The sequence below is a fragment of the Mugil cephalus genome, chromosome 14, assembly GCF_022458985.1.
Source record: "Mugil cephalus isolate CIBA_MC_2020 chromosome 14, CIBA_Mcephalus_1.1, whole genome shotgun sequence".
NCBI classification, from domain to species: Eukaryota; Metazoa; Chordata; class Actinopteri; order Mugiliformes; family Mugilidae; genus Mugil; species Mugil cephalus.
The window spans coordinates 13,311,925-13,545,862 of record NC_061783.1 but is presented as its reverse complement, the minus strand read 5'-3'; the positions used below and the strand labels follow the sequence as shown (position 1 = coordinate 13,545,862).

At 42.2% G+C, this 233,938-nt stretch overlaps 17 protein-coding genes across 33 annotated transcripts; 7 read left to right on the top strand and 10 right to left on the bottom strand.

Moving 5' to 3' along the window:
• Positions 1–3,774: 3,774 nt before the first annotated feature.
• On the top strand, positions 3,775–21,860 carry grhl2b (grainyhead-like transcription factor 2b). The gene is made up of 16 exons (XM_047604858.1): positions 3,775–4,125; positions 6,237–6,426; positions 6,756–6,823; positions 8,503–8,890; positions 9,172–9,230; positions 9,422–9,578; positions 10,499–10,610; positions 13,413–13,507; positions 16,353–16,511; positions 18,994–19,051; positions 19,239–19,378; positions 19,773–19,810; positions 19,966–20,057; positions 20,623–20,708; positions 20,809–20,873; positions 20,959–21,860. Exons 1-16 carry the CDS (start codon positions 4,106–4,108, stop codon positions 21,071–21,073), a joined length of 1,842 nt encoding a protein of 613 aa, XP_047460814.1. The 5' UTR covers positions 3,775–4,105; the 3' UTR covers positions 21,074–21,860.
• A 766-nt stretch (positions 21,861–22,626) lies between these two features.
• On the bottom strand, positions 22,627–37,949 carry LOC125019862 (neurocalcin-delta B). 4 transcript variants are annotated; one of them, XM_047604861.1, is made up of 5 exons: positions 37,746–37,949; positions 37,600–37,669; positions 26,938–27,371; positions 25,141–25,246; positions 22,627–24,649 (listed from the first exon to the last, which is right to left on the bottom strand). In XM_047604861.1, the coding sequence occupies exons 3-5, from the start codon at positions 27,313–27,315 to the stop codon at positions 24,555–24,557; spliced, it is 579 nt and encodes a 192-aa protein (XP_047460817.1). In that variant the 5' UTR covers positions 27,316–27,371; positions 37,600–37,669; positions 37,746–37,949; the 3' UTR covers positions 22,627–24,554. The 4 variants fall into 4 exon arrangements, with proteins under 4 accessions (XP_047460817.1, XP_047460819.1, XP_047460818.1 ...); XM_047604863.1 differs by having other exon boundaries at positions 37,600–37,657; XM_047604862.1 differs by lacking the exon at positions 37,600–37,669 and having other exon boundaries at positions 26,938–27,368.
• A 6,604-nt stretch (positions 37,950–44,553) lies between these two features.
• On the top strand, positions 44,554–51,937 carry zgc:136493 (uncharacterized protein LOC692276 homolog). Of its 6 annotated transcripts, none has more exons than XM_047604151.1 (7): positions 44,554–44,759; positions 45,127–45,244; positions 50,126–50,501; positions 50,586–50,757; positions 50,887–51,065; positions 51,153–51,249; positions 51,427–51,937. In XM_047604151.1, exons 2-7 carry the CDS (start codon positions 45,128–45,130, stop codon positions 51,581–51,583), a joined length of 1,098 nt encoding a protein of 365 aa, XP_047460107.1. In that variant the 5' UTR covers positions 44,554–44,759; position 45,127; the 3' UTR covers positions 51,584–51,937. The 6 variants fall into 6 exon arrangements, with proteins under 6 accessions (XP_047460107.1, XP_047460106.1, XP_047460111.1 ...); XM_047604150.1 differs by having other exon boundaries at positions 45,123–45,244; XM_047604155.1 differs by lacking the exon at positions 45,127–45,244.
• A 475-nt stretch (positions 51,938–52,412) lies between these two features.
• On the top strand, positions 52,413–55,419 carry psmg2 (proteasome (prosome, macropain) assembly chaperone 2). Its single transcript, XM_047605155.1, has 7 exons — positions 52,413–52,638; positions 53,178–53,349; positions 53,769–53,827; positions 54,112–54,230; positions 54,321–54,500; positions 54,879–54,999; positions 55,153–55,419. Exons 1-7 carry the CDS (start codon positions 52,582–52,584, stop codon positions 55,231–55,233), a joined length of 789 nt encoding a protein of 262 aa, XP_047461111.1. The 5' UTR covers positions 52,413–52,581; the 3' UTR covers positions 55,234–55,419.
• A 1,223-nt stretch (positions 55,420–56,642) lies between these two features.
• Positions 56,643–68,741, bottom strand: ptpn2b (protein tyrosine phosphatase non-receptor type 2b). 3 transcript variants are annotated; one of them, XR_007114200.1, is made up of 11 exons: positions 68,503–68,741; positions 67,958–68,048; positions 67,734–67,834; positions 65,263–65,361; positions 63,902–64,039; positions 63,119–63,328; positions 62,130–62,291; positions 60,380–60,588; positions 60,057–60,152; positions 59,297–59,458; positions 56,643–57,595 (listed from the first exon to the last, which is right to left on the bottom strand). XR_007114200.1 is itself a non-coding variant. In XM_047605718.1 (10 exons), exons 1-10 carry the CDS (start codon positions 68,587–68,589, stop codon positions 57,574–57,576), a joined length of 1,215 nt encoding a protein of 404 aa, XP_047461674.1. In that variant the 5' UTR covers positions 68,590–68,740; the 3' UTR covers positions 56,643–57,573. The 3 variants fall into 3 exon arrangements, 2 of the variants coding, with proteins under 2 accessions (XP_047461674.1, XP_047461675.1); XM_047605718.1 differs by lacking the exon at positions 59,297–59,458 and having other exon boundaries at positions 68,503–68,740; XM_047605719.1 differs by lacking the exons at positions 56,643–57,595; positions 59,297–59,458 and adding an exon at positions 59,472–59,729.
• Positions 68,742–70,444: 1,703 nt separating this feature from the next.
• Positions 70,445–89,356, top strand: LOC125019533 (E3 ubiquitin-protein ligase RNF19A-like). The gene is made up of 10 exons (XM_047604352.1): positions 70,445–70,588; positions 78,743–79,618; positions 83,119–83,327; positions 83,818–83,962; positions 84,144–84,306; positions 84,623–84,737; positions 85,234–85,392; positions 85,954–86,173; positions 86,339–86,482; positions 86,612–89,356. The coding sequence occupies exons 2-10, from the start codon at positions 79,011–79,013 to the stop codon at positions 87,387–87,389; spliced, it is 2,541 nt and encodes an 846-aa protein (XP_047460308.1). The 5' UTR covers positions 70,445–70,588; positions 78,743–79,010; the 3' UTR covers positions 87,390–89,356.
• Positions 89,357–90,852: 1,496 nt separating this feature from the next.
• Positions 90,853–101,120, bottom strand: spag1a (sperm associated antigen 1a). 2 transcript variants are annotated; one of them, XM_047604356.1, is made up of 9 exons: positions 100,971–101,120; positions 99,321–99,941; positions 98,014–98,113; positions 96,624–96,776; positions 95,848–96,005; positions 93,147–93,288; positions 92,271–92,397; positions 92,034–92,171; positions 90,853–91,956 (listed from the first exon to the last, which is right to left on the bottom strand). In XM_047604356.1, exons 2-9 carry the CDS (start codon positions 99,673–99,675, stop codon positions 91,951–91,953), a joined length of 1,179 nt encoding a protein of 392 aa, XP_047460312.1. In that variant the 5' UTR covers positions 99,676–99,941; positions 100,971–101,120; the 3' UTR covers positions 90,853–91,950. The 2 variants fall into 2 exon arrangements, with proteins under 2 accessions (XP_047460312.1, XP_047460313.1); XM_047604357.1 differs by having other exon boundaries at positions 101,019–101,110.
• A 1,975-nt stretch (positions 101,121–103,095) lies between these two features.
• stk3 (serine/threonine kinase 3 (STE20 homolog, yeast)) lies at positions 103,096–109,441 on the top strand. Its single transcript, XM_047604355.1, has 11 exons — positions 103,096–103,256; positions 104,067–104,147; positions 104,256–104,384; positions 104,558–104,672; positions 104,944–105,108; positions 105,354–105,521; positions 105,610–105,747; positions 105,860–105,985; positions 106,060–106,258; positions 106,446–106,639; positions 106,825–109,441. Exons 1-11 carry the CDS (start codon positions 103,234–103,236, stop codon positions 106,981–106,983), a joined length of 1,497 nt encoding a protein of 498 aa, XP_047460311.1. The 5' UTR covers positions 103,096–103,233; the 3' UTR covers positions 106,984–109,441.
• A 133-nt stretch (positions 109,442–109,574) lies between these two features.
• Positions 109,575–114,790, top strand: rida (reactive intermediate imine deaminase A homolog). Of its 2 annotated transcripts, none has more exons than XM_047604363.1 (6): positions 109,575–109,732; positions 110,520–110,625; positions 110,996–111,050; positions 111,176–111,244; positions 113,117–113,172; positions 114,478–114,790. In XM_047604363.1, the coding sequence occupies exons 1-6, from the start codon at positions 109,668–109,670 to the stop codon at positions 114,532–114,534; spliced, it is 408 nt and encodes a 135-aa protein (XP_047460319.1). In that variant the 5' UTR covers positions 109,575–109,667; the 3' UTR covers positions 114,535–114,790. The 2 variants fall into 2 exon arrangements, with proteins under 2 accessions (XP_047460319.1, XP_047460318.1); XM_047604362.1 differs by lacking the exon at positions 109,575–109,732 and adding an exon at positions 109,857–110,023.
• A 66-nt stretch (positions 114,791–114,856) lies between these two features.
• On the bottom strand, positions 114,857–123,180 carry si:dkey-284p5.3 (uncharacterized protein LOC557830 homolog). Of its 2 annotated transcripts, XM_047604367.1 has the most exons (5): positions 123,138–123,180; positions 121,829–121,925; positions 118,903–119,136; positions 115,499–115,552; positions 114,857–115,412 (listed from the first exon to the last, which is right to left on the bottom strand). In XM_047604367.1, exons 2-5 carry the CDS (start codon positions 121,917–121,919, stop codon positions 115,399–115,401), a joined length of 393 nt encoding a protein of 130 aa, XP_047460323.1. In that variant the 5' UTR covers positions 121,920–121,925; positions 123,138–123,180; the 3' UTR covers positions 114,857–115,398. The 2 variants fall into 2 exon arrangements, with proteins under 2 accessions (XP_047460323.1, XP_047460322.1); XM_047604366.1 differs by lacking the exon at positions 123,138–123,180 and having other exon boundaries at positions 121,829–122,193.
• On the top strand, positions 123,170–126,046 carry rpl30 (ribosomal protein L30). The gene is made up of 5 exons (XM_047604368.1): positions 123,170–123,280; positions 123,395–123,443; positions 123,850–123,995; positions 124,548–124,678; positions 125,946–126,046. Exons 2-5 carry the CDS (start codon positions 123,423–123,425, stop codon positions 125,996–125,998), a joined length of 351 nt encoding a protein of 116 aa, XP_047460324.1. The 5' UTR covers positions 123,170–123,280; positions 123,395–123,422; the 3' UTR covers positions 125,999–126,046.
• A 2,981-nt stretch (positions 126,047–129,027) lies between these two features.
• Positions 129,028–142,822, bottom strand: laptm4b (lysosomal protein transmembrane 4 beta). 2 transcript variants are annotated; one of them, XM_047604361.1, is made up of 8 exons: positions 142,513–142,822; positions 139,846–139,963; positions 138,084–138,157; positions 137,872–137,994; positions 137,626–137,724; positions 134,175–134,270; positions 133,813–133,843; positions 129,028–130,938 (listed from the first exon to the last, which is right to left on the bottom strand). In XM_047604361.1, exons 1-8 carry the CDS (start codon positions 142,603–142,605, stop codon positions 130,919–130,921), a joined length of 654 nt encoding a protein of 217 aa, XP_047460317.1. In that variant the 5' UTR covers positions 142,606–142,822; the 3' UTR covers positions 129,028–130,918. The 2 variants fall into 2 exon arrangements, with proteins under 2 accessions (XP_047460317.1, XP_047460316.1); XM_047604360.1 differs by lacking the exon at positions 133,813–133,843 and having other exon boundaries at positions 142,513–142,819.
• A 2,856-nt stretch (positions 142,823–145,678) lies between these two features.
• On the bottom strand, positions 145,679–152,076 carry mtdha (metadherin a). Of its 2 annotated transcripts, none has more exons than XM_047604354.1 (12): positions 151,606–152,076; positions 150,674–150,769; positions 150,383–150,494; positions 150,109–150,270; positions 149,847–149,897; positions 149,467–149,640; positions 149,087–149,167; positions 148,841–148,912; positions 148,585–148,712; positions 148,342–148,452; positions 148,158–148,257; positions 145,679–148,015 (listed from the first exon to the last, which is right to left on the bottom strand). In XM_047604354.1, the coding sequence occupies exons 1-12, from the start codon at positions 151,966–151,968 to the stop codon at positions 147,948–147,950; spliced, it is 1,518 nt and encodes a 505-aa protein (XP_047460310.1). In that variant the 5' UTR covers positions 151,969–152,076; the 3' UTR covers positions 145,679–147,947. The 2 variants fall into 2 exon arrangements, with proteins under 2 accessions (XP_047460310.1, XP_047460309.1); XM_047604353.1 differs by having other exon boundaries at positions 150,674–150,772; positions 151,606–152,074.
• A 508-nt stretch (positions 152,077–152,584) lies between these two features.
• Positions 152,585–156,846, bottom strand: rrm2b (ribonucleotide reductase M2 b). Its single transcript, XM_047604359.1, has 9 exons — positions 156,616–156,846; positions 156,062–156,226; positions 155,724–155,840; positions 155,358–155,491; positions 154,388–154,482; positions 154,107–154,240; positions 153,842–153,946; positions 153,601–153,714; positions 152,585–153,475 (listed from the first exon to the last, which is right to left on the bottom strand). The coding sequence occupies exons 1-9, from the start codon at positions 156,697–156,699 to the stop codon at positions 153,323–153,325; spliced, it is 1,101 nt and encodes a 366-aa protein (XP_047460315.1). The 5' UTR covers positions 156,700–156,846; the 3' UTR covers positions 152,585–153,322.
• A 178-nt stretch (positions 156,847–157,024) lies between these two features.
• LOC125019540 (nuclear transport factor 2-like) lies at positions 157,025–160,103 on the bottom strand. Of its 2 annotated transcripts, none has more exons than XM_047604364.1 (5): positions 159,968–160,103; positions 158,490–158,610; positions 157,680–157,751; positions 157,429–157,527; positions 157,025–157,332 (listed from the first exon to the last, which is right to left on the bottom strand). In XM_047604364.1, exons 2-5 carry the CDS (start codon positions 158,592–158,594, stop codon positions 157,216–157,218), a joined length of 393 nt encoding a protein of 130 aa, XP_047460320.1. In that variant the 5' UTR covers positions 158,595–158,610; positions 159,968–160,103; the 3' UTR covers positions 157,025–157,215. The 2 variants fall into 2 exon arrangements, with proteins under 2 accessions (XP_047460320.1, XP_047460321.1); XM_047604365.1 differs by lacking the exon at positions 159,968–160,103 and adding an exon at positions 159,841–159,859.
• A 1,915-nt stretch (positions 160,104–162,018) lies between these two features.
• Positions 162,019–166,356, bottom strand: bloc1s4 (biogenesis of lysosomal organelles complex-1, subunit 4, cappuccino). Its single transcript, XM_047604892.1, has 5 exons — positions 165,288–166,356; positions 164,018–164,089; positions 163,827–163,928; positions 163,212–163,346; positions 162,019–163,092 (listed from the first exon to the last, which is right to left on the bottom strand). Exons 1-5 carry the CDS (start codon positions 165,603–165,605, stop codon positions 162,994–162,996), a joined length of 726 nt encoding a protein of 241 aa, XP_047460848.1. The 5' UTR covers positions 165,606–166,356; the 3' UTR covers positions 162,019–162,993.
• A 1,532-nt stretch (positions 166,357–167,888) lies between these two features.
• Positions 167,889–198,584, bottom strand: pard6gb (par-6 family cell polarity regulator gamma b). Its single transcript, XM_047604891.1, has 3 exons — positions 198,226–198,584; positions 192,682–192,904; positions 167,889–169,546 (listed from the first exon to the last, which is right to left on the bottom strand). The coding sequence occupies exons 1-3, from the start codon at positions 198,295–198,297 to the stop codon at positions 168,444–168,446; spliced, it is 1,398 nt and encodes a 465-aa protein (XP_047460847.1). The 5' UTR covers positions 198,298–198,584; the 3' UTR covers positions 167,889–168,443.
• Positions 198,585–233,938: the final 35,354 nt, after the last annotated feature.

Sequence of the window (233,938 nt, the reverse complement as noted above, 5' to 3'; positions counted from 1 at the left end):
GGACACGATGGCACACGTTTAAAATAAGAATACAAAGCATGCAGTGAGAAGTTGCTACAAAATCGTTAAAGTAAGGAAGCCTTCATTCATAAATTATTATACATTTACTATGCAACTGTTGTAACAATACGTTTAGAATAAGACATTTCTGATAAAGTTTGAGTGATTTTTGCTCAAACACAAAATGTGTTTGATTTATTTATTAGACCCAAATGTATTTTAGACTTTAATGATCCACAAGGGAAATTGCTCGGCCACAATAGCTCAGTTGCACATAAAAAACAAACAAAAACAAACAAAACAAAACGAACAACAAATAAAACACTATTGAGAACCACATGAAAAATTCTAGTAAAATAAAATAATAATAGCATAAGCAAAGAAAAATATGACAGAATTAGCATATGAACAAATGTAGAAAAAATAGAGACAGAGAATGGAATGAGCTCCGCTGCTCCTTTATAGCCTGGTAATGGAAGAGATGAATTGATCACGATGGAGACCAGTGTCCTCCTGTCCCCCACTCATACAAATACTAATCATTTAAAAGATGCACTCCAGAAACACAACGATGGTAAAGGACATCAATTCTGATCTTCTGCTGCCAATTACTTGCAGCTACTTGTGACTCACGCTCCTCGTCTCCATCCATCCTAACCTGTGATTTCCCTCACTCCTGTCCTCCTGGACGCCAACACGTCCCCCCAACTCCCCCTCCGTCTCAGCTGTGAGTTTCTGAGCGCGCTCAGGTAGACTCAGACACTTAATCCTGGCCAAGTCCAGACAAGCTGATTCTCCAGCGAAAACACTCCTGGTATGTAGGATACACCTTTCACCTCTCTCACAGAGTGGGACTCACACATACACACATGGAGAGAATGGTATTCGGTGGCTTGTGGCCCCTGACTATCCGGTCTTGCCCGTGCCTGCTTGTGGCAGCCTGCACGGTAGCCGTAGCACCATTTCAGCTGTCATATCGCCACACATGGCAGACATTCCTCAGGTATAAGTCATGCAGGGAAAAGCTCCAGATAAAAGCAAAGACGTTATTTTTGATTTCAGCAAGAAAACCACTCATCTCCCTTTGTTCTGTGTGAAACATTTCCATCTGTTTTGCATCTCTTACCAGTGTTTCTGTAGCTCTTTGTGGTGGGGTTTTTGCATTTCTTGTGCTAGTTTTTCCTCTTCTTTTAGGTAATTGTGTCTATTTTTGATTGTTTTGTGTCTCTTTCATCACTTGCACACTTTCAGGACATTTATTTTGTGTCTCTCACTGCTGTGTTTGCAGTTTTTTTGTCTTTCTGTCTGTTTTGTGTCTTTTCGTGGTGATTTTTGCATCTCTCTGTGGTCATTTGCATTGCTTCCGGCATCTTCTTGGTGTAGTTTCGCACCTCTAATGCAATTACGCATCTGTGTTTACACCTCTCTGCGGATAGGTGTGTCTTTGTGGTTGTTTTGTATATTTTTTTGTGGTACTTTTTTGAGGTCTTTGTGATTGGTTTGCATCTCTTGCGAATGATTTTGTATTTCTCTCTCTTTGTGGTCATTCTGCATCTCTTACTGGTGCTTTCACATTTCTTTTTGTTAGTTTTTTTGTGTCTTTCCAGCTGTTTTGTGTCTGGTTGTGGTAATTTTGTCTCTCTGTGGTAGTTTTGCATTTATGATTAATGGTTTTGTAACACTGTGCGGTCATTTCCATGTCTTTTTCGCAACTTTTTAGTGTCTTTGTTGTTTGTTTTGCATCTCTTACTAATATGTTTGCATCTCTCTCCGGATTTTGTGTCTTTTGAGTCTTTGTGTTTTTTTTGTTTGTAGCTGTAATAATGTTTGTCTCATTTTGCAGTTCGCATCTCTTACTAATGTACTTGTATTCGTCTGTGGTCGTAAGGTAATTTTGTCTCTTCGCGGTCGTTTTGCATCTCTCTGTGGTAGTTGTCGTGTCCTTTTTTTTTTTTTGAGTCTTGTAGTTGTAGTTTCACTGACTTTCCAACATGTAATGTCAGCAGTACCTTAACAAACACAGGCACAGCAAAGATCGCCGAGTAATATCTGCATATGTTAATAGAATAATACACAAACGGGAGCGTAGAGCCTTTTTGTTCTTCTCCATTTTTTTTCTCTCCGTTGTTGCTCTCACTTCGCCTGTGTGTTGTTGCAAAGAAAAAGGACCCCACCTGTATTTATCTAGCAGTCCCATTTAAACACACACAAACAGCCAAGATCCAGGTGCTCTGTAAAACAAATTGGACAAGGGAGGATAGTAGTGATCATCTGCAGGGCACGCAAACACATGCAGGTTCCTCACATACAAAAACACAAACACACACACACACTCACACACAGACACAGTGCTGACGGTTAAACGGAGTAGTTTTTTTAGATTTCCATACAAGAGCGCCGGAAGGCATTCATAAGCAAAAGGCCCACATTTTGTCATGCAAACACTTTCATGAGAGAGAACTGCATCCCTACCCCATTTCACAAACTTCAGATAAGATCAAACGGTGGGTTTACGGCTTTACTTTCTCTGTGAGGACTGGATGTAACTTTTTATAAAATGTTCAGTGGAACAAATATAATGTACTTTGCGCCACTGCAAACATGTCACACAGTACTAACCTATGAATAATAGATACATATAATAGATTTATATCTATTAAATAGATGAATCCTATTTGTGAGTAACAGATATTTTATATATTATTCACTCAACACCAATGGGGTTGGAAAAAAGAAAGAAAAACTAATTCAGAATGTTTTTCTCAGACTGAATCTTAAGGTTTTATTTTATTTTTATTTTTGTTTTGGGTTTTTCTTCTTCATCTTTTTTTTCACATCACTTAGTTATTTCAGTGAAAACTTTTTTGAGGGTAAAAGTTTCTTTGAGCTAACTAACATCTCAACAACTCAATAACAACAACAACAAGTGTCCAGGGTCACAAACACTCACCTTAGTACATCTGGAAACCAGCTGATTTGATATTTGACATTACACAACCATGCCCTAATGGTTTTGTATTGGTATCTTCAAAGCATTAAGCATTAAAGGATATATTTCCATCCAATACGTTCTCCAAAATTGCACTTGAGTATTTCTGTTTTATTTTGTGACGTGAGTATCATTGTTTAAGCCTATGTGATGTTCATTAAAGCAGCACAAAAAACAGGGATGCTTAGGGTCAGTAGTCACAAATTGCGGCGCTCAACCTCAGCGGTGGTGCCATCATTGTGTGAGAAACACACAACCGGGCTCACACACATTGTTTGCTCTGGCAGGGTAATCCCAAACATTGGGATCTCCTCATACAATAGCTTCATTAAGGGGACAATGGCATTGTGTCTGCTAATGACAGGGCTCCTCCCTGCCTTCAGTCTACTTTGATTACCTGAAACACACACACACACACACACACACACACACACACACACAGGCGAGTCTTTATTAAAATCTCAGGGTGAAAAGTCAAGTGAATGTACGTTAATGACTCGCGCGTCCGTGCGTCAGACACCTTCAATCCACTGTTATAAGCGTAATAAGTTGTATTTAAACGTCAATTATTCTGTCTCTGCAGGTTCATTAAAACCGAAACAGTCGTTTCCCTGTTTCTGTCCCATCGCCGTGTCTTCTATACCGTCTTTTCGTTTGCTCCCAGGTGAGGTGGGCCTCTACCTGACCCCTCAGCCAATCAGAGCCCGGCTCCGCTCGAGAGCAGCCAATCGAGGACTCCAGGACTCGCCCTCACCCTCAATTCACTTTTTTTTTTTTTTCCCCCTTTACAGTGAAAGAATTTCAGGCAAAGTTGACCCGCTGCCATTAAAGCGAGCCAAGGCAAATATTATAATGCATGGCAGCAGGATATGTTGTTGTTTGTCATAATCTACGTGCAAACCGAACACAAGACGAGCAGAGCGATTGGCTGCTGCGGACAAAAGCCGCTTTACCTGCCAGGTGGAGAGACAGTCACTGAGAGGGGCAGGGAGAAAAGACGCGGGGCGAGAAAAGTCGACTTACCTGTAGCCCAACTTCTGGCAACTCGCTCACTCTATTACCTGCTCCGACTTGAAAGTCCAGTTTCACAAGGAAGGATCGTAGAGGAAGCAAAATATGTCACAGGAGACAGACAAGTAAGTGATCGAGCCAGAGGAGAGGTGCTTTGATGGTTTCTACATGAAGGGAGAAACTTGTTCCAAGTGTTTTTCTTTAGCTGTTTTGAACTAATATTCGTTTTAAACTCGGGTTTGTTCAGGACGAATTTGAAGCGCTACATTTGCCGGCTCCATGACATTTGGATGATTTCTGACAAATATTAAGTCTTTTTAGGCCCCGAGGTTGACAAGCAAACCGGGCGCTGTGGATTTCATTAGGGCTGAATTCGCCATTTTTGACTGATGGAAATTCCTCCAAAGTGCAAGGATTGGTTTTTGCAAACTCTCCCGTGTCTCTGATTTACACGGGAGCCTGTTGCTTTACGTCTTGGTCGCATTACATTTGCCATGTGTTGTGCGTAAAGTGCGTGTCGGGTCTGCTGTGAAGCGTATTGGCCTTCTTTATGTGTTGTTGTGTAGCAATAGAAACTCCTTTATTAACGGACTGTTAATGAGAAATTAACACTTGAACTGCAGCCATAGCTAGTTGCACGTAACGTTATTTTCTAGGAAGGATTGGTCTCTTGAAAATACTTAAAACTTGAGATCTTTTTTTTTTTTGTAACTTTGTTCAGTTTTATTCAATTTTACTTATTAGTATTTTTGTTTTAATAAACACCACTACCAATAATAATAATAATAGCATGACTTTGCAGATAAAAATCTCAGGATTTTAAAGATAATAAAATAATAACTGACTCAATTTTATAGTTATATTGGTATTGTTATTTATTATCTAAGAGAGTTTTACATCAGAATAATAAGATTATATGGAGCCATAAACTAACTTCAAATACACAAACACTGTTGTAATATTGCATTACTTTTACTGTTATTATATGTATTAATATTGTGCCATGATACATTTAAATGTCTATATTTAAATATAAAACGACTAGTATTTAAATGTGGCTGCGTGCGGTTGATTTCTTTCAGTCCCTCTGCTGTGCTGCCGTTTCCTCCGCCAGGTGTCTGTCACTATTTTGACCCACAGCGTTAATATGACAGCCAAATCCGCCACAGAAGCGTCGCTCTATTCATAAACACCACTGAAATTTCTTCTTCTTCTTCTTCGTTTTCTCCTCCTCTTGTGGCATTTTCATACCTCTACACCTGATGCCCTGGTTGCCATGGAGAAGCTGGGACCAAGGGGATCAATCAAAGAAAATGTGCATCATTTATTAAAGGAGTAACTCGTATCCAGAAGTAAAACTAAACAATGAACTATATTCTGTGAATAGGTGTACTCTAGATAAATCATGTCTCTACTCCACTGTGAGCCAAGGTGACGAAACTTTGTTTAATAAATGCACAGTTGGTGTGTTTGTTGAATGTCAATAAAGCAAGTTTAAGTCAGATGTGGTGGTAGCGCTCCATCCGAACTTTCTCATCAACATAATGTCACAAATCAGAGGCGGGACCAATGTGCTTAGAACATTTGTCATCTCAATATTAGCAAATGTCATAATGGGGGAGCTGTGGAGCAGTGGTTAGAGGAGCAGCTTGGGGCTGAAGGGTGCCCCCCACCCCGAGGTTGTAGCCCACTGCCCCAACTGTGCACGCTACTATGTGAATGAATGGATGGGTCAAACAGCAGGAGCATAATTTCAGTTCAGTATCAATTATTTCATCGTTATTACTAATGAATTTTTCCTGTTGTAAATCCATTCCGTACTTCACCGATATCATAATAATAATAATGATGCTGACCACGAGGCGTAATTCCCTGATAGCACGAGATATGGGTCGTGGCCACTAAACATGAAAGGATAATGAGCTTGTATGAGTGAATATTATCCATGACGGCGCGACATTATGCTGTTACGCTCCATTGGGCAACATTTTCTAAGTAGAGGTTGACACATTAGAGCGTCATCTGTGATTGACTGAGCTCAAAGAGATGTTGTGGCAACACCCGGGGTGTTTAACTGGTGTGTGATCTCAGCTTAAGTGGGCCTAAAGAGTGCAGAGACAAACACACACACACAAAGGAGCCAATCTAGTTTTAGTGTAGCAACTGTCAAAACGAGATGAGTAACGAGCATTTAGCAGATTATTTAAACCTAAATGTTTTCTTGCCTCCCTCCCAGTAAGCGTCTGGTGGTGGTGGTCCCCAACGAGAACTCGTTCCCTGCTGTGCGTCGGGCCTACACCAGCGAGGACGAGGCATGGAGGTCATATCTGGAGAACCCGCTAACGGCCGCTACCAAGGCCATGATGAGCATCAACGGGGACGAGGACAGCGCCAACGCCCTGGGCCTGCTCTACGACTACTACAAGGTTAAAAATCAAAAGACGTCTGATGTTCTGTAGCAAAGAAGAACAGAACTGACTAGTTTTTGTCTGACATTTTCACTGGAAACAGACTCAAATAAAGTTTTGTTTAACATACACACAGCCTTATATTTGCCCAATAAATGCATTCATGCTACAGTGATTGCGAGCATTTCTAAACGCACCAGTGCAGGAAAATACATTTCCTCTAAAGAGTGACGTAAAAAGGCGACCATCACACTGCATGTCCTTATGAAACCTTGTCAGAGATGAAAAACTGGAAGAAAAAGGTTGCTGCTCACTGTCTTGCCATCGTCCTCCTTTGTTCCCTCCAGGTGCCTAAAGAAAAGAGGCTTCTTCCAGTTCCTAAAGTCGTTGAGATTACAGAGGAACAGGAGAAGAGGTCAGTAAATTCTCACTCAAGGTTGCACATGTACAGACAGAACCACCGTGAAAAAATGCTAAACATGCGGTTGCCAGCAGACCTTTTCACAGCATGTGGAGTTAAATCTTTAGTATCACAACTGAAACACAATTTCTATCACACGATGACTATGTAACTAAGACCGTGGTGACATGAGAAAAGCAGCATGAATGAGTGCAAATGCCACAGATGATTGAGTGTTGTTTCGCTTGAAGCCAAATGAAAGGCAGCCTGGACTTAGGCCAATAAATGTGTAGTGTGTGAATCCATCACTGACAAGCACATTTATCTTTTAAGTACCCGTATCTTTTTTTCTAAATAATGCGTGTTTTGTTGTTGAGCATTAAACAGTTTTTCTTCTTCTTCTTCAAAAAAAGAATATCTGACGAGAATTTTACATCTTGTCTCATTTTTATTCAGATATATTAACGCTCAGTTTTCTTCTTTGCTGGTGTGTTGAGGCTTTTCTTGCTTATTTTCCGCCCCCTATGTGTTAGTGGATGTATTTGAGCGTACATAGATGTCCTTGTGCAAGCAAAACAGTGCAGCTATAGATAAAATGCATTTTGGAAAACAGTGATTTGGACCTGCTTTTACCACTAATATGAATATCAGTGTTGGTGCCTTTGCTCACTCGGTTGTCAGTCAGACACGATGCGTTTTTGGGGTTGTCCTTATGTACGTTCAGTCCATTCAGGACAATCAGTGCGTTTAAATGCACAGCTTAATTGAGCTATGCTCAAAATTCGACTTTCTGAATTCAGTCCTTGTTCCAGTTAATTTGCAATGGAGAAAATCGAATAACTGACAGGAACATGTCTTCCTCCTCCACACTAGGTGGCGATATTAGTTTTTTTAGCAGGTTAATACCGTGTTAATACGGCCCCCTTTCCAGGTTGACCTCTTATGTTATGTAATAAACAACTCATGCAGCTGCTGATACAGCAGACCTGCATTTCAAACGACAACGAGATGGATAATAGTACATCTTTTTAACATACGTAATGTGTGCGCTACTTATGCTGCAGATAAGATATGCGCTATCCCTCAGGTGGTTCTTCTTCCAGCTCAGTTTATCTTCTTCTTCTTGGATGTTTTTCTTCAGGGGTCACAGCCAGCGCAGTGGTTGTGGAGCCTGCACACACGCGTTATCCAGTTAAAGCCCGATTAGGGTATATACATGCCGGGAAAAATCGACTTCCAATCGCATTATCTGGGTGTCTTAATCAGATAAGGAGAACTCCAATTTTAGTTGGAGTAGCATGTTTACATGCACTTAAGTTGTCCAGTTAAAGTCGGATTAAGGTAATAATTCGTTTTTTTCACATGCATGTAAACGTACTGAATGTGAACACCATCGTGATGGACTTTGTCAAAATGAGTCATTCACTTTGACACAAGGATGACTTGATTAAAATTACATGGTGGTCAAAGGTCAAGGCCACTACAACCTTATGAATCATATTTTTGCCAATTACCCAAGAGCTCATTTGTAAGTCAGTTGTAAGTAATTGTTGGTTGAGGCTGCAGAGACATCTTTGATCGGTGTCTGTTTCTAGACCAATCATCTCACTGCGTAATAGTTAATTTTAGCTGTGCTCAGTGGTTTTCCCAGAAGAATAAATTCCAGATCTTGATTAATCCTTGTTTTTGCTCAGATCTATGTTACAATGCAACCCCAGCAGCCAAAACGAGGTGGAGACCGTGGACAACCGCGTTCAGGTCCTCAAGTCCGTTCCCGTCAACCTGTCACTGAACACAGAGCACCAGGAGACCAAACGGGAGCAGTACAGCAACTCAACGGCAGTCGGGTCGGCGCCAGTGGACGGAGGCTCATCGGCCGTGGCCGTGGTGAAGGCTGAAGTGTACGCGCCCGTGTTCATCCCGGGACAGGGTCTTCACTCTTTCAGGATGGAGGGTGAGGAGCCGGCGAGGGTGATCTACGAACAGAGTCCGTACGAGGTGACCACCACCAGTCACAACTCATACGTAAAGGAAGATCAGCAGAGTCCACCTGACAGCCCGTATGAAGAGGAGAGAGACGGGGTGAGGAGGCCACAGATTTCATCACAGAAATCACAGTTTAATATATTTTAAGGGGAAAAAAGTTCGACCCTTTGCTTACGACTGCTTTAATCTACAAAAACATGCTCCTTGTTGTCTTGAGCCTGTCATACTGTTGCTGGTTTGTATCTACAATGCAAAAATACTATGAAAAGTTGTTATATTTTTTCTCATTTGGAGCATTGTTTTAACAGTTCCTCTGAAACTATATGAATTTGCCATAGTTTCCTCTTTCTGTTATGTTTTCTTTTAATTTTCAACAGAAGTACCACTCACCTTCCTCTCTGGCTACAGATGACTTCTTATTTCACCAGGATGGAGTGTAAGTCACTCAGAATTTTATGGCCCACTTGTTTATACAGAATAATGTACGTTATTGTGTTCGTATTCAGGAAGTGATCTCGAAAGGAATTCAATATGAACTTTACTATAGGACTTGGTTCTCAGTTGTTGTTCCCTCATCATACTTTGTTATTTCTAATCACATGTTTTTTTTTGTGTGTGTGTGTATAGTGACACTTTCCAGTACACGTTGGATGCCTCGCGCTCACTGCGTCAGAAGCAGGGTGAGGGACCGATGACCTACCTGAACAAAGGCCAGTTCTACGGCGTGACTCTAAACGAGCTCAGCGCCAACAAGCGCCTCCGTCACCCCATCAGTAAAGTCCGGGTGAGCGGATCATGTCCACGTCATGTATTTCTATTTGTCGTTTGACCTCCGCCTCATTAGCCTTCCTGCTATTTCGCAACCTCAGATGATCTTTTATACTTAATTCGATATTCTAGAGATCGACGATATATCGGGCCGATATTTCTGTTATTTTACTGGTATCGGTATCGGCCGATACACGTGCATTCACAGATACATTTTTATATATATATATATATGCAGGAGAGAGAGAGAGAGAGAGAGGTAGAGATTTACAGACAGGCGTATCCACAGGCAGCCCTCTGCTGTTCGAGACCCGTGCAGCCCATACATTGCCCCTCCCCCGCTAGCAGAGTGCGTGCAGCTAGAAGCTGAAAATGCTCGTACTCATGTGTCGAGGACCCCTAAAAACAAGAGTTGAAAAGAACGTTTTTCCTTTTGGTTATTTTTGTTTTTTAAAAAAGAAACGGTAACAAACCAAGATCTATTTACTTTATTACTCAGCACCAACACATTACAGTCATTACCGTAACTTTTACTGTTGTTGTTTGCTGACGTTTTTTTTTTTTCTCTCCCTCTGGCAAACTAAAGAAACACCAAGTGGCAGATAGACACAGCTATGACAGTGGGACATTTAGCAGCAAAAGGAGGCAGATATTCCGCACAGGAGTCATTTGAAACTAGAAACTGAAGAAGAGTAAATATTAGACCTGACATCTGACTCCGAATGGATGCTTATTTTATGTGCTACATATCTGCTCAATGTGCAAAGCCGCAGTTTGGTAACACAGTCCCTACAGTATACAAAATAGTTCGTAAGAGGATGTCAATGTCAGATCCAAGCTGTAATTCAATGGTTAGGTTTTAATCCTCAAAACTCAGTCAGATCATCTTGTTTGAGACAGATCATGACATTTTTCCTATTTGGTTTCTCTTCTCAGAGCGTGATCATGGTGGTGTTCAGTGAGGACAAGAACCGAGACGAGCAGCTAAAATACTGGAAGTACTGGCACTCTCGGCAGCACACGGCCAAACAGCGAGTCCTTGATATCGGTAGGGCTTTTCTTCTTCTTCTTTTTCTTCTTCTTTATTGCCTTCTTCTTCTTCTAACCATTGAGCCATTCAATGAAAACACAAAAACCAAAAGATGAGATGACAGAATGATGTTGCTGTAAATGTTGGAATGCGCTTAGCTAATAAACCGAGCGTTAGCAAACAGAGAGCAAAACACGTCTCCACCCAACAATCTGCTTGTGGCTGCCCACCATCACCTACCCTACGCACACAAACACACACCTGAGTCTCTTAATGTCTAGGTGTTACGGGGACACACAGCATAAATCCTCTAATCCCCTCGACATTGCCTGGGAGATTGAGCTGAATATGAATTTGAAAAAACTACTTTCGTTCTCTTGATATTTCCCACGGGTGTACATGTAACGATACGAAGCGTCGGGATCTTCACGCTGTGGGCCTTTGTGTCTCGCCGGCAGTTTTCGGTTGACGTATTTGAATTTGAACTGTCTTTCTCTACGCCTTGTTGAATGAGTGTGTGTGAGAAGCTTGTAGGCGGTTTGCGTTTGACAAGCTTGGGCCTGCAAGCCAGGCAGAGATTCAGAGGTATGTGGGAGACTTGGGGTTGATGGGAGACTCACACACACACACACTCACACACCCACACACACATATAGGCATCTACACACAGCTTGTTGGGACACGGAGAGGAATGCTGGCCACACCGTTACCTGGATGGGTCTTGGTCTGTTGGAAGTAATTCTTGCCCAGTTTGGAACTTTGTCTTAAATCTCACATTCATACAAATCCCAATCAGAACAGTTTGTCCCGACCTGTGCATCATGAGAGGAATTCAAGTGAACAGAATTTAACTGCTGGATTTCTTGCCTCTTTAACCACGGCAGCGATTCTATTATAGGAAGGATTACCATGACGTTTACTAGTCATTGTTCCCCCCAGGATGAATGTCAATGGGTCCCTGATTTTACTTCACATCTGGGGTTGTCAACGTCATAAAAGAAAGACGGTTCATTCTTCATCCTTTTTGACTTCTTCAGGACAGAGGCAGATGGCAGTAGTTTCTATTTTGTAGGCTTTATGCTAAATAAATATACTTCACGTTTAGCATACAAACACTACAGTGCTATCAATCCACAATCAAGAGTTTAATTTGTAAGAAGTAAAAGACTTTTTCTAAAGGGTTGGGTGAGGACCTGTGCTACGAATTCGCATTAAAATAACAAGATGCATCATGAAGCATGCAGAATAGACTGTCGGTGTTGACAGCATTCGGACGTAAGACGCATTTTTGCAAGTGGTTGTTGGTGCATTATTTAAATACGAGCGTATCTTTTTTCAATAGAACCCCTTCGGCATTGTGTTTGGCATTCTCCAGTGCGACGAGTCTGTGTTTGTAGGCGTGCGTGAAAAAGATACAGGGTAGATAACATGCATCAACAGCTTGACCCAGAGGGCTGGAATATTTTTCCGTCACACATGCCCTCGCACACAGATACGGATCTGCATTCTGAAACGTAAAGACATATTGTCGGATTGGATCGTGCGCGGCGGAAAATCAGTCCGGCGACGGAGCTCAGCCCCGCAGGTCAAACGGCAGACCACACTCCGCCCGTCTGCAGCCAGATGGGCGCCCTGGACGCGGTCTGTAACTTGAAGATGTCCAGAAACCTGATTTGAATAGCAGGGGGGGGGGGGGGGGGGGGGGGGGTGCATGCATCATGCCCCTGGGCCGCCTCACAGAATGGATTATTTGAATGGGGTTATTTAATGAGGGGATGTTAGCAGATAGGCACGTCGCTACCTGCCCTTCTGCTTTGTGCACCTGCCGAGGAACCAGGAACTGTCGCTGCAACGGCTGTTTAGGATGATGGAGGAGGTCGCAGGTCACGGAAGGAAGGATGTGACTAGTCGAACGTTTCTCGCGGTCAAATACAGATCAGTTTATGGGTTTCATATTGTCAGACAATCCCAGAGAGACAAGAACCACCAACGTTTTCTCTTTTTTCTGCCATATTTGTGTTGTTTTGTCTGCAAAAATGCTTTAAATTGCAAAATCTTTAGGACCATCTCCAGACGTGATTTAATACGTATACATAGAATTAACTCAACTAAATGTACTGTGCTCGTGTTAATGGTTACGAGGGAATATTGAGGCTCACCGGTGTGTTTTTAAGTTGTTTTTGAGCAACAGGAGCTCTAGGATGCAGAAGAATGTGCGTCATTGTCTGCGGAGACAATAACCGCTTGTGTAAGTTTAGCTTTTACAAAAAGGAACGTATAAAATTGTCATTGATTTAAAACCTTCAGACTCGAGGATAATTATTTGGAAACTGACAAACACCGCCTCTAAAAACGGAAGAAGCCCCTCAAAATCAGCCCCGCTTTCCATCTTTTGTGTTTTCCAGCAGCACATGAAAATACTAGACAATGAAATAAAGAGAAAGTAAATCTCGCTGGTGTACGTCCGCTCGTGTTTTCAGACTCCCTCCCGTTTGCCGTCTCGGGTCAACAATAGGCTCATCTGACTGGCTTTTAATTCGGTCCTCCGAGCCAAATAGCCTTCTGTGTTTCCTACCGCAGCCTTTGAAGCCTGAGAGTTTGTTTGCTCAAGCAGATAAAAGCTTTATCTTATAGAATTGAAGCGTGCCATTTGATTGCTTATCTTAACAAACAATAGCTACCTGCTTGTGACTTTTTATTGACCAATTCGTACTGGAGTTTTCAGAGTCGGGGTCTGACGTCTGGGGCAGATCTCGGGGCGGGCGTTGGAAATAATGCCTCGCCTGAATAAATGAACCGTGTCCTCGTCTGTCCTCACAGCTGATTACAAGGAGAGCTTCAACACGATCGGCAACATCGAAGAAATCGCCTACAACGCCATCTCCTTCACCTGGGACGTGAACGAAGAGGCCAAGGTACAAAGCTCTAATATTACAGTACAGGAAATAAATGTCAGTGTAATTTTCCCAGAAACCGGTCTACTATATTTACTCTCGCTGGAGGCGTGTTGTAAATGTGGAAAAGCAGCGGGACAGGTTTTTGTTTTGTGCTGATTCAGGTGTTGGCAAACAAATGCACTCATTTCAACCGGCTCTCGAGTGTGACGCAAACTTTTCACAATCGCCTAAAAAATTAAATAAATAAAAAAAATCATAAAAAGTGAAGCCGGGGAGACGTTCCTTCACTTCAACTTGTGTGCAGTCGACTGTCGGTCATAAAGCTGATGGGCAGTGTCGCGTTCTTCTGCTCTGTTTGTCCTCTTTGTGAAGCCCACTCCTTCGCGGCCACTCCTTAAACGCAACCCCGTCGGTGTTTGAACTCCAGAGTGCCCCCGAGGCCCAACACACACCGGTCCCTGTCCCCACCCTCTGTTGTTTGTTTTGCCCTCATTTCTGTGTGAACATGAGTGACTCGGTGTGTGAATCACTCCGTGTGTGTGTGTGTGTGCGTGTTATGTGGCTCCTTCATTGTCATAGCAGCCCAGGGACAAAGACCTTGCTGGAAGAAATCCAAGCACACTTCTCTGGGCCAATATTGACACTCTCTGTACACCTCTCCCTCTTTTTCATTCTATCACTCTCTTAATCTGTGTGTCTGTCGGGTCTGAATATGTCCATTGAAGCGCCGAAGCAGGTGTATGGCTCAGGTAGACGAACGATGATTATAATGATAACTTTTTAATTTCTCACATCCAGAATAAACTTTTGAATGCCTGTACCGTGTCTTGTGGCACGCAGGAACAACGCCGCACTACTCCCGAGAAAGCAATCTATACCTATAAAATGATTATACACCTGAGCAGATGCTAGATCAAACCATAAAATGGCTTTCCGCGGAAAGAGAATATAAAACGGGGCAGCAGTGCTGCTCTGTGGTTAGAGCGGATTCCTCCCAGCAACAAGTCCGGCTCGGGCCTTTCTTCCTCCCACCCTCCAAAGACATGCTCGTTAGGTTAATTGGTGATTCTAAATTGCCCACAGGTGTGAGTGCGAATGGTTGTTGTCGTCTCTGCGTTGGCCTCTTGCCCAGTGACAGCTGGGATAGGCTCCAGCAACCCCCGCGACCCTAGTGAGGATAAGATGAAAACATAAAAAGACCCAGACAACTCTTATATTTTATGTAAATGTCTGCTCTTTCACTCCTCCTGTAGTTTACTATATACTGCAGGGGGGTCGCATTAACATGAATCCAACATATTTTAGTAAAGGGATAAATGGAGGCGTTATCTTTCAGTCAGCACTTCACTCATTCAGCGATAAAGGAGCTGTCACAACAGCACAGCCGTTTCACACAGAGCGCCACACTGGCCAGACCTGTCAATCAAAGCTTCCTGTACACAATAGGCCCCACCCCTATCGCTCTTGAGCCAATCACGAGGCCGCATATTATACACCGACTCCGTCAGGTTCCCCGCTATTGGCCGAGAGCCTGTTCAGCCCCCAGGTGAAATATAAGCAGGTGCATATGTACAGTACATGTACCAGTTAGGTATGTTTATGCTTACAGCAGTTGCATGGCCACTTAACTGTCACACGTGTTTGAATGATAATAAAATGATAATAATAATGTATAAATAGCACTAACTTCAATGTAGGACACACGTAGTAGGTAGGTGGTCCATGCTCAACCTCTCCTTCAGTTTGGGGGTCCTTGGCATTTTGAAAAAACGTTGGAGCATTTTAGTCTGATATTCAGATTATTCAAGCCGTGTGTAACAGACAAAGTGAAGTCGCATTTAGAAGAGATCTTCCAGTTGCAGGAATGCAAAAATAAATACATACGACCAGTTTATTGACATTTTTCTGACTCTGAATCTGCCAGAGATCAAGTCTTCTTCAGTCGGTGAACATCGAGGGTTCGTCTCATAAAGCTTTCTAAAGCACGTCAAGAAAATATGTTATGAATATCTATGTATGCCGGCATCCAACGGTATGAAAATATTAAGAACTGGTATCCATAAACAGTAAACATAAACATGTTTGTTGGGAGATAATCTTCCCAGATGCCATGAAATTAGATAAGTTGTCTGAGGTATTTGAAGATAAATTGAAGCGCGTTGTCTCGATGAAGGTAGCACAAACATGTGAGAAACGGTGATCCAAGGTGTTTAATTCATTCATAATTTTAAGTGCACAGAAATCAAAAAAAGCGATCAATTAAAGTGAGACAGAAACTGCACAAACAGAAGAGGATCCGTCACAGAGAAGAACGAAGCTGAGTCACTACTCGTAGAGTTTCCCTTCTTTACGAGTTAAGAGAAACGAGGCTTTGCTCGCGGCTGCTGCAGCTAATGGAGTTTTTATGGTTCAGGTTAATGACCAACCTGCACTGCTTTTGTTGTACGAGTTTGATCGCGTGAACAACAAAACCCGAAGATTGATGGTGACGCGTTTCGGCCTGAAGAACAAGGACTGAAACACCCAGAGGGAAAGAAAATAACAGTTTCCTATTTATCTGCACTTACAGTGTGTAGCTTTGATTTTTTATTTTTTTTTTTATCTCCCGAGGTTTGTGAAAACCCCTGTTGCCCAGCAAACACAACAGAGCTGAAAAGAATTTGATTGTGTCTGTGTTGCTTAGAAAACTGATAAAAACAGGCGACAGCGGGAGAATGTCTGGGCAGGAGTGAAGCACCCGCAAGTGAAAATGCTTCTGATAGAAAAATATCAAAACGCACGCAGGTTATTTTATCCGTTTTATATTTATAGTTAAAATGTTAAAAGTGTTTTAACCTCTCCTCTCCCTCCCTCCCCCCGGAAGATCTTCATCACAGTCAACTGCCTGAGCACAGACTTCTCCTCTCAGAAGGGCGTGAAGGGTCTTCCTCTGATGATCCAGATCGACACGTACAGCTACAACAACCGCAGCAACAAGCCTCTGCACAGGGCCTACTCACAGATCAAGGTCTTCTGTGACAAGGTGACCAATTCTACGTCCATATTACAGAAACCTCTTAACCTGCTGATCTTAACTTGATAATGAGGATTTAGGAAAATAATCCGTTATAGGAAAACAGTTCCATAGTCCTTTGCTAACCATGCGTAAAGATGGAGCCAGAGACGTATATTACAGAGAGTCTGGCCAAGTCAAATCATGGGCGCCACCTTAGATACATCAGAGGGAAGATTCTACAGTGTAAGCCTATAGGGTGGATGTGCTATGTCGAAATAAATGTCTTATTTTCACCATTAACGGGCCAATAAATGCTATTACCAACGTTTGTCAATATGTAAAAGGCCCTAACTTAAATAACCCAGCGTCTTCTTACTTGCAATATCTTAATTGAGCCTGTAAAATGCTTTGTAGTCCAATCACCACCATCAGTCACAGAGCTGTGTTTACCTTCTCCTCAGTCTCCCCTTTCTCTGTTTTTTTCCACTTGAGGAAACGTTGTTTTCCCGGTCCTGCGCTGCAGCCGTAGCACTGTGGCATATTTTAACTTACAATCCAATTGTATTCTCTGTTGTTGCCACTTCTCTATGGGTGAATATGGGTCAGATGTAGCTAACATGGCAGCCAGGAAACACGTGACCCGCTCAGAACCAATCAGGACAGCGGGATCGCTCAGATGGTCCATTGCCTAGTTGAAGGGTCGGTAACCTGTAACACTCAAAGAGTCATTTGGATCCGTTTCCCACAGAAAAGAAAACACTGGGAGCCACAAAACCCCTTTGACATCTAAAATGAAGATAACACTGCATATATCGTTTTTACCTCGATGCTAGGCCTATAGGGTGTTGCATTTATGAAATGAAATAACTGCTACAGAGAAAACGAAATTGCATTTATGTAACATAACAGGGATTTATCCATGGTTGGCTTACCTGGGGTCGAAAAGTCCAATAAATATGGAGGGTGTCGCACGTCGGCAGTTGTGACGTATATTTTGAGCGACAAAAAATTAAATACATTTTGTTTTAATGTTAAAAGATCACCATCAATTCAAATTTAGAATTATATTTAAAAAACTAACGCACTAAAATAAAAATACATTTGAATTAAATACTCGATAGCAACTAGTAAATGTGCTGCAATGCACTGTGGGAGCTCAGTGTTTTTTGGTTGTTTGATGTTACAACGGCGAGTGTAATGTGGCATTCAGTGTCATTCAGTTGTTGTGCAGCTCTCGCTCGTTCACTGATGAGTGACTAGTTGCCGCTATTCCGAGGCAGTTAGCGTAAAAAAAAAGTGAACGGCTTTGATCAGCGTCCTTGCTCCGCACCGCTCGCCGCAGAGAGCCGCAACAGAGGAACGAAAGAGCCGCATGCGGCTCCGGAGCCGCGGGTTGCCGCCCCCTGGTCTAGTTGGTTTATAAACAGCTCTGGATGGAACCAGCCTCAAGTGGCCATTTGAGGAACTGCAGCTTTGGGCCTGGAGGTTGGCGCTTGGTGGTGACTTAACTTTGGAAAAGCGTCTCTTTTAATGCTTTTGCAAAAGCAACAAAATGTCAAAAAAAAAAAAAAATGTGGAGGTCATTCATTGAAAGGATTATGACACATACCCCAGCAATGCTAAAATACTAATAGCTAACTCTGGGCAGTGATCCTGCTGCTAGCTGCGCAATTACCAAAGAGCTTTGAAGATACCAGGGTGTGGTACAACTGACGAATGTGGTACATTATATATATATATATATATATATATATATATGTTGTAGCCAAAGGCGATTTTCAATGTGAAGTGACTGATACAGCAATTAAACTGAGTTGGCAACAGCAATTAGCAGTTTGGCTGCTAACATACGGTTCCACAGGAGAATTGCACACTGTAATTAAGACAGAAACAAACCAGTACTTATCTTCAGCTGGACATGTTTCTGTGAGAAAAAAAAAAATGGGACAAGGATGTTTAGCCTTGTAAAAGCTGCAAGGTTATATAAAAAGTGATAATCAAGATAAGATGGGATTCATAAAGTTTATTAGGATTTTCTTCTCTTGGCATATCGTACTACTCTATATCCACCTTAAGATTAGAGGTTTCTGTCATAAGTGAGACAGTTACCTTCAGTTTATCATCACAGTTTTAACCTTGTTGAATTTCAGTTCTTGTGTGTGCTCTGATGATTATTTTTTTTGATTCATTCATTTGACTGTGAACTACCAGGAAAAATAACTTTAAAAAAATGCATCAAACTCTTTACTGCAAAAGCTCTTGTTTTAATGCTGCTGAGTGTTACTAGTGAAAATGCTGAGGCTGTTTCACAAGAGTGTGAAACAGAGAAGTGTGTGTCTCTGTAAAAGCATTTTAAATCATGACATCAGTCCTCCCTCTAGTGGACAGTGCATAGTAATTCTCAAACACACACCTCGACACACATCATCTGTTTTACTGGTGGAAAATCCTTTCTGAGGTGTGTGCCATTTCCACAAACTAATGCTTGTCTGTTTTGTTGTTTTCTTAGGGAGCAGAGAGGAAAATAAGAGACGAAGAGAGAAAGCTGTACCGCAAGAAGTCAAAAGGTTTGAAAAATTGTTTTGTTTTGTTTTGAACAAAAATTGACAAAATTGTGCAATTTGAAAGCTAGACATGTAGAAAAGCCTGTGTTTACTTATAAAGGTTGAATATTTCTCACCTCGCAGTAAACAACTGTTATGATTTATGAATTATTCACAAAGGCTTTCCTCCTCCTCTCTGTTTTGCGTCCAGGGAAGGATGGAGGTGTAGGGGTGATAACTCCCGCCAAAAAGTCAGACACCACCTATTTCAAGACCATGACCGACTTGGAGGCGCAGCCCGTCCTCTTCATCCCAGACGTTCACTTTGGCAACTTGCAGAGAGCCGGACAGGTAGATCCACTCCACCTACATTCTTCTATTTAACCAAACCTGTTTGCTATCAACTCGTCCGCTGAAAGATGAAATTGGAGCTCCGGTTTTTCTGGTTTTAACCTACTTTCAGCAGCTCGATCTAAAGTGTTTTCATTCATTACATTTTCTGCTTCTTTTGAAGAACACCTCAGAGGCTGTGACTGTTGTTTACTCATTAATGCATCATTATTAACGATCAAATGATTTCATATCTAATAATATATTGCTCATCAGAGTAATTTTACACTGTCGCAACTTGTTCCTATACTACAACCTTGTGTGTGACCTCCAACAAGAATTTATTATTTTATATACACTTAATGTATTTATTTGGGCGTGAAGCTTAATCATTTTATCAATGCTTCCTTCCCAGGTGTTTGCCTTCAACACAGAGGAGATTGAGAGAGAAGGGTGAGTGTGCATTGACAGGAAACGAGTGTTTTCACTTACCTCCGGTCATACAAAAATCTGTATGCAAATGAGAGCGCGTCCAGCCTCACGCAGAGGAAGAGCCTGTCGCCACAGTGCAAACAGAAGCTGACCGCGACGTGTTGGTGTGATTTCAGGAGCGTGCTGGTGAAGAGGATGTTCAGGCCGTCGGATGAAGACCTGTGTCCGTCGCCTCACAAGCAGATCAAAGAGGAGACACACAAGAGAGGTACAAGATGGCCGCCTCCTTCGCCTTCTGCGGGATTTTCTTTGGGGATCTTCAAGAAAATGATCCAGTCCAGTGATAAGGGCAAAGAAAAATGTGTGCTTTTAAATCCAGTTAATACCAAGAGAGAACCTTTGATGTTAATTCACAGTTCAAAATCATTCAATTATTATTATTATTATCACTATTTTGGTAATGTTCCACGTCTTAGGACAGAAAAATCTCCCCATTCGTCCATTTCATAACTGTTCTGGAGCCTCATATATGTTTGAATTCCCATTTTCTGAGTACATTCTTGACCACGTAAACCGTATCACATAAAACTGTTCTCCCTTATTCCACTGGCTCATAATGAGCTGCATTGTTAATTTTCAGTATTTGTCTGATTTATAATAAATTAATCAGACTATATAAAAAAAACAACCCAAGGTTATATCTATTAAATGATTTATCCATAAAATGTTTTTTAATACGGTTGATGACTCAGTGCGCTGCGGTATTACCTGTACTATACTGCACTCTGATTACATAACCTGAAGGTAAATGTTCTCCTTCCCCCTGCCTGCAGTGCTGCTGTATGTAAGGAAGGAGACGGACGAGGTGTTTGACGCCCTGATGCTGAAGTCTCCCACGCTCAGGGGCCTGATGGATGCTGTGAGTGATGCGTCTCTGTTTGCACATGAGAGAGCAATGTCACAATTAGTTTTCCCAGCAGAGCACCTGTTCACAAACTGCTTCCATTTGTCATCGGCAGATATCAGAGAAGTATGGTGTGCCCACGGACAGGATAGCCAAAGTGTACAAGAAAAGTAAAAAAGGGTGAGTGAGGAAAACTTTAGAAAAAAAAAATGTTGCTGCCTTTGAACTGTCGTGTATTCAATTTATTCATTTTTTTTTCTGTCAGTATCCTTGTGAACATGGACGATAACATCATCGAGCATTACTCCAATGAAGACACCTTCATCCTGAGCATCGAGAGCTACGCAGACTCCTACAAGATCATACTGACAGAGATCTGACAGCTGAGCCCGGAGACAAAACAGACGCTGTGACTGCTGCAACCTGACACTGATTGGCTGATAAAAAGACTTACATTACTGGAGACAGTCCATCGGTGCAGTTGTACCGACGGTTTGAGGTCAGCATCGACACATCTGATCCCCCTCCGACATTCTCTTCCGAGCGGGAGGACAAGGATATAGTTAAGGACATTAAAATGGACGGCCTATATCCTCTTAAGTTGCGAGGCGAAAAGATGGCACACAAATGGATCCATGTCCTCCAGTTTCACTTAATATTTTTATTGTATAAAAGAATTTGTACGTATATTCTTGTTCTGTACAGAGTTTGTGTTTTTGCCAAATGCTATCAGGAGTGGCCTCATGAAATGCCTGATGTACTGTATGTAGCCGCAGCTTGCATTAGTTGTTCCCAAGTAACTTAGCAGCTTCTTTGCATGCCAGTCTTTGTTTCCATAGATGTGTTTTTATTTATTAACGCATTAATTGTGTTTTTGCAATTCTTAAGCAACTTATCCAGAAATTTCAAATACTTTAGTACATTTCAGTGACTTTTCTTCTAGTCACCCTCTGCAACCGTACTCAAGGTGTTTCATCTCTCAGCCATGTTGTAATATATATATACATGTGAACAAGTGTCAATTTGTAGAGACTTACATGAGATGGTAATAATTCAGAAATACTATTAACATCTCAAATTTAGACAAATGCTACTTTGTGGTCTTGATTTCATGTGCTTGAATTTTGTGTTTAAAAATTAATAAAGATATTATGAGTAGAGATGTAATTTGTGGTAAGCAATGATTGTGATACTACAGGTTTCTCTGAGCTAAATGCTAACTGTCATGCTAACATTAAAAAACTAACAAACGAACAGGTAGAAGAGTTGCATCAATCTACATTGAGTTTTAATGACGGTGGATTAGTCAACACCAATCCACCATCCTGTTACTTCTTTTAGACACTTGTTTTTACTTTGTTTTTACACTTATTTACTACCCAAGACATCAGCATTTTCTATTAGGCAAAACATTAAGTAAAATGCGTCTGTGACTAGCATTGGCTATCTAGCTCATTAGCTTCCAACTGATGAAATGTTAGCGCTCTTGTTTTAGCAATCACAATAAACACTTTTACAAGCTCAGTTTAAAGTACGTATTTGTACTATAACGTTTATTTATACCGTCAAACATTCATCACAATCATTCAGACGACTGGGCTAAAGTTTGACTGGACATTTGTTTGGTTTTGTCGAGCTTTATTTGGTATGCTAGCGTGCTAAGGTTCGCTATTTAGCGCTAAACCCGAACCTCAAGCTAACAGTGATGTAACATTTTTTTTTTCCTGGTATATATCCGAATTGAAAACCTTTAAAGTATAGTTAAGTGAAGTATATTAAAGTGCTACTTAACTATACTAAAATGAAAATGTTGGTAAGTACTTAGCATGTTAGCATTAGGGCAAATTTACACTTAAATTGTAGCAATTGGTGTCAAAATGACAAGTAAACCATTTTTTCCCCAAACCATATTTTTCCATAAAACAGTCAGACATTTTTTTACCATTTTGTCTTCTTTATTGAAATAACAAAATGGACATCCTACACAGAACATGTAATGCAAGTTAACAATACAAAATCTACAAAATGATACAATGAGTTTCTTTTTTGTTCGACAGGTAACAACTGTACAGTATAAATGAATACAATACTGTCTTTTTGTATTTTATTTAATTCTTCTATATTTGGCACTTGACCACAAGATGCTATCGAAATGAAATGTGGGACTGGAGTACCTGATTGTCTCAATGAAATGTGCAGAAGCCTGGAAAACTTCGACTGCTTCGTCGCAGTATATAGCATATAAGCAATGGAGAGCCATAAAGAGCTATCTTTAAATTCTGCAAAAACACATACGTCTAGTGGATCCTGCCATCATTCGCAACCAACTTCAGTGCATGCATTTGTCAGTTTTTGTGTCTGTTATTGTGAAATAAAATTGTCAGTTGCATTTAAATCGAATTAGAGCTGGACTTAATATTTCTTGCAGATTAGGAAAAGAAGTGCACATTCAGGGGACGTGATACCATATTTGCACAGATATCATTGTTGCATTTGAATTTGAAGACAAAAATGTAATGATTGCAAAGGTTAACTTATCCTCTTGGGGACATATAAAGTCAATTGTGAAGATTAGAATCAAACAGATATCTGTAGCTATCTTCTCTCTCATATAATGGGATAAAATAAGCTACATATACTAAATGTAGAAATTTAGATTTAAATCTGAATGTACAGCAATATGTGTGGTCCTCTCCTTTCCTTTAACATCTCTAGCATAAATATGAGTGAATATACTATACAACTTTCTTTCATATCATATTCGTCAAGTAGAAGAAAATAAAATGTTTAGCATCACATTCCAATAACTTACACGTCAACATTTTAAAGTGAATCTCTTCCACTGCAGCAAATTGCCACAATGTTATCACAAAGTAAAAGAATATATAAGTACACACTATATATATTCATGTAACGTCTATCCTTTTCATTTTTCGCTTATACACTTGTTGAACCATAGTTGAAGAAAGAGAATCACAGCTCAGTTTATATGCATATGTCAAGTTGTTATTCATGAGAATAATCAATGTGTCAATGTGTGTACATGTGTTTGTGGACAAAACTTGGCATGAAACGTCACTTTCAGAAGAACAGATGGGTGTCCTCATCTGTCATCAGAACATTTGCCTTCATGTAGATGTCCGAGTTAGTTTTTGGTTCGATGTAACATTCCTCCAAAATATACATTTAAAAAACAGAAAATGAGAAATCCCTTTTCTTCCGTGGTTTAAAACTACAATTCCCAGATCACCTGTCTACGCAGCCATACTGTAAGCTGAGAATACTTGTAGTCCCGGACCCACATACTTCATTTCTTCCAGTGTTAACATGGAGTAAGATTGCAATACTTAGTACAGATCTGTCCGTTGTAACGCCGCAACTCAAGTCCGTCAAACTGAACAACCATGATTCCCTTTAAGTCAGGAATAAAGCTTTTGAAAACAACAAATAAAAAGAATAAAAACAAATGACAAACTTGGATTCGGCTCAGCGTACCTCACAAATGTGCTGAAATATCCTCTCGGATGAAGACAGCAGAGACTTAACAAGTCTTTGATGGGATTTCAGTCCTTTGAGTCAAGCTAGTACCATATACGACACCCGTGTTTGTGTCTGGAGCGTTTGACCAGGCGTAGAGGCGCATGAACAGTGTGTGCACGTAGGCTTCTGTACCATTAAATATGCATCAGGCTGCAGTACTTGCAGTATGTGCATTTGCTTGTTGTCTGTCTGCGTGTTCATGTGCCTCTATAGCTCAAGGTGTCACATGTCAAAGAAAACGTCAGCTGGGTCGGATGGGAGAGACTTTGAAAATGTGTTAAATTAATTAAACTGAAGAGGGAAAAGTTCTTTTTTTTTTTTTTACTGCCCAGCGCTGCTGGGATCACACTGAAGCAGTCGCACAATGGAGGGGTCGCTCTTGGCCCCCTCAACAAACTCCTCCAGTGACAGTTTACCTGAAGGAGAGAGAGAGAAAGAGATTATAGTCAAATTCGTTTTTGTTGCAGCAAAGTTAGTTTAAAATGTAATTCAAATATCCCAACGGTTCCTCAGTGTAGAGCTAATTTAACTCTAATTTAACGCCACAGCAGTTGAGCAATGTGAATCAGAGACTTTTACAAACTGCTTCAGCCAGGAGTTAGTTAAAAAAAAAAATCTTCAAATTTATTTTGATGGTATGCATGTCTACACATTTTTATATCTTCCCCACTGTGTGGTAGAGATGCCTGAATTAGCCTTGTGTAACTTGTAGTTAACTAGGTTGTTGTAAACTGTTTAGTTTTTGATCATAAGCCAAGTCAGCCCATGAAGACAGAGAGGTATCTTATCTTAAAGATGTCTTGAACCAGTGGTGTAAAAGGTGCATGCAGTCACAAATAACATAAATTCATTTATATTAATGCTTTAAAGATTCACTGCCCCAGTAAAATAATGGAGGAAGTCTTACCATCTCGATTTGTGTCCATCTGCCTGAAGATCTTGTCTGTGCGTTTCTCAGGTGTGGACTCGTCCTCAGGCATCTTCATCACAGAGGAAACCATCTTGTAAATGGCCTGAGCACAGACAGGAAGAGATAAGAACGTCTTAGTATGAACGCTTTTGATTCGGAAATGAAAGTTTTTCTGCACCAGACTGGAATAAAAAATAATGTTTTGGTGACACACATCCCTTGAACAACACCTTAACATCCTTTTATGCCACTTTGTAAGAGTCGCTGCAACGCATCACAAACAGTTGATATTTTTCAGTTTCACGCAGCCACGTGTGTCATCAGTGATAAAGACGACCACAGAATGTGCACAGTCCAATCGCTTGGAGGAAAAATAATATTAAAAAAACTAAACTTTAGTGACCCATCAATCAACGTATCTCTACATGGAGGAAGAGAGATAAGATGTCATTGCGTTCATTTCTGGGTGTGCTGCCTGACTCTGCTGCAGAGAAACAAACAGGAAGTGTTCACATAAAGCAAGAAAGAAACCGTTTAGGTTTTCTTACAAAGACAATGAATCTACGTTTGTTCAGGGTTTCGTTTCACTGTTTAGTTGTTGTTTTTTTGAGATAGTTGATGCAAAAACAATTTTCCAAAAAGTGCATATATTTCACGAAACAGCAACAGAGCAGCTATGAATGTCTCAAAATAATAACACCACCATGATACTGATTAGATATTTTCGAGTCAATTTGCCTATCAATATCTTTAATTAATTTAATTAATTAATTAATAAAAACAATTAAGACAACTTTAGAAAACCAAGATCAATTCTAAGTGTGGTAAATAAATTTTTAGACTACACCTGAAATAATATTAAACAAAACGAAGAGAAAACTCATAAATGTTATTAATTAACTAATTTAAATAATTTTCTAATTGAAGCTACTACAATGTCAGTACTTGCCGATTTTTTTTTTTATTCCATATTGCTGTACACTGCATTGCATTCTGGGTCACGACGAACCTTTCAACACGGTGTAAATCAAATTATTTATTGAATTTAGCGAATGGACACTGAAAGGAATCATTACGCGTGTCCTGTGTTGGAACATTGAATAGTTCTCAGTGTTTTCAGAGCATCTCTGCACGTAAACGCTTGCTCACTTTACCCACGCGCTACAAATAAAGACCAGAGGAGAATGAGATTACACATTCTTCTGCGCTGCGCTTAATTTAGCACCGCAACGTGTGAAGTGACAACATGTGTACGGGATTGCTCGGTGGTGTGTGAGGCTCTGACAAACATCTGAAGACGAGGAGCTCGTGTTTGTTTGTCAAGTAGCGATGCAGGAGGAGCCGACTCTTCCTAGAACTGTACAGCTGCTGGACGCAGTGCTGAGTCAATGTATGAAGATCAGAGGAGGACTGCTCCCTTCTGGAAATACACCGAGTCGTTTTTAGAGGCGTCTGAGGACCAGAGAGGGACTTGCTGGTTTCTAAAATTACACAGCGGCTGGTTTTTCTGCTGCGGGCAGTGAAGTGGTGGAGAACCAGAAGCAGATGGATATATGATGTAGCAGCTGGTATGGATGGCTGAGCAAAATCTTGCTTTACTGCAGGAGTAGTTTTAGGACGAGCGAGCGTGGCGTTACCGGGATGGCATGCAACTTCCACTGCAACACTGAGGGCTATATAAAGTTAGAGAGGCAGAAAGCCTGCATGGCTGAGTGAACCAAGTGACGTGAGAAAAGTGGGTAGAAAGGAGCAAAATAAAGACAGAACACATAAGAATCATTAAAGCACACCCACCGTAACGATCTCCAGCATCTCCGCCTTGCTGATGTATCCGTTCCCGTCCAGGTCGTACATGCTGAACGCCCACTTCAGCTTCTGGTCCAGCCGACCGCGCGAGGTGACGCTCAGGGCGATGATGAACTCCCTGAAGTCTATGGTGCCGTCTCCGTTGGCGTCGAACGTGCGGAAGACGTGCTCGGCGAACTTGGAGGCGTCGCCGTACGGGAAGAAGTTGGCGTAGATCTTCTTGAACTCCTCCATGGAGAGGGCGCCGCTGGGGCAGTCCCTCAGGAAGCCCTTGTACCACTCTGTGATCTCATGCTCGGTGAAGTCCGTGTTCTCCACCAGGTCCTGCATGACGTCGGGACGGAGCTTGCTGTTCTGTTTGCCCATGGTAGCTGCTTCTGTTGAGGCTGTGGTTGATGAGAGGCCAGCGGCGTTTTAGACTGCTGAGAGTGGGGGAAAGAAAAAAAAAAAGACGACACAGAGAGAAAAGGGTTGTTAGAAATCATCTGAAATGACCCTGAGCATCTCGGAAATGACGACAAGGAAAGCAAGAAAAGAATAGCTTCACTCAGGAACAGGAACAACTCTCTGTATGTTCACATATTACGACCTTATAAAGTTTAACAGTTGTTATTCACACATCAATTATTACACAGAAGAATTATCACTATCATTCAGTTGCCATTTCTGTCCAATATTCACTGGCCGTTTTGGTCTCTGCCAACTCCAGAGGGAAACATCTGCTTGTTTAGCTGCTAATTGCTCATTTTATCTGTCAGCTGTTCAGTGCTGGGCGACGTGTTCATCAGAGCTCATTCTGGGATACTGCTGTGCCCAAAAAGTGGGGATGAGGAGAGGGAGGAGGCCGGTGTCAGGCTATTGATTTGGGAGTTGTAGGAAGTCAGATTACCCCAATAGTATGTGTACTTGAGCTGCTAATATCACAGTGTCAAAACCTGAAAATCTGTGGAAACACTGACATAATTCAGCACAAACTGTCGAATACATTTGCTCTTTGTTTTATCTAATATCTTAATCTGGTTTAATTAATTGTTTGCGTTTTAATTTTGCACAATTTCTGCCTTTTTATAGATGTTAATTTAGCTTGTCTCCTATCAAATGGATCCTTTTCTTACATGCTCTTATCTTTCTCATTATGCTATTTCAAAAAAAAAAAAAAAAAAAAAAACATTATCACAAAAGCAACAGCACTACACCAGATACAACAAAACCAACAAAAAACAACACCCAGATAACAGTTCAGCGTGTGGTCTTGTGCACATGCACGGAGCACCTGCAGCACGAGACCACCAAAGGTTTTAAACGTGGAGAACTACTAACAGACAACATGGTGACAAACCTCAAACATGCCAAAATGCCATGTGGTGCATGCATCTGCAGAAGCAACTTCCATTTCCTGCAGGAACTCTGAGGCCTGACACATACAACAACATCCTCTGTATTAATAATTGAGATTCTCAGATGCGTCATTGATTGGTCTCGCTCCTGCAAACTGTGGTTCTTGATCCAAATTTCACTTCTCTGCAACGAATGCTTTCGCTTATATATTTTTCTTTAAACCAACAGACGACGCAGTTCATCGTGTAACCCTGTAGCTAACGTGGTTAAAACCCCCTCCCCTTGTTAAGACTGCTGGCTGTAGCTGAGCTCTCCAGGCTAAAGACAAGAGGGAAGCTGTAAAAGGCTTAACTTAAGGATAATAACAGGTAGAAGCAGCACAGTCAGGTCAGGCCAAAGCAAATTTATGTACAGGCAGCTTGTTTCAAGAAGGAAAATATGGATTAGTCACCTCTATGTTTCCAGTAAGTGTTTTAGCTTTTGTTACTTATCAACTACTCTGCATCTAAACTACTATTACTATTACTATTATGTCACCAGAACTAGTAACTAAATTTAGCATAAGCACTTAGGGGCTTTTCAAGATCATTGCAGATATCGTGCAACACTTGTAGAATTTAGCGATACATGAAGCATCCTCTTGATCTGATAAACATCTGCCCAGTTACATGATGCGGTGAATCAAGCCTAAAATAATTAATAAAAACATCATTTGGGGTGAAATAAAACTGCTGCTATACCAAGAAAAGGGGAAGCGCTTCAAAGGAATCACACACACAGAAGCATGTTGTTGAAATTTTGTGAATTGCGACAAAGTGCATGTGGTTTGAATTTAAGTTGTCAGACCTCTGTCTTTACTTCGCCCTCACACATGTTCCATAAACAGCCAGCTTTAATCCTTTAATTAACTCGGAGTAAACAAAGAGCTCTCTCAATGTGGCAGCCGCCTCTGACGAGTTACCCCCGCTGTTACAGACGGCTCACGTCAGCGCTGCAGCAGCGGCGATAGGAGATTAACACGTGTTTACGCACTCATCGCTCGTGGAACAAAAACACATCAGCGGCTACGCGGCGGGGTCCCAAGCGAACGGCTGATGCACAAACTGGAAGCGGTGTGTCTGCCCGTGTGTTAGACTGAGGAGAAAGGGTCTGGATATGAGAGGGATGGAGACGGTTTAAGAAGCTGAGGCGTGAAGGCATCCGCTCATAAATCTTTTAAAGGCAGATACTAATCTGAAGCCAGGACGCTGGGGCGTGATTTTTTTTTTTTTTTTGGTCAGGATTGTGTTGCAATGCGCATTTATATCTCACTTTGCTCAGCAACATTTGACCTTTTCATAATTCCTTGCCTTGACTTTTGTGGCCTCATGCCTCACAACTTCAAATGAAAGGCCAACAGATGCCCCTGTTATTAATTGCGTCTTAATGTGTTTACCCCTCCTATGACACGCCACAATATCAGCCATTAAATAAAGACTGAAACATCCTGCCGCTAATGAGCCAGAATACTCCTAAACAAACCATAAATCGTCTTTTAAAATGAATCATTCGCTCTTCAGAAGAAAGAAGATACGCATTAGTGACGGCACGCTATAGGAATGAAATGTTCAAGGTGCCAGTTCAGGGTATTATTCACCGCGATTAAGACGAATCGAAAAAAATTGACTTCAGTTTGTTACTCGTTTAATCAAAGTGGCCAAAGAAAGAGGCAGAAATAACATGACGCCAAAATTACTTCAACATTAACGTAAAAAGTAAGAAAAGTAAAAACGATTTTTTTCTCTAAAATTCCCCTGTATGACCAAGAGAAGACAGTGATCCTATAGGGTTTGTGTGAGGAATTAAAATTCAATATTAATTCATAAGACTCTAGTGCAAAAGAGATTTAATTTTCAAATGGATTTGAAGAAATTATATTACTTTATTTGTTATATGTCGCTGTTTTGTTCTACTCCAACTGACACCAAGATAGCGGCGTATTTTCAAAACTGGCGAAGGTGGACGGTAAGTTAATATATTATAATCTAGTTTTGTTTCTTCAAAATTCAATATATACATATATATATATGAGGAGAATATTAAAATTCCCAGCGGTCTCACCTTTTCTTTGTGTCTTTTCATTTCCTACATTAAGTTACCCGGTGGTTAGCCTAATAAACCGTTAGCCTTCCACACGGTTGCCTAGCAGCAGTGTTCAAGACTTAGGGCTGAAGTTACCACTTGAATGTCAAACATTTTGTCTATACCACCTCCACTGATGTAAGCAACGAGCCGTCGAGGGCAGCAGCATATTCCAAAAACATTCCTACATTTCTCACCCGACACATCATCGAGACCTTTGAGAATCTTTAGCAAACGGCATCTGCAATTCATCTGAGGCCAATCTTTAATTCTGGTTTATTTATTTTCATCCTCTCTCCAAGTTTCTCGTTCTCCTGCAGTTAAACATGCTTCATAACCCAAACAAGTTCTGCCTTCATTTGATTCGCCGACTCGTCCTTTTGTCTGATGCCGCGACTGGAACCGCCACATAACCTCGAATTTGCATTTTAATTGCTTAATGGATTGTGGTGGGTTTCCGTGATTATCGAGGCTGCGTAGTCATGACGACTGGCCGTACAATCACTCCTGTTTATCGCAGCGAGCGGGCCAGTGCAAACATACTACTTTACGCAGCACCTTTGATTCACAATAGAAATTAATAGCACTTTCAACAAAGTCGGAGCGGTTGTTTGCTTTTAGCTGCGGTGCTCGTCACGCAGTTTTTCCTTCCAGACGCACACTGTTCGCACATTAATATGGAGGGACTGAGCGGACTGAAATGCTTCTCTCTCCATTAGTCTGAACAAGGGAGGGAAGGTTAATTAGTGTCGCTCTTAATTGCTTTACCAAAAAAAAAAAAAAAAAAAAAAGTCAGGACAGAGCAGAGTTACAGGATTAATCAGCAATTTGACAGTTAGATAAGTTTTTTTGTGTAAAGAAGATTATTTTAATTGTCAATCCAGTCAGGCAAACGTACATTAATAAAGGATAATATAATGCAACTTTTTTTTTTTTACTTCTTCTCAAGTGTATCCCGCTTCTCTTCATCCTACAATATTAAAACATGTGCATTTCTGCAGTGTTGCATGCACCGAACCCTGCGCTTTCTATTAATGTCCTCTATTTATTAGAGGCTCAGAAAAAAAAACAAAAAAAAACAACACAGCTGGCTCGTCTCCGTGTGGAGTTTGCGTGTCCTGTCTGTGGGTTCGTCCTCTCAGGAGATCTCATGTCCTCCCACAGGCACGAAGACACGCAGGTGACGTTCATTTCGATGAACACTCAGGCCCTCGAGGAGCAATTATTTCGCAGGGTGGCCGGACATTCGCGAGAATTCATTTGTGTGTTTTTACTGTACGATCAGCGTTTTAAGTTACCGCTTCCACGTATTTCACTGAAAGGGTTCAAGCATCAGCTTTCCTAATCCCTCTGCCTCTATTTATTTCAATTATCCAGGCGTAATTAAATCAAACTGAAAGCAACTGAAGTGTCTGGGTTGTCAGATACAGCTGGCCCTTAATCACGGGTATGGATTAAAAAAAATAAATAAATACATAGCTTCACACATCAGACTGTGTTTATTTCCAAAGAGAGAGAAAGAAAAGAGCTCAGGCCTCCTCTGAACATCCCTTCAGCTAGTCACCCTAAGAACTCAAACTATTTCTGGCTCTGTGAGATCACTGCCGACAATTAACCGTTAAGGCTCTTACCTGCTGCTGCTGGCAGACCTTTGATGGCACCGTTGCGCAACCGGGGCTTTGACAAGCGAACAGGTCACGTTGTCGAGTCGAACGTCGCCCCGTAAGGACAGGACAGGACAGGACAAGCGAAGTGGACGATAGTTTAACCTTCTGAGAGGAAAACCTCAGATAGAGCCGCTGACCTCAGCCTGCGCAGGTATTAGTGAAACCGCATTGAGCGAGCTGTCACTTTCAGTTTACAGTGACAGTAAACGCACCGCCCCTCACAGACATTTGATGTTGGTGGTTTCAGACCTTCAGCAGAAAAAGGGATCAGCCATGAAGGCTACCATCGGAGCTTTCAGACTGATTTAACTCCTAAAACCACCAAATCAACAGCAGGTCCAGTTGCGTCATGTAGCGCAGAAGTCGGGGGCATCGACTGGTGGGTGAACGAGAAGCGTCCGCAGCAACCACTAAAGCAGCACAGGTAACAAGGCATTAAATAAAACACGTGAGCCAAAAATAAACATCCGCTTTTCATCAAACTTAAGAGATGAGAAATAGTTTCCATTTAACTGTTCAACCAACAACAACCAAAACTACCATCGTCAAGACAAACAACAGCAACAAATCCTCACATCCACACAAGCTGCAACAACTTTTGCTTGTCAGCTTTGAATTATGATTACAAAAACAGTTAAAGGTTCAACTCTGGTGAGTCTCCTAAGTGATTAATCAGTTAATTGCTACAGCTGCAGCTCTATTACATGTGAATGGCTTTTGTTCCAAGACAAACACAAAAAAGGACAAGCTTTCACCACTGTAATGTTTAATTTTGTATAAATTACACATCGAATGAGCAGGTTCACTTGTATTTTAAATGAAACTTATGTTTCCATTAATTAAATATGCAATTTCGCATTAAAAAGGTGATTAGATGGTAATGTTTTACGTATTATGCAGATAATTGCTAGCAGCAAGTAAACAGACCTAAGAATCTGATCCAAGTCTGTAATGGAAACTCAAATTACTTTCTGTGTGTACTTAAAAATGACTGAGCCAAAGCAAGCATCGACGACAAAGTATTTTTTCGTTGAAAGGATCATTATGGTGCTGAGCTTTGGCCCGCCTCGTTCTCGCCGTCGGAATCAAAGGCCCTTCACACGGCACTCATCCCAGAACATCTTGTCGCCCACTTATATAACAGGCCTCCATTTATATCCTGTAGGTAAATCTTAACCCGAGAGTCCCAACAGATAATCCAAGAGCGGGGAGAGCAGGAGGGGGCCGGGGAGTGAGCCCGGAGTCACTGAAAGAGACCCGATCGCACGCAGCGACTTTATGAATGATACATTCACGATGAAACACGATGCTGCTGTGACCGGGAGGGCAGCTGCTCTCGACCTGACGGGGGGAAGCAATTATCAGACCTGCAGGTTCCGCAATCTGATTTTCACCCACAGATCAGAAATTATCTTCGGTCTCAGCTGTGATAAGATATTAAAAACGACAACATTACACACTTCAGATGAGACGTGTTCAGCCAAGGACGAATGAGAGCGACCCGAGAGTCAAAATGAAAGTTTGAATGTAATTTTGATTTCAGCCTACACCGCGCGCGCGCACGCAAGTAATTTAGAGGGCGGCGGCGTCACAACAACACTTGTTCTTCTTTGCTGTTTAATTGAGCTCAGTGCTGCACGACTGCAACAGCACAGAAACTCTTCAGATCTCCTGTATACGTTCTTCTCTGCCCGGTGAAGTGTCCTTGAATATCAATCTTTAATGCTCTCACACTCGTATGTTGCATGCAGGTTACGCATGAGGGCAGAAATGATAGAAGATTATATCAGTTAATGGGGGTTAATGTTTAAATACACGACACGGCCGCGACTCCAGACGTGCATGAGCTTAGAGAAACACTGTTATAACATATTTTGAAAATGTCTTATTTGTTGCCAGAGGGATTCAGTGGGTTATGTTCCAAAATGGGAGCGAAACAATGGCTGCGGTTCAAGCAGCTGGCTGCCTTGATATGTCATTAATTTCCATTTCATCCTCGGTGGGAGAGTTTATTTTGTCCTAGACGATTTAACTGACGTCTGGTGCATGAAAATGCACAGTGAAAGCAAACAGCCGAGCTCTGAGGGACTTACTTACCAGCGCGGCCTTTCACATTTAGAAGAAACCACAACATCAGTGACAGTACAAAAGACAGACACTGCTGCACACAGAGGACTCTCATATCATGATGTTATTTTATCTCACATTCGTCATTTCATCTTCCGCTGCACGTGAGCAAACTGAGAGCATCAAAGTCACGCATCTACCGACTTCTCAGAGCCCAGAAACAGTTAACGAGACGTTCACTCGTGCCGAAGCTCGGTGCGGACGAACTCAGAAGACGAAATCTAAAACTGTTGACCAAGACCTGTTGACTCGTAACATCTTCTGGCTAACCACCGCCTGCAGTCACATGTCCGATGAGTCGAACATGTCAGGCCGCCGTAGAGGGGCTGCCTGCGGGCTGCCTGGCATAGCTCTGAGAGCATGCGTGCTCACATTACAAGTGCTGTGATAAAGTCTGTTCAGAGTAGCATGCTTTGGTGGCTCCTTGAACGTCTGACTGCAACTCTACGCCGTGCTATTTAGTGGAAGGTCAGGGCTGGACCACCGACTGTCCAACCTGGAGCGGAGTCTGAGGAACGTCTTTGGCACAAGGTTTGTGCCAAACTACTATGATAGGAGTGCTGCTTTAACAAGTCATAACCTTTTAACTCAAACTACTCATTTATTCGTTATTCGTAAATAAATAAAAGGCCCACGACACTACAAAATTCTACAAGATGATTGCAGGAGTCTTATAAGACAAGCCTCCTCTAGTTGAGATGATTACCAGATCAATGACACAACATGATGTTGGAAAGATTTTACACTTTTAAATGTCACGTGATATTTAACCGTATGTCTTGGGAGTATTGATCAAAGAAGCAAACAATGTTCAGCAGTCAGTTTTAAAACTCGGGGCAAAGGTCAAAACAATCAGCTCTAAAAATACAGACGCCTTCTTACACTTCCTAATGTACCTCTATTTGTCATTTCAGTGTCCATCAGAAGAGCCTGAGCACTGTTCATAGACTCAAACACTGATCGGCTTCTTGTACTTCTGGATATTTCAGTAGTTTTCTGTTTGTTCTCCTGCCATCTACACGTGCGACTCGCGTGAATTAAAGGCTTGAGACGTATCTCGCTCGATGACGTTTCAAACCGCATCTCTCTGCTTTCGACTACTAAAAAAAAAAAAAAAAATCCCAATGCATCTTGCGTTTACTACACCCGAGGCAGCAACTTCATCATAATGCAGCACACACGAGCTCCCATTGTGAGCTTTGTGCGTCAGGGCGCTGCAGAAAAAACCACAATCATGACACCGAAGCCATTATGAGGGAGCGAATGAGAACAAGATAAAAAAAAAAAAGAAAAAAAAAAAGAAAGTGTCACTGCAAGAAGGCAGGCAGGCGGGCGGGGGGAAAGCTGCAGCAGCCGGAGGATTGGACAAACACACGTGCCGTCACTCACGGCAAATTGTCATTGATTGCATGAGGGCAGCGCTGTTTATTTTGCACTGAATATCTAAATGAGCGTGTCTCTCTGTAGTAGTAAAGACAAAGGTGATGGAAATGTCAGTCTGCCTGATGACTAAACAGCTCCCGCCCTTCCCTGCCTCTCTGATATCTGCTGCATTGAGAAATGTGGCTTTCTGTTCACAATATTACCTGTGTGAGAGGCCAGGAGCTATTGAATCTCCTCTGTTATCTCTCTCTTTTTCCTCTAAGCTTTATGTTCCACTCAACCTTTGCTTTCACCAATTCACTCTCCTCGCCCGCTTCCTCTAAAAAGGTCTAATTCAATTCGCTGCTGCCTAGACAAGTTTAACTACAGGCGATTTCTGCCACTGCGGTCAGTCCGGCCCAAAACAAACCCTCAAGACACCCACGCGGACAAAAAAAGAACATCTGTTCAAATTTAGCACACATCTGTAAGCATCTTGAAATGTTTGGAGAGATGCTTTTGACGCCAAGGGGGTTATTATCTGGACTACACCCTTGTGTCAACACCTTCTTTCCGTCTTTCCGTTTTTCCTGTGATGTCGTATTGGCAGCTCGAGTTTCTGAATTAACCAAATCAAATCAAGAGTCTGGAAGCTGCAGAGCCTCGAAGGCGGCAGGATTGTCTGCGAGTGAGTTTTTTTTTTTTTTTTTTTTTTTTTGCCTGTTTTCTCTGCGAGGCTGGAGCCTCTTTCCTCTCATTTGTGTAACATTTAATCTGTGTCCCATCATGTCTTTTAACACCACCACCACCTCTGATCACTCTGGTGAACGTTTAACAAGGACCGCCAGAGGAAATTCAACCATGATTGGTTCCTGTTTACATCCCACATCAAACTAAAGGCATTCAATTACCACAAACCACCAGTCAAAGCAAAGAAAAAAAAAAAAACACACAAACACATACACAGGGCCGAGTGAAGAAGGCACTTTGAAAGACGACAATCTTCAATGACTTTAATCTCCAGTGCTACTTTAGCTGCTCGATTGTCAACTGGAAACCCGAATCCCACGGGGCTTCGGTGTTCAATTATATCGGTATTAATTATTTACATGTACCGTAATAGTGGACTGAGAGGGAAAAATTTGATGCTGTCCTTGTATAAATGAATAAACATTTGTCAACGAACAATAGAGATACTGATTTATTCGTTAATAGGCTACACACTCGTTTTAGATTTTATGCAGATTAAATATCTTCGTATTTGGTCAAATGAACTGATTAATCTAAATGTATCTGAACAAAATGCTGTAAGATTTTTTCATAACGAAACTGATAAACGTCTGAAATGTCAAATTTAACTTTAGCCCTTGTGGTTGTGGTTGTGCATGTCATGCAAAACCACAATTTTGAACAATTTGGGCCTTTTAATAATCCGTTTGCTGCGCAAAGACACTCAAAGCAGATATGCCTCGAAAACAAATAAAAGTGGCAAAACTCTGACATCAGAGAAGCTGCTCCGGCAACAGAACATCAGTTTCAGATAAATTAGTCTAGCCATCTTCCTCACAAGCTCTTTTGTTTGTTTCTTTGTTTGTTTGTTTTTTTGGTGTATGCGGCAACTAAAACCTTCCAAGACTGTGACCCAGCTTAAGTGAAAACTCACTGCAGGGGAAAAACAAACATTTCCACTCACTTGTCAATGTAAAGCAGCCTCCAATAAAGCTACCTCCAATCTCCAGCTTTAATCCACTGACTGACTGATGTGTATTTGCTGAAATGAGATACCCTGCCTCACTCAGCCCTGGGTGCTTGTTGCAGGACTCCCCTCATTTCACTTCCTGTTCTCACTCAATTAAACGGAGAGACAACGACACAGCAGTGCTCCTCTGAGGGTTCACGTAGGACAAGAAGGAGAAGAAGCAGAAGAAGCTTCATCCGATTAGAAATGTAGGTAAAGCTTTATCCGCGGCCAGCACCGAGTAAATGCTGCTGCACTGCAAAGTTACGGAGGAAAACGTTTAGATAAAGTTCTTACTGCTCAACCAGTGTGAATAAGAGGGCAGGTTTCAAGTTGCAAGGACCGCTTCTTCAACCTGTAAACTCACCTGCGGGAAAATAAAAAGTATCAGGAAGCGGGTACGCTGCAAAAAAAAGGGAGGGACTGGCACTGGCGAAACTTACCTCGCTTTTGAAGTTGCGCTGGGGAGGGTTGTTGAAAAGTTTCCTTTAATAGTCCATTAGCCTCTCGGGGACGAGGTATAAGTTTAGAGCAGGAGCCGAGGCAGGAGCTGTAGTTTGCCGGGTGCTTGCAGTCCAAACTCCACCAGGTTTGTTCCTCCTGCTCAGACTCGGCTCAGCCTGCTGCCTCCCGGCGTGACGTCAACGCCGCGCGTCACGTGGTGCTGCGGCCGCCAATGGGAAGCGGCGTTGTCCTGGCAACAGGAGCCCGGCACCTGAATGGCGATTACTATGTAAAAAAAAAAAAAAAAAAAAAAAAGAAGAAGAAAGAAAGAAATGTACACACAAGTTGTTGGTTTTCTGAGAAATACACTCACATAAACAGGGTTACACTGTAAACACAAGCCCTGGTGGTGTTAAACAGGGAGAGTGTAGTAAATTTATACTTTATATTATCCTGTGCACACCATTGTAAAGTTTTTCAGACGATTTGGCCATGGACACTAAATCCGCACACTTCATTCCCCCACTTCACTTATTGCATACTATTAAATTTACTGCATACTCCTCTACTTCGCAACTTTATTTTCACGTAGAACATCATTTACAATGTGATGTAAATCACCTTCGTCTTATCTTGCCTTCATTCATTGTTTATTTCATTGTCGGCCACATCTGCAGGCCATTGCACATTCACATTACAAGTATCAATTAAAAAACTAATATTTTCAGATGTCTGTGCAGCTCGTGCACGTGGTGCATGCATCCTGTCTTGCAGTTTTCTCCCCGCTGACAGGTATTTCCAGCAAAGACCTTTTGCGTGGGTGGATAAAGATAAACATCTGAGTTCCAGACTTGATTTAAAATATTTTGCATAAAATAAATAAATGAATAAATAAATTCTTACAGCGTATTCCTATGCATTGCCTCCAGTTCTGTTGGAGCGGCAGCTTAATGAGCTTACTTATTTCTGAGTATTGCACGATGAAGAAGGGAGATTATGATGATGACCACCATGCCATTGCTCTTGGCCCAGTACAGGTGTTCCCATGCAGGCACATTGGGAGCCATGCTTTACCTAAGATGATTAGTGGAAGTCAAAGCCACAGGGCTTATTCAGCCAGTGTCCCAGGGAGCATTTTCTTAATGGCCTTACAGAGAACACCGAGAACACCTCCCCCCTGTTGAGTCAGCAGTATCCTTGTCACACTGACAGACAGGGTTCACGGCGATCAGTTACATGCAAAAATCAAACATAGAAGACATGCTCACATAGTTTGCAATGTTAAAATAACAATTAAAGAAAATCATCAAGGGGCTTTTTTCCCAGCAGGGGTGAAAACGTGCTATGCATGGCTATAAACTAATTATAAGTTTATAGCAATACAAGTCTTTAAATACTGCAATGGTCATACATAAATATGCAACAACAGAATAGGATGAGACATTCATGTTTATTAGCAAAATATTTTTGCATGCCATCCCTGAACTAAATGTTTAATAGAAACATAAGATTAGAGAAATAATGCTGCACTGTGCTATCAGTAATTACAGTCTGATAATACAATATCTATAGATAAAGTAGATAAAGTAGTAATAGTAAAATCATTTATTTAAAAATATCTCATACATTCAGAACGGACACGGAGGCGGTTTTTCTAAATAACTCAATACATTTCATGATTCAAATTCAAGGTTTTCAGTCATTAATACTAATGAATTAAATGCAGGAGCTGTAATACTAACGACTAAGTAATCTAGTATTGTGGTAGAGGTTTAACATGACAAAGATGTGGTTGTGTGTCGTAGACTTTTTAACCAGCCGACAACATTGTTACAGAGGTGAGAGCTCATCAGTGGCTTTGACCCTGAGGGAGTGTGTCTGAGTACTGTGTGGAGCTAACAATGCAACCTCTGACTAATAGGTTTGCATAACATTGATCTGACTGACTGTCCTGTCCACTGAAGAGCAATCCTCAACTCATGCACTCATCCATACACACTCCCTCTCCCTCTCCCTCTCACACACACAAACACACAAACGAGGCCTGGTGCACCACAGCTCAGCAGCCAAGAGTCTTTTGAACTGGACAGCCGCTTTCTAAATCAGCCGGCCCCATGGCTCTACACGGGCTCCGTCATTAGGTAACAGCGGCTTTAAGGACGAGGCTAAGTAGCTGGTGCTGGATGGGGAAGCCGCTGAGCTGCACAGCAAAGGACCAACAACTTCTTCTCACCGATTATCTGTTACCTAACACTGCGGAGCCAACCCCTGCTGGTTTGAACCTGCAGAAGAAGTGTGGCCAAAGTTTCGAGGATGGTGATCTTAGTGAGATGTTGCACGTCCAAAACGTTAAACATAACCCACAATTAAATTTACACTAAGTTTAACTTGACTCTTGTTTAATTCACTGCTCAGCAAGTTCATCATCTAATCTTCTATCATATAAAGTTTCTTCAGATAAGAAGCAAGAACCAACAATGTGATGCTTTATGTCAGAATCACTCAAACACAGAGTATCCTTGTGTTTGAGTGATTCTGGACAGGTGTCCTTTGTATCACTATGCAGCGCTCGGTGGACACCAGACATAAGCTGGTGATCCTCCAGAAGTCAGAAAACGAGACCAGCTTCCCTGAGTCGACCTGTGACTCCACCGCACAGGCGCTGTGCGTCACGGCTAATGCTCAGGCTGACTGGATTATCCAGCAGGTGAATTTATTCTCAACCAGGACATGCTGAGAGTTGCGTGTTGAGCTCCTTCACAACCGCCAGAACGAAGCAGGTGTCAACTCTCACTGCGTGCGTGAGGTTTGTGTTGTGCTGTAAGACGGCGGCACATGTGGGAGGGGAGGTCATCCGCAGAAAAGAGTAAAAGCCGAAAAGCAGGAAAGTTCGAAAGCCTGAGCCACCGGAGACAGTTTGACGTGTTATTGGTCAGAGCCATGTCCTGCTGATGTCCTTTAACAAGGTCAACAGGCAGAGTCGAAAGAGTTGGATGAAAGAAATGTTAGCACAGAGAAGGAAATAGAGCCTCTGCTTTCACATGAGCGTTATATTTAACCATAAATAATCCTACGGGCTGGTGCAAACAAACCAAAACTCAGAGGTGCACCCTCAGGACCAAGCAAAAAATAATTGCTATGAAAAAAAGGCCTCCACAACCCCAGTGGGGGCCTCTCCTAACTACCCTATGAGACATTTTGTAGTTGCTCACTTCAAGCATAATAAATGTTTATTATTATTATCATTTCGCAATTCAGTATTCAATATTGAGCTATTCAAATAAGACACACATTCATTCACATATTCATTTTTTTAAATTATTTTATTTCAAACATGTGCAGCAGTAGGATGGCCATGCGACTGCTGTAAACATGAACATACGTGATATATACATTCAAATTTGTGGGGGAAATTTTTAAAAATGTATATAGAAAATGTCCAATCAACCAAAGATTTTGCAACCCAACTGCAGTACCTCCGTGGACCCCCTGGGGGTCATGGACCTCCCCGTTGAAGACCTATGCCCTAAAATATGCGCTGGCAAAGCTAAACTATATTTTCTGCACATTTACTTAAATGTTAAAAATGTGAATATTTGCCCTTACAACTCTTCAGCAACTTCACAAAAGTATATTCATGCCTCTGTCTGGACACACATTCTGAGCTTTGAGATATACGTGCACGTAAAATAATATTTTACCCAAAAAGCAAATTAAGTTCTGAACAGATTTTGCTGGCTGTAATTTGACCTGTATGCACAATTTCACCACTTGCATTTCCACTTGACTCTGCCTTGTATTTACTTCACTGAAGAGAGAAATGATACACTTTTAATTCACCTACATTTACATTCATATGGAGATGATGTATGGAACAGATACAATATAGATACAGATACAGATACCCAATGTGCACACAAAGCTGTTTAAATGATCTTTAAAAAAATAAACTGCAGAACACTTTCACGGGCTGTTTTACTTTCGACACATAAAGGAGAATTTGACAGCAATGCTTGATGATGCGACTCGATCTGGTGCTTTTAAAAGCTGTGATATTTAGGAAGCAGGACATTTAATCACAAGCTATTGTGCTGTTTGAATACTTCTGCCACCGTCGTATAATTGCACCAGTGTCTTGAAATGTGTTCAGCTCAATTATAAGTTTAAAAGACGGAGGAACAGAGGACACAAAAAACAAAACGAAAACAAAAAGAAGTACAAATTAAAAATGCAAATGCAAAGCACCACAGATGACTGTCGTTTGTACAAATTCATTAACCTCTGAATGTGTTAATAATTAAAGAAACTAACATGGACGGATGCCTTCTGACTCTCTAAGTGTCTTAAAACACATGCCCTTGTTTTATTTCAGTCATGTAAGACAATAGCTAGTACAACACAATATACAAGGCCTCCACAAAGTCACCTGCGTTGTCTTATTGTCTTGTTTTTATCTGGTCATAAAAGGCATGAACAGGAGCCACACCTCGACTCCAGAGCTCTGCAGTGCTGATGGGCTGAGTCAACCTCATGTCAGCAATCTATTACGGAGAAGCTTACTTAAGGGCTCCTCGTCTCCTCTGCGCCGTGCCATGACAACTGTGGCAGCACAGATCAATACAGAGCCCCGTCACCTGTCTGCATCATCATCATCATCATCATCATCATCGAGGAGTTTAGTAAGAGTGAACCAGCCTTTGATGCATTTCCCTTCAGATGAAAATCTCCTGACGTGACACGGGTCCTACTTGCACGTGATCGGAGACGAGCACCGAGAGATTTCCCAAAGTGTTGTGTGATGAAGCAGTTGTATAATTGCTGTGTCTTAACATGTGAGTCAGCACTTAGTCAGGTAAAAGGCCGCCTGCCGACTGGGGGGGGCGGAGGCAGCAGATGGAACTGGAGCTTGGCCGGAGGTTTTGAACTGGCTTAATGAAAGCTTGGATGACTCCTGGTCAGTTCAGACAAAGGAGAAGAAGAGGAGACTGCAGCCTTGTGGACGCCGGGGCACACACATCTGGATGGGAGGAGCGGAGAGGGGGGGGAGAGGGTGAAGGAAGCATTAAGACGAGAGGAGGGTGGAGAGGAAGAGAAAGACGTGAGAGATGGGGAGGAGCCGGGGATGAATGAACAACACAGATGTAGAGGAGGAGCAGGGACCTTCAGTGCAAGTGGAGGGATTATGCAAGAGTGAAAAGCAGGTAAGCTGTAGATCTGCAGCTGCCTTGGACACATGGCCTTCCCCGAAACACACACATGCGGTCACATCACAGCTGACTCCTTATTACCAGCTTGCGTGCGGCTAATCTGGTCTGAGGCACGTTCTCATGGTTGAAGTTAAGATTTTATCTCAAGAAATCGTCCTCAAGCTGCAGGTCTGCAAAAAACTAATAGATGCATTGTCTGTAGGCGTGTGTGTATGAATGACAACAGAGACCTTGAATCTTCCTGCAAAAGGTTTTTACAGTTCAAACTAAAACACTTTTCAATCTACGAAATTATTAAAATAGCAAGGTTATATATATATGTATGTATGTGTGTGTCAGATATATATCAGATTGATCAAAGTGCGGTTTGAACTGAGGCTTTAACTCAGTTGCAGTTGATGATATTTAAAGAGTCCAGCAACATTTGTAGTTATCGGTGCAACTTTTTTAGACCGACGTGTTGCGCCCCTCATGACTTTTGGGCGTCTTTGAGCTCCTTGTGGTTCATGGCTTCCTCTTTGGCTTATCTTCGTCAGCTCGTGACGGACGACCCTGACGAAGGCCACGAACCGAGTTCCAGGAGGCCATAAAGTCAAAAAGGCTGCAAACCAAACTGAAACCTCAACTCGTGTGAAGAATCCACAGGTTTTCATGCAGCCACAGGTTAATGCCATAATGCCACCTGGTGGCTACACGTGCGAGTTTAAAATCCCAAGGCATTTTTTTGTGCTAGTTTTAATTGAACTTAATCTTAAAACCAGGACTCCCTTGCGTGCTAAAAACAAATGATTAAAGGGAAGAAGTGCCCGAAGGTCACTGTGATGGAAGATAATGCTGATGCAAAGCCTCTTCATTTTGGAGTTTATTAAACTTTTGGCAAAACTTCATCAAAAGTTAATACAGTAACAACCCACTGAACTCCACACTAGTGGATACTGTACTGTACGTTTTAACGCTGGTCAAGAAATCAGTTGTCATTTAATGCTGTTGATCAGCGTCACTGTGCAGGTGATGCTGAAGTTCCACACAAAATCTGTCCACATTTTAGCCATCGACGTCCTCTGTTGAGTCCTTTGGAGCTTCTTGTCATTAAATAAAGTCTTCTTACTTTCTTCAGTTCAAGTGAACATTCTCTTCAGCTTGGTGAAACAAAAATAGTCTTTATTTAGTTTTATGGACCTTACTCCTATGTCTTACATCCCAATATGCATGTTTGATTATTATTATTTATTTATTTTTATTGCACACAAATCTCTGCCTCCTGTCTTTCCTCGATTTGGTCAGAGGCTATAAACCAAACATTTGGATATACTTGGTTATAACTCTCCTTCCTGTTTGCATAAAGCACATCTACTCCTCTTAAAATATTCTGCTCTCCCAATTATTATCTTTTGCCTCAGCTGCTTAATTCGCTCCTCGGGGTAATTATAAGCAAATCTGAAATCCCTGAAAATAAGTGAACCAAATATAACTAGTGCCATGTACTGTCTCTTTATGGGTAGTGGAGTAGTAAATGACCTTTGATCCTTGTCCCACTGTTTACTTTTGTGCACCACATGCACCACCCCTCAGCCTGCCCTCTCACTTTACTTAATGAATACTTACCCTCCCATCCTCTTTATGCCAGAGGGAGTAGATGGCCAACGGCGCTGTTGTCTTAATCTGTTTAATCTTCATTTAAAGCAAAGATGAGATAGATTTTAATTAACATCAGCTAAATATCTTTCTCTATCCGTTCTGTCTTAACTCCAGTTTCCACTCCAGACGTCAGGGCTGTGAAAACATCCTCAGGATCCAGCTGAGAAGGTGAGACCTTCACTTACCCTCAATGAAATTCAATTTTTTTTTTCTTTTTAAGTTCATTACTTCGCATAATCTGAATACATTTAAATGCATTGTTATCCCGGGCACATCTGGGTTTGGGTGGAATGCCTGGATATGTCACGAAAATCATTTATTTGTAAAAATTTAACTTTGACTGTTAACTTTCATCATCATCATTTGATTTCCTTGTATGTGCACGCTCTCATTTGCTCATCAAATCAGCAACTATTGTCGATTGGTCATCCACATGTTTCACACACTCTTCTGCTAATCCAATCTATCGTGACGTAACGTAACGAAATTTGTGATTTCCGTTTAATTTGCCGATGACCAATAATTTGCCAGCAAGCATGAGATGTCTGTGCTATATCCGGAGTGTGAGGAAACTGTGGGCTCCTGCACCGGCGTCCGGGCTTCTTAAAGCGACTCGCCTGCACAGATCCGTGCGCCATCTCCAATACAAAAAGGTACCCTGCCATATAAAGAGCAGATTGTGCAGCCTGATGATAGTTTAGATAAGGTATAAATGGTGTAAAAGTCTGAGAGCCTCTAACGTCAGAACTTTTTTTTTGTTGTCTCGTCCATAGCTGGTCTCAGCCTCAGAGATGTGGGCAAATACAGAATAAGAACTTAGTTTCAGGTTTTAGTCTGGACTTCTAAGTTAAACAATAAGCTTGAAGAATGTGATTCAGATTAGTGAAGAAGAATAAGTGAAGAAATGTGTTAGATCAAAGTCCGGTGTTTTGTTTAGTTTGTGCATCAAACTCAGGTCAGTGTTACCCCGATGACCCGCACTTCTATGAAATACATTTACATAGTATATGTGTAGACAGATAGATAGATTATCAATGGTTGGGACACACAGTAAAACTGCATTGAAAAGTCTAGTAAAGTCAGGGATGAAATGAGAGAAAGTCACCAGTGCAGCAAGGAAGAAGACTTCATATCACACACAGGGTTAAATAGCACATTATTCATGATACAGAAACATGAACTCGAAAATTGTGAACATTGTGGAGTAAGGGAAACAGCAGAACATGTCCTCTTCCCGTGTCCAAAGTACAAAATACAGAGACAAGCACTAAGTGCAGCATTTCACAGAAGTAAGATACTGTTTAATATAACAGGTTGACTGAGGAGAAATTCAGGGGATGTTGTGTTGATGGCGTGCTGCAGGTTTTTAGAAGTAAAGGGGCTTATAAATATAGTTTAATTCATAGTCTGTTTCACACTCCAGTCCAGGAGGTGGCAGCGATGCACCTAAAAGTTGTTTTTCCAACCGCCATCAAAAAAAAAGAAGAAGAAGAAGAAGTCTCTGCTTTTTTTAAATTTTTCTTTATTGGAGTGTCGTCACATTACAAACAACTAAGACATATTTGTGATACAAACACTTAAAATGTTGAACAGGCAATCAGGGCAAATAGAAGATTAAAAAAAAGAAAAGAAAAATGTGAGGGTCTTATTCCAGGAGGGTAAATAAGTCTAATAAAGAAAAGAGTCTTTGGTCATTCTTGTTTGTCATGTAATACAAGGATGTTTTTTTTTTGTATATTTTGAGACCATTCTTTAAACCGTTGATGTTTAAGGCTTCACCTTAAGGTGTTTGCATTTATGGATAAAATGTTTAGCAAGCGCTATCAAATTGTTCACCAGGACGTCCAAGTTCTTCTCCTCTAGTTACACTCCAACTTTAATCGACATCCAGTTTAACGGATGTAAAATAATTTGATTGGTTAACAACCAGCTTTGAAACGATACCCAAAATTATGTAACATGTTCACATTCAAAGAAAATATGTTCCACCGTTTCAATATCACCCTCGGATACTAATCCACACAGATTAACATCCCAATTAAATCTTCCATGTAAGAAGTGGTTCAATGGATAAATATCATTAAGTATTTTAAATGCGACCTCTTTTGCTTTATGAGGGACTGGATAAGATAAATATAATTTCCTTATCTTTCTGTAATCTCTTAGAACATATTTTCCTTTTAGTTGATAAGGGTAGTATTGTGCAGTCAAAGTATTTCTAACAAACTTATTAGAAAATAATTTACTCCCTAAAGTGACTCTTCCTTCCACAAGTAGTGATAAGTAGTCATTTCCGGAACATTTGAACGCATCATCAGGTGTTGAGTCATTGTTTTAAAGGGAATTGGAATGACATTAGTTATTTTATAGTACTCCTTAGTTAAGCACTGAAAGTTATATTTAACACAAAGGTTCTCATGAGTTAGGAAATTGCCATGTTCATCCAATAGACGTGAAACAAATTCCTTTATCGAACCAACCAACAATGATTTACGACTGATCAGTATCGATCTATTATTCCACAAGGGTGAGTTGTGAGGAGTAAAATTGTGCTTATATGTTAAATTCCAGTAGAGAAGAACTTGTTGGTGATAGTCTGAAAGTTTCACAGGCAGTTTATACACACACATATATGTATATATATATATATTAGTCACAACTCAACAAAAAATCAAGGCCTCCCATTTTTTGAAAGATTGCACTGGGAATGCTTAACCAAAATGAGTTTTTGTGCAAAAGAAATGAATTGAGCCATTTGAATTTTAGAAGACCATTCATAACGGAGAAACCTACAGCATTTAAATCACCCTCTTCAATATTACTGACCACATCAGCTCTTCTCATATACTGGCATTTGTTTTTCCAAATGAATTTAGAGTTTATATTGTTGATTAGTTTAGTCATTTTATCTGAAATTTCCAGTGAGAAAGCAGGATAAATAACTCTTGACAAACTTTACATTTTAGAAAGCAAAACCCTCCCAAATACAGTGATGTCTCTTTGTAACAGTTCAAAATGGTTTTGAATTTATCCACATTTTTACAAACATTTTCTCTCTCCCTCAATTTATTCCTGGTAATAACTATGCCCAAGTATTTGATTTTTGTTTTAATCGCAATGTTACATATTGAGAGTGTCATCTGGTCATGAAGAGCAAATATTCCACATTTATTGTTAAGTTTCAAGCCTGATTCTTTGGAGAATTGATTGATGGAATCTAAAACTTTGGGAATTTGTCTTTCATCTTTTAAAAATAATGTTGTATCGTCTGCAAATTGACTGATTATAATATGTCTTTGTAAAATGTCTATTCCATCTTTATCATTATTCTTTATCATAACTGATAATAGCTCGGCCACTAGAATAAACAGTAAAGGAGAGCTGTTACAACCATGTCTAATACCCCTGTTGACTTGACTGTACTGTGTTCCAAAGCCACACAACTATTAATGTCCCTGTACAACACACCTATCAGGTTTATGAATTTTTGAAAAAATACAAATTAATTTAGAGTATTTAATATGATGGGGTGCTCCACTTTTATATTTAACAAATTCCCATTTATTACAAAAGCCAATTATAATTTATTTTATTTTATCACAGTAATTTCTAGTTTTTAGTAAGTTAGAATTAAATTTCCAATTAGCTTTGTTTTTACTTTTCCTGTATATTGAATTCATTGTTATTTCAGTTATACAGTGGTCAGTTAAAGGAGCTTTGGAAATGACAGCTTCTGAGATTTTGCACTACCATTTTCCCTGGGTTTTGATTTCTCCAAATATCCACTAAGCTATTATCTCTGAGGAATTTTTCCATAAGGGGATTAAAATGATGACTGTCAAATCTGGAGGGACATTTATCTTCCCACTCATCAGACACCATATTCCAATCACCTCCCATTAAAATAAAGTCAGTGGGGTGGAGCGCTTTCAGCTCTGTTATCTCAGAGGTAATATTTTCAAACAATTGTCCCGTTTTGGGCGTCAGACTTATAAATATATATATTGATTAAAATCAGAAAATAACTTTCAACCTTCAAAACTGCCATTAGCCAGTGACCTTCCCTATTACATCACCTGGAAATCTATGAAAACAAATATCAACACCAGCAGACCTGCTGCTTCCACGGCTGAATAATATTCGATCACATCTGCGTCAGAAGAATGAAATAGAAATAGAAATAAGGATTTTCTTTAAGGCCCCTCACGTTTAAGGAAACAAATGAAATAGTGCAACTGAACATTCTCCTCAAAACAAATGAACAACTTTAACAAATTAACAAGTGCTTAGAAGGATAAAAACTTGACTTACTCTAATTAACAAGCAACTGTGTCCCATGTTACCATCTTTCACTCATTTTGTATATTTGTGTATCGAAATCTGCCTATAATCAACCAATTTTCCCGACCCTCTATGTATCCGTGAGGACCACGGTAGTGTCCTCGATCTGTGTGTTTTCGTCACTTTTCTCCTCTAAACCACTAAGCTTTAGGCACCACCGCATCTTTCTTGCTCCCTGGTTCTCTTTTTCAGTTCTTCATTTTCAGTTTTGAGGAGTTTTATGTCTTTTCCTTTGCATTCCTGAACTTCTTCATCATTAAGCTGCACCGCTTCTGTCTATGCAGCAAGCGTGCAGCTAGTTTGTTTAGCTTGTAAATTTAGCTCGTCAAAGTATTTTTTCATACCTCGAATGGCTTCTAATATGGTCAGGTTGGATACCTCCGTCCCATCGTGTTGACTTTTACCTTTCTTGCCGGCTGGAGGCTTATTTGGGGTCGCAGCTTCTTTCCGTTTGGTTTGGTTAGCCATGCTAGCCTCCTTAGCATAGGTATGATCTCCGGCACCGAATCATCCAGCATTTCCTCCAAATTGCTCGATGCGTGGGTCGTTGTGACATTCCCACCAAATAATATCAGTTCAGTGGGCTTCAATACGTTATTTTGATTCATTTTGAGTTTTCTAAGTGTTCTTTTGAATATCTTTTGGGACAAGTTTGTTGCAGCCTCCGCTTCAAGTTTGCAGTTCAACACGCCATCTTACCGGAAGTCCCGAAGAAGAAGTAGTTGTTACCCGGTTGTCATCCCGCAAACCCGCAGTGTCAGTAAGATTTCCTCTGAGAGAGGAAGGCTGAGCTTCATTACGACACAGAATCGTGTAGTCAATTAAAAAATTAAGATCAGCACCACTCTTATCTGTATGGCGCACGGCCAGTTAGTTTAATTTAGTTTAGCATAGAGGCTAGAAACAGGTGAGAAGGACTCAGGAACTTTTTTGTTGTATTTTATAATTGTCTGGTTCCATGTCATTTTGAAATGCTGTGTTTAGACTTATATTTGAGCATTACAGCTGCAGGTAAGTGGCTTTTTTATATTTCCACACGGCCAGGCTTCCTATTTCTAGTCTCTGAGCTGTGCGCTAACTGGCTGCTGTAGCTTCCTTGCAAGAAAACAAATAAGTTGTATTTTTAAATAAAATGTTTATCTTATACTTCAAGGCCTTTTTAAACGTTCAAATGTCAGCGCTTCCTCCACCAGGCCATGGCAAACAAACCGTGGGCTCTGATCTCAGAGGTGGGCGAGCAGGGTTACCTTGAGGAGGTCACCGACATCATGGAGCAACACTTCAACATCATCTCCCACGAAGAGTTTCTCCAAAACCCCGGCCTGCACGGCCCCAAAATCCAGGCCATGTTTGTGTGGAACGCCTGCCCCTTGCCTGAGCCTTCGCTGCTCGGTTCACTGCCGTCGCTGAAGGTGATCGCGAACGGAGGCGTGGGCATCGACCACCTGGACGTGCCATACATCACCAGTCAGGGCGTGAAGGTGTCCAACACGCCTGGAGTGGTGAGCGATGCCACCGCGGATATGGGCATGGCTCTGCTTCTGGCATCGGCACGGAAAGTTGTGGAGGGTGAGGTCAAAGGTTAACTCGAGCCAGCTGAATTTTTTTTTTTCAGTGAAACCAGCAGGTTGAGTGACATGGTTTTCCTTATAGGTCACCAAGTATCCGTTGACCCCAAGACCACTCACATACCACAATGCCTGATAGGAGTTGAGGTCACTGGGTCGACTCTGGGGATCATTGGAATGGGACGCATCGGATACAAAATTGCTCAGCGAAGCAAAGGGTTTGACATGAAGATCCTGTATCACAACAGAAGCAGAAGGTAAAATGATGACACTGTAGGTTATTTGGATGACTTAGAAGTTTATTTGACAACGATTGGATGCCAACATGTCACTAAAACTAATAATAATGGACCGAAAACATTTGCTACACATTTGCTGTTCTTAAGGAGTGTCCAGGATGAGGAGGCGCTGGGGGCGAGATACTGTGAGAACATGGACGACCTCCTGAAGGAGTCTGATTTCGTCATGCTGGTGGTAAACCTGTCCCCTGAAACCACCGGCCTGATCAGCCACAGAGAACTGTCCCTCATGAAGCCCACGGCAACGCTGGTGAACGTCAGCAGAGGTGGGGACTGTCGGTATCGTGGATGTTTATAACCTAGGAAAAAAAAAACAAGCAAACAGATTTTTAGCCTTTGTTTTGATGTTTCAGGTCGTGTTGTGGACCAGGATGCTTTAGTCAAAGCTCTGCAGTCTGGAACGATCCGAGCGGCGGCTCTGGACGTGACTTACCCTGAACCTTTACCCAGGTATCACCTCTGAAAGCATACACACACTGTAAAGTGTAAAACAACAGTGTATAACAGTATAAAAGTATAGAAAATTGTTCTATATACGTGTACTTGGAGTTTTGACCTCCCTGTAAACACGATGCAAGCATTTCCATTTACTGACTCCTGCTATCTCCTCTGCTTGTTTTTGTGCAGGGATCATCCTCTCCTCAGCCTCCCTAATGTGCTGATCACACCTCACACCGGCACCAACACTTACACCACAATAAGAAACATGGTACAGATGATGGTAGACAGTGCACTGGCTGCTTTGAAAGGCCTACCTGTTCCCAACGAAGTCACGATAAAGTGACTTGTGACACATTGTCGTCTATGTTGACAAGTGTTGATTAAAGATTTGTCTACACATAGATCCTGGCACCTGAAACACTTGATCTTAATTCTTTTGGGTTTTTATGCCTTGACACTACTTCTAGTTTGTCTTGCCATCAATCATGATATTTGGCATTATTAACAACTGTCAGATCATTATTTTTCTGTTTTTTAGCTGTCTGTAATCACTAACTGTAAAATGTACTGTATTCATTCTCATTGTCGGCACAAGGTGCAAAATGTCAAAATGTGAATGAACAATTGTAATAAATCTCTAAAAACGGTGCTCCTGTATGTTGTAGGTCAATAAATCATCATTATACGTTGAACAAGAAAATAATTGTGTCATTTTAAGTTGTGCTGAGTCCATTTGATCACACACAATCAGTCAGTCAACACTTATTTCAGACACCATTAAACAATAAAAAAAGAAAGAGGTAAAACACGATAATAATAATAATAATAATAATAAACACACAGTACAGTACATATTGTTTTTATTTATTTTTTAAATTTTTAATGTGTGTTTTTGTCTTTATTAATATAACTGATGGCAGTATAGTGAGTTGATGATCTCTAATGCGCTGTGAATCTTTGCGGTGCTACAGTTTGTCCGCGATTGTGCCTGATTATAATAGAAAATTTAAATATGTTAAATGTACATATTATAGGAAACATATTTACCGATACCTATAAACAGCGACAGTGTGCACAGATGTGTACGATATATTTTAGTCATCGAAAATTAACTTTCGCTGTTACATTTCATTCAGACATTCACAGGCGCTACTAAAATTGCTCATCAACAATCGACGCAGAGAACCGAAGGCGACGGAGGACCACAGCACCAGGCTGGAAAAATAGAAGTGAAAGCTAGCGGGAGGTTTTAATTCTGAGTAACTTACTTAGGTTTTGTTTATTTTAATTTCATTACTCTACATCTGTTAAGTTTTGCTAGCTGCTAGCTTAAACGGCACCATGTTTATCTCATCACAAAACTCACCGCCTTCCTTCAAAGATTTCACCCTCGTCATGGTGAGTGGTGTCAGCATCTACATCCACTGCAACAAGTGGTCATAGATCTGTGTCTGTCTTCTTCATGGGTGTTATTTAAAAGGATTTGGTGCTTCTGCATGAAAACTTTGAATCTAATTTTGTGTAACCGCAATTTACCTTTAAACCAGCATCTAGCACCAATAGTGCCAAAAGTAGTAAAAGCAGGAAATGACCTTAAGATACTGTAATAATAATAATAATTACTGTTGGTTAAGAAGGAGATAATCTGCTTCATTCAGGACTTAAATTACATTTAGTCTTTAGTCTTAAATCATTACTTCCATTTATTACTGCTCCATTTGCAGTTCTTATTTTTTGTAAATCGTGCAGGTCCTAAATTTAACCCATAATTGTCTTAAAAAGTCTTAAATTTCCCTTTTTCAAACCTGCAGAAACCCTGTAATTATGTCCTCTCTGATTTAAGCTTCACACATATGAAGCTTAAATCATTCAATTTCTAATAATAAACAAGTGACTGCTCTAATGTCTCTCTACGGTTGTCTATCGTCCCTCCCCAGCCCGCTGTTGCTGTCGGTAACGTGGGTCAGCTGGCGGTGGACCTCGTCATTTCCACACTCAACATGAGCAGAGTGGGCCACCTGCACACAGACTGTCTCATCCCGATGGCCGGGAACAACCCGTACGCCACCTGCAAAGAAGACGCTGAGGAGCTGCACACTCCTGCAGAAGGTACCACCCTCAAGTATTATCACCATTGCGTTAAATCAGCAGCTTTAACCTCTCACCATTCCAGTGTTTTTGCAAAAAAAAGAAAGGACTTACCCAAAGTACACTGAATGCTGTTCACACAATATTTTTGTTTTAAAAAATGCGTTGGTTGATGAAAATCACATATTGCATGCAGCATTTACAGCAGCTCTGATTGGTTGAAAAAGCTACTGCTGTCCCATGTGCGACCCAGTGGAACATTAAAGGGTTAAAGATTTTAATTTAATTGACAGAAACATCTAGCTTCATGTGTCAGTTGTGTATCTTATCGTGTTGCTCAGTTATTTTCTCCACGTGCAAGTGCTAAAATTATGACTTCTTCTGTAAACAGTCCCAACAACGAATCCTCAGTTAATGCATTGGCCTCATCTCATTCACAGTTTACACAGCAGCAGAACTGAAGTTGGCGGTTCTTCAGATCAGAGCTCCGATTGTTCAGGTAAAAACCGCAGTTCTGCTGCATCGGCGTTAGTCAAGAAGTTCAGTTTCCCTTTTTAGGATATGCTAGAAAGGAGACTTCCATAATATGCCATCGATATGAAAATAACTTATTTAGGAAACTTCATCATATTCATGACTGTAAAGGTGTGTTTCTATTTTTTAATAATGGGTCTATCTGTATGATCTACTTTTCTTTGCTAGTGTATGATTTTCTCACATTGATGTGGTTTGGGTTGCCATGAACGCACAAGTTTTATTTTATTTTATTTTTTTAATCTACAGACAAAGTCCAAAAGGTTCCGTCAGCTGCTCGTGTCTTGGATCAAAAGCAGCGGGTTCGCCAGGACTGTCGTCCTTTCCAGCAGCCACGCCTACCAGAGGGACGACCAGCAGCTGCAGGGGTAAACACACACTCATCCCATTCATCGCTCCTTTTCCTCTTCCTTCGCTATTTACAGCCTTCCCTGCTAACGAATGCTCGCGCTCCCCAGCACCCCTCTGAGGTACCTGGTCACGCCGTCTCTGCTGAAGGTGAGTGCGGACGCCCTGAAGGAGCTCGGCTGGAGGGAGATGGAGCGCGTGCCCGCCTTCCCCGGACTGACGGACGCCGACGCGGAACCGCGACTCTGCGTCCCCGGAGGAGGCATCACCAAAGGACTTTACGCAGACAGGTGGAGACATAAAATGGTCAAACAACAGATGTTTAGCTGCTGTCTGTTTGTGCAACATGAGTCATCTATAATTAACCGGTTGCAGCCATAAACTGGATGCACGCTGGATTGATTCAGGAAGTGTTCTGATGTAACTCACTTATTAAGTGGTTAAAATAACACACCAGCGACGTGTGTGTGCGGTTGCAGTGTGTGACAGTTCAACATGCAATTTCCCCATTTTCTGTCCTATAAATATAACATCACGAGAAGATTAGTCTTGCAATTTCATCCAGCTGATTATAATTGTATTATTCTAATAAAGTGCTTTAAGGTGTTTCTTTAAACATAAACTTGCAGAAACAGTTTAAACATCTTTAATATGCTTTTTTTTTTTAGTTGTGCCGAAGACATCCCGCTGGCCGTGTTGCTCCTCTTCTGCTCGGAGGGTGACAACATCCCAGACGCGTTCACGCTCGTCAACCACCTCAACGACTGGCTCCATCTGCTGGGCAGTCATGTAAGTGACGAACCAGCCTTTCAACACTGCTATAAAATTAAGCTTTACACTTTTTCCAGTGTAAAGTGCCAGTGTAAATGTTAGCTCACTATGATGACTAAGTTTAACGTCACAAACATCTGATCTGTGTTTTTATTTTGCTTGATATTTCAGAGCCAAGAGTCGAGCAAATGGAAGATGCCCTCCTCCTGGAGCCTCTTGTTCGGCAGCGGCATCCCTCCTGCGCTGTTCTAATACATCTCCATCTTGGTTTTTGGCTATTTTTAGCCTATAATTATCTAGTGAAGAATGCAACAATTGTTTATTTCACATCTGTGCTGGTCAGACCACAGTGGACCCTTGAGACTGCTGCTTCACAATAAGCTGCCACATTTCGTTTTCCTGGTCTTGGTTCGTAAAATAAATAAAACGTCTAGGAGATGTGTCGCTCCTTTCCCTTATTTTTTATATTAATCTTCATAGGAGGAAACATTCCAGGAACTCTCCCGAACAGACACTTCTGAAGCACCATTTCCTCGTATTTGAATGTGTTTTCAATAAAAGATTGTCACAGGAATGTGGTGTAATTTCATGTAAAAACTGTTGAAGTTCTGCCTCTGCCTACTTAACTGAAAGCAGCTGGCCAGGTGCCATCCTTTTTTCCTGGCAGTCCCACCTCTCTGTAACTTGATTCCTCTCTACTATAGACATTGTAGTGACAACAAGCTCTTATTCAGTTACAGAGCTGCCCTGCCACGTACTGTGTGCGGTTTTCTTTTGTGCTTGCGTCATTGTTTTGGGTGGTTTCTGTGTCGACTTGTGGGAAAAGAGAGGAATGTCCTGACATTTTTTTTTTTTTTTAAAGGAAAAACTAAAGAAGGAAACCTTGGCTCTGAATTATATCCAACACATGAGCTATTCTCTGTTTAAAAACATCTGGAAGGGGAGCCTGTGAAGGAATTTCAGGTGGAAAGGGGTTGACATTTTAAAAAAATAAAGTTTCTCTATGTAAAGGTTCAACAAAGCACAATGTACCCGAAAAAGAATATGTACTAAATTTGGAAGATGTGTTAATTCACACACAAGCATTTTTGTTAAATCAGTTCTTGTGTAGTAAATATTCAAGATACTTCCTGTTTCTCAGAAAAGCTAATGTTGCAATGTCATAACCTTAAGTGTTAGCCTAGCTTAGCGTAAACACTGGCAATCAGCTAGCTGAAGCTAAACAGAAATCCACCCACCTACGTTTCTAACCCTTAACAGTTCTCACGCTACATCTTGTTTGTTAAAACAAAAAAGTATGAATCTACATTTAGACGTTTAAAGTGTTTATTTTAAAAACACTTCATATCCTGTCTGACGAGCTAAGCTAACCAACTATTGGCTCAGTCTACATTTATTATAATCGTGCCAATATTCTGGTTGAGTATGGAAGTTTTTCTTCTCAGAGTTTGAATATGAATTGCTAGGTAAAATTAGTTTACAGAAAAAAAAAAATTACAAAAAGTTCAACTTTTTAAAATTCAACATAAAAAAATTCAACAAATTCAACCTCAAGAATTAAATCTCAAAGCTTTAACCTCCAAATTCCAACCTCTGAAAAAGCTGGACTTAACTTCCGTCTTTCATGTTTGTGGTGAAGAAACCAGACGAGCAAAGATCAGTTTGTATGCAAACTAGATGATACCAGTTTTATTTGTAGATTACACTCTAAAAGAAACAAACTTAAGACAAAAGGAGAACAATTCATGAAATCAGCTTTACCTGGGACTGTAACATAAGCTGTTGTCTTTTTTTTGTATTGTAGATTGTGTGGTTTTTTATGTTTTTTTTTTTTTACAAGCAAAAAATATGTCTTTTTATACACATCTTTTTAAAAAGAACACTATGTACATCATGGAAACATGCCACTGAAATTCTCGTGTCGGAGGTGGCAGTGCTTTTCATTCGACCAGACCCAAGTCACCTGAAAAACTTCAAGTAATCTCTTATAAAAAATAGACATTTTTTATTTTTGTCTCTGAAAACAAAAAAAAATGTTTTCCAAAAATACACATGAGCAGCATTACAAATTGGCAATGCATAGCCCCTATAATCAGTCTTAATAATATGACAGCGGAGAAGCGTAAAAGAACGGGGAAGCTGCAAAAAATAAACGACATGAAATGAGAAATTACATTAAAAAAAAATTTTTTTTGACTGGGGAAGTGGAGCTGACGGTAGTTGTGGCCGGCGGCGGCGGCGGGTAAAGAGCTGGTGTGTTTGTCTTCAGAGAATGTCAAAGTGTCTGCTGTAAACAGTTTAGAAATGATGAGGAGACAGCAGAAAGCTGCGAGGTCTGAGGGCGACTTGTTGCTAAGAGGGAGGAAGAATGTGGAGGGGTGCCATGGCTGAGTAATGCTACTTGGTCGGAACCCAAAATTTTTTTAAAAATGCGATGACGGGAGGAAAGCTTGCTGTTGAGTCGGAGGTGAGGAAGAGAGCTTTGGAGTTGAGGAAGGAGGACACGGAGGTTGGGAGAGAGCTGGAGGTCCCTGCCGATGCTGGCTTCGCTGGCCGAGCTGTAGTCGTGTGTGTGGCCGCAGGTGGAGGCGGTTAGCAGTCGCTGGTTTTCACCCTGCCGCGAGACACAACGTCGTTAGAGGTGGAACTCAAGCAGCTACTTTCTAGTCGACTGTCAGTGAAGCTAAGAAACACACTCGAGCCGCAAGTTCAAGATGAAGTGCTTCATCAAGATAAAACTTAATCACAGATTAGGCACAAATCTGAAGAAGTTAGCCGAGTTGCTGGCAGGAGCTGTGGCATGTTACACAAGCTTGTATCACTTTGATCGCACCAACATTAGATGAATTATCAATGCAGCGAATGCGGTTTTAAAAAAGCAACATGACACTGTGTTCAGGTGATGTCGGCTGTGACAGGAACATTTCCGTCTACTACTGCAAAGGATTATCTAATTCAAAACCATCTCAGATATTGATTCAGAAAATCTGTGGCTTGTTTTAGATTTTAGAAGCGTGACGACAAAGAAGAGCCGGACAAAAGCCTGCGTGTCAACTAGAGGTAAAATATTGCTCTAGTAAGTGCATCGAATGGGAATTGAATGAATTCAGGAAATCGGTAGCAATACCAGTCCTAGCTCTGAATATTACTGTATCTATTTAACGTATTACAACATCATAACAGGGGTGAGTGTTGGCAACAACTTCACGATATGTATCACGATACTCGAGTCATGATGCGATACAGTATTTCGATATTATGAAGTTGTGATGCGTTACAATATTCTACGTAGTTCACCGAGAAATTTCAAACGCAGCTTAAAATACACGTATACATACACAGCAGGTGACAGTGATAATTCAATAATACAATTAATCTAAATGATGCATTTCCAATTTATTGCATTTATACAGAAAAAGTGGTGGTGCAGAGGCGGAAGTTGTTTCAAGATCGGCCCAAATCATGACTTTTTCTTTTTAAAATCGATATTGTATCGGGAGAAAAAGTATCGCGATATAATCCTATACCGATATCGATTTTTCCCACCACTAATCACAACGACAGTAATCAATCAAGCCACTTCATGATATAATTTTTTATCTGAGGTCTTGAACACAAAATATCAACAGGGAGTTCAGGTTCTAATTTTCAACTAATTATTTTGGGGTTTGGGACAAAACACGCCTCGAATATCGTCACTGAACACAAAAGAAAAACACAACAGAAGCTTTTTTTTTTTTTTACCTTCCAGCTGCTCAAAAAACTCCAAATATTCAAACTTGCAGTCTACAACACACAAACGAATAAGGACCACTGGCATGCTAACGCTACGAGGAACGTCCTAATGAGACAGCTCTGAAAGTCAGCGAGAACACAGGGACATGCAACGATCCTCAAAATTAAAATCCAACCAGGACGAGGGTTTTTATTTTAACCTGGTGAATTCTCCGTCCCGGTCACTTTGCAAATGTCACTGCAATTATTTCCCAAGCTAATGTGTCTGATTAGGTGGTGCCCCGTCTCCTTGATCGATGGTTGATTGCACAGATAAAAATCTACCACCAAACCTAAATCACATAAAGCATGCTATGAATTACCATCTTGCATTGTTCCATCTCGACCTGGCATTTCAGAGTTTCACAAATCAACTAACCACAAGCGCACGCACACACACACACACACACACACACATCATGCTAGAGCGCAGCCAAAATTAACAACTCCAAACCACAGGGGTAAAGCAAATCATGAAAAGGAGAAACAAAACCCCAAACAAAAAACACACCAACACACACACACACACACACACACACACCTCCATGAACAAGAGTGGGCGCTCGTTTTAAAAGCTGCGGGTAAACTTCGTCCTCTAAATGTGCTCTCCGTGGGTGTTGTCGCTGTCTCAGAGGGGGGTAAAGATACACTGCCCCCCACTGGACAGGCCAGCTCTTGTCATGTGCAGCAAATGCAGCCCAAACTGTCCGGAAGAACCACAACAACAGCAGAGAGTAAAGAGCTCGTCAGAAACGTCGCCGTTCTGGCCGCGTTACTGGAACAACACCAACATGTCACACAACAAAGGAAGTCTTCTCAGAAACGACTCAGCGCTTCTTTTTTTTTTTCTTTTTTTTTTTTTTTTTATTCTGGAGCTGCACCGTCATCAGAAATAAGTGCTTCATCAGATCTTTTACCATAATGGGCGATGGGAGAGGGCTAACTAACCGAAGCTGCGGATTTACACTCGACGTCTGAGAATGACGAGAAAGAGAAAGAAAAAAATAAATTAGAAATGGGGAGAAATATGAAGTCTCTGCTCTGCGCTTTAGTCAGACTTCTGCTGTAAGAAAGTTGAGTCACGCGCTGGAAAAGCCTGCCTGGATTCCCTCAGTTAGTGGGTTCAAAAGAAATAAAACTGACTCATAAATTTCCCCTTTAATGTCAAAAGAATTGTAGAGTAAAACTTGTGGAAAACCGTCGACTAGAAGGATGCGGAACGACGTCACACTACAGATTATATGCATCATGTTTGTGTTCAAAAATAGAATTTTACGGAAGGATATGATTTTAAAAATGACCTTTTTCTCTTCCTCTCCGAGTCATTTGTCCTGGACTTGCTTTGGGGTGTCTTGGCTGTGCCTGATTTGGAGATACTGTCTTCTCTGCGCCGCTTGCTATTTAAAAAAAACAAACAAACAAAACATTAAACAGCTGTTAGTTAATAGTTTTCTAATTAAGCAATGTAAAGGTTTATCATCATCACACTCTGTGGCTGATAATCGCCAGCTACCGAAAACAAGTTTTTCCTGAGTGCTTGAATTCCACGTCGTCTCAAACTGTAATTAGTTAATCAGGTTATTCAGAGTGATAATCTGCCAGTGCTTCTTTTATCTCTACTGACTGTGTCGTGCTGCCGTCCAGCTCCTGCTCCTTGCAGAGAGACTGTGCAGGCCCTTTGCCATCCTTCCTGTAGTCTTCTCCCTCCTCCAGCTGATCTCCCCGTTGGCTGCCGTTGCGTCGCTCCGTCGGACACCTGGCTTGAGGCTGAGCAGAGGGGGGAGAGTCTGACGTCGGCTCCTGATCTTCCTTGGATAATTCCCGCCATCGATTCTGCACCGGAGACGGACAGTAAGCAGAGTTTTTATGGATGTATTACGGCCACTGGGGCTATTTTTTGCCATGGATAAAAAAAAAACAAGCTATAATTGGCCGCTTAGAAAAATGATGTGACGTGAGATGAAAAAAAGAAAATGCTACAAGGTCCCAGAGGAAGAAAGAGAGAGAGAGAAATAATGACCTCTGCAACAAAATCAAGATCAATAAATTCTATTTTTCTTTTTGTTTTCCGGCACCGGCTTAAACAGTTCCTGTGTAACCTGTGTATCAATATTAGAGCGACAGAGGACAAAGTTCCAGCAGCGCTTTATGGTATTTTCCATTGTTCATAAATAAATAAATGAAAACTCCAGTGTAATAATTTCCCGAGTCTCAAAGTGGCTGGTTATCAGTAGTATGTGTACGAAGCCTTGTTTTATCGCCCTCCTTCCTGTCAGGTGATCAAATGTGTTTCCAGTCAGCAGCATCACAAGACTTTATTGATGCCAATCACCCGCGACTTCGTAACCAACTCCACGTGATACCATCTTGTGAGAAAATCCTAATTCGCCCGATTGTTCAAACTGTGGCTCACTTGCTGATTTACATGGCATGGGGTTTTATTTATTTTATTTATATATATATATATATATATATATATATACACACACACACACACACATATACACACAGAGCAGGTGAGAAATCAAATACCTGGAGCGTCCATGCAAACATTCAAACTATTTTATATTGTTTTTGATCAAATCTGAGGAGTCATGCGACATTTAAAGAAAAGATCTCCATCAAAAGTGTTTAGCATCATTATCTGTTCATCTGTGGGCGACCTTTCGAACCAAAACTACCTCTGATTAACGGATCTTTATCTTTTTTTTCAGAAGAAAACATGTCGACCGGACAATGGAAAACAAATGCATTCTTGAGTCCTGCGCTAAAACTCCCTTCATGCGTGTTTCCTCTAATCCCTCTCAGTTTACAGTGTAAGAAAGGTGGTTATTCAACTGTACGATCATTGTGTAGTTTGTGTGCACAAAGTGTTCTAGTCCATTCACTAAAATGGCCTTGTCAAAATAATAAAAACATATGTTGGTGCAACGCAGTGAAATTCAACAGAACTACAAACCATAGCCTCCAAAATGAAAATGCAGTTAAATTTATGCATCTTTTACATATTTTAAACAAATACTAAATACTATAACCTTCAATAGGCGGTTTATACGGAGACAACACAGACACTGTTCTGAATCAATAAATAATCAGTAAGTTTAACTGAGGAGTTTTGGAGATAGAGACATTTGTACGATTTGCGTTAGCAGAAATTTTCCACAAAAGTTCCAGCCATTATTGTTGAAAGTGAAGCAGGAAGTACAAACTAAAATTAACCTGACTGGCATTTGGGTGGAGTCATTACACAACGAGACAGATTGTAGGTGTAGGTTACCCAGTACTCTAAAAGCACTGTAAGAATTAGCGCAGGACCGTCACACGACCGCGCATCAAATAAAACCCTAGATTTATGGTGCGTGTGATGCTTCTACCTGTACAGAGGAGTCTCCCATGATGAACTTGGCTCCTTCCAGAACGGCCATGTAGGAGAAGCGCAGCTGGTCAGGAGTCTGGATCAGACCCATGCGGTACTTCCTCATGTTCAACAGGATGTTTTTAATGTCCACCGATGACGGGTCTTTCCTTTTGTCCATCTAGAAAACACAGCAATAAAAATTGTTTGGGCAAACCAGGAGGAAATCCCTGATCTCTTTATAACCACTGACGTTCAGCTCAAATGAATTGTACTGTTTTGTAAAGGACTCGTGCTGCATTCGAAGAAAAACCGAAACCAAAACTGTTAATAGTTATATAACTGCAAATATTGTTTCTTGTTACTGTAAACTGCAGTCCTGATTATTTCAGTGCAGCTGATAAAACATGAAAGGTCAGAGTGTGGTTTTCTACTTCTCTGGTTTAACAACAACGACAACAACATCATGGCAGGCTGCCAGCTGCTGTCACTCAAACACAGACACACATGTGCAGCTCCAGCCTTCCTGCCCAGAGACATTTAATGACCTAATACAGAAAACTGCACCTGCATTATTTCTGACTTTATTTTACCACTAGAGCTTCAGTGGCGGTGACCTTTTGCTGCGTCATCTTCTGCAACAGCCGAGCTAATCTACCTTGACATTATCACAACTTTATGTGATTCCCGGACTTCTCAAAGGAAACCAAGACATGGTGTTTCAGCTGTGGGTAGCACATAATTACCCAAATTCCAGCGTAGGACTTCCTCTAGTGCTCAAGTCTTATTTTGAATTTCAAAGTTACATTCTGGCACTAAAATCATGATGATCGTGCGAAAAAAAATAAGTAGGATACTGGGTGATTTAACCCATTTTTTTTTTTTTAACCCAAAGAGATTTTTTGAAGATCTGAGTGATTTGAGTGCTTTTACAAAAATGTAGACTGATTAAATGAAAATGAAAGTAATTAAAGCGAAAGTCATGTAAAAGAAAGTGACAGGACTTACCAGGACCAGGCAAGTGTCAACTAATGAAAAAGTCCCTGAGCGTCCGATCCCAGCACTGCAGTGCACCACGGCCGGTCCTTGATCCACGCCCAGCGCCCCCGACTCCCGTACCTTGAAGAGGAAGTTTAGGAAGGACGCCGGGGACTCGGGGACTCCAAAATCAGGCCACGTGGTGTAATGAAAGTGATAAATCTGTCTCTTCTCCCCTGTCTGTAAGAGGAGACAGACAAGACCTTAATAGCAAGATAAGGGCAGAACCCTGGAAAGGTTAAATCTATTGGCACTGCTGATTTTTATCAGTGCGGACTGAGGTTACTGGAGGTTATTTCAGAGCTAACAGAGCTAAGCAAACATTTTAGAAGCAACAGTTTCAGTTTCTACTCAACTCAATAAACCGGCTTCTGAAAAACACCTACATCAAATAAAGGCATTAATGAACTTTATGCTCATTTGATCTGACTATTTTTTTTTATTAATTTAATTAATATTTTCCAGTTTTACTCAATATTAACATACAAATTACCCACTGAGTGACTCAGAGAAACATTAAATGGGAAAACAGATACTTAAAATCCAAATTGCAGTGGACATGTGTCAGGAAATCTACGCCAACATGAAACACTGAATCTTATCAATGAATGTGACACTTTCAAAGAAGTCAAAGAAGCTTTGGACAGTACAGGATCATGTGACACGTCTATGTGTGACACCACTGAATCATTTCAGTTCTCCTTTGCTACCTTATAGTGGGAATTCCCCATTCAATGTAATACTGTAGCTTACATTATTATTTTGCAGCTCCAACAGTCTGGTGGTGTAGTAAGACTTTGTGTCTTCAGACAACAGTGTGACTAAGAAGCGCGTGTCCTTAAAGTTCATCTCCCTCTCCTCAGCCGTGGGCCAGTACTGGGCACACTTTTCCTGGCGGGAGAAAGACAACAAAATAAAATGAGAAACATCCAAAGGAAATTCATATGACAAAGGAATACAGCTAATAAAAAGTGAAGAGATGGTCGTCTCATGCGAGCTCACTTGCTCCATCAAGGATACTTGTGATTTTAATGATATCGGATGACAAGGTGTTCTTTATTTCCCATTCCCAGCCAATGAGTAAATCCCATGACCCAGCGAGAGCTGTTCCAGCTGCTTTATTGAAAACGATAAGAGGTCACAGCTGCTCCTATGTGAGAAAGTTTCCTTTTGTGCGTTTAATCCGCGTGTTGCAGGATCACTGGATTTAGAAGGAGTCGAGAGGTTGGACTGCATCCCAGTTCCTCTCATGCTCACACATTCATCTGTGAACACGTTGTCAAAACACTAGATTTTTTGTAATCCTGCTGACGGGGAGAGCGAGCGAGTGCGTCCACGCTGGGCACATGCCAAACTGCGTACCAGCTGAAGTAAAACAGTCTTTCTGTCGAGCTGAAACAAAATGGAGCTTTTTTCCAAAACAGTATTCAGGGTGAGTAAATTTGAGAATGCCAGCTCTGTGTTTCCGTGTGTACGGAGTAAAGGGAGCTCCCCAAAAAGGCAGCGTAAGCCAAAATCCTTTAGTTGCCTCTAAGTTCATTGTGATCACGCATCAGAGCTGTTGGAAATAACTTTGATTTAACAGGCTGCGCCAAAGAAGAACAGCATATAAAAAATAAATAAAAATTTAAATTAAAAAAAAATGTTGGGAATTCAGCTGCATTTAAACACGCTTTAGAAATCACTGAGAGCAGGTTTTAATGAAGAGATAAATAACTAGAGATGTCTGTTAGGTTTAGGCTGTGGCCACCACCATCCTAACAAACTCATCTTAGGGTCACTGATCTGTCTGCACTGTTCTCTTAGATTAGACGTTGACTTTAATGCAAGGTTTTGTTTTCTATCAGAGTCCTTATGCCAAACCACTTAAAAAAGATCAAGGTAAATTTTGCAAGTTTCATAAAGTATCCTGCAAGTTTCAGAATTTATTTCACATTATCCGCAAGCTGCAAACGTTATCTGTATCTGTGGATAAAGTGGTCTGGGTATGACTAGTATTTCTTTGGTCTGTTCTGTATTTATGCATATTTCTGTGTGTGGGTGTGCACGCAGCAGACAAATGACAAATATCAAGCCAGGCAACGCCGTCTGCGTCTGTTTTGCCGCAGACTTACCGAGCCTTTCTCCATGACCCTGTTGAGCATGATGACTGCCTTGGACTTCTGCTCCCAGATCATGAGCCAAAAGTGGCCACAGGTGTTCCTGAGGGGGCCCTGCAAAGAACAAACGCTTTGATCGGGTCACATGGCGGGAGGAAGGGCGGGACAGTGGGAAGTCATTCACTATGCTAATGTGTGTTTGCGCATTAGGTCCAATGAATATTCTAAGCTAAGCAACAGCCCAAACCACAAAACTGAAAATCTGCAGAATGATAATCAGCATTAACTTAAAGGTCAGGGCAGCTAAAGGTTAAATGTGGTTGAGCTGGCATGACTGCATGCAATGAGGTGAAAATCTTCAAATGTCAAATGTCTTTCAAATATTACTGAATAAATAACCCACAGACGACGACAAACTATGTAAAATCTGGAGCATTTTAAGGATTAAAAGATATAACCTCTTGTGGGGAGCACAGAGCGGGATGCACATTAACATTATGAAAGAATGCCAACATTCATGGGAAACACATGGTATGTAATTTATTAATTAACATCAGATGGTCTCCGATTAGTGTTATCAGACATTATAAAGCCTCAGCGATCGTTAACGGTACATTGAAGCTTTGACTTGTCTCATAAGATCGAGTGAAATTCACTGTGACACAAATCAAGAGGCTGCTATTGAGCAGTTAATCAAGTATTTCACAAAAGGCTGAGATATTTCTGCAAGATAACATCCAAAAAAAAAGATGTACCTGCTATCTAATTGCCAATTCTCATTACTCAACTTCAGCTGTATTTTGATCTTATCATATTCAACTAAGAAAACTTCCTGTGGCTTTGAATGACTGAGTTGGTAGTCACGGCGTCGTGAGCAACATCATTTGGAGAAAAAGAAGAGTTTTAACAGTACGGATTCATGTTGATGTGGTTGCCCTGGTTGCGTGGTTTCATTTACTGATGACACGAGAGTATATAAAGTTTGTGGGTGAAACCGTGGAGGGCATCTGTGAAAGGGCAAATTCTGAAAACGTATGAAGTTATCAATATTAAATTAACTTTGGTTCCTGATTATTAATTCAAATATTCAGCTTGGTGGAAGTCATGTAACTTTAAATAACATTATGAGAAGTGATGGATAAGAGTTGATAAAACTGCAATGCATTCATCTTTGCTCTGTCCTAATGCGCACTTAGGAAACTGTCACTAATCCTATAAACACACCTGTGTCAATTGTGTTTCAAGTAATAATTTTGCATCTGCGTTTAAAAGTGGGAGGTGAGATGTTTCACACATTTCACATGTTTTCTCCGTCAGTGTAATTATGTATGCAGAGGTGGGTTCGTGATTTCAACAGTGGAGGTTGTAAAACATCAAACAAAACTTACTTACAAGAGTCGACAAGGACATGCTTTAAGTCTAGGTTGCAAATGTGATTGTTTTTTGGATAGAACTTGTCTTTAAAACAGCAAAAAGTGAAAACAAATGATGTCAAAAGTCCACATTATGATGAAGCAGTGTGCTTGGATCAGCCTATGACATGTATTGTCTATTTTCTTATGAGATTGTTCATCCTAAATTAGATTTGATATTGAAGGTTTGTATCTTTGCAATTATAGGTCAGTGTAGTGACGTCTCTCTGCTATGGTCAAGCTCCCACCCATGCCTGTTAAACTTTGTCATGTTGTGTATATTACTGTACAAATACGCCATTGTTGCCTGGCAAAGCATATGACGTGAATTAAATGTTGTTGGATGCTGCATTTCACAAAGGAATGATGATTAAGTTGACTAATAATGATTCAGTCAAAGATATAAAATTATTCTAGTCGAACTGTCTGAATAGAAGAACTGCTAGTGATTTCATGCAGATTAGATACTTTATGGAAAATTATCGACATAGTCATTCAATAATATTTTCAATATACATTAGTACTATGTTTTACAAGATTAAACAAGGTATTTTCAGGTTTTTCAAGGATGGTGCAGGAGGGTGAGCAAAGAAACGACAGACGGTGTGAGGCCCCACAAAGCACACAACTTTCCTCGAAACCCTTTACACTGCACGGTTACAATTACACCAATGCTTAGTCAGAACCAACCGTTTTAGGTCAACCAAACAACACGACGCATCGTGATCACATTTCATTCAAGGTCAACCAGTCTTTTCATTACTCCTGCACCTATGTTGGTGGTGAAAACTTTTAAGATATTAAAATACTTCAAACTGTGAATAGTGATCTATTTTGTAGCCTAAATACAACCTAAAGTTTAGTCACTGTCCCTTTTACAGCAAACATTAAAAACATGGTTCACAATTCAACTATCTATTAGTAAACAGAATACCTTGATAATATGGAGAAAACAATATTTTGTACAGATGTTCAATTAGTCACGTAATAAATAATCGACTGCAAACAGTTATCGCCACTTAACAGATCTGTTTGTGTGATTATAACCAGAGGAGTAAATATCCTCAAACTTACCTGAGTTAGGATGTAACTTCTCTGGGCTTCCTCCATCACCACCAGACTTGCATTGATGTAGTCGTTGTCTGTGTTTTCCAGCTTCACTCGACTGTGATCGACTGCAGACAGGACGACAAGGGAATATTATTTGGGTAAAGGTTGTAAATTGACAGACACGGTGGAGAGGTTTAGGTTGACATCCCAGTGTAAACAGTTTGGACTTTCTACAAATGTTTACCCACATGGACTGACATCTCTGTATCTGTTTCGGTTGCGATTCTCTGGATACTTTGCCACTTTGTAGGCGCATTCGTGGGATTGATTCCTGATTTCCTGGATAAGGAGACAGGTGGATAAGAAAGGGAAAAATAGAAGGTATACAATTTCAATACCGTGTGCGTTGACATTGAATACAAGCAGGAGTCCCAACTTGGTCGATTAACAGCAGTTACTTTCAACAGTGCATATAGTATTAAAACTTTAAAAATAAGGCCCTGGTGTTAATAATAAACCGGTCGAGCTTAAATATAACTCTTTCGAGGCAGATACACAAGCTTATGCTACTGACTAATCTTACGATACCGTTTACGTTATAACCTAAAAGTGTTACAGTGTCTTCTGACAAACAGGAAACACATATAAAAGAGGGAAAAAAATAAAACATGAAGGAAGCGAGCCATGAAAGCTGACTATTACGCTATAGTGGATATTTGCTGAGCTAACCGAAGTGTTAGCCTGCTAAATAAGTACCGTGTTAGCTCCATGCTAGCTATGCTAACAGACTTACTGAGTACAGTTTTTGCCACCGGCCCTCTGTATCTATGTCTTCAAACTCCTGGTCCATGTTCACGGTGGCAGTGCCGGTCTGTTCCATAAAAGGTTGGCTTGAATAAGTGTGTGGCTATCTACCTCATTACTTTTTTTTGAGGACAGATACACTCGGAGTATAAGGGAAAGAGTACTTCCCTACGCTGGTTTAGCTCTGTCCGTTATCTCCCTGCTGCAGTTGGTTGTCATCCCAAGAAGAACAGGGGTGTGCGCATGCGCGGAGGGAGGTCCTTCCGTGGCTGTCAAACCAAAAGCGCAGCAAAGATTTTCAGTGGAGCAACGAGATGTCAACAACTAGAAAACCAAGAACGATTAGGGCCCACACACGACACAAAAAGAAAATGAGAGGAGGTCGACCTTTTGAGACTATAACAACCAGCTCATGTGGCTGTTTTTACCAAATGCTGTGCAGGCAGTCAGGTGAAGTGATGAAGAGTATTGGGGCCACTGCTGTTTATTTAGTTCATTATTTATATTTACCGCTATTACCCACTATTTTGGTTTGCACAAATGAGGCCACCTCTCCCTCGGCACAGTCTCTTCAAAGTAAAATAAAATAAGATAAAATAAGATAGTTGCTAATTAAGTTTGAGCTGGGGGAAAACTGAGTAATCGTGTTAGCCCTGAAACTTTTTTAAAACAACAACACATGACTGAGAAATGTGATGCTCACAGAAGGACGCTTCAGTAATCTGACTCTCATGGGGCTTATTACAAGTCAGGACATGAGTCAAAAGCTGCATTTCTGATGTTAGGTTGTAGATTTTTATTTTTACCTAGGTCTATCTTCGTAGTACAACTACTTTTTAAAAAAATTACTACCAAAATTATGAGATTTCTGATTTTCAAGTGCGAAATTCAAATCAAAGATTTCCAGGTACGACAGTTGTTGTAAAGTGGTAGAAAATGGCATTTTTTTTTCCCCAAAATGAGCATAGAAACATTATCGCACGAGGTATTATACTGTTAAAAGTGTTTTGTGTGCATGATAATAGCCAGGGTTAGGTTGGGGTTAGATTAATGGATGAGTCCTAAAATAAAATTGTATGATGGGCGTGTGTGTGGGTGAACTACTCTTCAATAACCACAGGGCGACGGTGTTTCTCCTGCTGGATAAACATCAAGACTGTAAACGTGTCGAGTCACAGCTGCTACCAGGAAGGGATGTTACGTTTGAATGTAAAGTCTCACAAATAAAAGCACAGAATTAGTTGCAATTTGAGGGTGCTTAGACAACAGTTTCTACTAAGGAAAATAAACCAGTTTGTACTGTATTTTTATATTTTGGTATAAAGTGTTTGGAGATAAGGGCTTTAATTTGTTCGGTACAATTTTAACAACTGGGGCTTATCAGAACATTTATTTGCAGTATTTTCTGCATTACTTTTGAAACATAATCTTTGTTTTATTTATTTTATTTTTTTTTTTATTTCCTACATTGCATTATATTTGTTCCACACTATTTTTTTTAATTTACTTTGAAGATACAGATATATTACTGTTATTTATTAAACAACCAGAAAATGAATGCTAAGTTTTTAGTGCATTTATAATAACGACATGAAAACTAATAGCTCCTCAACCTGCGCAATATCGTTTATTAACATGTGCAACGCACTTTCTTCAAATTATTCCTGATGCTTGTATTGTGTATGCATGAGCTGTTTATTGTAATGTGTATTGACAATAAAAGGAAGCCTAATATTAATATGCATAATAATTCAACATTAATTTTGTTTTTAAACAGCCAATACTCGAACTCATTTCTATTTGTTTTACAAGCACCTGGGGGTTTTTTATATGCTAGTACTAGCATGTATTTAAAAACAAATCGTATTGTGAAATGAGTGTATTTCAGACCGGATGTGTGGATGTTGTTTTATTCTGTCCTCTGACTTGACGACAACACTCAGACTCGGGGAATGCACCTCGGCTTCCTACGAAGTTTTCAGCCTCACATCTTCAACCATGTCTTCCTGAGAAGTGGAGACGACCGTACACACATCTGTTGTGAAGTCAAACAAAGCCGACGAGAAACATATACGGTGAGTGTTTATAAAATAAAAAGGAGCTTTAAAGGAAGAACTGGCTAACATTTGGTCAGAACTTCCTCCTCCTCCTCCTCTACGAGGCTGTTGAGAAGCTAGCAGCTTGTTAGCTTGTAAAATCTTCCTTGTAAAGTATAGGTGGACAGAAATCCCCTTCTGGGGTGGGATTAAGTTTAATACGCCACGGAGTTTACTTGATTAAACCATGTAATGGAGTTAACTGTTGACGGGCAGGTAATAGTGTAACTGAGCTTGTCTTCAGTAACTCTTGGGGTGATTAAAGTTAGTCACCAGCTTCCTGCTAAACAAATCTGATTTCAAAGCTAACACGCTAACACTGCTTTGCCAGGTGGAAAGTGTAAACAAAATGAGGCCTTTCTAGTGCCGAGTTTCGGATTACAACTAATGCCTAATTTATGCTTCTGTGTTGAATTGACGCAGAGGCTCCTGCGTTAACGCGCGCACTGACGCAGACTCTACGCGGACCTAGCTACTTAGGTAGCTGACGTGCACCTCCCCACAAATATAACTACAGGCTACTGCGAAGAGCTGTGATTGGTCGGCTTGGTTTTAGCGTATTCCCGCTTTAGCATTTCTGGCTGCTTCTCCATCTCTGCAATTGTCGAATCGATTGTTTTGGATAAATAAAGGATAAGGTTAACTAAGGAAGTTTCAAGATCCAGACATTTGTGTTACTCGTTTCGGGCGGAATTAGGCCAAAATTTTTGTTAAAGTTTCGGTTGCCATTGTCGGAAGTGAAGTAGGAAGTGGACACAAATTAACCCGACTTGGACTGATAAGCAAAACATTGAATAGGCAGATTTGTTTAAATATTTATGATTTTTATATGATATAATGTTTAGATTTGAACGGTTGCTTTTCTTTCACACCCTTTCATGTCTCTGGGTGCTGTTTATGAGTTCATTGTCATCGCTTCTGTATCACTGTTCACTTAATGGTGATGTTTTCTGTTGCCACTCTGTCAGTGTTTTAATGAGTAGATAACATATCAGAGGCTCCTTATTTACTTTGCGGCTTTTATAGTAGGAACACTAACTTAATCATTCCTCGCTGAGGCTCTGTAAATGAGTCAGGGTGTGTTTGCTTTCTCTGTGATTTTAGATTTGACCACAACCAGTCAAGATTTTGGCCGATTTGTGCTTGATGCAGACGTCCTTCATTGCCTTATCAGTGGCATTTATCACTACCTACGTAAAGTATTGTTCTTGGGTGTAGTCTTGACATGTAAGGTATTTTAAATGTGTCCCATTGTACGTAAAAAAAGAGCTGGGGCTAAAAAAGGAGCGCAACAATTCTCCCATAAGGTCTAACTCAACGCTAACTCACCTCAGTTTCAGTGACTGGTTGACTATTTTAATATGTAAACTCCTCAACCATTTTTATTGGGTGTGCTACCACGCAGTCTTGACTCTTATTCTTACTGTTATTTATTTTATTTTCTTCTAGCTTAAAGTCGGTCAAAAGATTTCATTTAAAGTCTTGCTTGTGTAATCGAGTCATCGTCTGTCATTGCTGTTGTGACTGTGACTCTGACTGACGGGCAGAACACAGCTTGTGCCAAAGATACACAAGACCCTTGAGCTGGGAAATGAAGCAAACTTTGCTCCCTTGCAAAGAACTTATCGTCATTTTTCTTGCAAACATTCATCCACTGGGGACAAACAACAGATGCTTCAGCAAAAGTTTTTGGCTGCCAAATTAGAGTTGTTTTAGTGGGGCCAATAATAAGTTTTATCTTGACATTTAGGATGTCCTGGGATAATCAAAAATACATCTAGAGATCATAACATGCTTTAATAAATCTATCTTCGACTTCTACTCGCTATGGTTTCTACTCTATATCAGAAGCGCTTCCATTGTATCCACTAATTTCGCACACATGGCCTTCAATTTACCAGCTAAATACATTTAAAGGCAGGCCATCTCTGGCTTTGGTTGCACGCGGAGCCTCAGCACTGCTGTTGAATTGTGAGTAGGTCTTGGTGGCCGTCTCTTTCCTCCTTCATTGTAGCGCAGAATGGAACAGGACTGTCTCCCCGTCTCGCCACCCATCTGCTTCCTGCTTCCCCGCTGTTTTGGGGTGAAAAGCCTTCAGCAGAAGCGACAGGCAGTGAAGAGACTTTTATGCTGTGTGTCGATCGGGAGGTGCATCATTTAGACTGGGTGGCATTTGGTGAATGCCACCCATGCAGAGTTCAGCGCTGGACTGGCTGTTCAACTCAGTATTCAGGGTGGACGGCAGATTTAATTTGTGATTGGATGACCTGAGCACGTCAGGACGGAGTCACCTTGTTTGGCCGGGGAAAGGGAAGAGTCTTACATCAACCTTGAAATTCCGTATTTTTAAAAGTGTCACATGTTGCTTCTGACCTTTCGTTGCTTCAGTGGAGCAATGTTTGCTTGTGTGGGTCCAAGTTTTGCATCAGATTGTACACAACATGCACTAATGTCAATGATATGTCACAACGCATGTGACGATTATTAGCATGAAGTAGTCGAGTCATTCTGTAACTGGAACTGCAAGTGTACTTGATGACGCCCACGTGAGGCTCTCTGGGATACCTGACTGTCCCAGGCCCATTCAAGTCACTTCCTCAAAATATTCAAAATTTCCTAAACACATCAGACATGAAATAATTATCTTAAAGTCGTTATGTGAAGCACGAGGCCCTACACATGTGTGTCTTAACTTTTTATTCACTATAACGTTGCTGTGTGCTGCTGAGGTCCTGAAAGTAGAAACTCATGCTGTCGTTGGGATAAATAATATTTGGGCATTTGGACGTTACAGAATAACCATTCTCCATCCTTAACGCGACTCTTCTCCTTGATTGTCGGAAACCCACAGAGCAACTCAGCCGTTCTCATATGTAGAGAAAAATCTTCTCTTGCTCTCCGAGCTGTAAACACAATCCATAAAGGCTTGTTTCTTTGTTTGCTGTCTCCACGGTGCAAAACAGAGATGAATGTCAAATTGGTATTGGCATGATATTTGTACCCTGCAGTGAATGCAACTACGCAATCATTGTGCTGACTTTCACAGAAAGCTGTTTCCTCATCATTGTTCACCAGATACTGTGGAAAATTACCTTGCCCGCTCGGCTCTGAATCCAACTGTTTACTAAATAGTGCTGAAGCTGCATCAGAGGCATTCTCCGCTCAACGTTAATATTATAGGCTACATGGAGATTTACAGTCCAACTTTACTCTACAGGAAGTTGGCCTCCACCTGTGCGTACATGACAGCCTAGCAGTAACCTTTCCCCCGCTTCACAGAAGAGTTTCATACTATAGACGGCAGTGAAAGTTTCACACGCTGAAATATGTCTTCTCTATGCGGAGCGTAAACAAAGTTATGTAAGAACTAGTTTTTCAATAGAGTTTCTCTTCCAGTCTTGGAGCGGTCCCTCGGTCGAACGGCATAAAAAAAAAAAAAAAAACCCAATGCATTGTCATGACCAGGAAATCTGTCCTCATGCTGGAATGTCACCGGAAATTAGCGGACGCGATGAACACAGCCGAAGAACGTTTTGAGCCGCTCATTTACCGTCTTTAAAGATGACGATTGTATGCGAGAAAGTACCAAACTCGCAAACCCACAGAGGGACGTGTTTAATCTTTGCCTAAATTTGGACTTCACGGGTGAGAAACACAGCAGGAATTTTTTTTTTTATCTTAATGTCAGCTTTGGTGTGACTGTTTGTTTTAAAATACAAGGCCCCTGGGACATTTGTCTTGAGTCCACATTTACATTTGAAATGTTACTTTCAGTGGGAAGGTGAGAAAGTTTATTTGTACTGGAACATAGTGTCCACCCAATATCAGTCCTTATTAGATGCTGGTTTGGATCGATGTTGGTAGATATTATCGCGCTGTAGACAGTCCATTGGTTAGCATCTGAGACGAGGCACCGGTCGTTCTTCCCGTCTGTGGCTTTTTAGTCGAACGTTGAATCAATGATGAGCTTAGAAAATCGTTACGATTTACTAACATACACTTCTACCATTTGCTCGTACACAAAGCTCTGGCCTTCGCCTGTGGTCTTAGCGTTGAGTTAAAGTCCCACTTTGTCGTCCAGTTACGAGAAAACTTCAGTCCGTCTTCATTGCCAACAGTTCCTTGACGCATGGTTTGGTGTTGCTGGCCCAAACCCATAAATCCGCTAAGCTAATATAATGAACATGTACTCTAGCACGCGTGCTGTTAAATAACAGTAGTTAGAATACACAGCAAGCACAACAAGTAGTCGTTCATTTGTGCTGGTTTATTTTTAAATCCGGGGATAATAAAACCACTGATTCTCACTCATTCCACTTGCGTGTGCTGATGTCTTACCACTGGACCGTTCAGCGAGATTTTCAAGTCAGCACATGGTCATATGCTTGTTATTGAATAGCTGCAGCGCAAAAATTGAATCTGCAACACTGAGTGGGAATTTACTGCTCCCTGGTTTTATTCCTGATACCGCTCTTCTGATTACATTGGTGAATATTCAGGAAGAAGCTTATGAATAGCCTAAAAAAAAAAGTAGTTGTGAAGCATGCTCTGAGGTGCCCGGGTGCAGTCTCAGAGCCGTAAATGTTCCAGCATAGTTTGGTCGTGCGCCTAATTGTCTCCTTGCAAAAATTACAGGCGAGGGAAACCTGGATTTATTTTGTTTATTGCGCTGCTGTAGTCAGTGTGTTATTGCTCTGCGGTCTTGAGGGGTATACTTGTTAAAACCATTACCGTTACAGCTCCACGTGACACATTTTATTACTATTTTTCCTCCTTCCATTTTGACACATTAATTATAGAGCGACCCCCCCCCCCCCCCCCCCAAAAAAAAAATGCAACTCGGTGACCTCGTGTTAACCCGTGTCTGCAGCAGAAGCGAAGCCGGTTTGAATCACCCCACAGTGCTAGTCATAAAATAGCGCAAGCTGATGCAAAACCTAGTGATTTCTGTTCAGAGCTGACAGAAGATTGAAAACCATTTCTTCTGCCGCAGCAGACTGCTTGCCCCGGGGGTTGTCTCATGAATTGGGACACCGTCCCAGTGTGTGTAAACTGTGGTTGCCAGTGAATGCCCCTGAGCCACAGAACTTGAATACATGCATCTCACACAAATGCACACACACACACACACACTGACCTCAGTCACATGGAAAGTCCCACTCACTGTCGGTATATTGCAGAGGCAGGATTTTCCAGTTTAATTACTCCCGGGGAGTGTAATTTCACATTGACTTGTGGCTTGCACGAAATTGCTCTTGTGTCTCGTTAAAAATTTCCTCTCGCTCGCAGGACTCGATTAGTTCACTCAGTGCGGTGTTAAGGCATCACTTAAGAGCCTCCGTGTGGACTGTTATGTTCGGGGTGACTGGTCTAATGATTAGAAACTCATTTTCTGCAGCTGCGAACCCTCATACTCAAGGATGGAAATCCTGTTACTAAAACATCTCTCTACAAATGATCTCATGTTGCCCGGTGTTTTTGCGTCGCTTAAATTTTTTAAAGGGACAAACGTCGGTTTTCGGAGCCGGCAATTAAAACACATTATCCCTTTACAGCTTGGCTGCAGTGTTAATGGCTTGATGAGATGCAATTATGGTTTACACGTTTTATTTTCAGCTCATTTATCTTTAGGTCACAGCTAACTATATATGTTAACATGACATTAAATGTACTCACACAAAACACAGCTTATAGGAGCATCAGCAAGTTAAAGTCACTTCCAGAGATGCAGCATTGAACAGACGAAGGGTGAATTGATGATATCTGAGTAAGTATTATTTCGCACACCAAAGACCATGTAGATGACATCTGTTTTGTTCGTAAAGTGACCTAATAGATGTCACCGTAGATGCCTTGTCTAGGTTTATAAGCTATAATTCAGTTGTCGTTTTAATGTAAGTTGAAAACTGTGAGCAGCTCGTGGAGACTTTAAGGAGTAACTCATCCAGTGTTGATGCAGGACAGAGCAGACAATGCCGTGAGTCATTAACCAGCTTTGGAAATGACCCGTAGTCTCTAAAACATCCTGCTGTCATTTTGTGTTGAAGCTTTTCCATTGTAGCTCGTTGTGTAGGAGTACAAATAAAGACGCGGGGCTCGTCAGTTTGTTATTATTAAGTTTTGCTCCAACACTAAAACAAATGCAACACTTTATTTGATGGCGCTGATTCTCTCCGAGACATTCTGTCTTATCAAAAAGTCAAGCTGCTGATATCTTTCATTCCTTCCCAGCACACTGCAATAACGCAACAACTTCCCAGCAGGATGTAGGTCACGTTCAGACCTTACGCCTCAAATGCATTATGTTGTAGTTGAGATAGACTGAGAGCGTACACCTGGCATTGGAGGGCATCTCAATTGCAAATCGAGTGACCGCTTTGTGTTTGTGCAGCTGTGTCGCGTCCATAGGCTGTATATAAAGGCGAGGTCACAACATGGGAGCGATGGTGAGCATGTTTGGAGTCCCGCGCCCTCTAGGGAGTCTGCAGAGGTACTGCAGGGGCGTCGCAAAGTCTTTGGTTGATTAGACTTTTTTCTTTTTTTTTTACATTTTTTAAATTTTTTTAATTTCATTTTAAATTAACTTAAAACCACATTAACATGAATCCAACACATTTTGGTAAAGGGATAAGGGATAACTCATTATTGAATGCAAAAATTATGATGATAATAATAATAATAATAATAATGTATATTTAGAAATAGCACTAGGCCAAGTGCTGATTCAAAAATGGACAAAAGGTAAATGGAGCCGAGGCGTCACTCACTAAGGCCACAATTATTATTGGGCGTGTATCCATCATGATGGTCGGCCTGAGGCTCATGCAGCTTCACCCAAAAATCAGATTTGAGTAAACGTGGCCTAATTATGTCTAATTTTTAGATCCTGAATTTTCAGATGCCTTTAACGTGGAGGTCTGTGGAGGTTTGCTTTTGGAGCCAACCTCCAGTCGGCTTAGTCCGACCTATTAGTGTGTGTGCATAGTGACCCAGATGGCCCTGGTAAGCAGGAAGAAACCACGTCAGTGTCTCAATAAATGCAGTCAAGGCACAAAACTGCATCTGGCTTTGGGGCTATGCAGCTAAAAGCCTGTTTTTGAAAACTCTCCCACCTAAGTACGTAGTAAAAGCTCGGATCTGCTACTGCGTCAGATCAAGGCTGGAAAACCCCTCAGCCAGTCAGTCTGAGGTTTGTAGGTTATGAGAACGACCATTTGTGCTCTGCAGGATTGTTGCCTCAGTTGAGATTTGCAAGAAGCCTTTGTTAATTAGTTACCTTTTGGCTCCAGCTGGAATTTTTCCTGAAATTAGTCCCTAATGGCAAAGACAGGCACAAACACACTGTGCGGAGCAGCCAGGGGAAATCATCTTATTGTTTATTTAGATAGGCCTTTGAAATGCTTAACGTACGGTCATCACAGAGACAGACGTTCACTTTCTTGCTGGTTTAATTATAGCGACGAGTGGAAATAAAGATGGAAATCATCTCCCTGTGTGTTGTTCGGAAGAGGCAAATAAACTACAGCACACGAACCTTGATTTTAAAGATTTGTTGAGCGTTTTTGCAAAAATATACAAACTCGACCTTTTGGTCAGCTTGTTTATTTTATTCCCTCACCCCTCGAAAACCCCTTCGCCTCCACTACAAACTGCTCTTGCACAATGATTCCACATGTGAAGAGGTGCGCTTCAAGTTGTTTGCACTGTACAGATGAGCAGTGAAAGCACTTGAAGCGAGGTGTGGTTCCTCTAGAGGCACGCCGACGCAGCAGCTGTGGCCGTCTGCAGCGCTCGAGATCCATGGTGGGAACGCTCAGGATTCTGTCTTGTTTTGCCTACACTTGACTAATGTACACTCAGGGGAAAGCGCGCAGCCGATGATGCGAGCAGAATAACACGCACGCACTCAGCTGCGCAGAAGACACGCCTGAAGAAACAGGCGCAGCTCGAAGACTCTTTTAACTATTGCTTCGCTGATGTCTTTCTTAATTTGGAGTCGTGTTTTAATTGTTTCATCTCCAGTCGATGCAGGTTTCTTCCCAGTGTGTCTGTTTTTGCAGCAGAACATTAAACTTTAATGCTTTCAGCTTTGGCACAGCAACTGATCTGCTCTTTTTTTTTTCTTTCTCACAGGTTTGTGTCCTACTTCAGAACATCCACAGCCTCAACAGAACCTGTAAATCACTGTGATTTAAACCAGAGACCGACCACTTCACTGACTTGTAGACCTCCTATACCACGTTCTTGCTACCATGTCCTAGCCAACACAAGTCCAGCTCCCTTCCCTAGTCAACCTTTTCCCCCTCCCTTTCTAACTTCCTTCCCATCACCACCCTGCCCAGTCTCCTCTCCCGATGTGGTGATTTCTGGTTGTAGCACGAGTGGCGCCCCTTCCGGCGTGATGAGCAGTTTGCACCAGCAGCAACATGGCAGCGCGGGCTCGGAGCGAGACATCCACTCCGCCGCCTCCTCCGTCAGCCTCCCCTCGCTTAGAAAGACTCCCAAGAAGCGCCGCCTGTCCCTCCACGCGCTCTTCGGGCGGCGCCGCCGGCCCGAGCGCGACGCCAAGCGCAAGTCGAGGACGCCGCAGGCCGCGGCCGGGGCGGACGGCGTCGCCGGCGCCGAGAGCGTCCAGCCGGAGGCCGTCCAAGACAAAGCCTCGACCCCGTCTCCGGCGGACGTGGCGTCGACCTCGTCGGCGGCGGGGTCTTCGTCCGAGCTGCTGGAGTGCCCCCTGTGCCTGCTGCGCCACACGCGCGACCGCTTCCCGGACATCATGACCTGCCACCACCGCTCGTGCGCCGACTGCCTGCGGCAGTACCTGCGCATCGAGATCTCGGAGTCCCGGGTCAACATCAGCTGCCCCGAGTGCTCGGAGCGCTTCAATCCCCACGACATCCAGATGATCCTGGGAGACCGGGCCCTCATGGAGAAGTACGAGGAGTTCATGCTGAGGAGGTGGCTGGTGGCCGAACCCGACTGCCGCTGGTGCCCCGCTCCCGACTGCGGGTAAGAACCAGATCTGAGGGATTGTGTGGCCGGCCCGGTGAATAACATAGTAGGACGGGGTGGCGATATACATAAAATATGACTCGCAAGGTGAAAGCCGGGGAGATAAAGGTGAGACGGCGCTTTGAAAAGACAGGTGCGACGCAAGGTTTTCGGCAAAGCGCGTGAGGCCTGCGAGGTTATTCCCTAAAACAGGACATCTTTAATCTTGATTGCAGTTTCCCGAGATGTGCTTTTATAAAAGCCAATACGCACGTCCCGAAATAGAAAACTACATCAAGGCAACATCAAGACTGCAACTTTGAAGCCCTTTGAAGTTCACCTCGGCTCCTGCGTCGATGCTCGACTTAAAAATAACTCCCAACAGTAATAGACCTGCTTACGTCCTCAGCTTAATGAGTCATCCAAAAAAGACCTAAGGGCGGCAAGTGATGCCCTTTGTTGTCAGGCTAGGCCGTCGTTTAAAAAGGTCACGGGGCTGTAAGAAAATATATCCTGGAGCACGTTTATCACGAAAGGGAACCTCATACAGTGCGTTGTGTGCATGTTTAGGTCAGGTTTATGTAGAAAGTTAGTTATAACAGTAGATTTTTATATCTTCATAAAGTTAATAAAGTTGCTGCCTGGTGTTAATAACATTTAGCTTAACTTAGCTTAATAACATCTAGTTAAAGTTACCCTAATGCATCCTTGTTTGATTAAATAACAACCAAAGTGTGAACATCTGAGTATTTACTTCAAGTCGGATCCGATTCTGAAAGTCTCTTTCTTAATTTAGGAAAAACTCCCCATTTTTCCTTTTTTTTTTTTTTTTACTTTGAGCTGACTGTGCAGAGTTTAGGTCGGGTCAGGGTTTTATATGTTTGCAGCTGGTAGAGACTCAACAGTTTGCTCACAGGGGCCTGAACTGTGACCGACTCTCTCTCTCTCTCTCTCTCTCTCTGGTCTCGTGGTCATCTGCTTCACCTGCTACGTGGGCCAAGACCACAACTGTGTACACAACACACCTGTATTCCTTAATAATATGAATGTATTATTTTGGCTCCAGAAGGTCACAGCATTCGCTCATCATTGGTTCACATCTGCGCGATTTCGGAGCTCGGCAAAGGGGTTTCATGCTCATCTCTGTCTTTCTCTTGGCTTTGTTGCATCAACACTGCCGATCATTGTCTGCGGGAATAATGGCTCTTTCATGAATTTGTCGCAACTCTTCTTGCTCGCAACCACCAAAGAGCTCAGCTCTGGCTCGCGGCCACGCTCTCCGCCGGTTAATGCTCTCGCTCTTTGTTGTTGTGTAACAGTGCCCTCGAGTTGTTGGACTTTGCTGATCAGATCAGAGGTTGGTTCATATGTGGGAATCCTTTTTTACATAAAGAGATGAGTTTTCACGCAGGCTGCATTTTAGCTGACTTCACAGCAGGTTCATGTATTGTGTTTTGAGTTAATTTATCTCATATTGGGGGAATTTGCAGCAGCGTATAGTTTAAGGACAGTTAAATTATATTGAATACGCATTAAATACATAAAAAAAAATAGCAAATCAAATACAAAAGCAGGTCTACGTGTGTGGTCTGACACGATTTGTGTCACAACATGTTTAGAGCAACCGAACGGGAATTAAGCTGTGAAACTGTAACGTATGTGTGAAAAAACACAAACTAGTAATAAAAACGCCAAAAGGTCCAGTTTACAGCTTCTGCACAACATGTCATGAGTTCACCTCACCAAGGTGTTAGTGGGACTGTCTGGAAACTGGCATTTTTTTTTTTTTGGCGCATGCATGACCTCTGCTGCTGGGCTGTCAAATACATCAGCTCTGAGAATGATTGTTGTTTATCGTTAATCAGGACCTTTCTCACTTTTGACTTTCGCTTTTAGTGTTTCAACTTCCCGGTGAGAAAGAGGAAATCTTTACCCAGAGGAAAGCCCCGAGGAAATTTAAATTACCTTTATGTAAATTCTGGCCTGACATACGGTTTGTCTAGTCAAAGACCTCTGTTGCGTTCAAATACCACCGCTAATGTGGTGATGAATTGTGAATAATTTCATAAGTGCATTAAATATTTATTATCTCTCTGTCTGGGTTTTAAGGTTTAAAATGACGCCAGTTCAACTCATCTCGCAGGAAAAACGTAAATCTCTCGCGGGTCGCTGGCGTTTTTCTTTCTGTTGTTGCGTCTCTGGTATCAGCTGATGTTTGCCCGTTTATTAAACACTTATCTCATTTCAACCGAGATTTCGACTAAGTTAACGTGTGCGCCGGTGCCAGTGGGCGAGGCGTGCACATCAGCTGACGCCGCCGCGTCTGCTTACTTAGTTAAAATATTTTTTTTCGGCGCATTTGCTCTCAACTGAATAAGCAGCTTGTTTAAGTGCAGGCTTTTCTCCGTCCAGATACTGTTGCGTGTGATTATAGAGAGGATCAGCTGAGGGGTTTCTGAGACCTGGCCTCTGTGCTACATACGATTCCCACTGCAGAGCTGTTGCACGGTGCTGTCGACATCGTACGTCAGAGTGTTTGCTCTTCCTTATCGTCTGTTCCTAATGTTCCTTTGATAACCACGGTGGGTGATACGTGCTGGCTACGACAATCGCTGCGTGTAACTAAAGGCGTCGTACGTACGCAGCATTTAAGGCGCCATCTGGACACAAGTGTATTTTGTGTATTGCATGTTTCCCCATGTGTATGAGGCATTAAGTGGATATACCCTCACTTTCCAGTTCATTGGGTGAACTAGTGAATGAATGGTTTCTAATACTACAGTCCTGCACTTATAAATCTTATCTTTATGACTGATAATTTTTGGTTTATGGTGAACCTGTGTCAGAGAGGTGAGATAAGTTATGAAAAGTAAGTCACCTGGATTATCATTTAGGAAGATGTAGTACGAGGAGCTGCTGAACTGGACTGAAATAAACGCTAAAGTGTTTCTGTCTTTTTTTTTAATCCAAACCCATGACTTGTCAAAAATAGTAGAAGTTAAAATAGTAACAGTTGAATCAACATCTCTCCGGGTTATTTTAAGCAAACGTTTAACACCGTGACCTTCATAAAGCTGAAAGCTTTCATTTTCATTTTCACTCGTGTACCTAATGAACTGGCGAGTGCAAATGACTAATGCCACACTGATATATATTTTTTTTTTAATCGTGTCACTTGGTCAAGTTGTTTTTAGATTTGCGTATTTATAACTTTGGACCTTGTCTCGGGCCGCGCCGTGCCGTGCCGTGAACCGTTCTCAAACAAACCACTGAAATGATTGATGGTGGTTGCTACGGTGACGGGCGCTCACCCAGATTTCGAGCCGGCCAGGTGGTAGATTCCTGAGGACGTCGGCGGCGGCGGTCACACGCAGATCACGTCAGAAACTGCTCCTTCGCTTCACTCCGTGACCATTTCAGCCCTGCTGACCCCTGGTGTCGTGCTCCACTACTACACCCCTACGCCGCCCTCTGACTTAACAACCACCATTTTGGATGTGTTTTTTTTTTGTTTTCAGATACGCAGTCATTGCGTTCGGCTGCGCCAGCTGCCCGAAGATCACCTGTGGGCGCGAGGGCTGCGGGACGGAGTTCTGCTACCACTGCAAACAGCTGTGGCATCCCAACCAGACATGTGACACGGCGCGGCAGCAGAGGGCCCAGAGCCTGCGGCTGAGGAGCTTCAGGTCGTCCTCGCTCAGCTACAGCCAAGAGAGCGGAGCCGCAGGTAACATACGGATACATACTTACACGAAATGAATGTAGACTAACCTGATCTGTCTTACATCTTCTTCAACTCCGCCTTTGCACGGCCCTCCAGAGGGTCTGATGTGGCCCATGGGATGAATTTGCAAAGTGTAGAAAATACATTGAAGACATTAACTGCAAACTGGGTTCACACAGTTTTAGTAAGAGTTGTGGATATACAGTAACACAACACTGAGACCAAGAAATATTCAGAAATTCCACTTGTTTTTCTAAACAAACGTCTGGCTTCATAAAATGTTTTGAAGTCGTTCAGTTCATTAAATGCAAACACTTTCATAATGTACTTCTCAGCACTAGAACAAATAGAAACATTTAGAGTTGCCGTCATTTATAAGTTAACAAGCTATTGTGTTACTGGTCCAGTCCCCCTTTATACGACATTGCATACGACATGCTCCATGAATTGTAACTAAAGTAAACAAATAAATAACTCAATCAACCTGCACCAGGAGATGACATCAAGCCATGCCCTCGCTGTGCCGCCTACATCATCAAGATGAACGATGGGAGCTGTAATCACATGACCTGCGCCGTGTGCGGCTGTGAGTTTTGTTGGCTGTGCATGAAGGAGATCTCTGACCTGCACTACTTAAGGTGGGATTGAGTTTTAAAGATCATTTACCACAAAATCGAACATTTGCCAGCTTCAGAATCATCGCACTTATAGTGAAATTAGTTTTTTCAGTATTAGTTGTTACAGTGATGCACACACACACACGCAGCATTTCTGTCTTAACCCCTAACAAACCATTTCCTCTCTCTCACATCCTCTCAGTCCGTCTGGCTGCACCTTTTGGGGGAAGAAGCCCTGGAGCAGGAAGAAGAAGATTCTGTGGCAGCTCGGCACGTTGGTGGGGGCCCCCGTGGGTATCGCCCTCATTGCCGGCATCGCCATCCCCGCGATGATCATTGGCATCCCAGTTTATGTGGGCAGAAAGGTGAGGAGACCCAGAAACAATCTGGAACAGCTGTGGTCACAGCTTATTCAGAGAAATGGGAACAGAGGTGACAGTGGTACAGGTGCAATAAACAACCAACCATCGCTTATTACACGTTCCTAATCTAAATGCCCTATCCCGTGTGTACTTTCACACCAATCATGTCATAAATCCAGCTCGTTATAAAGTGCTGCGTGAAGTTTCTAGATGAATGGAGCACGTCTTGTTTTTAGGAAGATGGAGTGAAGGAATCTTTGTGGTGTGATTTTCTGCACAGAAATACTATCTAAAAATAAAAACAATTTTACCACATCAGATCCACAATCGCTACGAGGGCAAGGACATCTCCAAACACAAGAGGAACTTGGTGATAGCCGGAGGCGTGACGCTGTCTGTGATCGTGTCTCCCGTGGTCGCTGCAGTCACTGTTGGTAAGAAATTTAATTTTTTAAATTTTTTTTATTTGTTCCACTTCTCAATGAATTTAAATATATTAATATTATAAAAGTGGAAAAGGGATTTCTTGGTGGGTCAGTGACATAAGGGATTAAACTCTTTATATCACAGATCTTTAACAGGGGGTCTGCAGAGGAGGTACTGCAGGGTCATAAAATCTTTGGTTGATTAGACACTTTTTTATTTCTCCTACAACTTAAAATTTCTTTAAACACACATTAACATGCCAGCCAACTACTGAGGGCAAAATGGGTCACTTCGTGAACCTGTGTATTATTTGAACAGCTTAATATTGAATGATAATAATAATGTGTTTATAATTTGCACTAGTTTAATATAGAACACATATAGTAGGTAGGGGGTCCCTTCTTAATCTCTCCATCAGTTTGGGGGTCCTTGACCTTAAAAACAATAACATCTATTCCGAGAAATGCTAGATTTCGGACTCATCCTTTTCAACGTGTCGTGCAGGAATCGGCGTTCCCATCATGCTCGCTTACGTCTACGGAGTTGTCCCGATCTCCTTGTGCCGGAGCGGCGGCTGCGGAGTGTCTGCCGGCAACGGCAAAGGGGTTCGAATCGAGTTCGACGACGAAAATGAGAACATAGGGAGCGGGGTGGCAGCCACAGGTGAGACCTTCTATCTACATGAAAGACACTTTTATTGTTTACTGTTTCACAAACGTGTGCGTCCATGTGCTCTTAATTTGAGGGCTGCTTTAGGTCTAGACCAGCGTGAATGTTTGAAATACCAGTTTGTAGGAGTGGAACAATGGGGTTTGGTATGTGTGTTTGGCACCAACACCTGCATCTCTCAGCAGCACCTTTTGTGTGTCCTTGTCCTCTTTTGTCTATACAATGCAGCAACACTTCATGAGCTTAACAGTCAAGTATTTGAGGTGTGGGAGGATGATTGAGTGAGACAGAAAGGAAAAAAAAAAGCAACTGACGCTCTGTGGGGCTGTGACAGCTGTGTCACGTCGAGGTGTCGAGAGACAGACTGTGTTTCTCTCGGCTTCTGTCAACACTGACAATAACAGTAGTGAATCCAAATGACGCCGGAGACTTTAACCTTTCTATGTGCACAACGACGACACTTCCTCACATCTAATGATTTATAAATACTCAACTTGTAGATTCAGTATATTTCATCGTGTTTGATTTTCCCCTGCGCTCGCTTCCCCTGCTCAGACACGACCTCAGTGGCGGAGACCCGGCTCAACAATCCCAGCCTCGGAGACGGGGCGAGTGTTGGCGGGCTGACGGGCCTGAGCCTCAGTGTCAGTGGGAGCCACATGGAGCGCTGCGGCGTGAGCTCCGCGCAGCGAGACAACATGAGCGACAACGCCAGCACCACGGCCCTCGCTGGGACCAGCATCACCGGCAGCCTGTCTGGAAGCTGCTACAACCGGTAATTCACTCTTGCATTATGGCTTCAGATACCCCCCAACTACGAATACTACGATACTGTATATATTTCAGTGGACATGCAGATTTAGAGGTGGTCAAGGAATTTTTGCAGTAGATGGTTGTGTTCTTCTAGAGTGGATAAGTGACTGTTCGCTGCTTGTCTCAGGATGGAAGTGCAGGCTGATGTCCAGAAGGAACGCTGCAGTCTCAGCGGAGAGTCGGCCACCGTCAGTCTGGGGACGATCAGCGACAATGCGAGCACAAAAGCCATGGCCGGGTCCATCCTCAATGCCTACATGCCTCTGGAGAGGTCAGCTGTCTTAGTGTGGTTGTCCTACTTTTAACCTGTTGTGTGTTGTCAGGGTGTCGCAGCTTCTCTGCAAAGTTTTAATAAATGACAAAACTGACAAGTTACATTTCTTTTTATCTTATTTTGCAGAGATAACAGTCTGGAGGTGCAGGCGGACGAGTCCAAACAGGAGAAGGTGCGACACTGCAGCGGCAGCAGCAGCCTGGATGAAGCCAGCTGTAGCAGCAGCACCGCCGACCATAAAGGAGATAACGGCAGCACGGGCCCTTATTCGTGTCCTTCCACCTGCACCGGCTGCGCCCAACACGGAAACCACTGCTGCCCCTCTTCCCCTCGGTCAAAGGACCACTCCACTTCAGGGGGCAAAAAGGGCAAAGGTAAGCAGTGGAAAAGAGCCAGCAGCTGCGCGGGAGAAACAAAAATGAACCAAACACAAGGGGATGTGGAGCAGCGCAGCACCAACTCCTCCGAGTTCGACTCACCGTCCCTGAGCGGCAGCATCCACTCCGTGGCCGACTCGCACTGCAGCCACTTCTCGTCGGAGCTCAGCTGCTCGGAACCCGAAACCTCGAGGCCGGCTCGCCCACACTGCTCCTCCCAGCTGGACCCCCACCTCCCCGCCGCCGCCCTCGGCGACGTCCCGCCCATGCCCGAGGTGGAGCACGACCGCCTGGAGCACGTCCCGTCTCAGAGCGGCCACGCGGCCTTCGCCCACCGCCTGCTGTCATCGTCGTCGCCCCCTCCCTCACCAAAAGACGGAAGCAGGGGGACCTTTCTGTACATCAGCGAGGACGTGGTCAGCGCTGCCGAGCCGGAGAAGGATGAGAACGTTACAGAGGCCACCAGCAACACTGCTGTGCAGCCCGTAAGCCCGAGGAGGAAGCGCTGCATACAAACGGACATCTAAAGAAACTCTTTACCACTACAGGCTCGGTTAGCTTTATCAGCCAGCTCCTCAATGTATATTGGGAATCTGGTGATGATGAGGGTTTAAGGCGGGAATATTACGTTATTCCTTCGGTTGAGGGAGGGTCGAGGTCTAAGTTGGAGAGAGATTTGTGGATGAAGTTAACGAGGAGCACAGTGAAGTGTTTGGTTGTGACAGGATAAGCAGGCGAATTCAAAGTGGGGCAACGAGGCCTAGCGTAAGTAGAGGGGAATGTAATTGGACAGGTGGAAAGCAGGTTCTCAGATGTTCGTGGGATGTTGCAGAGATCCCGGGCCGAACCTTTTCAGCCTTTTCCCGATGCTGGCAAAAAGCAGAACTGATAAAGCTGGAATTGAGCAAAGTAAAGCAAGTAAAATGTCAGATTGTCTTTTCGTCAGTAAATGTAGCTGCTATGATTAAAAAAAAAAAACCTTTTCTCCTTCATCATATCACATCTGCAAAAACCTGGTTTTCCTCGGTTCGTTAAAGCGAACATGGAAATCTGAGAGGGACCAGTTCATACAGTAGCAGATGTTTCATAATCACATATACTAAAAAAAAATGTCAGTGGATGCTTTTGTTTAAAATGTGACTCTTTGTTGTTGTTGTTTTTTTTTTGTGTTTGCCTATTTTTATTTTCCATTTTGGGAAAGTCAGTTTTAATGTTGAAGCCCTGTGTTGGGTCCAAACTTTTTAATATAATCAGATGGGAACTGTGTTGACAAAAGACAGAATGTGTAGCCTTGCATTATGTAACCAGCGGCCACCTTGCAGTAATTCTTTCTTCACAAGCCGGTCTGCACTGATGAACAATATTTTTTTATTCATTTTACACCTGTGCAAACGCAAAATGATCACTGCAGTTTTTAGTCACTTGTGGAATCATTGTAGTCGCATTCAAGAAAGGGAAGTTACTCCTTATGAACGTGAAGCCTGATTTTTAAAATTTGGCAATTTGTTTCTTATAAATTCACTAAAACTGGAAAGTCAACCAAACAATATTCGCAATAATATAAAAAAAATAGCTTTCAGTCACGATACAATAAAGTGTGAAGTCAGGAAACGAGTGAACTTTCTATCAAAAATTATTTTGTTGTGCAATGAGAAGCTTCTCTCTTGTATCCGAGCACACACACACTTCTTAGTCAATATTCCGTATTGAATGTACAGTGATAATGTTAAATAGTTGATTCAGAGCTCTGGGTGTATTTTAACTACGGGATGTTTTTTCTTAAATACTTGCACATGATTGATGCAGATGATTTTATATTCGTCAAACCTATAGTGCCTTTTTTTGTGGGAGGGGGGTATTTCTGCGTATGTTTTTTTTCTCTTTTTTTCCACTTTTATTTCTTCATTCTGTACGTCTTCAAATGATAAACATAAAAATCATGAGAGTATTAATTGTGTTATACCTTCAGCCTTCCAAAGACTGCTCTCAGTGCCACTGACTCCTGACGGAAATAATTCATGACAGATTTGACAGCACCTGTTGAAATTCACTCATCGTGGGGCAGTTCATTCAAACCAAAACATTTGTTTGGGCTGAAGACATTTTTAAAACGTTTCCCCTGAGGTAGCCAAAGTCTCCGAACTTGTCGAGTCTGTAAAGAGAAAGACCGGCGCATATTGGCAATAAAACACCTTTTATCCAAAGTATTCAGCATCAGGGCTCGGTGACAGCAACCACGTCCAGTCCCTGCTGTGTGTAGCCATCAAAGCTCGGTGCGACGTTTTGATGCACCTTGAAAGCCTCTGGTTGCAGAATACTCCTCTGAGTTTATATTATTGTTTGAAGACCAGTGCCAGCTCTGTATCCAAATTTGGTATCAAGAAGCTTGTGCTGTTTGAACATGTATACATGTATATTTACTAATTATTTGCTTCATAATGTGCATGTAAATGCATATCCTTAAACAATAAAACTGTCAATTCATTTTATTGCATCTGTGTTTTGGTGTCAAATTATTGTTTTGAGTAAATCCACCAGTTTCCAGATAGTTAACATGGAAGAAGAACAATATTAACCATGGTCATTAAATAATAATTAAGGACGACACATCTGAAGCATTCACGTTGCAGTTTATTATTTACATTTGCATTCAGGTCTTCAGGTCTATTTACATACAGTACATGCTTTTACATTCACTGAAGCAAAACAATCTGGAGCAATAGGCCTTTTTTTTTTTTTCTTCACAGCAGAACATTCTGACTCATCACAGTAGGGGAAGCAGCGGTGAAATTAATGGCCGTGAACCAGCATGCACATAGGCAGGACTTCCTATTACTGGAATGCAGCCATCGGTAACACACCCGTGCTTTCCCTCCCCGGTCTGACATGAACAGGGCCTACTAAGCTAAATTTAAAGGAGAGACTTTTGTTTTGCCAACACAAAGAAAAGAAACCGGTTGGAGAGGCAGTTCATGAAATTGGACGAACTGAATTAATACTTCAAAATACAATTAAAAGTTGTGGCACGTTGTGCAGCTGTACAAAGATTTACAATTCCTGTCCCTGGTATAATGTTAATAAGAAATATTTCAAAATCCCAAGTGTCAGTTTTTAACCTGCTGATGTTACATTGAGCCACAAAACTTGACAGATGTGTGTCTGAAGTGCAAACGGGTGAAACAAGTCGATGTTTATCAAGCGCAGCCTGCAAACAGATGTAGACACAAGCTCTGTGCTCAATTTTAGCCAAGTAGTTACTATAGTTTAAAGGTGCCTCTTATCGTTGGTATTTTTTAACATTAGCAGTAAAACTAAAGACACTGAAGCCTTAGGGTGGATTGAGAAATGTATCTCAACTGAAGATGTTTAGATGTTGTTTAGATGTTGTGAAGTTGGGTGAGTTGGGTGAGAAATGATATCCAAGGGCACTGTTTTAAGACGGTAGGTTACCAATTCTTATCTTTGGGTATGTAAAGTAAGGTATCATCAACGTACAGGTTAATTTTCCTGTAATAAGACAGTTTAGTCTTAAGACAAAAGACGTATGGACCTCTATGACCAGAGCAAATAAAAGGGTTTATAATGGACATCCTTATGTGTTCTTTATAGAGGATATGCATTGACGTCACTGCCACCTGGAACCACGCCCCCCTGAGTGGCAAAAACACAGTGAAATGTAACAGTAAAAACAGCGAGACCAGGGAAAATGTGGATTATCTGATCAAATTAAGGACAACTGGACTCAACCCTCATCCATACAAACTAATATGGATTTGAAAAAGTGGATCTGCCTCAGTTTCATTTAGTTTTAGTTCATTTCAGTTAAAAAAAAGTTAAAAAAAAAATACAAACTCTAAGAGCTTTACTGAGTAGTAACGTTAGCCATACAATACTGTAGCGTCCAACTAGATAAATTAATATCACCGGACACTAAATGTGAACCACAACACCAGGTTTCTGTGCCTGGATTCCAGTTGTTTCTTAGTGATGCACTTATTTACTTCTATTTCTTTGGCAGTCGGAGATATCTGTAAAAATATTTCTGACTGCTTTTCAAATCTGTTCAGTCAATCACACAACAGCTATTAACCTTTTTTAGAATTAATTTTACAATTTAGACAGTATTAAAGCCTATGCTTCAAACAAATGCTACTAATCTCCATTTTCAACCGCCACTTTTTGCCAGTCAGTGGCTGTAACCATGGAGACTTGGCTGGCTGTGACGTCACTTGCATATCCTCTATTGCAGCTGGAAGGTTGTAGAGGTTATACACCTCACATTCGACACTGAGCCTGAGAGCTACATGAAGTTGTTCTGTGCACGTAACCTGTAACTCTGTCTTCAGTTGCCCAATGTTTATCTAAAACCAGAAAGTCGACAACCCCAGTCAGTCAGTCACCATTTTTAAAATTTTTGTTGTTCGAAATCCGCAGCAGAAATGTTCTCCCCCAAAGCAATCGCTAATATGATAATGGTAATTGTGTTTTACAGTATGCGTGGCTGTTATCATGATATGTGTAAACAATGACAAATGCCTTGTACTGAAACAGCTGGAACCTTGCACACGTACTGAAATGTGTGCCGCGCACAGCCTTCGTCTTTTGAGCAGAATCGGTTTCTGTGAGGCCTTTTGTTTCGGACTCAGTGAACCTTTTCTTTTTTAAAACCGAACACAGTGAATCAAAATTAAACCTTTAATCTTGGCGTGTTTCATCTCAACTGTGGTAGAAATCTCAGTAAGGCACACGTTACACACTCTTTCTTTCTTTGCCCTGTTTTACTCTGACAAATAACAGAGCTCTGTTTACAGTACATTACATCATAACATGAATGATTTGGGAGAGCGAGCAGGTCACGAGTACCTTGACATTAGCCTTCTTAAATGAAGCTCTCCGTTGTGTACTCAGGAGTTATGATGAGGTTTGCACACACTGAAGATGGTGCAGAGTTGAAAAGCTGGTCGTCCTAGGTGCTTCTTCTCCTGGGATTTTAAAACCAGTCATTTCCATTTTACTTACAGCAGCTGATGGCTTTAAAAGTCCGATATGTGTCCACACCTGTCGCCATATGTGCACCACAAAGGGCCATCAAACCTGGAGGACATTTTTTAAAAGGTACATTAAAGCAGCCATTCTGCTGTAGCAAATGCAGTAAGGTAATGTACTCTTACCCTTGGTGCGTGTGCATTAGTGTCTAACAAGCTCTGCCTCAGCAAACCCGTCACCACCTCCAGCTCCTCCTCGGCCTCCCGGACATTTGGATCAATCTGGAGGACTTCCTGGAGATCACTGCTGGCTGACAGGTAATCCTAGGACGCGGTTATTCACACAAACGCACACACGAAAATGAATTGGTGAATGGCAACAACAGACGATCAAGCTGTGTGTGTTTGGGGAGTGTCGGACACCTGTAAACCCTTAAAAGCCAGGGCTCGTCTGTAGAAGGCTTTCTTGTTGGCCGGCTCCAGCTGCAGCGCAGAGTCGCAGTCCTGTTTGGCCTCATCAAAGCGATCCAGCTTCAGGAGACAAATGGCTCTGAAGGAGAGCAAAGGGTTCAGACATCAGACGCCCCAGTCATCTGCCATTAGGAGCGATTATTAGGCCCAAGCTACAGAAGCCCTGTTACAGTTATTTTAAAATAACATAGCTCCGCTCCACCTCAAATACTAAAACACTTGTTTTAAAATGTATCTTGTGTGTACTGGACTTGTTAATGTGGACATTTTTGCAGTGTGTAATAATATTTCCAGGGACTCTTATGACAAAAAGAGATCAAACTCTCCATCTGTTAAGGTTTTTATACAATTGCAACTTAAACTTAAAAAGGAAATGTTGCACTTGCTCTGGCGCAGGAATCTTAATAGGTAATAACAGGTGATTATCATATCTGGACAAATACTGGCAGCATTATTACCAACAATGGTAACACAACGAACAGCCAGGTAAACAGACGGTGCCCTCTGCTGTCTCTACAGCTATAATGTCCCAAAAGTAGATCGGCTTTGTGCTGCAGCCTCAGATCTGGCTCAGTCCCTGCATGTATTTCTACACAACTAAGTAACATTTGAAGATGTCACGACATTGGTAACACAACTAGCAGTAATATCTGTGGCTGCTTCCACATTGAAAATGCGTATAGCTGTTTTTGTTGACTAGACAAGTCTGTATCATTCTTTATATTTAAATAGATGAACAGCTTTTAGTGAAGTGCATCCATCCTCATGTATTTATTATGTGAGGCCCATATATTGTATGAGAAGTCTTGGGCTTGTTTTTCTCCGTACCTGTTTGTGTAGAGAACGCATTCGTCAGGTTTTATGATGAGACATTCACTGTACTTCTCCAGAGCCTCTTGGAACTGTCCTTTCTTGACAAGACTGTTGCCTTCCTGTTTGAGTAAGTTAAAGCGAGCTTCTTTTCTTCTGGCTGTCAACATAAAAAATGTCATTTTAGAAGAAAAGAAAAATATATATATATATTTATATATACACACACTGAAACATTCACTGCTATTAAAGAAAACAATCAATATTCCTGTGGCTGGTAATGGAAAAATATGATGGAGCTAGACTCTGTGAAGTGTTAATTTATAGCTATGGATTTGTTAGAAGTGCTCTAAATGGGGTTGTCTTTCAAGAAGCCTCTGGCCTCAGTCCAGCACACAGTTTCAGGACTTATCAATAAATCTGTTGGTCTGTCAGCAAGAGTCTGAGAGGAGCAGAAGGGATGAGTCAACTCCTCCTCAGTTTGCTGTCTGCTGTGCTGAGAAAGTCACTACATCTCATGAGTGGTGGGAAACGCACACACGCATAGAGATACCAAACACATGTGTCGACTAAAATACTGATCCAGATACTGAAATAGTTTATTGACTCAGAAAATAAACTGTCAACAAAATACAGCATTAGGAGTGTGAATTGTTTTTTGATTTTGTAACAAAGACATTCTAACATGTTTTATCTTTGTTCAGTGTTGGACATAAGACTGTGTACAGTGTGCACAAAGAGGAGGATCTGAATTAGCAACTCTGTGCTAAAGACTTCCACTGAGACGTCTTCAGTCAGACTTTTTTTTTCAGAGCTGCTCTGTTGCCAGGAAACAAAATTGATAGAAAAAAAAAATACCTGTGTCCAGTTGTTGAGAAGTAAAACATTTTGGTAACTGGGTTTCAAAAAATCTTGTAAATTGGTGGCAGGAAGGTTAAACGACTTGCTACTCCTATGTTTGTCTGTATCGAACATTCAGTATGTGCTGTTCACACGTTTGAAATGTGTTAGGATACATGTGTTTAAAAAAAACTGTGTTACCCTGATCCCAGCAGAAATTTAAATTCTGGGTGGATTTCAAGAATTTCAAGAAAGTATTATGTGTTACATTTTGGCCTCGCTATTTAAGACACGAATCTTCCTTTTAATACTTTACTCTGCCCAAACAGCCCTGACCCATCGAGGCACAGATCACAAAGTGAAAGTGTGCTAAATGTCACTCCTTAAAATCCTGCAGTTTGTGAGGGGGAGCTACCATGGGTCATCCTTCTTTGTAAATATCTGGGGAATTTAGAGGCCAAGTCAACACCCTGAACTCGTCACTGTGTTCCTGGAATTATTCCTGAAGCATGTTTGCTTTGAGGCGGGGAGCAGTATTCTGCTGAAATAGGCCATTGCCGTCAGAGAATAACATTTCCACGAAAGGGTGAACGTGGTCAGCAACGACGCTTTGGCAGGTGTCAAAGTAACATCCACACGAGTGGCATGACCCAAGGTCTCCCTGCAGAACTACAGCCGAAAGCATCACAAGTCTCTGCTGCAACCAGTGTCCTCAAAGTGAAGCCGTCCACGTGACGTAAAAGAAAACACGACTCGTCGTGGTCGGTCTGTGTTTTTAAAAGCCTCAGCTGGATCTTAAACATCATCGTAGAGTGGGGTACTGTGCCCGGAGCGATGAAACGGATGCTTGTTTTTATCTGTTGTGCTTGGGACTAGAGCTTTGGCTGTTTAAAAGAAAACTGTGTCGCTTTATTGTGTTGCCTTCACTGCACGTTGTTACTTATGGAGCTGACAGCCTACACAGGGGTACGTACACAATTTGGAGCGTTAGTCATTCTAAAATTTTGTTGACCCCCACTTTTGATCTAATATTTAATAAAATATTCAAGAGGAAAGAGTAGAGTCATGTCTCTGAGTATCACCCAAAACACACTGAGGATTGTGTCCGCACTGAATCACTGCCCAGGGATACAAATAGAGCTGGTCAGTTGTTAGAATTGCAGAAGTTGGCATCACATACTTTAAAAGCAGAGTCTTTTGCATATTTTATGCAGCAAAAAGTTCACCCGCTTTCAATCTGTTTCCCGAGCAACGGCAACGGCTATTCTAAAATTAACCGCACCATCTTCACACTCATTAACTGTTGATGTATGTACAGCGTGCGGCTGAGTCTGTGCATGTAAGTCAGCCGCTCTCGGTGGGTACGTTTCATATCACATCGATGTAAATCAATTTATTGGTTTACGTCAGTGTATTTGTTTTGCAGTTGTGGGCCACACCGCATGTTCTTGAACATATTTGCATTCACGGCTCAGGTTGAGACTTGTGGTCTTCGAGGAGCCGAGAGGAAACCTGACCTGGATTGTTCCATTACAGCAGCTGTACTATAGTCAAGCGTGGATCGCCTTCCCTCTGCATTATTGATAGTCCACTGAGACACACACACACACACACATAGACTCATTTCAGTGCTCAGCGTTGACACACTGATTCTCACTGAACTGACATCTGCTGCCTCATGGTCCCAGTTTCTTTTCAAAACTCCCACAATTTATTAGGCAACATTTAAAACACTTTTTTTTCCCAATGCAAAGGGAAAAATAAGTCCAAATTGGATGCAGCATCTCTTTTTTTGGAGCAAAAGTTTAGGCTTTCCATACACAAAGCACACGCTTTAACAAACCATTTAACTCTTTTAATCTCAGAGGGCGTCACTCACCTTCCTCCTGTGCGGCCCTGGCGGCTCGGGCCTGGGCCTGCTCGATGCTGACCGGTTTCTCTCTGTGTTGCTGCTGCACGGACAGAGGGACGGCGGGAATGTCTGGAAGCTTCTCCCTCCACTCAGGCCCGTCCTGCTCGATCAGCATCTTGGTGATCCTGGCAGGAGGCAAGAGTCAAGAGTAAAAAAGACACACAAGCTGCTACATTAGCTGTAGACTAATAAGACTCCAGCGGGGTTTGAGGGCTCCACTTAGACGCTGAGAGGAAACTAAACCGCAGAGGATGGGGTAGTTGAGGAGACAATGGCAATGCAATAAGTATTGACAGTTCAAGTCTCCGAGAGGTAAAGTTGTAGCATCGGTCGGACGTTTTTTAGGGATTGAAATAAAAGGTTAAACAGGAGAGGCGTCTACAGATCTGTCTGGGCATTCGGACTTGGTATAAAGAAATGACACACTCACGCAGTCTAGACTCAGTTCAGTAAAATAACATTTTACTCTCTGTACGTGAGGTTTCACTCATGCTTTGATTGATGCCTGACGCCGAAAGCACCAGAATAAAGTAGGTGGATTTCTTGTACTCTGAATGCAAAGCCTTAAATTAACACTGAAGGATGTGTGTGGCGCTGACCAGCAAAGCTGATTTCAGAAGAAGCTAATCAAATCAACGAAATCAGCTTTGTCAGAGACAACCGTAAAGAACATATATATATATACATATATATAAAACATTGACATCTGCAGAGGGGTTTTGTAGTCCACGCGTGCAGCTGACCTGTGGACGCTGTCATGAGCCGCCTGCACCCCGGTGTCGATCTGCAGCACCGTCTTATAATCCACATAGGCCTTCCTGTAGCGCTCCAGTGACTCATAGGCCATAGCTCTGCGGAGCAGGGGCTTCAAGGAGAAGGGCTGCAGCTCCAAAGCCCTAAGAGGATCAGAGAGACGCCGGCGCAGATGATCAAACAAAGCGACAGGTGTAAGTGGGCTGATCTGTAGCTTCCACCAATGTGTGCATTTGACAGGAAGGTGGTTGCAATCTCATAGTTATAGATTGGTCTCCGGCAGGAAAATAAAAAATGTGGCCTAATGAACTCTGAAGAAATGTTAACATACTGATCCATGTCAGCAGATCAAAAACTACATAAAATAGATAAACATGCCTCAACACTGATTTATAAGAAGTGTGTTTGCTAAACTCAAGACCACATACAGTAAGCTCCTCCTAGTGTAACACACTAAACTGTAATTTTGAATTGTGGGTGATCCAGGCAAAAGGTTTTGTCATATAACTATAAAAGCTGGACGTAGCCACCAAGCATGAAAATTGAAGCCAATATAACCACGACTGAACGTGCATTACCATTTATGGTTGCTAGGTAGCGGTTCCAAAATAAAATCTCCAGAGTAAAGTCTCCTTTTGAAAATAATTCCATATTTAGTTAGACATCAGGGCCTCGAAAAAAGGTGTGTTTAGGAGCACTTCAGACCAAAGACACTCAAAATATCAAATTCAGGACCTCAAAATATCTCAAAGTCTTTTATATACAGTGTGAGGCAGGGGTGTCAAACATGCGGCCTGTGGTTCAAAATCAGCCCCTCACAGGGTCCAGTCTGGCCCGCAGGATAAATTTACAAATTTCAAATTTTTTTTAATAAAAAGTCACTGCTGTTCCTAATCTGTCCACAGTTTTAGTGGGAATACAGGAAGAAAACACAAATCTGGTACCCAGAACTGAACAGCAGAGAGCAATGACAGAAAATTTTCTTAAGAATTTGCGTGGTTTTCATAAAATGTTTTGTAAAAGAATAGTCATTAAATGAAAACATTTTCAAATGTACTTGTTCTTCTTTGCACCAAAACAAAGGGAAAGTTTGGACTTATTCATAAGTTATTAAGCAGTTATCCTACTGGTCTGGCCCCCTTGAGATCAAATTGAGCTTTATGTGACCCCCCTGAACTAAAATGACACCGCTGGTCTAAGGGTTTGACGTGTAAGAAGAATACATCGTATAAAGAGGTCTCTGGTTCTTAGTGATTCATTTTGAACTTGATCAATAAAACCTGTGAATCGTGAGCTTGACAAAGTTATTGGGGTAAAACGCTAGTTCTCTGCAGACCTGACTGATATATTAAAATTAAATTAAAATAGGTGGTCACGTACTTGAAGCAGTCCTGTATGCAGTCTGCGCTGTTTCCATCCTTCAGGTAACAGGCAGCTCTGTTCGAGTAGAGAATGCACAGGTCTTCTGGACTATCGACGCCTGCGAAGCAAACAACCAAAACAACTGAAAGATCTGACTCAGTCGAGACATGTTTGATCTAAAAAAAAAAAAAACGTGCGTGAGGACAGGCCTTGGCGCTTCTCTTCTTCTGATGTTTGTGAACAGTGTGGCCGTGACTTGACTAAAGGGGAATCAAGACAGCTGAAGCAGTTCGATTTCAAGTGTCCAGAATTGCTGAAACGAGTGAATGGTAGCCAGATAAATGGGTGCGTAATAGTCTCTTAGGTAGAGTCATTATCTGCTCTTCTCCTGAGAGTCTCCACTGCAGCTCTTTAACCTCTAGCTTAGAGTTACACGCTGCTCCAGTCCCTAAATCAGACATCAACAGTGCAGAACACAAACAACTGTTTCAGAGACATCTTTATACAAGCAACTTTCTGTTGAATCTGCGATGGTATTTTGTCCGATCCTTGCTAATGTGCCTATAGAAAGCAGACATCTCTCTTGCCGGCTACAGGAGGGAAAGTTGGCCGGGAGCTCTTAAAGGCACATTCAATCTCACCTAAAAGCCTCCGTGTAACAGCACGTGACCTCTGTCTGCAGTTGTCTCGAGGCCAACACTGCATTCACAAATCACCTGTGCCACCTCATGTGTCAGCTGTAGTTGTTGAACGTTAGCCAAAAAACCTGAGGCGAACTGCGCACCCTATGCACTTGAGTCGCAGTGAAATCCCAGAACGACGTGGTAAACTCTACGGCATGCCAAGCAGTGACATAATGCATTCATAATGGACGAGGGATACTGTGGATTACAAACGACGCGCAGATGCCACGAGAGGTTCTCTGTCCTTTGCTGTGCCGCCCATCTGTTGTTAGGGAGTCCGTTAGACGTAGACTTGTTATGAGCACTGTGAACAACTGTGTGGATGTTGTCCAAACAACCTAGCTTCTAAAATATTTATACGCTTAGTGTTATTCCACATTTTAAAGCATTTGTATTTTTGTTAACCTTAACAGACCGTTGGAACATATTCTGACATCCCTTAATGAATTAAAGAAAACAGTTGCTAGGTGCAGACTTTTTCCTCACAGTCATTATTTAAGTAGAATTCAACTGATGCGTAACAAAGCAGAGTTTCCTAAAGCGTGGGTGAAAATATGTGTGTGGGTTTTTAATTCCTAGTTAATCTCTACTGGATGAAGTGATGTTCACATGGAAAGTGTAAACTGTTCATGTCTCTCCCACCTGCTTCAGCACATCCCTCAATGGCCTGGGTGTACTTCTCCAGCGCATCTCCAAACTGGCCATGTTTGAAGAGGTGGTTCCCTTCGTTCTTGAGCCGGGCCAGGTGAGGAGGCAGGGCCCCGGCAGGAGCGTCCAGGTAACTCGTGTCCACTGCAGGGCTACCCTGATCCTCTTGTCCACCAGCGGGGCGGCTTCCTCCATTGGCCACCCCCCTCTCTGGAGCCCTGTTCATCTTTCCTCCGCCGCCTCCTCCCCTGCTTCTTGTCCCGCTCCCTCCTGCTGCTGCTGCTGTGGCCTGATCCGGTCTCGCCGCCCCTCCTCCGCTGCCGGGGGGTTTCTCCTGTGCGTTCCCCATAGCCGCACTCCCTCTGCAGTGTGTGCGTCCAAAACTCTTCCTCCCTCCCAGCTTCTCCTTCTGTCAGACCTGCAGCTACATCTGTGGCTTGCTGGGGATTTCTGCTGGACACGCCTCCCGTGTGAGGCGTCAGAAGTGACGTCGGTGATGGGGGGAAGGGCCAGAGGGATGCAGTGCTGCAGTAGGACAGCTCTGATGGGAGAGCCTCAGTTTAGACTTCAGAGCGACGCACTGGTGGCCCTGCTGAAGTGGAACGTACGGGAATACTAAAAGAAACACAAGAATACACAATGGTTAATGAAACTTAAGACTATTAATTCACAGCTATTAGTCAAACACAACAAATAATATCATACAGTTATATTTTTTATTATTTATTATTAAATTAAGAGGAAACACTGAATTAGATATTCAGTCTGTTTTCAATTGCATTAAGTGTCAATGTCCTGATGTTGTGGATTAGTCATAAAATAATAATAATAACATATAATCACATACTAGCGGTGACAATACTATATTAGACAGGAGGCATTTCACTTGGCTCCATGCAAAAGTAACAAAATGTGTAATTACACGAAAGCATAGGTGCATCAGATTTCATTATTGGAAGCTCTGCTCTACTAAAGCTGCTGTGATGTGAGTCCAGACCACACAATACAAGCAGCCTGGACCTATCTTATTGGTTATTGGTTATTGGCAGTATATAGTTTTAATTTTTATTGATGGCATCTATGCGTTTTCTGCTGTTGCAAAACTGTCTTCTGCCAACAAGGTGTGGTAGCCATGAAAAAACTACACCTCTGGAATCTGCACTGGCTGCCATGGCAACTGCTAACGGCCAAAAAAAAAAAAAAAAAACAGTCAGTCACATAGTGTATAATATTATAAAGTATGTGAAATAGCTTAAAATTGTGCACTTTTTTTGGGCTCTGAACGACTTTAAGATTTTTTAAAGTGTAAATATGTGGTGAAAGTCGAGTCCACGATGGCGTCACACATTAAAAACACAGTAGCAAATAATAATGCTTTGCAGCAATGAAATCTAACGTTATATGTTCTTGTCCTGAATGCATATTGTAGCGTCTCACACAAAATAAGCTACGGGGGGGGGTTTCTGCGAGTTAACTGAATCTCAACACAAACACTACTGTCGGCTGTAGCCCACGTCACAAGTGTAGACACTATCAGTCCGACATATGCGGCTCTCGCTCGGCAAAAACAAAACAAGACAAAACCAGAAACACGCTCTACAACTATATCAACTAAAAGATTCATACTGCTCTGCAAATACACACTTTATGATCCGCTGCTAGTTTGCTGCAATGACAAACCGGACTCCTCACCGGTCTTCTCCGAGGTGTCCGTTGTTGTTGTTGTCACGTGATCGGCGACTAGTCGACTTCCTGCTTAAAGCGTCACGGCACGAGGAGTTGGTACAACCTCTAGCATCTTTACTTTGTATTTCAAACACTGCTTTAAACTGATGATTGTTCATGTGCAGTACTGACTGGTAGCATGTGCAAGGCCACAATTTCCCAGTTTGGCATAGTTTCTGTCTTCTTTAATTTAATTATGTACATTATTTTAGCACACTGACCACTTCACACACTCAGTTTATAAGTTGCAATTCAAATTTATCATCGGTACGGCAGTAAGTATATCATGCGTTATAATTTATAAATAACATAACTTTGATTTTTTTTTCATTCTTATTAGGAAACCACCAAAAAACACAATCCATTTCATACTATATTTGTCTTCACGTCTTCTAAGTTGGGTTTTTTTGTTTGAAAACAACTAAATAAGACATCTCTGACAGGTCTAATTTTCTCTTAATAGGTTTGTTAACACTAAGAGGAGAATAATTTACAAAAAAATAATAGAGGCTTTTTAAGAGGTCTCAAACCAAACGCTGATAATGATTAAACAAAAACTATGAAAACAGTCAAGGCAACTTAAAATTGTATTTTTAATAACCCTCAAACCCCTACACATCAGTCTTCACTTGAGCAACAACAACAAAAAGCAATGTTTACGGTTGACATGCCAATGAATAATACACTCTGAAGCCAGTCCTTGAGCTGTATTTATTTACATGGTCATACACTACAAAAATAGAAAACAACAATAATAAGCAAAACTGGTGCTGTCCTCTTCTTCATCGCGCATCAAAAACAACCACTGGAATAAGAGAGTCAAGGAAATGCAAAGACCAATCTAAACATTTCATTTAAAATAACATGGCTTCAATATGATGACTGCTAAAAGGATACATCTCTTTGTTCTCTTCTTGTACATGATCCTGTACCCACACTCTCTGCATCTGATGGGATCACGGGCCTTGATTTCATTTTCAGTGTGACATTCTGCAAATAAAAACAGAAATTTGATATCAAATAATTTACAGCAGCCTGAGTTATAAAAATACTTCATCCAATGTATACAACTTGGGCTCCAGTCATTAAATTACTCTGGGAACAAATATTTGGATGAACTAATTATTGTTTTAGTGTCTGAAAGTAGCTAAAAACATACAAGTAGCTTTCAGATGTTGTTCCTAGTTAATTATTATATTATAACATGTCTATCTATCTATCTATCTATCTATCTATCTATCTATCTATCTATCTATCTAAATATTAACAATAACAGTACTTCTGATGGACACGCTCTAGTATAACAATTGTTAGCTTCCTATTTTAAAGTGCAACGTAAGAGAAACAAGGTATAATAGAAGAAAGTAGCATTAGATTATCCCTGGACAAATCGTTAGCTTTAGAGGTAAATCAGGTAAAATATTAACACAAATAACAGAAACCAGAATACCTCCACATATGTAGATCATGGGCTGCTGCTTGGGCGGCTGTACATCTTTTTGTGCATCCATTTTGATTCTACAGAGAAAGGAAGAGAACATAATCGTTTCTGTATCGTTACAGCATGCTAACAGAAACAGCATGGTGCCGCCGACAGGGTTAGCTTAAACGAACACAACCTCTAAGTTTAGTGAACAACACGTATATTGAAATGATCTCTAAATGCATTATGAATGCACTGAAATTGAAGTACACAAAGGAAATAGCTACTACGAGGAATCTCACCGTTTTCACACAGTAACTATTAGCTGTTTACCTCTCTTTTCATATTCCACACGGCTTCCTGTCTGCACATGCGCAGTGTCGCCGTTCACCTCGCAACAAAGAGGGTTGTGATTGGTCAGAAGATACGTTGGCATAATTTTGCCAAACAACTTTGGGAATGTGAGCACATAAATTGGGATTTATGTAAGAATTTTGGTGGTTTATTTGCGTCAGATTATTATTGTTTTCGGTGTTTCTATGAACATACTGCAAGTACTTTTATTTTCTGCTTGACTTCCTCTCCAACAGAGGGCGCTGTGGTGCCACTGTAAACCTCAAACTGACCACCCTCAGCTGGCCCTCCACTAGTTTTGACAACAACGACTCTGTCGACAATGTTCACGTCTTGACTATTGCTTCCAGAAATACTATATATTACTATTAGTTTGTTGTGTTTATATTTTTGAACGCGTGTACCATGGAGCCATCCGCGCCCAAGAGGTTTGTGATTGTCTGACTGCTTTAAAACCCTTTGCCAGCTAGCTAAAAAGCTAACTAAGGCGGTAGCTGTTGTCCACCTAGCTGATGCTAAGCTAACTATCAGTTCGCCCCATCGGTCTTCTCTCAAACTTTCCACTCAGTTAAAGGTTTTATAAATTACCCCTGAGTGACAAACCTACTGTTTAACCCTCAAACGGACTGCTGGTCTGTCATTTGTTGAGAGGCTGTTATTAACGTGGTTGGAGCCTTGTACTGAAAAATTTCATCTACGTTTTATTCGGGCGTAAAACAGAAAGTAATGAATTAACGTTGGGTGTGAACCAAAGCAGCACTTTGTTCAGAAAATAGCGAGTACTACTTTTTGAGTTGCTGGTTTTATTAGACCAACAGTCTTGACCATCATATCTCTTCACTTTAAACACAATTTATACCTAGATACTTTACAGTTTTGGTTGATAGTTTAGTTATCTAATCAAGTATACGACACTTGGGGCAGTAAATCTATTTTAGTTTAATTGGCCGATATAAAAGTATGTTGTGACAACTGGAAAAAAACTAATTATTTCCGCCTACCTGCCTATTATCTACAGTTCTGATTTATTATGTAAAGAAAAGCACCTACAGTCAAACCTCACACATAATCTGGGTCCAGAAACACTAAAATCCCAACCCAGACATTTTGTGACAGACTACATTACACCAGCTATTCATTTATTTATTTAAAGAAGTTTGGTTTCTGATGGTCTAGTGTTCTGGTTTGATTTCCCTACTTTATACTGCCACTACAGTTGATTCATTGAACTTTTACAGTAAGCTGAAAAAGCTGAGTGAAGACAGTTTGACCAAACAACCAGAGGAAGTGTTTGATGTTCTCGAGAAACTCGGTGAAGGGTAAGTGGTTTTATAACAACTGACTCTTATGTAATGAATTTGTTTACTGCTAACAAATGCACTCTTGATATATGTTGACTTTGACTTGTGTGTGTGTGTGTCTTTAAGTTCCTATGGAAGTGTTTTCAAAGCCATTCATAAGGAGTCGGGCCAGGTGGTGGCCATCAAGCAGGTTCCTGTGGAGTCAGATCTGCAGGAAATCATCAAGGAGATTTCTATCATGCAACAGTGTGACAGGTGAGATGTGCAAACATGTTTGATTTAGCTTTACAGCAAGTGTATAATTACCTTGAGAGCCTCTAGAGTTCTCGGATGTGTAGATTTGTTGGCTCTTTTCTCACTTCTGCTCTTTTTGTTGAAATGAAACTTGTCTTTTGATAACGGCTCCGTTTTGTGTTGTTTGTCTCTAGCCCGTACGTAGTGAAATACTATGGCAGCTACTTCAAGAACACAGACCTGTGGATCGTCATGGAGTACTGCGGGGCTGGTTCTGTCTCTGACATTATCAGACTGCGAAACAAGACGGTGTGTGCTTACACAGAGTTGACCAACACAGTTGACCTTTCATATTGTTCATCATCAGTGTGGAGAAAAACCACAAAGTATAAAGTTAGACACTGACGTATAAAGTTAGACACTGACGCATAAAGAGGAACAATATAAATACCTTGCCTTTGATTTAAGTCTACAAAACAGTTTATAATTAAAACCTACTTTAAAGTACGATAATTAATACTATCCTGTGTTGCAATCTTTTATTCCTATGTTTTTTGTTTTTTTTTTTGTCCCACCTCAGCTGACTGAAGATGAGATTGCCACGATCCTGAAGTCGACACTGAAAGGTCTTGAATATCTTCACTTCATGAGGAAGATACATCGGGACATCAAAGCAGGAAACATCCTTCTCAACACTGAGGGACACGCTAAACTGGCAGACTTTGGAGTTGCTGGACAACTAACGGTAAAATTTTACCAACAATGGACCGAACAAAAACCAGCCGAAGTGATCATCAGCATTATATTATTTGTATTGTCAAATGGTTGCTTAGCTTGATTCTGTCATGCACGAAAAGCACCGGACTTAAAGTGTAGTACTTGTGAAAGTGAAAATCCAAAGACGCAGCTTCCACCTGAAACACATGATCTTTCACTGATGTCATGGATCCATATCAAGCAATTTAAAAAAAAGTTCTTTTCCCATTGAAGGACACCATGGCAAAGAGAAACACTGTGATCGGTACTCCGTTCTGGATGGCCCCAGAGGTGATCCAGGAGATCGGTTACAACTGCGTGGCTGACATCTGGTCCCTGGGCATCACATCCATAGAGATGGCAGAGGGCAAACCCCCCTATGCCGACATTCATCCAATGAGAGTGAGTGGTTTTTAAATAGCAATAATTAGTCCTTTTATTTCGTTGTGGTAATCCACCTTACTCTTTGCTAACTCGCCATTCTCCACAGGCTATCTTTATGATCCCCACCAACCCTCCTCCAACATTCAGAAAGCCAGAGCTTTGGACAGACGAGTTCACAGACTTTGTTAAGAAGTGTTTGGTCAAGAACCCAGAGCAGAGAGCTACTGCCACACAGCTCCTACAGGTTGGAGAAACAAGGATATATACACACGTGATCATCAAGATTTGCAACTAAATAAATGCAACTTTTTTGACAACATTGTCATTGTCGTTGTTTTGCTCTTGTGAACATCTAGCACCCATTCATCAGCCAAGCAAAGCCAGTCACAATCCTGAGAGACCTGATTACTGAAGCCATGGAGATGAAGGCCAAGAGGCAGCAGGAGCAGCAGAAGGAGCTGGAGGAGGAGGAAGACAACTCTGTACGTGTGCTGACATACTCTTAATAAAACAAATAAATGTAATGTCACGTGTCTGACGGCCTCGTGTCATCTAGGAGGAAGAGACCGAAGTGGACTCTCATACGATGGTGAAGTCGGGCCCAGAAGGGGCTGGGACCATGCGGGCTACTAGCACCATGAGCGACGGGGCACAGACCATGATCGAGCACAGCAGCACTATGCTTGAGTCGGACCTGGGCACAATGGTCATCAACAGTGATGATGAAGAGGAGGAAGATCAGGGATCAATGAGAAGTGAGGGACTGTGCACAGTGATAAAAACTGAAAGAAAATACCCTAAAATCCTGAATACTTGGTTCAACCTGCTGTTTAACTGACAGTTTGCCTCCAAAATAATGTTTAAATAATAGCAAGCACAGTTTTTAGGATTTCTTTCCATTGCGTTGACCCCAATAACTTAGAGCCTCTTCCTCCTCCACAGGACACGCCACCCCGCAGCAGCCCATACGTCCATCCTTCATGGATTACTTTGACAAGCAGGACTCCAACAAGGCAGCCCAGCAGCAGGAGAACTACAACCACAACCAGCCACAGGAGCAGCCCGGCTACCACATCCAGTCCAAGAACGTCTTCCCTGACAACTGGAAGGTGCCTCAGGACGGAGACTTTGACTTCGTGAGTGTTTTCCGTGACTCTGTGATCATACTGCTGGAACGAATAGTGTCATTCATGGTGGAAATCTCTGACATGAAAATACACCAGTGGTAAAAATATAGCAAAACACAGGCAGCTCTAAGTGTTACTCACATCAGACACCAGGTGTGACTCATCTCTTTCCAACTGTCTTTGTTTCCTCCCAGTTGAAGAACCTGGACTTTGAGGAGCTGCAGTTGCGTCTGACGGCCTTAGATCCCATGATGGAGCGGGAGATCGAGGAGCTCAGGCAGCGTTACACCGCCAAACGGCAGCCCATCCTGGATGCGATGGACGCCAAGAAGAGACGGCAACAGAACTTCTGAGCGCTCCTCCTCTCCTCCTCCTTCCTTTCCCAACTGTAACCATTACCACAAAGCTCATACCCCAGTGACTCTGGGTAACTAAGATGACCTAATTCCTCTCATCGGACGCCCTCCACGGTTCTGACTGACTGCGAACTGGCCTCTGAATGAAGTTAGATGCTGTTGCTTTCAACACGAACGACGCTCAGGGCGCCGGCCAAGCCAACAAACCGAGGCCAGTATACATCACTAAAATAGCTTCCTGTTTTCTCCATGAAATTGCTGTCACGTTATGCAAAGAACCCTCGGGAAATCCACATCAGCACATAAACAACCCTTCGGCAGTAGCAGCAGCATGAGGAGTGGGGTCAGTGACGTGGTCTTCTTTTTTTACCCTCTCAGAATTTTTACTTTCAGTGTAAATATAATACAGAGCCTAGTTTGAAAATACCTGCAACAAAAGCTGTGGAGGTTCATCCATGACCAAAGACAATCAAGATGATGTTGATGATGATGTTGATGATGAAGTGGAGAATGCCTTAAAAAATATTTGAAACCTGGTTTTCAAAATAAGCAATGTAATAAAAACAACCAAGTAATTGGATGGTTGAATCCGTCGTCTCGCTTGGAGACGAGACGGAAGTGAACCAGTGAAAGCTGCAAATGTTTGTCAGCACAAGCAGGAAATCGTGTGGATGGCGAAGAACGGATCACGCATGTTTTCAACCCGTTTGTGGACCAGAAAATGATCTCTCTTATTTAACTTGTTTTCAGGGTATTATGTTTTGGGCTTAGTTATACATCCACTGTCTATAGTGACGGGCGCGATGCATCTTAGTGCCTCATGTTAACACTCTGACCCAGCTCCAGTCCGGTCTCTAACAACAGAGCCCTCACTCAACAGATTGAAACACTGTTTTTGATTTAATAGAAGAGACGGCACAGAAATGTGTTCCTAATTAGGAGGGGAAAAAGTACAAGCATTCCTAAATACTGACTTTGATTTTTTAAAATAAACTTGCAGATTTATGTAGAAGTTCTCAATTTTCTCCAACTGACTTCAGTTTTAAGAGACTTTAAAGAACATTTGAGCCAAGTGTGATGCTGTTCTTAACAGAAAGCAGAGGACCACATTAAAACAGGACTCAGTGGAGTAGCTGAGTGGAAGTATCATTACTGACTCATACAGGTAAAAACAGAGCCGCACGTAAGATCGTTTTCTTTTTTGTTATCACATCAAGTTTTCTTTTTTTTTCGCAGTCATGAAAGTGACGTGCCGACATTTAGAGTGAGATGCCAGCAATGAATGAAGATGTACTCTCTGCATTGTTTTTTTTTTTTAATCTGAAAACGACCCAAGTCTTATATCTTGTTAAAGTCACTTTAACTGCGGAGGGCGCGGTACATATTCATACACAAATGCTAAAGATAACCTTGCAGCAATTGTCAAGTATCACACAGTTTTCCTCATCAGGGAGAGCTGGCACGTTTCCTGTTGAACTGTAAAATGTCTCACATACAGCACATAAGAACCAACATAATCAAAATTTTATTCCTATAATCACATTTTTCTCCACTGTCAAACATTTTTCCTACCAGTAATATATAAACATGTCACTTCATAATACAAGCTGTTTTCTGTTCCCATCAGCAGTTTATTTCGTGCTAATCGTGACCCTTTGAATGAATTGAATTAAATGTACGTACAATATGTCTGCAGGTTGCTGTTACAATGTTTGGCTATTGATGCATATGAAGTGTCTCACTGTCACATCTCGGGGCCAAACTTAGCGGACATGAATCCAAATTTCAATCAGTAGTAACCACCAGATTGTAAATCATTATATCTGTTTGTTTGTTTTCTTCTGTCTTGGTCTATTTTTCTACTTGAAGGAGGAACCTTTTTTAACGTGATCACCTGCAACTGAATTAAAACTGCAGATCATTGGCAACTTACTACACACAAGCATTCAAACTTTTATTTATTAAAGCGTGTTCTTTTTCTTTTTGTGATTTAAATAAGATGGCTAATTCTGGCTGTTACTGTTTCCACTCCAGGTCAAAGAAATGTGATTTCTCTGTGTTTAGACTATGCATGTTTATCATTACGTTTGCTATGTAGTGGAATGCTCTTGTAGTAACTGCACAGGAAAGAGTACTGTTAATACAGAAGATGCTTTATTTTTAATTATGCTTCGAATAAAATCAATTTCTCTGTACAATTAACAAAACGAAAGTCCTGTTTTAAAATTTGAAATGGTTCATAATCGGCCATATCATGTACAGTTCTCTGAAATCACGTTTTGCTATATCTCTATGATTCTCTCCGTCTTTATTGTTCTTTCCATATAATGACTTAAGGGTGTAGAGTGGAATGTAAGCATTTATGTTTGAACCACTTAATTTATTATGTTTTGTTTGGAATACTTTAAAAAGTTTGAAACCGTGCAAGAAATAATAAAAGTATAGTTAACCCGGAGTGCAGTGGCCTGGATTTTATTTTACACCTGTTGTACCGTAATTCCTCCAATACGAGCGCAATTAGCTCGCTTTTCCGCGACATTTCCTCACTCCAAAATTACGTGCGGCTCTTGTTGACTATACATTACGGTAACTTTTACGAGTGCAACTGTTCCCGATATTCCACAACTTGTTGCACAACCTCTTCATTCATTTATTACCAGCGCACCTGAAATCAGGGAAACATGTCTGCCCTCGGTAGGAGGATCGTTAACACCACAGCAGCCCCTGCTGCCATCGGCCCATACAGGTACGACAAATATACCAACACACAGCAACACGTGGGCTGCAGGAGCTAAAATGTTTGCGTGAATCAAATCGTATTTGCTCAGGGGCGTGACTTAGTGTTCAATGAACTCACCTGCTTGACTCTACCCCGTAAAAAAAAAAAAAAAAGAAAGTGCCAAAGTTTAACGGAGCAGAGCAGAAATCTGTAAAACGGACAGGCAGACAGGGAGCATCAGGATTTGACAACTATGGCAACTATCCGTCGACAAATCACTTACACACCAAAAGCTCCTGTCAGACAGGGAATATACAGGTAAGAATATAATAAATATGTCGTTGAAAATGTAATGATTGGACTTCAAGGAGCCTTATTAAAAAAATATCAAAATTTTGATTTATAATATCTTTACATTAACAAAAAAAGAAGAAGAAGTGATATTTAATATGAAATAACTTGTCACAAAGCTATTTTGTTGTTTAGTTTAGTCTGCAGACAAACTGAGGGGTGTTCCTGCTCTGGCCAATTGGCTGTCAGCAGGAGGGGTTTGTGTTTGAATGGACTCTTCTCTAGTTTGTGTCAGATTTTTGTAGACATTAAATATCATTATTCACTTTTTATGTGGCCACGAGTGTCTAACCACTGACGGACAGATAATAATGAAAGGTGCTGGAAACAGTGTGAGAAAGTATCAAACAGGATTCTTCACTCTAGTACTGCCATGTAAGGACTAAATCTGTTGCTGTCATGCAGTTGGTGGAAGTTTCCAGGTCTAAGTAGCGTATATGTGTGTCCTGTGTGTCGTCCTCAGCCAGGCGGTGGTTGTGGACCGAACCATGTACATCTCTGGTCAGCTGGGGCTGGACGTGGCCTCCGGGAAGCTGGTAGATGGAGGAGTGCAGGCCCAAGCCAAACAGGTGACAGCTGACCACATTTGAGTCCGTTTTGTTCAATGATTCCCAGAGAAATAACTCGCATACAACATATAAGTGTGAGGAAAAGTTTAGTGCCATGTGCTGGCTCAGAAATTTAATTCCTATTTTAACATCTGTTTATATTTTAATAAGAAGACAGGTATCCTTTAATTTTTTATTTTAATTGTCTGGAGTTATTTAAGTACCATTGTGTGTTACTATAATGATCACTTAAAACGAAATCTAAAATTTTCAGAGATGACTGAAGGTAACCATAAGCATTTAAAAAATATATATATATACATATAATAAAAATGAATTAAGGCCTCATCCACATAAATAAATAAATGATTACATGTTTAATCTCTCTCAGGCTCTTATCAACATGGGGGAGATCCTTAAATCTGCTGGTTGTGACTATAGCAACGGTGAGATCTCACTTCTGCTATCACACATTTCCTTTACTCCGCTTCTTCTCGTACTTTTCACACGTTCTTTTTTTAACATTGAACACAAACTCTCTTACTCTCAACAAATTGCCTTTTCGTTTCAGTGGTGAAGACGACTGTGCTGCTGGCAGATATAAACGACTTCAACAGCGTCAACGAGGTCTACAAGACGTGTGAGTCGATACTTTATTGTTTATGGTGGTATGGACATTAATCGGTGTCACATTAAAACACCAATCAGCAGGAGGCCTGACTCACTATCAGCAACATACTGTGCTGTCAAATATGAGCCTTAGAAGTCTTTTACCAAAACGAGAATTAATCCGCCCCTGAAAGTAGTCCCCAACACACGCACAATTTGCTCCTGTCTGAGAGAGGAAATTAGGAATGAAACCTTAACATTTGTGGCCAGCTTTGAAAAATTATCACAGCTGGCTTTACATGTACAGTAAAGATCAGGATAGTGAACTAACACTACACAGCCTTTATCCCATGCTGTAAAGGAATATAACAGACATTAATTTGGCCTCAACTTGTTCTGATAAAATGTAGCCGCTCCTCTCATATTTTAAATATACGAAGCAGCCACACGGGGGCAGCTTTAACCCGAGGCTGCCAGAGCTGCAGTCATGTCAGTGGCCTCCACACAAACAACTGTTGTTGTTGTGATCCAGCCTTTTAGATTTTAGCTGAGTGACAGGGTTCATAATTGTGTCTCCCATGGTATCAGTTGTGTAGCCAGCTGAAGTATCCTTGAGCAAGGCACTTAGTGAAAAAAAAAACAAAGCATGCATTGGTTTAATTCGTTTTTTGTGATATAACAATTAGATTGAATTACATCAATTAAAATAAAAAAAATCCTATTATGCTCACATTTAATTAATATGACCAATGTTCACACAATTAAGACATGGATGGAAGACAGATAATACATAAATATCCAGCACCACATATATTAAAGGGTTTTAATAGAGCTCTCCAGACCTGTGAGGCCGCGAGGAGAAGCAGAGCCTCATATTTCACTGACATCCCTCAGAAAATGAGCGCCTCCGGGTTTAGCCGTCACCTGAAAGCGAGGCTCACTCAGCTCCTCCTCTGTTGTGCGGATGCACCACCCTCCTCGCTCCCTCGACCGGGCATTTCCTCCTGGATCACAACACCTGGGTGTAATGGAATCTGCGGAGTCCAGCGAGTTGTAAAGAGACACCGCTGTGCAGGCACGCAGGTGAAACCCAACCTGCAGCAGCGGGCGTTGACTCGGGCGCTCGTAAGCCTCGACTCCCAGCTCCCTCACGTCTGCTCCACTCAACCCTAAACCGCAGGCAGGGAACTTTCCCTGACCCTGACAAGGAGAAGGGGAGGACATGTGTTCAGTGTGATGCAATGTGGTGTAGATTTGAGTAAATCACAGGTAAAAAGTACATTTTTCCATTCTGTCTGGTGAAAACCTTTGAAAAATAAGGAGAGTTTATCTAGAGTTTATCCACTGCAGATGCAGGAACTTCAAACCTCATCACTGAAGAACTTTATTTTAACCGCACCATTAAGTACTTATCAATAAATAAATATTTAATACATTACACTACAAAAGAAGTGAGACTATGTAGTAAAATGCAGACATAATAAATTTAAAGATAAAACAGGCTTTAGTTTAATAAACCCTCAATAATGTCTCCCTAAAGTTCCATTATAGTGTATTTTAAATCAATTATTACCTGTTTATATTGTGGCAATAAAAGCTCAATTTGCTTTTTGACAGTATAACGTTAATACATTTTCTAATAAGGCATAATAATACAGGTTTCCGGCCTCTGCTGCTATCTGCTCACTGTTTTTATCACTTAGCCTTAATAAATGCGTTATATATTTGCTCATTTGGTCACATTTAGTCATTTTCTTTTTATTTGTATTATTAGAAAGTCAAATATTCCATTCAAACAGAAGTGTCCATAGATGGATGAAGAGATTTAACTACAGCTTGCCAATACGCTTCTTTGACAATGCAAATGTAATGAAAATTATCTTTTTGTTTTTACTTTCTGCAGTTTTCAGTAAAAATTTCCCTGCAAGAGCCGCCTATCAAGTTGCCGCTCTGCCCAGAGTAAGTACAACCAGCACATCTGATTTACTGTGTGCGCATCGATACCCAGGGGCTGATGGAAAATATTTGTAGCTAGGTGCATGCTCATTCATCCGTGGCGAGTGTTTTCAGACAACAATACGTGGCCGTTGTCACTGCTGGTTTTGGTGTAAAATAGTTTCGGTGAACCTTTCAATGCTTAAATACCACAACAGATGGCAAGTCGCTGTGGTTTAAACATTATTTTTAGATCAGAGTTAGATGAATAGTTTGGCTTCAGTTAAGTCATGAATTGATGTAAACTTGTTGTTATTCCTACAGAATATTATCAGCATTTTAAGTTGGTGTCAGACAGATTTTTCTAACAGGGAACTGAAGCCATTATATCGATCTATGCTCACCAGACTCCAAAGACAAAAATTAGATTATTATCTCACAGATCACTAGGGTTGCCGGTCCACCGCCGCCTAGATCGGTTCATTTGTCTGTGTCATTGTTTGACTTTGGTGTGTTAACGCTTAAGTTTGGATCTAAGTTAGCTCAATAAAACACCCAAGTCATGCAGTGATAGACCTGCAACCCCCAGGTTCTGTGAGATAAAGTAAAGCTTTTATAAAGGGAGTCTGGTGGCTCTGAGGAGAGGAATATAGTGGCTTCACTGCCCTGTGGGAAAAAGCCTGTCAGACACTAAGGTAAAGCATTTATAATTTTTTGAATATGAAGTGAAGTAGAAATTGACTGTTTAAGGAGGGGCTAGTGTAAGTGGCTTAAATAGCTGCTGAGCCTTTCCACTGTGTACAGTGGAGCTCTTGTCTCTAGTTCTCCAAAGTGCAGCGTTCAGCCCACATTGACTCAAACAACCCCACTTCACTAAAGGTTAGGGTGAGTGTTAGCAGTGTGCGAATGGCACATAATGGTTTCGTTTAGTCCAAATCTCTAGGAAATTAATACAAATGTAACATACTCTCAAGCATAGGTCTTCAACAGGGGGTCCGCAACCCCTAGGAGGACCATAGAGGTCCTGCAGGGGGGTGGCAACCAACGGACCTGTTTATTATTTGATTAACTTAATAATGAATGCAAAATGATAATAATAATGTATATTTATAAATAGCACTAGCACCACGTTTAATATAGAACACATATAGTAGGTAGGGGGCCCCTACTTAATCTCGCCATCAGTTTGGGGATCCTAGGCCTGAAAACGTGTAAGACTCCTACTCATGAGTGATGGAATCATGACTCGATCATGTCTTGTAATATCTTCGTACCTACGTTTCTTCTGTCCCTGTGTCCTCAATGTCTCTCTGCCCACTTCTTTTTCAGGGTGGACTGGTGGAGATTGAGGCCGTCGCTGTTCTCGGTCCTCTCTCTGACTCCTGACTATCCGGCCACATCGGAAACAAGTTGTAGCCAAACCGTCTCGTTAAACCATCCAAACCGTTATCTCCTGACTTTTGTTGCAGATGGACCATTTTCAAACCTTTAGATTTGCCTTTCACAATAAATCTCTGCTTGGAAATCTGGCAAACTGTACATGAACTAAAGCATAAAAAGTTACTCATTTTCTGTTTGTTTGTTTGTTTGTTTTTTCACATAAACTGACACATATGCAATAAAAATGTAGTAAAACCTCAAAGTGGTCATTTATCCTTAAATTACCACATTTGCATCAATTGTACGTTAACTTATAAAAGACAAGACATGTGGTGTTAGATTTTTCAGGCGGCCGTTTTATTTATTTTTCTGACAGGTCATGGCTTATGTTACAGATTCCAGGTTTATTCCAGTCTCACACATGCTCATCTATCAGGTGGAAAGTGCTAAATACACTTTTACTGGAGCAGTTTCATTCCAGACATGATCCTAAAATCAAAGCCAGCTACTCTCCCCCATCCCAAAAACAATAGAATTGCACAAGTCAAAGGTACTTTGGCTTTCATAGAATTACAGTTTGGTAGAAAAGAGTGAAGTCTTAGGTTCAAGTTATGTGTCATGCTATTATAAATTTCTACACAAATAATAAATAGAAATTTCAGTTGATTCAGATGATCGTGAAGCACTATAGATCTCTGTCTATGTACAGTTAAAGCCATCAAGAAGGAAATAGGCACAGCGGTGACTGAGGACCCTGACTCAAAATGGTCATCACAGGGTCTGCATCTTGGCAACAAGGTGATGTCTCCCATACACACACACATACATACATTTACTCATGCAGACAGACAAAGTCGTTCATGTTGCACCTCACTCGCTGGGGGCTGGAAGCACAAAGAGGGAAATCGTGTTAGGATATTTGTTTGTGGATTGCGTGACATGATGAGGAAACTACATCGACGCCGCTCACCTGGTGCCTCCTCTGTTTTGGGCTCTGTGTCAGCCGCTGTGGCCTCTTCATTTGCTGTTTAGAGAGAGAGACAAGAAAAATTGTGGATTTGAACAATGATCACGTTTAACGTCATAAGACCAGAGCTTTTGTTTGTTTTTATTGCATCGGGTATTTGGGATTAATGGGACCCAAGAAGTATAAAAACTAAGCATCACCTTTGGACAGGAAGTTGGAAAACATTATGTCCTCACATGTGGGCATGAGGATTATTTTACTGTATATAACAATAAATCAGCTGTAAAATGTGATGAGGTTTTGTGCCTTGTCCACTTTTGTTACATGATTGTGGAAGAATGAATCCACTGAATCCTTTCATGTTTTTACAGCAACTAGCATCTAGTTATGAGGATAAAAGATAAATGAAACTGAAAAAGCTGCTTTTTACCAAGGGCCCACCTACTGTTAAGGTGGTTGAAATGCTGGTATTTCCCACTCACACGCTACTGGGGTACGGCATTATGTGGGCCTTGGCACAAGGGATTGTAACATCTTCCCCTGTGTAATAATGAATGCCACAAACCTGAAACTTAACGTCCCCATATGAGGACGCAGGGTCTCAGGAGGTTGTATTCACCTGGTGGTCGACGGGGTTAGGAAAACGCAACAAACCACGGATTTTCGATGCATACATGTGTCCCTGTGTGTTGGCTCTCTACTGATCTAGTTTGTGTTCACTTTCCAAAACTAAAATTATATTTAAAACATTCAACAGACATAATGCACTGTCACCCCAATCAATCAGTTTTAATCAATTCACTCGAGGTCAACTCCAGTAGCAAGGCTTAAAGTTATGCAGAGTTGAGACAGTGCCTGCTTTAAGAGACCGATGGGTGCCATCCCGGGGTGTTAGCTGTCTGCCCAGGTGTCACTTGCCCAGCCTCGGTTCCACTCCGGCTTCACCTCTTTGCCCGGTTTTGACAGAGCCAAGAGTTATTCTGTGCCAAGATGGCAACAGCCAGCGCCATCCACTCTGAGCTTCAAAGCCACTTGGCACAAATAATGTGGATGATGTCCATGACGTGTGAGCCTCAGCATTGGGCATGCTACGGCGGTGAACACAAAGAGCCTGGTAGTAAGTATGGGTTGTAAACATTGTCTTTAAATGTATTTGCACATATGAAGTGGGTATTAATTCAAGGTTTTGATCAAGCTCACAATACATAAACAAGAAAAATGCCTATAACACCATTCAATCTAGTTATCCAGGTCAGGGTTTGTAGGTAGCAAAGCCTTTTCGCCTCTCATCCAAAAGCTACTTCAGTGTGATGGAAATGTCTGTGTAGGTTCTCAATTATCCAGATCACGATAATCCAAAAGACATTTTAAAAAAAAAGGGAACTGAACTTCTTTGAAGATGTTTCACCGCTTATCCGAGTAGCTTCTTCAGTCCTAAGAGACTGGTGGGAGGTTGAGGTTTAAATAGGGAACTCTGTGGGTAAAACCCATCAGAAACTTCATGAACTACAAATTGGTTCCCACTAATTGCCGTTAAAAGATGGATACTTACCAGTGTGGATGAGTTCCTAGACTTTTTTAAACTCTTGTGACCTAGTTGACCAGGGGTTAACTCCTTGACAACCTTGGCAACACCCAATGACCCAGCAAGAGGTTAGCAGGCCTGGGACTACCAATTTTTTTGATTGGTTAAGAAGCCTTTTAGATGAGAGGGTACACATCTTCAGAATAATACTGATGTGTGAAATCTCAATAACAACAGTCACTTGTTCCATTTGCAGTCTTCACTCAGAGACTTGTGACGCCGATCCTACAGTCGGCCAGTAGCCGCCTCACAAGGGGATGCGCCGCTCTGTCCACTCAGCTTATGTGACACTCGATCCCGTCCATCCATTGGCTGTGAAATGAAGGCTCAGCGTTCGGCGTCAGTGGAAGCCCTATATGTGTCGCCGTGCTCTGGTTTCTTTGCGGACTCAGATTGCACCTTAATGAAGCCGCAGGGTTTTGAACACACAGCATGCGGAACATCCAAACAGGGCTGGGGTCACGCTTGAACCGGGGACAAGTCAGGTTGGACACCAAAGGAGGTCAAGATCAAGTAAAGACACAGGATGGACCGATGACAACCTATATTGTGACTAAGTTTTAACCGTATTCTTAACAGGGAAAAAGAAAAGGAGCTAGTGTAATGACAGGAGTTTAAAAGTTATGGTCAAACTATGCGAGAAACAGCTCAGAATAAATGATCAGGGAAGAAATTACATCTAATATGGCAATGGTTTGCTACTGTGTCCCTTCTCCCTAATGGCCTAGATTGCATACACTTTGCATTTGACAAATGAGGAGCTGGACTCACTCATTTGCATCATGAAGCACTAAATGAAGTGATAACAGTGAATGCAATGTGTCATGCACACCCCTGTGGAGCACTTCCATGTACAGATAATCATGCAGAGGGAAGTGTGCAGAGAGATTACCGCTGTGCAGACCGGTAGTCACTCTGAAGTGCTCTCTTGAATTTATAATTCGGCATATTCCCCTGATAATAAAGGTCTGGGAGAGGCAGCATGTTTCCCCCAGAGACAACAAATGCCTCTTGCTTTGTTTCCAGGCTTAAACCTACATAATATGCGGCATCCAGTGGCTTTCAAACATTTCAGTTCACTCTTAAAAGACATGCGAGGATCCTGGTTGGAAATGATAAGTGGCAGCTGCTAGGATACCCGACACCTGCTTCGTTGGCAAGACAAAACTACAAAGTCAAATTCGACACCCTCGACAAACAATGATTATTGGTCAACGGGCTGTTCATGCACGAGTTTGCAGCATCGCCGCCCGGCCACCAGGAAGTACACGTCGTAGCTAAGTTTTTAGATGGCGCTCAGCCAATCAAACCTTAATTTAAAGCCTTTTCTGGTGCGATATGGAGGCTGATCCTGTGATGCTGACTAAATAATTAGAGGTGTGACCGGGAAACGCATTCCTGCGGCCACCCCGGTGTGTTCATTAAAAGCCAAAGTCATGTCTGTGTGTTGTTGGATACCACCTAGTTACTGTTATTGCAGAGGGACTGGGGAGGAAAAGGACAGGAGGGACATTATGTACTTGGGTGCTGTGGCATCCCGAATTACTGCTCAGGTTATTGTTGGTCATTGGTACAAAGTGTCCCCTTCTCGTAATGAGGCTGATGGATTTTGTGACTATTGTGGTGACCAGTTGAACAGGCTGTGATCTCTACAGCTAATTTCCCTAATTTGGAGAACTCTGTGATTAACAGGTGGGTGTCTTCATGGGTCACTATGGCCTATATCACAGGTCAGGCATTGCCTAGCCTCAGGTCTACTAACATTCCATCTCCTTGGAAAAATTGGCATTATCTTGTATTTGTTATTTTTATTCCCACCTACCTGGAGCTTCAGCATTGCTGTCCGCTGCTGGCGTTTCTGCAGGTGGGCCGTCAGCAGCAGCAGGCTTGGGCTCCTCCGCTGCTGGCGGATTTGCCGAGTTGGTGTCTGCAGCTGTCGCAGCGACAGCAGATTCATTGTCAGGCTTAGCATCGCCGCCTTCAGCAGGCGCAGCGGGTGTCTGGTCGGGAATAGTTTCACTGTCTTCTGCTACTTTTCCATTCTCATTGGCCAACCCTGTTAGAAAACACAGGTACCGTCACTCACTCTATGGTCATTAAAAAGTTTTGCTTATGCTTAATAATTTACCGCACATTTAACTTTTTTTTTTTAATAACATATATGTGTCAATAATAGTCCACTATATTACGTTATTTTACAATATAGCTGTTTCACATGATTCAAATGTGACACAATGTGGGTCAAGAGCCAGTATTGACATTATTTAATTGCCTTTGCCATTTTCTATTTCGCTCCATGAAAGTTGAAGATCAGGGCAACACAGCATTTTACTCACTATTTTGTAACCATAGATTTACCCAAGAAAACACACACGGACACAAGACTTTCCTCACTTAAATGACAGATGATTTGGGGATGCCTGTTGTGCAGTTGGGTTTACCTTGTTTTAGTTGTCTACACACTGGTTACATAGTTGACTTATCCAAAACAAGAGAGAAAAGTTAATCTGTGACCAGACTGCATTGCTAACATTATGGTTGCCATGCAACGCTGACTGACGAATTCAAATGTATCATGTGATTTTATACCTTACGAGTTAAATGCGTTAATTATTTGAGAGAACGGACCAAAATTAGGTGACTTACACTACATTCTCTGATCGCTGGATATTTCAAAACTGACCTTTTCACCAAAAAGCAGATGAGCAATAAAAAGCAGAAATATTGATTTATTCCTTCTCCAAATACCTGTAAAACTGTTAAATCGGATCTTACAAGTAATGTAAAATAAAAACAAAAAAAGGCCTCCTCTCGTGTTTAAATGCAATCATAAAGAGTTATAAAGTGTTAATATTAATGTGGGTGTTAATGATGTGGGTGTTAATAATGAACAGCAATGGCCTAGGACAGCACAGTTCACAGCTCTGTGAACAGGTTGTTGCATGTCTAGCAATCCTGAGTATCACTTCCTTGTAGAGTTCTTTGTAGAGTGATTTGCATACTCATTTTGCATGGATCATAGAAGTCCCGATCAACTATCAATGTTCTTCAAGCACAAAGAATAACCAAATGTCACAAAATGCCATAAAATAACACAACGTTTAAAACTGTCACTAGAGGTGAAGAAGACTTATTTTCAAAATTCACTTTGCATGATTTTTGTCAGCACTTAACAAATGTGTCCTGGCAGACGCACTCGCTGACTGCATCAACGAGCTTCAAAAATATTACTCCAATGTAAATCCATTTTGTGATTTTGATACCGATGACGTGCGTCGAACTAAGACCGGCGCATTTCGAGCGTGAAGTGTTGCCCTTCTTCTGTCTTGCGAGTGACAAGTGGCATCAAGTTAATGAAAATAAGCTGCATGCAAAACTTAGAAGACATCCTGTGAAATTTCCATCTGACCTCTAAGAAGACATCATCCAGCTGAGAAAACAGAAAAAGGAGCCCAGGTATCTGTTGTCATCAACAGCAACGTTTTTGTTTGTCTGTTCTGAGACGTTCTCTTTTTGCTTGTCACCTCTATAAGAAGGTCAGAGGTCATAGTGAGCTAAAAATGACCATTTTAGCCCTTTATTCCCCTTTTCACTCTAAAGTTTATGTATTTCAGTGTACTGATTTATGTGAGCATGACTCCCAAGCAGGTCTGCAAGGAGTGGAAAGGCAGAATGACTTCTTCTCAGCAGGGGTCCCACTTAATAAATCTTTTACCAATCTCTTACTCATTCTTTGGCCGGCGTCAAATACTGCTAAAGCTGCAATACAACAAACTAACATTTGCTCAAACAGACCAGATTTTGTTCAAAGCTGCCTTCACACTGTCAAATGCAAATGCATGATCCAGTGCTGGTGTTTAACCTCCACCCCATTTGCACCACAGCAGAGCCACAGCTGACCCACTACGGCAAAAAAAAAAAAAAAAAAAAAAAAAGAGTGTCCAAAGTGGCTTCTCTGTTTCCTACTGAAACCGTAGACTGTCACTGAATCTGTTTTCATGCCACTGTCTCTCTCAGGGAGGACAGAGCCAGAAACCACTGTTAAATAATGACAATAAACTTTCTCATCCCGTCACTGTGGAGCTCTGGCTCATTAGAGATAAAGACAGAGGATACTGTGCTCCGGGAGCTATTTGCATTTGGACTGTGCCACTCTTATCAAAACAGTATCATCAAATGGACTATGCAAGTCTATGTGGAGACAGCAGTGAACTCCCGAGGTGACACCATTTCCACCTTCCTAAACTAAGGCTATTTATAGTGTACCTTTGAATAAAATATCTCTTAGAGAAATGTTTGATCAGTACATTGGAGACACCGAGTGGGGCTACAGATAGAAATAATTTGAAAAATATAAACGTCGTTATACATGCACATAAAACCTTTTTTTTCCTTTTTCTTTTTTTTTTAGTCTATGTAGATTCACAGTCATCCAGGCCATGGTAAATCTAAGATACAAAACAAACCTAAAACAAAGGTACCTGAACCTGTAGTTTAGTTTGTTGTTTTTGTAGTTTGTTTGTTTGTTTTTCTGTGGTTGGTCCTGAAACTCATATAACTGTTAACTGTCTGTTAACAACCAGACACTCACCTGTTGCTGCAAATAAAATAAAATAAATACACTCACTTGGTACTTTCTTTTGTAAATTCGTGTATGGATTTTTTTTTAAAGATAGCATTATTTTTAGTTATGTGAACATATCTCTTGTTGTACACCGTACTTGAACATATCTCTTTGTTTGCCTCACCTGTGGTGCTGGCTCCGTTGCTCTCCTCGGGCTTAGCACTGGGTCGAGTCGTATCTACCGCTGAAGTTTGAGAACTGGTGGAGCATCCCATCCTGCCCTGTGCGCACAGAGGACTGGATGAGTTGAGAGTTAACAGGTGAGGGCAGGCTGCGGCTGCAATGATGACGTCGCAGCATATAAATCGCCTCTAAACGGAGAAATGCAAAAGCCCCGGAGCAGAGCCAAAGACACTGGCCGGTCGTTAAATTCCTCTACTCCCGCGCGTAATTGCGCATTGCGTTACTTCCTCCTGTGAATGGGTTCAGGTCCTTGTGTGCCGACGGCAGCTTGGACACGCAGGTGAAATGTGGTCTTTTGTTGTGTACTGTAACTTAGGCTGTTTCCATGAGACTGGCGCAGGGGCAAAAAATACATTATTCAGCCAGTCTGCAGCGTCCACCTCTTAGGGCGGGGAAAGCGAAAAAGCTCCATGCTCTGGTTATTAGCCTGCTGCCGGCGTGCCTTTGAGCAAAGACCCGCGGGGAAAATACAAAATCTCCCCAGTGACCGATGAGGCACCTTAATGAGATCTGTGACTTATAAAAATAACTATTACTCTGAGACCTGCTTTCATTCTTCCACTCTCGTATATTACAGTATATTAAAAGTGGGTTAAGGCTTTCCAAAGTAAAATACCAAAATATGTATGTAATATATGTAATATCTCTAAATCAGTATAGTTCAAATCAAATCAGTAGACTAACTCATATACAGTAACCTCAGGCTCCACTTAACCTCAAACACCATTGAACCTTCACTAGCAATGTGATATGTAGAGTAATAGGAACACCTAATACAGTGACACTAAAAATGTAAAATGCCCTGTGATTTTTATAAACCCTCTAAATACAGCCAGGAGGAGGCACATAAGTCAGTTGTTCTCTCATAACATTTGAGTTACAATATCCTTCAAAATAAATTACATACCTTGAATTTAATTTTAATCAAGATTAGACTTAGTTGGTAAATTTAATTTGCCGACACCGCACAGTGTTATAAATGTTGAAACATTACAACTGGAACATTAAAATATTCGTACACCATTATGCACAACTTAACAGATATAGTCTACAATAAATTAGGCTATTACTGCATCCTCATGTGTCCGATGACTTTCGGAAAGCTATATTTTTACTAGTTATTAAGTATTTTTAAATTGTTACATGCTATGTCTACATCTAGCCTGTTGAAAAATAGTTTAATATCGAGAGATTACTCGTTTTGAATTATGAAAATTAACGAAATAATTTTAAATTAAACGCTTCCTTACATTTTGATGGGATTTCGGTCACTGACTTCGGTCAACATCTCTTTCCTGCGCAGAACTCTACTGCGCAGCCTTGCCGACAGATAGCAGCGCAATGCACGCTGGGACTTCCTTTCTCTCCGAGGCCATATTTGAGTTCACTCACAGTAAGAACCGCTCCGAGTTTTCCGAATAAAACGTACAATTTTCTAAAGTTTTCGACATTTTATCACCATTCACGTCTTAACGACAGTTTCCTCCTCCTATCCTTGTGCCCGCAGGTTGGCCGGTCCGGACTAAACTATAAACATGGTGGCCGCAAAGAAAACGGTGAGTGGCGTTGACTCCCTGGGCCGTGGTGCACGCGCTGCCGCTGCTGCTTCACGTGGAGACGTGTTTCTGTCAGGGCCTGTGGCTAGCTAGCTTGCCATGTAAAACTTAGACTTAATTCTCGCCGAATTATCGCTGTTGTCAATATTTAAAGTCACGTACATGTGATGTCTACGCCGTGTTGCCCAAGCATCAGTTTTCCGATGTTAGCTGACGTCTGTAACCGGAATACGCCGGCAGAGAAGCTAAAGCTAAGTAGCTCAACTTGGCAACAGAAAAATTAATAGCATGGAGACATTTCAGTGAATTTCAAGTTATTAAATGCGTCAACATTAATGCAAATTAGTTTTTTTCCCTATGTAGCCCGTGTTCTGTCATTGACTTCGTGTATTTTATGTTTGCTCAGAAAAAGTCCATGGAGTCTATCAACTCCCGACTCCAGCTGGTGATGAAGAGTGGAAAGTACGTCCTGGGCTACAAGCAATCCCAGAAGATGATCCGTCAGGGAAAGGCCAAGCTGGTTATCCTGGCCAACAACTGCCCAGCTCTCAGGTATATTTAGATGACACTACACCCTAAATCTGTAAAAATGTGGGGTTTTTTGGGATGGAAATATAGCAGATGTGTTATGCAATAAGGTTGACATTTAGTGGGAAATAATGGGATGTAGAAGTAGATTTGCTTAGTTGTAACACCAGTACGTTTTCTTGACTGATTTCTGTAGTTTTATTTGGTTGGTTGAAAATGGAGTGATAAGCCCAGTAATGATACAGAGTTGGGTGCCATCATCAATAGTAATAACACTGTATGGATGTTGTACTAACCTTACAGTAACACTAAAGTACACTTGCATACATTTTATAACTTGAGTAAACAGTGTAATACTACTTGTGTGGCTATGTGTTGTTCTAGATTGAAATTCAGTTTACTTTTGCATTTTGCAACATGCAAGTATTCAAATTGAAATTTTGTGAAGTGAGTAGAGATTTGTTTTGGCTTTACGAGGGTGTGACTTTTAATTTGTATCATGTCTTACTTTGTACATACCACATTTTTCCTTGATACTTGCTGCTTTGACTGAGATTTTGACTTTTTCCCGTGTAGGAAGTCTGAGATTGAGTACTACGCTATGTTGGCCAAGACTGGTGTCCACCACTACAGCGGGAACAACATTGAGCTTGGTACAGCTTGTGGTAAATACTACAGGGTGTGCACACTGGCGATCATTGACCCTGGTGAGTACCGATGCTTCTGTTTTGTGCCGAACATCAGATATTAAAGATTAAAATCAAATTTTATAATCTTTGACATGAACAAAATAAGCAAGCTGAGCATCACCAATGACGGTCTCAAAAATGTTACTCAGATGGCCAATATTTTATTTGTTATATATAAACAACTCCTGAACTTGAGAGGAGAAGCTTAAATATGATGGTCTTGGTGTCTTTCCATGATATTCTTCATTCTCTTTACAATCTAGCTAACTTGCCTGAGCTGGCAATTAGGAACAAAATTGATCTAATACTAGTAAAACATTATCATCTGTTTTATGACATAGGCAAAGACTCCTGTTATTACCAAAATTTCTTACTTTGTAGAGAATAATGCATGAAATTCATTACCATCAATCTGTAGGCGACGCTGTATAATTCACTCGTCTTCTGTGGACCCAGTTGTGGCTGAATCGCTCCAAAATTACAACTTGTTGCGTAGAGTAGTTAAAGCAGAGTAAAGTGAAGGTGAGCAGCTCGAGATTAAGGCGGAGATGTAAGTGGAGAAGGAAGCTGGAACTAATTTGAATATTCATTGATGTGCAGAGATAGGGAAATTCACTAAAATGTGAGCATCCAGCAGCTACTGACATGTTCAGATTCTCCAGCCACACTGTACACAGTCTTTGAGTTTGAAATCTGCTGACCCTCTTAGTTGGTACCACGTTCTCATCCTGATACAAATTTATAAAGACAAATGTCCAGACACTATTTTCATACGTGATGATGAACAGAGATGACTTGAGTGTTGGACTTGAGCAATGCCAGGACAGCAACTACAGGCCTATGATTTGGTTTTTAGAGCCAATTCTGATGTAATTATGCTAAGGATATAATCTTTGATGGATTAATAGGATGATTCTGAAACAAGTGCGTGCCCATTGCTGCCTGTTAGCCATGCTGATTTATGGATATATTAGCATGGAGGGACTGAAGCCAGAGTCCTTGACAGAACTGAAGCCCAGCCAACATAAATTTTCAGTGATTCATAATGGACATTTACAACTAGAACTACATTACTTCAAATCTTTAAAAGTATTTTAAGTCTTGGTTTCATCAGCGCAAATGTTTGCACCTGTTAGATGAGCTCATCAATAATTTCCTAGGTGAATGATGGTCAGAGCGCCTATAAAACGTTACCAACTGAGCCTTCAACCTACTGAAAGTAGGTAGTAGTATTTGAAGTATCACTGGGTTTGTTTACTGACTCTGTTCATCTTTACCTCTCCAGGCGATTCTGACATCATCAGGAGCATGCCGGATCAGCAGCAGCAGCCTCAGTAAAGCTGTTTCCCCACCCCGTTGTTATAAATAAAGTTGGAGTTAACAGAACAAAACTGTTGTCATTCAATTTATGGTCCAGACTCTACTTATGCGTTTATATCAGAATGATGCAACTGATGATGGAGCATGTTTTTTTTTGTCCTTACATAAACCTAGGGATTTATTCTAGCTGACTGCAGCTTGTTGATGAGTAAAGATGCGTTTAAGAGGCATTAAAGGCTTTACGTTTCCGTTGTCCCACTCATATACTGACCAACATTGTAGTCGACTAGAAAGCTATACTCTAAAGTCAGTGTACATGAAAATCAAGTTTCCTTTTAAAAAAAAAAAAAAATGTTAATCATGTGAGATTGAATTACATGTCCCTTCTAGTCACATGATGGTTCATTTGAATTGTCTTGTGATGGAAATGAGAGGCAGCTCACTGATTTGTCTTATAAATAGAAGTAGTCCAGGAGAATGTTTTGTGCAGAAGTCAGATTTAGGCTGGCTACGCAGGATTGAGATCATTTATTTAGCAGTGAATCAGTAATGATGCTCTGGGTCAGAGCTTCATCTACAAGTGGTCAAAATAATATTATTGTGGTGCTTTAAATGTGATTGACACATGACGATCTAAGAGGTCATTAAGCTCAGCATAAGTTCAATCAGGACGTCATTACTCTCTTCTCTAATCAGCTGATTATGTGAATTTCCACCTGAATCGTTTAGATCTTGCCGTCAAACTTAAAACATGTTCTCCTCTGCTGTTGTTTTTCACTGAAAAGCTGCTGACACGCAGTTTTCTGAGACACCAAAACACACACAGACCGCTCACCAGACTCTAATATTTTAAAAATAATACTGAAAAATTATGTTTTTTATAACTAACTAATTACCCGGTTAAAAATTCTTCCTCCAGAGATCTTGAATCTCTAGATCTGCTATTTTTATTTTTTATTTCTTGACTGAAACCTCTTTTGTAGCCAATTGGATGAGGATTTGGGTCCTAAACTGAGTTAACCACGCCCACTTCCCAATTACTGACCAATCACAGAATAGTTGCCAGCCACCACATGATCGTCCTGTCTGGTTGATGATGTGTTGAGAGCAGCTCGGAGAATTCTCAAACGGAGGACTTCACTTTGTTCTCACGGCCCTAGGTACGAGAACAAACTTCTCTCGACAAATGTGTTCTTGTTCTTGAGGTGAGGAGCCAGAACAAAGTTTGTTGTGGCCAGGTTCTTTGTACTTTCTGGGAGACTCAAGTGCTGGATTCCAGGAAAAAGAAAAAAGAAAAAACAAAACAAAGCGGATATTGAAAGTGCTTGTGGTTCATTTGGAAAAAAGGGAAATGTGAGTTTCTTGTGAAGTATGAATTACCTGGCCAGGTATGTTCTCACAGCCCTAGAAGAAAGGACAAATTTGTCACTTCTTGTCGGTAACAGGCTTAATAAAATGACCCATCTGAGTGCATTACGGCAAATGTGAGCTGAAGTGATGGAAGAGATATATTAGAAGAAAAAAAAATGGAAAGATGGTTGCAGTGCAACACATGCGGTGCCTTAAAAACTGCAGAACAGGCCCTGAAGCCTGAAGTTAGAATCGAAGTTTAGCAGGTTGTGATTTTATAAACTAATGCTACATATTTGATTCTTTTAGTTGCATGTTTGCTCTCCTATCAGGGCCGACGTGAACTGTCCGTCATCCATCAGTGGTGCTTTGACCCACTTTCTTCCACATCCCTAAGCCATTTTCTCGATTTTCCAATTAAATCAAATGAAATCATCCCCGCTGATCCGGGTCACGTGCGGCAGATGCCTCGCACGCAGAGAGGACACTGTCCAAAGAGGCCAATGAACATACATAACCAACAATCTGCACCATAAATGGAAACAAAGTTTCCTGAGGACGAGGCATGCAACTACTCAAGTTTCTTGTCTGGGGGATTTTTACAGTTTTTTTATTTAGTTCCATGTCCATGAACATTTACTAGAGGCAAGACCTCTCTTAGTGTGTCTGTTATTTGTCTGCTGGACAATTTTAGAGGGGGATTTGAACAGGATCCAGCTCATACAAAAAAATAAATAAATAAAATAAAAATCTGCTGAAAGATTAAAAAAAAAACATCCATTCTGGCTCTTTCAAAATCTCTTTGGAGGCTGATGCCACTGCACATGTCAGAAAGAAAAGACACTGAATGATGTGACCCACATGTTTTCCTGTCCTGTCCCAGTGAGAGAAAGTAGGTGAGCGTGTCTGTCTGTCTGTCTGTCTGTCTGTCTGTTTGTCTGTCTGTCTGTTTGTCTGGTCAGACTCGGGGTAATGCCAGCCTCCATTTTGAAGCAGGCGGGTAAGTCCTTACTGATCTTTTAGCTTTTTTTTTTTTTTTTTTGACAGTCACAACCTCTTAACTAGATATTGGAGATCAATACGAAACTCTCCTAAGATGCGTCTCAAGTCCGAAGAAATCTTCAGCAACAAACTTGTTCTTTATTGAATGAATTCAATGAATCCGCCTAAAATATTTTAGAGTGGGATGTTTCCTCCCCTCCACTTAAAGTGCAGTTGTTGTTGGTCATTAAAGTAATAATTCCAAGTAGTGTCATTGCTATGTGGTGGGGGTGTCTGCTCCAGTCTAGATGGGTGCTACATGTTTAAGTAAGCAGGACATTGTCACAACATGATCAGTTATTTACTTCTCCAGTCAGTGGTTTTAATGTTGTGGCTGATTGGTGCATATTATAGATGGTGTACAAGTACATGCTCTGTCACATTTATCTATTTGTGTAGATACTTGTTGGACATGTTAATCGTTCGCTTGTGTGATCAGAGACCTTTAACAACACCGACACATGTCAGTGGTTTTACTGTTGTGGCTGTTTTATATTAATTAAATAGGAACAAAACAAAAAAATTAACTCCTTTCCCTGGGGAAGAAAAGAAAAACAATCCTGGGAGTCATTTTTAGTTAAAAATCTTAACCAGAGTCAATAAAACCTTTAAAACCTTCTAAAACCACCCAATAATAATGACTCGGTGTATAAATCCACGGTTTGAATTAGCTTTTTATTATTCTGAATTGAAGACATGACATGAGCTCATGCAGATCCAACAAGAGGAGAGAGCAGAACAGTCTCGCGGTGACAAACACAAAGAGCCGTCCACTGGTCGACGTACTGTGCAAACCTTAAAAGAAAAACACAACGAAATCTGCAGCTCTCAAAACAGACCACACGAACACGACTACACCGATTCACAGTTGAGAAGCTCGTATCATCCACACAGACGTCATGTTACAACCCCTCAGCTACGGACTAACACGGCAAAGATGACTAAAACACGAATACATCTTTTTCTCAGTGAGCTCACGCTGACTTTAAAGTGCAATTTTATTTTCAGCTCTGTTGGATTTGCAGAAGCGGGGGTCGCGATTCACACGGGGGACGAGGATGGAGGGGCAGACGAATGGCTACAGCATCAACTACAGCATCAGTATCAAATAGAGTCGAACTACTTCATGTGTTTCCAGGTTGAATGAGTCGGTGAATGCTCTGTTGCATAGTCTGAATGAACGTTTCTGTCGGTACAAAGAGTAAGATTATTTGCTCTATAGTCATCTGTCACAAATTTCCTTCCTTTGCACAGTTCAGCTACTTTCATGTGGTGTTTATCTACTTTTCTGTGCTACTAAACGGAGCTAAAAAAAAACCTGCTTTAGATTCTCATTTGATGTTCATTTTAAAAAGGTCACCAGCCCCCAGAAATACCTCATCACGATTTCACGGCGCGTGTGTAAACAAACATGTAACAAATGTGTCTACATGTGTCTACAAAGGACCTGGGAGTTACATCATAAGGTCACAAGCAGACGAGCGCGCTCACAAAAAAACATGTACAGAGTCTCTGCGTGTGCGGCAGCACGTCGCGCAGGCTTTGCGAGAAAATGCCCTCAGTCCAGCTAAGTTAGCTCAACTAAAAAGATCCGATTAAACGCCGCGATCCACGTTATAGAAATAAAGACACAGTCGATGCAGTCTCAACATTTTCACGCTCTACTTTTCGTGTGTATTGCCTCTCTGGATGCGGACCTGTAGTGTGTGAACGTGTAAATCACAACTAGGACGAGCAGGAAGGCAAACAGGAATAACGGGAGAAAAGAGTACAGGTTTACGTGGAGCGCGGCTACAAAAGGAAGACGTTATCGGTCGAGGAACCTTTTACAATGTGGTTTCCAGCAGGACAAACTACATCGTGATGTTTCATCACAACAGGACAGCCTTTCGCTTTTCCTTTTCTCCCACTGTTATACAAAAAAGTCATACAAAAATACCACGACATTACATTCAATGAAGAAAATTTTGTCAATTTCTTGGAAAAAAAAGTGCTTCCGTTTAGCTGATAATGTATGTCGCTTCCCATCTCTCTGTTGCTATATCTCTTCAGGTAGTTTCTAGACAAAAACCACGAGGGTAGTTCACAGTATTGGGGGGTGGGTTGGGGGGACAGTTTTCACTCAAAAAAAAGTCGGGTCGGGTCAGAGTGTTCAGGGAACAGCAGCTGTACACAGGGAGGGCTGGCGGAAAGTTGCTGTGATAAAGTCCCCGGAAGGAGAACAGCGGAGACGAGAGGGACGACAATAAGTCACAACGAGTAACGGCGACAGACGGGGGAAGACTTGGTTAGTGGTGGCTCTGGCTCGGGGTCGGCCTAATCTCGTCTAAAGCTGGCAGGAGCCAAAGCTGAAGTCTAAGACGCAGTTTCGTCTCGTTTTTTTTTTTCAACACGTTGCCGCCAGCGATGGGGTCCTAGTGTTTGAGGAAAGTGTAGAAGGTGTTCGGGGGGGGTTCATGTGCGGCATATAATCCAGCAGCAAGGGGTGAGCCTCACGCCTCCATGTACTGGGGAGGGGGGTCCTTGGGCGGGATGGCCACAGCCTCCTCATATGGTGGCAGCAGAACCTGAAATGAAACCAAAGGATCAAGATTTAGTGCTGGACAGAACCGATTCATTTTAGTAGTGCACCCAATGAACTAGCAGGTGGGGGTACTCATGCATCACCACAGCTCTCAATGTAAGTGCTCACTGAGACACTGGAGGGCTTTTCAGCCTCTACGCAGGGAGACATTTCACTCAGCTTCACTAACAGAAAATATTCCATACTTCACTACATTACGCAGTAACCAGGGAGTGATTTCTGACTCAGCTCTGCTACGCCGCTGTTCTCTCCCTTTATTCGGTCCCTATAGAAGGCATGACTAGCTGAAAGGGTGACATTCACACACATCCCTCTTCTCTAGGGGCCACAGTGTTTCCCCCCTCCTCCCTCTTTCTCTCACTCTCTACCAGAGGTCTTTCTCTGCAAATGGTGTTATAAAACCAGCGCTGCTGCTAATTCACTGAGGGAGAGAGAATATGCTCCGAGGGGATGAAGTTTGTGAAACAGCCAGGGAGGCCCGGCGAACACATCACAGGGAGGATTTGAAATGAGGCAGACAAGCACAGTATTATGTAACATGTCCAGAAGAAGAGAGGAGGATGGACAGAGATATATAGAGGAGAGGAAAAAAAACAGAAAGAGAGGAAGGGAGAGAGAGAGATGTCCCTGTTGCATTTTAATGGCATTTATATAAAAGCACGACGGACAAGCAGCTGGGTACTTGATGTCCGAGGCTTTAAAAAGCCATTTAGACACACTGCTGGCTTTCTAATAGTAAAAATAGATGGAGCGCTCCATTGTGTGATGAAAGGGAATGCAGATGATGATGATAAACCCACGGAGTCTCTATTCAGTCCTGTATCACAGCTGTTAAACTTGTAGATGTGCCACAAATATGTGTTGCACTTAAGTACGACTTGTTCCCTCATTCTCCTCTAATTAAAATTCGCTCAGCTTGCGCCGTGGCATTCACTTTGACCCAGTTGCCTCAGCTGTGTGCTTCATTTTGTTTGGTTTTTAATTTCTCAGTGCCCTTTTTTTCTGAAATAACATTTCATTTTTTTATTATACGTGTATCTTTATCTATACAGTTTATGTCTCCAGTAAGATAACAAATGATTATCGCCTTTTCGCACTACTACTGTAGGTGTCCCTCGGGGTATGATCCTTGGGCCTTTGTTATTTTCACTATACATAAGATGTGTGTCCAGACCTTAATCTGATCTCACACTGTGGCCAACACAATAAGATACAGCCTGCAAAATTTAAACAAATCAGGCCTTTCATCTCATCCGATTCTGCTAGATCTTATCTCCACTGCATGATCTTCTCGCATAGCGAATACTGTTTTGTGATATGGTTGTTTGCTGGTGCCATCACAACAAAACCTATTCAACAACTGTATAAAAGAGCTATAAACCTCGCACCACTGTCCAGTTCGTGTAAAGTACGGTTTGCTGAGTTTTGAGAATCTTAAAACTTTTAAATACAGCTGTCTCATCTATAAAACCCTCGATGTGAGGTCTAAATCCAACATATTTACATGACGTCATGTATTTCACCGATTGTTCATTAATGTGCACTGTCCTCGTCAAATAAACAATAAAAGATAAGATTTGTTTTTACTGGGTGATTTTTAGGTCACGGTAGCTATTAATTCTAAATATGTTGTCTTGTGGGAAAGAACACAACTTGTTTGCGTCCCTGTCTGTCCTCCATATTATGTGCAATGGACAAAGTCTGGCATACATCCAATAATTGCTGAAAGGCCATATGATACACAATATGACGGCGGACCCTGCTGGATTAGCTCCTGAGCGTACAGTGTGTCTCATAAGGCGAGTAACGTCAGCGCTGCGAAGCGGGTCCGCGGCAGCACAAGGACAAAGTGACAGACAGATGAAGTGTTGTGTACTGAGACGAGAGCGGCTATGAGACAGATTAATGTCTTATGTATCAGCATGGAGGATTACTGACGGACAAATGGAAACCGTGACCATGGCAAAGCCTCTCAAACACCCTGAGTCAACGCTGAGGGGGTCAAGTAGGATGGACGAGCAGATCGCACCTCAGGGCGACATACAGCTCCTACTGTACACACCGTCACTGCCCCGACGGTCTCAACTGCCCTACAAATACACTGAACTCCTTACTGTGTTTGCTACTCTACTAGTAACCACAGCATAACATATTTATATGCATATTTATAGGCGGCTATACAAGTACTAATCACTGTATCATTTATAATAGATATGTGTAGGATTTTAATATTAGTAAACAATATAGTTTTTTGGACAAAATGTCTATGTTCCCATTTCTAATTTGTCCATCAAATCCCACTGGTTAAAATACTACACATACCATCTTCACCTATTACAATTATAGGAAGTACAGGACATAAGCTAAATACTCTTGTAACTTTTAAGTTACTGAACCACACAAACCTCAACCCCTCGGAAACAGAAGAGAATCGTCTAATGTTGTTTAGGGATGGACCGATTATGAAACAAATGTTTTGGTTTCAGTGTTGTTTATTCCTCCGTTTTTGACAGGGAAGCAAATTAAAAAATAACTCCAACTGAACAGATAGAGGTTTTGGTGACTGTCTCACTTTCTTTTAATGAGCACAAATGTAATCATAAAGGATTATTCAGAAGGCAAGAAAAACAACGTGAAAATCAACAAAATAACAAACCTTCATAAAAGCTCTAAAATGAATTATAAATAATGAATAATTACAAATCCCATTTGTTTTAATAGCTGTTTTTCCTCCTGAGTGAGAGGATGAGGTCAGTGCGGTTCTTAGGTGGTTACATTTCACACAAATAAAGATCTATTTATCACTAAGTACAAATCAGATTACAAACAGTACACCATACACTTCTAAAATCCTTACCTCGTACATTTAGCGGCGTCAGCTCATTGAACTGCAATACACGTAAAAGTGAATAAAGCCTATATCTTAGCACTAATAAATCAATCCTTCCTCATGTTGAGGCTAGATTTTCACTTTAGATAAATAGATAGATGGATGTTTATTTATCCCGTGGGAAATTCGTAATAGAGTGATGAAAGTAACGTCCACTGCCTTAATCTGAACCATTTTCTAGCTAATATGATGAACTGAGGGCTTCTAAGCCGAAAGAGAAATAAAAAATCAATGTAGTGCAAACGCAATTATATTATGATGTGACAGTGGAGGAGGGATTGTCAGTGTGTCCTTGAGGCTCGAGTGGGAGGTGGATATGGGGGACTCACCGTGGTGTCGTTGGTGGTGACATAAACCAGGACCTCCGTTGTGCCCCTGCCACTCACGTATCTGTAGCAGTTCCACACACAGCCAATCAGGTAGGCCTGTCCCCAGGAGGTAGAGAAAAAAAAGAAAAAAAGACCTTTAGTAACACTGCCTACACTTTTCATTATTACTCTCTGTGAGCTCATCTGTTCGTCAAGGTTAGGGATGATGACGGCACTGATGGAGAACACGATTTACCAACTGTTGTCGTTAGCACCGAGCCAGGCGACACGTTCAACTGTGTAAAACGAATGAGGGATTTATGTGTGGACACTCTCTTCTGCTTCTGCCTCCGCCATTTTACCAGAAGCTATTTATCAGGCATCTCTTGCTTCAGTGAACCTGTGCCTGCACTGAGGGTTAGGTTTGTCCGACTTGGCAAAAGAAAAGGAGGTCTATTGTGTGTGTGTGTGAGTAGCCTGCTGAGTCGGTGCCTCTGCCAGGAGCAACCAACTAGGAGGCCAAGCAATAGTGCTAGCCAATCATTTCACCGTCTGCTGAGTGGACCTCCTGACTGCGCAACACAAGTGTTGGGTCAGCTCAACCAATACACATCATTCGTTTGAAATGTGAAAATAAGGCTGTGCAGCCTTTTTTAAAGGTTATGTTAGTTACATTTTCTTCCAGTGATTTGGGATTTTGTCCTGCTGAGTTAAAACAGTCGGCTTGTGCACTCATTTTTACAGTGTTACGACCTCAGAGTTACATCATACATCGGAGCTTAGCTTTTTTTCTACAGGTGTACCTCGAAGCAAGGTTCAAAAGCTTGTGAAGATCATTTTGCATCAGGGCTGCTGTTTGCTGGGCTGACTTTTACTCGCTATACCCGTCTCCGTTTTTAATCATCAACTCTTTGTCCATTTACATTTCCTTCTCTGCTGCATCTTCAGCTCTCTCCAATCTCTCCAGCTCCCTCCTCTTCCCATCTGTGTCATTTAAGCCAAGTGCAGTCAAGTGGAGGATGTTGGCTTCAGCGGGAACTTTAGCAGGTGCTCGCTCTGTTCCGAGAGCCGACTGTGAAACTGCGATCTGGCACTTTTCCAGGGCGCTCAACTGTCAGGGGCCAATATACACTAGACTGCATGAGCAACCCATTTACAGTGGGGGAAATAAGTATTTGATCCCCTGCTGAATTTGTAAGTTTGCCCACTTCCATAGAAATGATCAGACTCTGGTTTTTATGGTTGTTTACTGGTTATGGGTATAGACAGAATATCAGTCGAAAATGCATAAAAAACACACAATCTAAAAGTTATAAATTTTTATGTATTTTATTAAGGGAAATAAGTATTTGATCCCCAAGCACAACACAAGTCAGTACTTTGTAGAGAAACCTTTGTTGGCAAGCACAGCGATGAGACGTTTCTTGTAGTTGGTCACCAGGTTTGCACACAGCGCAGGAGGGATTTTGGCCCATTCATCTTTACAGACAGTCTCTAAATCCTTCAAGTTTCTTGGCTGCCTCTTGGAAACTCGGAGCTTCAGCTCCCTCCACAGGTTTTCGATCGGGTTAAGGTCTGGAGACTGACTAGGCCACTCCATGACCTTAATATGCTTCTTCTTGAGCCACTCCTTTGTTGTCCTGGCAGTATGTTTTGGGTCATTGTCATGTTGGAAAACCCACCCACGAGGCATCTTCAGTGTTCTTGCTGAGGAAAGAAGGTTTTTGTCCAAGATGTTACAGTACATGGCTGCATTCATTGGCCCCATAATGCGGTGAAGTTGCCCTGTACCCTTTGCTGAAAAACAGCCCCAAAACATGATGTTTCCACCTCCATGCTTAACCGTGGGTATGGTGTTCTTTGGGTCATACTCACGTTTTTTCATCCTCCAAACACGGCGGGTCGAGTTAATGCCAAATAGCTCAACTTTGGTTTCGTCAGACCACAGCACTTTCTCCCAAGCCTTCTCTGAGTCATTTAGATGTTCACTGGCAAACTTAAGGTGGGCCTGTACATGTGCCTTCTTGAGCAGGGGGACCTTGCGGGCACTGCAAGAGTTCAATCCATAACGGCGCAGTGTGTTGCCAACTGTTTTCTTGGTGACGGAGGTCCCAACTGCTTCCAGATCATTAACAAGCTCCTGCCGTGTTGTTTTAGGCTGCTCCCTCACCTTTCTCATCATCATCCTCACTCCATGAGGCGAGATTTTGCGGGGAGCTCCAGACCGAGGACAGTTGATGGTCCTTTTATGGGTCTTCCACTTGCGAATAATGGCACCAATAGTTGTCACCTTCTCACCAAGCCTTTTGCTGATGGTTTTGTAACCTATACCAGCCTTGTGCAGGTCTACAATCTTGTCCCTGACATCTTTTGACAGCTCTTTGGTCTTGCCCATGGTGCTGTAGAAGTTGGAATGTAAGAAACTGATTCTTAGAGCAGGTGTGCTTTATATACATGACGAGTTAAGATCAGGAGTATTGGTAATTAGTTGACTGAGCACAGCTGTGTGCCACATGCGCACCAGCCAATCTGTAGGAGCCTGAATTCTAAGTGAATTGTTGGGGATCAAATACTTATTTCCCTTAATAAAATACATAACAATTTATAACTTTTAGATTGTGTGTTTTTTATGCATTTTCGATTGATATTCTGTCTATACCCATAACCAGTAAACAACCATAAAAACCAGAGTCTGATCATTTCTATGGAAGTGGGCAAACTTACAAATTCAGCAGGGGATCAAATACTTATTTCCCCCACTGTATAAAAATAAAGGCCACTATAGATTTAGCTTGGTAAGTGTCATCTTCACCGCTGACTTCCGGAGCAATAAGCAGTCCAACTGTCCAAAGTCCTCAACAACCGTCTCCTGCATGACATTTATAACTCTTCCAGCTGCAAGTCCAGCAGCCTGTCTTCCAGTGGCTGCTTCCTGTCATAGAACCCCAGCTCGGGCTTTGGATATCTGCCGAGAACATTTCTAATCTCGGCTTAGAGGAGAAACAACTTGATTTGATTGTACAGATGACTGCAGCTTCATGCCCCATCTCATCCAAGAGCCCCAGAGAATAGCTGCGCCTGGAGAACCGTTCATGCATTAAGGGAGAATTAGTTTGACGGGAGTTGGTTTCCTGTCGTCCCTGACCCGCTGCTCTCTGACTGCGCGATAATCTCATGAAGAGAACCGATAATGGGAATGTTCACACTGGTAGATTCATTACACATGCCGTATGGCTCACACGGTGACGAGATGAGCACAGCGTGAGACTTAATTGCTTTAATCGCACGATGAACAAATCTATATATATATAAAAAAAAAAGGGCAGTTTCACAGCAAATGTTCAGCGAGTGCGTGAAAATGTGAAGCAATGTGCTGAATATGTTTTCCTTTGAATGTCATTCAGATAAATGCTGAAGCAAATCTAAACAAACTGAGACAATCACCAGAGGAAGACAGTCTCTGCGGGCCTACCTTGAAGGAGAGGATGCAGCCAATGAAGAGGAGGACTGCAAAGACTAGGCACATGTTGTTGGTGGACATGATGTCCTCTTTGTAAGGGAATGTCCCGGGCTGGATGGGAGGGGGGTTTGGAGATATACAAACAAAACCAAAATCAGTGAGCATTATGAAATATACAAAAACTGCTTTCACTTACTGTCACTGTCTTTCATTAGTAAGAAAATGAACATATTTCCATAAAAATGAAATGGTGCTCACCAGCTGCTGGAGGTAGTCCTGTACCGTGTTGGGGTAAACCACCACACTAATGGCTACCAGCGTGTTAAGGGCAAAGTCGAAGATTTGGTAGCAGAAGAATGGAATGATCCAAGCAGCGTGTTGCTGTACGAGAAAGAATCAGATCACACCAAGAAAAATCAGTATCTTGAGTCTGAACCTGTGTTTGAATCACATTTGTTTTGCCCGCTCACCTTGTAAGCACCGTATGTCGCCATGCCACATATGAGAATCATGAGCAGGGATATCGCAGTGGCTATGCAAATATCTGCAGAGAGAAAAACAGTATGAGGACAGATTCAGAAGCATTTTCCTTTCCTTGACTGTTTCACATTCCCTGTAACATTGCTCTTTCTGTTATAGTTGGTCTTCTGTAGAGAGCACTGCATTATGGGTTGTTATTGGCTTTAATGCTGGTAAGCTAGCCAATGTTTTTCTTTCTGAGTCAGTCAGCCTTAAAAGTGTTTTGTTAGCAGAGTTTTACCTTCAGGGGTTTATGCAAGTTTCTGCAGCCACACAGGAAATATTGTCCTCATGGTCACATCTTTTCCTTTCAAAATGATCATATTACTTTTCATGATATGATGCTGGGAAGGTTTTAAGGCCTAAGACTGTGACCAATATTAAGGAACGCTGCTTCTTAATGCAACCCCTTCGTCAACAACGCCATCACGTGTCCACGCTTTACACCGCGTTTCAGTGAAGCTGAATTAACTAAACCTTGTGCAACCATCGAGAAAAACACCGTCTTCCATCACCAGGTATGAATGCAGTGATACATTAAACAATGACATCTGGATACAATATTCACACAGAGATCACATGTTAAAGTCACGTGTGATGCGGGGTAGTTATGACGATACATAAAAAAACAGATAAGTAGTTAGATAACCGCGCTATTTTTAGCGCTGAGATTTTCACACGAAACAACATCAACATGTGGGTAATTATTACGTAATCGGTGCTTAATTTGATTGAATGTCACAACCTGCTCACATTCACCCCGCTGTGAGAACACTGGCCACAGCACCTGAAAACATCTAATGATTATACTGGAGGGTAAGTTAATGAACTAAAAAAAAAAAAAGTAACGCCTTTGAACCAAAAAGTAACTACAACTACCACATGATACTGTGCGAAGGCCCATCAGCTGATCACACACTACGGAGCGACCGACACCTTCTCGTCTCTTCCATAGTTTCGTAGCCTTTGCCGCACACGCGCGCATTTGTGAGGGGGAGTCAGTCAAGATGGCCGATGTAATCCGATGGGGAATTAGAGCAGTCGTTTTTAATCAGAGAAGCCAGTGACGGCGTCTGCAACGTTCCAGAGGCGACTTTGATGATGATAGCTGCTGGAGGGGAAGCGCTGGAAATACACACGCACTCTGATTTGTTCTCTATGGTGCCTTGCTTACTCAGCCATGTCTGTGCTGAGAGCAGCGTTCTCGGGAAAGAAGTGGCGCAAAGAGGGGATATGTGATTCTACAGCTCCAGAAATACATGGGGAAAAACATGATTTCTTGCAGAAGGCTGAAATGCATCCAAATAATATTGCCACCGAACTGTGACACCTGACGTTGCTGTTTGGAAGTTTTGGTTGTTGTCATGAGTAACGTACACATAGTTATATTCTTTACAATTACACACATATGTGGTACTGTTTTAGTTGAGGGAAATAAAAATGAAACAACTTTTCCATTGTGGCTTTCAGAAACAAAGCCTTTCTGTAATAATAAGTGTTGAATTGGTGGGTTGAATGATCTGACAACATAAAAAATATTCATTTTAAAGCTGTAACTAACAACTATTTACAATCAGCTGACTATTTTCTCAGTTAATCAATTAGACAAATTAAGACCAAGTGTTGAAGATTCTGACAATGAAGTTTTGACGCTAATTTACATAACGATGGGGATGACAGACGCGTAACAATGAGGTGAATAGTTGCACTCACTTGCATCGTCCATGACGTCGATGTCTGTTCCCAGCTCGGAGCTGGTAAGGTGGTAACGGTACTGGATGGGGTCATTGAGAGCCGACAACAAGATGAGTAGAACCACTGCATTGATGAGCTGTGGGGGAAAGGAAACTCAGTATTAAGGGGCATCATGGAGTAACCCATTTCTGACATCTGCTTTAGATTATGACGCATGGTCGCCGGTCTATTGCAGGACCACTATTCACATTCACACCTAGGGTGGATTTAGGGTCACCAATTAACCTAACGAGCACGTCTTTGGAGGTGGGAGGAGGCCAGGGTACCTGGAGACAACCCACGCAGACACAGGGAGAACATGCAAACTCCACCCAGAAGCAAGTAGTATAAACTAAAAATAACTACAGGTGAGGAAAAGAATTTGTGTTTTTTCATTTAGCTATTCTTTCAGATATGACACAGTGGGGACAGATCTGTTGCTCATTTCTATTAATTAGCCGACAGATTATTATTCCAATAAAAAAAAAAACAAATAAATGTTTTCTGCAGTACTTTTATTGGAGTTGTCAGCATTCATCTAACTTTGGGTGGCTTAATCATCGAATCATCAAATTATTATTATTTTTTCAATTAGTCAATTAATAAAAAAATAAATGATTATACTATCTGCTTGTGACCTGATGAGGACATGATGACAACTGACCACCAACTAACAACTAACTAACAAAACAAATTGATTGCAATAGTCCAAATTGTCACTGAGCTGCAGCTCCAGTACTTATTAAGAGGGCAACAAGCGAGCGAACGCAGACTGTCCAAATAAAACAGCACCTTTATTTCCATCCTCCATACCAGCTGCAGAGTCGTCTCCACACACTTGGAAAAGGTCAGAATGGGCAGAGGTAATGGAGTGGATAAATAAAGCATCTATCTAATCTCTACTACTACATACTGGACACCCTGGAACAAATAAGGCAGGAGTGTCTGGATGACAGCGACATGGAAATACACATCTCTCAGTGAAGTAATGTGAACCAGTCACACTGGTGAATGCATCCTAACACTTTCTTTATTGTCAGAAAGTGAAAAGGAATTTCTATTATCGATTTGTTGAACAGTGACAGATTACGAATGTTCTTTTTGGAACAAGGAAATAACAGGAGTAAAAGTCCTGATTTCCCTGCCTTGGGGGAACCCTGGACATCACATTCTGCCAGCAGCTCTGACTGGACGGCCGGACACGAATCCTGTCGGGGTAGTTTCCAAAATCCCGCCGAACAGCGGGGGAGCCAAGAAAAACTGCAGTGTGTTACCCCCGCTGATCAGCCTGTTTAACCATCTGTCCAGCCAACACACACTCTGCCACTCCGAGTAACGCTCAGAAAGTAGGTGTACAGTTGCTTCGTGCACTGCGGATGTCACAGAGAGAAACCAAGCCAGAGACAACCTAACCAGCATTGCCTGTGTAAACCCATAGGAGGGCCCTGGACCAAGACTAGAAGTCTCTGGAGAGCGTTTTAGCTGCAGACTTGCTGCCGGGCTGTGACGGGCATATTAGCACTAACATGCAGCGTGACATTGAAGACCTAGGCACAATGGCACTCGTGGGATCATAACTACATACATGGACAAAAAAAAAAAGAACTGGGTGTAAGCAGGTGGATGAGACACTACTCTGGCCTGAGCTCCTTTTTCATCGAATGTAGGATGGAACAAGAGATCTGCAACCAGATGTCCCCGAGAAAGATCTGCTGCCAAAGCAGAAGTGGAAAAGCGCCAAAGGGGAGTCGACAGTCCAGTGTCAGTCAAACACTCAAACTGTGTTCTTGTGTACTTGTGAAACGTACCAAGTACTGCTCCAATCAAGTGTATGCAGCAGATCAATCAGAGTCCAAATAGAGTCCAAATATCCTGATGCGTACTTAAAATGAATGTCCGGTTTGTTGGGATGACATCTGGGACGCCTTGTGTGGACTTGGTATCCCAGAATGCATTGTGCAGGAGTCATCCTCACTTCAGAACCGGACATGTCAAGTATGAACTATCAAGTCCGGAATTTCGTTTATTTTGGTGAGGCGAGTGTGGAGTAAAGCTTTATAAAGTGTAAAGTAAAGTCCAAGCCTCAAAGGAGGAAGCCGAAAAGAAATAGAGCATGTTATGGAGGCATTTGCTGTTTTTTTTTTATGGGTTCCTTCCTTTGAGGAGGCTGTTGACTAGTAATAGGGTCAGTAAGAGAGAGACAGAGTGGGACCAACGCTTATTAAAGGTCAAGGATTTACCAGGATTATTGAACTATGTTTAAAACTTTGGGTTATCCCGTGGGCAAAATAACAAACAGAAAAAAGAAAAAAAAACTCAGGCAAACTATATTTAACCAGGTACAAATGTAGGACATGTTTAAGAAGGCAAAATATGTTAAAATGTGTCAAATAACGAATGTGTTTGATTAAAACTAGTTTAGCTGGAATTAAAAACTAGCCTTGAATGGAACCGTCGGGGAATTAAAAAGCTAACACGGTTGTGTGGATGTGTTACACCGATGGCATCCTGGAAAAAAAAAAAAAAAAAGAGGCAGTGGAAGTGGAAAAACAAAAGAAAAACAGCAGCTGAGAGCTAACTCAGCTACGGCTCTGAAACTCATCGCATACACCCCTCGTACATGCACACATAACATTTTCGACTCACCATATACCATATTCCCAGAATAATGGTGCCCGTCCGTACGTGGCAGCAGAGGCAGCAGCTCGTCGAGTACCACCGGTCCCACGGCGAAATCATCTTTAATCACACAAATTAATTTCCACGCTATTTCATGAATGCTGAAGAAATAATAATAAAAAACAAAACAAATAAAATAAAAATAACGATTGCTTTGATGCTGCGATGTCCGAGGAATGAAAACTAATGTGTGATAGACGCGGCGTCCTCGGTGCTGGGACAACAACATCCAGCGTATGTTTGGAGCAAGTGGACCTCCGGCAAACGGAGAGACGTTAATCTGGCTCATCCCGGAGTCACGTGACCACCGGGAGGATTTTGACCGAGATCAGAGGGATGGATGGAAAATACTCTATAACCACACTGAAATATGTCAGCTCAAAGCTCCCCTGATGGCCATGGTTTTACTTTTGTGTCAGCCAAATGAGAAAAGCATTTCACTTCCGTCCATTTACTGACAGTTTATTGGGAGATTCGGGTCTATAACTGTACGATAATATATGATAAAAAAGTAAGAGGTATAAACAGAAATAAATAGATATGCTGTGTAAGCCTCATTCCTGGGGTTACACAGAAACAGTGACCAAAAACGCCCTAAAGATAGCGTATGCTAATATTTCTTTTCACATAAATCACACATTTATCACATTTTTTACATAAATATTTTAATTCACTTCAGTCCTAATCCTAAATACCAAACGTTTGTTACATTTCTGACTTTATATGCCCTTTATAATCTACGTGCAAAGTGGAGTTTTTAGATTTTGGTGTATTTTTTATTTATTTATATTTAAAAAAAAAAAAAATGTTACGTTCAAAAACGGTAAAAAAAAAATATGCTAAAAATAGCATATGTTAATATTTTTTCATTATTTTTTTACGTGAAAAAAACGCTAAAATTTAAATATTTTCAATCATCTAAATGCAAAGATGCAAAGAGGATTTTTCACAGGGGGGTTATTAGAGGCTTGGCTACATATCAATGATTTTTTAGCAACATTGATTTTGATGAATCTTTGTTTTTGTTTTGTTTTTTGTAGTGCCAGATTTTCAAAAAAAAAAAAAAAAAAAAATGTTATGTTGTTATCACTAAGGGCAAACTGCAGCCTCCAAAATGAAAATATCAGCGTGACAGGGTACAATCAAGTCCACACTTTTACCTAACATGTTTAAAACCTAAGAGAGGGAAGTACTTCTCATGATTTGTCTATCTTTTGCAAGGATGAAATTACTGAATGGGCAAAAGGGGCCAGGGTGATCCAACAAAGCTCCACTCTTCACTATGTGGGAATTGGTTCGTGGTTGTGGTAAAGTTTTGAAGCGGGACCAGCACCCAAAATCGTTTTTATTGCCGCAAGATGCACATTGCTAACGGGTTTTATGAAACAACCACACAGAAAAATATAGGTCTGTTTGTTCCAGGCCATAAATGCAGCCTCTTAGAATGAATGGCCAAATTAGTGTATCATGTTTTATTCTTGAAAACATGACATATCCTCTGCCATAAAAGACACAAACCTAAATGGAATGGCTTTAGATTTGCTTTTATAATATTAGAATGAAAAAGTAGACTTCAATCTCATGTCAGTCTGTCTCTCTGTGTGCAGATGTCCCAGACCAAGCCTGACAGATGGGCCAGTGACCACAGCGCTAAGCTCTGGTGGGTGGACCGCATCATCGTCACATTAGGGGATTTTCTTCTCCTGCCATGACTTAATACTGTCCAGTCTGCCACCTCTTTAAAATGCCGCGACTCAACAGGAAGACAAAAGTCGTGTTCACATTTCCCTATTATTAAACACAGGCATTTATGTTATGCGTAGAGAGGGCTCTGACGTAATGACACGAATCACAAAGCCTTAATCTCTTTCTCCCACACTTACTAGAAGACAGTAAAAACCCTGGGATGGTATTTGGGGGAATGGACTCATTCGTTTGGCTGCATAATGCTGCTACGTGAGGCCTCTCGGACGCTGGAAAGATTAGGGAACGATTTTTATAGTGTGGCTTTGAGCGGCCGCAGTAACAGTCATCACCGAGTGACCTTCACTATTAATACATCTGCCTTTTGCACACGCAAACAAGACAAAAAAAAAAAAAAAAGAGTAAGCACAATGATCCTGCAGCAGGGAAGAATGAGAATAACGTGATATCCCACTGAAAGGTGAATGGGCCAGAGATTGTGAGAGATTAAAAGCTGCAAATCCTAAATGAACTGAGAGATAAGGGTTGGGGAGAGACAGAGACAGAGAGAGAGAGACAAGGCGAAGGAGGTCAGGCTCTGTGAGTGTGCCACGCGACGGCCTCACCTCATTGACTGAGGCAGCAGTTTGGCCTCCAGAGAGTCACTGCAACCACGCAGGACCGGCTACTGACACAGATTTGCTCTGCAGCAAAGTATTTAATTCAGAGACGGTTTGTGTAGATTTGCTCTGGGAGACACAGCAAACCAGTCGTGTGTAATGAGGCGTCTTCCTGGAGGAGTGGGACTGGCCTGTGCAACATCTGTAGCGTCCAGGTATCGCCTCATGCTACAAGAAGCGACACTGGTCAAATGTAAAACTAGTTACAAAACGGTCAGAAAAGATGAGGAGGGGAAAAATATTAGTGGCATCCACTTGTAAAACCATTCCTGTGTCGGGGGTCGTCCCATTGTCGCCCCTCTTGTAGTGAGGATGTGTATCGATACTGAAATATCGATACCTGCGATACCAGAACTTTATGCTCGATACTTAAATCAAGATACTTATTATTTTAGTTATTTCTGTTTTTAGTGTTTGAAACTGCATTTTCACATATGTTGTGTGATTGTGTGTCCTCTGTGTGGCTGTTGTATCAGCTCGGCTATAAATGAGGTCACTAGCTCAATATACTTCGAAAATCAGTGGTATCGAACATCAGCAGCTGAAACTGATTTTCTCTTGTATAACGTGTTTATATACATAAATATCTTCTTTGTCTTGTAGTAGAAGTAATTAAAGTAGTTATTCTGTTTTGCCCTCATATAAGTAGCACTGTGGAAGTAGGACAATATTTCACACCTCTCTATTTTTATCATTAACATACTGCGGAAGTGACAACAAACATGAATCTTAATTAAGCTAAAATAAAAAAATAAAAATACTTCACAGTGTGATATCAAGCATTTCCTGTTTAATTTTCATCTCGACCAAACAAACATAGAAATATCATTTGTATCTCCTCTGCAATAAACAAAGTCATTCACAAAAAAAAGAAAAAAAAAACACTTCCTAGAGATAAGTATATAAATACAGTGACTCAATCATCTTACTCATCGGTAAAAATTTAACAAAATCGGCACCTGGAGCCACAGTGACAAATAATTTTGCTGTGATCAGGTCTGCCAGCCAATAACTACCACCAGTTGATCAATGCTTTGACTTAGTGCACACTAAGTCTCTTTGCACACAGAAGAAAAATAGAACAAAACAGGTTAATGTCCTCTAAACTGGACGCCCACATAAAAAGCTGCAATTTGTCTCCTTACAGTAAGCCAGTACAGTATGTATACTGAGTGGTACTCTAGGACCAAGTACTAATAGTTAAAGCAAAAGTTTGATCATTTTATTTTATGTACACAAGTACTATTATCAAGGTCATGCAAAAGAAAATTAATTCTGACATCAAAACTTGCAATCGGATGGAAACTATATAAAAAGGACTTCAATGCACTTTCTATACATTTACAGGTTAAGGCAACGGAATAAAATTCCATTCATATATGTGTGAAATTCTGTGTGTGTCTGTGTGTATTGTTTAAAACCAACCTGGATGTGGCATTAAAGCTGCTCTGTGTAATATGTATGTCTTCATTCTCAGTTCAGGTCAAAAACAGCCACTCGACCTCCCTCCCTCCCACCCACCAAACCCGCCCGCCCGCCCATCGTAAAACCTGGAAGTCGGGTACAAACTGAAAAAAGTTACACATTTCACATTCCGCAAAAGTCAGTAAAAACAATTCATCGACATCCAAAGGAACGTAATACAGGTTTTTGCACAGTGCAATTACAGAAATGGAAAAAGCCCTTACAATCTGTACATATGGCATGGCTTTTTCTAGAACGAAACTGGAAGAAGAACTATTTTTTTTTGTTGTTGTTGTTTTTTAAATTAGAAAGAGTGCAGAAAGGACAATTAAGTCACTAGAAAAACCAACATACAGTCTTGTCGCATAAACCTAGACATACTCATGATGATAAAAGTGTGGGATAAATCCCACTACCCCTTAACTTCAGAGCCGTATATTAGAGATGTCTAAATACATCTAAAACACATCTCTAATGTACGGCTCTGCTTAACTTCACATTACAGCGCCTCCTGGTGGTTCACATCAGCTACTGTGGTCTCTATTTGACCTCAGCAAGTCCCCAGATTGGAATTCAATTTATTCATTTTCTTACAAAATCTTTGATGCGATCCAAATTAAATAATTGTCTAACTCTGGCTAAATCCAGTGCTTCACCGTCTGGTTGTCACGCAGACGGACAGAGAAGAGGTGGATCGTGCTGAAGGAATGGTTGTTGATAGGTTTCAATGTACTTTTAACACCACTGTAAATGTCATGGACCTCTGCTGCCACTCTTCTTACAGAAAATATTATATAAACGGGACAGGCAAACCCATCTTAATACAGTACTCACATGCCATTTATACGAGTGACAAATGTTTCTCCCACATTTCATACGGGATAGTAGCTCTATCAGGGATATGACTTAGTGTCGATTTAGGACAGTAAGTTATTAAAGCAATCAATAAAGGTATCAATGTCTTCCATAGGCTTGGAGAGTGGCCTACAGTCTGCCCGTGTACGTACAGGCATGTGAGTGTTGTACTGAGAAAAACTTGCCGAAAATCAAACCCGTCCTTTATCTTTTGCTCCACAACATTTCTGTAAGTAACGCATGGGCAGCAGAATGGCAAAAAAATCAAAGTGCAACATTCTAAGGAACAAAAAAATGTATGGTTAAAATAATAATAATAATAATAATAATTAAACCCGTTTTGTTTTGTTTTTTGTTTTTTGGAGGGGGGTATACAATTACTAACACTCTTGGAGAAGAGGAACAAAACTGAACAAAACAGAAAACACAATGCCATTTAAACATGTACCTCCAACGAAAGTCCACCTCACCTGAAACTCCACTCTGGTTGCAGTGTAGCAAATAGTGCAAATTAGTTAAGTTTTCAGTCCATAGGACCACATTTCATCACTATATGTTTAGCCAAGCAGCCGATATCGGCCGCTTGCCTTCTTGTTTTTGTTTCTGTGACTGACAAACGGTTGTGTGTATCTCAGAAAGAAACGCCGTACCTGGTAATTATTGCATGTGACACGTTTAACAATCATTTGCATATGCTTTGTCTGGACCTGTGATGTGACTTCATGTTTCCCTTCTGACTTTTTTCTTCTGGGACGGCTTCGGAGGCTCCACGGCCTGCTCAGGCTTCTCTGCAAGTACAGAAAATACGAAAGACGCATTTAGAGCCGTCGCAGTTTAAATCAGCTGGGACACAAGGGCATCGATTCCAGACTGTGTTTTAAGGGTAGGAATAGAAAAGGTCTGAGCAAACATAGAACCTCTGTGACCTACTCTGAGAGGATGATATGCTGGAATTCTGCTTTTTGGAAGGCGGCGCAGGAAGCTCTTGGGGTTTGGGTGCCGCCTTGATTGGGGCTGCTGTGTTCGCCGTCTACAATCAAACAAACGCATTGACAGGTTTCACACCTATACTAGTTTGACGTGGACGAAGCCAGCTTGATGTTTTGCGTCTTGCCTGAGCGTCAGATGCAGCCTCCTCTTCTGTTTTCTTCTTCTTTTTCCTCCTCTTCTTAGATTTGGCTGCTCCTCCAGACAGATCCTCGCCGTCCTTCTCATCTTCTGATGCCTGCCACGACACATATTCAGGTGTATATTTAAATTTCTGGTGAGAGAAATACACATGACAAGAAACATTCAAGAGTAACATGTTTTAAGATGAGGATAAACTCTAAATGTATAGTGTAATGAAGATTAAAACCTTGTTGGTGACTGGCTGCTCCTTCTTCAGAGGAGCTGGCGCCACCAACACAGGAGGCTCCTCATAGTTTCCCCAGTGCTCTGCAGGGGCGTTCCAGTCAGAGCTGGGATCTGCTGCAGCCGTCCCATCTAAAAGAAACGTGCATCGAACAAATGGAGTTAGATATGCGTAAAAACAAAACAAAAAAAAGCAGCAACAACTACACTTTCCTGCTTTAGGAAGGTGTGATGTGTAGAATGTATCGCTGGACACTTACTGAATCCCGACCACTCGTCATCAACGTTACGGTGGCTCACCCACTTCGGCTCAACTGAATTGGACACTGGGTCTAAAAGAGGTGACGGAGATAAAAAAAAAAAACTGTTAACAACAGCCAAAACACTGGTGGCTGTTGAAGCGAAATGAAAAAGCAAACCACGTTCGCATTCTCTGGATGACAGATGAAGGAAGTGGTTAATGTGTGACTCAGTGATAAAGCTTTCTGGTTAATCACACTACCGACCTGCGGTGTTCAGTCCTGGCACAGAGAAGGATGCACGGTTGAGGTCTGACTTTATTCGGCCATCGATGCCACTCCACGCAGCTGATGAGACCGCAGGAAAACACAGTTGCTTAGTGAACTCAGTTTCTCACAGTATATAAGAGTACTGCTAATTTCTTTTATTATATCACATTTGCCCAGTAGGTGGAGCAGTCTCACCTGGTCTTATAAATAACTATACCAGTGCAGTTAAACTATTTTGACTAATTATTTCTTTTTTCTTTGAAATCAAAATAACCGTGTTTATTATTACTGTATATCATAAGAATCTGCTGTCTTATGATTCATAAGCTGTATTTATATTTATGGTGGAGAACTGTCCGCACAGGTCTAGACGGTACCTTGTGAGTCCCGAGCCCAGCGCTGTGGCTCCGGTTGGGCCCTGCGATGCTTAGCCGTGGGGATGATACTCCACTTGTTTCCCTCCATGGCACCGCTCTGGCCTGGGATCTTCACGGACATGTCAGTCCAGCCTCCGCCATTGACCGAAGGCTCCTCTCTCCAGCTGGGGGACACTGAGAAGGAAAGAAAGACATGGGGTCACTGGGACAGTGAGACAACATATGATTTAAAAATGCATTGTAAATGCTGTTCAATTTAATTGGATATTGAAAAACTTTTACATAAAAGCTTCACGATTGCTCTCTGTCATCTTAACTTGAAAGGAAAAATAAAATTAAGTGTGCACTCATACGAAATAATGGTCTAGGTTTGTCTTTACCTGCACCGCTGGCTGCATCGCCCTTTCCAGTGGCTTTTGAACGCACGGCCTCTGAAGCAAATATGAAAAATTTACGTTAATGACATGCAGTATAACTAAATATTTGTGTAATACACATCAAAACTTCAAATCTATATCTTATATCTGTGTCATTACTGTGCAGTATGTTAAACAACTAGTAATTTCATGCTGTGGTCAAGCTTTTGAGACTGGAACAATTACGCAACACATCTATGACAGAAAACTTTTTCCACATTAATACCGTGGTTCCCTTTGTTCTTCTTTGATGGAACTGCGACCACAGGTGGCTCTGCGTGGGTTTTGGGGGCTTCCACTCCTCCTGGACTCCCAGAGTCCTCAGAACCCTTGTCCTTCCTGCGCTGCTGACGCTTTTCTCTGTTACTGACTTTGGTCTCCCACGCCCCTGATGGACACGCACACACAAAACCGTTCTGAATGCTGAGCTGACTCAGCGCCCACAGGGCAACAATATAGAAATATTTTAGATTGTTGGTAACACTCCTTTTGAGACTTACCATCGTCAGCTTCCTTCCCATCAGTTGTAGAGACATGCTGAACTGGTTTCACATCGGCCTTGGCTTTCTTCCTGTTCTTTTTAGCCTGAGCTGGGGCTTGCACCTCAGGCGCCTGTAGGCAGAGAAATAAATAAAAGAGGCAAATAAGTAATTTTAAAGGCCAAACCACCAGGCGAACATGACAAGCAGTGTAGTGTCAGCGATATTTAACAGATGAAAATGTCAGTACAGCTAAAACCTGTGGCTTCTCCAGTCGCCGACAGTTTCACGTCCCCTTCATATTGGATTTACCTTCTCAGTTTTAACCGGCGGCGCACGCTTGGAAACCACCTCAGTCACTTTGACTTCCTCTTGAGCCACTGTCACCGGTTGTCCATTAGACTGAGTCTTCTGAAGGGGAACAGACATCAGATTAACAACACAGTCAGGAGGATTTAGGAATAAAGCAGAAAAAAAATAAATAAACTTTAATTTAATGAGCGCATCATCTTCTGCTATAATAAACTACTTTTATAGATATCTATTTTGGTGACTCTACAGCTATCAAGGTCCATTTAGTTGATTTAATGGCTGGTGATATTTCAGTAACAAGGCTTCTAGTAACTCAATGGTCTTGAGCTCATGTTTCTGAGTAGTAGCTGATATCAATATCTGAACAGCAGCCTTAAAAAAGCCATTAGCCCTGCTCACAGATGTATTAAAAACAATATAACTGTCACATTATAAGTACAATTTAATAAGCGCAGTTATTAAGATAAAACGTCTTATCTTTGTGGTTAGCTAGCACTACCTCAAGATCAACAGTGACGTGTCAGTTAGCTACTCATAAACATAGATAGCATTCATCTCTTCACAAAAACACTACGATTAATAATACATTAAATTATCTAACGAGGTTGTCGGTGTCGTTTTTTGTGTGTGAGTGAGGGGGTTGTTCTTGATATTTTAATTTATGTGGTGTAAACCAAATTGGGCTGTAACGTCAACTAGCATCAACACAAGCTACATGAGCTAGCTGTGTTAGCTTGCTAACGAACGTTGAACTTCAACAGCGACCAATAAAATAAAAATGGAGATAAAAGTGTAAATGACGCCAGTTAACAGAGTGGAGACTTAAAGTCTGGGGTAAAGTGTTTTTATAGATGAACCAATGAAAAGTCACTAGATTTGTTGTGATTGAGCCACAGTGATTCGATCAGCCTACAGCTTTTACTGCACAGTACCTTCTCCGGTGGCTTTTTTTTGTTCTTCTTCTTCGGCTCCTCGGGCTTCGTTGTTTTAGCAACATTGGCCTTGGCAGCAGAAGCGGCAGGCTCGAAGCTGCTTTGTGTCACCGGACATCCCCGCTTCTTCCCGGCCAGCTGACCCCCGCACAAAGCGGCCCAGAACAGACCGAGGAGCAGCAGACCCAGACCCAGCGCCACCGAGGACAGGATGACCCACGTCGGGTACAGCTCGGGCTTCAGACCCAAATCCAGCCCGAACTGAGCCCGAACAAAGCCCTGGCCCGAAGACATGAGCTCCTTCAAGCGGCTGGAAAGGAGTTCGGCTTTCTCCAGCGCAAAACCTTGCAGGTCCCCAGCCATCTTCAAAAAATTGCGCACACACTAGCTGCTAGCTTTCATTTCCAGCATCCGTATGCTATCGGAGGAGTGGCTAATAATCTAATCTGACTGTGTTGTTTTGTCTCAAACGAATGAGGAAGATAATGAAGAGTACTTCAGAACCAAACTAAATCCAAAAAAACAAAACAAACAAACGGCCACTGAGTAACTCGGGATTTTAAATCAATACCAAATACGTTTGGTGTGGTTTATTTTTCATTGCCAAAGAGTAACAGCTTCTGCTTCATCTCTCACTCTGGTAAACAAACAAACAAACAAACATACAAGCAAAAAAAAAAAACTCTTCCCAGTGCATAGCCCTGTCTCATCCTTCCTCTCTGTTTATAAACTCACCTGGTGCCTTGTACCTTCAAAATAAAACCACCAAAAAAGTAATCAAAATGAACAAGTGCTAATGTGTTTCAAAATCTACTTTAAGTCTAAACTCAAACCTAAACAACGGAAAGTATTAACTAATATTTAAACAAGATAATCAAAGAAAAACATATAGCTCTAGCACCAACTGTTGAGAGAAAATTACAATCCACATTTTGGATGCATTTGGATATAATATATAATAAAACACAAGATCCGATAATTAATAAAAAATAATGACATTTTTTACTAAATTCGTATTGTACATTAGAATGGCTGCAAAAGACACAAGATTCTGGATATAACCCTTATTCACCTGTCCACTGAGGAACAGACAAATTACTCCCATAAACCAGAACATAATTTGTATTTTAACAAACTTAAAAAACAGGGACCAGTGTCACAAAGATACTTCATGCTTGTCTACAATGTTAGATGAATTTCTGAGGCAGTTTCACAAAACAAACAAACAACAAAAAACACACACGCATAGTTGTCTTTAGACTAGTAAGTTGGCCATCATGACTTAAACATAGTGTATTTATGGTAGCACATATTGACACCACTGACCATGTGTAGTACCTGCTGATTAAAACCGTGAAACATTAGTGGTTTGCTGATAACTACAATGTTTATATTCCTTAACATTTAAAATATCCAATTAAGATCTTGTGAAACCCAAACAACTGTTAAATTCAGAGCAGCAGAGCAGTTCAAGGTTTGTTCAAAAGATGCTTTTATGTGTCTAACTAAATCCTGACTATTAGTTAGATCTACGTGATGGTCAAAGTCCACAGTAACTCTATAAAAATGGCTCCTGTTTCTTTCCTACTGTCAAAAAATGGGGCAACAAAGGGGCAACAAAGCCCATTTGTTTATGTCAATAACTGTCCAAACAAAAGAAATAAATAGGTAAAATACAAAGAAATTAACAAATGTATCACATCTCTCATGTCAGTTCTCAGAAGTCTGCGTCTAGTGTGAATTCACCATCCATCATGCTCGACATGACTCCGAATCTCTGATATTCTGCAACTCGCTTCTCAAAGAAGTTGGTTTTCCCCTCAAGGGAAATGGACTCCATGAAGTCAAATGGATTTTCAGTTTGGTAAACCTTGAACGAAAATTGAGAAGAAAAAAGATGAATAGGTAATTAGCATTAAGTATAGGTTACCCTTGATTTTACATTATTGTTATTATTATCCATCTTATTTACATCTGTTGTTTAAATACACTTACCTTGGTCAGTCCGAGATCAGCGAGAAGCCGGTCGGCCACAAACTCGATGTATTGCTTCATGAGACAACTGTTGATTCCAATAAGATCAACTGGCAACGCCTCCATCAAAAACTCCTGCAACCCAAGACAATAAAATATTACTAAAATAATTCACAGACCAGGCGTTATCTGTCAAGATTTAAAACAGAGAATGTATCAAAAAAGAACAGACAAAGCAAACAGTTTAAGATTAGCTACCGACCTGCTCAATGCTAACAGCTTTGGTGACGATGTCCTTGACTCTGTCCTCTGAAGGCTTCTTCACCAGGTAGCTGTACAGCAGGCAGGCAAAGTTACAGTGCAGACCCTAGAAAAGACGACAACAAACGTCAGAACAAAGCAGCAGTTTCATCACCGGGGTAAATCCCGAGAAGAAAATGGAATAAAATAGGCACATTCTCATCATTAATGTGTCCAACAAAACAACAGCTTATTATGTTATATGTCTTTTTATTAAGTCATCTTACCTCATCTCTGCTAATCAACTCATTGGAGTAGGTGAGGCCAGGCATTAGGCCTCTCTTCTTCAGCCAATAGATAGCAGCAAACGAGCCAGAGAAGAAGATGCCCTCCACAGCTGCAAATGCCACAAGTCTCTCCCCTGGGGGCAAACAAGTTAAAATTACTCTCAAATCACCATATATGTATGTATATATAGAAAGTTCCTCAAAGCCAGAGTTGTTTGTTACTTTTGCTATGTGCTATATGTTATTTCAGTGTGCTATTTTGAATTGGACATGCTCCTTACCGAACGTGGATTTGCTGTCATTTATCCATTGAAGGGCCCAGTCGGCCTTTCGTCTGACACAGGGCATGGTCTGAATGGCGTTAAACAAGTAGTCCCTAAGAGTCAAATATACTGTAGTTGATTATAAGCCCTTACAAATGACTAGCTCAAACGCAGATCATGTGTGTTCACTCACTTACTGTAGTATTTTTAATGATAAATTGATCCGCAGTATGAAATTACACTCACTTGCTCATCAGTTCATTAGATAAACTAGTGTAACAAATGGATTCTAATATAACAGTCCTGCATTAAACCTCAGATTCTTGAAGGTTATGGTATTCATTCATTATAATGTGCACTGAGAGAGGCCTTGATTCAAGTATGTTTTTATTTTGGAGGCTATGGTTTTAGTACTGTTGAACTGTATTGTGTTGTAACGACATATGTTTCTATTATTTTGTTGACAACATTACCAAACGTGGTCTAGGCTAAATAACAGAAACGCTTAGTGTTTGATTCACAACACCACAAACTACGGCCTCCAAAATGTTGTTGTTGTATGTTTCAACATAAACTGAATAATATAACAGTCACTAATGGGGGGTTAGTGCTAGATTGTTTTCCCTAGTGTACTTAATGGGCTGGAGAGTGAGTGTAGAGCACAACAGTTATTTTTTTCTTAAAGACATAAAACAGGTGCAGGCTAAAATAATGAAACGGGGTGTGTGCACGTCAAACAACAAGTTGATATGTGACATTATTGTCTTCTCTAGTCTCTAGGCGCTTTAAGGCTGCTGCACCTGGGAATGCAACGGAAATCACCACAAACTGGAGTTTGCCCGTCCTGTTGTGAGCAGGTGCAGCTCTTACGGTTTGGATGTAAGTCAACAATTCATGTTTTTCGTTCACCACACAAGAATAAAACAGAAAAAAATAGCATCAAAACCTGCTTTCCAGTAAATGTTTTGAACCAACGTAAGCGTCTGACCTCTCCTTCAGGTCCCTGATGTAGGTGTTGATGAGCATGCTGTACATCTCCGAGTGAACGGTCTCAATAAGGATCTGGAAGCTGTAGAAGGAGCGTGCTTCGGGGATCTGCACTTCCTGGCTGAACCTCTGCACCTGTTAGAGAGAGCACAAATAGATGAAGAATCCATTTAGAGATTTTGAGACAGACTAAATTAAACACTTATCAGTCAGTATATTTAACCGTTGCCTGGACAGGTTTAAAAGTGACTCTGGAAGATAATCTGGCAGCCAAAATTAGTCAGGTAAGTAGGAAGCTGCACGTGTGTGATGAGTGTCTTAAGGCACAAGACGATGTTGAGCGACATCTCTTTTTCTACCCTCTCACCAGGTTTTCGTTGACGATACCATCGCTGGCAGCGAAGAAAGCCAGGACGTGGGAGATAAAGTGTTTTTCATCAGGCTTCAACCGGTCCCAGTGTGTCAAGTCTTTGGATAGATCAACCTGAAAGGAACAAGAACATCTGTCTTATAGATTTCTAAGAATTATCCAGCGATTCCCGTGGAGGGAAATCACGCTTATAACCTTCAAGACACTGTTAAGTCATAAGTATTTATTTAACACAACCTGAACTGACTGCATGAGTGATTTGGTCAGTTTTTTTTTAGCATTATTGACTTATTACCTTTAGTCAGTCAGCGAAACACTGAAATTGCAACACTCACCTCCTCCACCGTCCAGAAAGAGGCTTGAGCCTGCTTGTACATCTTCCAGATTTCCGGGTACTGAATGGGGAAGATGACAAAGCGTCTGGGGTTCTCTCTCAACAGAGGTTCATCTTCTTTCTCTGAATCATTTTGGGACTGTGGATCTTTTTCTTTTAAGTCGTTCTGCAAAAGGCCAGAGTGACATTTATTTAAACGAAGGCTTTGCTTTTAATTTGAATTTTCTGGACTGTAGTAGTAGTAGTAGTAGTAGTAGTAGTAGTAGTAGTAGTAGTAGGACAGTAGTAGAGGTACTGACTGTCCCCTAAACAACGAAACGCACCACTGCGCTTGCGCATTCATTCAAGGCGACAAAGGGCATTTACGCGTTCGCTACATGTTTATATCATTGTAAGCACCTACTTCGCTACATTTTATCAAACGGTTCGAACTTACGAGCTCAGTTTTCAAAGTAAATAAAGTAAAGTGTTTTTATTTTCTGGTAAAACCCGTTCACAGTAGCAGGCAGCTAACTTGAAACGAATGCTACAGCTAGCTGCTTTCAAGCTACTCACCGACTCTTTATGATGCTCTGACTGCCGACCCGTGTCGATTAGGTCCATTTTCTCAGAACACGACTTTTTCACGGTCGGTGTCATTCGGAGGAGTGAACGTGGATCCCGTCGCTAGCTGTTACTCCGTGACATAACCTCGTGTTGTGGGGAATGCAGCTGTAGCTCTGTTGGTTATTAAACCCTTGAAACTGACAACCACGCAGGGAGACGCAGCGCCTCTAGCGGACAATCACGGGACATGTTACAAAATCACGTTTTCTTTTTAGTGACATAACACATGACCCTTATAAATTCACTTTCGTAATTATCAGTCACACTACAATCTTCGTCGTGTAGGAAAATTCGCAAAACAAACAAACAAACATCACACACAGCTGTGTGGTAAAGGACAGAAAGACAGGACCAGTAGTTCAGTGATCAATTATTTAATTTGACATGAATGTTATTTGGAATGTGACATTGTAACATTAAAGATGGAATAACTTTACACATGGGTCCCTGTATTCAAAAATGGCAGCATGATCAAAGTGGGATTTCATGTTTGTCAAGTGTTTTTTTTGTTTTGTTTGTTTTCTTCGTAAGCCAACAAATCCGAGGGCTCTACACCGGTATGTTGTGTATCCCCAGCCGAAACACGTCGTTCGCGCACGCCCACGCACAGTTCTGGGACTTCAGCATAAACACTTGATGGAAGGCCATTGGTGGATCGTCATCTACCTGTTGTAGAGCAAGAAAAAAAAAAAAAAAAAACGTTGGTAGATTTGTACTATACACAAATGAACACTGAGGTGGGACAGGTGAATATCAGCTTACCTGTAACTGTCCAAATACCATGATGACGATACAACTGTCTATTGTCGGCTGGCAGTCTTGACCTGTGATAATGTGCTTGATGCGGCTGAAAGGCAGGTTCTGTGGATTGGAAGTGGTGTTATTATTGAATGAAAGCTAAAAGTAGCAACCGTAATCATTTGGCATGGGTACTGTAAATAGAAACAGTGAGAAGGTCTGTTCACTGCAAAGTCACACAATATTATTTACTCAAACTACACAGAGATACATACTACAAGTTTGCCAGCGATGGCTTCTCTCCCGTGAAAAAATGATCCTTCCCATGTCAAACAGGCATCAGCAGACTGAGGGAAGAAACACATGAAGGAATACATTTTTTTTTTAATACAAACATTACAACAGCTTGATGCAAATCAGGTTGGCAGCAAACAAACGACAATATTTATCCAGCCACATTTAAACAATTCTGATGAGCCTTAATTAACTTGACATTGAATCCAAATAAAATAATCTGATGAGGCAAACTGGAAGTGTTTAAAGGTTCCACAACATCAATCAGAATATAACATATTTTGACTTTAGTACAATGGTCAGGCCCACTGTGGAACATCAAGTCTGTTGTTTCCCCAGAATGTTTATTGGCAACAATAAATTCATTCAACAGAAATAAAGACAACCAAAATGGACCAGGATGGACCCACATTTTCAACAGTTTTGCCCAACTTGGTTGTTGTTTGCTGTTGTTTTACCACCGTGTTTCCATTCCTCCCAGAAACTCATCATACACCATGATGTTAATGCCACATGAGAAAAACGTGCACAGAAAGAGAGTATTTATCCCAGCTAGAGAGAAACAACCACATCAAGATGCTTTCATGGTCATTTGGGGCTAATATTTTCCCGTTCAATGTATTGTCAATGGGCTGCACCAAATTCTACAGATCAGGGCAGGTAGTAACATGGGGTATTTTGGTACTGAAAAGGGATATTATTTTGATTATAAGCAGAATACTAGTGTCCATGTAAAACAAAGCCAGTGTGGTGGCATGTTTGAAACAGGCACAGGCTCATGGCAAACTTACATAGAGGTTACATATTTCCATTCTGTTGGTATTGTCAAACTGGTTATAATATTGCTGGACAAATCCCTCTCCAATTGTTCTCCATACTTCTTTCCCTCCAGCCATTTGTGAAGCAGCTGATCTGTAAAAGAAGAGTTCTGTTAGTCCATGAGTCAATTTAAAGCAACTACAAGTCAAAGTTATAGTAGTTCATTAAAAATAGGTCGTTCCCACTAGCTTATCCTGCCCACTCCTGTAATTTAAACACATATGTCAAAATAAAAGGTCAAATGAAAACTCGCTTGCAAGGCTATTTTACTGTACATTAATCTACCGACCATTCACCCCACCCCATATGATCCTACATGTACACTGATCGGCCATAACATTAAAACCACTGACGGGAAAAGTGAATGGCATTGACAATCTTGGGACAATGTTTGGACCTGGCATTAGTGTGAATGCTACTTAGACATGTACCACCCATCTAGACCAGATCACCCCACAGTAATGATAATCCATGAAGCCTGCAGCCACCCACAGCACGATGTAGCCTGGCACAAAAAAAGGTTTAGGAACAACTCAAAATATGCACAGCACAGGGTGTTGACCCGGCCTCTAAATTCACTGGATCCCAAACTAATCAAGTATCTTTGGGATGATCCACAGAGACCCCTCCCCTCAACCCACAGGACCCAAAGGCTGAACGAAATGATTACATAAAAACAATTCATTATAAATACACATTTTGAGGCTGGCTTCATGTTCAGCTGCATATGAACACGTTAAAAAGGAGGATATACAGTCGCTTGCCATCTTATTAGGTACAGTAGAGAGAAAATAATGGACTCTAATGTCAAAGAGTCCTGCACTAAATCTTCATAACTGTGTACGAGGATGTAGTTCGTGATGCTGTTAATCTGTAACGAATTAGTTCCTGTCACTGAGCCCATTGACTTCAATAGGATTGTCAAAATAATAGAAACACGTGTCGGTACAACGCAGTGCAGTTCAGCAGTGCAACAAACCACAGCCTGGAAAACTGAAAACAGAGTTCAGACAACAGCTCTCTGTTGTGTTAACTAACTATAAACTCCGTGAAGCAAAGACTTTGTACATTTCCTCGACTGTCAAAGTTCGCCACCAGATGCGATGATAATGAAGGCTGCCGCGCAGTTTCCCCCGAAATACTAAAACTTTTGTTAGCGGGATCAAAGACAGAGAACCAGGTCTATCAGAGGAATTGAGTGACTTCTACCTCCGACCGTGTGAATGTTAGTTGGCGAAGTTCAAGAGGTTTAACAATAACCGAAAGTGCGTCCACTGTTTAATAACTTATGGCTAACGTTAGCTACGTAGCTTGTGCACAGACCCAGCTTTTCTCCGACAGTTGGACACAGATCTGCGCTTATCTTCGCCCTAATCGTCTGAATAAAGGCCAAATTGAAGAAGCACTTAACTCAGAGAGTATTTCACCGTGTTCGTTAGTTTTATCTTACTTTTTCCCCCCAACAGTAGGTTCACAACCAAGCGTGGACACAAATCAGAATCGAGATGACGAGGTTCCCGCTAGGGCTGGGTGTATCGATTTAAATATCGATACCAAGGCTGACATCGATATCGGAACGATACTAGCGTGATGAAATTGATACTGTGTTACAGGTTCATTCAGCAAATCACTCCTCACAGAGTTCATGTGAGTGCAGCTTCTCTGCAAGTGCGAGCAGCAGGTGCTTCTCTATACTCATCTGTGGTAACAGGTGCATATGGACAGAGTTTGACACTCAAATCCTGGTTTCACAACAGCATCCCACAGCTGGCACTGGTTCCGTTGTTGAAATGAAAAAGAGAAGATAGACTGGATGCAGGCCCACTTCTCTGCGGGAAAATGAATGAGCCAAGAAAATGTTCCATCTTTGAGCAGTTTTTGTATCTGTTATACATTTTGTTTTCTTATTTGCTCAACTGACTTTGTTACTGACATTATTTTCCATTGTTGTTGTGCTCTTTACGTTGTTCTATTTATATTTTTGTTACATTGTTCCTTTTTTTTTAATCTTGTACTAATTACTTTTTTCTAAAACAATCGTGTGTAGTAAGAGGGGAATTATTTACTTTTATACTGTTAAATTGGTTTATATTGTAATTAATTAAGAGTTTATTTGCCTAAATACATGTCCTGTATTTTATCATAATTATAATCCACTAACTCAAGGGAAAATTACGGAGTTATTTAATGATTATGACGTTTCAAGAAAAAGTATCGGTATCGGCGATACTAGCCCTGTATTTACTTGCTATCGGATCGATACCAGAAATGCCAGTATCGCCCACTCCTAGTTCCCGCTTCCTCTTCTGCTTCTTCTCGGTAGTTCGCCAGATATGTTAACAGCTTTACCGCCACCTTCTGACTTAGAGTGTGAACGACAACAGGTCTTCTGACAATACATTCAAGCCTGGACTTATACAAACAAACAAATACGCATAATTTCTGTCGTGCTCGATTTTCTGTTGTTCCTGCAAATGCCCCCTTAAATAAATAAAATGTATAATCGCATGTGTGGCACAATATGCCACACAAAATGGTGACAAAAATGGGCAAACATCGAACAAATTAGTTATAAGGTCATTTTTTAAAATCAATATTGAGAATTCTTCAAATATATATGTAAGCCTGTTATTTTTTTTATGTAATATTTTGTTCATGATGATCAAGACACCCTTTTATTTTACATCTGTGGCAATTTTAACTGTTTAGCGCTGTATTAGTAATGAAGTATGTCAATAATGAGGTTCACTCTAGTTAGTTGTATCTATAGTTAGCCTGTACAGTTATATATATGAGTAGCAGTATTTATTTGTTCATTGCAAAGACAGCTTTTGTACTTACTTCCTGTGTAGTCGTAAATATCAGTGACAGCATAGATTTACGCAGTGTTCATTCACAGTATAGTTAAAAGTTCCATTTTTAGTTTCAGTGAATCTTCTGTTTATAAAATATTTTTATATTCTGTGACCTAACATGTAGTGGAGTAGATAGAGTAGTGCAGCAGTAATAGTAGTTGCTGTGTGTGTCTCTTGTCAGCATACTGTATATGTAGTTCAGTGGGACAAGTTGAAACAGTAATTATAAAAGAAGACTGTGCTACGAGGCCATTTGAACATTCATTTCATTATCATTTTTTTTTAATTATTCAAGCCATCTAATAAATCAAAGCCACTATCAACTTAAGATCAAGAAAATCCTGCTTGCTTTAGACAACGGCCCTTTTGTTTCCACACAGGTTGTGAGTATGCTATTCATGTCTTTACACGTTGAGTCCTGAAGATTGAGAGAAAGAGCCGAGTTTTTCCTGCTTCCCTCCGGCTGTGACTAACTTATGACTCCAGTGCAAGCTGAGCAATGAGAGATGGACTCAGGGCTGTAGGAGTCTTTAAACTGCGCGTCCTCCCATCTCTTCCATGTCAGTACAAATTAAAAAAAGACATGATAAATCAACAAAGGGTGCAATTTGACAAAAATAATGAGGAACATGCAACAAAGACTTTTTCTCAAATACATTTTCTTTTATTTTAAAAATGTAAACCTAAATTAACATAGAAATGAAACATTTTTAGCAACTATTTTTTGGCAAATAATCAATAGTATAATCAATACATAACATCACTGAATACATCTGGCTGAAAGGGAAAGGGCCACATCATCTCTTAGTTACAGTTTACTCCCAAAGGCGGATCCAGTTATTTAGCTTAAAGGCTAAACAGCTTCATCCCTGGCTCAAGACTTTGATTCATCGGATGGTGTCCTGTGAAATGAAAACAACTCATCTAAAGTGTGCTTTTGCTCTTTTGAAAAGGTGCCATCAGAGATGTAGCAAAGACGTGTGTCAGGGAGGCAGCTGTCATCCACAGCAAGTAAGATAAGGCTAGAAATAAAATGTATATTTGAAATGGAAGACTTTAAATGTTTAAATGCTTTAAATTGGATAAGATCAATATTGCTTGGGGAGAGTAATGAGACATACACAAATGCAAATAAGCGTGCAGGTCTTTACAAACACCATTAACAGGAATGTAAGGTATAAAAAAAAAAAAAAGCTGGGTTTATTCTTCTTGTATTACATCTAAAGATCTTTACAGCTCTTCCTATCGTACCGTCGTCTTGTGTCCTATCGTTAAGTTGGACGACTTTGCCCTCCAGACTTGTCACCCACCAGACTGACGCAGTTTCCTTCGTAATCAGTGAAAATGAAAATCACAGAAATAAGACCAATTTAGGCACTTTTAAAATCATTTTGCTACAGTCCAGTGCTTGTTGCTGCCAGGAAAACGACACTCAAAAAAAGCAGAATGTCTTCACGCACTTGACTTCCAGTGACTTGTTCAGAAAGGCTACTATTGCTTCGTTGAGGCCACTGCACCAATAGGTCCTCTGGTGATGGATGGCAGTTAAAGTTGTCTGTACAGTTTCACTCAACAGGCCTCTGAGGTTAGAACCAAGTTCTGTTTTGAACGTCCTGCTTCGTCACTGTTCGGGCTGAGATGTGAAATAATCGTCTGTCCGGAACACACTGGGGACCTCTTGACGCTGATGTGATGATGGTCTCCTCGGGCTTCCTGGTTTCTGTCAATGAATTAGCACAAATTAAACCTGATTTTAAAACAGCACTGGATTGAGAAGAATTAAACTGCAACAAATGATGCAAACATTACAAGTTTACAAGTACACAAATGGGCCGTTACATTTAAAAATCCAGGGACACTCATTGTACGGAGGATCTTCTTGAAAGTGCCCGGTAGTGTTCCTAGTTCACCCTCTGCCTGCGTGACCTGCTCCTCCATTGCGTTGACGTTGGCTCCCACCATCTTTACAAAGGCCTGCAGGCACACCACAACAACACAGCAAAAGGTTGATAAAATGACGGTTCTTTGCAAAATCATTATGCACCGGGAAATGCAATTTCACTAAAAGCAACACCACAAAATGGAACATTGAAACGGGTCAATTTGGCAGCCAGCTGGAAAAAATAAAGAGAAAGTACGTCCTGACTGTCCTCCACATGAGGAAATAGAAATGACAAAATAGGAAGTGGACAAACAGTAAAACATTTTATTTGTTCTTATGGAGAGGATATTATGTTCAATTAATTATCTGTAACAATGCTACATAAAATCATCTTTACTATACGTTACAACTCATCACACAGCCGGTTTCATACTAATTTCAGTTCAGAACAGAGGTGCTTCTTGCAGTGGCCTTTAAGCACAGGATGCTTTTCAATTGTGCAATACAAAAGCACGAAATACATATTTTGAATAGAGCAGTGCAAACCACGCCAAGTTAAAATGGACACTTACTTCCAAATTGTCAATTTTTCTGTATATCTGTCTCATTTCATCAGACTTCTGCTGGATTTGAGGTAGGTTTTCGTTCACTATCTGGGAGGTATCATTACGAATCTGGAGACAAAGCACACACACAAAAAAAATGGAGTTACGCATGAGATTCGAACAGCAATTTAACCGTTTCATGACCTGACCTAGCTTACCATATCCAGCATGCCAACGAACTCATCTACCCTCGTCAGCATTTCTTCCAAGCTTTTCTCCAAGCACAGGATCTAGAAGAGACAATGTCACAAGAAAAGGTCATCCAACGCTCCACGCAAACTTCGCAACAACAACGCTGCTGCCGATTGCACATAAAGCACCAGCTTCAGCTGAAATTTAATACATTTAAAATGTGTCAGGATTAACTGCTGTGTGAAAACACACGGGCCTTTGTTTTCATATGGAGCCAGCTCACTGTGTCAGTCTACAAAACTGCCTGCTGTCATGCATATCCACTTAATGTCGACTCATGAGCGACACTGGTCAGTCAACAAGCACAAGTAAAGCATGTGTCAGCGGCTGCAAATGCAGTCACCATCTGAAATGAAGACACGTGACACTTCTGGAGTTGTGTGACCATGTTATGTCACAAATGAATTATTTGGAGTACAGGCCACGCACTTGTGAGACAGAAATTAGGGGAGAAGTCACAAGGCTTGCAGTCGAATCTGTGTCAGACCTTGACCACAATGACCTCTGACTCTAAAAATCCATAGACTCAGTTTTACGTTTGACTACAGTTATTGGCAGCTCCACTTTGACTTGAGCCGTTATATGTGGAATGACTTGATATGGAAATAAATTACATTTTCCTAATAATTTCCTTCTATAAATGTGGGGGACTCATAAGTAAAAGACAGAAAGGGCATAACAGATACCTATTATAGCAACTCAGTGCCAAAGTTATGTTTAAACTCCTTCTAAAGGTGATTTTTATGTTTTGTAAATTACCTATACTGTTTAAAAAATAGATTATGTTTGGTAAAGAGTACATAATGCCTTAAATACTAACTTTAGGATTTGGACTTAACGAGAAAAGCTTTACAGACTTAACGACATAGTTTTTAATGGGTTTATTTCAGCTCTGCCAAAAACTTGACAGTGGAATTAGCATAATGCAGGTGTTGCCATGGTGATACATAAAGGAAAGCCAATCACGTCAATGCATTTCACTTCCGGTTGGTCAAGAATTCACGCTAGCAATGTAAAGCAAGTAAAAACCAGAGATAAATCGAGCTCATTAAAGGTCTCAGACAACTTGCAAACAAATAACGTTTTATGCAATCGCTTTTTTGGAGGTACAAGATCAAAGTGGAACTGCCGAAATGTATTGGCAAGCTGCGCAGGGTTTCTAAATGTCAGCACTGCATGTAGCCAAATCATAAAGAGAGAAGCTAACGTGCTCCCCTTTCAACCAGCGACACAAACCTCTTCTCCAGCTGTCGCCCTGACGTAGGAGGAGTAATTGAGCACGGTGTGTCTCAGGACTTCGTCGTCCTGCTCTGGGCTGTGCGGCTCGGTTGTGCCCGGCTCTGCTGCTCCGTCGAGGCTCGGGCTTTGGGAAATAACATTAGCTGCAGCTCCGAAGCTGGGGCTCTGCGACACGGTGCCGCTGCTGAGGATTTCGCTCACCATGGACAAACTGCTCGCACTTTGAGACACGATGCCGCTGTCTCTGCTTATCTCGGCGCTGGACTCCTCAAGCGGGGACAGAAGGCCCACCCTGTCAATCCGTTGATGGTCCATGTCGCCTGTGTGTGTGTCTGTGTTTTATTTTCTCATCTATCGCTGTGTTTTGCCTTCTCGTCGACTGACTGGGTCACGTGGGTCGCCTAGTGGACGGTTACTCGCAAGGGTCAAAATTGCTGAAGTTCACAACATAGCCATTCGTGAGGGGGGGAAATAGGAATCAAATCGTTATGTTTCATGAGGCTTAAAATGATTTTTTTTACCTGTTAAACCCGGCCATCAAGTTGAGCCTGTTAACAAAATATTGCTCAAACAAATTAAATTACAGCAACTTCATGCACCAGCAACTGCAGCTGTGCAATTGGAGATTCAAAGTACCACACTTTCATCAGTCACTGAGAAATTTATTCAATCTACTTCTGCCTCTTCTACAAGCTTAATAGCATTGTCTATTGTGACCACTTATGACATAGCATTTTCAAAAAAGACTGCAACTCCAACTAAATAGATGTTCAACCAAGAAATCGCATTTCTAGTTTGCATGTGTAATAGATAAGACATAAAATGAGAGGAGGTAGAGGGGTTATATTTCAGCTTTTTGTCTGTAAGTGTATGATGGAAAAAAAAAATAATTTTTTCTTTCTCATCTGTGACCCTAATACTCTTTCATACACCTCAGATGAAACTGAGGTGTATGGATTTAATTGAATGGAAAGTGAAAACCACAAACAGATTTCTAAATGCAAAAAAGCAATAGTTTAGATTTATTTTTTAAGTAGTTTGAAACTATTTTGAAGACTGACAAGAGTACAGGCTCACCGCCCAGGGTGTTAAGAGATGTCACTTTAATAAGTAAACAAAATACATAAGAGGTGATGCCTGACAGTTTGAAGTGTAATCTCTATTGTGTTTAAACTGTATACACCCTCTTACACACATCAAGGATTCTTGCAACTGAAAAAATATTGTTCATTCAGTTTTACATTTCTAAGACTTACCATGTCAATTCAATCTTGACCAGCAGGTGGCAGCCAGAATTACTGCATAACAATGAACTTTGATGTTTTTTTTAAATGTGTGATGCAGGGGAATAAGTTCCGTGTTAAAAGGTTCATCATGCCTTTCCCTACAGAACATATCTGTCAGAAACAATTAGTTGTATTAGTTGTCAAAGCTAAGTTTTTTGAGTGGAGACATAGCAATACATTTCTATTAATGTATGACAGGCATTTGCACATGATCTCCACTTCACACAAGAATTCCACAATTATCTGCAGGACATACATCTGTGTCACATGTGAGGAACGTAGTCCTTTCACACATTAGTGGGAAAACTATTTTTAACCACAGGCCCTTCTGCATCTGACCCAACTCTGCGGATAAAAAGACACACACAGCAAAGTTGTGACAGTCAAGATCCCACTAAATCCACAACATGTTGGTTGGAGGCTGCAGACTAGGAGGTGATCTATTAACTGTTTGAGCAGTGTGGCATCCTGGGTAAACAAAGCAGACAAACATTCATTAGCAAAGAGGCTAAAGATGTTTGCTGCCACTGGAGGGCCGTGACACAGCTGCATTCCTGGTGCCTGTCTAGGTTTGAATCACCGGCTACAGCTAAAAAAACAAATCACAATAAAGTCTGGCTGCAGCCGACCAAAGGAATTCATCCTTCAGACTGCATTTGCCTTAACGTTGTGATGTCTACAGAAAGTTATTTAGTAGAAATCTGACCTTGAGGTGTTCTTACCCTCGCCTTCGAGATGAATGCCACCTCCAACAGGCACGGGCCTGTTGCATTAAACTGAGATTTACGTGATTGGAATGAGGTGACGATGAAACGGTTGTAGTCATCGGATAATCGGTGTGGTTTTACATACGTGAATATAGCTTTGTTGCAGCTTCGCAGTCATCTCTTTTTCAAACTTCCAGAAATTTCCAGGGAAAGCTAAGTTACAACATGTTTCGCGATTATAAATTCCTGTTTAACCGATGCTGCTGTTGAAGAATCTGGGATGTCAGCCCTTCTTAGGATATAAGGTGTCGGTCATGAATTGAGAGAAGAGCTTCTGACTTTCTGGTTTTTGAGGGACCTGAAACCAAATCGTAATGTTTCATGGGACTTTATGTGTTTTTTTCCCCTGCAAAACCCAACATTAAGTTGAGGCTGTCTTCACAACATTGCTCAAACTAATTAAATTACAGCAACCCACAACTGTGCACAAACAGCTCTGTGGCAACTAGCGCTGCATGTTTGTCATGTCCATTGTGACCAACTACGACAGATTCACACACAAGACTGCAACTCCAACTGAATAAATGCTCAGCCAAGACATCACATTTCTAGTTTGCATAAGTAAAAGACAGAATAATTTATTGAAACAGATACAAGAATTTGATCACAATCATCAATGCATAAAAGACCTATTAAAAAAAAAACATACTCTACACAGCATTTTATCAGAATATAAGAAATATAGATTTACTCTTTAAAAAAACATCCATAAGCAACCCCAAGTTGGTCCCAGTAATAAGAATTGAAACGATCTTAATATAAGTGGTCACTAAGTAACTGTATCAGATTGTAGGTGCGTCCAGAACTCCTCAGATGCAGAGGACGTGCCTAAAAACAGTTATTTGTTCTGATGCTTTTTGCAAACATACACATCTTTTCCACGTAAGACAAAGAGGACTTAAAATACAAGAAATATATACACAATACAATTTCCATGTATGCAATTTCCTATTGTCAATCATCTTGTAAGTGTTACACAATTAGTATGTATCAAAACGCACACATGCTCATACTGATCTGGCCTGATGTTCCAGTTTTAGTCTCTGAGCAGCCGGGATGTTTGTGTCTCTGTGATTTTTTTATTTTTTTTTTGTTAAGTATTATAGGGTGATGACGGTGCCATCCTCCTCCACCCCTCCCCTGGGAAGCGCGAGACTGTGCCGTGGGTCCGATTTCAGTGAGCTGAGGATTTTGTGCAGACTTCCGTTGCTCTGGCGTAGGGCTGGGTTGCTGCTGTGATGCGGGGGCTGTGCGTGGTGGTGGCTGTGCTGGGAGTGTTGGAGGTTCAGGTCTCTGTGGAGCTGGTAGCTAAGGCTGCTCTGTTGGTGGTGGTGGTGGTGGTGTTGTTGTTGGTGGTGGTGGTGTTGGTGGTGGTGGTGAGACCCTCCGTTAAGACTCGTCTGCGAATGGAAGGAGGCGGTGGAAATCACGGAAGACGGACGCGTGGGAGGGCTCGGAGGCGCCGCTGGGCCTGAGGCCGTCGTCGGAGTCTGCTGGTGCGTGCGGGACACGCTGGACGCCAGGGAAGCATTGGACCTCTGCGATGGCCGCTTGAGGCTGCTCTCAATGACAATATCTGCGTCCTCGTCGCTCTCCAGGTCGTCTTGGTAACCGTGCGCTCCGGATAACGTCCCCCCTACTGAGGCCACGGACAGAGTTGGGTAACCGGTTGACCCGCTGCTGTCGGAAGACTGTCCCGAGCTGCCGGAGATCCTGCTACCGCGGACCACATTGTTGCGCTGGTTCACCGGCTTCACGGTCACGATCAGGTTGTGGCTGTTGGCGATCATCATATCCGTTACCTGATCTAAGGACTTCCCGGTCACCTCAATGCCGTTCACCTCCAGCACCTCATCGTTGACCGCCAGCAGCCCGGTGCTCTCCGCCAACCCTCCGGGCACCAGCCGGGATATGAAGATACCCGGGACCTTCTCCAGGCCATGCGGCGTCACGCGAACGCTGGTGCCATCCCGGATGTAAAAGCCGAGGGGCTTGTCTGAGCCGTGGCGATAGAGGCGAACTCGGCGGTGCGATTCTGGCAGGATGTCCACGTCGATGATGGAGGAGACGGGCCGGAAGTCCCGCGGCATGCCAATGTGGATGTGAGGACGCTTGCGGTTGACGTCGTTGTTGCGCAGCGCGACCACCGCCTTCTTCTTACGAGTTAATGTGTTGGTGCCGAAGTTAGCGTAGTCGACCTCTTCTGCAAAGGAAAACAAAAGAAGAGACAGTTAATTAGTGGTGATCCTTAACGTGACAGTGACACATGTCTAGAGCCTCAGTTCTTCCATGTGTATTATCTCACAGCACCTAAAGAAATAAGAAGTTTGCAAGAGCACGATTTCTCTGCTAGAACTACAAAACCTGTACTTGATCTATTTTATTATTTACCTCACCTTTAAACCAAACCACCTGCCTCACAAACCCAACAACCTTTGATCAAACTATGCACAGATGTGGTTGAGAAGGTTTTTCCAGTCCCAGACCTGCTAATCATTTATACAGTGTACATTCCACACGTGACATAACTGTTGTGCTTTAAAGCTTTAAAAAGGGCCTTACTAGCGATACAATGACGAACCCATGTAAGAAAAATCAGATTCACATGGTGCTATTACTGAGAGCGTGTGTGTGTGTGCTCATGTTCATATGAACCGCTGACTGTGCAGAGCATTCCTGTGCTGACAGAGGCGACCCACCCTTCTGCTACCAAGCAGCAGCTGTAGAGATTCACAGTTCCTGCACCGAGACACACAGGCACGTAAACAAAACGACCCTCCGTGCAAGCGTAGAACTGTGCATTAAACATATAAAGAAAAAATTAAATGCTCCCTGCACTTTTTAGAGCCAATTAAACGTCGACAGTCCTCCCAACTCAATCCATTAGAGACCTCAAAGGAATACAAGACAATACAGTGTGGAAAGAATGAGCTCGGAGGGAAGATCGCGGTAGCGTGGTAATCTCGGCGAAAAGTCTGACGTCTGGAACCGCAGGTTTTAGGGCAATCGATGAAAACAATGAAAGCCTTTATTGTGGACAATAAAGGCTTTCAAACTAAAATAACACAGCCACTGCAAAACACGCACTTAGATGAAATAGGGGACAAAAGGATGAGAACGCTCCAGAGTTGTCGTACTTGGTGATAAATGACTGAACGCATTAATTTACTCGTTTTTCTAACGTAAAGTGTGTTGGAGAGAGAAAAAGAAGCAGTGCTCCGTGCTGAATAAATAACTTGATGGCCCTCTAATCTTCTTTTCTCAGGCAAGGCAGGAAATCTGGACATGGTGAGGCCTGACATGACAGGAAGCGAAGGTCCCCAGGCGGGAGCATCAGCTCCTGCGCCTCCATGACAATGAGTCATATTTGCCCTCCTGTGTGGACACCTTTTTTTGTGTGTGTGTGTGTGTGTGTGTGTGTGTGTGTGTTGTGTGCCGTGGGGGGTTCGGCCTGGATGAGTGGGCAGCCCAAGGTAATATTTGGCCTCGTCTTCAAACGCTGAAATAAGCGCGGAGTCCAGCTGGCCGCTCGCCCCTCCAGCCTCGGAGGAGGGCGGGCGTCTGCCATGCAGCTCCCTACGCAGCGCTGACTCAGCATTAGTATACGTCGCATTCCTCCACCACCTCCTCGGGCGGCAGAGTGTTGACCAAGCAGTGGCATGTTTTTAGCAAAAGAAATGCACTCAACGTCCTGTTGAAAAGCGTGTCCACACTGTCGGACAAAAAAGAGGCAGCCTGTGGGGCGGGAGCCAGTAGCGCCTTTGACCACAGTGCACGCGGAGAATGGGCAAAGAGGAAATTGGGGGGAAAGAGAAACAAACAAAAATAGGAATGACAAATGAGTGCTGGTGAAATAATGGATTGACGTCTCTTGGCATGGCATGAAGTAACGTTGTCAAGAGCTCAGACTCGAGCTTAGCTTCTAATCCAAAAGTGTCAGATAAAAAAGAAAAAAAAAGACGTGCTATTTAAGCAAAACCTTCGTAATATCATCCAATTAAAGCGCACAGTACTCTTAGTTTACTAAGCATGTTGCGGCAGAAGCTGATTTGATCGAATCCAGATTAGGCATTTGCTACAGGGCTGGAATTTCTGCCACAAGTGCAAGTTTCTCTGATGGGAACCACATTGGAGGCGATCGCAGCAGAGTCTCATTACAGGTCTTTGGTGCAACACCCTCCTTCCACACCCGCACCTCAGTCTGGAACCAACGGCACGCCACGGAGTGCGCTGCATCACCCGGGCGCACGCCGCCGGGACAGATGATCTTTCAGTCAGAAATTTGGAGTTTACAACTATAATTATGCGTTTCGCGCGTAACGCCTCACAGCTGCAATGCAAAACCCATTTAGAAGCATATGTTGCTTTAATTTGATTTAAGGAACATGGAAATGAATGGGGGAATGGGGTGTGTCCCATACGAGGACGTGGGGCTCAAAATCCAACGCAAATACTGCATTTTAAATGCCCCATTGACGCCCTCTCTTTCTAGCTACGTAATTAACAATAATGACAAATAGTCTTTCTAAAAGCAACAACAAACAAATAAAAATCACATACATGACAAGACTGACAAGGCTGAAGGTTACGCAAATTGCTACTTTTGATTCAATATGGTTATTTTATATTTTTGGAAGTCCTAAACATATCATACATTCCTTTAAAGGCGCTACGGCTAGACTCTGTTTCACTGCTCCGTCCTTTACTAGTAAATTAAATGACTTTGGGGGTTTTGGACCACACACGCATCCCTAAAAAAAGGCTCTGCAGAAACATCATCAACATTTTCCACCAATCTCTTAGCTTATGCTCAATCCAAGAAAATAATCAGTGGATGAACTAGTGGCTGGAGCATCATGAAGATAATCAAATTACAGTGCTGGCAGATGCCAAACAAGTTAGAATGTTGAGTCAGAGAAACAAAAAAACCCTCTCTGTCTGTCTGTCTGTCTGCGTCTGTCTGTCTGCTGCAGGGCTTCGGCTTTATATTTATGATCAGTGCACTCATCCAACTGAGGAGGGTAATTCCATTGCAAAAAAAAAGAAAAAAAAGGCGATGAACGCACACCATAACAGAAATCGTATGTCTTTTCATAAACTGCTGCTTTACAAATAACCACGGAGCTTAGAAAATTACTCTCCTCCCCAAGCACTGATGAAAAAGACTTTCCTAAATCAAACCAAACTCATTTAAAAAAAAAAAAAAAATCAATCATTGCTTCAAAAAGGACGAACTATCAGGTGTCGCCGCTTTCTAGTTCTGCCAAGTCTAGAAGACAAACGCGCACAAAGTGAGCACGTTCCAGTCGATCACACTATGGTTATTGTAACAGCTCCTGACAAACCTAATCCCTGCAGCACCGAAGCATGATGGGTAAGCCATCGTGAACCCGTTGATCAAAGACTGCTGGGGTCACTGCCAGAGATCTGCAGGCGCCACAGCGCATCAGAGCTAAAATATAGAGCCGAGGAACATTTCCTTTCTGTAATTTATTACCAAGTGTGATTTAATCATCACCATTTGGAAAACATAAAAGCAATTTAGGTGACACACACACACACGCACACCTAAGAACACCAACGTGTGCATCTACACAGCAGCTGGTTGCATTTACTTCGACTGAAAGACAGGGAATTGCACTAAAAATCCGAGCAGCAGCTAATCATGAGGCTAAATGCTGACAGAGTTGGAAAAACGTTCAATCACTTAAATAACATGAGAGCTCAAAAAGCCGCGCAGGGTGGATGAGAAATAAGGCCTCGTAGCTGTGGGAAAAGGGATGGTGGGATTTTAAAAACACCGTGATTCCGGAGACGACGCCTAACGCGGCTCCGGGCCTCGCGAGGTCGGGGCGTGAGGTCAGGGGTTAAGAGACGGCTCCTGGGTGACTTCTACGTTCTGCGTCCAGCCGGTGTGTGTCTGTGTGTGTGTGTGTGTGTCTGCCTGCCCGTCTGCACGCTCCGACCCCGAAGGAATGCGGCGGTGAAGGCAGTTGGCGATATCTCCGAACAGGTTGAAGTTCTGCATAACTTCTCGCAAAAGGCCTGGGCCGCTTTGACCCCTCAAACTACTTTGTACTGTGATCCACCACTGGCGCACTTTTAATCTTTTTAATAGTTTTAAGGAGGCCTACCTGAATTCTTAAAAGAAACGACCAATGAGATGCTAGTTAGCGAAATTGTTTTCTTTCTGGTTCTCAGTTGCTGTTAAATGCCTCATGCTGTTAAGCTTCCAAAGCTTAACGGGGGAAAAAAAAAAGAGGAAAAACAGTCTTTATTCCAGTGAAGCCCACCTCTATTAACCGAAGCCGTGAAAAGAGGGCGTTTTAAGGTCCTACTGCTTTTCCAACATCTCCCATAAAAGCCAGGAATCTAAGGGGTTTTATGATCCACCATTAGGACCTTTCTGCACACTTGTTCCTGGCAGGTCTTCTTACGCTCGCTGCTAACTCGACGGAAAACGCACGAGGGAAGTGAAAACAACGCTTCTATTATGACAGAGTGCTTCAAATCCTTTCTAATAATCAGGACGTTCACGTGCGGTGAAATACACATGGTTGAATGGAAGAAATGAATCAACGGGGAATTGGTGCGGCGCACGTGTAAGCCACTTTGAAAGCGGCATCGTGAAAAGGTGGAGGGTTGTAGATAAACACAAGCATTAGCTCCCGGCTTTACTTAAGTGAGCACAAGTAACACAGCCGCCGCAAAACAGCAGCAGCACCATAATCACTACACAAGACGCTCGGGCTAATGATGTTTGCAGAGGTGTTTTGGGGGCGGAGCCACGTGTGATATTTCACACAAGGCTTTGTGAGAGTTGGCAACGTTAACGTTACTTTTTCTTTGTAGTCCGCGTTGGTAATGAGGAGAACAGCAGGACAGGAGAAACCAGAATAGCCTGTATTTTTTAAGATTTGTTTGGTGTTTACATTAAGTGACTAGAATATGTGCATATGTATGAGCCTGTACGAGGAGAAATCCAACTATTTATTTTATTTTTTTTTAATTTCATTACAGTTCAACGTCCATGTAGCCGATTTGATTTGAAAAATTTAATTATTATTTAGCCTGAGTTATACATGATTCTTAGAGTGAAGATGACGGCATCAGCCCCTCAGGGGTGTGACGACTGCTAATGATATTTTCACCCAGTGATACATCCCAACATATGCTAGCAGCTCAGCAAAGGACATTTACAAACCCACAGTGCCTTTAACTCGTTAAGAACTAAACATCCACCCACAGATAAAAAAAAAAAAAAAGAAAAGAAAAGAAAAAAAAAAAAGCTTGCAGTATTTGAATTACCGCAACTCACCAATGGACAAAATTCAAAATGTGGCTGAACACTTTCTGGGAAAAAAAATTCAAAATGCTGCCATTATGGTGATGATGAAGCACCGCTGTTGTCGGCTGGAGGTTGGGGAGCAACGCAAGACCGGGGAGCCCCAGGAAGAGAAAGTTGTTTGGAGGAATGTGTTGGTAAAAATAAAGTCAGTTATACTTTTGAGATGCCACAAAGGCCTTTCAGACAAAAGCACAACTTCCCAGTGTTCAGCCACACTTAAATTTCTGTCATTGGTGCAAACCATTGTGAGTAATGGCTATTCACAAACCACGTGCTTTATCATGTCGCAGACAATCCATTCATCAAAGTAAACAAAAAACGAGACGAAAAGAGTTGGATATTTAAATATATTAAAGAGGCAATTGCAAATATTTCAGTCCTGGCCGATGTGACCAAACCTGTAGTTAATGGTGGTACCGGCGAATGGAGTTTAGCAACGCTGGTCACAGAATTAAGAGTGACAACTTAAAAGTCAGACAATAACTTTCATCATTCATTTGATTAACAGGGCACAGAGAAAGGAAGCTGGAGGTGTGCAGCTCTTCATCTAACAGCTCACTCCGTTACTCGTTTAAATATTCAAAAGTGATCCAGAAAAACAAACAACAACAAAAAAAAGGAGTGGATGGATTTTTGATGAATGAACGGCGGTTAGAGTTAAACTATAAACACATTCCATTTCGTGCGACAACTTCATAATAAAAGCCAGTTCCTGTTTTGCCAGTTAAAGGTTTTTACTGGGAGGCCGCAGCAGTAGGAAAGGTTAGGTTAGCACCAATCTCTGAACACATTAGCTATTGTCACGATCACAATTCAGAATTCTGCGCTTGTATACAAGTATCCGTTATTGTGATATTTAATTACCCTTCACGGCTGCTCCTCTGCAGCTACGCTCACATTTTCAAACCCCGAGCTAAAGGCTATGCTGCTACGCGTGATAACATTTAAGCTCATAACTTTTCTTTTATAACTTTTCTTATTGCTGTACTCAAGTCACTGCACTTTAAAATGGAACCGCTTGGAATTACGCTTTCTTGCTGAGAGTTAGACGAGAAGATTTCGGGTCAGGAGCAGTAGCTTCCCTGGAGTCTCAGCTTTTTATCTGGCAAGTGCTTGAGGCCAAAATAAGTCCCATTTTCCAGCTACTAACCGCCTGCTCGCTGTGGCTTCGTATCCATCGTACAGATGTGAGCGTGGTAGCGGTCTTATCATCCAAGCCTCTGCGTATTTCCCATATACATGTTAAACTGATTTATTTTAGCTAATGAAATGTTTAGAAGTTCGGACAGTCGCGATATATATTCATCAGTTCACTTGTGTGTGATTACGCGGGACTATCTTCTAACCTCCAGCCTGTTGGTTTGTGTATAGCATATCCAGCTACAGTCCATCTAAGTGACATTCCTGCGCCCCAACAACCCCCTCCAGTCCCCATCATGGTCTTCGTCCAAGCGTGACAAAGTGCTTAGTGACAGGAGAGACCATAACCGCTGCAGAGAGGGAGAGACAAGCCACACAGAGAATAGTGAATTGTGCTAGACCCTGCTGCCTTTTGCATTAGGTCACTGGATGCTGTGGCAGTGGGCTTCATTCCTGGGCCCCACAGACAAGACGCGCGCACACACACACACAGACGGACATACACACAGCTTGGAAGCTCGTCGCCGTCTGAACCGGCAGGAAAATGGTATAAAGCAGGACGGGATGAAACAACACGCGACAGCGCAGAGCCTCGCAGGACAAAACGAGATAGCCGAGCACAATGCGTTACAGTAGGCAAGACGTCTCTCCCTTCACCCGCATTTGCATTTCTCTTTTAAGAAAACACTTAATGAAATGCAGCGCGCTTTGTATTGCCTTCGCCTCATAGCGTGGGGTCAGAAATAGCTGGTTTTCACGACTCTCCTGTGGTTTCACACAAATGCAGCAAAGTGAGCCGAATGCCAAATCTCTACACATTATTCCTCGAGAAACACCAAAAAATGTTTTCCTTTCATTATCCCCTGCACGTATCTTTAAGTCAGGTTTTCATCCATTGTCAACATAAAGAGCATGAACCCAAAAAAAAAAAAAAGGAAAAAAAAAGTGCAAATTCCTGGACATCTCCGCTCCTCCCCGTCGGAGATGGCTGAAGTCTATCTGTATGTTCAGGGGCTGCCAAGATTTTCAACTAACACTAACATGGAAAAAGAATCCAGACAGAATAAAGAACGTTTTTTTTTTTTTTTTTAAACATGCAAACATATTTGACATTCTTGCAGGGGTGGTTGAGGCAGAGCCGGGATGGAACTTTGGAGGAGTTCGATAAACGTACGCGGTTTGGTTTGAATCGACAGCTGCGCTGAAGGTTAGGTTTGGAGCTCGCTGGAAGTTTCTGTGATCTTGTGCACAGGAAAAAAAAAAAATACTGGAGGAACAGCAAAGATCAGTAGCTTTACCTTCTAATAAAACCAGATGAGCCCCTGCAAACTTTTGCACGCGCACGCCGTGAATGCCGGGTAGCGCTTTGCGCGCACGCGGCTCGTTCCTTCACTCATTTAACTAGCAGTAACTGCCGCGCACCGGGGACGGGCTGCACATCTGGGACAAGTTAAACGGAGTTGCCTCGTGTGCTGCCGGGCCTGCGTGGTGGTGTGGTGTGGTGGGGTGTGGAGGGAGTCGTAGGTTTAAGCTTCACTGCAGGTATCAGCTCACGCCCCCACCCCCCTCCCAAAAAAAAAACTAATTTTAGCAGATGCAGGACTAAAATCGCAAGGGTGATAGACGTTAAGAGGTAAGAGGCAGCCTTTTAAAAGAAGGAGGGAGCATGAGTGCGCGCGTACTTAAGCTGATTAATCTGTGTTTCTGTGTGTGTGTGTGTGTGTGTGTGTGTGTGTGTGTGTGTGTGTGTGTGGGAGGGGGGTGGGGGTTGACATGCAGCAGGAGGAGGAGGAGGACGAGGTGGAGGCTGAAACATCAAAGCGGGAGAGAGCAGACAGGTCTCGAATTCCTCCAACTTTTCAAAAGGAACAATCTACACTCCATCAAGTGCTCCTACTTATAAAGTGCTGCTTGGGGGTTCACCAGGTTTCCGTCCTCCGCCTTTCTCTTGCACATAACTAACTACTGCTTCTGGTTTTAATGCAGCTGCCTCTCTGCTGATCATATGCAAGCTTCCAACCCCAAAAACACATGCTGTTGATTTAAGCTCCCCAAAGTCTCAGCTGCCATCTGGCCCGCAGGTACCCGGGGCTGCATTCACACCGCTTACTACCCAAGTGAAGATATAAATACATGTCACTGTGGAATATGAAGTATGGCAATTCTGCACTCCATCATTAGAAACATTACCGGGTGGGTTTCTTTTATTTACAAGAGAGCAGCGAAGGCCGAGAATCATTAGTACGCCGAGACCCACAAACCTATGACGCATAATATATTTTTCAGGCATTTAGGCAAAGAAGGGATCATGGGAAATGGATTCCGGCGACGTACGGGCGACAGAAGTCGCAGCAGCAGACTTGGACTCGAGTCCTTGCCACCTGTCTGGCCTTCTGTTTGAGCGCGAGCACACGTGAGCGGTCAAGTACGTGCGCGAGGAGTTTAAGACTTAAGGACAACGCGGACTATGAGGAAACGCCGGATACTGCTCTCTGATAACGAGCCTCTCCATCTGCGTTCGTGAAGATACAAGAGAGACATTCAGGGATACTATTACCAAAATAACAGTTGCAAAATAAACTATATTCCTCTCCCACACTCGCAAGCCAAAACATAACCTTATCAGCCATCGGCTTCTTCGGCTATCAAATAATGTTTAATGAGCCCCAGGCTGAACAGACTCGCTTCACATTGCCTAATAGAGAGAGCGATTTTGTTTATAAGGCGTGTGTGCATATAGTTTATATGGGCCCACTTGGAGAGTGAGTGGAAGGAGCACGGTTCATTTACAACAGCCTGTTGAGCTTTACACTCACAAAAACTTCAGCTGTGTCGTGGTTGCAGTCTCGAAGTTATTCGTGTTATTTAAAGAGAAGCCAAGCTAGTTTAGTGAACAGTCAAACTGGGAAGGAGTGGGCGACTTTGAAACGGGGAAAAAAATATTCACCCGATTCAACTAAACCGGTGAGACCTGGTGCACCTAGCCGTCTGTCACGGGGACGACTCAACAACGCGATAATATCTGAGGCCTGAGATGTTGGACGCGATCCAAAACTGAAAGGAGGGAAACCTATGTCATCCAATACAGAAGGTTTGGATAGAGACCGAATCCAATGTAAAATATGTCCCGGACACACCCAAATACAAAGAACGCACCGACACCTTGAGCAGCCAGATCTAGAAAGTAGTGACCTGGTAGAAACATCCTGCAACAAAAGACAAATGGAAAACTACAAAAGATCAAATTCCACTTAATAGCATTCTTTTCTTTTACCAGGTTCTGTATCACTATCCCACCCCTTCCCTTCCTGGGGAATAGCAGTAAAAAGGGCCAAGCTAATCCCTTGGTGGTTTAACGTCACGCGGTTGTGTGGTGACAACATGGAGGGGGGTGACTCCAGAACGCTGGAACTCGCTGTTCAGCTTTCTTGAGGCGTCGTGGGCCTAAGTTAATGAAACATCGGTGAAGGGAGGTGCCCACTTGAAAACCCCAATGATGTGCCTCTTACTGCTGTTAGCTAAGCTAGTTAGCTGGTGTCTTCTTTCTTGTTGGTTGCTAGCTGGTAGCTGACTGTTAGCCTGCTGGTTGGTTTTTCGTTTCGACTGGGCTTCTAAATGAGCTTTTCCTGGGTCCTTCTCCTGTGTATTAATGAATGCTAATTTTCAAATGTTTAGATGATTATGACCCACAGCAGTAAAATCAGACCCAACATGCTTAAAGTTTTCTGGACCTGGGTTTGATCTCAATGCGTCCAAACCAATGTGTCTTTTTTGCAACTTTTCATCTTCACCCTTCCCATCCATCTGGCACTGATCCGAGTCACTTTCTAATCTTCAACCGGCTGCAGGTGACAGACAACGAGCAGATTAGGAAGATTACGGCTTCTCTGGATGTCTGACTGTCACGCACACGCACACGACTACCACATCTAGGCTGAGAAACGCTGGAGGACGTGGCAGTCAAGCAGACAGGAAAGGAAATGAAACGGCGGAGGAAGTAAACACACGCAGATTGACAAAACTTCTCGTGTAAAGTGCTGAAGAGGGCCTTCGTATTGCCCGTGTGCCAAATTTGTTTTTAGTAAGCTGCCGGTCTTGAAGCAAAGCACAAAGAGAGGCGGAGAAAGGGCCGAGGCCGCCTTCACAGGAGGCACCGTGCTGAGGAGGTCTTACATCAGCTCCCTGGAAAAGTGATCCTTTGTTATGAAGCTGCCTCTGGAGACACTCACCTCATTCGCACTATAGGGAAGAAAAATAACCCATCACATTACAACTCGATTAATACGAGGCCAACGAAAATGTTGTCTCAGAAGCTCAATGAGATCATTTTTTCTCCCCAAGAAGACACAATCACACATCCACCTTGTCTACTGACGGGCAGTTGGATGTTATCATTCTTAATCCTCTGCAGGAGAACTGGTATGCGCTGGACCCTGCCAGTAACATGAGCGCACACACCGACCTTTAGTCAGTCATGGACAAGAAGAGTCAATAAAAATCCCCTATCCCGGCCTCCAGGTGAAGGCCCATGCTTCCCACAGTCACTTGCAAGCTTGGACAGGCCTCTCGCTCGTCCTCCTCTGCACCTGAAACACCAGCTCCTTCTCTTACACAACCAAACAGCATAACAGAACACTTCCTGTGTGTGGTGACACATATCCTCGGTTCTTCCTGCTCCTGCTCTGCTCCGCCGACTCCATTCGTGGTCGGCTTCATCTCGTCTCTGGAGCCAAGTCACTATCACACACTATCACACACATTCCCACACACACACACACCATGTCAAAACAGCCCGTGGGAGTGCTTCCACATGAGCTGTCAGTGTCCATTGTTTCAAGGAGTCTCTGGGACACAATTCGTATCAGGACAAGAGTCAGGGCTCATTCCTCCCCTCCTCCATTCTTTTTCCTTCCTCTCCCATCCACAACTGCTGAGTTGGCCTGATTCAGCCACCAACTCGCAGCCCACGTGTTTGGAGAAGGGAGGGAGGGGAGGGGGGGTCGGGTGGGAGAAGGGGCAGTGTCTTCTCACGGTTAGTCTGTTTGCACCAGGCATTTCTGACTCAGTTCAGGAGCTCATAAGACAGATTGCTCCACTGAATGGCAGGGCTTCAAGTTAAAACTTTGTTTACTAACGTTTTAATGCAGAACGAATGCTGACAAATGACAAATAGTGACTGTGACTAGGGCTAAAAGGCATGCACGTTGGGGCCATGATCTCAGCTTTACTCGCGCCTCCTTTTTTTTCTAGATGCACAACTACCACACAATGCATATATAAAAACTCAACAAAGTGGACAATTAATAATAATTAATGGACAAAACATATATAAAACATGTGGTTTAGATGCTCCTTGTGTTTAACATTGACGTTAATGAAGTGTGAAATGGCTGCTGTCAGGCTCTCGGCCAGCTCTGGCGATTTATGATGGCCCAATCATAAAAACTCTTTGAGCTCAATTGTAGCCAATCAAATCGGTCCGTGGTACACCAGAGCGGTGAGGGGCCATGACTGCCCGTCTCATTGTTTTAGCCTCATGACCTACATAAGACTAAAGACATTATCTCCCCACCGGCTGCGATTGTTCCGAGAATTCCTCGATATCACACACACACAAAGCATTGTTGCGCTAGTCCACACAAACTGGGTGCAAAGGTAAAGCGCTAATGAATAAAATAAAAATCACCACAAGATTTGCCAGTAACAATGAGAATTAAAAAAAAAAAAAAAAAATACAGCCCCCTTTTCCCCTTTAAAATAAACAACAAAATGGCCTCCGATCCTCGGTTCAACTTGGCCACGAGGGGATGCAAGAAAAGTAAACAACCCTAAAGAAACAGTGAACTCCCTCTCAGCAGCCCAACTCAGTCTAGCGCAAGTAAAAAAAAAAAACTCCTTAATGCTAAAGGCGCATTCGTCTGTTCACCATGAATACGCAGAAACGCACGTAAACATGTTGTCGACTGGACGCGCTTGTTAGTGCATGCGAGGTCTCTAACTGGACACCCCTAATTTATACAACTATTAGGGAGGTTCCACAAACCAAACACCAGAAAAACACACAAAAATAATAAACATGGTCTCTGACTCAGAAAGAGGCTGCTGTCCGTCCGTACGGGCACGGGTCATACAGTACATTTGTGCGTGGCCATATGTTTGCGCAGGCTTTCATGCTAAGTGGATTTGATTGTGTAGGGTTTTTGCCCCCGGGATCACAGACTTTCTGACTTGGGTTATCAAAATAAATGACTTCACACGCTACAAGGTCAGAGCACATCTGACTGGTTTCCGGGGGCAAGGAGTGTTTTTGCAACGCACACTATTTATAGCATAAGAATAGACGCTACTCACTTCAAATTAAAGGTTTAAGTGCCACACTTTAAGATTTACTTGTTTATCACCAGCATTTCAGTCTCGCCATGAGCAGTTAGCATGAGCACGGCTAACTTAAAAGTGACCTGGGTGGCTCTGAAGCCAGCATTGCCAGTGGAGAGTGTGTTTGCTGTGGCTGAGCTGTTGGGAAGCAAAGTCAGTCCCTCCTTTGTAATTACGGACTCTGAAAATAACTCTTTGCAGAGGCAACGCTAGGTTGATGTTGTGCTGGATAGCAAGCCTTTTTTTTTTTTTTTTTTAATGCTTTAACTTGGATGCCTGAAAGCTGCAGGTTGTCTGTAAAGTATGTGTGGTCCATGCTCTTTGAAGATTGCAAAGACTGAATTGAGCAATATTGAAATCAATCGTAACGTGAATCTGAATATGTAGATCCTACCGCTGTATGCAGAACTTCCCACTGTAAAGTCAACAGAACAAGCCCAGACTAAAAAGCAAACGGGTGTAATCAAACTAGACTGAAGCTGTTTATCACATCAGTGCCCGCTACCCACTTCAACGCTTCGATGAAATTAGGTAAACTAGGATTTCCTCAAAGGGCCCAAATCCTGTGCTCAAGCTTGCACTTGTGTTCTCAACTTAGTATGTGAATTAGCGCCAGTGTTCCAATGTTGCACACATATACACAAAGCATGCCCGGCCTTGTCCTTCAGCAGAGCTGTAATTAAGGAGGGACTGCAGCGAGCGGTCTCACAGCGAGCCGTCTCTGCACAAAACCAGCGGCTCCTCCCTCAAAAAACCCACTAACACCCACCCAGCGTCCATGTTCCCCCGCTCTCTCTAACCCCAAACCTTCACCCGCTTCCCTCACTTTGCTCGTGGCTTGGCCTGAACTTGGCCTGGGAAATTTCCACTGCGTTCTCTTAATCGGCCAATCTCACCGTTGTCTCTGCCCTGGGCGAATCTTCATGTTTATTATTAACATGTGATGTTTAATGGATAATACTGGGTAATATGGATCGTATGTGTTAAGGACTCATTGTGTAGGCCTGAATGTGTTGTTTGAACGCGATATTAGATGAGAAGTTAGACCCTCTCATGCCTGCCTGTTAAAGCTGTTAGCTCCTCTTAGCACAGAGACAAGAGAAAGGGCGTCTTTAGATCTGATGTGCTGCATACTGCTGTTGGCTAGGCTAGGCTAGTTAGCTGGTGTCTCCTTGTTGGTTGCTAGTGGTAGCTGACGGCTAGCCTGCTGGTCGACGTTTTTTGTTTTTCATTTGGACTGGCTTTCTAAATGTGTTTTGCAGAGGGGAAAAGTGCCGGTTGACATGTAGTCACATATCCCATCACTTCTTAACTACTTCTGTTGGCTAGGCTAGTTAGCTGGTGTCTTATTATCGGTTGCTAGTTGGCAGCTGACTGTTAGCCTGCTGGTAGTTTTTAGTTTGTTTTTTTCTAGTTGCACTGGGTTTCTAAATGCATTTTGCCTCGTGTTTTACAGAGGGGAGAAGTGTTGGTTCACATGTAGTCACATATTCCATCACTTCTTACCTACTGCTGTGTAATAATGAATGTCTATGTTACCTCTAAAGCCCAAAAAAACAACCAAGCTGGCCGTTTTCCTTTGTTTTCAGTCTTAATGCTAAGCTAAGCTAATTTCATTTTCGCCAAATGTCTTAAACGGAAGCTTATTGTTGTGTTTCAGGGAGGACTCCTTTGTTAAATCTAGTACTATAAGAGAAAAAAATAAATCCAACACGTCTTCATAAAACCATAAATAAACCTTTTCGTACGGATGAACAGAAGCCTTATTGCCTGCCTGCTAAAATTAAAGCCAAGAGAATCACCAAAACAAGCGCTCCAAACATTATTCTTATGTCAAAACAAACAAACACAAAACAAAGAAACAGAAAACCGCACACTGCACACGTCACAGGCTCTCATTCCAACTTCAGGCCATAAACCCAGGGAAAGAAATAAAGCGCTGTATTTCAAAGCTCGTCGACTCTCTGAGGGTCAATGCTGCCGAGGAGCGCCTGCGATGGCGGTCGTGGCTTAGGAAGTTGTTTGTTTGTCCCAGAAGGGCCGGGCTATATTCATCACATCGTACAGTTTTCAGTGCCTGCATCTTCAGGCTAATTTAGAGGCAGGACGGAGTCAGTTTAAACTCAGCCACTGAGCAGTCATAACAGAACCTCTGCAGAGGTGTGAAGGGATTTCGGAAGAATATGAAGAAGTGGCAATCAGGTAAATTCTTCAGGAGATGTGTTCAAATACAAGCCCCCTAAAATATACGAATTCCTCTTCAGAAGTGACAAACAGAAAACCGGGAGGGTTCCCTGACACAGACAGCAGTGTCTCACAATGTCTGGAAACTTCATTGTGGGAGAGCGGGGGCGCAGTTCAAAGCGGGGTCGTAAACCAATATGAAAGCAGGGGCTTAGGAAACACAAACACCAATATAGTTTTTGACAAACACTGCAACCCCTCGAAGTTTAATTAAAATGCGGGACGTCTCCTCCCAGGATTCAAGAACAAAGACGAGCATTGCTTATGCATGTGTGTGTGAGTGTGTGTGAGTGTGTGTGTGCTGCACATATGAACACTCTGAAATGCTTTGTTATAAGTATAAAAGAAAAATAATGCAAGTATCAACATAATATGTGCATGCGCGCTCCGTTCTGGCAGCATGTTTAGCATCGGTGTAGATCGATGTTTGTTCACTCATCTGCCAGCTGACATGATTTACAGCGTTGCCCAGACAGGTTGCAGTGAGGGGCAGCAGCCCATAAGGCATGTCTGTCGCTGCTCTGCCCTAAGAACCAGGCATCTCCATCACACTGTAACTGTGGCTGGCATTGTTCTGAGACGCGCGGAGAAAAGGCCACACACAGGTTTTATTGAGAAGCCCACACACACCACCTCAAAGGTTTTACGGCGCAGAAAATTTCCCCAGCAGACAGGGCTTTATTTGTAATAGCACAGAGATGAACAGGACACCACTTTCCGTCAGCGGCTGTTCTTTAAACACCTCACTGGGCTCAGTTGAAAGACGGCACATTTTCCCATGCCGCTGCCCTTTGAATGTGACCTTAAAGCTTACAAAAAGCTCAGATAAAAGTCTTTTTTTTTTTTTTTTTTGTGGCCCATTCTGTTAGTGTCACTTGCTTGTGCCACCTCTTCTCGCCCAGGCCCTCTCTCCTCTCCTGGTAATTCCGGGTGTTGGCTCAGATTATAACAAGAGGATAATGGCCAGGCCTCACGAACGGCAGAGGTGGACTCAACCTGCTCGTTTCTCTCCGCCTCCCTTCCCCTCCCCGTCGGTCTGTCTGTCTGTCTGTCTGTCTTTCTTACCGTCAGGCTGACTCCCCACTGTCTGCTGTGGTTTTCTCCCCCCTTTGCACTTGACATTTGAGTCATGTCTGAACTCTAAAAAGAATGAGGACTGGTTTAAGAAGATACCCGAGAATAAATTCTTGAACGCACTCCAAGATGATCAGCGAGATCGGTTGTATTGTTCTGTTGCCATTACTCTGACTTCACCACTGCCCTCAGAGAAAGGGAAAGCAAACAAGGAGGAGGGTATAACGAAGAAAATAAAAGCCCAAGAGAGATTAAAAAAAAAAACTGATTAACTGACAACTGCTGCCTCCTTTAAGGAGGAGCAGGCGGTATATTGGGTTGTTGTCTTATAGCAATCCCTTTCACTAAACCACATCCTTCAGTGCACAGCCTGGGGCTGCTCTATGGTACCAAGCACAAAGACCAGAGGTACTCTGAGTTAGAAAAGCAGACTAAGGCGAAGGAATAAGGCCGTGCCTTTACATGACCAAAATAGACCTGCTGGTATGAGGAAAAGGATGATTTCTGCCCAACGTGGTATCCGACTGAATGGCTGGAATGCTAGTTATTCATACAACCACCCAAAACTGAACGAAGCTGCACTCTGAATCTTCTCCACTAATAGGCAGACTTATTTTGATCCAGTCTCCAACAACTAAATCAGCTCAGAGGTCTGAGTGGGATAAAGAGCCAGCGCCAATTACCGAGGTGGCTCTTTCTCTTGTTTTCATGGATAAAGTGCTCTGTGAGGGGGGGGGCTGCACAGTCCCATTTAGCAAGCAGGACATGTGGACAAAAAGTACACGGATGCATGCATGCACGTGTTCTCAGAAGCCCTCTGGCCACGGTGAGAGAGTGGCCAGATGTGCTGACAGGATTCCTGTATTTGGCCACTACACAACAGCACAAACACAGAGTGGCTCACAACAAAGACAGTTGTTAGTTACAGGACAGGAGTTAATTTGAGCTTTCTGAAGCTGAAATACATGCATAGATATAGAAAAGAAAATATTAACATAAAAAAAATAAATAAATACGAAGAAATAATCCAGTTACAGACACTGAAGTTAACAGATGTCTGCTTGCAATCTTGTATGAGGAAATGGGACTTTATGAAATTTTTTGACAAATCCATACCAGACAAAACTAACTAAAGCCCACCAAACGCCCTCTCCATTTCAGCATTTGGACAGAAAACCCTTTCAGGAATGGGACCATGACCACAGAGTGCGTTGATCAGCTTTCGTGGTTTCGTAAGGTTTCTTTACTCAGGATTCTTCGGCTTATTTCGAGCCAAATTCCACGTAAAAAATGCAGAAAGGGGTATCGATGGCAGCTAATGTTCAACTCCATGGTTAATGTCAACCCCCATCATCCACTAGCATCTCTATGTGCATGAGAAACTTCGAAACACCCCCATGAAAATGATGAAGCTATGAAGATGTTAACAGCTTGCACCTCCCTCCAGCGATGACGAATAAAAACTGAAACTACTAATGAACATTTCAATTCCAAAACAGTCTTTCCGTCTTGCTCCCCAAAACTCAAAGGGTCTGTGTGTAAACGACAACCCTGTATTCACAACCTGCCAAGGTTATTTTCTTTAAACACATTTCCCACGAAATTGACAGGGGAAATAAAACAACAACAATAAAAAGCAAAAGAAAGGAGAGTCAGCAAAGCGCGGACAGAAATATATTTTCTTTGATCTCCAGGTAACTGCGACGTCCAAGCCGTTGTGTAACGGCACTGGTCTGGACGACTGCACAGCTCTGCTGCTGAAATATTCGGCCGCCTTTTTTCATTTCTGCACCACATCTCTCTTTGGTTTGGTTTGGCTGATGCTGGCTGGTATCTGGTCCTAGTTTTCTCAGGTGTGGACAGCAGTCGGGTCGCGGCAGCTTTAAAACCCCTGCACTCAGCACGCTCGATGCGAGGCCACGCAGACGCGACCTTGGCTTACCTCGGCTGCTCTATTTATTTAAACTTTTAGTCCTTTGGCAGATAGGGGTTTCTTCTCTTTGTTGAAAGTTTAGTCTGTGTGCAGGCCCCTGGCACCGTCTACAAAGACTTAACCCCACCAAAAAACAAATTAAAAAAAAAAAGGGAATGTGCTTTACTTGGATCTAGACCACTCTTGTCCACCGTAGCGTAATTATAGGTAAAATTTCAGTATAATTTCATTCACATATCCTTATCTCAACCCTGCTTGTCATCCAAGATTACTGCAGTGCGGAAAATTAGTAGCTGCGCACTTTTTACTTCCCACAAGTTTTCTCAGCACCTCAGCAGCCTTCATTTAGAGCCTGATTCATGGGAGTGGTTTAGACATATTCAGGTTAATGTGTTTTGGACGGACAGGGGTCATTTACGTTTATCCTTCAAGCAAAAGAAGCGGCTTGAATGTTGAAATCCACAGGGAGGGGTGGACAATTTCCTGTTCCTGAGTTATCTTTGCCCAAAATACCCATGTAGGCAGTCCCTCTCAGGCTTATCTGTGTCCTAATTTGCATTTTTTGAGTGAGAATATGAATGAGCAGTTGGTGCTGCCGTGGTTTCCTCAGATAAACGTTGACTGGACCGACTATATGAGTACACGAGCAACTGTATTAATAAAGAGGCAAAGGCCCGGGCCAAGGAGACAGTACCGGTGTCCATTATTCCCCCCGCGTGGAAGCACTGAAATGTGCATGTGACCTCAATCTAACAATCAATTGCTTTACTCCACATGAATTAACCTCTACAACCGCACCCCCACACATTCAACCAGACAAGGAGCACCTCCGCATACAGAGCTGCTCTTTCACCACAAATCTTTAGATGCGTCCCATTTTTTTTTTCTCCCCCATCACCAGCCCGCCCCTTCCCCCTCCTCTCGATTCTTTGTGCATGAGAAATGTAGAAGTGTCCCAGCACAAAAAAAACTTCACTCTGCAAAGTGACTACCCTCCCCCCCTTTCTCTACAAACCGATACAGAGAAGTCCAGCCCCTTCCGGTGGACCACCGTGGGACCTTATTTTGGAGGAGATAACTGCAGCAGTCAATGGCGAGAGAAAAATAATTGAAGAAAGCACTAAACTGCCCACCCGGCATCATATGTGGAGTCACATTAAGCTACTTTCTCCACATGCGCACCACCTTTCACAACAAAGTGAAATGTGCCAGGTTGGCGGCGACTTTGGGGACGCATGTTGCGGGAGTCAAGAGTGTAGTTCACTTCTTTACAACAAACTGCAACTTAGCTTTGGAACCGACAAACACTGTGTGGCTGCCAAAAAACATCCTCTGCAAGGCTTAAAATAATGCAGCAGAGGTTGCAGAGGTAACGGAACATAAAGCTGCATTTGTGATGTTGTTAAACTTCACAGGAAGGAGAAGAAAGGAGGACGGCCCTTCATGCCCATATGTCACGGAGTGCTGCACGAATGCAAGTATTTCTAAACAATTTAAAAATCACTAAAACACGATATATATCTGTATATCTGTATATCTGCAAATCTGATATTTGCATTTTTTATCGTTATCGGCAGAAACGCGGATGCATTCGCTGACACATATGTACATATTTTTTTTTTTTTCAAGATTTAGATACAAGCGTGCAGCCCATACATTGCCCCTCCCCCACTAGCAGAGTGCACGTATGCATAAGAGCGTTAAATATTCTTTGAGCTGAATAAATGTTTATGTTTTTGGTTAAACTGAGACTTGTAACATTTGTTATTATTGTGTCATTTTAGTCATGTAAATGGAGGGAGAAAACACTGTATCAGCAATCGGTATCGGCGATAAAAGATCCGTATCGGCCAATCCCTAATTAAAATACATTCAAATATATCCAAGGAGACACACTATTTGGAAATAAAGTCAAGACTCAACACACACTTCATATTCTGGAGCGGGTTTGTTAAGAATTTCTAATATTTAAAACACACAAAGAGACTTAAGTGGAAAACAAGTTCCGTCACCTCCTCACATGACTGTGTGCAAACAGCGTGGAGCCACACATGTCACTATAAATGGTACAAATAGTCACTTCAGAATGGTCAGAGGCATTTTTGCAGATCCAGTCTTCAGTTTTACATCATCTTGGATTTCCTCATTCATTGCACAAAATAACACATGGTTGTTTTCCTTTAAATTCTCTTTGATCTGGTTGCAGACAAACACCCTGTAATCATCTACACCGAACGACTACTGCGTGTATTTTTGGGTATAAACGTGTAGACCTGTATTCTCTTGGTGAAGGCTATCATTAAAGAAGCTGCCGTCGGTCCCCCGCGGGGAGCAACAGGTATCGTCAGCAGTGTTATTACCGTATGGTCGCAAAACTGCGGCACGTGCTCAAATGATGTTACTGACAATGGAAACCTAATCCTGGAAGGGGAGTGTCAGGTAGATAAAAGAAACACGATGTAATGCCTATTGTTACATGAAAAAAAAAAACAGTACACAGACACAAATAGCCAATTGTGTGATCTTGTGGCGGAGGGGAGGGTCGGTGTGATGGACTGATAACTCAGATCTTTGTGCGTCTCAGTCAGCCAAGCCCCGTACAGTGAAACACTGCTATCTGTAAACCTTTGATGCATCACTGGAACTGTTAGTCACCAAAATGGAATGAAAACAAGAGAAGATTTGAGAGGAAGTACTAAGTCTCATTTATTACTTACTCCCCCTGTTTTTTTTTTTGTTTTTTTTAAGACAAAAACACAAAAAGATTGTCACTTGAGGTGCCACACAGCCCTGATGGAGTTACATGAAAACCACCCTTATGCGATTCCTTGAAACTCCTGCTGGAAAAAGTTTGCAAAATTTCCACATAGCCAAGAGCCTGCTAATATCCAACACTTTTATAAAGTTTAACAGTAGGTGTGTTGTTTCATTTTCCCTTATGACCAGACATGAGCTTTTTGTTTGGCTTCACCGGGATTACAAACCGTTGGCCAGTTGGTCCGTGTACACCAATACGGCATAACATTATGACCACCTTCCTAATATCGTGTCCCTTGTGCCTTCAAAACAGTTTTGACTTATCAGAGAATGGACATTGGACTTCTGAGGGTGTACTGTTAGTTGGGATGGGGGTGTCTGGTCTGGTCTAGGTGGGTGGTACATGTCTAAGTTACATCCACATGAATGAATGCCAGGTCCAAAGGTTTCCCAGCAGAACACTGAATTGTCACAAGATGGTCAGTGTTATTCACTTCTCCTGTCAGGGGTTTTAATGTTGTGGCTGATTGGTGTTAACTGCACCCAGACTAAAGAAAAACTTCTCAGATGAGTTATTAGTGGAGGGACCCGATTACACGTTTCCTTTTCTTCAATTTAAGTTGTATAGAATGTCTCTACTGTGACTACGTGGTGAGTCACACTGTTTTAAAAGTGTGAGTGAAGCCTGGTCTTTCATCTGGGGTGGTCTGCTGCCCGGGACGGAGAAGACACGTGGTGACGCCACCGATGACCCGTACTTACAAGCTGGTACTGACTGATACGGTCATTATCACACACGCTTTTGTCGTGCCCGCACCACCACCACCGCCATCACACACCTCAGACACGATGAGGCACTCACACAGTCACACACACCTCTTTGTCTAGCATCTAACAACAGACTACAGCGAGGCTTAGGATGCTCAGACAGCGTCAGTCACAACAGTGCACATTCCTCCGAACCACGTCGCCGTGTCAGCTTTGTGTTTACACCACCACAGTATGAAGTAAGCCCCTTCCTACTGTATGAGCAACAAAATCAGTCCACCGGTGAGGTTCACTTTCTCCAGCTCTGGTGTCTTAGGGGATTTCTCCTGAACACATGCTTGGTTTACACCTCGTACAAAGACCAGGAAACGGGAACGTCCCATCAGGATCAGTCGATCAGGACGATAATTATGTTAACATGTACAAAACATCTGAGTTGTATTCCAGTTTACCAGTGTTGCGGTATTTCCGGCACAACCCAACACCTTCTTTCATGAAGTTTTAAAACAGTCGTGCTTCTCCTTGTTCTGCCCTCGGCTTGTAAACTGTTTGCTCGTTGGTTTGTGCAACAAACAGAGCTGACCATAAAAAGGCATAAAAAGACTGTTTGTTACAAACCGTGGTCAAATCTAAATGAGACCCATAAATTCCAAAGGCCCCATAGACATGCATTCGTCAATAAGCTGGATGAAACCATTTAGTTAACAACCAACAATTTTATTTTCAAACTAAGCATCGCTGGCAGATTTCTTATCGGTCGACTCGCCGTGAGCCCCTTTAGCTTCGGCAACGTGAGCCAATCCGGTGGAGCCTCTCGAATACACGAGCCCCGTTTCTCGCTGGAAGTCTGTGACAAGATTGTCTAGTGAACTTTTGCATCTGAACCACCACAGGACAATCAAAACAATACACATTGATTACCCGACCGAGCCAGAGACATTCCTAGAAGGATTGAGAGTAGGAATAGATGTGAATGGTGATGGATTCATTTGTATGCTCGCTGGCTCGCTCGCTGGCCGGCTGGCCGGCTGGCAGGCCGTCAAGACCCACTCCAGAGTTGGGATCAATGAGAGAGAGAGAGAAAGAGACCCATTCCCATTCAGGGTACCGCTATGTTGTCTTTGAACAAATACACACTCGCATGCACACATACACATACACACAAACGGAGGAGGCTCAGTAAGACGTCTCTCTTTTCATGCAGATCTTTTGTCTCTCAGTAATGTCTGGTATGCCGGGATACAGGCTTTGCTCAATGACCTGATTTCTATGGGGTCCGCCAAGCCACCAGTTTGTGTTTGTGTGCGCATGCGTGCGCGTGTGTTTTCATCTGCCTGCAAGCTCTTCCTCTGGATAAGACACCGGACTTAGCGAGGCAGACAGACACAGACTGCGGCTGATCCAGCCAGTAAGGGGGCAGAAGTGTACAGGCACACACACAGAAAGCCTCGCGTGAAGTAAACAAAAAGGCCTCGAGAGCGACATAATTGGATGAGGAAACATTCTGTGGGGAAACTTGATTTGAGTCAGCGCAATAATTGCAACCGTTACTGCAATAGCTGGTTGTTTTATATTTGCAGGATATCTGAAAAGCAATATCCGTGTGATGATTAACTAAACTCCTTTTAAAAAGCAATGAATTTCATGGGGGAATAAGACTCAGTAATTACGCTGTGCAAGAAAAAAAAAAAAAACCTACCTTGTCTCTGTATGAAAATCCTGAGCAGTGGGTGAGCAGTTGACACCGCCTTGCAGAAGTTTTCGTCATTGTTAATCGGCAGCAGGTCGCCCTGGACGTCGGCGTAACCGATCATCACCTCCATATTAGCGATGCGGTGGATGTGCAGAATGAGTTTGTAGAACTCCTCGAACTTGCCCGGCTTGACCCGGTCCACGGAGAACCGGCGAAACTCTGCCCCATACTGAACAGAAAGAAGGACATTAAGAGAACAGTCAGCATGACAGCCAAACAGGAAACAGGAAACCCGGGATGTGACTGTTAAATTAACAAGGTGGAAGTCCGCTGCGCCAGGGGTGACGACCTTAAGCAAAGTACGGCTCCAGGAAAACTGTTTCCAAGCAATAAACAATCGGAATTAACCCCAAACTTTTGCAAAACCAGTTTCAAAACTAGCCACAGCAATACAATTCTCTTTTGCGTTACACAACAACATTAACCTCCGTGACAAAAATAGCAGAGGTTCTGACAACACAACAGATGCCCTATTATTACACCAATAGTTTGACATTTCAGAAACAATAAAGCTTCTTTACTTTTTGCCAGGAGTTAAATGTGAAGGTTGATAGCGCTCTCGTGTCTGCCTTCTGCTGAAGCTACAGCCTGCAGCCGTTTAGATAACGGGGTGAAACAGCTGGTCCGTCTCATATCTGAAGGGATCTTAATCATCTTAGAAGCATTCTTAAAGCGCAATAAAAAGAATCGTTTGACTGTCGTGTATGAAAAACAGACACCGTCTCCATTTGTATGCTAGCCTAACTAGCGGTGACTTGTCTAAAATCTAAAATATTAAAAAAAAGTCGATGGTAAGGATTTTAACCACCTTTGTAACTTACACACAAAAAATAAATACATCTTCTCAAATGTAGCTGGGTGATTAAAACCTCTGCAAGCTTCATACGTTCTTTGCTGCCTTGAACAGTGTGGTTTCTCGGCACAAACATCATTGGGCAAATGCATATTAATGGGCAAAACCCAACAACGTGCTTTTGCAAATATGCTTTTGCTTCAATTCTACTCACCAAGGTTTGATGTAGGAAGTGCACGTTAGGGCCTAGCACTTTTGAAAGAAGCACTACTGTACAAGACAAGAGACCTAAGACAGCTAGCTAGGTCTAGGACAACGATGAAATATATGGCAACCACAGCAATTACGACTATAAATGAAATGCTACACAACAACTCTTTGTAATCAGCTCTGCTAAATGTCACGTAGAGACCTGCTTTCTGTCTCTAATTGCCCCCACTTGATGATGTTGCACAGGAACCTGTCTGCAGGGCAAGGTCTTCATGGCTAAGCTAACCGGCTAAATCAGTCTTACTCGTGTGATGATCGAGACTTTTGCGCCGTGCATCCTCCTCTAACGAAGTAATCAGTATCAGGATGGCCTTTCACCTCTGCTAAATCATTTCCTGGTGGAAACACTGTTGCTTTGTGTTGCAGTGCACATCCAGATCATATCACTGCAAAAAAATTTTTTTAGTTGCACATCTCCTGCAAACAGCAGGAAATGGGAACCGGGTTGCTGCTGAACAGAAGAACACAGATGAGTAAAATCTGTGCGTACGTACATGACGGTGGCAGGCGGTCCTGCCTCCCACTCACTGTTTACGCACAAGAGCGCAAAGTTGGAACAATTGTGCTTCAGCTTTCCTGCTTGGGTCACTGAATGCCCAATGAGAGCACAACTGAGGGTCATGGTGGGGTCATCATGTGACTCTGGACGGGTATACGAAGATACAATGTGGGCCCCAAAAGCACAGCTCAATAAAAACGCTGCGAAAGACGACCGCAGTTGCACCGGCGTCTGAATCACAGAGGTAATTTGTAGACTAAGATCCTGTTTGTTACTGTAATCATGAGCTCACAGCAGAGGAAATCTGACAGCAGAAGGGAAGAGCAGAGCGGTGATCGGGGAGTAGGAGGTGGAGGAGGTGGAGGAGGAGGAGGACGGGGAAAACTGCTGACATAGTAACAGAAGAGAGTAGCGGTAAACTGACTGGGAGGAAAGAAGAAGAGCGGGGGATACATTAAGCCGCTCTGTAATTAGAAGATGACATATGAATTTAAGAGGGGGCGTGTTAGAAGACTAGGGGGATGCCAGGCGGGTGTAATTTGCTGCCAGATTCGCTGAAGCCTGCCGGAGGAGCACATGCGAAGATGCGTTTCTAACGCCTGGCACCAAACTTGGATTCCAGCTAATAAAAGTCAACTTAACATGAGAGGAGGACGCGAGAAGCTGACAAACAGGTTTGCCAGTGTTGAGTGTCTGTAGGTGGCATTTTGGAAAGTGAAACTAAACTCACGGATAAACTGTAATTAACTCTGTAGGACTTCAACCATGTTACACTTGACTTACCAAATGATAATTATACTTCTGAATGTCAGTAACTTCTATCACTGCTCTGACCGTGAATGTTCCCCTGGCACCACCGCACCTCGCGAACAGTCTCAACAATTGCACAAGCAGAGTTCGGCCCTCAGGTGTGAGCAAGTCTGAACATGGCACGATTAATCACGGGCCTCAGTACTAAACCCGAACCTAAGAATACATCACTACAAACGTGACATCACTCGTCCTCCTGGCCAATCAAGGCGTAGGGACGTCCAACAGGCTGAAACATGTCTAACCGACACACCGGGGAAGGAGGAAGATAGCCGACTTCCAACACTGGCTTTTCTTCTTGCTTCTTGCTTTGCTCTTGTAAGTCAAAACGAACTCATAAGAAAGATTTCCCAATACCTTCCTGGCATTTTATAAGACGCATAAACACATTTTAAAATTAACAAGATGGATCAGACTAAGGTGAAGGTAACGTGAACTCTACCCAACCTCCCCCACCCCCCACACATACACACTCTCTGGCCTCTGATAAGAGCTTTAAGTGAGTAAAACCAGGCAGCCAGACACCTCCAGTGTTATCCCTGATAAGCTCATCACTGGAACAATTTCCCCTGAGAAAACCCAAACACGAACCAGTGAGAACCAGACACATAACATCAGTCACGACGCAGTGTTGACAATAGAAACCCTACCTTCACTTCTGGAGATTTAAACGTTTGGGATTTCATTTGATTTATATCCACTGTTGGCTTGTCAGAGTGTTGAAGAGCAGTAGTCACACCAGAGTTATGTAAAATCTCATATTATTGTTAAAACAGCTTCAGATGCATTAAAAACTCAACAGTACAGCTGTACTAAACAAAACCAAACTGGACTCAGCTGTCATTTCTTTAAACTATGACTGGGCACTAGTTTATGAGCTATTTGTCTAGCTTTCTCCACATCCCTAGCACCTAGCTAACACCAACATCAACTTCTTTACCGTTTGAATTACTATTGCATCCTTTCATGCAACCGCGCTTCACCCTGTTGTTTACCCGCCAAAATGGCGCTAATGACCCAAAATGTACTACGGCTTTTGAAACAGCCATCTCTTATATTCAGTGGGCGGTTTCTACTTCTGCGTCAATTTGATGCCGTAGCTATGGCAAGAGCCCAGACCCTAATGGCGTAGCCTGACATGCACCTTCTCAACTATGCGTCATGGCAACCTAGTGCGCAAGAGCCGTGATTGGCCCGCTTGGTAGTAGCGTATTTCCACTTTAGTATTTCCAGCTGCTTCTCCATCTTTGCAGTTTTTGCGCTGATTGTTTTGGATCGATTAAAATGGGGAGGAAAGATCGGCTGAGGAGGTTCGAAGGTACAAGCATTCATGTGACTTATCCGCAGTGAAATTTCAGCGAAAGTTCCAGTTGCCATTGATAAAAGTAAAGCAGGAAGTAGAAATAAAAACGTAGCCAAATGGGGGAAGAAAAAAAAACACAGCACCGACTAGTGTTTGGGTGGTGTTTCTACAGAGTGACTGGCAATGTTGCTTCGTCAATCTATTTACTTAACTAATCGATTCAAATTTCGGCCTAAAGAAAGCAAGAAATACCAAAAAATGGCAAATACATTTTCTCACAGTCTAAGCAAAAGAAAAGTCTAAAAAATACAAACAATTGGACATTTAAGAAACCGTAAGTGTTTTACTTTTCTTTTTTATCACTGTGACTTAAAAATTACTTAAAGAATCTATTATTAAACGGTGAGTGAAGTTCAGAAAATTCATACAGCTGCTTTTCAGTGACTCAAACATGGTACAACTACTTAGTAGATAACATTTTTTTTTTTTTTTTTTTTTTACAAATATTCAAATGTCCTCAACTGTCACCACTTATCTCCTCTCCAAACCAGCCGCGTATTTTCTTAACGCGGTTACTCTGATCAAATTTGCCAGCAGGACGGAGCTGCTCAGCCTCCAGGGAGCCACAAACCCATCACAACAGACCCGGAGGGGCCGAGAACAAAATGGCATTCGAAGTGACGCAATTGTGAGTGATGTGACTTTTATCTGATCTAAAAGGGGAAACGCGTGACGTCGCGTGACCGTGAGTCAGCCCCTCGGTGATGCTGATGACGCTGGTAAACCTGTCCCATCACTCCCACTCGCAAACAGTCTCTGGTGCCTACAAAGTGACCGGTCCTGCCTCTCTGGAACGAGCATGAAAGCGACCCTGCCCCGAAGGAGAAACGCAGCCCTTTGATGTCTCACTTAGGATCACCTGTGAGAGCACTCTGGGAATATGGAGCAACCCACCAGGCACCAGGTCGCTGCCCCTTCACCTCCACTGAAACTGGGCAGACAGCTAAAAGTGAAAATGCCTCTGGACTGAATGAGTCACCACCCCAGCCTCGGTTTAGACATGTCAACAGAAAGAAAAGTCATAACATACATGTAGATTTCATTTATTATTGAGACCATGTCTTAATAAATTTTGGAAAGTTACTATTACTCTTTTGATAACCCACACAGTTTTGTATCAACAACATCCAACAATATAAGCTCTTAGAAAACAAATGTCTCATACTTAAAGAGGATGTTTGAATATTTACTTATTATTGCTTAAGAAAGAACATATTTGACAAAATGTATAAGTTATCTGGTGTATTGTTTTATAATACATAGCTCTAGTGTTGGAAGATAACTGTGTCACTTGATGCTCAAACTTAATTTATCCAGACTCAAACGAACTAACCAAAACAACGAGGAGCCCGAAACTATGTAGCCCCACGCCAGCACTTGATGTAACTAATGTGGCGAAAACATCCGACTTGAAAATGAAGTATTGAAAAGCAGTGTTGCTCAAACCATTTTCCCCCCTCTCCTTTCCACCAGCAGCCCGAGAGGGAAGAGCCAAATCAGCACAACAATCTGCATGGTCGGAAGTGAAGGAGCAAACAATCAGAGCAAATTAAACACAAACAGGCTGGTGCGTTCAAGCCCAGCTCAAAACCTTTGACACCGAGCGGACTAAAAAAAGAAAAATATGTCCATATAAGATATAAGATTATAAGATTTGTGCGACCGACTCCATGCTCCGTTACGGGACGACCATGTGAAGACACATTTTCTCCCCAAACGCCCCCCCATTTCACTGTTTCATTTTAAATCACTTACCTTGCTTTTCACTTCCACGGCGTTACAATCAACGTTTCGCAGAGGCTGCGATCTATGGAAGCTCCGATTCATTTTGTTTGATTGCAGTTCAATAATCAAAAAGAAATAAAAAAAATAAAAAAAGGAAAAGTTTAGCCGCCTTTGCCCGCAGAAAGAGGGGCTTTTTTCCAGTCCTCTAAAAAGCCTTCTGCTTCGCCTCTAAAAGAGAAGTTCGCGTCTTTCTTTCGTCTATTTCACCTCTGGGACTTTTCTCTAATGCGCTCCGACACACGCGAGAGAAGACTACTGGGAAATGAGAGGCGAGTAACTCGCCGCGTTCATTTGGGAGTGTAGTTAAGTTTTGAAAATGACATCAGCCCTCCTAAAAAAAAAAAAAAAATGGGATGGGATCCGACGCTGCATTCATGGAACACTCGTAATCCATAGCTCCAACAGCCATGGTCTCATTGTTTATGTAAAACAAAAAAAGAATAGGCTTAATCTGCGCCTTTATAATTTATTGCATCTTATATCCGGTTACATCTCATTTACTCTAAAAAACAAAACAAAAATGCTGCAATCGTCTCCTCCCCCGATACCATTTATACCGCCTTATGTACTAATAGGCTATTTCAGAAATTAAATTATTTAATAAAGTAACCGTATTTTTTGTTCACTGAACTTTTTGGTATGACATTTTTTTAAACCTATTATTTGCCTGAACGTTATTAGGTTAACTAACAAGACTACCCCACAGCCACTGTCTCCTACTTTCTAGTTTCTTTTCGTCCTTCATAGAATCTATCTAATAGTTCTAAGATACACGGATATCATTGAATGCAACACCAGTCAGAAGACGCATTCTGGACGTTTTCAAAGCCCCCCCTGTTACAAGGGGCAGACAGTTGTTTCATAAAGGAAGAAACCATTTGGAATTAAGTTTGACAGTGTCACATCAATATATAAATATTATTTAGTGTTGATTTTATCATTACAACTAAAACCGCTGCAGGAATATCAGGATCATGTGCTGTTATTCCTCTGTATGAGTCCTGGGAGAAACATTTGAGACAGAGAGAGACACATGCTGTCATTATTTCTGATAGTGTTGCTAGTAATCTCAGAGATATGGGAATCTAAATTAATCTATGCTAAGTCTTATTTGAAAATCACATCATATTCACAATATAACTTATAACGTCTTCAATGCTCCAGATGATGCATGTGTATGCTATGTAATGCCTTATCAGACACCTGCCACATTAAAATAAAATAAAATAAAATGATATAACAGTAGTTTTGGTTCATAGTAAAGATAACAAGGTGGACTGGCAGCTAAACATAACTGCATTCAGTAACAAAGTGAGTCTAATGCAACTTAAACATGGCCAATAACACTATGTAAGCGTAATTATTATAGTTTATGGTTCGAACTAATTAGCAAAACACGCACAACAGGTAAGGTGACCAACTACCTCTGAGAAAACACACAGCTTCAAAGTGCAACATCAGTGCTTGGGCTCAAGACAACCCGTTCACCGAGGTAGCAGCCAGTCCACCTCAACACCCAACTGTAAACCACACTCACAGTATACAAACCAGCTGATGAGGGACAGCCATCACCAGCAGGGTTAATGAGTATCACTGACTGCCGTCCTGCTTTACAACATTCCTGGGCCCCTGAAGCCGCCTGCGTACAACAGCTGCGGATTGCATGTCTCCACAGTAGCTCAAACTGCTGCTGGTTTACTCACTGCAGGAATGTGTTGATTGCTAACAAAGCCGACCTCAGCCCAGGTACACTGTCCTTTCACTGGGGTTATGTGCTACAGACACCGCAGCGTTCCTCATCTGCTCGTATAACAGTAACTGGTGTTTTTTCTTTAGTTTTTATTTAATATAAAACCTCACTGTCTAACAGGCCAACTTGGAAAGTTTTATTATATGAATATGTAACATATCAAGCTCATCATTATGGACAGAGCTGTAATTTGAGATTTTAATGAATGCTCAAATAAAAATAGATGTAATACTATGTTGTAAATCTATTCGTGCCAGTAAATTCTTAGTAATTTATGATTGATTCATGCTGCCTCAAAGAAAATTAGTCAAGCTTATTGCGCCCACTACGGGTCAATATCTGGTATTGCATATCCCCCCACTCGTGCCCCCCTTCCCTCTGCTCTGCTCTGCTCTTTCTGATTCACTGGCATGTCTTACTGGGACACTTAGTGGTACTGAGCCATTTATTCACCTGTGCTTTCCCTGCAGTAACAATTCATAATGTCTACTATGGACATGTCTATAAAATCTAAAGTAATGCCTTGCTCGTTCAACTTTACAGAGCAGCAACTTCAATCACGACATCGACAAAAACATAACACCCAGTTAGATCTGACAGAAACAAGATAAAAACCTAATAAGTGACTTTGGTATAGATGGGCAGAATGGTCCAATCTAAATTGCGTTTACTGTTCATATAAATTCATTTGACTATTTAAAAAATGTTCAGCGAAGATAAAAACGCTGTTGCTCATCTGAGCTGCAGCAAATTAGCACACAGATGCAACAGATAAATAGCTACGTAAGTATTTTTGCACGCCACAGTACGGAACTATGTCCACTCAGTGGGAGAGACGTGTTAATTTCGTGTGATGAATCTCACCTTCCTGCCTCTCCAATGGTGTAATTCCACATGTGACCAGCAGGGACCAGCACACACCAACATAAAGACACGCGGTGAGGGGGAGGTATACGGAAGGCTTTGTCAGACACAGTGAGAGCTGGCATAATTACAAAGCATTTCTTTCCCCACTTTCCAATTTAAAACGCTTAATCGTGTATGACTAAGACACAGCACATAAAATCTGAATTGACAATTTGATATATACCTTAGCAGTTTTTTTTTTTATCTGACAAAAAAAAAATCTCTTAATACAGTAAATTAACAGAACATATAAGAGGAAAATTAGTTGCAGACAATGAAATCTCTTTCTATGAGAGAAAAACAAAAACATTTTGAAGATTCGAGACCAGTTGAGAAGATCTGAGTGACACAGATTTTTGAAGAAGCTCAATGCATGGTCTCTTTTCTATGCATTTGGATAGAGAAAAAAAAAACTATGTTATGGTTTAAGCAACAAGAAGACAAGCGAGAAAGATAAAGGTAAACAAATTAAAGAGTAAAGGATGGCAAAAAAAAAGAGGAAATAATGAGAAATAAAGATAATAAGGAGCCAATGAAGGTCAAAAAAAGGAAACCTTTGTTAAAATATTGTATTCAGATCAAAACTTTCTCTTTTCCATCTTGAGATTTAACAGGAAGCATGTTATACTCATGCCAGTGTGTGGTTTTAATCTGCTTAAATATGTCTGCATTTCGTTGGTCCTCTCCTGGTAATGTGAGCGGAGACGATTACAACGGGATGAAGAGATACTTGGAGTAATCCATCCTCTGTTTGGAGGCAGAAAAACATCCGGAGCTGGTTACAGGAGGGCATTTAGACGGAAGGAGTGCCAGCCTAAAGCCAGCCAGACCGGCAGAAAGGTCTCTGATTCAACCCTGTTCTGCTCCACTCGCTCGCTGATTAAAGAGAAATCAGGACGCACAAGCATGCACACAAATCTCAGAGTTACGCTCGTATTGAACAGACGTCATGGTCGTGCCTTAACATAAGCATAGGTTAGGGCCTTTGTATCGGATCACGCTCGGTCACTACGCGCTGTCAGACTCTCCAGTTGTCTGCTCAGTGGACAAAATGCAATGCAGGCGCATTGTAAGTTGCAGGGAGGAAAATTAATCTCCCCACCACTCTGTCTTTTTTCTGTTTTTCTTGTCTGGTTGTATGAATGTCTGTGCATGAGACAGAGAGAAGGAGGACGGTGAGAGTCTGTGGAGGAGGCAGAAACAGAGTCAGTGAAGTGAACACATGCAGGGTTGTTGGCAGAAGCTCTCCGGAAGGTTTTCACCTCTGTTATGGGGGCGGCTTGGCAAAGCTGACCACACATCTGCTGCCATCGGATTAAACTAAAAAGAGATATCTCTACATTTGATGCTGGCGACCTCTCCATTCTCCACTGTCTTTGACAAATGCTGAAGTGTCTTGTGAATCACACGCTGTCTTCAAAACTGCTTAAAGGCCTACCAGGTCTGAGATTGTCTAAACACCTTACATGCTCTCTCTTCAAAGTCATATTTTCAGTATCAATAGCTACGTTCAGAAACAAAGCACTCAGAACTTGTAGTCCCAGGGACTTTTCTAGAGAACTCAAAGACCATTGTCGTTTATGTTTCCGCTATGTATCCACGCTACTGAAGATTATAGTTACACAAAGAGTACAGGAGACTGAATAAGTGAGTGAAAACTGGTCATTACCAAAGACTGGAGAAAAGGCAGACATCATTAATACAGACGGATTTACAGTATCAGGAACAAGATTTTGGATTTGACCAATCTGTTACATCCCCGATATCTAAAGTTCCTGTGCTTATGAAAAGAACTCACAGACAAGAATAGATATTTTTGGAGTATAATAAATTTCCCAGAACTTAATCGTGAAACTGATCCCTGCTTTGGAAAAACCCTGAGCCTCCTTTTTTTCCTCGTCAGGAGTGGTTTACGTTTTGCTTATGGCATATTGTGAAAGCTAAGGTGTGCTCCAAGGCACTGTTATAGGGCCATTGTGTTTTTCTTTGCAGATTTTCTCTTGGTGATACTATTAGTAAATACAATTGCCCTTTTTTTTAATGCAGTTGACATTCTACTAATGTATATGTACCAATAACAGATGCACTTTAGTCGCTCTATAAAACTGTGTTTATTACATTAAGTGTTTGACGGTAAAGAATCTAAATTGTCCATTACTCTGAAATCCTCTTATTTGCATTGCCAAGCTCTGACAAACTGATGCATATTAACCTTGGTGGTGGTTCCTGCTCCCTGCATATAAAATATAAAAGATTCAATATATAGAATATACTGTAAAACCATGCATTCCTGATGTTGTTTGTTAAACCTACCTTCCCCTAATCACTGTCCATTCAAGACAAATCCTTTCCAGCCTTTTCGTTTCCCTTCATGTATAAACCTCTGATCCATTATGAAGTCAAGTATCCCCTGACCGTTGCTATCCTTTGTTACCGAGTCACCTCTGCTTTGAAGCTTTGAACTACCTTGCTAAAGGAACTCACGCTTGGCACATCTATACAAACTTTTAGACATCATATTTTAACAATTTTTCATGTGCACAGCCTCCAGCTCGCCACTGGGCCCTGATGCTGAGTGATCACTTTTTATCCTTTATATTAGAGAATGTGTGATGTTTTATTCATTGCTGCCTCTTGTCTGGGAATTTTATTCCTCTCCTCCCTAATGTTATATAGACAGTTATATAGATAGATAGATAACTGATGGAGTCAGGTACCCCTATCATGGACCTGCCACCAGCTGAGGGTGCCATCGGCATACCGGTAGCTACACACGAACATGCGCTCTGGCACGTACACAGGCCTGCTTTCACTCATTGTCTCCAACGCACACTATAAAGCATGTGGACACACGCACGCACACCCGCACGCACACCCCCACACACATTTCTCACCAAACAATGCCACCTCTCACACATGCCTGCTTACTCTCAATCTTGTGTGTGATTTGTGGAATCTTTTGATGTGTAAAGTGGCAAAGGCCTGCAGCCTGATCTGGACTTTGTCACAGTTTCTCAAGTCAGCAAAGTGAGCGAAGAAATGAGAAAGCTTAAGGGTGCTTTCACACTTGCAGTTTACTTCAAATCCGAGCAGGATTAACCCCGGAATTTAAACCGTTCTCTACACCCGTGACACATCAGAAAATCTATGGCGGTTTTCTTTCGCGAGCATTTCAAAAAGCAACTTCGATTCTGGATTTTTTTCCCAGAGGCGTATAAATGGACATCACTGCCCGATTTAGCAATAGTTTCATCTGACGTCCATGTTGATAGTCAAACATCTCCAACATCCTCCAACACACTTGTCCTCCTTTCTTTCTTATGACACTGTGCAGTGTGGAGCCTCTTATTTCTTCTCCCTCCAGAATGAAAACATCAGCCATCTGGTCTGGGGGTGAAAGGTCAAATCTCAGGCTGGTAATGAGGATGGCGTCGCTAGGGGGACGTAGGAGGGTTGTGTGTGTGTGTGTGTGTGTGTGTTTCCTGAGTGAGCATTAAACATTAACGAGTCAGCTCTGCGAGTCTGGAGGGAGGACGGGAGAGATGTGAGCGGAGGGAAAGAGACAGCACGTAGACAGAGTCCTTTCAGACGTAGAAACGCACTGGTGGATCGCACAGCGACGCCGTGCGCACGACACGCACACGCAGGCGCGCAAATGCACGGAAAGATGGACTGCATGTGGATACGCTCTTCCTTTCAGTGGCTCTCCCCTCAAAAAGCTTTTCCTCTTGTTTATTGACTCTGCCTTCCAACATTCAGTACATCAATAGCTCTGGTCGATCGGAAAGAAAAAGGCACAGAGGCCACAGCTGCGACGGAAGGTGTGTCCGTGTGTGTATCTGCATTTTTTTTTTCATTTTTTTTTTTCCACCCGAGCCATTTCATCCAACACCTCCCATAATTTGTTCCAGTTATTTTCCACCACGACTTCTTCTTCCACTGCATTTCTACTGCGGGCAGCTGCGACACGCAAGTCTATAAAAAGATGAGCGGTTAGATAATAGTAACAGGTCTCATTTGGCCTCTGCACCATGGCTGCCTAATTGGTTGGAAATCACAATGGCAATTCTTGGCAGAGCAGTCAAGTAGAGAGAGCTCCTAAGTAAACTGAGTTATGCTCACCTCCTTTTATGCTCTTTACAGACTATTATGTGTGTCTGCGCGTGTGTGTGCGTTGGTCCAGTTGCCATGGAGATGCAAAAGATGGTGGGAATAATGGAATACCCATGTCCGCGGCCATAAAGCGCCACCTCTCACGCGATACCAGTAACCTTTGGGTGTGTGTGTCTGTGTTTTGGACCCAGAGCCGCGGAGCAGTTTAATCGTAACATGAGTGCAGCAGAGTGTTCCTACATACGCCACATGTGTTAGTTCAAACAGTGATACATGTGATGCACTTGCCGCAGCCATTGGGGAGGGGTGCGCGGAGGGTGAGTCGGCGAAATCGGTTCTGCCTTCAGATAAAACAGCTGGATTTGTCATAGCAATTAAGGAGAAAAATGTTACTCTGCTCACAGTCATTCCACACGTGACACATAGAGGCTACACTGATATGTTTAGCACACGCGCACAACAGGTGTCTGGCTGGGAATGTGTTCTTTGGCCTTTAAAAAACTGCAGCGGAAGTCTTTTAAATATCTTTTTAAATATCTTCATCTGCCTGCACTTTCTATACAAACCCAATCTGGAGAAAAATACATGGATTTTATTTGTTTCCTCCCTCTCAAGCTAGAATTTAAACAACATGTGAGGTGATGACATCAGTAGTTGAAAATGAAGCCCATCCAAGCACATTACAAAACGTGAAAAGGACAATATAAGTGTACATATTTTAGATATAAAAAACTCTCTCTGTAGGTTTGCTGTCACAGTCTTTAATCCTCTAACCCACAGGTCTTTTACAGGGGGTCCGTGACCCCTAGGGGTCATAAACATACCTGACGTAAACATATACATATATATATATATGTTTATGTCAGGTATGTTTATGTTTACAGCAGTTGCATGATCATCCTACTGTTGCACGTTTAAAGTAAAAAAAAAAATTATATCTGAACCTGCATATTATTTGAATAGCGGAATATTAAATGCAAAATGATAATAATAATGTCTATTTATAAATAGCACTAGGCCGAGCTAAATATAGAACACATGTAGTAGGTAGGGGGTCCCTATTTAATCTCTCCATCAGTTGAGTGGTCCGTGGACTAAAAAACATTGAAGACCCCTGCTCTGCTAAGGTTTATACTGCTATACAAATATTTTCGGTGCAAATACACCTGTTGTCTTCAACATTGAACATTTCAGATGTTTTGCAACGTTTAATGCTTTGCCTCTAGTGTCTCTTCGGGTTCTTCTGTATAAAACCTAATAATATCCGAGTCGCTGTGTAGGTGCTTTGAATGTGTGTGTGTGTGTGTGTGTGTGTGTGTGGTGTGTGTGTGGTGTGTGTGTGTGTGTGCATGTGGTAAGCAGCGTATCGATTACTTCTATTTCAGAAGTGCAAGCTCGAATCATTCACTCGTGGGAAAAACTGAGGCGAGTTTTGTGCTTCTTCCTCGCCTGGAAGGCTGGATGTGTACGATTCATCTTGGAGTTCAAGTTCTCGGGACAGCCAGGGGAAATAAAAGTATGTAATTCGCAATGCGTCCGCGGAAAAGTCTACTGGTGGGAAAAATTAAAACGCCTTCTTCTGATGGACCTCAAGACATTTTATGACCTCACTCTTTTATCTTTACCGTATATATACGCCTTAAGGACACCGTCTAGACTGGTGAATGATTTCTGCCTTTAGACACGCTTCTCATGGTTTCCCATTGTGTGCATCACAGCCTGTGTGTGTGCATGCTCTGTTTTTGGTATTTACGTGCATAAAAGGGACATGTAATTCTAAACCATAGGTCTTCAACAAGGTTGTCCGCGACCCCTAGGGTGTCCGCGGGGGTACTGCAGGGGGTCACAAAATCTTTGGTTGATTAGACTTTTTTCATACATTTTTAATATATTTAAATTTGTTCAAATGCACATTAACATGAATACAATATATTTTAGAGAAGGGACCGCGACAGTCTTTCAGCTAGTACTTCACTCATTCAGTGATACAGGAGCTGTCTCAACAGTGCACCGTTTTACACAGAGAGGTGCACTAGACCTGTCAATCTAAGCCTCCTGTACACAGCAGGCCACACCCCTATCGCTGCTGATCCAATCACTAGGCTACACATTGCACGCAGACTCTGTCAGATTCCCCGCAATTGGTCAAGAGTCTATTCAGTCCACAGGTGAAATCAGATGCAAGAAGTGAAGAAGTGAAGCTAACAGTGCAGCTCGCTACCATCAGCCAAAGACTGAGGCCAAAATCCCAAAATGTTTTGGTGATTCACTGTCTCTACTACATTTAGCTATGTTTAAATGTAAAAGTATGTATGTTTATGGCAGTTGCACAGCCACCGTACTGTTGCACATGTTTGAAATCTGAACCTTTATTGTTTGAATAGTTTAATATTGAATGCAAAATGATAAGAATAATGTTTATTTATAAATAGCACTATTATGTATTATGGTGCATGGAAGTAAAAGTCGTTTCCATGTACAGCACTTTTTAAAACCATTAGTACTGTTATGTGTACAAAAAAATACAAAGTAGAATGCAAAGCAGAACATTAATAAAAATCTACCAAAAACAAAAGTACAGTATATAAAGCTATTTAGCAGACATGGCCCAGAAAATCAATAACGTGCATGCTGTGCTCTGGGTAGTGGGAAATCTGGTTGAGATGAATGCTAAATGAGTTTGGAATAAGTCTGGGTCAGCTGCTCCGTATCAATTTCAAAACAAGGAAAACATGCCCGCACGTCATTTATGTGCCACGACTCTGAACTCCTGAGAAATTTATATGCTGCGTGACGGCTACAGTGGGTCTACAGAAAAAAAAAGTTCTCATCAATCTTCCGTAGACAGAGAGGAGGGAGACCGAGAGAGAGAGAGAGAGAGAGAGACATGGAGACAGACGGGAAGACGCAGACGCTGTGTGTAGGCCTGTCTTCCTCCCTGCTCGAGCAGTAAAGAGTGTTTATGCGTGCAGTCTGCAGCGTGAGCGCGTCCCACACGGCTCCTTGATTGAAAGAAAACAACATCAATCTAGCCCAGGCCCCAAGGCCTTTAAATAACTGGCAGGCTGTTTAGAGCAGAGATCCCCATTCCTTTCCTGCTGCTGACTTTGGACACACACAGCGACACACAAACAGAGAGGAAAACTGCATAGAAGCACAAATAGATAAAAACATAAGACAGACAGATACATGGCTAGCTAGCTAGATAGCTAGATAGATAAATCATTTCTCCACTCACTCCTTCACACCTCTCCCCTTCCCATGTGTATTGCGGTCATTTTCATTCATCGCCCCCATGATGCTAAAATGTCAAGGTTAGAGTGTGCCAGATTTCACACATTCACACACACGCACGCACGCAAACACACATGGCAGGAGGAGGAGAAGGAGGGGAAGGGACTGTCGACTCTGAATGCAAGAATTAGTCAGGCGTGCACTTTCCTTCTTCTCCTTTTCTTTGCCTCCCTCGCTCCTCTGGTGCCCCCCTCTCTTTGTTGCCAGTGGCCTTTGGTGTGTGTGTGTGTGTGTGTGTGTGAACATGAGGACGGCTATCAGAGATGCGGCCTGAGGTTTAACTCTACCTTTTTTTTAATGTATAATTTTTTAATTCCGCGCTGACGTTTTCATCCTTCACGGAGAAACAGTCTAACAAACAGATCATTTACCACATATTTGTTCACATGTCGTCCCTTTTCTAGGGGCTTGTTTAGAGCCAATTACAAAATGCAGACTATTGGGAAATATGAGCTAACAAAATGAAACAAGTCCTCGGTGCTGAAAACTGTTTAATTACTTCTGTGACTAAATAGATTAGCTCCACGCTCTGACAAATAAATAAATAAATACAGTTTATGGTTTTGGGGGAGAGTATACTTCCTAATTCTTTGGTCTCATGAGCATTCCCACCTTATTACTTTGTATATAAGTTTGGAAAAGGGGGGTGTGATGTGTAATCATCCTGGTTTTTCCTCATATAGATTTAAGGCTCTACACTTCCCTCAAATATCTATCCTTTTACACCCTCTGCACACAAAAGGTATTTCCCACAGCTCCCACAGAGAAACACCCCTCTCCCCTCCAGTAAACCTCCCCTCAAACCTAAAGCAGTGCCCCAAGAGAACAGAGGTAAACATGCCCCCGTTCTCTTCACCCCACTCAAATCCCACTCCTCCTCCACCTCCTCCTCCTCTTTCTTAGTTTGTTTGCTGACGGGCTGCTTTCTGGACTTTTTTTCTCTTGCCGTTACGCAGCTTTAAACTCAGGCCGCGCTTTGAGGACGCCCTGATGTAGTCGCTTTAAGCAAAACTGATCCGAATTTACACAGTGTAGACATTTGGCATTTTACAGCACTTCACAACGTCACAGTCTGGTTTGAGACCTAAGCTGCCATCATTGCTGTTTTCGTTCCCATCACCGCTGTTGATGAAAATGTCAGCAGACGTGTTTTTACAATGTTCACTGTTTTTTTTTGTTTGTTTTTTTTGTTTTTTTGTTTTTTACAGCAGAGTCTGTGTAGGAGTGAAAGGTAAGCGTGGGAGAGACGAGCACAGACGAGGAACTGCTGTCGGGGTTCGGGCACGTTGTTTTACTCTTTCTTTCGCAGCGAAACCAAGATGGAAGTGGAAGGAAAATTTGTTCCACGGATTGTGCTGCCACTACTGCAGTATGAGTAAAAAAAAAAAAAAAAAAAAACAGATTAAAATAAAGGTAAAATCATGTCACTTTTATCTCGACACACATTTACACTTTTAGCAGCACAGCGAGGCGCCACATGTGGAAGATGGAGTTGCGAATGGAGCCATGTGTTCCGCTACTTATTTGAAAAGGAGAAAAAAAAGAAGGCTCTGCGCACAAGCTTCACACCAATTTGCATCTTATCCATCTCTCGCGACCCCCCCCCATCACCCTCGGCCGACACACACGTGCACACACGCACACATCTTCACTGCAGATGTGGAGATGGATGAGCCTTCGCCGTGCATCTCTGTCACCCAGTAATGCAGTCCGCTGGGTCACCTGGTAAAGCAGCCCATATGGTGGGAGGTTCTGACAACCCACACACACACATACACACACACACACACACACATGTGCATGTACACACGCGCACATGCATGTTCACTCTGTGGTAGTGAAGGGGAGAGGGTGCAGACTCTGCAGAAAATGTGTTCGCTTTTCTTTTTTTTCTTGAAGCTGGAACATGATGCAGACCAGGCCCCTCCTCCTCCTCCCTCTACACACACACACACACACACACACACACAGTTAAACACACAGCGTTACGAGGTGTCGCTGGTCGAAGACAGACGAGGCAGATCTGGCTAGGATTACTTCCCTGCATATAGCCCATACAGCCCTGCCCCTACAGTCTAGACTTTTCCGTCTTAGTATCTCTATTCCACACCTGTTCCCATCCTAATTTGTACAGTAGCCCCCTGAATACTTGGCTATTACATTTCCTTTGAAACCCCCTTTTTTATTTCATGTGTTTTATTTTGTGGCAGGAGACACACAGCAGGGATTCAAATTTAAAACTTATCTGCCACTGAGAAGTTACAGGAGCTCGGTGAGAATGCCGTGTGCCTTACAAAGGTCCCTGCAGGCTGAATTTATTTGCTCCAGAGCCTCCAGGAAGCAGTCGTCATTGTTCTAAAGGTTTGCCCCCTGAAAGGCTCTGGGGGTACTCTACCTCATAAAAGAGACTGTTAATGTACTCTGACCCGAGGTGGGATTATTATTTCGACAGTCTCTTGGCACGAGGGGAGGATACAGCTCGGCGTACGGTGCGCCGGTGTGGATCATTCGGAGCAGGTTGGACAAGGTGCCATCGCAACGCAGATGTAGGAACAGCTATCAAAGAAAGCTAACTAGGTGTTCTGGCTCAGCTCGTGACACACCACATGAGCGGCGGAGCGGTGGAAATGAAACAAAGGAAATTTGTACAAAGACAGTCTGACGGTTTTCGCAAGCGCACACATGTAAACAGAATGTGTACATGCTCACAATCGCGCAAACGTCCCGAGTCTGTTGCGACTGCTTCTGTTGTGAGGCTGTTTAGGGGAGGAAGTTCCTCTGAAGTTCAGAGACGACACGTGCACGTCCCCCCCCAGTCTGCATTCAGGTTGCCTCTGTTCAAAGTCGTCAAAGAAGAATTTACAAGCGTGTCAGAACTGAAACTGATATTTTTATGTTAATGTTGCGAAGAGTTGTTGGGGAAAAAAACATGTAAATGGAGTCAACTGTAGTGAGAAACCTACAGAAGATTATCACCATCAGCCCTTTCAATCTGCAGCTTTACAGAGCTTATCGTTCAGTTGCTGGCCTTGAAACTTCTCTGCTCTTGTTGTTTTCGTCTAAAAAGGTCACTGTTTTCGGAAAAATGCTTAAAACCCCACTGTAAACACAATGCCACACAAATACCACACAAGACAGCAACTGGCTGGAAACACATTGGTTCGTTTAGCAGTTGGAAAAAAAACAACTGATATTTCACTAAGGTGTTGGTAACTAGGAGTGGAGAAACAAGAGTTACTAATATAACCATGGTTCTATGACTTCACCATTTCCAGAAATGAAATACCTCGAAAGTATCTCAGAGAAGTTTCTGATAAAAAAAGAAACTTTGCATATAGTCATTTAGAAGGAAAGCATTCGGGAACATTTCTTTTCAGAACAATGAAACAAAGGCACCGGGGGACTGCAGACAGCAGATACGTATAGACAGGCGGTGGTGCATGTGTAATTACTTTCACTCTCAGGAGGGGGGAGAAAAAAGATTTGCACTTCAACTTTAATGTATGTTTTTGCGTTTCATCGTGTGGCTTTGTTTCATTTAATGTGATTTGGCTTTTAAAACCTTCGATACGACTCTGCTCAAGTGTCTACTTTCAGTCAAACTGATTTAATCACAACACTTTAAAAGGGAAAGGGAAACCTCTACATTCTAATGGTGCCCATGTCAAATTTAATCCCCTTGTCTTACAGTCACAGTGTAACCTAAAGAGTTTTTAATTAATAAGTATTAACAAATTAAATACAAAAGGTACATAGAAAAGATTTCAGACAGCCCACGCGATGTTCTCCTGCAGTTTTTAGATTCTCATTTAAACTGAAAGTGCTTTATGTGCATTTGTTTGCTTCTGCATGTTTGCCTGAGACCGGGAGTCTGCAGCACCTTCACACACATACCTGACCTCACACAGTTCTGTGTAGCTTCTGGTGCACCTCGCCACATATAGACGCATACACACATACACCCGAGCGGCATCTCGAGGAAGTGGTTACCTTTTAGGCTTTCTGGTTTCACATATCTTGTTCCGTTTGTGTGTGTGTGTGTGTGTGTGTGTGTGTGTGTGCATGTGTGCGAGTGTGCATGCCGGGGATTAAGAGAGGCCCAGCTCGAGGTAAAAAGACAGACGTGGTCACTCCTTCCTTTGTCTCTCTCTTCTGCTGTTTCTCTTTCCCCTCTCCAGCTTTTTTTTTTTCGCCCCCTCCCGTCATCTCTCCTCTCTCTCCCTGGTGGCACCGTGATGGATGGCAGACTGCAGGGGTGAAGGTGGTGGAGTGTGTGTGATCAACAGTCAGGGTTTTTGTGCGTTTCTCTGCACGTGTGCGTGGAGTTCTTTCCAGGAATGGTTGTGTACAGAATTAGCAGTGTGTGGTGTGAAACCTGCAATGAAGAAATGAGTCACTAATCACAGTGATTAGCGGGTTGACGTGGGGGAGGCAGCGACCGGCTCCAGGACGTTACTGCTTCCGAACGCGAGACTCGGATGCAAAGATGCACGCGCATGAACAAACGCGAACGGAGAAAACACACCTTACCTCAGGGCAGTGCACATGCGTGCCGGCTACATGTGCACAGATGAATGCATGTCCTTTCGCACATTTCACACACACACACACACACACACACACACACACACACACACACACACACACACACACACACACACACACACACACACACACACATGCAGTGGCATTAAAATTAATTCATTGAGCACATTTAATGGTCTGTGGGTTTATGCTATCACGTGTCACTGTCACGTACAATGGAAATAAAACCTGAGCACATTACGCTTCAATTAGCCGTTTAATACGTCCCATTAAAAGACTCCTATTTCAGCTGTTGTATGATAACAGTTTGAAAAGTGATATAGGATTTTATAGGCTATCATCAGTAAATCTATATGGCAGGTGGTGGTGGTGGTGTGTGTGTGTGTGTGTGGGGGGTGGAGGTGGGGGCTAAGGTGGCTGCTCTAAATGTGGCAAATATAAGCAGCGATGACACTTTAGGACCACTCTCAAAAGCTCGACAGAAACAGGTGCATTAAGGGGCTCCCGGGTAAAGTGGAAGCACGTTTTAAAATGATATTGCAAGGGCAAACCCTTAAATTAAAAGCTGGACGAACGAAACAAAAGCGCCGTTCAACTTCTTAAGTATTTCAAGAATTTCCACAGCCGGAAAGGGCGTCCGTCTACAAGCGCCAACATTTTTGCTAAGAGACTGATAGAGACCAAATATTTGCTGTAGATACTATGCCGGGTTAAGCAATAACTGACTGTTTAAGTCAATATGTTGCAAGAAAACAACAGAAAAAGAAACAAAATATATTAAATATGCGTGTTATCTCCAGAAGTATAATAGTAAAATGTTCAAACAGCTTGGATAAACTGTGTTTAAACACTGCTCTCTTTACAAATCAAATAGCCTCTCATACATGTTTAAGAATGACCAGGAGAAAATGAAAGGTAATTTACATACACAGGACACTGTAACTGTCCTGTGTATGTAAATCATTAGCTGTTGGAAATTTCTGTTCTGTTTTTCTGTTTCTGTTTTGTCCACCCTTGTACATAGCACACATGTCTGTCTCAAAAGAGAGCGTACGAGACAGCCAGTCGCGGTAGATTTAAATAACCAAAACCACTAGCATGAGCTTCATAGCGGCAACAAGCTAGGAGCATAACAACGAAAAAAATGTTGCTTCACCATTAATAAAACTTCACTGCGCAGGAGTGCTTTGGTCACATCAACATATACTTTAGTCATGGCAGCCATATAACTGCAACTAACTGATTCATGTGTGAGATAAAGAGAGCAACCATGGCTGTTGTTCACCTAAAGTGAGCAGGGTTTCTTCCCGTGCACATGAAACACAACCTCTCACTTTGTTTGCAGGCTATTTACCTCAGTTCTGTTGGTGATTCAGACGTGCTACACCGCTTCACATGCACCTGCCACCTCACCTACGTGTTTTTAAGACAATTTGTAAAATGCACGCAAACACCTTCACCTTACGCCGACTGCACCTTACATCCTGTGTATGTCTGTGTGCGCGCGATCACATGGCAGAATGTATGTCAAACCACTGCGGTGACTCACCCACACCCTAAACACACATGTTCCTCTGCAACGGCACGAGCACGCGCGGTGATCGTACACGGCATGCAAGGCGAGCCCCGCAGCTAGCAGCCACCAGCTACTGTGATGAGGCCTCTGCGTCGAACATGGCGCCAACGCTGTTTTCAAAAGCAGAGAATAAGCGGCTGTAAAGGTACCAGCTCTGACTGTGGTTTCTTGCCTGGGTCCTACCAAAAACAAATGAGAGCCACGTCCGAAAACACTGCTCGGCAAAACGGCGATCGATGTAACACCTCGTGCCCATCTGAAATCTATCATTCCCAGTGTTCGCGCATCTGCGGGTTTCTCACGTCGGTGCTTCATCGTACATTTCCGCGCGTCTGCACCGGTGATTTTTCATGCACATACGAGTCTTTATGTAAATACGCGCGTGTGTGTGTGCATTTTAAGACACGCGAAACAAAACAGCAGTCAGGAAACTGTGATCAATCGATGATTGCCTGGAGGTAGCATTTATTAACATCTCCATCTTAGGCTAATGAAATGTTCCATCACACACCCTCAAGCGCACACACGCACCCACAGGAGAGAGCACGAACGAGAGTGCGAGGGTGCGAAGGTAAGAAAAAATAATCTGATTACACTATAATCACCATACATTCTTTTGAGCGTGTAAATCAGCTCTGCGGTTTCTCCATCTGATATCGGTTTAGTCTGATTTCCCACACATTTTTATTTCTGCTGGTGGGAAATTCACACTGTATAATCAATACGTCGTGCCACTCCAGCCACTCCTCCCTAATTATGTTGTTATCAGAGCCTGCTGTATATTCATTTGGCTCTCATCCGTTCCAGACGGTGAAATGAGATACGGCGGCACCCGATCATACCTTGATTTAACGTATCTGGTGTAAATGAGCCGTCTTTAAAGCGCAAACCCGCGTTGATACAGAATGACAGTTTGAATATTGAAAATATCCAAAACGTGGCGGTTTTTGAAGCCCATGTGCCTAATCTAGTTATCTTGTTTTCCACCATGTGTTACCCACCCGAACATGTTGCTGCATACGGACATAAATTTCACACACACACACAGAGGTGCAGAAAGAATTCACCACCAGAGGCAAACCTGCCGTAGTGTCCCATGCTTGAACGGCATCAGATGGATTATGAGTGTTCCTCAGATATACCTGCAGGTAGCAGAGGAATCCATTTTGGAGCAGACTGTCAAGCGTAAAGTTTTATTTTGCTCATCAATGAGGAGGCGCCGCTGATGCATCCATCTTGGTCCCCGCGCGGCGCTGCAAGCAACGAGCGCCAGCGACGATAGCTATCTGCAGAGGCTGAACCAAACAATTCAGCACTCATACTTCCCCCCCACCCGTGGAAAACCAGATAAGGACGAGGCCTTGTGGAGGCTGACGCAGAGAGCGGCGCGGTAATGGTGCAGACTTTCCCCTTTGTTTGATGTATTTTAAGAGAGAATACCACGGTGGATGTATGGAAACGTACGCTCAGATCACAAGCGTAAACACAAGGGTGTTGTTAGGAAAGAAGGAGGTTCCTCATGTGTCATGTATTTGCCAGAACCAAAAGAGCTGTGAGTCAGATGAAGCACTTGCACCCCGAGCAACAACTTCACCACTACAAAAGCAAAACACATCCTGCTTAGACGTGATACCAGTATAGCTCTGAGCTGTTTGCGTGACATAAAGAATTAAATCTAATCTATCGTATCCTTCAGCTTACTATAAAATGAGGCACTTGAACATCGTCTGTTCTTCCTGACATTTCTGCACGGGGCTTTGTGTAGTGAGGAAATCAACTACTGTTTTCTTTCTGTAGTAGAAACGCTTTGCATGTCCTTTGCATACGAACCTCGACTACATCCGCAGCCACCGACCACCAAATTCTTCTAACAAGTCACAGATCTTCTCCTGGTTTTTGTCCACAGCGCGTCAGCTGTTGCGTTTCAGTGCGCCGCTTTTTCTACTTGTTTGTTATTTCCTGTTACAGCTGCCCGTTAAATGCGCACATGTTGTCTCAGTTCAGACATCCTCAGCCCCCGTCGCCCGTCTGTGTGATCGCTCGCCCCGCCTTAATTGGTTTCACCTGTGGCCAATTACCGCTCCTCTCCTCGTGAATATAGTCTTTGAGCTCTGCTCCGTCTCTGCGTCTTGTTACCTCTGTGTCTGCTGTCCCGGCTATCGGAGGGCTAACTGCGCTAGCGCCTGTTGTTTGTTGTTTTGAGCATTCCTTCGCCAGAGCATTTCTAAAATGTCTTCAGTTGTGCAGTTCAGTTATCTGTGTATCGGCACCACTGTTAAACAATTGCCTATTCAGCAATAACAAAACTATGCACATTTTGAATCATATTCAATGATATTTAATTGGAAAAAAGTTTCTGAATTGGCCCTTTTGGGCCTTTTGATTGGTCTGCAGACCACAAACCCTTTGCCAAGTGTCGACTTCCTATGTTACTGTTGCTAGGTTAAACAACCAACAGCAATGTGGGGGTCTAGTGCTACAGAAAAACGTTGCAAATTCTTAATGATAACACCCAGACTGAATGTGTACTTAACAATTAAATTGCTGACAGTATGAGTGTGGTAGCACAGCACTGGGAGGATTTTTGATATACATTTAACGGCCTTAATGGGATCAGGGGAAACACATTTTCTCAATACTTTCTGATGTAACAAACACTTAAATCACATTTCTGTTTCTATTTGTCTTTCTTCTTTGTTGTGTGGTACCTGCGGTTATGATGTGGTACTTGCTCGATTGTAAAAAAGTAAATAATACGAATTCTAAAGCCTTCTCTCAGATTTTCTCTCACAATGGCCAAGGGTGGGTTTTCTACGCATTTAGGTTTATTTTGTGGATTGTGACTCCGTGCTCCCACTTATTCACTCCAAACCAGGAGATAGAGAATAAATAAAAACTCTTCATCTGAAGATAAGTAACAACTCACACTTGAGTGGAGGATTAATTGTAACCTTCAGAGATAAGAGGGAAAAGAAAAGAGATTAAAGAAAAACTGAATTATATTATGTGCATTGAAAAGCATGAAAACAAAACGTTTTTTTTTTGTTGTTTAAAATGCCTCATTTTATCTGAAATACCGGTATAAATTAAAACAATTGCATAATTTCCTCGAACTCAAACTTAAATAAGAAAGTCAGCCTACATTACTCTCTCATTAAGTACTGTAAAGCTATGTACAGTGTTAACTAATTTTACTCATATACTCAAGTATTTGCCTAGAGATAAAACGTTAAAAACAATGGACCTTGCCATACGTGGCCTATGCTGCACTTGTCACATGTGATCCTGGCCCCGTCTGTATTTGTTGATGAAAGGCCCAAGCTGGCAGAGGGAAGTAAATCTAATTCCTTCTTAAATTGAGGAGACTGTCAGAGCAAAGCGGAGATGACAGAGTCACGGCAAAAACCCATCAGGTCCACTTCCAGGCAGAAAGAGCATGCCGGATATGTCTGTCCATTTAACAAAGCTGACAAGAGACACACAGAGCAAATAAGAGCAGACTAAAAAAAAAAAAAAGGAAATGTAAGAACATTTTTATCCACTAATCTAGATTTCAAGACCACAACATGAGCACATTTTACACTTTGGTATATAGTTTGTTTTTTTGATCATTAAAATTAGAAAAACTAATCTATTTCTGTATCATAACATAGTTTTAACATCATGCAGGACAATGACTGCATATATATCTATATATAGACACACGCACCATAGATGGTGTATGCACACATGCTGTCAATTACATGAAAATATTACCTTCCCTGATGGCACATGCTCCATGTAATTATTTAATTTGCTTGGTCTGCAGATGAGCAGAAGACTTGGAGAGCACAGCTGAATCTGCCACTTGAGAGAAGAAAGGAGTCAGTACATGTATACTTTCAGAATATTTGAAATACTCCATACTTTCCCTTATTCTGATTATGAAGTGTTGATCCAGTGAATTTAATAGATTAGATATATATTAATGAAAAAACAGTTAAACTTAAATTGTAATCAAACCCCCAAACTTCTCCTTAACCTCACCGCCCTGTTTTTGTTTCCTAAATCTGACCACAGACCTGAGTTTGGATGTGATATCTGATACTTTGTTCAAGAGCTGAGAGCTACGTAGGCCGACCCTCGGCCCCAACCTCCTCCTGCAAACCCCAATACAGCCTCTGAACGCGTCTTTTTGTTCGTTAAATGAAAAGGTTCCACTGAATCTAATCCTGTCAGACTATTCTCTGCATCTCTTTGCTGAACGCTCTTTGCTTTAATGATCCGATGGGAAGTCTGCAGCTTTCATCGCATGTGTGCGGCCCATTAATGTGCAAATATGATACATGCGCCATGCTTTCAAGCTAAGTGACTTGAACTTGGCTGTCAGATTGCATGAAAGTATTTTCTTGTGTCAACACACGAGGTTAAAGAAATGTCTGTGCGAGTGTGCGTTGACCCAGCAAGGCGAAAGGAACTCAGCTTTGTTGCAGAAGCGTTTTGGTGATTGGCGAAAACACATGCACACATCCAGCACATGTTGTCCACACAGGAAATGTGTTCTTTTTGTTTCCAGACCGCCATGCTATGAGCTCACCCGTGCCTCGGCTCGGTTTTAATGTGGTATCACGTTGCTACTCGCTTCTAATTTTTCTTTGGCTCGCTTGAGTTTCGCGTTCCCAGTCGACCCGTAAAAACACATTTTCATTTCATTCGCAAAGCACTGATGCAGTCTAATCAAACCAAACTACTTTAAATTACTGCTGTAATTTCCATCCGGCCAAGGATCGCGGATAATTTGGGAAAATGTCTCTCAAAATGGCCCTTGATCAGATGTGGGAGTCGTTCGTCCCTGTTTTTCACGAGGACGCCGTCCTCAGCTCACGCACACCTTTTCGCTTGGAACGGCTGACAGCTCCATTCTCAAGTTTTTTTTTTCTATTTTTCTTAAACGGCAACACCGTCTCGGCTTAAAGTGCCTTTTAGAAACTGAGTGACTTGTCTTTGCCCTGCGCCATCCCCCTGTGTCACGTTTCCATGTTTCCTTCTGACTAAACTAAAAGTGCATTTCCTGAAAAGTCTCAGTTAAACAGAGCGACGAGTAAATGCGTCAAATCAGCAACTGCATTCTCCTCATTTATTTGTTATAGTGTCACCTTTGATCACCTTGCAAATCGCATTAGTGCCACCTGTACACCTTTCGGGGGTGTCACTTCTCCAACGCGGTGTCACCTTTCGTCGCCTGCGCTGCCGCGTGCGTCGTCCAAATGCTCCCTCGGAAGACACCTTTGTTTCACCTGCTAGTCTGACACGTCTGCGGCACAGCTTGGCGCCTTGTGTCGCCGCGGAAAGACGGGGACGAGATAGAAGAAGGCTCCCGTCCTCCCTCCCTTTGTTACTCTGCGCCTCGCTAGACTCCGTCCTAGCCTCCACCCCTCTCCCCCTCCACCCCCACCCCTCCAACTGTGTCCATCTGTTCATCTCTCAGCGGAGCGGGGTGAGGAGGAGGTGAGACATGCATACACGGGCACACAAACACTTACACGGGCTGTAAACAAGCACTCTCCGCTGACACGCACACGTGGGCCGCGCACACCGCGGAGGTACAGCGAGATCCAGCGATCGCCTTCGTTTAACGCAGCAGATAATGACACGTGTGAAAACTTTGATGAGATCCTTTTGTGAAACACACAGGCTTAAGTTTGTTTGACCTTTAATTTGGAAACCAATGTGTTTTCACCCTTCTTTTAAAAGACAAAATTATAAGGCTTCATTCCCATTATGTGAGACAGCTGGTGATTTTACATTAGAGATTCACGGATAGCACCATATAATGACTGTATAATCTGTTTTTTTATTTGTATTTTTTTGTCTCACATGAATAAAACCCAACGGCAGTTGGTACCCACTTACATCTGAGCTCACAAAACCTGGATCCAAATCAGAGCCACGTAAGCCTCTCAGTCAGCTCAGGGACAGGTTAAACATTACTCGGCCGTCCAATCAATAATTAACAGGGATGGGCCGCCACTTGTAAAAGTTTAACAGGAAGTTTAGTTTATTGTGCGCGACCTTTCTTAAGCTGGCGAATATGAACGGAACAAAAAGCCACTTTAAATGTCAGCTCGAAGCATAGGATCAAAAAAAAAAGAAACCTACATGCCACGTTTCCTGAGTGAAAAAGGCACGAGGAAGTGACACAGTCGGCGTCTTACCTGCCACGTTTTAGAAATGTAACTTACCGAGTGAAACCCCATCACTAGTTGATTAGAGGAGATTTAACCTCTCGCTGGTGGGAATGTTCCCCCTGAGAATGATGTTGCCACGGTGACAAGGGCACGTCCTTTGCCCTCTGCCCTCTGCCCTTTGCGGCTCCTGAGGGGGGGTTGGCCATGCGTCTCTACACCCCCCACCAGATCACAGCATCACCAGCAGGGCCCCCCACCCCTGGTTGGAAATGGATGCAGCAGACTTTGAGTGTGTGTGTATTTCCCTGGCGTTCGTTTTCGAAAGCGGCGAGCAATTGCGTGAACACACACGATTGTAAACGCAGACAATAAAAAATAAGGAAATGCAAATATTTGATCATTTGACAGCTGCTTTAATCTGCCAGCCAACATCCACCCGGGCGGCAGAGGACAACTCCCTCTGTACAATCTCATTTCCTTTGCGTGCAATTGTTTTTCCTCCTGGTGTGTTCCTCTTTGGAGAGCTGAGCGCCACATAGAGACTCTGTTGCTGTTGCTCACAGTGCTGCGAGTGTAAATCACAGGAAACGCAGCAACAAGATTCGCCTTAAATACCAAAGAATTAACTGGTGTGAAATCATGTTTAATTACGATGCTGTCACGTACTGTAGTCACTCAGGTCACGTCAGAGAAAAATCTCTCCTGATGATATAATCTAACCTGTCAGACTCCCCTCTACAGCGGACAAAAAGGCAACAAATATCCTTTCTTAGAATTAAAAAGGCAATCTACGAGTAAAAACTTTCCGTGAGATGTTTAATTTCTTTCTGATTATCATTATAAAGAATAATTTATTGTTTATTGTCAGAGAAAACAGTAAGAGCCTGGTTCACTACTTCAGTTTCTACATATTTTTTTCTTTTTTTGTCTTTATCTCACATTTCACCTGTGACTTCAGTAAATCTTGCAGATGCAGATTTTTATAGTCTGAGGCTTTCTTATCTTATACTTTCACATTGCACTTTTCAAAGTCAAAGGACTTACAGCGAGCACAAGCATTAGGAAACCTGCAACAAGAGAAATACACGTACCACAGAAAATGAAAGCTTTGTAGTTTTCTTAGCAGGGAGCTAAGTTAAAGCTTGACCTTTAGCTTTAAACTCGGGTGGATATTAAGGGCCAAATAATCATTTCTGAGTAAGACCTTTGTGTTTGTCGAGGACTGTTCGAGAGGCTTTACAGCTTCTGCTCCCGTAGTCAGAAACCCAACGAGATGCGGCAGACGGGAGCTTTTTCCCAGGGAGCGTTCACTGGAAAGCAGTACGATATTATAAAGAAGCGTAATGACTTAATGGTTTGTAATAACAGCTTGGAGTCTGGCGCTGCAATTTACTCTTTGTTTGTTTGTTTGCCTCCATCTTGCCGTTCGTGTTTGTGTGCGGAAGCAGCGCTGGAAATTGATTGTTTAGATGTGTTTGTATACATTTATTTGCGCATCCACTCGTAAACAATCACAGGCTGCTCCTAATTTTGTTGTCAAACACGCGCGCGGAAACGGGGCCTGCGCGAGCGCACAATGAGCACACACCACTCGGCCGCTCCCGTTACGGCAGTAGCTGGGAGTGTGTGTGTGTATAATAAGTGTGAAAAATCTCATTAATGCAGCGCGGCTGCTGCGCCGCGGCTGCTGCTAAGTCCCTTGTATTGTCACTTTTCTCCAGGGCCCCTGAGTGCTAGCTAGCTAACTAGCATCATCGCCATGGAGACCCCGGCAGCTATGCCTCCCCTCTCATCCTCGGCACTCTCGGCCTTATGATGTCGACACACATACACACACAGAGGCACGGCAGGAAGGGAGGCACACACACACACAAGCACGCACACACACACACTCGCTCTCTTCCTCCCTCGCTGCCTTGCTTTCGCTTTTTTGTCCTCTGACAAAGCTTGACAAACCGCATGTGACTTGGAGGGCTTAGCACCGGGGAATTGTCAGAGTTCCCCCTCTCCAGTTCACACACACGCATAGTTCAAACTCTAAATAAGCAGCCATATTGATTTTTAATGATCCCAGCCAGTGGAAGACCCTCTCCGCTGTGGAGATGGAGACAGGGTTAGACAGGAGGAAGCAAAGGGCTAATGTACGAGCTAAGTTGAACAGGCTGAAACCAACCTGGTTATCTCTTCACATTTATAACTTTAAAAGAAAAGAAAAGAAAAGAAAAGAAAAGAAAAGAAAAGAAAAGAAAAGAAAAGTTTCTGCTTTTTTCTCTTTTACCTCAGGCAAATATTATGAAACCTCACCCTGGAGAAGTTGTGTTAAAGTCTTAGATGTAAAGTGTTAGTAGCTGTAGTTGGGAAAGCTTGGCGGAGTTTATTCAAGAAATGTTAAAAAAAAAAAAACAGCATAGGAACTGATTAAAGTTTTGATTATTTCCCCTTTACCGCTCAGATTTATTAGCCAATTGCATCTTCGCTTAAGGCCCTAGCATGATCTGTAAATCATTTTTTTACTGTTTATCTCTGTGTTTTTTTGTGTGTTTGTTTGTTTTATTGCTTGGTTAAAAGAGTTTAGGAGGCTTGTATTAAGCCGCACGCAGCCAGAACCCAACCCACAGCCTCTTGCCAACATATATAAACGGCCTCGGCGCTGAATGCATTGCTGGCTGCACATATGGAGGTGATTTCATAGATCAAAGTGTCGCTACAGCTAATTAATCTATATCAGTGTTAATTAATCGACTTAACCTCAGGCTTTACAGACCACCCTCTAATCAGAGCGCGTGCGTAAAAGAGAGAGAGAGAAAGAAAGAAGATGTGTTTTATTTTATTTATTTGTTTTTGTATGTCATCATGCAGTAGTTTAACGAGTCAGACAAAGTCACCTAGTTTGACTTTTAAACGCAAATAGATGTGATTCAAGGGTGGGAATTAAATAAGGAGGCAAAGAAAATGAAGAGAGAAACGGAATCTGCCTGTGTATATATACAAGTGGTGTTAAGGCAAAGCCTGTAAGCGCAGCAGAGGGAGAAAGAAAAAAAATGGAAAAAAGAGAAGTGGGAAAATGATTAACCTCGGAGACATTTACCTAATTAATTCTGTCCGCGCTTTAAATGAAGTGAGCAACCTTGGAGCAGTAGCCGGTCAGTGGAACTCATGTAAAATGTATGTCACCCTATATTACTGAGCGCGGAGCAAGAGCTGCTGCTACTTAATATAATGACACATGTAATCTTGATTCAACTTGCACCCTGGAGGCGTGCAGCTTTGTTGAAGACAAGGAAACAGTCAGCCCTTTAGCCCAGAGCTAAAGCTAAATAAACTGTCAGTCTATTGACACAGGTGGGAGCCCATAAAACCATGTTTGCATGTAATTATGTGCGTTTATGTTGGTATTAATGATGCACTAACATGGAATTCAGGGGTGAGCCGGATTTCCCGCTGCAGATGTGTGCGTGTGGAACCATTTTAGAGGTTTACTCTGCACATGTTGCCTTCAACATGCGCATGTATTTGCAGGAAAATAAATGACATGTGTTACATGTTATGTCAAATAGCCAATGTAAATTGTGTAGATTTGCACGTGTAAAACTGCAACAGGGGTTTTTTTCCCCCCTCAAACAAATCATAGTATTTTGTTTCCAGACTGCGTGTGTGCAAAAAGATCAAATTAAATTGAAATAACCATTGAGTTAAAAAGATTTTTTTTTTTTTTTTGACAAGACAAGGCAATTAGCTGCTCATTTTCTCCGCTAAATATAGTTGGAGTTTTAGACAACGCTATTTAAAAACAAAGGAGTTGTATTTAAACCCCACAAGAGTTTACATAAATCACGAAAGGCATTTATAAGAGAAACAGATTAAATTGACAGGGTAAACTAAATACAAATTAATCTAAACAGTAAGTAAATAAAGTGATAATGGCAGAGAAGTGAACATAAACAGAAGGATACCTTTACTGTTAACAACTACATTTCATGCAACACGCACACACACACACACACACATATATATATAAACACGGACAGTAGATGCAGAGATGCAATGGAATTTAGATGAGAGCTTCCTTCAAAGAGCCGAGCGGCTGGTGGCAGCTGTCAAATGCAGCAAAGAATCTGCCTGAGCATTCCTGTGGTTTAACGCTATGCTTTGAAAACAAGGCCTGACCGAGTCCCCCGGAAACAAACCCCCACCGTCCCCACTTACCTCCTTCCACTCCCTTGGCCCTGCACGTAATAAAAATATCAGAGAGATGCCCACAGAGAGAGAACGAGAGAGAAGCGAGGAAACAACGTTTAGGTTGCATGCCCTTTATACGCAGTGAACGTGTATGAGAGCACATGCGAGCGGCAACACGCGTACATGTGTCATGCACCAGAGTGTGAGACTGCCTGAGCGGCTGACGAAAATTGGGGGGAAAAAAACTTTTTTTTTGGCTGCAAAAACTTGAAAACAGCTGGGTAAAATGTGTTCACAAAACAGTATTTCTGAATGAGTCTCCTGCAATCGTTTCTCTTATCTCGTCCACACAGATAGCATTAGACCAGCATTGAGTACACTTGAGGACGCAGCTTCAGCTGAATGCCATCTGTTCGCGACCACCCAGCACAGACAAAAGATCCAGCAGCTGCAGAGCAAAAGACCCCAAACAATAATAAATACATTAAAAACACATTGCAAGGATACAATAAGCATCTTAAACCCCAGGTGGTAAAAATTTACATAGATTACAGTTATTTGAGGGCTTGACAAAACAATCAAAAGTCGAAGTCTGTCGGCCGGTGTCTTCCACGACATGAGCTGTGACCGACAGATCTGGAAACAGTCATTAAGTGATGCTTGAGTTAAGATCGTTCTGTCACATGACTGGTTCACGCTTTATATGTCAAACTTTATGTACAAACCACCGAGTTCAAACTACACTACACCGAGTCTCCTGGAGAGTTAAACGCATGCGGTTAAAAAAAATCACTGCAGATTTGCTGAAATGACGCGTTATGCTTCGTATTGATGCTAAGAGAGACAGACGTGAACGTCACAGAAACCGGTCAGTTACCGTCTACCGGATTGAGTCAGTAGTTCATCTCGGGGGTTTGCGGGTCTCGCGACACATCTGCCTGGAGCGAGCGAAGCACTCGCACTCCAGCTGCACGTTGGTGGTTTCTAGAAGCCGCTCTGAAGTGACATTTTAATCTGACAATTTTCTCTGAATGATATTCGACTTGGCAGCGCTATTAACACCCATCTGTTCAACAAAACACACACACACACACAGAAAAAAGACGCACAAGTCGTGACGGACTATTTCTGAATATGTCTCTTTGTGCACACAGAGGGGTGTGTGTGCAGCCTTTTGCATATGTGTGAAGGTCTATTTGTGTGTGTGTGTGTTTGTGTGGGAGTGTGCACGAGCACTGGGCTGCTTCACCACAAAAAACATCAAGTAGAAGAGCACGCACAAGCATATGACTGGGCCTGAGGAAGTCTGCTTGTGTGTGTGTGTGTGTGTGTGTGTGTGTGTGTTTGCGTGCATCAGAGCGACTTGTGCTAATTGTTTTCTGTGCTGCAGAAACTTCTGCAAACAGAAAACATGAGAAATTTACCAACTATGTTTCAATGTTCTTCTAAAAATGGCTACTACCATAGTTGTGGAGTGATCTGGCAAGAAGGTGAGAACAAATAAAGGAAACCTTCTGCCCGACCCTGGACCTGAACCCCTCTCAGAGATGGCCTGAACAGCTGATCTTAAGGAGACCCCGGCTTTTCCACGCTCATGCCATGCGGCTCTCGCGCAGAAAAATGCTGTGACTCCTGTGTGCAAATCCTTTTCTCTCCTCAGTGTCTGGGACACAATCTCAAAAACGCACACATAAAAGCAGATGCTGGGTATTAAACCAATCCGGGCCGACTGCGTGCCAATCAGAACCAGACAGCCTCCATCAAAGGCAAGTGCGCCCCCGCTGCTGACAAGCCAGTGTGCCGGCTGCCGCAGGGGTTGGCAGTGAGGTTGAAATGTCACGTACAAGGCTTCTTCTCCCGAAGACAAAATGGGTTTAGTTTGACAAAAACGGTGCGATGTACTCCGGTGCCGGTCTGCTGCCAAGCCAACAGAGAGGGCACAATTCGCTGAAAAACGGAAACGTTTTCTGTGACAATCTACTTGGATAATTTTGGTGCAAATTAATCTGCTTTCCTCTCGGTGTGCTTGTCGAAATTATCTTCCAGTGTCGGGTGCACGTTCTGGTCAGACGGAGGCATTCTAATTTGATTTAACGGTATTACATATTTAGGAGCTGCCGCATGCCTGCTTGAGGAGATTTCAAGCTGCCTCGCACCTTCGGATTAGTGGCATTATATTTACATTACAGAGAGACACTGGATTTTCTTATATGACTTTCAGTAGCGACGATAAAAGCCATTAAAAAAAAAAAAAAAAATCGTTCTGCTATCCTGAAATCAATCGGCTGATTTCCATTTTGGGGCGGGCACACAGCCCCTCCAATATTTATTCAGGTCAGGCCATCGCGGTTTTCCTGTATGCGATGAATTCATTCATTCATTCAGCTGTGCTTATATATGTCAAATGTTTTTCCTGTAACACAAACACAGCGTACTGTCATTTTATAGCAGCTCTCTGCTGGCTAATTGTCATGTTTTCAGCCAGCTACTGAGATTATAAACTGGCAGGTGATGGGTTATGTTTTAATTTCCTGCAAACTTAAACAACATAAAGTGTCAAAGACAAGTAATGTTGCCAGATGAGAAGTCTGCAGGAGTCAGTGAAGCTCAAGAATGTTATTGCCTTTAGGGAAAGACAGGGAGGAAATGTGTGGGGGAAGAGACAATAAAATAAATAGACAGCAATTGTGTGTGTGTGTGTGTGTGTGTGTGTGTGTGTGTGTGTGTAGGGCTGGTCCCCAAGTCTAATCCTCCGATCTCAACGGAGGCATTTGGTCTCCCAAAGCCAGAGGCGACGTCCACTTCGCTCAGAGGTTGTTGGGTGCAGAGCCGAGGTCGAAGGTCATCATCTGGATAGTTTTAGCTATTCGGGAACGTCCCCTTTAGCGCTGATTGAGGTCACCCAGCGCGGCCCCAAAACCTGTGACCCCTAATCCCCTCTGCAGTCATCCGGCCATTGGCATAGAGTTTCCATAAAGAGACGAAAAAAAAAAAAAGCTTTAGAGTATGCAAATAACCCCACCCCAAAAAAAAAAGCTCACAATTCACACGAACCTGTGTGAATTTAATGTTTGACTTTATTGGATAAAGATGTGGTTTATTTCAAACAGAGTGCAGAGAGAAATGCCTATAATAACTTCATTGATTGTTCCAGTGAATTCATTTTTGGGGGGAGAAAACTAAAAATAAGTAGTTCACCATTTGTAAGCAGCAGATTTATGACCCATTGACTCTCAACAAATATATCTCATCAAGGATTTCCGCTAAAAATGATCACAAAAACGAATCCAAGAGCATTTGCAGAAAATGACCGACCATCACTCCTCCATCATGCACCAGCCAACGACTCATCGAGCCTCGTTGTCCCTTTATCCAATACACTTTTATATGCTCCCACTGTGTTAATAACGTGAGGTTTATGGAGTGTGCTGGGTAATTAAATAATGCAGGATGACTTTGAGGGGGGAACACAGTGGATTTTTTTTTTCTTTCATGCATTCTGCACCGCGGCCCTCTTGTGGCTCTAATGGGATGCAGATGGTGGCCAGAGGTTGGCCGACAGGCGGTCGGCAACACAGACTGAGGCCAGCGGGGTGTGTCCTGAAACTTGTTCACCACATTACTGTGCCCAACACGCCATGCCGGCGGCCGCTGAGTGTGTTTGGGGCTACAGAGAGATTTATTTTTTGTTAAACACCCAAATAAAAGAAAAGAAAAAGAGTTCGAGTTCTCTCTAGATAAATGTTAGTAATGTGTCCAAAACGAGTGTAACTCTAATCCTCGCCAGACTCTCCGGTTTCATCCAGCGTCCACGGCCTGAGGCAAGGCTGGACCATTAAAATATATGGCCGCAAAAGAGTCTGTTGGGTGGAAGGCATTAAATAAAAACAACTTGACAGTAAAAGAGCCAATTTATCTTGAATCCAGGCTGTCTGCAGCCACAGAACGCTTCCTAATTGTTAACCTATAACTCTCGCAAGTTATTTTGAGATTAGCCAGACTGTGAACACGTTGGTTGGTTGAATGATGCACAAGCGGCACTTACCGTAATCTGGTACAGTTAGCGTCTTCGGATGTTTGTCGTATTTTTGGCAGGACTTTTGCTGGAGAAAAGTTTGACTTTCTGTCTACTTTGCTGAATTCACCTTATATCAAGTACATAACAAGTACAGCTGAAATCGTACAAACAGAACATAAAGTGATCTGGTTAAGCTTGATACTGAGCCATTTACAATACATTCTACAGTCTATACACAGGAAGACGGTTTGTGTGCAACCTAGTCATTAAGTGTGATTCCTATAATTTGTTCTTTTTCAATTCAAAGCCATAAATTATGCTCCAAGCGCTTCCGTTAAGTGTTATGGACGAAGTTGAATTACTGGGCTGACTTGACTCTGTGACTTGTCAAGGCCTCACGGCGGGTCAGTGCCGAGTTTGGGTCGCTGGCAGGGGAGGGGAGAGCCTTTTGATTTATCACACAAATCCTCCTCCGAATGCTCCAGAGGACTGATGGGATGTGGCGTTTCAAAAGATCTGTGGGTCAGAGATCCTTTGAACTCTGACCCTTGAACTGTGGCTTCTCACAAAGGTGGAAGACAAAGGGACTGAGCGAAAAAGTGGCACCTCTCGAGCTGCGCAGTGTGAGCATGGTGGAATACAAGAAAATGGGGTATTCGATCGTAAACTGAAACTGAGCTAACAATGAAGAAATTAAGAAATAACGTGCATATTCATTTTGAGGGTTAGATCATTTTGATGAGTAAACAAAAGGGGACGGTGCAGGACAGAAAGAGAAAGCCGCGGGTTGGCAGCCCCCCCTGTTTGATTGGCCATTAGCCTCTGGGTGATGGGAGTCGCAGTCAGAGCGTCACTCCCTTTGATTACAGCACAAGAGAACGCCGGGAAAAATACATCTCCCCAGCCAATACATATCACTTCGGGAGGCTGATTTGCCTTGTTGCTCTTTCACTCCCGCTCACGATGGAATCGGAGATGCTGTCATTGTGACAAAAAAGACGCACAAAACACTGAATTCACAGCACACAGAACAGAGTCACAACTTTTACACAAAGAAGCTTGAGCGCACCAAACTTCTTTTTAGAGGACGATCTGGAGAGCCGGAATGACCGATAGCTCTTCACCCCAGGACTAATTTCCATGCGGGGAAGGCAAACAACATAAATCAAATGTGGAGAGGGCAGCCCGAAACAACAGAGTAGATGAGTCCTCGGTCCGCCTCTCCCTCTGAGCGTGCTGAGGAACATTTTTATGATGGCGAGCACTTTTTGTTGACTCAATAAAACTCGCTGTCAAGTAAACATAACACTTGCCAGAATAATGCTGCTTACTTTCTGTGCAATAGTTGCTTTCGAGGAACACTTCTTTCTTTCGAGGCTTCAGGCGACAGTATCAGAGTACCTCGGGCAGACGGATGCCGCCTAGAACATGACACGAAGGCCATGTTTACACAAATCCAATTTTTGGGTGAAACCGCATAGGTTTTTTCATTTGTGTGAACGGCCTGATACAAGCACAATGACGTCATTGCCCCCCGAACCTCTAGCCCCCGACGTATAACGACAACGTTAATGGCGGACTACAGGCTTGTGATGGTGCTGCATCAGATATTGACCATTGTTTGGAGGCTAGGTCCAATATATACTGTTGCTTTACTACTACCAACAAGGATTACGGGCTGTACGGCATACAAGGTTGATGTGCATGCTCCGCCTCTTCTTCCTCTTTTTTTGGCTGAGGTCGAACAGTAGAAACAGCGCCACGCATAGGCCTAGGATATGTACTACCACGACGCCAAGCAAAACCGTATCGTTTTCGTACGTGCAGACGTGGGCTACAGACTCACCTCTCTGGAAAAAAGACATCTTTTCAGGGTATCGAACAAGTATCATAGTTGCAAATGTCATAGCAACCTTAATGAAACATGTGATAAACCTGCAGTCCTTGAGAGATTATTGTAATCTCATGGATCTGGGTTCAATTCCTATCAGAATATGAGGCTTTCAACTGATACAGAGAAAAAAACAATCAGATGGAGAAGAAGTTGAAAATAGTAAAGCAGATGCACCTTACTACAACGTGGACCAATCACAGCTCTTGAGGTGCAGTTGGTGTGGCCTCCAACGCATCAACGCGGACATCACCTGGGCTTCGGAATCCAGTCTAAGATGGGACCCGATGAACACACCAGCTGCCGGTTCATGCCCCCCTGCTATTTTCTCTCCAACACACCCCAAAATTTTTGACTCCCTCCCCTCTTCTGTTCATGCTTGACTTGCAGCAGCTTTTGTCCAGTGGCAGAGGAGCTCATCAAAAAAAAAGGGGGAGGTGGTGTTGTTGAGGCCCAGTGGTTGGCTTTAAGCTGAGACATAGCTTGAGGTTTTCTATTTCCCACACCATCTTCAGATATGCAATCAACACTTCAACAACTTTTTGTTTGTTTGTTTTGTTTTTTTGTTTCATATAAAGAACTGTGAATTTTCACACATGTAAATAAACATGTGCAATTTCAGTTCCCCCCTTTGGCCTTTGGCCTTCTTTCATCTCTTTCTTTTCTCTTGTTTATGCACGAGTATACACTTGAGTCTGATGGACAAATCTGATTATGAGGAAGAAAACGTGCAGGAACCAAGTTAAATTCAAATTTACTGGGGTGATGGCAAGAAAACCTAGCTTGTTGAGGAGGGAAATATACAAGAGGGATGCTTGTGAGCCTGGAATGTCCACTGGTGACTCAGTGTAAGCCACAAAGCTATGGGTAAGGAGACGAGGCCTAAAGGCTACGACATCGACCATCCACTCATTCTCCCAGGGCTAAATCTCCCAAACCTTAAAAGGAGTCGTTTGTCTCAGTGAGGGACAGGAAGACACTGGATAAATTGCTCTCCATTATGGACAATCCATCCCGTCCACTACATCAAACACTACAGGAACAGAGGAGCTCATCCTCCAGCAGACTGATTCATCTCCAGTCCCGTAGTGAATGCTACAGAACTTGTTTTATATCGTATTCTATCCAGCTGTATAACAGCTCATCTTTTTGTGACAACTAAGCTACTTTGACCAATTAATTTTGCTTAAAGTCTGCCTAAGTCTAAGAACCGAGAAATTTGTTCTCGTTTGGGAGTTCTCGCTGCTTTTTTTTTCGACAGATCACCTGGACAGAACTTTTTTCTCGTGTCCAGCAAATATTTCGTGATCAGAAACTGGAAGTGGGCGTGTTAAATGCAGAAAAGCAGAAATGTAGCCCGAACGTTGCGCACAGGGGAGCACGTCTGTCGCAAATGATGCTTCTCGTGAGGGATAAATGACTTTTTTTCCTTGTTCTTGCTACCTCGAGATAATGAACGGTTCTCAACGGAGTATGTAACAAGCAGTTCAGACTTCCTGGAGCAAAGGTGTTTCTTAAGGAATCAAACCATTCACAATCACTGAATTTATTTCTAGGAAGAAAAGTGAGGAAGAAAAGAGCACTTTAGTATTGAGCTTCCACAAATTAGGAGATTTGTATGAGAACTTTAGCCACACACCAGGTCTCAAATAAAAATAAAGTCGTGATAGTGTTGTTTATTTTACTGAAATACTCAGTTTATTCACTTTGTAATGTACCAAAGAACACATTAGCACCACCACCACCACCGTCTGTAGAGGAATATAGACAGATGCTGGATTTAATTAAGTTTATGTAAACATGAGACACTCATGGACTCTGGGTTAAGCGCCAGATATCCACAGCACAACTTGATCGATTCTTGCACACTTCCTCCAACATGCAAATGTCTTTATAGTTCATACAAAATATCAGACCTTAACACTGGTTAGTGCTGAATTTAAAGTGCAAAAAAATGACATATGGTGCACAGATAGGTAATGAAAAGACTACTTTTGTTTTTCAGTTCAACCGCAGTCTCCTCATTACGTCCTTCGCATAGACTATTGTTTATGAGGGCTGGGGAGGAAATAAATAGAAGAAGACGTTAACTACAAATGGAATGAAAGGGAGTGCTAGACGGAGGAAATGGCTGAGTGTTTTGTTGGCCTGCCGGTATTAGGGAGTGTAAGAGTCAAACGAGATTGTAAAAATGCCAGTCTTTAACAGGCAGCAGCAGGAAGTGCAATTAAAGGAGAGCAGCCAGGTACACACATGCAAAGCAGCGCGCACACAGATGTACTAATGCACACAGAGAACGCAGATTGCATGCAAATGGCCCGACGTATCGCCCTCTCTAATCAGACTTTTCACTCGGTCTCCCACAGCAGGCCTGGCCACGTGCTCCATCCCCACAGCATCGTGGCTAATTCTGCCATTGACAGCCACTACAGCGCGCTAATCCATTACTAGATGGTGGGAATTGATTAGCGTGCGGGAGACTCGCCCACGGTAATGAAGTTAGAGTGCAATCAGCTAATTTTAAAGCCTGTGACATATGTGCGTTTATGTTTATACGGATGCACTCCTGAGTGGCTTGACGCTGACAAATGCTAAGGTCTGCCAGTGGATGCATGTAAGCTTCCTTAAGACACACACTCTCCTTGCTACGCTTCTCACAGCATATACATTATGCTGATTCCCATCTCCCTCTACCGCACTCCCCCTCAGAACAGAGCCGTCTGTCCATCTCTAGTATTTTAAGCCAATCAGCCAGGCGCACCACACATGCTTAATGAGCTCACGGGGGACGTGACATGACTGCGGCGACAAGCGCCCACCGCTTCCCAAAAAATCAGCATCCAGCTGCTCGCGTCTAATTGTCAAGTAAGTGGCAAATCATTGTAATATGGCAGACAGTGGGGAATCCAGACTTTTACAGGCAGACGCACGAAATCAAAATCAGCTCTAAAAAAAAGAAAAGAAATAAAATAACCCCCTGTAACTGTAGCTGTAATTTCAAGATTCTTCAATTAGATAAGAATATGAGGACATTTTCACTCAAAATTTAAAAAAATCCTCTAGAAATAGAAAATATCCAATATAAAATAAACATTCAAGATAATTGTTTTTTCACTTTTGACCCTAATTCAAGAGCAGAACTGCCTTATCAGCCCTGCTTTATTAAAGCCCTGTTTTTTTTTTTTTGTCCTGCTGAATGCAAGCTATGGGTGTACCGATCGCCATGGCAACACAGTCATAATTT

Coding starts and splice junctions, on each gene's coding strand:
- grhl2b (XM_047604858.1), top strand. CDS start 4,106: ATGTCACAGGAGACAGACAA. Junction 4,126..6,236: donor ATGTCACAGGAGACAGACAA/GTAAGTGATCGA, acceptor CCTCCCTCCCAG/TAAGCGTCTGGTGGTGGTGG. Junction 8,891..9,171: donor ATGAAGAGGAGAGAGACGGG/GTGAGGAGGCCA, acceptor AATTTTCAACAG/AAGTACCACTCACCTTCCTC.
- LOC125019862 (XM_047604861.1), bottom strand. CDS start 27,315: ATGGGCAAACAGAACAGCAAGCTCCGTCCCGACGTCATGCAGGACCTG. Junction 25,247..26,937: donor AGATGCTGGAGATCGTTACG/GTGGGTGTGCTT, acceptor GTCTGTGCTCAG/GCCATTTACAAGATGGTTTC. Junction 24,650..25,140: donor GATGGACACAAATCGAGATG/GTAAGACTTCCT, acceptor TCTCTCCTTCAG/GTAAACTGTCACTGGAGGAG.
- zgc:136493 (XM_047604151.1), top strand. CDS start 45,128: ATGAGATGTCTGTGCTATATCCGGAGTGTGAGGAAACTGTGGGCTCCT. Junction 50,502..50,585: donor GGCACGGAAAGTTGTGGAGG/GTGAGGTCAAAG, acceptor TTTTCCTTATAG/GTCACCAAGTATCCGTTGAC. Junction 50,758..50,886: donor TATCACAACAGAAGCAGAAG/GTAAAATGATGA, acceptor GCTGTTCTTAAG/GAGTGTCCAGGATGAGGAGG.
- psmg2 (XM_047605155.1), top strand. CDS start 52,582: ATGTTTATCTCATCACAAAACTCACCGCCTTCCTTCAAAGATTTCACC. Junction 52,639..53,177: donor AAGATTTCACCCTCGTCATG/GTGAGTGGTGTC, acceptor GTCCCTCCCCAG/CCCGCTGTTGCTGTCGGTAA. Junction 54,501..54,878: donor AAAGGACTTTACGCAGACAG/GTGGAGACATAA, acceptor TTTTTTTTTTAG/TTGTGCCGAAGACATCCCGC.
- ptpn2b (XM_047605718.1), bottom strand. CDS start 68,589: ATGGAACAGACCGGCACTGCCACCGTGAACATGGACCAGGAGTTTGAA. Junction 67,835..67,957: donor ATACAGAGATGTCAGTCCAT/GTGGGTAAACAT, acceptor TCCTGTCTGCAG/TCGATCACAGTCGAGTGAAG. Junction 62,292..63,118: donor TTGACACTTGCCTGGTCCTG/GTAAGTCCTGTC, acceptor TGTGTTTTCTAG/ATGGACAAAAGGAAAGACCC.
- LOC125019533 (XM_047604352.1), top strand. CDS start 79,011: ATGAGCAGTTTGCACCAGCAGCAACATGGCAGCGCGGGCTCGGAGCGA. Junction 84,738..85,233: donor GGTCGCTGCAGTCACTGTTG/GTAAGAAATTTA, acceptor CGTGTCGTGCAG/GAATCGGCGTTCCCATCATG. Junction 85,393..85,953: donor GAGCGGGGTGGCAGCCACAG/GTGAGACCTTCT, acceptor TCCCCTGCTCAG/ACACGACCTCAGTGGCGGAG.
- spag1a (XM_047604356.1), bottom strand. CDS start 99,675: ATGGGGAACGCACAGGAGAAACCCCCCGGCAGCGGAGGAGGGGCGGCG. Junction 96,777..98,013: donor TGCATACAGGACTGCTTCAA/GTACGTGACCAC, acceptor TGATCCTCTTAG/GGCTTTGGAGCTGCAGCCCT. Junction 92,172..92,270: donor TGGCTTTTAAGGGTTTACAG/GTGTCCGACACT, acceptor ACCGCGTCCTAG/GATTACCTGTCAGCCAGCAG.
- stk3 (XM_047604355.1), top strand. CDS start 103,234: ATGGAGCCATCCGCGCCCAAGAG. Junction 104,673..104,943: donor TCAGACTGCGAAACAAGACG/GTGTGTGCTTAC, acceptor GTCCCACCTCAG/CTGACTGAAGATGAGATTGC. Junction 106,259..106,445: donor AGATCAGGGATCAATGAGAA/GTGAGGGACTGT, acceptor CCTCCTCCACAG/GACACGCCACCCCGCAGCAG.
- rida (XM_047604363.1), top strand. CDS start 109,668: ATGTCTGCCCTCGGTAGGAGGATCGTTAACACCACAGCAGCCCCTGCT. Junction 109,733..110,519: donor GCTGCCATCGGCCCATACAG/GTACGACAAATA, acceptor TGTCGTCCTCAG/CCAGGCGGTGGTTGTGGACC. Junction 113,173..114,477: donor AAGTTGCCGCTCTGCCCAGA/GTAAGTACAACC, acceptor CTTCTTTTTCAG/GGTGGACTGGTGGAGATTGA.
- si:dkey-284p5.3 (XM_047604367.1), bottom strand. CDS start 121,919: ATGGGATGCTCCACCAGTTCTCAAACTTCAGCGGTAGATACGACTCGA. Junction 119,137..121,828: donor CAACGGAGCCAGCACCACAG/GTGAGGCAAACA, acceptor GTTTTCTAACAG/GGTTGGCCAATGAGAATGGA. Junction 115,553..118,902: donor CAGCAATGCTGAAGCTCCAG/GTAGGTGGGAAT, acceptor CTCTCTAAACAG/CAAATGAAGAGGCCACAGCG.
- rpl30 (XM_047604368.1), top strand. CDS start 123,423: ATGGTGGCCGCAAAGAAAACG. Junction 123,444..123,849: donor TGGTGGCCGCAAAGAAAACG/GTGAGTGGCGTT, acceptor ATGTTTGCTCAG/AAAAAGTCCATGGAGTCTAT. Junction 124,679..125,945: donor ACTGGCGATCATTGACCCTG/GTGAGTACCGAT, acceptor TTACCTCTCCAG/GCGATTCTGACATCATCAGG.
- laptm4b (XM_047604360.1), bottom strand. CDS start 142,605: ATGATTTCGCCGTGGGACCGGTGGTACTCGACGAGCTGCTGCCTCTGC. Junction 138,158..139,845: donor CGACGTCATGGACGATGCAA/GTGAGTGCAACT, acceptor TTCTCTCTGCAG/ATATTTGCATAGCCACTGCG. Junction 137,995..138,083: donor CGACATACGGTGCTTACAAG/GTGAGCGGGCAA, acceptor TTTCTCGTACAG/CAACACGCTGCTTGGATCAT.
- mtdha (XM_047604353.1), bottom strand. CDS start 151,968: ATGGCTGGGGACCTGCAAGGTTTTGCGCTGGAGAAAGCCGAACTCCTT. Junction 150,773..151,605: donor AAAAAAAGCCACCGGAGAAG/GTACTGTGCAGT, acceptor GTTCCCCTTCAG/AAGACTCAGTCTAATGGACA. Junction 150,495..150,673: donor CGCCGGTTAAAACTGAGAAG/GTAAATCCAATA, acceptor CTCTGCCTACAG/GCGCCTGAGGTGCAAGCCCC.
- rrm2b (XM_047604359.1), bottom strand. CDS start 156,699: ATGACACCGACCGTGAAAAAGTCGTGTTCTGAGAAAATGGACCTAATC. Junction 156,227..156,615: donor CAGAGCATCATAAAGAGTCG/GTGAGTAGCTTG, acceptor GGCCTTTTGCAG/AACGACTTAAAAGAAAAAGA. Junction 153,476..153,600: donor CTGATCTCGGACTGACCAAG/GTAAGTGTATTT, acceptor TTTTCGTTCAAG/GTTTACCAAACTGAAAATCC.
- LOC125019540 (XM_047604364.1), bottom strand. CDS start 158,594: ATGGCTGGAGGGAAAGAAGTATGGAGAACAATTGGAGAGGGATTTGTC. Junction 157,752..158,489: donor TGGAAATATGTAACCTCTAT/GTAAGTTTGCCA, acceptor TTCTTCCCTCAG/TCTGCTGATGCCTGTTTGAC. Junction 157,528..157,679: donor CCATCGCTGGCAAACTTGTA/GTATGTATCTCT, acceptor TCCAATCCACAG/AACCTGCCTTTCAGCCGCAT.
- bloc1s4 (XM_047604892.1), bottom strand. CDS start 165,605: ATGGACCATCAACGGATTGACAGGGTGGGCCTTCTGTCCCCGCTTGAG. Junction 164,090..165,287: donor GGGCGACAGCTGGAGAAGAG/GTTTGTGTCGCT, acceptor TGTCTCTTCTAG/ATCCTGTGCTTGGAGAAAAG. Junction 163,929..164,017: donor TCGTTGGCATGCTGGATATG/GTAAGCTAGGTC, acceptor CTTTGTCTCCAG/ATTCGTAATGATACCTCCCA.
- pard6gb (XM_047604891.1), bottom strand. CDS start 198,297: ATGAATCGGAGCTTCCATAGATCGCAGCCTCTGCGAAACGTTGATTGT. Junction 192,905..198,225: donor CCGTGGAAGTGAAAAGCAAG/GTAAGTGATTTA, acceptor CTTTCTGTTCAG/TATGGGGCAGAGTTTCGCCG. Junction 169,547..192,681: donor GATTTTCATACAGAGACAAG/GTAGGTTTTTTT, acceptor TTTCCTTTGCAG/AAGAGGTCGACTACGCTAAC.